The 288358-nt window shown below is 42.8% G+C and overlaps 1 protein-coding gene across 1 annotated transcript; it reads left to right on the plus strand.

Moving 5' to 3' along the window:
- Window positions 1–28013: 28013 nt before the first annotated feature.
- LOC309555641 (uncharacterized protein) lies at window positions 28014–152720 on the plus strand. Its single transcript, XM_082257677.1, has 15 exons — window positions 28014–28068; window positions 28402–28599; window positions 29600–29718; window positions 33123–33215; window positions 46201–46263; window positions 46529–46684; window positions 57851–57969; window positions 93263–93381; window positions 93654–93746; window positions 94895–95092; window positions 135836–135954; window positions 139117–139209; window positions 146471–146533; window positions 149948–150103; window positions 152060–152720. The coding sequence occupies exons 1-15, from the start codon at window positions 28029–28031 to the stop codon at window positions 152177–152179; spliced, it is 1749 nt and encodes a 582-aa protein (XP_082113803.1). The 5' UTR covers window positions 28014–28028; the 3' UTR covers window positions 152180–152720.
- The last annotated feature ends 135638 nt before the right edge of the window (window positions 152721–288358 follow it).

Here is a 288358-nt window from a genome sequence, read left to right on the forward strand (position 1 = left end):
GGCGGCTGCCCCTCCTCTGTAGAAGCTGCCATGTGGCCCCAGGTGGTGGTCCTGAGGGCCAGAGAGTCAGAGAGGAGCTGAACCCAGAGGTCCTGTAGAGCTGACTGGAAGAACAGATCTGTGTCATGGTGCCTGTTCTGAGAGGGCCACCCCTTTTGAGGAAGAGTCAGTGGACGGGTGTCAGTAAAAGGGAATGCTAGATAGTGTCCTGAAGATAATGTAGTTGCATCAAGTCTGCTGCTAGAGAAAGACTTAATTCTTCTATACGTGTGGCAGTATGGTTAAAGCAGTGTGACTGCTTCCACAAATAACCTGGTAAGGCCAAGTGAGAGTTGTCCTTATCTACTGCAAATAGTTCCATTTGGGGTATCACACTATTCCCTTCTCCCATCCAAGTTCCACAATAAATATAAAACCAAAACCCCTGGACTGTTTATTGAGTAACGAGACACTGGGAGTAAGGATGGATGTGTGAACTGTCCTTTGGTGACTGCATGTAATCAGAGGAGCCCCAAGAAGTCATCATACAGCAAGCCCTACGGGGACAGTGCTACACTTGCACACAATGAAGCCAGGTATAAAAAATTATAGCCACTCCATAGATTGCCTGTGTCTCCTACGGTTTACACCTGGCAGGTAAGTTTGGCAGCTAGACATGGTACTTGCTGAGGATGTTATTAAAGTGGTAATAAAGTCCCCACTCTTTACCAGGCTTACCTGTAGGAACAATAAATATCTCCTAAATGTGCACCGTTTAGGAAATATTTACTATAATAGCAGCCGGTGATGTCACCAGCGCATGCGCACTGCGCTCTCAATGGACAGTTCATTTAGAGAGCTGTGCTGCGTCTGTGACTTCTGCACGCATGCATGAGAGTGATGTCATGGCAGTTCAGCCAGTAAAACAGTCAAAGCCTGTGAACCCAGGAGGAAGACCGGGTGAGGATGAAAGCCCTGTCAGCAGTGACAGCGCACCACTAGAGGGCTTTTTTCTGAGGTAAGTCTTTCATAATGTGCTAGTATGCGATGCATACTAGCACATTATGCTATTATCCTGCAGGGGACCATTTTGTTTGAATTTTATTTTTTGGTTTACTACCGCTTTAAGGAAATTCAATTATAAGGCCAGTACTTTTTCCCATGAAATGTGGCAACTATAGAATTAAAGTGGAGCTCCACCCAAAAGGGGAAGCTCCACTTGTCTGCCTCCTCCCCCTCTCCACTGCCACATTTGGCACCTTTTCGGGGGAGTGGGTACCTGGTTTTGAAAGGTACCCGCTCACACTTCGCAGTGGCAAACTGAGCCGGAAGTTTACCCCCCCCTCCTTCCCTCCCAAAGCCATCTCATTCACAAAGTGCTGCACAATTCACGCATGCGCAGTAGGAAACTGGCTGTGAAGATGATGGAGGCAGCACCCGAGAACCAATTCAAGAATCGGATTGGGATGAGGACACCACTGGATGCCACAGGACAGGTAAGTTCCCTAATAGTAAAAGTCAGCAGCAGTATTTGTAGCTGGTGACTTTTAATTTTTTGGGTGGGGTTGCCGGAAATTCTCTTTAACAAAAGAGCAAAATTTTAGTGTTTGACTAGAAAGAACTATAGCCAGCACGGTCCTTTTTATGAAAATGTTAATTGTGTGTGTAGCAGAATTCCCAGCATAGGTGCTGGCTGTGGGTCCCCCTGGGTCATCGGGTGCAACAAAAGTACCTTTGAACATGTTTCTCCAAGTGTGAGCACTGAGACAAGAACCAGTCCAGTATCTTTGGGTTTTTAGGTTTATTGGATGGAAGAAGGGATGAGTGGGATAATCCAACAACTGAACTATGCACAATTAGGCAGGGACTCTAAAGAATGCTACTTGATGCTGGTTAACGCTGGCCGGATACCTGTTAACGCTGACTTGACACTGTAACTTTGCCTTTGACTAGCTTTGACCTGAGGTACTCCTTCCTGAGGTAGATGACTGTACACTTTGACTGTACTGCTGAACACTTCAGGGTCCACACTGGCGCCCCCTTTCACTTCCCTATCTTCAGGGCTTTAAGACTTGGCACCCCCTTTCACTGCCACAACTACTGGTTAGCTGACTGCTGGATCCCCTTGACCTTCTGGAGTGGTCCCTTTTCCTAGGCAGACCCCGGGGGCAGATCTTGAGTACTCACTATACTGTTTTTCCTGAAGACTTCTGCCCAGCAGCTCCACTTGGTCAGCAACACTCTGAATCCCTCTCTGCAGCACAGCTCATCCTCTGGTCCCCGTAGGCCGACTGCCTGGACCACCTTCACTCTCTGACAGGAGGAGAGACAGCCGTCACCTCCTCCTGGGACTGATGCTCCCTCCAAAAGACCCTCTGTCACATGCTCCACACAGATTTATTTCCAATCCCAGGGTGCATTGCGGTAAACCCCGCCCACTGAGACAGTCATAAACCCTGGTGTGCTATTGGCTAGGTTTCCTTCACTGATCAACAAGATCTCTCATTGGATACAGTGGGGAGACTCCCCAGACTCAACAGACACACCTGGAGACATGTGACAGCTGGCTAACAATTCAGCCCCCCCCCCCCCCCCCCTGATAAGCAGACAGCGCCACATATGCATTTTCCTAGCACCTACCTAGGAGGGTACTACATTTGGGTGTGTCTGCCTTAAAGAGTTCCTGTCAATGTAAAAAAAAAATTGCAGGTATAAACACAGAAAAGTCAGGTATTTTAAATGAATACCTACAGTGTTTTTCCTTTGCATAAACTATTTTTATTGACTTGCAACTTGCCTTTGAACTTGATTTCACTACTTCAAGAGAGTCAGTTCCCTAGCACATCTCCCTCCTTCCTTGTTTGTCATATCCCCCTCACTTCTGGGTGTTGGTTGCGTAATAAGAGGAGGCACTGAAAGCATACTGTACATGTGTGAGAACAGCATTACAGGAGAGAGCAGAAGGAAGAAAAAAACATCCTTCCTGTGTAGAATATACAAGAATATATAGACTTGAAGATGCTCGTATATCACTACAGCACCATCTATAGTTCTGAGTGCATAGTACATGCTGTTTCACTTTTAACAATGTCTGTGCTGGTCCAACCTCTCCACCTCTCCCTTTGCCCACCTCAGCACCTGCATAACTTATTGGATAGCAGGCAGGGAAAACGTGCAGGAGTATGCTATAGTGTCATTTGACAATGATAGCTCTTCATCTGCTGGGCTACTAACATTACATTCAAGATAGTGGTGCCCAGAAACAAGGCTTTTGGATAGCTACACAAGGGAGGCTTTTACATAAAAATAACTTGCAAAAAATATTTAAAATGCACATATACTTTAACCACTTTACCACCGGAGGATTTTGCTGTCTTACGTCTGGGCCACTTTCTACGATTCGGCACTGTGCGAATTTAACTGACAATTGCGCGGACGTGCGACGCCGTACCCAAACGAAATTTACGTCCTTTTTTTCCCACAAACAGAGCTTTCTTTTGGTGGTATTTGATCACCTGTGCGATTTTTACTTTTTGCGCTATAAACAAAAAAAGAGCGTAAATTTTGAAAAAATAACAATATTTTTCAAATTTTATTATATGAAATTCCCCCCCAAAAAAATGTAAAAATCAAAATTTTTTTAAATTTTTGGCCAATTTGTTTTCTGCTACCTATGTTTGGTAAAAAAATCACAATAAGCATATTTTGATTGGTTTGCGCAAAAGTTATTGCGTTTACTAACTAAGGGAAAGATTTCTGTCATTTTTGGTGGGTTTTTTTTGAGCGAGTAATGGCGGCAATCTGCGATTTTTTTTGTGGGACTGCGACATTGCGGCGGACAGATCGGACCCCTGACTGACATTTTTGACACTTTTGGGGGTACCTGTGACATTACTGCAGTAATCAGTGCTATAAATATGCACTGTTACTGTGTAAATGACACTGGCAGTGAAGGGGTTAATTTTATTGGAGAGGGAGGGGTTAATGTATGCCTGGTGCTTACTGACGTGTGTGGGGGGAGGTGATCTCCACACTCGATTCCCCAATGATTGGGGAAGAGCAGCGGCGATTGCCGCTGCTCCTCCCCTGGCCCGTCTCCCGCTGTGACTGAATACAGCGGGAGCGCGCCTCCGGCGGCGCGCGCGCGCCGCCTACAAGGGGGAGGGTCTGCCGACGTAGGTCTACATCGTCAGACCTACAAGAGCCACTTTGCCACAGTAGTATCAACGTGAGCAGCGGTAAAGTGGTTAATCCTATGTAGCACCCTCTTAGGAAGGTGCTAGTGAGAAAGTATAGTTTGTGCTCTGTCTGCTTACCAGAAGAGCTGCAGGTACAGCAGGATCGGTTATTGAGGTGTGCTCATTGTGCTCAGAGTGCAACTCATTCTGTCTAGAGAGTGTTTTACACTGGTCCAATAGGGAGGCATGTTGGACAGTGGGAGGATACCTGACAAATGGGTGCATGGGCTTTTTATACAGTCCTGATTATTGGCAGAGGGAAAGTCGCCTCGGTGCATGTTGGGATACTTTATAAAAGCCAGGAGCACATGTGCTCGGGGGTCTTTCGTTGGGGAGTGGAGTACCAGAGGGAGTGGGCGGCTGCCTCCTCCTCTGTAGAGGTGCCATGCGGCCTCAGGGGGTGGTCCTGAGGGCCGAAAGAGAAGCAGTGAGGAGCTGAACCCAGAGGTCCATGGAAGCTGACTGAGAGGGGAGACACTGGAGGATCTGTCTCTGCAGTACAGTGAATAAAGAAAGTTGTGTCAAGGGGCACGACCTGAGGGGGGCCACCCCTGTTGCTAAGATAGTCAGTGGACGGGTGTCAGCAGGAAGAGGATGGTAGGGAGAGTGTCCTGAAGACAGATTATCGTCCATCAAGTCATCTTGTTAAAGAGCAAAGAGAACAAGAGACTTAACCCCCATCCACCCTAGTGGCAGTGTGGATTAACAGCCTGGCTGTTCCTATTTTTTCCAACAGAACTCTGAAGATAGAAGTCCTCAAACAATGTAAATAGTTCAATTGGAGTATCCCACTATTCCTTTCTCCCATCCCAAATTATCAATAAACATCAAAACCAACAACACCCCTAGACTGTTCATTCATGTGTTGAGCCATTGGGAACAAAGAGAGATTCAGAGACTTGTTCAAGTATATGTGTGTTGGTAACCAGGGGAGCCCGTAAAGACAAAATTCAGCAGTTCATGCGGGGGAAGTGCTGCACCTATAGAAATATTGTTGCTGGAATGAACGATCTGCAGCACATGAAAGGCAGGGAAATGTTGAAATTACTTATCTCTATTCTTGTTCTAGGCGACTTAACCACCTGCCGACTAGGGCCAATTCTGACTCTTAACCACTTGCCTACTTACCACTAGGGCCGATTGTGACATTTCTCATGTATAAAATATGCATTTATATGCCAGAAAATTACGTAGAACTCCCAGATATTATATACTTTCTGAAAGCAGTGGACAGGGAGAATAAAATGGTGGTTGTTTACCATTTTTAAGTCAAACGATATTTGCGCAGCAGTTTATTAAACCCCAATTTTCAGGAAAAAAAATATGCTTTAATGAAATTGAGCACACAAACACAATATCATACCAAACTTTTGGTAAAATATAATCTATGATGTTATGCCGAGTAAACAGATACCTAACGTGTCACACTTTAAAATTGCATATGCCTTTACTGAGAGATCTAGGGTCTACTAGACACCCAATATCTCTCCTGCCTTTCAAAGCAGCCGATGAAATCAAGATTGGTTAGATCATAAACTTGTGTGGCCAGTAATGGCTTATAAACAACAAACTGAAACCGGACGTGATGAAATCCTTGTTTCTTTCAGCTTTATTCGTCACAGAAGAGGGATAGGATGTACTTTTCTCTCCTCTTTACTTTTCTCTCCTCTGTACTCCTCTGTACGCTGACCACACAGGATGCCGTTGTCCCGGGCTCCCCAATCACAGTGGATAGCCAGGGAATGGCAACGGACAGGTACTGGAAGGAGGTCCCCTCCATCCGCGTCCTGTAAAAGTATTCAGGCAGCTGTAGAGCCACTTCTACAGGAAATTTCGCCATATCTGGCGGCACATTTTGATACCGGTTTTATGGCTGCAGCTTCCACTTCCACCAAAGGACATACAGGTATGTCCTAAGGGCATGAAGTGTAGAGATGGCCTTGCGGTTCGCCCGGCTGTCGGTTTGCGGCGAACTTTGCTCGTTCGCTGTCCGCCGATCATGCGGACATATGGCGATGTTCGCGGCCGCCATATTCTTTTATATTGTGAAGAACTTTAACCCATGACACATCCATCAGGTGGTACAGGACAGCCAATTGAGACATTTCAGCACATGGACATACCCCCTACCTTATAAATAGACCTGACCTGGCTGCCATTTTACATTCTGCCTTTTGTCAGTGTAGGGAGAGGTTTGCTGTGTGGAGCAGGGACAGATTGTCAATGACACAAATCGCTCGGTAATAGGTCCACAAAAGTCCTTTTAAGGACTGGTATAGGTGTACTGTCTAAGTGTCTATATTCTGTCTTTTGTCAGTGTAGGGAGAGGTTTGTATGGCTGAATTCACACCGCAATCGCAGTGAACACTCACAGGACCTTTTTTTGGTCCGCAGCAGAATCGAATCGCATGGTGGTTCACACCAGTGCGATCTGATTCTGTGCGAACTGTCAGATCGCACTGTGATATGCGATCTGAGCTGGGGGTGTCGTTAACTTTGAATTGACACTCCCAGCGTATCGCATATGGCAGTGTGAACTGCCTGTGCTGCGGATGCGATGCGGTAACACACAGATATATTCGCAGTGTCCCCGCATTGCATCAGTGTGAACCGACACTGAGTGACACAAATCGATCGGTAATAGGTCCACAAAAGTCCTTTAAAGGACTGGTATATGTGTACTATTGTTTGGTGTGCAGTATATAGTGGTGTAATACACTTAAAATATACTTTATAATATAGAAAGCATATTATAGTGTACTTGGGTACTGCAGAAATTTTGCCTCTTTCGCTGCGTTAACTCTGCTACACACAGTGACAAAAGTTACTAGAAAATATTTTTCATAACTGGTGTAATAAACCAGTGGCCCCCCAAAACGACAGATTGAAGCAAGGTGTTATATAACAATATACTTTCATAATAGTGTATTTGGGTACTACAGAAATTTTGCCTCTTTCGCTGCGTTAACTCTGCTACACACAGTGACAAAAGTTACTGGGAAATTTTTTTTATAACTGGTGTGATATACCAGTGGCCCCCCAAAACAACAGTTTTATATACCTTCTTCCACCTTCTTCCACCTTCTTCCACATATACTGCGCTTCTCTAGAGACGTTTGTCACAGGGTCATTTAAAAAAATGACAGGCAGAGGAAGAGGCAGGCCCTTACACAGGGGTGGTAGGGGTAGGGCAGGAGCCCCAGGCCAGAGCCAAAGTGGGAAGGTGCAGAAGGTGCGCTTGATTATGTCAAAGGACGCACCAGACTTGGTTGAGTGGCTCACTCAGCCTTCCTCTTCTGCACCCTCCTCATCCTCTCTATCTGCACCCTCTTCTCTCTCTGCTGTGTGCACCCCCAAAGACACCAACACCACCACCATATACCCTCCGCTTGAGTCACAGGAATTATTTTCCGATCCATCACAAGACATTTATGATAGCATCGGATCAGGAAGAGGAGGTTTCAATAGCCACCACTCAGCACTCTCGGACCCGCTTCCTGATTGGCCAGGAGGAGGATCCGTGTGACAATAGCAAATTTTAATTCGCTATTGTCACACAATGTGTGGGCTTGGGGCGCACTGCTCTTCTGTAGCACTGCCCCCTTGAGGGGCTGCTGAATTCCTCACCTTTTCGGGTCCCTTTGGGTTACCGTTAGCAACTGTATGCAAAAACGTAACACTTTCCTTTCCGGCTCAATAAACAATCTAGGGGTTGTTGTTTTTGTTGTTTTATTTTAAACTGGGATGGAAAGAGTGGGATACTTTGGAACTTGAACTATTCACAATTCAGAGGACTTCTTGCCTACACAATTTCACCTTGCCACTAGATGAATTGTAGATACTGAGCCTCTGAACAAAAGACTTGGTTGCAAACTATCTTCAAGGTACTCGCCTAGCACCCCCTTTCTCTCCACCAGCTGTCACCCGTCCTCTGACTACTCTACTCCACGGTGGCCCCCTTCCTGGTCGGGCCCTTAGACATGATCCCCTGTACTCACGATACTGTTTTTCCAGGTTCTCCAGTGTCTCAACCCCTCTAGTCAACTCTCCTGGACCTCTGGGTTCAGCTCCTTCCTTCTGGCTCACCAGGCTGACTGCCTGTGACCATACACCAACTGCTGCAGAAGAGTAGGCAGCTGCCACCCTCCTTCCGGGACTCTGCTCACCAGTCAAAGACCCCAAGCACATGTGTTCCTGGCTTTTATACCATACCCCAGAATGCACTGAGACAACCAGTCTGTGCCTCCCTATTGGACCAGTGAGGACACTCCCCAGACCAGATGAATTACACACTGAGCACCGTGAGCAGACCTAACTCATAGATCCTGCTCCCTGTTAAGCAAAGAGCCATATAGACTTTGCCTGCTGCTCCTCTGATAGGCAGACAGAGTCAAAACTATACTCTCTACCTAGCACCTACCTAGGAGGGTGCTACTCTTCTATGCAGGACTAATGAATTTCTTTTAAGAGAAAAAGCAGGTGTGTAGGTGGGAAGGGGGCTATATGTAAAATTAACTTTCACAGCCCCATTGTGAAAAGTTTGCTGTGTGAAATTCCTCCAGTGAGCTGTTTTGGAGTGACCCATATTTTTTAGCAATGACCTAATTTTACACTGTGTACAGTATACTGCCATTTATTGTTGTTTTGTGACTAATGGCGTACACACGTTCAATCGTTATCCACAGTGTGCATCTGTCATCAAAGGATTTACATGGATAAGCTGGTTAACTAATGCCAACATTCTACACACCTTTGTCACCAGCTTAATAGTAAGTACAAGACAATTTAATTACATGCAGAAATTCAAAGGATATCTCCATATTTCTCATATCATGAATGTCATTATTTCTCTTCTATACCTTGCAAAAGTATTCGGCCCCCTTGAACTTTGCGACCTTTTGCCACATTTCAGGCTTCAAACATAAAGATATAAAACTGTAATTTTTTTGTGAAGAATCAACAAGTGGGACATAATCATGAAGTGGAATGAAATTTATTGGATATTTCAAACTTTGTTATCAAATAAAAAACTGAAAAATTGGGCATGCAAAATTATTCAGACCCCTTAAGTTAATACTTTGTAGCGCCACCTTTTGCTGCGATTTCAGCTGTAAGTCGCTTGGGGTATGTCTCTATCAGTTTTGCACATCGAGAGACTGAAATTTTTGCCCATTCCTGGATGGAGAGCGTTAGTGAAGAGCAGATTTCAGTTCTTTCCACAGATTTTCGATTGGATTCAGGTCTGGACTTTGACTTGGCCATTCTAACACCTGGATATGTTTATTTGTGAACCATTCCATTGTATATTTTGCTTTATGTTTTGGATCATTGTCTTCTTGGAAGACAAATCTCCGTCCCAGTCTCAGGTCTTTTGCAGACTCCATCAGGTTTTCTTCCAGAATGGTCCTGTATTTGGCTCTATCCATTTTCCAATCAACTTTAACCATCTTCCCTGTCCCTGCTGAAGAAAAGCAGGCCCAAACCATGATGCTGCCATCACCATGTTTGACAGTGGGGAGGGTGTGTTCAGGGTGATGAGCTGTGTTGCTTTTACACCAAACATAACGTTTTGCATTGTTGCCAAAAAGTTTGATTTTGGTTTCTTCTGACCAGAGCACCTTCTTCCACATGTTTGGTGTGTCTCCCAGGTGGCTTGTGGCAAATTTTAACCTACACTTTTTATGGATATCTTTAAAAAAATGGCTTTCTTCTTGCCACTCTTCCATAAAGGCCAGATTTGTGCAGTATAAAACTGATTGTTGTCCTATGGGCAGAGTCTCCCACCTCAGCTGTAGATCTCTGCAGTTCATCCAGAGTGATCATGGGCCTCTTGGCTGCATCTCTGATCAGTCTTCTCCTTGTATGAGGTGAAAGTTTAGAGGGACGGCCAGGTCTTTGTAGATTTGCAGTTGTCTTATACTCCTTCCATTTCAATATTATCGCTTGCACAGTGCTCCTTGGGATGTTTAAAGCTTGGGAAATCTTTTTGTATCCAAATCCAGCTTTAAACTTCTCCACAACAGTATCTCGCACCTGCCTGGTGTGTTCCTTGTTCTTCATGATGCTCACTGCGCTTTAAACGGACCTCTGAGACTATCACAGTGCAGGTGCATTTATACGGAGACTTGATTACACACAGGTGGATTCTATTTATCATCATTAGTCATTTAGGTCAACATTGGATCATTCAGAGATCCTCACTGAACTTCTGGAGAGAGTTTGCTGCACTGAAAGTAAAGGGGCTGAATAATTATGCACGCCCAATTTTTCAGTTTTTTATTTGTTAACAAAGTTTGAAATATCCAATAAATTTTGTTCCACTTCATGATTGTGTCCCACTTGTTGTTGATTCTTCACAAAAAATGACAGTTTTATATCTTGTTTGAAGCCTGAAATGTGGAAAAAGGTTGCAAAGTTCAAGGGGGCCGAATACTTTCGCAAGGCACTGTAAATGAGCCCTGTATGCAACTGGGGCATTTTATGGTGCATTTTATGAACTGGGTTTGTGTACAAAAATACTTTGAAAGTTGTAGCCCGACAGGCGTGTCCTGCTATGTATAGGGGGATTATTCCAGTTTATAATGGTGGCAATGATGGAACCCTGGGCAAAGTAACAGCTTTATTCCCTCATTCTTTTGATTCACATTGACAAGGATTGCAATAGGCATGAAGAAGGTGCCTCATTGCATTATCTTTACTGACATAGTTCTATAAGACACCAACTAGTAACAAATACATCCTACCTTGTGAAGAGATAGGCAGATAAACAGTTTTGACCAATTGTCCTATCCCTCCTAGTCTACTGCAGAAGCATGAAGGTTGCAAATGGGTCCCAGAGACATGGGAAAACCCATTATCATTTTTGTGAATATAATTTTGTAAATAAATGCAAAAATCAATATCATTATGAGCATGCAGACATGAAGAAACAAACACAGAAATTGATAAACTGCTTGAATTGTACTTTATTAAAATGACCCTAGAGGGAGTATCCGACTTCTGGTATGTAAGCAGCCTTTCTTCAGAGCTCCGGACCGCACTGAAATCCTACATCATCCTGAACAGCCTGAGGCTCGCTTAGCCTGTCTGAAACTACAATGATCGGTGGATATAGACACCAGAAGGCCGATCATAGTAAAGATAGATCCCGATCTTCACAAGACACCCGCTGAGCAGCTCTTCCGCTTTGCCCACGAGCCTGGCCAAAATGGCACCCGGGACACACAGGAACCGCCACGCTCTCCTAGTGCAGAAGCTCAGCCCTGGACTGAGGGGGAGTTGGACTGGCTGGAGGCTACAGACCCTCTGGCTGTTCCAGCAGCCTCCTCCTCTTCAGAATTGTTGATAGGAACCTCTGGGGTACAGGTAGGAGAACCGACCCTATCACAAATTCTGGCGGCCCTTAAGACATGCCAGGCCTTGCTCACCACACAAAAAGCCACTTTGAGGGTGGACTTTGCTATCCTGAAAGATGATGTTCACAAAGTTTGTCACCGCATAGCTAATGCAGAACAGCACATTAGTAAGGTAGAGGATGATTTAAAACCACTTATGGTGACTGTTAGAGATGTGGCGGTGGACCACAAATCTCAGGAGGCTAAGCTGGGAGATATTGAGGATCGACTCCATCGAAACAATCTCCGGTTCTTGGGCTTTCCAGAGGGATCTGAGGGCAAAATTCTTGAAGAATTTCTATTCGAATGGCTAAAATAAACCTTTGGGGAAGATTCCTTTTACCATTTGTTTGCAAACAAAAAGCTCATCGAATCACACTAAGGGCCTCCCTCCAGTATGGTACCCACAACCATCACTGGCTCGCTTCCTGTACTTCAGGGATAAAGAAATAATCGTTCAAACTGCTAGGAATATGCCTGAGTTGCTCTATAACAACAACCATATTACCAACTTTCCTGATTTCTCAGCAGCAAAGCAGAAATGAACTTTACCTAAAGAAGCTAACAGATGGCTGGAATCTTTGGGAATCACCTGATCACCGATTCACCCTTTCCTATTTCCCATTACTTTATCTAACAGCAGTGGGCCCCTCTTCTGTTTATGGTTACCATTGTTTGATCTATTGCAATTGATAATGATGGTAATACTTCCTTATGAAAACACATATTGCCCAGCTGACACATATGGGCATGAACTCTGTTGCGATCCATGGCCTGTTCTGCTGCTCCTTGCACTTACACCCTTCTCATCCTCTCTGGCTGAATGAAGAAGAATTCTCCCACAAGGGTGACATTGTTACAATGCTGTTTGGGGTAGAAGCCTGTAGTATGTTTGGAACTGCGGGTAGGGTGGTGGGGTTTGGGGACATGCTTCTAAGTTTTTGAACATTTCATATTTGGTTATCTAATTTTGTTGTTTTAGTTTTGTTCTTCTTTTCTAGTCCACATTGAAAGAGTTTCCATGCTTTACAGAATGTCCATGCTTTCCACCGATATCACCACATACTGAGGACCGGGACATTGTTCTCTGTGCTTTCTGCGAGCCCTTTGCCACTACGCCATCATGATCAATACTATGATTTATTTACTCCGGTTTATGGCGCCAAACATCCAAACCCTTAACATACTCTCATGGAATGTGAGAGGTCCTAATTCTAAGATTAAACGTACCCTAGTTTTTAATTACATTCAAAAACACAAACCCCATATAATCCTACTACAAGAAACTCACTTGATTGGTTCAAAAACTCTAACCCTTAAACAGGCATTTAAAAAGTCATGCCTTTCACTCCATGCACTCTAATTATGCTAGAGGGGTCATTGTTCTGGTGACCAAGTCCCTATTGTGTACCCCTAAAACTATTGTTATGGACCCGTATGGTAGGTTCATAGTGGTGGTTCTAATAATTGATAACTTGCCCTATACTGTAGTAGCAGTTTATATTCCACCACCTTTTACGTTGGCTGCATGGGAGGTGCTGATGGCAAAGGTGCTCCAAGTGGCAGAGGCAATAATTATTTTGGCAGGGAACTTGAATACAGTGATTTCTCCTGGTATAGACAGACTAAATGCTGCATCTACGTGTAACACCCCTTTAGATACATGTATGACACATGATAACTTAGTTGAGGCCTGGAGATAAATACACCTAGAAGCCCGAGCATATTCCTGTTTTTCCTCCACCTACAGTACTCTCTCTTGTGTAGATATGTGCTATTTGTCTAGAGATGCTAGAGGGGTGGAGGTTCAGTATCTCCCAAGGGCTATTTTGGACCACTCCCCTCTGTTACTAACTATGGCCTTGGGCCGATCGTGCAGATATTCTCTTTAGAGACTGAGCCCATTATGGTTAAAGGAGGAATGTTTTGAAAGAATGGCTGCTGCCTCAATTTGTAATTTCTGGTCTGGAAACTATGAGAAATTCCTATTGGGGGTTACCTGGGATGCCTTTAAGGCTACCAATAGAGGAGGAATATAAAGAATCTTAGATCTGACAGAGAATGGAAGGTTAGAGAATGTGAACAGGTCACTACAGAAGCTGAAGTGGAGTATATTAGAAACCCATCCTCCTCTAATCTTAAATTTTGGAGAGATGATGTCTGCCAACTGGAATTAGTACTTGTAGAAAAGACACAAAATAAATTACACTACCAATCACAACGCATCTTTGAATTCGGAGCTAAAAATAGCAAACTTCTAGCTTAATTAGCTCATTCTCAACACTCCGCTGCTTCTATTCCTTGCATTTATGATAAACATTGAATTTTTTGCAGCCCTCCATATGACAAAGCCTGCTGATCCAGTGCCTGCTGCCCAGCCTGATGATCTGGTGCCTGCTGCCCAGCCTGCTGAACCAGTGCCTGCTGCTCAGCCTGCTAATCCGATGCCTGCTGCCCAGCCTGATGATCCAGTGCCTGCTCATCTGGTTCCGGCTGCTCAGCCTGATGATCCAGTGCCTGGTGTCCAGCCTGCTGATTCAGTGCCTGGTGCCCAGCCTGATAATTTATTTGGTGCCTGCTGCCCAGCTTGCTGTTTCTCTGCCTGCTGCCCAGACTACTGATTCAGTGCCCACTGCCCAGTCTGCTGATCTAGATACCCACTGCCCAGCATGATGATCCAGTGCCTGCTGCCTAGCCTGCTGATCCAGTGCCTGCTGATCCGGTGCCTGCTGTGCAGCTTGCCGATCTGGTGCCTGCTGACTCTGTGCCTGCAGATCTGGTGCCTGCTGCCCATCCTGCTCCTCTGGTGCCTGCTGAGCTTGTGCCTGCTGCCCAGCCTACTAATCCAGTGCCTGCTGCCCAGCCTACTGATCAGGTGCCTGCTGATCCGGCGTCTGCTGCCCAGGCTGATGATCCAGTGCCTGCTGCCCAGCCTGATGATCCGATGCCTGCTGCCCAGCCTGCTGATCCAGTGCCTGCTGCCCAGCCTGCTGATCTGGTGCCTGCTGCCCAGCCTGATGATCCAGTGCCTGCTGATCTGGTGCCTGTTGCTCAGCTTGATGATCCAGTGCCTGGTGCCCAGCCTACTGATTCAGTGCCTGGTGTACAGCCTGATAATTTATTTGGTGTCTGCTGCCCAGCCTACTGATTCAGTGCCCACTGCCCAGCCTGCTGATCTAGTGCCCACTGCCCAGCATGATGATCCAGTGCCTGCTGCCTAGCCTGCTGATCCAGTGCCTGCTGATCCGGTGCCTGCTGCCCAGCTTGCCGATCCAGTGCCTGCTGACTCGGTGCCCTCAGATCTGGTGCCTGCTGCCCATCCTGCTCATCTGGTGCCTGCTGAGCTGGTGCCTGCTGCCCAGCTTGCTAATCCAGTGCCTGCTGCCCAGCCTACTGATCTGGTGCCTGCTGATCCAGTGTCTGCTGCCCAGCCTGCTGATCCAGTGCCTGCTGATCCGGTGCCTGCTAATCCAGTGCCTGCTGACCTGGTGCTTGCTGATCCGGTGCCCACCGCCCAGCATGATGATCCAGTGCCTGCTGCCTAGCCTGCTGATCCAGTGCCTGCTGATCAGGTGCCTGATGATCCAGTGCCTGCTGCGCAGCTTGCTGATCTGGTGCCTGCGGCCCATTCTACTCATCTGGTGCCTGCTGAGCTGGTGCCTGCTGCCCAGCTTGCTAATTCAGTGCCTGCTGACCAGCCTACTGATCTGCAGCCTGCTTATCCAGTGTCTGCTGCCCAGCCTGCTGATCCAGTGTCTGCTGCCTAGCCTGCTGATCCGGTGCCTGCTGATATGGTGCCTGCTAATCCAGTGCCTGGTAATCTGGTGCCTGCTGCCCAACCTGCTGATCCGATGCCTGCTGATCTGGTGCCTGCTACACAGCCTTCTGATCCAGTGCCTGCTGCTCAGCCTGCTGATCTAGTGCCTGCTACCCAGCCTGCTGATCTGGTGCCTCCTGATCCGGTGTCTTCTGCCCAGCCTGCTGACCAAGTGCCTGCAGCCCAGTCTGCTGATCTGTTGCCTGCTTCCCAACCTGCTGATCTGGTGCCTGCTACACAGCCTTCTGATACAGTGTCTGCTGCTCAGCCTGCTGTTTTGGTGCCTACTACCCAGCCTGCTGATGTGGTGCCTGCTGATCTGGTGTCTGCTGCCCAGCCTGCTGATCCAGTGCCTGCGGCCCAGTCTGCTGATCTGATGCCTGCTTCCCAGCCTGCTGATCTGGTGCCTGTTGCCCAGCCTGCTGATCTGGTTCTTGCTGCCTAGGCTGCTGATCAGGTGCTTGCTGCCCAGCCTGCTTATCTGGTGCTTGATGCCCAGCCCACTGATCCAGTGCTTGCTGCCCTGCCTAAAGCCCCACCTGCTGATCCGGTGCTTGCTACCCAGCCTGCTAATCCAGTGCTTGCTTCCCAGCCTGCTGATCTGGTGCTTGCTGCACAGTCTGCTGCCTAGCCCGCTGATCCGGTGCCTGATGCCCAGCCATCTGATCCAGGGCCTGCTGATCAGTCTGCTGACTCGGTGCTTGCTGCCCAGCCTGCTGCCCAACCTGCTGATCTGGTGCCTGCAGCCCAGCCTGCTGATCATGTGCCTGTGTGCCTGCTGCCCAGCCTGCTGATCCGGTGCCTGCTGCCCAACCTGCTGATCCGATGCTTGCTGCCCAGCCTGCTGATCCAGTGTTTGCGGCCCAGTCTGATGGTCCTCTGCCTGCTGCCCAGCCTGATGTGTCACTGCCTGCTTCCCAGCCTGATGTGCAACTGCCTGCTGCCCAGTCTGTTGTGCCACTGCCTGCTGCCCAGACTGATGTGCCACTGCCTGCTGCCCAGCCTGATGTGCCACTGCTTGCTTCCCAACCTGATGTTCCACTACCTGCTGCCCAGCCTGACGATCCTCCAACTAATGTCCAGTCTGATGCCCAGCTTGCCGCTGGTGCTTCCCTGTCTGATGCCCAGCTAGTCTTCAGTCCCAGTATTGGGACATGTGCTGCATTAAGGGCATGTATATTCCTGATGTTACGACACTTCAGGAATCTGACTTGTGGGGTATCTAGATGGCTTCCAGACCATCTGGGGCACATGATCAATTATCTGACTCTGGTGGCACGCCTTCCAGCAAGTTAAAAGGCTCTGGCCTAAAGAATGCAAGGAAGTCCACAGACACAGAGGGTAGACCTTTCTGGACTTTTGAGGTAGAAGCATAATGGAGCATCTAGAGGGGGGGGGGAACTGTCAGGATCAGTGTCATTACGTGGGTCACCTGCTGGTGGCACTGCTGTTCCTGGGACTTAAGGGCGCAGTTCCAGGGCCCACCAGCAGGTATCTCCCAGCAGCTGAACTGTACTTTTAATTAGGCTGCACCTGAGGTTGACTGCTGAGGGAATATAAGCCCACCCATCACTGAGGTTCAGTATTTTCCCTGCAAGCCATGTCCCTGTCTGAGCCTGAACCTGATCCTGATCCTGAAGCCTGTGTGCTGATTCTGTGTCCTGTTCCCTGTACCCTGCTTCCTGTACCTGGCTCCCTGCTCCTGTCTCATGTCTCCTGTCCCTGTCCCGTCTTGATATTGTTTGCTCCATCCTTTTGAATATAGTTAGTTAGGTCATTATTGGGGTTTTGCACTGTTACGTTTATATTTGGTTTACTTGTTTTTGGTCTACTGGTGCCGGTATTGGAGTGTGTCATTTTGATTAATAAACCTATTTACACCTTATCCATCTGGGTCCTGATTCCTTAGTGCAGCCAACTGATCTGATCACCCTTGCTGGATGTCTGCATGTGGTATCCATGACACTATCTACTTCTGCTGACCTCCTCTTCTCCTAGGATGGAAAGGATAGCTGGTAAATAGAAATCTGACATTCCCTCACTAACTGAGGAATCATGGACGGAAGTAGTTGAATCTATGCTGTCCTCTGTAATATCAGCCAGAGACAAGCTTATACAATTTCACTACTTACACAGAGTCTATTATACCCCGGCACGTCTATATAAAATGGGTAGAGTGACCACACAAGAATGCCATTGATGTCATGCTAAAATAGGTGACTATTTTCACATGATTTGCTGTGCCCTTGTATTGAGAGATTCTGGAAGGCAATCCTTGGGTTTCTAGAGGACAAGTTGGCTTTTCCAAATACATGTTCCCCAGCTAGATGTCTCTTAGGGGACTTTGAGGAAGAGGATCTCACCAGCTCTAAAAAGACTCTATTGAGAATAGTATTTTATGCAAAAAAAAAAGCCCTGGCAGTCAAATGGAAAGAACCTACTCCCCGATCCCTTCAATTTTTGACAGACTTGGTTAAAAAAGTGTTGCCTATGTATAAATGAATGTACATTTCTAGAGGATGTCCAAAAAAGTTTAAGAAAATTTGGGCAGGATGGCTCACTTCGGTCTCTGGGGATATTACTGTTTAAAATATGTATAGATGTGGTATATCTTAACCACTTTAAGACCGGAAGATTTTACCCCCCTTCCTGACCAGTCATATTTTGTGATTCGGCACTGCGTTAATTTAACGGACAATTGCGCGGTCATGCGCCACTGTACCCAAATAAAATGTACGTCCTTTTTCCCCACAAATAGAGCTTTCTTTTGGTGGTATTTGATCACCTGTGCGATTTTTAATTTTTGCGCTATAAACAAAAAAAGAGCGACAATTGTGAAAAAAAATATATATTTTTCACATTCTGATATATAACACTCCCAAAAAAAAAATTAAAAATCAAAATTTTTTAACATTCTAGGCCAATTTGTTTTCTGCTACATATTTTTGGTAAAAAAAAATGCGAGAAGCATATTTTATTTGGCTTGCGCAAAAGTTATCACGTTTACTAACTATGAGAAAGATTTATGTCATTTATATTGTTTTTTTTTTTTACTAGTAATGGCGGTGATCTGCGATTTTTTGCGGGACTGCGACATTGCGGTGGATAGACTTAACTCCTAACTGACATTTTTGACACTTTTGGGGGGACCAGTGACATTACTACAGTAATCAGTGCTAAAAATATGCACTGTTACTGTAATAATGACACTGGCAGGGAAGGGGTTAACACTATTGGTGATCAAGGGGTTAAATGTATGCCTCATGCTTACTGACGTGTGTGGGGTGGGGGTTCTGTGACACAGACAGAGATTGCAGGTTCAGCTATGCTGAATCCTGTGATCTCTCCCTGTCTATCACAGAGAAGATCCGCCTGCTTTGTTTACACAAACAGGCGTATCTTTTTACCCTTTCCCCGACAATCGGGGAAGAGAGGTGGCAATCGCCGCCTCTCCTCCTTCGGCCCGACTTCCGCTGTGTCTAAACACAGCAGGAGCGAGCCTCCAGTGGCACGCACACGCCACCAAGATCACTAGGAGTTCAGCAATGTAGGTCTACGTCGCTGGACCCAGGGGAGCCGACCTGCTGCAGTAGTATCACTGTGAGCAGTCGGCAAGTGGTTAAAGTGGAAATGTATGGAAAATGGACAAATTTATGTAAAATGATACAGCCTATAGCTACTTACGCTCTGTGTGGAAACAATTACTATATCTTAGTTTTAATGTATTTTTTTTTTTTATGTTTCGTTCTATATGCTCCAACAGTGATCAAAAGGCTATGTCCTAAGAATATGTAGGCTTACTTTTATTCATTTCTGAAAACTGGATAATGGACAACTGGTGTAAATTTTAAAGTGGCAAGACTATGTGGCTGAATGTACCAATATCTGTACTTTATTATACTCTTTGTGCATTGTGAATGCTGTTATACTTGTCTTCTTGATTATTAATAAATTTACATTTAATAAAAAAATGACCCTTGTGCCCCTACCACATCTTTCTGTTCAAACTTGGAACATAATGATAATTAGTCTGACATAGACTGTGACATTACTATTGAATCCCTTGGAATATACAGTGTACATGGAAAACATTATTTCGGGTGCTTGGGCTTCCTCCAGGTGTGACCGTATCCTTCCACAATCCAGAAATATTCCAAGAAGTTATTTGGCTTTTCGCTAAATGAGCCATGGAATATATGGTGGTGTTAAAGAGGTATTACATCCACAGGGGGTTCTCAAAGAAAATATGCGCGTTTGGAATCCTGCCAACGTTTCAAATTCATTTCCAGAGACTATGTGCCATAGCAAAATCACATGAGGTGCACATCTCTCAAATGTCCCTAAAGCTATTCACATTGATTTTAACTTTATACTAAACCTTGTATGTACAATGATCACCATTATAAGATTATATTATGAAGAGTAGTAATGTTACTTATAACATTATAATGTTACTTATAACATATAACATTAACAATATAGTATATAGTTTTATATATATATTTTTTTTATATATATATACTGTATATATATTTATACACAATATAGTATATATATCTTGTATATCGTTTTTTTTTTTTTAAATACCAGTTTAATAAAATGACTAGTGTTTTTTTCTACCACGCATTATGCAATTATTCGGGGCATTTTTAACTACTTCTGCACTGGAAGATTTTCCCCCTTAATGACCAGGTCATTTTTTGCAATTCGGCACTGCGTTATTTTAACGGATAATTGCACGGTCGTGCGATGCTGTACCCAAAAAAAAAAATTGATGTCCTTTTTTTCCAACAAATAGAGCTTTCTTTTGGTGATATTTGATCACCTGTGCGATTTTTATTTTTTAATTTTTTATTTTTTGCACTATAAAACAAAGAGCGACAATTCTGAAAAAAAAATATATTTTTCACCTTCTGTTATATAACATTCCCATTAAAAAAGATGTAAAAATCACATTTTTTCATCATTTTAGGCCAATTTGTATTCTGCTACATATTTTTGGTAAAAAAAAAAAAAATCACAATATGCGTATTTTGATTGATTTGCGCAAAATTATCACGTCTACAAACTAGGGGAAATAATTATGTCATTTTTTTACTAGTAATGGCAACGACCAGTGATTTTTTGCGGGACTGCGACATTGCGGCTGACAGATCGGACCCCTAACTGACATTTTTGGGGGACCAGTGACATTACTACAGTAATCAGTGCAAAAAATATGCACTGTTACTGTAATAATGACACTGGCAGGGAAGGGGTTAACCCAGGGGCGATCAAAGGGTTAAATGTATGCCTAGGGGGTGTTTTCTAACTGTGAGGGGATGGGCTTGTGGAATAAATACAGAGACCTGTGATCCTAAATAGGAGGAACACAGACGCTCTGTATTGATTCCACTGAGAACAACGGTCTGCTGTGTTTACAACAGCAGACCGCCATTCTCTCTCCATTGGGAGGGATCGTGGGTGCTCGGTGGCAAATGCGGCTGCCGGCCCTGTGAATCAGTCTCCTCACTGTCCCATGCGCCCCCATGATCGCTCTCCGCAGATTGCCGTACAGGTATGGCGATTCGCACAGCCAAGTTAGCCTACCGCAGTATATATGCGGGGTGGGCAGTCGGCAAGCAGTTAAAGTTGCTCTCTAACCCTTCTCCCTGCAAATCTAGGGTAATGGACCTGCAACCATATTTAAGGCTGGACAGTGAAAGAGCAGAAACAGAGTGAAGAGGTTATCATTCCTTACAATTTTTGAGGTGGGAGCAAGGGACACCTATTGGCAAAAGTATGTAGGCATAGGACACACCCCTTGCCATGCCCCTTTAAAGAAGAATTATACAAAAATAAATGAATGGTTAAACCCACAAGTGCTTATATTTTATCACTACTATTCTTTTATACTGGCTTTTGAAAATTCAAAATGCAGCAATTTAGAAATTGGATAAAAGGTTTAATACTGAAAAACACTTTTTGAAAGATAAAAAGTGCATTTTATATACAACTAAATAGATCAGACCAAAATGATGGACAAATGAGGAGGAAAGAGGGACAGAGGGACTTTGTTCCAAAGGGACCGTCTCTCCAAATCAGAGACAGTTGAGAGCTACAGTATGGGTTATTCCATTTCACACCCTGCCCTCTCCTATCAGCATACAGCGTACGTAATTGGCTCCAAGTTCTGCCCCTTTCTCGCCCTATCTGTGGGCTACTGTCCACAGGATTGCAAGAGGCTAATACCATATCAGAAATCAGGGCCTCCACAACCGTCCTAGCCCCCACCCCTAAACATTTACCTGGCCCCTTTCACAGATCCAGTGCTGTCCCAGCTGCAACATTGCTCTCCCATTTCCCAGTCTCACAGGAGACACTAGCAGCCCCGGGAGCCATACTGTGAGAAAAGAGCAGGAATGTGACTTTCAGGAGCTAAGGGACTGCTCTGTGCAGTAAGTAGCACTTTAAAGGAGAAGTACAGTCAAAGCTCTTTTGGCTTTACTTCTCCTGTGGATCACAGGAGTGCAGTTCATTCTGCACTTCTGTAACCCATTTTCAGCAGACAGTGGGCTGAAGTCACAGAGCTGGTCCAGGCTCAGGAAAGATCTCAACAGGACCCATCCACATGCCTGAACCGGTGCCCGGCTCAGCCACTCAGTGAGCTGCTAAGAGCCTGAGCCGGCTGCTCCCACCCCCTCCACAGCCCAGTGAGAGCGGGGGGGGGGCAGAGCAGAAGCCAGTGACTGATAATCACCAGCCCTCTGCACAGGGAGCAGTGGCATACCTATGGGGGCGCGGGGGGGGGGGGGGCAGGCTCATAGAGGAGGAATTCCACAGACCTTCCTCCCTCCCTCTGCCCGGTGCTCAGAAGGATTACACCAAGCCTCCTCTTCCTCCTCCTTCCTCCTCTTCCTCCTCCTTCTCCTCCTCCTCCTCCTACTTGGTGTCACAACGAGGTGTCTATTGTCCCAGATGAGCCCTCCCCTTCCCTGCAAGCCGGAGACTCCACTCCACCACCTACCCCTTCTTCTACTCAAAAATCTACTTCCCTATAATATCTGAGCCCCCCCAATCCTACATTTATATCCTGCACCCCTTCTTATCCTACATTTATATCATGCACCCCCTATTAATCCTAAATTTATATCCTGCACCCCCTCCTAATCCTACATTTATATCGTGAACCCCCTACTAATCCTACATTTGTATATTGCACCCCTTTTAATCCTACATTTATATCCTGCACCCCCTCCTAAACCTACATTTATATTCTGCACCCCCTCCTAATTCTACATTTAAATCCTGCACCCCCCTCCTAATCCTACATTTATATCCTGCACACTCTTCTAATCCTACATTTATATTCTGCACCCCCCTCCTAATCCTACATTTATATCCTGCACCCCCTCCTAAACCTACATTTATATTCTGCACCCCCTCCTAATTCTACATTTAAATCCTGCACCCCCCTCCTAATCCTACATTTATATCCTGCACACTCTTCTAATCCTACATTTATATTCTGCACCCCCCTCCTAATCCTACATTTATATCCTGCACCCCCTCCTAAACCTACATTTATATTCTGCACCCCCTCCTAATTCTACATTTAAATCCTGCACCCCCCTCCTAATCCTACATTTATATCCTGCACACTCTTCTAATCCTACATTTATATTCTGCACCCCCTCCTAATCCTACATTTATATCCTGCACCCCCTCCTAATTCTACATGTATTATATCCTGCACCCCCTTCTAATCCTACATTTATATCTTGCACCCCCTCCTAATCCTAATTGGCTGTATATGATCAGGCCCAGGGGGTGTTGAGAGTATATGACCTGGCCCTGGGGGGGTGTCAGATTTTCCATCCCGGGTGCCAAATGCTCTAGGCACGCCACTGTCAGTGAGCTCTGGGAACTGAGCGTTTGGCGGTGCTTGATCGCTCGGTTTCACAGTGTTAGTGCCAGCGGGGGACAGATGCAGCATCCACCTAGGTAAGTATGATTTAAAAAGAAAAAAATCCAATATTTCTTTTAAGAAATCTTCAATGAATGGTAATAAGAAAAGAACTGCTGGACTCAAGATATCATCCCTGCAAAAATCTCTGCTCGGCTCTAATGTAAAAAAGCTCCAGCAACCTACAGGAAAGAGGTATTGTATTGATTCTAGTACAAAATCAGGTGGGAATCTGCAATAAAGTTTTGTATAATAATAATTGGGTTGTCGTCTTTTCAAACAAAGCTGGAGTTTCCTTTCCCTTTCGTTAATTGACCAGATAGCAGCTGTCATGTTGTAATCCAAACTAGCAGTATGCATCCTAGGTATTACAGGAGATCCGCGTGATACTGGCATGTATAGTTAAATACCACCTTGGCAGCTGTACAGTAATAGCTCAAATTCTACCCCACAGCTCTTCTTTTACTAAATCAATTCCTTGATGACTTTATTCCTAGTAAAGCAAACATCAGCTGGTATATGTCACCAAACATGGCAATGTCTTTGTTTTTGGAAACGCTGCCTGTAAAACATCACAGGTGCCAACATGTCTGGGACATGACCTCACTGGACATGGCTGCTCAGGCAGGATTATGCCGCAAACCCTTGAATGCCATGCTTTACTTAAACATAGGCCCGATTTGTAAACAGTAGCTTTTCAACACTCATAGTAAGCCTAAATAACTGACTACAGCAGAAGGGCAGCAGTGTCCTTCCCAAGTTTAAAGAAAATCTGTGCTGACAAAATATGGTGGCTGCCCTTGAAGACCTCTTTCCGAAAATGCTTGCTTTCTGCCTGTCTCTAGCTTCAGTATTTTTCTCAGGTGGAACAAATACACAGCCAGTGAAGTAAGAATATGTACACTTGTTCGAGGTCAGTATTGATGAAATCAGTTTAACATGACAGCCAGGCAAATTGCATTTTTACAGGGACAGGTTGGCAGTGGTAGCCTCCATGGGATTGTACACACCCTCGATCAGATTAACCCCATAATCCAGAATTTATACAATGTATAAATATACGTATAAAAAACACATTTAAATAAAACAAAAAAAAACAGACAAATGAAAATGAAAATGTTTTGGCTGCAGCCCTTTATTGTGGTTGGATTGGAACTGTATCGTGAACTTAACTCATTTACTGTAAACACGATTGTATAACCAACAATCCTTCAATCTTCAAAAGTCAACCACCATAAATCGCAAAGAACTAATCTTAAATCATATTAAATACTGTCTATCAACAAAGTGAATGACGTTTCCCAATCACAAGGCTTCTCAAAAGTCTGTAAATCCAATAGAATTACCCTTCTTAAAATATATGAAACATTGTCAATGCACAAAATGGGTAATCTTATTTCCTATTATGTCCAACAGTCATGCCCATTATTGGGCAGGTCTCAGCTATAAATGCCCCACTTGGTACTGCAATCAGCAATGAGCATGCACGCAGTCAAGATGCAGTGACAGTTCACAGTTCTATAGGCAGAATTATGCATGCAGGCGGTCATGCTGAAATCTGCAGGCTGGCCTGATCATACTGACAATTTCCATTTTCAGTGGGCATGCCAACAAAAGGGTAAGACATTTAAAAAAACCTTAAGCAAATAACATTCAGTTGAATACAGGTAAAGAGCACATGAGGATGGATTACCTGCAGGCCAGCGTGTCCTCACTGTTTGGTATGGTTACACCAGAGTTTCTGCTCCCTATAGACTAGAAAAGGAACACACTTTACATTGAGGCTTGATGGTGACTTTGGCCCTGAGACAAATTTCCATTACTGTGGCCCAGTCCTGGACTTGGACAAAAAAATAGGCTGCTGATCTGGATGCTTGTTAAAATGAAAAGACTCCCGCTCTCTGTGCAGATCTCCAGCTCCTCCCACCCCCTGCTCTGCTAACAGGATGACATCGTTGACGGGATGGGTGAATTGGGAGAGGAGACACAGGCATGGCCGCATAGTGGGAGGTGAGCAACTACCGCTAAACCACTGTCTGTGTTAGCCTTGTCCGGACCTCTTTCGCCACTTGCCCCCCGCTGTGCGGCCTGGTCATCAATAGGCCACAGACCAGTACCAGTCCGTGGCCCAGGGGTTTGGGACCCCTGCATTAGTGAGCTCTTGTTATGTGGCCCATCAGCCCTGGCCCATCGGGCAAATGCGCTATGGCCAGTCTGGGCCTGTAGGCCCACAAAGTTTAACTTCCAAAGCAACATGCTCTGCTAGAATCACCTCCTTTACATAGAACGAGAACATTTTGGAATATCAGCCAAAGAACTGGGGAGCAAGGCACCAGATCCCATAGACTGAAGGATACATGAAGAATGGGAAATGGGGACTTTTAAGGTGCCAAACAAAGATAATATACCATATCATATTTTTAAAATTCATAACACATTTAATTGAATACAATAAAATTACATTATAGTCTTATAACATTATTTTCAGAATGAAAATCTTATGCGCTTTAAGTATACTGTACAGCAATAGTTGCTCAACATGTTTCGACAGAAAATGGCTTTTTTCAGGAGACTTTTCTAATTTACTGTACAAGATGTTCACTGTAGACAGAAAGTATACATTCAAAAACAGTGTGTGGTGGGCCTGAAGGCCCTGATAGTCACATGTCATACATAAACAAATTAAATGACATCAAAATTACAATGAATCATCTGAAAAACTGCTCTTATCGCCACAGCCAGGTAAGTGTGCATCTGCAAAAGAGCCAGAGGGTCACCACCAAAAGGATATCAGTGTATCATAGAGGGACCATATCACCAATATGAAAATCTAAAAAATAAATTTGTATAGAAGTCCAACATGATAATTGAAACAGGACCAAATAGATCTTAAAGGGATTGTGATGGCAGAAGGTTTTTTTTCTCTTAATGCATTCTATGCATTAAGAGGAAAAAAAAACCCCCTGTTTGCAGCAGCCCCTCTCAGCCCCCAAATGCTTACCTGAGCCCACCTTTATCCTGCGATGTTGCAGGAGTTTCTCACCTGCCCAGAACGCCCATCCTCATTGGTTCCCGCACCTGTCAATTGAAGTCAGTCAGCCAATCAGGATAGAGAGGGGCAGGGCCATGCCACAGCCCCGTGTCTGAATGGACAAAGGGAGCTGTGACTCGGCTCTGGTGCCCCCATAGCAAGCTGCTTGCTGTGGGGACACTCAACAGGAGGGAAAGGCCAGGAAAACAGAAGAAAACAAGACTTTACAATCACTTTAAATCCTCCTATTGAGAATTTTTAAAAATTAATTAAATTGTGCCTTTTATTTTTGAAAATCCTCAATAGGAGGATTTAAGACCTCTTTGGTCCTGTTTCAAATATTACGTTGGACATATATACATATATTTTTTTTTGAGTTTAATGTTGGCGATATGGTCCTCCTATGATACACTGATATCCTTTTGGTGGTGAACCTCGGGCTCTTTTGATGATGCACACTTATCTGGCGGTGGCTCCGGGACAAGAGCAGTTTTTCAGATGATTCATTGTCATTTTGATGTAATTTAATTTGTTCATGTATGAATTGTGACTATCAGGCCCCATCACACACTGTTTTTAAATGTACACTTTCTGTCTACAGTGAACATCTTGTACACTAAAGTAGAAGAAGTCATTTCCTGGCAAAACATGTTGAGCAACTATCGCTGTCCAGTAAACTGGAATTGCATAAGATTTTTATTCTGAAAATATATTTGTAAGACTATAATGTCATTTTATTGTATTTAATACACTTTGTTAGGAATTTTAAAAATATGATGTAGTATATTATCTTTGTTTTGCAGCTTAAAAGTCCTAATTTCCCATTCTACATGTATCCTTTACAGAGAACATCTTCTTGTTCAATTTATAATTACATCCTCTTTGCTGGCACTCAGGGGGGAAGGCTGGGTATAGTTTTTCTGGTATATTATAATATTATATTATATCTAATATTTTTTGTAAATGGTTGACTTTTCTTTGCTAGTTTTACATTGATTGAGTGGCTGGCTTTTCTCAGTGTCTTTATTTCTTTATTGTCATGGTGTGCCATTGAAAGCATTTGCTTTGATCACAATCAACACAGATACAAAATGTATTATTCCTTATGGAACTAGGCCAGCTTACTGCTGTGTGCTGAAGGGTATGTGACATATCCTGTTCCTAATACATTTATCTGAGTTCCAGTATTCACCTTTTTTATACTGACTAGATGAACTTATAAATGTTCTAATCATGTATGTGTTAATCACTCTCAATACTAACAGCTTGGGTGAGACATTTTCTCACATCATCTGTAGCGATTTAGTTACTGTCAAAATTTCATGGTCTGTGTCTGAATGTGCCTGGCCGTGCGATGTATTCTTGTGATCAGATTAGCTTTGCTCTCTTTAAATATGAGCCGACATCAGAATATCTCCATCTGTGTCCCACAGGGCCAGGGGGCTTGTTAGGCAAGATAACTCTGTAATTCCCTCTCTCGCAGCCATGTGGGGAGGGGACGTGCCATGCTAGCCTCAACATAGGTCAGTGGAAGTCTATAAATGACACAATGGGAGACTTCACAGACACACATAGTACATCCATATTGTATCACCTGTAACAAGAAGAAAGATTGATTACAGTGATGTCACGAAGATATGAATGGGGATATGGCCCTGCCAATGGTGAGTGACTCAGACTTAATAACATACTTGTATACCGCTGTATTTATTCAGGCTTATTTAAAAATGTAGATCAATGTCAAATGTACAGTAGCTTTTAAAAAACAATCAGAAGTCATTTTTCACTGATCTGACTACAGAAATCTGACATTTGATGGGTTGCTAGGATTTATGGCAGTTTGCACATTATCATTGCTCTTTTCAGCTGTCTAAGCTATAACCCTATCAAGGGAAAGATCATAATGTCTGTGCACTTACTAGGATACTGTGTGTTTGCTGTATTTATAAATGTACTAAATCAGCAATAGTTTTGATACTTTCTTTCACATTATTTAGGTCCTGACATGTGGCCAGACTACTTTCCATTTTCTAAAGGAGAACGTCAGTCTCCTATTGAGCTTCATACACGGTATATCAAACATGATGGAAGCCTACGGCCATGGAACCACACTTATCATCCATCATCGTCTCTAACGATCGTCAATGATGGTACTACTGTTAGGGTTGTGTTTGATGACTCTTCAGACAAATCAGGTGATTCTTTCCACTAAGATCTCTTATAGTTTATCTCATGCCATTCCAACCATGAAGCAAAATGCAAATCTTAAGTTCCCCGTAATGGCCGTCATGGGATGAAGTTTCCCACTACCCCTTGGCCCTTTACTGCCTCATGCTCCTTGGATACTCTTACAAGTAGCTATTTTTACATTGACAGATATGGATGTTTTGTTGAGGGAGTGGTGCTTAGAAACATGTGTCTACGAAGCAGTGACTAAAGTTCTGCCCCAGATGTTGCAAAGGATCAGAACAATGGATAGGTAGTTAGATTGTATTATAATTATTATTATTATTACTATTATTATTATTATTATTATTAACAAACAGATAACTAACGGTTCTTCTCTAAAGTATGTAAAATGTGAATACCCCCAAAATAAACTACTATTTATACACACAAGGTAAAACCCTGGTATTAAAAATCTGTCACTTGAGGGGACACGTTGCCTCATACCTCTGGTTGCACTGTAAGTGGAAGGGGGACAACTAGAGCGAATAATGTCCTCCATGTCATTGCAGGTAAGCGATAGTATTCTTTGGTTATAATACTTTAAAATAATTTATTCTATATTTGTGTGACAAGATAGAGACCCTAAACAGTGTGATTATAGAGAAATCTACATATTTTTCAGTGTAGTTTTGTGTGAAGATGTTCCTGACAAACCCCCCCCCCCCTCCCCCCCTCATATGTGGGTTTTGCACTTTGCTGATTGTTTGATATTCAGAATAATTATGTACTGTATTAGCACAATTTTTTTTTTATATAGTTTATTATTACTTTTGTTAGTTATACCCATCAGATCAATCACTGTCTTCCATTTTAGATAATCCCCTTAAAGCACAGCATTTCACACACTTTTTTTGCACTGTAGAGTTTATTCAGCATCTGTGCTGACCCCAAAGGTGTAACAGATAACAAGTGTAACTGTGCATTTTTGTTGTATGACTATCTTTATTTATTTATTTATTTGCATAGTGATAAAAGATGGTCCTCTACGTGGAACCTACAGACTTCGGCAACTGCAGTTTCATTGGGGTTCTTCTGATGACCAAGGATCTGAACATGTTATAGATGGTCTAAAATATGCTGGAGAGGTGCAAAAAATATGTCTAATCTTTTTTTGACTATAGAAATGTAACAACCAATACAGTATTTGCATGCAGAAAGAGAATTCTTAACACAAGCCATGAGCCGCATCTTCATTTGCTCAACAGCATATACTGTATATATATACTGTGTTATCAATTGATATATGTTTTAGTGTTTGAAAACCAGAGGCTAGTATTCCGCTTTAATGGATACATCAGTAGAAGGATACAGGAAGTTTTTTTCAGTTTTTCATGGTTAAAAAGGGTATATCCAAATTAGGGATTAAAAAGAATCCCTAGAAAAGCTTGTATATTCAAGCAGAATAAGTATGAAGGAAGGAAATGGATAACATGACTGAAGCCAATAAAAAAGTTAAGGATTTAAAGCCCAAGTCCAAACAACTTCCTGTGAGCCTGGGTCGGCAAGGGTCCTCCTCCACCTTACAGCATATTTATAGGAACATACCGCAGAAAGCAGCACCACATCATTACATGGCACCTCTTCATTTTCTACAGCTTTCAGATTCGGGCCATTCATGGAGCAAGAAGAGGGTGAAGAGGCGCTGTGCCATCACAAGATCACAACAAAAACACTTAGAACAAGATATGCATTATTTTTTTATTATTTATTAGGAAGATAGAGGTCAGGCACAGATGAACAGGGAGATCCCAAACCGAGAGTTGGGCTTTAAACAAGGTTTCGTGCAGCATTATTTTTCCAGAGGGAGTTGAACTTAGCCAATACCTGAAAAACATAAGAAAAAAAAGTATGATAGAGTTGCAGGTAACTGGAACAAACTGCCAACTGACATTTTAAGGAAAACTTTCACACTAATATTTCATGTGTTCAATGAGGTAAATATGCTGTTGTTGAGGTTACTTTAGTTTCGGATATTAGGTTCAGTATTCGGGTAGAGCAAGAGTTAATGTTAAGCTATCAGTTTGACTGCTCAGTCTGGCACAGCAAGAGATGACTGGGTGATATGGCTGCGACCCACCCAGCATGGCACCCAAGGCAAGTCACTCTTCTATCTTAGCCCAGCCTCGAGAGTAGGAAATGGTAAAACCAAGGTTTTTTTTTCCTGACAGTTGCCAGGTGTCCCTGTTGCAAGATTTCCCCTCTACTTTTGTTCCAGTAAAAACTCACAATTTTAGATTTTGCCTCTCTTTCAGACATAGCAATTGTGGTTATCAGATAAAATAGGGAGAATGAATCTCACAAATGCAGACACAACAGGAACCCTTTCCTACTATAGCCAAAACAGGAGATACAATTGGCTTCAGATATTCCTTGTTACAAATACACTAACCAATTCTGTGGTGACAGAGAAAGCCACAATACTTCATATCCAGCGTGTGTGATTCTCCTGTGGGCATGAAGTCATACAGACAACACTACCTTCAGAATGTGTCATTTCCTGGGGAGCAGGAGATGGCAGTACTTCTTTATATGCAAAGTAGGATAGGATTGGTTTGCATAGGCCAAAGTGGATAGCCACCCATGTTGATATTCCAAAGAGGAAAGGAAGTCACTGAATTTCAGTGATGTAACTTACATATGAACATTAGGGGATATTAGTAGGTGGAATGGGCAGCTTAAATGTGCCATGTGCCTAAATTACATTTAATCGAAACCTGTTACAGGAAACAATATATAACGTTATTTATATATATATATATATATATATATATATATATATATATATATATATACACACAGTATGCAGTATCTCACAAAGGTGAGTACAACTCCACATTTTTGTAAATATTTTATTATACCTTTTCATGTGACAACACTGAAGAAATGACACTTTGCCACAAGGTAAAGTAGTGAGTATACAGCTTGTATAACAGTGTACATTTCCTATTCCCTCAAAATAACTCATCACACAGCCATTAATGTCTAAACCGCTGGCAACAAAGGTGAGTACACCCCTAAGTGAACAGCACAGGTTCCACTCAGAACAGGCCTCGCCATGGTCGACCAAAGGAGTTGAGTGCGTGTGCTCAGCGTCATATCTAGAGGTTATCTTTGGGAAATAGACGTATGAGTGCTGCCAGCATTGCTGCAGAGTGTGAAGGGGTCGGGGGTCAGCCTGTCAGTGCTCAGACCTTACGCTGCACACTGCATCAAATTGGTCAACACGGCTGTCGTCCCAGAAGGAAGTCTCTTCTAAAGATGATGCAGAAGAAAGCCCGCAAACAGTTTGCTGAAGACAAGGTCATGGATTACTGGAACCATGTCCTGTGGTCTGATGAGACCAAGATAAATGCATTTGGTTCAGATGGTGTCAAGCGTGTGTGGTGGCACTCAGGTAAGAAGTACATAGACAAGTGTGTCTTTCCTACAGTCAAGCATGGTGGTGGGAGTGTCATGGTCTGGGTCTACATGAGTGCTGCCGGAACTGGGTTGCTATGGTTCATTGAGGGAACCATGAATGGCACCATATACTTTGACATACTGAAGCAGAGCATGATACCCTCCCTTCAGGGACAGGGACGGAGGACAGTATTCCAACATGATAACAAACCCAAACACACCTCCAAGATGACCACTGCCTTGCTAAAGAAGCTGAGGGTAATGGTGATGGACTGGCCAAGCATGTCTCCAGACCTAAACCCTATTGGGCATCTGTGGGGCATCCTCAAACAGAAGGTGAAGGAGCTTTCCGTGATGTTGTCATAGAGGAGTGGAAGAGGACTCCAGTGACAACCTGTGAAGCTCTGATGAACTCCATGCCCAAGAGGGTTAAGGTAATGCTGGAAAATAGTGGTGGCCATACAAAATATTGACACTTTGGGCCCAATTTGGACATTTTAACTCAGGGGTGTACTCACTTTTGTTGCCAGTGGTTTAGACATTAATGACTGTGTGTTGAGTTATTTTGAGGGGACAAATTTACACTGTTATACAAGCTGTACATTCACTACTTTACATTGTAGCAAAGTGTAATTTCTTCAGTGTTGTCACATGAAAAGATATATTAAAATATTTACAAATATGTGAGGGGTGTACTCACTTTTGTGATTAACAGTTTATACACTGTACAGTATATATATATATATATATATATATATATATGGTCTTCAAAATGTTTCTGCCCTTTTTTATATTTAACAGAGTTAAAAAAAGTGTTTACTTTTTGAAGAACCCCAAATACATAAGGTATAATACAAACTTATACATAAAGTAGACTTTTTTTTATATACCGTCCCATATACATAAAGTATATCTTCCTATATATACTCTCTTATAAAGTAGACTTTTCTATATATAGCACCTTATACAGTGCATAAAGTATAGTTTCTTATGGAGTGGTTGTATATAGGCTTATACAATAGATCTGCCAGTCTGACGCTTTTACCAAAATTATATTATGCAATCTATGAAAAACTAATTATTTTTTCAGATTCAGTTTATTCACTGGAACTCAAAATATGACAACATTACAGAAGCTAAGAAAAACCCAGATGGAGTGGCTATAATCTCAGTGTTCCTAAAGGTAAGTGTCAGATATTAAACCAACTGAATATCCTTTTAAATGTATAATTTTCTAATACGAAGATGGCATGGGGAGTATTGCAAGCACCACATCCCTAATGAAAATGTGAAATGTATAAATCAAAAAGTGGGATTTTTAAGGTGCTTGTAAATTTAGGAATAAATACAATCAGAAATATAGGTTAAAACAGTATATTTAAATACATTGAACACATTTTGGTTTTCCGTTTTTCAATATAATAATATATACTAATTTAACCCTATATTCGTTTTGTATTTGTTCCTGAACTCACAAGTACCTTAAAAGTCCCATTTTTTTTTATTAATTCTTTTGAGATTTATAATTTTGTCAGCTGTGGGGTAAAATCTATCAGTTTCAGAGAACTTCTAAGCAAATTACAGTGTATGTAAACCTTAATATTGAACTTCTCCAAAAGACATGCTAGTAGGTTAATTGGATCCTGTATAAAATTGACCCTACTATGTATGTATGAATGTGAGTTAGGGACCTTAGATTGTAAGCTCCTTGAGGGCTGGGACTGTAAAGCGCTGCGTAAATTGACAGTGCTATATAAGTACCTAAAATAAATAAATAAAAATAAATAAATAAACTTCCCATATTTGCTCTCTTTAGGTCTTCTAAAAATGCAATACAAAAAAAATACAAGTGCAAAAATATACACCTGTCAGAAATCTAGTTAGCAGATCATTTCCTATGTACTATGTCTCTGCTAACTTTTATCAGTTAACATGGTTCCCAGCTATATACAAGTTATGTGGACTATGGAACACACCCCATGTTATGGAGTAGAGGAGAGGAGAGTGTTCCTGTAGTTCTAACACACTTACTGTCCTACAGTGAGAAAGCTGCTCCTCCATAAACACAGTACTATGAGTGAGTGTTGTCACCCTAGGGCAGGAAGTGTGTTACTGGCAGGAGCACCATGTGAAAATAAAAGGAGAAAAATGTAAGTCCCATGCTGATTTTCAGAAATACATCATGTGGAGACATTTCACCATGCTAAAATATGTATGTGATCTTCACTAATAACTCTATCCCTTCCAAATGCTCATTACCACATTTTTAATAACGTATATGCTGCCTGAGTAAATAAGCTGAAATGTGAAACTGCTAAATCAGTTTCAGAAATAATTTTAAAAAGTAATGCAAGTAGAAAAAGGTTTTCCCAATAAATTGATTAAATTATTAGTGAGAACAGCGAACGGTGGTTGATGTTTCTGTTTGTCTCTTACAATGATACACTATTGTAACGGACCAACCGGCTCCCCGACTAGGTACTATAACGCTCCTGCGTTTTTATATGGTGTGGATTTTCAGCTGCAGAAATAGTTCCACGTCAGTTGTCATGTAAGAGATATGCTGAGATACCATTCCCAACCTCAATGACTCATCATGTGTGGAAGGTCTTATTTCAGCCAGTAAATACACACAATTAGCAAGCTGGTTCTTAGAGTGACTTTATGCATGTGGTAACACAATGATGAAGGTTGAGGGATAGGTTGAGTGGAGGTGGTAGGTGATAGACACTTGAAGGTGAGACAGTAGCAGATGGATGCAGGAAGGTTTAGCAATGTTGTATGATAGCAGATGATAGAATATCAGGTGGACATACAAAAGAGATCAACCCAGTGCAGAAAAGTAGCAGTAGTCTCAAGAGCTAGCAATCTAGTTTATGCAGATGTGATAAACAGTCTCTACTATGCAGAGCTAGATAGTGTAAGCTTAGTATAAGTTTATAGAGAATTCCCCTGCGGGGTACTTAGCACTATTAGCGATACAGCCGAAGGGTGGTTCAGGAGAGGCGGATGATCCAGTAACGGGATACAGGGATCAGCGCAGCGAGGTTCCGTCAGCGAAGTAAGCTTGCAAGCATGGAAGCTTCAAGCAAGGTTAGCATCCAGATAAGGGTGTTTGAACGAACACATGTGAGTGAGAACCGACGCCTTAAATAGCCATTTAGTCCGGCGCTGAGTGATGACAGCTCCAGTCTTAAAGGTGTATGCGCACCTTTCCAAAAGTAAATGGTAGGGCGCATACACTTGTGGAAAGTGTAATTTAGGGTACCAAAGGTACCGGAACATTACAGGTACCTCCATTGACGGATGCTCCTAGTGCTTCCTGAGGGCTCCAAGCACTCAACCAGACACCATAACCACCTCAGACCCCACAAACCACGACAGCTTGGTTGGGGTCTCGCCGTCTCCTACCCACCCTGGACCTACGACTAGGCTCCAGGTTCCAGTGGGTGAACCTCTCTTTCCCCAGAGAGTGCAGAAAGAACAGGAACAAGCTCTTACAAGAGCTTAGTGATTATCCAAGGGAGTATGAAGAGCATAGCAATCCCTTGTAGCAGCTCCCCCCAATAAGAGACAGCACTCTACAAGGTTAACGCCCAGGTGGACCTTGTGGAGAACAGGACATGACATTCACAATCCAATGAAAACAGAGTTTTACACTCCCATACAGTGTATTCAATCCTTCCCCTCTGCCTGATTACAGTAGCATATGCAGTTGAAAGGGTATACAAGAACAGAATTAACCTAAACTAATTATCTAGCCATCTGGACAGAACAATGTGAGGTCATTAAAATTTAACAATGGGACAGGCACAACCCACATTCCATTTCAATACACAAACAATAGGGAAGCCTGTCTGGCATGCAGGGACATGGAATACACACATTATTTAGGAGTCATACTTCATGGCAATGGTCTATAACAGTCTAAGCCCCCCAGTGTGAAATGGAAATAAATCTTCATATTTCTATATGAAGATATTGCTGACAAATATTACTGCCCCATCTGAAGCAATTCAAACCATTAATTATCTGTCTTTCACTCCCAGTGATGGTGAATACCGTCACATATCTTCCCCCCAAAGGTAGACTAACCAGGTACCAGACCTCCAACTGGTCTGTGCCTGAGTTAGTCGGGTAACAAGTCCCAAAGAGTCAATCCATCATGGCAGCTTCCTTGACAAAGTTCCACATAGTTTATAAGTTTGTCCTGGCAAGGCGCATGGAGCTTTCATACCCGATTAGCCTGTGGAAGTCTGGTTTGGACAGGCCAGACTGGGCTTCTTGGGCACCCTGTGTCCCTAATAGACACAGGGTGACTTAGACATAAGAGAGGCCTAGTGGGTTTTCCAACCTCTCTAAGGTAGGCTGTGTTCCATGGGCCCTCCCAATGTCTGCACCCACCCAGGACCCTAAACAAATTGTCCAGAAAACAGCGTTACTCACCCAGCCAACCTCTGCCTCTCTCGTAGAACATACCCGCGCTGGGGATAAGAGTGGACTGGCCCTTCTCCTGGGAGTCCTTTCAGCCACTGGAGAGAAGACAGAGTGGTGGGGCTCACTTTATCAGGCTGTTGGGGATCTGGGCCGACTGTCCAGCATCCCTGGGATATAAATGTGAAGACTGCAGTCCCATCCACTACCACAGGAACTCCATCTTTTGTATGTTGAGGGCAGAGGCCCATTGCACTCTGCTCTGTTGCCAGCTCTTCTGCTGGGTTGGTGTCATCATTTTGGGGCACCAACTGCTGCTGGGAAGGGGAGTTAGCTGCTCCATCTTCCTTACCCTCATTGTTGGGACCACCTTTCTCCGGTACTGTCTCCCAGATGCACAGATCCCGTCTGGGGAGGGAAGGCAGTTTCCTCCGATCTGACTGACTGTTGGGGAGGGAGGACAGCAACCTCCTCTCCATTCTTATCCTGGGCATCTGGAACTGCCACAGGTGTGGGGCAGAGGTAGTTGACTCTCTGTCCAGCTGACAGCACTTCAGTTGGGTGTAGAAGCTTTACTTCATCAGCTTGTTGCTGGTGCAAGGGGCCGATTTCCCCAGCTTCCTGGAACTCTGTAGCTTTTGCAGGTGCTAGGCAGAGGTTGGTAGCACTCTGCCCTGTTGCCAGTACTTTTGCTGGGTTTGGGTCGGCGAATACTACCCCTAGGACCTGGTTGGGGATCTGCTGTAGAGAGGAGGGATCGCCTACCTTCTCCTCCTGGTATTCCTGTGGGATAGGTTGGGGATCTGGACCGGCCGTCCAGCATCCCTGTAGGTCTGGTGAAGAGACCGCGGTCCCATCGGCATCATTGGGGTCAGGGCTGTTGTCTCACTGTGGTTGGGGAGAAGGATTAGTTGTCTCCTCTCCCTGGAAGGTACACTGCCGCTGGGGAGGAAGGACAACACCTTCAGCTCCCTGTAACACTGTCTGCCGCTGGGGAGTAGAACCGACTGTCTCTATTCCCAGTAACTCCTGCTGTAGCTGCGGATCTGGGTTGGCTGACCTCGGTCCCATCTCCACCTGCCATCGGTGGGTCTTCCCAGTACCAGTCTATAATGTCTCTCCAACTGAAGGGTTGTGGGTCTGGATCTGCCACCCAGCACTCTGGCTCTGCTTGCAGGGTAGATTGGGGCTGAACGGAGCAGAGCAGGCATTGGTAGTCCTGCTCCAGTTCCCACTCCATTCTGACCACATGAATCAGGTCTGACCCCAGGTCATCTGCTCTGGGGAGACCTAGTAGGGCTTCCCTGGTGTTGTAGATTTCCCAGTGCCGAAACTCTGTTGGACATCCAAAGTCATTGCTCTCCTCAAAGGCCTGCCACAGCAAGCCCGGGCCACTATAGTCCTCACCTTTCCGGCATATTGTCGTCAGCCATCCAGTGGTCGCGCCGGGTGGCGTACCACTTTAGTGCCCGGTAAGCTTCATCCAGCCACAACTCCTTCCAAATCTGGTCCCACAGCTCCGTCACCCACTCATCCAGGGGTTGCTCTCCTAGGAAAGGTAACCGCAGGGCAACGTATACCTGGAAACGCTGTTCTTCACTGGGAAGGCTCTCTCTCCACCTCCACTGCACATCCTCTAAGGCCTCATACCACATTTCCTTTCAAGTGACATCTCTCCAGTCCAGTATGCCTTCCTCTGATACAAGCCCATCCTGTTGGGCCAAGTGTTGCTGCAAACCCCAGAGAAACTCCTCCTTATATGGGGACGCTGTACGAGTGTTAGCTCTCTCCGTAATGTTACTGGTGTCTCCGAGAGCTGCTTCTCCTCGCACTAGGATGCCATCCCAGCGATGTAAAGTATCAACTGACACCCCGACTGGGTACCTCTGTTGACGGATGCTCCTAGTGCTTCCCGAGGGCTCCAAGCACTCCACCAGACACCATAACCACTTTAGACCCCACGAACTGCCGCAGCATGGTTGGGGTCTTGCCGTCTCCTACCCACCCTGTGTAAAGGTCCTTAGCTCGGGTGCACCCTTGGTTTGTCCTGTGTGTGAACCTTCGGCTAGTCAGACAATCAAAAATGACCAATACACAGTGATGGGTTCAAAATGATTGTGACAATTATAACCTTAAACCACAAAATTTCCCTATACATCCCAAAACCTCCCCTTTGCTTAACACCCTCCCAACACCCCATTGCCCAATCAATTAACGAGTTTACCAAATCTACCCCGATACATGTAAGGTTAAACAGAGTACAAAGTACATGTCACATTTGTGACGCAAACAATAGCTAAAAACATAACCACATCTACCACAGTTCTCACTATAGCAAATGCCATCTCTTTTATCCCAGGATATGTGGCCTAGAATTGGAAGGTGTTTGTACATTTTGTAGACGAGTTCTGCAACTTAGCTGTATGCACTTCAGACAGTGCTAACTTGATTTAAACTTGTGGTCACATAATATCCGAAAAACATCTCTCACTCGCTTAAGATACCTTTAAAAGACTATACCAGTAATTTTCCTACTTACAGTGGAACTCTAACTATTGCTATATAAAAGATGCTGTATCAATGCAAATATAGGCTATGTGTATATTGTAGCTGATATATAGGCTATATATTGGCAATTTCCTCTCACCCTGGACCTACGACAAGGCTCCAGGTTCCAGTGGGTGAAACTCTCCTTCCCCATAGAGTGCAGCAAGAACAGGGACATGGAATACACACATTATTTAGGAGTCAGACTTCATGGCAATGGTCTATAACAGTCTAATGCCTTGGTATGCTAACGTCTGAAGAGTCTTCCGTAAGCTTCAATTCACCACTAAGTTTGGGTTTGCAGATTTCAACAGGATTCATGCAAACGCTTGGGGGAACAGAACCCTGGCAGATTTGCAAATCACTAGTTATAGAAGAATGTAAAGCATGTTAAAAAGTAATCTCTCAGGCCTCATACACACAGGATGTTAAAAATGCAGCTTTTACAAGGGTGTGAAATTTGTTTTTTAAGCATCTAAATATGGTAGCCTATGTGTCCATGCATACATTGGTATTTACAAGTTTATTAGGAGAGGAGCATTTAGAAGCTGACAAAAAATCACTTGCACATTCAGGAGAGAAGCGTTTGAGCAGTAAACACCTGTAAACACATGTAAACGCATCTAAATGCTTGATGCTATTGATAAATAATATTCTGGCCTATGGAATTAATAAAAACCCAAATGTTTGACGTGCGTTTAGACATGTTTTTTTAAACTGCCTTCTTGGTGCTTCCATGCAGTATGCCTGCCTGGTTAAGGCTAGCAGTATGTCCCTATCTCTGCAGAGTGCTGCCTCTCCCAAGGTAAGTCCTTACTCTTGGGCCGCTAAAAGCGCTAAAAACACAGGTAACCCCTTTTGAGGATCTTTTGTGGTATGCAGGGTCTCCTCATTGGAGCATAAATCTACCTTTACATTATGGTGCATGTGTGGTGGGCCAAACTGGAAGATCGGCTGCTCTGTTTTTCAATTTCCCTTCCTTTTGTAGACAGAGGCTTTGTGTGACATGCATTTTTTTCTGGCTGGCAGTGGCTCCGGTATGCTCAGGTCTCCTGGCTACACTCTCCATTTACCGTGCTCTGGGGGCACATGGGTACCATTTCACTAAGTAAATCCTGGTGGGGGAGCGCTAATTGGTCCAGGGCGGCACATGCACAATTCTAGTGGCATCTCTTCTTTCCAGCATGTGGGCATGGATCTGGGCGCAGTGCACCTGTGTGGTGCATATGCGCCTCAGAGCCTGATTGACCATTCTGTTTACAGTGCGGCTGCTGTCACAAGATGCACGTGCACTGTTCGTTTTTTTTTTTTTGCCGGCATCCATCTCTGTTTGGGGAAAAAAAACCTTTGGTGTTGTTGCCATTTCCGTTGTCAAGAGGCTGGGGCGGTTTGATCTTCTCTTCCCCCAGGCTACTATATAAATGCTCTAGCAGGTTCTAAATGGTGGCTGCTGCTGGATAGCTGTCCCTTCTGCCCTGCCTGTTTCTTTTTTCTTGTCTACTGGCCCATTTAGATGCTATCTGCCACAATAGGGAGGGGGATCTATTTTTCTGTCTGTTTCTGCTTCTGTAGCTCTCTTTCTTCTGTATTTCTAGTTGATCTTCCTGCTGCCTGATCATCATCATGAGCCATTCACTGCCTGACCAAGATCCTCATGTGTCCAATAGGTCATTTTTTCTCATTTCCAGCCCTGTTCGCTCAAAGAGGTCCAGATCAACATCTAGGTGCTGTGAGAACTCTCCTGCAACCAGCCCAGAAAACCATGCAAATTCTTCATAATGTCAACTGTCTGAGGGCTCTAGATCACAGAGACAACAACATTCTCCCTCACCTCCCACTCCCAAAAATGCTGATCTTGTGGAGCCATACCTTAACCAGATAAACTGGTGTGCAAAGCCAGGCTTAGAGATTATGCGGCCGAGATCTAAAGTTGGCAGGTTGCTGCATTACTTAAGCAAGCCTTGAAAGACTCTCCCTCCAAATTGGTAGCTATGCTATGTTCACAAGCTTTCACACAAACCCTTCAAAATCTGAATATTTCAGGACTTTCTACTGTCATTATCAGAAAAGAGATCAGAAGACAGAAAATATATTCTCTTTGAGTTAAGTTAACAAGTTATCCCAATTAGCAGAAGCAGATACCAGTTTTCAAGTCGACGCCAGTAGTAGACTCTGCAGTATGGCACCAAATATACCTTATGGCTAAAGCCCTGGATGACCGATATATAGTTTGTAACATCGCTTCAATCACAGGGAGCAGCTACTCCCAGTTCCCTCCTCAGAAAGATTCATGAGTTTTTATTCCACCCTGTTATTAGAGGATGAGTGGACGTAGACCTGTGATAGACTCAGTCAGTATATAAATCTCGAGAGTTTCAAGATGGAATCATTACAAAAGATCATCCGAGAAGTTCAGACAGGGGATCGGCTAGAAGACCTGAGATCCGCATTCTCATGTTCCCATCCTACCCTCCTTTCAAAAATATCTGCAGTTTGCAATGGAGCAGATTCATTTACAATCAGTGTCTACCATTCGGGCTATGCACCTCTCTGAGAGTATTCACATAGGTGCTAATTTCAATCCTAGCTCCCCTCAGAGAGAGGGGTCTGAGGGTGTACCATTATTTTGGCGACATTCTACTCCTAGCAAACTACCCAAGCCAGCTTATCATGCACAGGGAGATTCTGCTATAATCATTAATGGAGGTCGGTTGGCTAATAAACCAAGAGAAAAGCCAGTTGCTCTCAACACAACGCATAGTCTATCTAGGGGCAATATTTGACACTCTGCAGGGAGCAGTCTCGTTTCCACCTCAGAAAGTGGAAAACAATATACAGAAGATGCACAATGTCATGCTACGATCCTATCTAGCAGCTTCACAGCATCTGAGCATCAAAAGCACAATGTCTTCATGTATTCCCCTGGTACCATGGTCACACTGGAACCTGACATATTTTCAATTGAGATTTCTGGAACAATACAGGAGACAGCGCCTGTCACAGGTAATCAAGATAGCTTCAAGGACACGCCGGAGTGTCCACTGACGGACCAGCCTAGACATACTGTCCAAGTCTCGCCAACTAGGTCCTGTCTCGTGGACGACTACTACGTCAGACACCAGCAGTCAAGGTTGGGGGGATCATTGCGGAGAAGTCAGAATCCAAAGAATATGGTCATTCTCCACCTTGGGAGTTGTCTTAAACATTCTACAGATGAGAGCTGCCTTCTTAGCATTGACTTCTCTGAGCCCTCAAATTAAAAACCAACAAGTGCTCCTACGAATAGATAACAGAGCAGCATTTTCATACTTGGAGAAACAGGGAGGCACTCGCAGCAGGACTCAGAGGGCAGAGAGGAACTTGTTGGTCTTAAAAGCAACGGCTAAACAGGGAAGCAGATATGCTATCGAGAGAGTTTCCAGACAAGGAGTGGTAACTTTATCCACAAATAATCCAACAGTATACCAATGTCTGGGGCCTACCACAGATAGATCTTTATGCCTCTCTGGAAAATGCCAAACTTCCTCTGTTCTTTTCACGTCTGTCCTACCTCCAAGCGGAGGGAGGGGATGCACTGTCATGCTCATGAAGGTGCACCGTGGCTTAAGCCTTCCCACTGGCCACTCAAATTGAAGTTCCTCTTGACACTACTGAAGAAATCAATTCAGATCATAGCGGTCCTTCCCTGTTGGCTGAAGAGAAAATGGTTTAAACTGGCAATGCATCTCAGCACCTGCCCTTTAATGAGGATTCTCCTTTTTTCCTGTCTCCTAACACAGGGAAGGTTCATCCATCCGAATCTGCAGAAACTGGACCTTCAAATATGGAGGTTGGAGGAGAAGGTTTAAATCCTTAGACTGTTCTCCAGAGCTCATCTCTACCTTTTTTTTTTTTTAAAGTCAGGAAGCGAACAACAAACAATATATATGCCAAAATTTGGAACAAGTTTATATCTAATGCCATCGGGAGAGATATATATCTTAGCTCACCTTCTGCTTCGCACATACTTGGGCTCCTTCAAATTAGCCTTGATTTGGGTTTAGAATTGAGCTTGCTCAAGGTATAGGTGGCCCCAATTTTGGCAGCAACTAGCATAAGATGGGCGGAGGATCCTTTAGTAATGAGGTTTCTTAGAGGGGTGTTGAAAATCCGTCCAACCGCCAGCCGTACCTTCACCAAATGGGATCTATCACTAGTCCTGGAGGTTTTGACAAAACAACCTTTTGCTCCAGTCGAACAGATTTCTCTCTGGAGCTTGACTCTTAACACTGCCATTTTGTTGGCCATAACATCAGGCATTCTGAGCCACACTCCTTCCGTATTGGAGAGGACCGCATCTCCTTCTTTCCTGATAGGGTGGAACTGTGTCCTTTACGAGGATTCACGCCTAAAGTTACCTTTTCATACCACCTGACAGAACCTAGGGCATTGCCAGTTTTTACAGACTCACATTCTTTTCATGAGTTAGATGTATCCAGAGTTCTGAAAACCTACCTGGATATTACGGCATAGTTTAGAGACTCCAACAGTTGTTTGTCCTTCCCTGGGGAAAGAACACGGGAAAGGAATCTTCCCCTAGTATTCTCGCTTCCAGGGTCATAAAGCTAATTCAGACTCGAGCCTACAGGGCTAGAAATATGGAGCCTTCATCTCAGGTGAATGCTCATTCATCAAAGGCGGTGGTCAACATCATGGGCGACTGGGACAAATGTTTCCCTTGAAACAATCTGCAGGGCAGCAATCTGGTTGTCTCATGACACTTTTCTCAGACTCTATAAGGTTGACCTCAGAGCTCTCACAACAGTGGAGTTTGGGAAGACAGAAATTCATTCAGCTCTCTCTGTGGCCAATTAAAATACACATTGCTAAGCATCATACTACCAGTGTAAGCTCTGTAAGGTGTGTATTACTCGTATGCTTCCAGCAAAACTGAAAATGTTATCATACTTAGCCTAATTTTTATTTTCTGGTGCCTATGCAGGGCCGTAGATCAATTTTTGTCCTGGGGGGGGGGGGGGGTGTTCAGCATCAAGTACCAAGTGCTGGTAAAGCCTTCCTTTTAGTTACACAAAGCCACAGGTTTTCACTGTGCAACCTTACAACCTTCTAGCTACCGGCGTCCTAATGACCAATGGCATCATCAGTTGATAGGGAGGATGTCAGTTGCCTGCATAGCATTCTTGTTTGGCCCTCCCCTGCCCCTCTCCATCAGCATTGGGGTCACATGAGTGATGGAGAAGAACTGAGGGAGAAGGGAAACACTGGAATACTAGTCAGTACCAGTTTGAAAAAGTGTATTTTCTTTGGAAGAATAAAATACCTCTAATGTTAGGTGTCCTACGTGTGGATGTTGCTGCATTATGTAAAACAATTAGAATAGTTTTTACATTTTAGAATGGGGTGCCTCAAGACTGTCCATCATTTTTAAAGGGTGCCTTGACTGAAAAAAGGTTGAAAAACACTGATTTAGTGCCAGACATACTACAGGAGATGGTCAGAGACTGCAGACATACTACAGGAGATGGTCAGAGAATGAAGACATACTACAGGAGATAATCAGAGAATGAAGACATACTACAGGAGATGGTCAGAGACTGCAGACATAGTACAGGAGATGGTCAGAGACTGCAGACATAGTACAGGAGATGGTCAAAGACTACAGACATACTACAGGAGATGGTCAGAGACTGCAGACATTCTAGAGGAGATGGTCAGAGACTGCAGACATACTACAGGAGATGGTCAGAGACTGAAGACATACTACAGGAGATGGTCAGAGACTGCAAACATACTGGAAGAGAGGGTCAGAGACTGCAGACATAGTACAGGTGCTGTCAGTGCCTCCACACCACACGTCATTTACTTACTGTGTGACACGGACATGAGGACAGGTCCCAGACTTTCAGCATGGGCTGTACAGAAGAGGGAGGAGCGGTCCCTCCCTCTCCTCCCCACTCGTTTGTTAGGCGGATAAGGAGGACATGTCAGGCAGTGATTGGTTGGGACTTGGGAGAGATGACAGAGCACCAAGCCGGGAGATTTAAGATGAGGTTAGAGAGACCCAGGCACGCATCCTCCCAGGCCTGCCCTGCTGCAATACAGCTCAAGTCCAACTCTGGCCCATTAGCATTTGGCTGTCATCTTTTTTACAGACAGTGCAGGCTCAAGGGACAGCTGCTTTGCTCCCCACAACAAGGACTGGGGCTGAGTCCAGGGCAGCTATCCCTTTTGCCCTGCGTTAAAGGCAGCCTTGTGCAGGACACACGTTGCAGGTTTTCTGCATCACATCCTAGTGTGAACAGAGCCTTATTAATGCCTTTATAACACAATCAAAAAAGGGCCAGGGCACTGAGGCTAGCAAACAGTCCAGCCTGGCTCTGGCAGCCATGTTGTGCCTAGTAAACCTTCAGCCCTCTAGCTCTGCAGTCAGCACCACAACATGGCTGACACTGACAGAGCCAGGCTGGACTGTCAGTACCATACTAGCAGTGGAAAATGGTAACGCACTATCCTAGTGTTTAGTGAAAAACTTTGCCAGTTGTCACAGTCTCACTTACCCCTATGGCAGCACAGCAGCGGTAAGTGGTATGTGATGTCAGTCTCTCAGGCAGCAAGCTGAAAGGTAAAGAGGGAGGCTCAGCTTCTCAGCAGCAGCACTGCTACCTTGTGAACACCCCAACCCCCCCCCCTTACCTATGGCCCTGTGCCTATGCATAACGGCATACGCTTTCACATTCGGAATTCTATTTTACAGAGCAAGCTGGGGGGCACTTTTGTCTTTCTTTTATGCTATTCACTAGTCCTGAAGGAAGAGTCAAGAGTGGAGCTCTATCACTCGAATGTTGCCATGTATTGTATAGGCACCAGGTAAGGGAAATTACGGTAAGTATGATACAATTTTCCATTTGTTTACTGCCAGGAGCAAAGGCTTCCAAGTGAGAAACACAAACATCCTCTATGCATGAGGTCTCAAAGGTTGGATTGTACTTGCACATCTGTCCATCATCTTTTGTCTATGGCCAAATTTCGAATTGTCTAAGATCAGCAACTATGCCTATTTTTAAATAAAAAAATAAACATAATAATGATATTAAGCATTATCCTTACTCATTACTAATATTTTTCTATACTGACTTCCTTTATCTCAAGACATATTCCTTTAAAGCTGTATTTGTATTTATCAACAGATAGGGAAAGCCAAACCGCATCTGAAAATGATTTTAGAAGCTCTGGACTGTATTAAGGCAAAGGTAAGAAAAGCACAATTATACAGATGTAGCATGAATGCAGTCATTGTTGTAAAATTGCTATCCTAGTAGGCAGGACAGACCAACAAAAATGGCATTGCCGATGTCACCTGATACTGAAATGGCACTGTGTGCAGTGAATAGAAGTGGAGATGGGGTTGGGGGTTGTGACATGCCCCTAACTTACACATAACTATAAAATAGCTAACGGTCTAGCATTGTGTAGGCTGCTGTTAAAGTTTAACTTGTGTCTTCTTTGATTTTGCAGGGGAAGAAAGCCCATTTCACAGACTTTGACCCTTCCATTCTATTCCCCACATCCCATGAGTACTGGACATATCAAGGGTCCTTCACAACTCCCCCATGTGAGGAATGTGTCACCTGGTTGCTCCTGAGAGAGCCAATTACAATCAGCCCAGAACAGGTAATGAATTATAGACCCATTTCCCTTGAGAACGCTCATTGACAGCCTAGCCAGTGACATTATCATGTCAGCTATACTTGGATAGCGTGGCAACGTTTTGGCTTGTGCTGCTCTGTACTCACCATCCTGTAAGTGTGTGCCTGTGCTTTGCTGAAATAAACCTGTGTGGCGGTTTTACACTATGTTGGCTCCTTTGAGGATATATTAATGGTTCTGTGATTTATTAACCCCTGAGTGTTTGGTTGGTTGGAACAGCAGAGGACTGCATTAGCTTGCAGGAAAGGCTCTTAAAGGCATTCACACATTGAGCGCTTTTTGATCTCCATAACTAGCGATCACCATCTTTTAGTAAGAGTCAGAGTGTTTGTGTGGTGGAGGAACTAATGTGAGGAACTATGCTCACTGTGTCCTGAAGCTTGGCTTTGCAGTCCCTGCTCACTGGGTCTTAAAATCTGGATCTACCTCACGGGCTTCACTTCTTGTATTTAATCTTTGACATGCATTTGTTTGTACATACATATGATATTATGGTTTACATGTTTTTATTGTTTCACATTTTTGCACATATTTATTTAATATTTATTCACATTAAGAGCCGGTTCACATTTGTGTGGCTGCGGCGTTCGCATGTAATGTCGGAGCGCACTGCTCCTTCATTACATGCAATCGGCTGTGCGGTGCGAGTTTAGCCATACACTTTGTATGGCTAAATTCGCACCGCACCCGCAGCAAACACGCACAGGACCCTTTTTGGCAGCCGCATCAGGATCGGATCGCACAGCGGTTCACACTTGTGCGATCCGATCCTGTGCGAACTGCAAGATCGCACTGATATATGCGATCAAACTGGGGGTGTCGTTAAGATTACATTGACACTCCCAGCGTATCGCATATGGCAGTGTGAACTGCCGGGGGTGCGTTTGCGATGCGGGAACAGGCTGCGGATTCGCAGCCTTCCCGCATCGCATAAGTGTGAACCGGGGCTAAGTGTATTGTATGTCACTGATTTGCATCTTTTTTTATGCGTTGTATAACATGCATTTATATATGATATTATGGTTTAAGTATTTTAATTGCTTCACATTTTTTTTATAGTTATTTAATGTTTATTCAGTGTATTATGGTCATTATTTACAGTTATTTATTTATGTGACATTTAAAGGAAGAGAACCTGTGTGTATATAGTTATTGCTTCACAATTGTGTATTCCAACTGTCAGTGTGCAGCATCGAGTAGTTCAAACTTTTATGGTTACAAAATAACTACAGATATGCAAGGCTTCCTAGATTGCCGTTAGTCATTAGAAAGCAAGGAAACAGGGTCTGAGACTGCCAGTGACACACCTTCATCCCTAATATACATAAAAAAACAGGAAAGGAAATAGCCCTGGGACTTTGAATGAGGTGGGCACAATAGGCCAATGATAATTTTATTGACGGTAAAAAATCATCATCATCTAATACATGATATGCAGGGTCAGTCAATAGAAAAGTACATACAAGTATACATATAGGTATATAACAGTAGGAGTTACATGATGGTATATATACATCTTAACAAGATGTATAGATACCAACATGTAACTCCTATTGGGAGGGAGGCCCAAGTGACCAGGAATTGGCTCTGATCGGGTCTCAGATCTAGTAACCCGGAAGCGATGTCGTGACATCACTTCTGGTTTACTAGAGCCTTAAAGGCGCCAGATTTTAAAAAATGTCAGTATTCAAAACAGCCAAACATTTTGAATGCTTTTAAGTGCAAAGAAGAGATTTGGGATCTTTTGGACCCTAGATCTCTTCAAAAAAATACCTGACATGTGACCACTGCTGTCGGCCTAGGCCTAGGGCGGCACTTTGTGGGGCAAAAAAGCCGCCCCCCGCATAAAAAAACCCGATCTGAGACATGTCTCCAGTGCTCCGGGAGTCCGGTCATCTTGTGTGCGAGTCGCGCCGTCTTGTCTGCTCCTTTCACTCACCTGGTCCTTGCCTGCCTCCCGCCGCCTCCCACACACACAGTCCAGCTTTCAGTAAGGGCATACTTGCCAGGGAGGGAGGAACTCACGTCCCCATAGAGCCACAGTGAGTGGCCGAACCTGCTGCACTTCAATCAGAGGGATGGGGGCGGAGCCTAATGCTCCACCTACCCTCCTCCATGCAGCCTGTGGGATACTAGCTTCCCCCTGCGGCGGGGCGTGGTCTATGTCGAGGGGGAGGAGGAGGAGAGCGAGGAGGACAAGGGAACCTCCAGCCAGGCCAGGATGATCCGACAGCAGGTAGGAACAATTTTAGGTTACCACCACCACTGCAATATTGGCAATTGCAATTAATAATTCCATTTCATTTTTGCAGCAAATATATGTTCAACAAATATGGAGCAGTTTGCAGTACAATACATGAACTTTCACTGCATGAGAACTGTTAAATGAGTTTGCATTGGTTTCAGCATGTACAAAGTAATCCATGCATGATTAAATCAATGCAAACTCATTTAACAGTACACATGCAGTGAAAGTTCATGTACTGTACTGCACACTGCTCCAAGCTTTAACCACTTCTGGACTGGAAGATTTTCCCCCTTAATGACCAGGCCATTTTTTGCAATTCAGGACTGCATTACTTTAACGGACAATTGCGCAGTCGTGCGACGCTGTACCCTAAAAAAATGTATGTCCTTTTTTTCCCACAAATAGCTTTCTTTTGGTGGTATTTCATCACCTGTGCAATTTTTATTTATTGCGCTATAAAGAAAAAAAAGTGCCTCAAATTTTTTTCACATTCTGCTATATGACATTCCCCCAAAAATTTTTAAAAATCAAAAATTTTCATCCTTTTAGACCAATTTGTTTTCTGCTACATATTTTTGGTAAAAAAAATCCCTATGAGCATATTCTGATTGGTTTCTGCAAAAGTTATCGCGTCTACAAACTAGGAGAAAGATTTATGTCATTTTTATTTATTTATTTTTTTTTACTAATAATGGCAGCGAGTTGCGATTTTTTGCGGGACTGCGACATTGCGGCGGACAGATCGGACCCCTAACTGACCTTTTTGACACTTTTGGAGGGACCAGTGACATTATTACAGTAATCAGTGCTAAAAATATGCACTGTTACTGTAATAATGACACTGGCAGGGAAGGGGTTAACACTATTGGTGATCAAAGGGTTAGGTGTGAGCCTAGGGGGTGTTTTGTAACTGTATGGGGGAGGGACTTGTGAAATGACCGTAGAGACCTGTGTTCCTAAATAGGAGGATCACAGGCGCTCTGTGATCATTTCAGAGAGAAGAACGGTCAGCTGTGTTTACAACATCTGACTGTTCTTCTCTCTGAAATGATCACAGAACGCCTGTGATCCTTCTATATAGGATCACCTGTCTCTATGGTAATTTCAAAAGCCCCCCCCCCCCACAGTTAGTAAACACTCACCTAGACTTACATTTAACCCCTTGATCACCCACTAGGTTAACCCCTTTCCTGCCAATGTCAATATTAGAGTAACAGTGCATATTTTTAACACTGATTACTGTAGTAATGTCACTGGTCCCCCCAAAAGTGTCAAAAATGTCAGTTAGGGGTCCGATCTGTCCGCCGCAATGTACAATATAATATAATACAATACAATGTACAAATATACAAGTCGGCACTTTGTACCCACCTTTAATGTACAGAGAGGAAGAGGTGGAGCTCTAAGAGGAAAAGGTGGAGCCTAAATAGGAAGGGGTGTGGTTTACAGATGACAGGGTGGGACTTAAACAGGTAGGGGTATGGCCTTGAAAGGAAAGGGTGGGTCGTAGTTAAATTAAGGTGTGCACAAAGGTAGTCTGGCCTAGGGCAGCACAAAACCTAAATACACCACTGCATGTGACTATTGCTGTCACAAGGGATGTTTACATTCCTTGTGGCAGCAATAACAGTGATCAAAAAAAATTTAAAGGGACATTTTAAAAATAAAGAAATAAAATAAAATAAATAAGAACAAAAAAAAAAAAAATGTAAATCGCCGCATCCCTCCGTGAATGTGAATGCATATGTAAGTCAAGTCTGCAAATGTAAACAGTGTTCAAACCACACATGTGAGGTATCATCACGATTTGTAGAGTGAGAGCAATAATTATAGCACTAGACCTCCTCTGTAACTCCAAACTGGTAGCCATTAAAATTCTTTAAAGCGTTGCCTTTTGGAGATTTTTAAGTACAGCAGTTTGTCGGCATACTACCAGTGTGCACAATTTTAAAGCATGATATGTTAGGAATCTATTTACTCAGCCTAACATTATATTTCACATTATACAAAAAAATTGTATTTTATTAGAACTTGGGATGGGAGAAGGGATGAGTGGGATACTCCAAATTGATGAACTATGGACAACTGGAGGACTTCTAGCTGAACTGATTGCGACAAGGCCGCTGCTTTACCTTGCCACTGAAGTGAAGTATTTGATAGGCAAACTATTTAGTGAATTACTCTTCAGGGCCCCACTTGGCACCCCCTTCACTCTTACTCTTCAGGGTTCTACTTGGTACCCCCTTTACTCTTGCTAACTGTGTGAGCTGACCTTCTGCCCTCTGACTTCACTGGGGTGGTCCCCCTTCCTGGGCAGACTCCTTGACAAGCCCCCTGGTACTCACAGACACTGTTTTTCTCAGTTGTCTCTGCCTGCAGCTCCACTGTCAGCTTTCCAGGACGCTCAAGGCTCAGCTCCACACCTGGCTCACCAGGCCAACTGCCTGTGACCACCTTCTTCAGACTGCAGGAGGAGAGACAGTCGTCGCCCTCCTCTTGGGACTCTGCTACCCGCCAAAGATGCCCTGTCACATGTGCCCTTGGCTTTTATGGTCAATCCCAGGATGCACTGCAGTGGTGCCCTCCCACTGGGACTGCCACAAAAGTCTGTTTGCCACTGGCCAGGTTTCCTCCACTGTCCAACAGGCTCCCCTATTGGATACAGTGGGGACACTCCCTCAGACCAAGTGACTCACACCTGGGCACATGCAACAGGCATAACTAACAGATCAGGCTCCCCTGATAAGCAGATGGAGCATAACAATGCTTTTATTCTAGCACCTATCTAGGAGGGTGCTACACCTATATGCAGGGTTTTTTTCTCAGAAAATAGGTGCAGGAACCCAACCACGACCCCCAAATCTCCCCTCCCCACACACCCTCTAAACCACATCAAATACTGGGTGAGGTAAATACCAGGAGTGTATTACACACAGAGTGCCAAGTTTGGGGGAGGGGGGGTGTTACACATAGAGTACAGATTTCAGGGTTGCAAAGTTTGGGTATGCGTTGCATACATAGTGCAGAGTTCAGGGCTGCGCTGCATACAGAGTGCTCAGTTCAGGGTGCGCTGCATACAGAGTGCAGAGTTCAGGGGTGCACTACACATAGAGTCCAGCCTTCTTCCACAGCTGCTTACCTCTGCATCCCCTATCCTCATCTGACTTTCATCCCCCTTCAGCTCTGACTTCTGCATGCAGCCCCCCTCTTCACTGCCCCCAACTTCTCCCTCCCTCCTTAAAAGCTCCACCATCTTTCACATGTCTTACTTGTGTTGCTGTGTTAAGCTAAAGCGCACAGCCATCTTTAGTACCTCCCTGCACACTGTAGGGGGCTCTGTCTGTCTTATTGCAGGGCGATCATCCCGTGGGAGTGTCAAGATATGTACAGCACCACAGACACCTGCTTCTGGTGGTGAGCAGGGAGCAGAGGGCCTGAGCCAGAGGTGGTGGAACTGAGTTCCAGCTAAAAAAAAAGCTCTGCCTATATGTATAGGAATTTATGTGTAGTAGACATGCAGCAGGATTTAGATCTAATGTGGTTTCAGTAATATATCTGATCCATTTAATCTGTTGCCAAAAATCAAAGATTGGGGGCCATGTCCACCACATATGTAGAAAGATGCCCTTGCTTTTGTGACATCTCCAGCATGTGTGAGAAGCCGAGGGAATCCAATTTCCTATTTTTAGTGGCGTAATGTACCTTTGCGTGAGAACTTTGTAGAAAATGTCCTGCATTTTTGCGCTCAGGGAACACTTGTGGGCAAGAACACATGCTTTTTCCCATTGAGCATCTGAAATTTGAAGTTTGAGCTCCTGTTCCCATGCTTTTTTATATTAGTCAATGTTTTCGTGCCCTTCCTGTGTTAGCCAGGAATAGGCTAGTGATGTAGTTTTGCTGGTATGCAACTTGGTATTGCAGGTAACTTCTAATGGTGTCATGGGTTTAGTAAAAGATGCTCTGTGCTGGTTATTTTGAAGAATGTCATGCAATTGAACATATAGACAATAGTTAAAAGAGGTTCCCTCAAATTCCCTCTAGAGAGAATTAAATGATTTTATTTACCTTTGTGAAAGCAGTGATAAGCCAGTACAGGTGTGTCTTGATCAATTCTCTGTATATTTTTGTTGTGAATGTCTGGGGGGAAAATCGGGATTATCAGCAATTGGTGTTAAGGGGCCAGGAACAGATGCCAGGTTATGTGAGGTGGCGACTTTATGAAAAATGTTGAGCGTGGTTTTAATTAAAGGGTATTGTTTAGTAGTTCCATGATGTTTTGAATCAAGAGTCCACGGTAAAAATTGTATGGTGTTAGTGGAGCATGAATTTTCTAGTTTTACCCAGTCTTTGTTATTGGCATGGCAGTGCCAGTCTATTACTCTTGTGATGTGTGTGGCATAGTAGTATTTTTTTAAGTCCGGTAATCCCATTCCTCCTTTTTTTTTTTTGGAAGTGTAAATTGGTAGAAATTAGTCCTGGGTTTCTTGTTTGCCCATACAAAGTTGCATTGTAAACTGGTGATTAAAAAAAAGAGTTAGGGATTGTGGAAGTAATATAATAGTCGTGATAAGATCGTCATTTTCAGAATGGCTGCTCTCCCAAACAAAGAGAACTGTGTAGTGTTCCATCTTTTTAGATCTGCTTCTATACTTTTTAATAGGGATTTAAAATTGAAATCAAACAAGGAAGGTAAGTATGGGGTTACTTTGATACCTAAATATTTCAGGACTTCTTGTTCCCTTCTATATGGGCAATTTTTCCAAGTGAGCTGAAGTAAATTGTTGGGTAGGGATAGGTCAAGAGCCTCAGATTTGCTGAAGTTAATTTTAAAATTTGAATATAGCTAAAGGTCTTAAAGATCTTATTTAAATTTGGTATAGAAATGTGGGGTTGTGATATGAATAGCAGTAAGTTGTCTGCGTAAACTGCGGTTTTATAATCTCTATTGTCTAAGTAGAAGCCGTGAATTTTTCGAGATTTATTGTCCTGATTAATGGTTCAAGTGTTAGGATGAAGAGGAGGGGAGAAAGTGGACAGCCTTGTCTCATCACGTTGTGTATGTTAATTGAGTCTGAAAAGATGCCGTTGATTTTAATCTTCATTTGTGGGTTCTGGTATAGGGATTTAATCCAAGTCAACCTGTTACCGGCAAAACCAATCAAGGAGCAGGTGGAGAACATGTAGTCCCATGCGACTCGGTGAAAAGCCTTTTCTGCATCAGTGGACAATAAGAACCCTTTAATGGTTGATGTTTTTGCTCTGTAAATTAGATTTAGAGCCATGATTATATTATCCCTGGCTTCTCATCCAGGCATAAAGCCTACTTGCTCTTGCCCTATAATTTTGGATAATAACAGTCTTAGTCTATTCGCTAAGATCTTGACTTAAAGTTTTAGGTCGATGTTAACCACTTTAAGATCGGAAGGATTTGCCCCCTTCCTGACCAGGCTCTATTTTGCGATTGGGCACTGCGTTACGGATGCTGTACCCAAATAAATTTGATATCATTTTTTCCCACAAATAGAGCTTTCTTTTGGTGGTATTTGATCACCTGTGCGATTTTTATTTTTTGCGCTATAAACAAAAAAAGAGCGACAATTTTGAAAAAACAAACAAACAATATTTTTCACATTCTGCTATATGACATTCTCAAAAAAAAAAAAACATTTAAAAATTAAGTTTTTTAACATTTTAGGCCAATTTGTTTTCTGCTACATATGTTTAATAAAAAAAATTGCAATAAGCGTATTTTTATTGCTTTGCGCAAAAGTTATCGCGTCTACTAACTACGGGAGAGATTTGTCATTTTTATTGTTTTTTTTTTTTTACTAGTAATGGTGGCAATCTGCAATTTTTTGCGGGACTGCGACATTGTGGCGGACAGATCGAACCCCTGACTGACATTTTTGACACTTTTGGGGGAACCAGTGACATTACTACAGTAATCAGTGCTAAAAATATGCACTGTTAATGTAATAATGACACTGGCAGGGAAGGGGTTAACACTGTGGGTGATCAAGGGGTTAAATGTAAGCCTAGGGGAGTGATTCTAACTGTATGGGGGCAGGACTTGTGAAATGATCATAGAGACCTGTGATCCTATATAGAAGGATCACAGGCACTCTGTGATCATTCCAGAGAGAAGAACGGTCAGCTGTGTTTACTTCTTAGTTCTTCTTTCTCAGCGGGGAGCAATCGCGGGTGACAGGCAGCAATCGGAGCCACCTGCCCTGTGCATTGGAGTCCCCGCTGATGAGTGGGGGCGAGAGCACGGCGGCGCATGCTCGCCCCCTAGCTACAGGCACGCGACCTATGTCGGTTCACGCAGGAGGGGCTGCCAGTCCAGAAGCGGTTAAAGTGTGTTTCCTGTAAAAAAGTAATCTGTGGATTAAATATCCCTGTTGGAGTCAGGCAGTCATAGTTTGTCAAAAAAAAAAAACCTTCACAACATAGCAGTTTTAATGTAAATAGCCCCAAAGGACAAGATCATTAAAGATATAGGGTAATATGAGAGAAAAGATTAACGTTAGTGACCTAACAGTGATGTAACACATCTCAAACAGTGATGTAACACATTTAAAAGTCAGAAAAAATAGCGGTGATTTTTTTGTGGTGTCCATTCTCTGCAAGTTAAGAAGGGTGTGGAGTCTGTGGGGGCCCTATGGGCTGAGTGGTGGAGCATATTCTGATTAAGTTTAGTTTATGTTGAAAATGTGTCTGTTACTGTCTCCTTACACTGTATGATGTGAAGATTGGGAGATGGTAATTGATGTTGGAGATGACGCTCTGGAGTAGTCCATTGTGGCTATTGGAGTGCAGAAAGAGGCATTCTGAACCAGGGTAAAATATAACCAGTGGTAGAGTTCTGCTGATATATGAGACCCTGTAATTACCCAGGGGTTTCCGTTGGAAAATCCTGGTGTTGTATTTTGGTTTAGTGGATATATATATATATATATATATATATATATATATATATATATACATCTCAACTTCTGTGATAGTCAAAAAGGGGAGATCAAACTGGAGCTGAAAGCTCATCTTGAGTGAGGTAAAGGAACTGCGAAAATGGTATTGACTAGGAGCTATGAAAATTATTTGTTAGGTTAGGGTTCCCTCTAATGCACAAATTTAGTATGTGTCAGTCTTGTTAAACTGGAAGAAAAGAGAAGATCTTGAAATCAGAGAGTAACAGAGGGGATATGTTCTAATAAAGGTTTCAGACACTTCAGAGATGGTACATCAGATCCTCAAGTGTTAATGGTGCCCTCTTAACGGTTCTCCCTAACTCTCTGTGATTTTGCAGCCGGAGAGTTGTAGTTATTGGAGCTTGAATGTTTACGGTGCTTCCCCTTGTGGAATAGAGATTTGAGGAGAGAGTGCCCAGGAGTGGGGGGAGAATCATTAATTGCTGGTGGCAGTTGAAATTCTTGATACCAGTCTGATAGTTCTATTAAGTCTATCTGGAGATTATCACATAAGGTAAGAAGGTCATCTGGAGTGCGAAGCATGTTTTGCTTTCCATTATGTGTTGCTTGCACTGCAAAGGAAAACCTAAATCTGTAGGTAGTTCCTTTCTCCTTGAAGATTTCTAGTAGGGGTTTTACTGCCTTTCTGTTTTTAAGCGTGATAGGGGATGAATCTTGGAAGAGCTGTATATTCCCCCCCATTAAATGTGACTAGCTCATTCTGCCTAGCTTATTGGAGGATTTCCTAATTTAAGCAGAAATTAGGAAGACAACAAATTATGTCTCTTGGAGGAGCATTTTCTGGAGCTCTAGGTCTGAGGGCTCAGTGTGCTCTGCTAAAGTTTATTGGTGGTTCTGGTGGCCTCTCATGCAGAATATTAAAGATGGAGCATAAGGCTGGCCTAATTTGCTCAGAATTTACCGACTCAGGTATTCCTCTCACTCTGATGTTGTTTCTACGCCCCCTGTTGTCTAGATCTTCTATTTGTCTGTTCATATCAATCATATGTTGAGAATTTGTGGCTGTGACTTGTTGAAGTCTTGTCATTGCCTTTTCTCTCTCCTTCCCAGCTCTCTCATTCACAGCCAGTTGCTCAGTGAGCATTAGTAAGTCAGCTTTTAGAACTGTAATGGCTGCTGAGAAATCAAATGGTCGGGTTGTATTGATTCTCTCACTGAATCCTCTGAAGCTGGGAGAGAGACATCATCATATTCTTCATCGTCCTCTCCTGTTGTTCTGTAAGGCAGCACCATACTGCCTGCAGCACTACTGTGTCTTGTAGAAGACTGTTTTTTTAGAAATTGCAAGGATCTGCTTTCCAGATGGGGTAGATGCCGAGCGCTGGTATTGATTATGTGCCCCAGATTCAAGAATTCTGCCCATATCTTGCAAATTGCAGGTTGCTGTCTATCTCAAGGATTGTATAGACTGCAGGAGCTCCTTCAGAAAGCAGCCATGCATACCATGTGCAAGGCCACACACCCCAATTTCTTACATAAAAGATGGAATTCCCATACTAGCATTTACTTAAATATAACTTCCAATTTTAGTGCCTTCCAAAGGGATCTCAAGAGTAAATGGTTAAATCCTGTGAGATTTTGTTGGAAATAGAATTTATTTTAACAGAGCCAGCTAAATACCATGCATGCATAGGATCTGACACTGACATCATTGGGGGGTTGGCACTGAAAATACAGAGCAAATTAAGCAAATTGTATTAGGTCTGTGCATATTGATTTTGCAGGGAGACTCAGGCAGGGCAGAAAAGGTTTGTCTGACAGAATAAGAGAGGCTCAGGATTTGGTGTTCAGAATAATCAGAGAATGGTGAGCTGTGTGTGTTTTATATGTTATAGCTGCATGCTAAATGTTCAGGTTTGACTGGAATTTACCTTTGTAATATTTCTATAACAGATGGAGAAATTTCGGAACATCTTGTGCAGTATGGAATGTGAGGTCCCTTTGAAGATGGCGAACAACTATCGCCCCACCCAACCGCTGAATGGAAGAGAAGTCAGAGCATCCTTTGATTAAATCTTTCATTGATCTGCAAGATAATGACATTACCAATACAAAGAAGAGCATATCTTTCTGCATTATTATCTATTAAATGACAAAAATACTAAAAAAAATTTACATCATTCTTGCATAAGTTTGTTCACAAACATTCACAAGGTTTTTTGGCAGGTATAAGTGATAATGTGTCTTTCAAGGTAAAAACAGGGCAACGATTTATATTTAAAAAGGAACCATTTTGTATTGTGCAATTCATAAAAATGACACTGGTGTGGTTTTATTTATTTACAATGAATCTGCACATTTTGAATTTTTAAATAATATAGTTTTCATAGCTCTAACAATAAAATAACCAAAACAAATTAATAACTGGAACACAAGTGTTTATAGATGCCCATATATTAAACTGGGTATACACACTCAGTTTCTTTTCATTCGACCAGCGGGTTGAATGAAAAAAACCTTACAGATCCCTACCTCAACACAATGATGTGTGATGCAGGGATCTACCCTGCTGAGTTATTGTCTTCTGACAGTGGGGACTCCCTCCTATCAGAATACGCCATTGGCTGCAAATGCTGATCCAATGCTGGTTTTCCAGCAAGACCACAGACAGCGATACACATATGCCAAAAGTCGGCCAGTTCCTGCAGTACCAGGCTTTATTATTAGTGACATTGAAGAATTAAACTCTGTCCCACTAAATCCATAACATTATTTTGGGGTGGAGCATGTAAACATGTTTTTGATGGTAAAAAATGTATATTAAATCCTAATTTTCACTCTCAGTTATTTGTATCTCTTTTCTTTTGTCTCTGAAAGATTTTGAATTTTGATTTTGATCAGAATGCAATGTGGGAAAACCACTTTCCGTGTGCATTTCCCACACATCTACAGCAATGTCAGTGTTAACTTAACAACACCCCAAACGTAGGTCAAATACATAGTGTGGTTGTCTGCACCGGATCACATGGACAGGCGGACCATTTTCATCTGACCGCCCATAGAGGAAAGCAGGCTATGTCAGTGTCTGCTCTGCATAAGCGTAGCGGACACAGGTGTGACACCCACCTGCTCAGCAGGTAACAGCGGACAGATTCCACGCTGAACAGGCAAATCCACCGGTGGAGTCCACCCATGTGAAACAGCCCTTTCAATGAAATGATCAGCGAAAGTCAAGGGTAGAAATGAGCATATATATATCTCCAAAAAGGAATTTAGATGCTGACCTGTAGATAACACACACTATTAGGCACTCAACTGTTCATGGCTTGGTGAACTGTCCAACAAACGTTCCAAACTTAAACAGTTTAACTGCCTGAATCTCCAGCTGCCATATTTGTAAACAAAGTAGACGGGGATTTGGCTGCTGAATTTACATTCTACTATAGCCCCAGAGGGAAGAGGATCGTTCAGATTCCTATATGCCTTCCCACAAACCCCCTATGTTCCTTTTGGGGGACCAGTTGTTAGGAAGAAGCTGTGCCCCAGCATGGGAGCAAGGTTCAGAAGGCATTGCCACACTCCTTTGTAAGGTAGCCTCCCAAAGTTGAAAGGCATGGGGCCTGGTGTGATTTGGGAAGGGGGAGCTTCGCACTCACTTCCCACCCTTTCCTGGCCACCCAGACTGTTTTGCTGGAAAGGGGTTTGGTTTGAATTTTAGGGTCACCCCACTCAATTTTTTTATCTTTTCTTTTTAAACGTGATATTTAAATAATTGTATTGTACTACTTCACTTTGTGTGTCTTTCAGTCATCCCCACACATTTTATTTAAAGGATTTGTGTAGTGAATGGGCTGCCAAATGCATGGAACTGCACAAAAATTAGTACAAGCACTAGTTTTTCAGATCGCACCGCTTCAAACCACAAAATTTATTGGCACCCACGTGTGTCTCGCAAGAGCAACCTGTTTGCCTGCTATTTGGGAAATGCGCTAGGATTGTCCCTTTTGTGCATTGCATCCCAATGTGAATGGGCCCTTAAGCCCTATGAAAACGGTAGGTGGCTAACTGGTTGGTAATTCCGCCTAGCAGCACTAGGGTAATTAGTTTGAATCCTAACCATGGCACTACATATTTGGAGTTTGCATGTTCTCCCTGTGCCTATATGAGTTTCCTTCCACACGCCAAACACATGTTGGTAGGTTAATTGGCCCTAGTATGTGTATGTATGAATGTAAGTTGGGGACCTTAGATTGTAAGCTCCTTGAGGACAGGGAATGATGTGAATGTACAATATATATATATATATATATATATATATATATATATATATATATATATATACTGTATATATATATATATATATATACTGTATATATATATATATATATATATATATATATATATATATATACTGTATATATATATATATATATATATATATATATATATATATATATATATATATATATATATATATATATATATATGTAAAGAGCTGCATAAATTTCTAAGTACCTGTATCAACAAAAACAAAAAACACCCTCTCCTCGCTAAACAGTATTTAACATTTTTATTTTTCGCATTGATACATGTCTCCCATGGCAATACGTGGCTACCCATGCCCTTTTTTAACCATAGCTTTCAAATTAACCTTGACAAGGACCAGAAACAAATACAGACAGTCCCCAAGTTATAAACATTCGACTTACATCTGATCAATACTTACAAATGGAGGGAGACTTCAGAAAGTGAGAGGAAATCTACCCCTAGAAAGGGAAATGCACTTCTGTAAGAGTTATCATGGGAAAAAGGTGTCTTCACGGAAGCTTTATCACCAATCCTTGTTTCCACAACAACCCAAAATTTTCAAAATCCAATTGTCACATGGACAGAAAGTGAGGTGAAATCTTCTGAACAGGGGCACAGACAGCAAAACAAACAATACAGGGGTGTTGGACCTTACCTATGCTATACAAAAAATGTAAAAATATTTTTTTTGGCTTGAGATATACTTAAAAAAATTTAACAGTTCCAACTTACATACAAATTCAGCCTAAAGTGGATGTAAACCCCTCACATATAACCAGTGAAGTGAACAGCCTCAGATGATACAAGGAGCTGAAACAAATCTCCCCACATACATTTTATTTGAATATCTGCTGTCTTCAGCTTTCTTCACTCTTTAGAATGTGAACATTGTGTTAGAATGTTTTCTTCCTGTTCCAACACTGGGGGTGGAGTCTAGGCATACACTGTGTGACAGCTGATTGGACGAAAGGCACCCCCCCTCCACATAGGCAGAGGACGAAAGAAACAAGCAGGGCTGTGCTGTGAATAGAACGGCTCTCTGCTAATCTATCTCTATGCACTTACCCCAACACAAATTTCCAGCTGCTTTTATCCTTTTATCTCCTGTGTAGGAGAACTTGTCAGAAGTTATCATGCTGATAACAGAGGAATGGAGCGGCAGAAAGACACGGGACTTAGTGCATTGAATAGAGATAAGTAAACAATACAAATATATGTGCCTGGGTCAAATTTCATGAATGGGGTTTACATACACTTTAACCACTTTAAGACCGGAAGATTTAATGACCAGGCCCTATTTTTCGATTCAGTACTGTGTTACTTTAACGAACAATTGCATGGTCGTGCGACGCTGTACCCAAACGAAATTGACGTGCTTTTTTCCCCACAAATAGAGCTTTCTTTTGGTGGTATTTTATCACCTGTGCGATTTTTATTTTTTTGTGCTATAAATAAAAAAAAGCGACAATTTAAAAAAAAAAACAAAAAAAAAAACAATATTTTTCACATTCTGCTACATAACATTCCCAAAAAATTAAAAAAATTAAATAAAAATTAAAAATCAAAATTTTTTAAAAATTTAGGCCAATTTGTTTTCTGCTACATATTTTTGGTAAAAGCGAAAAGTTATTGCGTTTACTATCTACGGAAAAGATTTATGTGATTTTTATTGTTTTTCTTTTTTTTTTTACTAGTAATGGTGGCGATCTGCGATTATTAGTGGGACTGCAACATTGCGACGGACAGAACGGACCCCTAACTGACATTTTTGACACTTTTGGGGATACCAGTGACATTACTACAGTAATCAGTGCTAAAAATATGCACTGTTACTGTAATAATGCCATTGGCAGGGAAGGGGTTAATACTATTGGTGATCAAGGGGTTAAATGTAAGCCTAGGGGAGTGATTCTTACTGTGGGGGGGGGGGGGGTTGGGCTTTTGAAATGACCCTAGAGGCATGCAATCCTATATAGCAGGAACGCGCGGTCTCTGTGATCATTGCAGGGAGAAGGATTGACGGCTGTGTTTACATCAGCCGCCTGTCCTTCTCTGTCAGCGGGGGGAGATCGGGGGTGTCAGGTGGCAATCGGAGCCACCTGACACACGCACTGGCTTCCCCGAAGACGAGCCGGGGCGGGAGCGCCAGCGGCCGGGGCGGGAGCGCCTAGTGGCCTCCCAGGCAGATGACGCCTATTAACTGGGAGAGCCACACTGTCGACGTAAATAGGCAGTGCAGCGACGGCAAGTGGTTAAGAACAAACCTATAACCCAGGGACTGCCTGTAGCAAGATTCTTCTCCCATAGACTTCAATAGGGTTCAGCACTATGGTCAGGGTTTGCGGACTTCCAGTTGTGTGCTTTATTCATCTCTACACACCATCAAACCAAGCACCAATGTGCATATGAATCATGTGCGTGTGTAATGGGCAGTGCCTGGAATATGGGTTATACTATGTATAGGCAGAAAAGTGGAGATAACCATAGCTAAATAAAAGAAGAAACGTTTTTAACTGTAATAACAGACCTTTTCAGGTTTTCTGGAAATCGTTTTAAAAATTAGCATATGAACTTAAGTTCCACTTTCAATTCCCAGAGGGCACAGGTGTTAGGAAGTCATTGGCAAACTCACAGGTGAATCTTTTTGGCCAGGGCACCCTTCTCCAAATGACATCCCACAATAAAACTCTATTTGTATTAGGATAAATGTGCACCAAGCAGATGTCACAAAGCAACCAGTGAATGTAACATTTACAATTATCAGTAAAAGCAGCTATTAACCAGGCCGGCAAATTTGCCATCAAACGTTTCATAACTAAGCCCCATCATTTCTAGTCTCCTATTGTATGAAGAAAGCGTGCTTGTTAGAATGCCTCCACTAAGGGGCAGTATAATACTTTGTAAAGAATCTGATATGAGAATCTGATACAAGAATCTCTCCAAAAGTACTTAACACAAAGGTATACTATGAATTTCTTCTGAGGTTTGTGTGAGTAATAAATCACGTATGTGGGCATCCCAGGAACGTACTCATTGTGTACAAAATATATTCTCTAATATTTTAAAGATGAATAAGACATAGGTTAGGTAAAATCAAAAAGCAAATGGGAAATTCAATTAAAAAAATCCTTCATTATATGATTCCTTTGCATTCACAAAACCCTACATGGAGAATTGATGGCAGTATTTATGAGAGTCCATAGACAGAACCGTTTGCAGGTTTAAATATTTTGGACAATTATCTTATTGGGAACGTGTGTCTTCATAGCATGATAATGACATTAATGTTCACTTTGTTTAGCTGATGATTTTTATTTGCTCATTCACATACCTTCCAACTTTTTAGGATGGGAGCGAGGGACACCTATTAGCAAAAGTATGTAAGCATAGGACACACCCTTTGCCACACCCCCTTAAAGGAGAATTATACAAACAAAAAAAATATTAGTTAAACCCACAAGTGCTTTTTTTTGTTACCACTACTATTCCTTTATAAATACAGATTCACCCTAGCTCTAACGCATAATGGAATGAATATGGAACTGAGTGTCGATGCTCAGGCTGCAACGTCCAGATGCATGCAATTGCTTCAAAAGTAACAAGAAAAGCCGGCACAGGAATGCTTTGTTTTGATGCGATTTATTCCAGCATGACAGCAGTGTGCAACATGGCAAAACGCTAACGTGTTTCGGCCGTAGCTTTGCTATGAGTTAGGCTACGGCCGAAACACTTTAGCATTTTGCCATGTTGTACACTTGTGTCATGTTTGTGATGGCTGAGTATCTTTAGTGAACTATACTCTCCACAATCCTCTATGCTTTTCTTTAGAGTCTCTTGCAATCCGTGTCCATTTATTGACTGGTATTTCGACCATCTTCCATTCACACTCTTGCTCATTATCTTTTGTATTCCAATGGACTCATCATACATTTCCATAGAGATTTTTTATTGTTTAGCTTAACACAAAGTTCCACTTTCGGTTTTATATTTATACTCATATTGCATTAGAGCATTTATTTTTATATTATAAAAGTATTTGTATTGTTGTTATGGTTAGATAATATTGTACAGTGTGCACGTCCCTCCCGGTATCATGAGTGATATATAAATATTCACAAATTAATATACTTAGATACTGGATTCAATAAGTTCCTAATCTGAGGCTACAACATTATGGCGGGGTTAACATCTACTAGGCAATGGCTGCTATTGGCTATTTGTTGACATAAAAGAGTCCCACAATACATCCTCCGTCATCCCCAGAAGAAGTCATGAAGCATTTGACGTAACGCGTAGGGCAGAGATAGAGCGTACCTGGAAGCGAAAGTGACGTCCATACCAATACAAGCTGTACGCTCGTAATATCGCTGTTCATAGAGATTTGGAATGTGAGTCTTTTTATTATTATTATTTTTTTTTTATAAATTATTGCAAATACTACAGCATGAGAGTATTACTTCTACCCTCACTCCTAAAAGATATTATGGATGGAGCTGTGAAATAAACGATTACATAGTGACAGGAGCTATATCATATGGGCTATCTATATCCAGGACTCCCCAAAGAATCCAGTTTATTTAAGAGGCTTACCACAAGAAAAAGAGAAGTGAGACGACCATTACACACCTCTGGTCATCTATTGGTGAAGGGATTCACCGAATACACCCCACAGGACATTCACATATATTTCTATTTATTTATTTTAGGCGATTTTGTATATATATTTTATATACTGCATTTTTATGGCACTGGTATATGTGGATTTATCACTTTGTTGGATATTCACATCATCATTTTTTGTACTGTTGTACTGTTGTACAGCACTTGGTTGGATATTCACATCATCATTTGTAAACATGTTGTGTATATATTGTTTGAGCACATCATTGTGTATTTTTTCACATATTGGATTCTATTTGACTGTTACTATTTACTATATCCCTTCATGTACACAGGACGTTTGAAAACCTCTCCTGAACGCTGGAACTTGACAGCTAGTAACTGACGGTTAAAAACGTCCGTTGTGCCGAGTTTACATGCCGCATTTAGTGGCGTTTGCATTTAGAAGCATTTTGGTCAGAAATGTATCCCCATTAAAAACACCTATAAACAAAACGCTTATAAACTCGAGTTACCTTGTTTACACGCGTTTACATGATGTTATAAGCATTTGGCGTTTCAAATGCCAATAAACTTCTGTCTGAACGCATTTTTTTGCTTTCAAAAGAATGCCACTCAAAAAAACTCAACTGCCTCTAAATTACTTTAAACATCTCAGTGTACATGGACAGATAAGATAACATAGAGGAGAGTTCAGGGGCTGCTGCAAAAAACGCCCAACTGCTCCTAAACTTCAGTTTATTAGCAGCAGTGTACATGAGGCCTATGAGATTTTTTCACTTTTATGGATGCACTTTTCTTGAATTGATGTGTATCACACAGTACACAGTCATTTATATACACTTTTGTAGCTATACATAGTTCTACATCTTTAAGAGGTAGTGCTTCACTACATTTACCATTGAACACATCACTGGCGAAGAGTAAGCTAAAAAGCGATAGCAGCAACCTCCCCCCTATAAACTCTTATCTTTCTTATTTGATTTTGTGATAGCGCGGGAGGTATTTCTTTTTCATCACGTTTTATTCTGTATTCCAGGAATTTAATAGCATTTACAATGAAAATCTAAAAGGATTCACAAACAATTATCTTAACAGTTAATGACTAAAGGGCTTTGTTGTATCTGTCGAGATTTGATGTAATTACAGTGCTGTAACATTGTAGACATGGTCTAAATACTTAATGATTCATGGTGAGATAATGCATCTGAGGCAGTGTTTACTGTATAATAATATTAAGTTAATGACAGTGCTGAGTGGTTGCAGGTATAAAATGTTGGTACGCTGAGATCCCCATGAGTTCTGGGCTGAATGTAAGTGCAATGGCTGAATAAATAACAAATTAGAAAGAAATGAGTATTACAGAGATAGCAAAAAGCAGCTATTGAAATGATAATGTGATCATTTGCACAATTTGTAATTCATCCAACACAGGGCTTAGGGTTAGGACATCAGTGAGGGAGCATGGGAAGGTCAGTATATGTGCGAGAGCTTTAAAGCCCAGCTCTAGGCCATTTTTTAAATATGCCCCTATAAGTTTAAAAGTAGCTCTGGATTGAAGGTAAATATTTCTACAGTACCTCTATTTTGCCACAGGATGTCCTCAATCTTCCGAGTTGAATGATGCCTAGGGGTCTATTTATAGAAAATTTCCTGGGCAAATGTCACAAACATTCACCCAGTTATCACCCTTTTCCATCAAACTTTGCCTAATATGTTTATTTCCTATGTAGTGCTTCCCCCATAGGAGCCGCTGGTATTTTGCCCAGGTCTTCCCCACTTTTTCCCCACAGCAAGCTAGATACACACAGGCAGGTGCACACACACTTCCGCTCATTGTCTTCAATGATCAGTCTAGGGGTTTTGTTTTTGTTGTTTTATTTTTGGAGAACTTGGATAGGAAAAGGGATTTAAAGAGATACTCCAAGAAATAGAACTATTCAGAACTGAGGACATCTAAATGATTTCTTGGTTAAGCTCCGGTGAACTCCTTGCTGAAAGCAGATAGCAGGCTTCTACTTGGCAGCAGCAACAAAGTATATTCAGGAGTAAACAAAGTTCCTTAGTAGTAGTAATAGCAAGGCAAAGCTCCTCAGGTACAAGCCACTTATGGCATACTACTCCTGTATTTTACAGTCCAAAGGTAGCAGAAACTGAGCAAAGACCTATGCAATAGCAACAGTTAGATAAGCTCTTCAGCACACTAGCCAGTGTTCCCTTGTTCAGACCCTCAGCTGACTATAAAGCAGACCAGAAGGGGTTAAAAGCAAAAGTCTATGGCTCCTTTAGGTTGTCTGTACTCACAAAATGTTCAGGGAAGCTGGTAGCCTCCTTCCAACTTACAAATTACACTTTATACCAGACCAGATCTTCAATAGACAGTCCCTTCAGCCAGCTTTCTGTAGAACCAGGGTCACTCTCACTAACTTCAGACCCTCAGGTCTCCCACCTAAGGCTGCATGAAAGCACACTCTCTTTTCAATTTAGGCCCTCAGGTCGCCCACCTGAGGCTACATCTGGGCAGGTGCCAGGAGAGGCAGCAGCCTCTCTCCTAGCTGGTGCAATCCTCTCCAAGAAAGATCTTGTGCTCAGTGCATTCAAAGAATAAATACCCTCTCCCAGCATCCTCTAGAATCACCCTCCCTTGGATTGGCTGGAGCAGCATTATTGTTCATGTCCACCTATACATCCAGAAACTTCCTAGGTTGCTTGGATACAGAGAAGGATAGAGACTGAACCAAACAGCAGCTGAGCACACTGAGCAGGCTACACTAGATCTCACAGCTCTCTGTTAAGCATAGAGCCAAATTGAATTTACCTAACAGTTTATCTGTTAGGTAGAGAAGCACAGCTATACCATTCCTACCGTACAAATCCTAGAACCTACTTAGGAGGGTGCTACACCTATTATTACCCACTCCACCTAGTGACATATTGATGTATTTTCCTGAATTACCTCAATCAGGAAAATACATCATTATGGCCAATAGATGGAGCTAATGATCATAAGAAATAAACACATTAGGCAAAATATGCTAAGAATTTGGGATGACTGGGAGAATTCTAGGGACATTTTCCCAGGAATTTGTAATAAATAGATCTCCTAGTTATACTCATCCCTCTCCCAAGATCTTCTAGAACCACCCTCCTTGGGATTGGCTGGAGCAGCATTAATATTCATGTCCTCCTATACATCCAGAACCTCCCTAGGTTGCTTGGATAAAGAGAAGAGTAGAGATGGAACCAGACAGCAGCTAAACATACTGAGCAGGCTACACTAGCCAATCACAGCTCTCTGAAAAGCTTAGAGCCAAATTTAATTTACCTAACAGTTTCTCCATTAAGCAGAGAAACACAGCTATACCTTTCTTACTGTACAAATCCTAGAACCTACCTTGGAGGGTGCTACACCTATGATTACCCACTCCACTCAGTGGCATAATGATGTATTTTCCTGAATTACCTTAATCAGGAAAATACATCATTATGGCCAATAGATGGAGCTAATGATCATAGGAAATAAACACATTAGGCAAAATATGCTGAGAATTTGGGATGACTTGGAGAATGCTAGGGACATTTTTCTGGGAATTTGTAATAAATAGATCTTCTAGTTTCACTCAACCCTGAAGAACAACATAAATCTGAGTCATGATCCCCCCTGAGTATTGTGGCAGAGAGCACAACGTGTCTACAGTGTTAAAAGGCCTTTAAACCATATGAATACAAGCGGTCCATCATTGTAGACAGCTTGGTAGCGCTATATAGCTTTTTTAGGGGTCCATTAATTTTTAATTATAAATTTAAGATTTACTAAAGGCGTACTTTCTCACTTTCCCCAATGAACCTGCATTCATTTAAAACAACAGCAGCGGAAAAAAATGAGAAAGATGAGGAAAACACATTTTTCGGATTCATTTAATAAAATGTACACCTTTATGCTAATATTTGACTCTCCCTGGTTGGTATTAACCCTAATATGTAGACAATATAATAATGTTGGTGAGTTGGCCATGGCTGATATACACACTTGTGATGGGTGGCTAGGATGGAGACAGTTCAGAAGAGTATGTCATTGTGTGTCTAGTGCTGTACTTAGCTCCCATCTGCCTTCTGTAATGTAGGTCAATAGTGTCTTCCTTATATGGCAGTATTAGACGTGTAATAGTATTGATGCCAGACGTCTGTCATTATGATCTGGGAATTGAGGATTTATGCTGTATTCTGTCATTATGGACTGTCCATAGATAAATTAGGCTGTAATAAAGATTGGGAGGCCCGCTGGATCCTTTGATGACATGGATGTGAAGATAAATCAGGAGATGTCCAAGTAATACATTTTCAATATGTTGTCTTGTCTAATGGCACTTTTCCACTGCAAGTAACGGCTCGGCTCTACTCGGCCCTGCTTGGCCCTGCTTGGCCCGGTTTGCTTTTCCACTGCTGGTACCGCATGGTACGGAGTTGGAAAGGTTCGGTACGGTATGGTATGGTTTGCTTTTCCACTAAAGTAGTACTAAAGTTAAGTGGGTGGGATAACAATGATTCTCTGACCAATCAGTGGCTAGTAAGGACTGCATGCAAGGGATTGTGGGATATGGTACTGGGTATGGTACCTCTTGGAACCACAATCGAGGTGGTACTGTTTTTGAGAGCCGTACCGTTTGGTTCCATGCAGTGGAAAAGCGCCGCCGTACCGCACCATACCGAACCGTTCCTACACCGTACCATCCGGTACCAGCAGTGCAAAAGCACAAAAGCGAGCCGAACCGTTCGGTTCCATGCAGTGGAAAAGCGCCATTAGTTGGCAAGACAGAGCACTGACTAGCAATGGTGGTCTTTACTTAGATTGAGCATACTAACACAACATTGATATGTACCCTTAAAGAAAAACCTATCCTAAATAGTAAAATCTGTGGGCAAAGTTTCTTGCTGCATGCTGCATGGCCTCTTAGGTCACTGGGCTGTATATTGGTCTGAAGGCATTTCATTCTCATACAGAAGTATGTGTCCAATCACTAAAATTTCATATAGGTTTTAACATGAAAATATTTGTAAACCGTCCAATAAAATATTACCTGGCGGTCTTACCATGGAGGTCATTGTGCAGGCTCTTCTTTTTATAGGATGACAATGCTCCGTCCCTGTGCCCCAATTGTTCTTCATTATGGCACATGATTGCATAATGGAGAAAACAAGAGGTGGTGGCAATGTACAAGCAGTGCCAACAGGCAGTGTTGTCCCCATCAGAAAACCTGCCCTGAGAAATGTGCAGCAGCTTCTGCAGAAAGTCTATATAGACAGATAGTAATTACAAAGAGGCTACAGGAGATCGAAAGCACTGGGATGTATCAAAGAATGAAAAAAGTAACAATTTGTATTTACAACCCCACAATTGTCCGTTAAACTAACGCAGTGCCGTATCGCAAAATATGGCCTGGTCATTAAGGGGGAAAATCTTCCGGTCCAGAAGTGGTTAATGTAGAAAAAAAAAAACGGCAGTTCTCAGTGATAAATTAAAGTGGTTCTAAAGGCTTTTTTTTACCTTCATGCAATATAAAAATTAAGGTAAAAAAACCTTTTGTGTGCATTACCCCTCCCCCCCAATACTTACCTGAGCCCGATCTTGATCCAGCGCTGTGCCTGAGAGCAGCTGCTCTCCTGCCTCTCTCCTTCCTTATTGGTTTAGACACAGCAGCGTTTTAATCACAGCCAGTGAGGGAGCAGGGGTTGGGGCTAAGCCCTGTTCTGTGTGTCTATGGACACACAGAGTGAGGCTTGGGAGTGAGCTTGCATGAGTGCCCCCATAGCAAACCCAAAGAAGTCCAGAGAGCAGGGGACCCGAGAAGAGGAGTATGGAGGCTGTTCAATGCAAAACCATTGCACAGAGCAGGTGTGTTTAACATGTTTGTTATTGTTTATAAAAACAATTCCTTTTGTATCACTTTAAGCTTATGGCTCCTTTCACACGAATGATCCGATCAGATCCGCCTATCAGTTTTTGAGGGGGGATCTGATCGGAATCCTCCATGCATCCCTATGGGGCAGCGGATGTCAGCGGAGACATGCCCTGCTGACACCCGCTGCCATCCGCATACGATCCTGTCCGTGAAATCCGGACGGATGGAAACCATATTTTCCATCCGTCCAGGGGATCGGATCGGATCGGATGAGAGCGGACAGGCGGTCCACTCTCATCCGATTCCACCATAGAGAGCAGCGGGGCTCTGACACCTCCCTCTCCGCAGAGACGGAGCTGTCATCCGCCTGCTCAGCGGGGATCGGCGGATCGATCCTTGCTGAGCAGAGAACGGACCGCAGCACGCAGCACGCAGCACGCAGCGTGTGAAAGGAGCCTTAGCAAGCAAAAATAAGGGAACTTTGCTTGCACATGAGTAAGTGAATAATGTCAGTACAGCTTCATCCTATTCCTTTTGCAAAGATAAAATTGACTTTACTACTGTAAAAGCCCATGAAAAATCTATAGTCCTTTAGTAGATCCACTCAGCATCTCTGCGACTGATTTGCCAACCTAAATAATGTTTACAATGTCGTTAAAAGAACTTACAATGTTTTAATTTAGTACAGTGTTTTCATAAATGTCCCAGGTTTTTTTATTTATGGGCTGATTGAATATTAAATATAATATTTACAGCTTTTTTTTTTACAATTATTATTGCTTTTTATTATTATTATTATTATTCTAGTTGTATCCAGGGCTTTTTTTCAGCGGGAACGCGGGGGAACGCAGTTCCAGCACCTCTAGCACTGAATGTATGCCATGACAAGGGGTGCTGGAGGGTTTACTGATGCTGGATCTATTGATGCTGGAGGGGATCTATTTTTAGATGGCAATCTATTGTTGGGTTAATTGTTGCTGGAAGGGATCTACTGTTTGGGGAGGGGGTCTACTGTTGCTGGCTGCTATAGAGTCTATTGATGCTGGCTGCTGGTAGATCTTTTGCTGCTGCTGGGGGTCTATTGCTGCTGGGGGGGGGGGTATATTGCTGCTGGCTGTGGGGGATCAATTTTATTGCTTTTATTGTTTTTAATAACCAAATTCCATACATTCCACTAAAAAATTATTCTTGGCTCTATATTCTCTAAAAGGGGCTGTACTGGAAGCTGGGTAGGGGGTGGATCCAAGTGTCGGTGCTCAGAGGTGGGTAGGGGTGGAACCAAGGGTTAGTGCTCGAAGGTGGGTAGGGGGCGGAGACACAAAGTAACTTAGAAAGGGGAGTTCCTGCACCTTTTCTCTGAGAAAAAAAGCCCTTGTTGTATCTGGTAATTACAGCATTGATCAGAGGCACGCTGCCATTTTCAGGCAGCAGTAATATCTTCAAGCTAGAGAGGTTGATTTTGTAAATGAGCCTCCAGGCCGCATGTGATCAACATGATTGGCTGTCATGGCACTAACATGATTGGGAACCACCCTATGAAATTAGCAGGGCCAAATTCACTGTATCATTAGACATCATTAACATTTGAAAAGCCCTCCTCTTCAAAACTGTCCATTCATTTTCCTCTCAGCTGTAATAATTCCATTCTTTATTGAATAGGCAGTTCACATCACCTCCAGCTTCTGCTTTCTTATCTACAGTATCTAGTGTTCCCCTGTCTGTGAGACTTGGTTGGACAGGAACTTCCTACTTTTTGTATCTGGATGTTTTGCTTGTAAATGTCACTCCTTTATATTTTGATGTGCGGTGTTGTAATTTTTGAATGCCAAAAGTTTAAAGTGGTAGTAAAGAATATCTCTTACTATTCCTAAAAATGCTTCTTCCCCCTCCTCCTACCAATCTTGCATACCCTGTACAAAAATGATATGTGTACTTACGTGTTTTTAATCCGGTCTGATTACGTGAATTAGCAGCTCCAGCTGCCCAGTGTAGGGCAGCACTCGTTATCAGTTGTAAATTCCTGGAGCTGTAACGTCACCCATAGGCTCCCATGATTCAGCGCTTCCTCCTCTTTCCTGCAGTAGCCACTCATTGACACAGGGTTGCTGTAACTCCTCGATTACGTGACCCAACCAGAATAAAAATGGAAGTACACAAATATTTTTTATATTGTGTATGCAGGATAGATAGGAGGAGGGAGTAAGGAGCATTTTCAGGAATTGTTAAAGTTAGCCTTTTCGTTCATGTATGCATATGTTTGCATAGTTACATTGGTCCAACTTGGACCAATGTAAGCATGCATTTGTCATACCTAGCCAATCACAGTGGAAGTTGGAAATCACTATAATGGTCCTTTCACACTGTCCGCATCCGCCGGCAGACTCTGCTGAGCAGGCGGATGGCAGCTCCGTCTCCGCTCTGTGTGCGGAGATGGAGCTGTCAGATCCCCACTGTCCTCTATGAGGGAATCGGATGAGAACGGACTGCCTGTCCATTCTCATCCAATCCCATCCGAAAATAGGGTTTCCATCCGTCTGGATTTCATGGACAGGATCAGATAGCAGCGAGATGTCTCCGCTGACATCCACTGCCCCATTGGGATGCATGGAGGATCCGATCAGGCGGAAAACTGACAGGCAGATCTGATCAGGTTGTTCGTGTGAAAGGACCCTAAGGCACCTCTAGCTTCCGAGTCCCTTGCTGAGCTGCTGCCCTGCTACTTACTGAACACAGAAGGTTGCTTTTACAGCACAGGCTCCACTCAAGGGCCATTTAGCATTTTGTCAATGGCTGGATAAGGGGGAGAGGCGGGGTGGGGACATCACAATCTCCACCTCTTCCAATTAGAGAACACATTGCATTCATTGATGTTGCGCTACTCCTGTAGGAGCCACAGTATTGCTTTCCTGGTCTTCCCATAGGCTTTGCCCTGCAGCCAGGTACACAGGCTTATTCACACGATTCTTTATTAACCTAGGAGATGTTGTTGTTTTTTTTTGGAGAACTTGGATAGGGTTAAGGGTAGTGGTGGAATACTCCAAAAACAAGAATTTTATATAACTGAGGACTTAGGTATTCTTCAGGACAAGCTATATTGAAGTCCAGGCTTGAAACTAACAGTAGACTTCAGCTTAGTAGTAGTAGATAGAGCCACAAAAGTCCCTTTAAGTAGGAGATTAGGTGGATCAGGTGGACAGAGCTCTTCATAACACCAGTCGGTGTCCCCTTTAAATCAACCCATGGCTGTCTATAAAGTACAGGAGGGGTATCAAAAGCACAAATGTCCCCAAGATCTTTCAAACATCTGTAGCCACAAGGGCCAAGGACAACTGGTAGCCCCCATCCAACTTCCATGTGATACCAGGCCAGATCTTCAGCAGACAGCCCCCTCTGTCAGCTATCTTTAGCTCTCAGGTCCCAGCATTAAGGCCCCTCAGGGAAAAGACCTTGGGTTCAGTGTGCTCGAAGAATATATACAGTCTCCCAGCATGCTTAAGAGCCTGCCTCTCTGGGATAGGCCGGGGCTCAATCAATATTCATGCTCCCATCTGCATAGCCCCACACCTATCATCCAGAATCTTCTCCAGTTCCCTGGATACAGAGGGATCTATAGAGAAGACTGGTAGCAGCTGAACACACTGAGCAGACTTAACTAGCAGTTTGCAGCCTCACAGAATACAGTGAGCAGAATATACTTTTACCTACCAAACCAATACAGCTACACTGTCTACAGCGAGGCAACTAAATTTACCTATGAAAAACACAACTATCTGTAACTTATCTAATTACTAGCATCTATCTAGAAGGGGGCAACATTGAGATAATGCAAAGTGTTATCTGAATGGTGCCTGTGAAGGACGAGTGACCTATTGTGTTCACTAAGCAGCAGGGCAGCAACTCAGCGTGTGACCCGGAAACTAGTGGCCAGTGCTGCTTAGAAGGTAGTACAACTGGTCCTGTTGTACTGGGCCTAGACCTCATCAGCTAAAAAGGGAGCCCAAGGCAACTTTATTGTTAATTTCTTCCTTAATGAAGAAATCTATTTTACTAGACCACACCCCTGCTCTTACTTGTTTGCCAGGGCTTCAATTACATTTCCCTGGGCCCCATCATCTCAACAGATGCAGCAGGAGACATTATTCTGTTCTAGGTGAGTGCTGTCTGCGCACTGCGAAAAATGTATCCCCCTCAACAAAATATAATAAATTGTGATTTTTTTAAAGAAGGGCTGAAAGAGCATTATTTTTGAACGAGGGAAAAAGGAGGTGAGGGTCTACTTTAAAGAATAACAGTAATAAGGAATAGCATAGATAATAACAATAAAGTTCACTTTAAAGAAGACATATAAGTAAATTTTATAAGCTCGTAGGAATTAACAGAATATTTCAGAATTCTCTATTGTGTGAAAGTTAATTATACCTGGGTTCTCCCTGTAAATGTGTAGACTATATAGAAATGGCTTGTTAAAACCTTTCTCTATTGTTTTATTGCCAAGGTGGGGTCAACAGTAACCTGAATGGTTCAATGTAATTAATTCCTCTACAATGGAACCAAGTTTAAATTAAAGAACATTTTACTTGTATAAAATAAATCCAAGTGATGTTGGACTGATATAAAAATTAAAATGCCAAGAAAAAAGCCTGTAGTCTGGGAATTAAACAGTCCAGCTGAAATCACTCGTAATTGTCCTCCTCACCGCCACACCTTCTGTGCAGGAGCTGCCTAAATATTAGCTCATCTACAGCTCCTGATTGTGAACTTTATTTAGAATAAAAGTCTTTAATAATCAGAACCACCTTGTAAGTACATAAAAGGGATTACATTGTAATCAGATACAATGCAGGAGCTGAAATTTCAGTTACAACCAACTGACCTTTGAAATCTGTTCACAAGCCTATCGCAAAATATATTAAAATCTTTATCCATATTCTACCTGGGAAAACTGTGATATTTTATTTAGACAAATATAAAGGCCAACACTAAGGAACTCAGAGTACTAGTTGTCTGTCTTTGACTGGCTTCAATACTAACATGCAACAGGCATTCCTATTAGGAAATCAGTTACAGCAGAAATATATTATGTTAAATTGGAAAAAAAAAAAAAAACAATGATTTAAATGTTTCCAAAAACAGTTACATTTAAGGCAAGCCGTGAATAATAACTGTCACAGTTGCTTGTGCTGTCAACTTGTAGGTGAGATGCAGAGCGGTGCAATGGAATAACACACTTAGTGCCAGTGCAATGACAGAACTTGTATTGAAATATGCAGAAACAGTTCACAACAAACCAGGTGGGAAGTCAGCCCAACCTGGGACTCTCACAGTTCCAACAGTATGTAGAGAGCAGAGCATAACCAAACTGTCAGTGCCTGTAGTGGGTGGAAGAATGCAGCCTGGCCTTTAGGGTTGCCACCTCATCCCTTAAAACCAGGACACACATTAAATACACAGATTCCGTGGCTGATTAAGGTGGTAATTAAACTCACTTGGTGCCTTATATGCATTATATCAGCCTCAGAACCTGTGTTTGGCCCCTTTCACACATACGGTCCGTTTGTCCATTTTTTATCCATCCGTTGACGGATGAAAAACGGACATCAGTGCATCTCTATGTAAAAACGGATGACAACGGATGATCATCTGTTAACATCCGTTTTCATCCGCTTCCGTCAATGTCCATTTTTTTCTTTTGAACGGATGAATGCCCTATTTTTCATCCGTCAAAAAAAAAAAAAATGATCGGACAAAAAATGGATGTAAACGGACAAACGGTCCGTTTTTCATCCGTTTTTGCATTGGTAGTGGATGTAAAAAAAATGGATGAAAAATGGATTGAAAACGGATGAAAAAGGATGAAAAAAGGATGAAAAAGGCTGAAAAATGGATGAAAAAAGACGAAAAACTGAAAAAAAGGACGAAAAACGGATAAAAAATGGATGAAAAAACTGATGAAAAACTGATACATTTTGACGTGACTGAACTGAGGAACTGAACGGATCGTATGTGTGAAAGGGGCCTAATTAATATGTGTCCTGGATTAAAGGGATGAGGTAGCAACCCTACTGGCCCTCTTGTGTCCAAAAGGCAGTTGTCCAGAGAAGTTGTGAGCCCTACGCTTTCCTTCAGGATCAGGATCATCAGGAAGCTTTCCCTGTAGCTAGTATTGTCCCTACCAGGTGGGGTACCTGTTCCTACTCTACCAACTCGCAAATGCGTGTCAAACCTGGGAGCCAGGACCTTAAACAGGCTCTGCATGACCCAAGATGGCTGCCAAAGTCACTTGAAGCAGCAGCATCCAATTCGATGCTTCTATAGTGACCCAGGAAAACATAGAGGAACTGTGTTCCTCTTTTTTTTTTCAATTTTACATTTTTATTAAGGGTTTAGAGTGAGGCTTAACAGTGTTCCTCTTGACTTCCACTCCAACTGCAGTGCCGCTGCAGAAAAGGGCCACTTGCAATGGAGAAAGTATTCTGCACCTGCCTACAAACTGAACTGGCAAGCCATCAAATGGCTGGAGTCATAGTTGATCACATGTGCAGCACTATTGCAACCGCAGATCAAACAGAGGCTAAGATAGCAGCTTCCTTGACTTTAAAGGATAGAAGTGTTAAAAAATATTTCAAAACATCACCCCTGTAACTATGAATAGCGTTGTTAACACTTTTGAACCTTTAAACAAGCCTTTCATAACCAGGGTTCCATAGATCCCTGGGGTTCCTCCAGAAGTTGCTACGGTTTCCTTAAACTGTGAGCAAGGGCTAATGCATCTCACTCCTGATGGTTTTGGCATGGTTCTTGCACCAATGTCACTTGGCAGATTCACAAGCATGAGACCAGTGGAGCCTCTCCTCTCGTATCTAAGGTAAGTATCCATTGGCACAAATTATTATTTGAATGGTCTGTAAGGGGGCATTCTTACCACTGTCCATCCATGTAAAGGGGCACTAAACTGACATCCATTGTAAGGAGCCATTTTTTTACAATAACTACTAAGGTAAGATAACCTTTCTTCCACTGACTACCAATCCAAGCGGTCCTTCTTCCATTGATCACCATGGTAAAGGGGCCCTTCCCCTAATCTAGGGGAGGAGAGGAGTGTCATCGTCTTCTCCCGGTGTCAAATATATTAAGTATGCAACATTTTTTATTATTTTATTTTTTATAAACGTGTATCTAAAATGTACCACTAGCTGTAGATTTAATTATTTTTTGCCAGGCTTTCCTGATGCCTGGAAATTTTAGGGGGTTCCTCTGTGGAAAAACTTTAAACAATCGAATGCATTTGGTATTACACCCATACATTGCATTCTTACGCTCCACTCTACTCCGCCATCTTGTTTAGCATCTTTTCCCCCTGCGATTGAGAACAGATGGAAGAGACAAGTAGTGTCAGAGCTTGCCACCTCCTCCTGCTTATCCAAATCCATGTTGGCCTATTATTATGGTGGACTGCCTCATCAACCAGTATGAACGTTGGAAGGGGCAAGCTTTGTTTTCATCAGGACCAGAGCTAGTGTTCCAGAACCAACGGGCATTTGACCATAATGGTGAGGTTTTGGAGAGTGCTCTTCTTTACAACTGGAGCAATTTTTATGTCTCTTATACTTATACTCTTATATATAATATACTATAACTTATTACAGACCCCATTCCAAAACCACCAAAAAACTGTCATTATCATTAATAATACCATTATACTAACTCCTATTCTTACCACCATGTAGAAAGAAGATGCTTATACTTACCTATTCGCAGGGCACTCCAGTCTGGTCACATGTATGGCTCTTAAAGCGGTAGTATACCGATTTTTTGTGACTTTTACCTACAGGTAAGCCTATAATAAGGCTTACCTGTAGGTACAATTAATATCTCCTAAACCTGCACGGTTTAGGAGATATTTGCACTGCATGCAGCCGCTGGCGCTAGCAGCGCATGCGCTCTGAAGGTCCGCTGGACCTTCAGAGTTCCTTCCCAGGAAGTTGCCTGAAAGTTAAAACCCCGCGCGCATGCGGTGTCTGGGGGTCCGTGTTGGGACTTCGTTTTAAGGTAAGTATTTCATAATGAGCTAGTATGCGATGCATACTAGCTCATTATGCCTTTGTCTTGCAGGGTTTTTTTTTTAAAGAGTATTCTACCGCTTTAACATCAGCCACCTGTTTTCAATAGCCACTGTGAGCAAAGCCTTAAAGTAGAACTTTAGGCATTTTTTTTTTTTTCGTTTTGGAAAGAGTAAGGGAGGATTTTAGCCCCTGTCATTTTTTTCACTATCTGTGCCCCATTTTGGGAGATTTCCCTTCACTTCCTGTCCCATAGTTAAACAGGAAGTGAAATGAATTCCCTACAAATTAGGGGAATTCCTTGAGGACCCCCAGGTCACTAGGGATGATCGAACTTTTGAAAAGTTCGGTTCGACCAGAACACCCGAACTTCACGAAAGTTCGGTTCGGATTTCAGAACCCCATTGAAATCAATGGGACCCGAACTTCTGTAATCAAAAAACACCATTTTTAAGCCCTAAAACCCAATAAATGCCCCTAAAAAGTGCCTAGGGTTCTGGGTCATGCCCCAGGGACTATTAATCACACAAAAAAAAGTTCTTAAAAATTGTCATTTTTGATAAAAAAGCCAATTATTGAAAAATTAAAAAAAAAAAAAAAAGAGATTTTTTTGATTTTTACTTTGGATTTAGTATCTGGGGGGTCTAAAAGGTGTGCATGTGAAGTTTCAGCTCTGTAGCATGTCCAGAACCATGAAAAAAAAAAAGATAATTTTTCAGTAGAACAGGGATGTGGTTCGGGAGCCTCCTTTAACTTTAACACCTATATGATCTTTTTTTCTGGTTCTGGACATGCTACAGAGCTGAAACTTCACAGGTACACCTTTTAGACCCCCCAGACACAAAATCACACAAAAAAAGTTCTTAAAAATTGTCATTTTTGATAAAAAAGCCAATTATTGAAAAATTAAAAAAAAAAAAAAAAAAAGAGATTTTTTGATTTTTACTTTGGATTTAGTATCTGGGGGGTCTAAAAGGTGTGCATGTGAAGTTTCAGGTCTGTAGCATGTCCAGAACCCCCCAAAAATTAGCATTTTCTTATAATTTTTATTAGAACAGGAATACGGCTTCTCTACGGCGCTTTTTCTTGCATTTATCGGGCATTTTTGGAGGCAGGCATGACTTTTTTTGGATTTAGTGTCTGGGGGGTCTAAAAAGTGTACCTGTGAAGTTTCAGCTCTGTAGCATGTCCAGAACCAGAAAAAAAGATAATTTTTCAGTAGAGCAGGGATGGTGGGACCCCTCTTTTACACTTATATGATCTTTTTTTGGGGTTCTGGACATGCTACAGAGCTGAAACTTCACAGGTACACCTTTTAGACCCCCCAGACACAAAATCACACAAAAAAAGTTCTTAAAAATTGTCATTTTTGATAAAAAAGCCAATTATTGAAAAATTAAAAAAAAAAAAAAAAAAAAAAAGAGATTTTTTGATTTTTACTTTGGATTTAGTATCTGGGGGGTCTAAAAGGTGTGCATGTGAAGTTTCAGGTCTGTAGCATGTCCAGAACCAGAAAAAAAAGATCGTTTGTATTAGAAAACTTTAAGCACAGGAATATGGCTTCTCTGCTGTAACACCTTGCCGGTTTAATAGCAGGCATTTTTTTGGGTTCTTTGCAGTCAGGAAAAACATCTGAACTTGTGTATAGTAGTACTGTGCACAAGTTCTGATGTTTTGCCTGCCTCCAAAATTCCCCAAAAAATGCCAGCAAAAACACACCTGGGCATTTTTTTTTTTGACGCTAGCGTTTTTTTTTGGCATTTTTTGGGGTTCTTTTGAGGCAGGCAAAATATCTGAACATGTGTATAGGGGGGATATATAGACATATATGTCTGAATATATACCCCTAGACATATATAGGTGTGATAGTAGCAGAAATAAATGCTTGCGCTAATGAAATCATTTACAGTAATATATTTCTGCTACTATCACACCTATATATGTCTCGGGGTATATATTCAGACATATATGCCTATATATACACCCTATACACATGTTCAGATGTTTTGCCTGCCTCAAAAGAACCCCAAAAAATGCCAAAAAAAACGCTAGCGTCAAAAAAAAAATGCCCAGGTGTGTTTTTGCTGGCATTTTTTGGGGATTTTGGAGGCAGGCAAAACATCAGAACTTGTGCACAGTACCACTATACACAAGTTCAGATGTTTTTCCTGACTGCAAAGAACCCAAAAAAATGCCTGCTATTAAACCGGCAAGGTGTTACAGCAGAGAAGCCATATTCCTGTGCTTAAAGTTTTCTAATACAAACAATCTTTTTTTTTCTGGTTCTGGACATGCTACAGACCTGAAACTTCACATGCACACCTTTTAGACCCCCCAGATACTAAATCCAAAGTAAAAATCAAAAAATCTCTTTTTTTTTTTTTTTTTTTTTTTTTTTTTTTAATTTTTCAATAATTGGCTTTTTTATCAAAAATGACAATTTTTAAGAACTTTTTTTGTGTGATTTTGTGTCTGGGGGGTCTAAAAGGTGTACCTGTGAAGTTTCAGCTCTGTAGCATGTCCAGAACCCCAAAAAAAGATCATATAAGTGTAAAAGAGGGGTCCCACCATCCCTGCTCTACTGAAAAATTATCTTTTTTTCTGGTTCTGGACATGCTACAGAGCTGAAACTTCACAGGTACACTTTTTAGACCCCCCAGACACTAAATCCAAAAAAAGTCATGCCTGCCTCCAAAAATGCCCGATAAATGCAAGAAAAAGCGCCGTAGAGAAGCCGTATTCCTGTTCTAATAAAAATTATAAGAAAATGCTAATTTTTGGGGGGTTCTGGACATGCTACAGAGCTGAAACTTCACATGTACACTTTTTAGACCCCCCAGATACTAAATCCAAAGTAAAAATCAAAAAATCTCTTTTTTTTTTTTTTTTTTAATTTTTCAATAATTGGCTTTTTTATCAAAAATGACAATTTTTAAGAACTTTTTTTTGTGTGATTTTGTGTCTGGGGGGTCTAAAAGGTGTACCTGTGAAGTTTCAGCTCTGTAGCATGTCCAGAACCATAAAAAAAAAGATCGTTTGTATTAGAAAACTTTAAGCACAGGAATATGGCTTCTCTGCTGTAACACCTTGCCGGTTTAATAGCAGGCATTTTTTTGGGTTCTTTGCAGTCAGGAAAAACATCTGAACTTGTGTATAGTGGTACTGTGCACAAGTTCTGATGTTTTGCCTGCCTCCAAAACCCCCCAAAAAATGCCAGCAAAAACACACCTGGGCATTTTTTTTTTGACGCTAGCGTTTTTTTTGGCATTTTTTGGGGTTCTTTTGAGGCAGGCAAAACATCTGAACTTGTGTATAGTGGTACTGTGCACAAGTTCTGATGTTTTGCCTGCCTCCAAAACCCCCCAAAAAATGCCAGCAAAAACACACCTGGGCATTTTTTTTTTTGACACTAGCGTTTTTTTGGCATTTTTTGGGGTTCTTTTGAGGCAGGCAAAACATCTGAACATGTGTATAGGGGGTATATATAGGCATATATGTCTGAATATATACCCCTAGACATATATAGGTGTGATAGTAGCAGAAATATATTACTGTAAATGATTTCATTAGCGCAAGCATTTATTTCTGCTACTATCACACCTATATATGTCTAGGGGTATATATTCAGACATATATGTCTATATATACCCCCTATACACATATTCAGATGTCATGTCTGACATCAAACATGTCCTCAAAAAAGCACTGGCAGTGGCAGCCCCTGCAGCATTAAAAAATGCTTGCTGGTGAGAAGCCATATTCCTGTCCCGAAGCAGAGAAATGATCATTTCTCTATAGCGGTCACCCTGCTATGGAAGGGTTTTGTCACCCTGCCATAGCAGTCACTGTCAGTTAACCCTACACTACACTACGGTCCACTTACACTTAACACTTTCCCTACAGAAACTAAATTTTTGAAGCTAACTTAAGTGTAAAGGAGCACTCTAACTACACTAGATATCCCTTTCCTCACACTAAAAATAGCTAAATGACACTTTTAAAGTAAAATTAACAGAACTGCTTCCACTCTCTTCCATGTCCAGTATAACAATGCTGGGAATATGGCGGGGGCGATCTTATATACTGGGGGGCGTATTCACTAATGATTGGTCTAGGGACCCCCTAGTCACTCCAATCACATTCCTAGCATTCTTCTGCCCCCCCAATTGGCTTTTGCTAATGGTTCTGGTCCAATCACGGGCTTTTAAAGCCCATTTCCTGAAGCATTGCATTTTGGGCGGTTCTGGTTGCCGAATTCCGAACTTTTTGGGCAAAAAGTTCTAAATTCGGCCGAACCTCGAACACCCAATGTTCGGGCCGAACCGATGGTGGACCCGAACCGTTCGATCATCCCTACAGGTCACTAGTATGTGTCCCCTTTGGAAGATTTCCCCTCAATTACTTTTCTGGGGATAACCCAAAATCTGAGATTTTCTTTCATTTCGTTTTACTTTCAATGATAATGGTAAACAGTACAACTAGAGAGGGTGGATCTCCTTAACGGGGGCACAGAGAGCAACGGAAACTGACAGGAGTTCTAATCTCTCCCCACTCTATCCAAAAGTAAAAAGAAAAGTTTTGCCATAGTTCTACTATCCTGTTACACATGGGGCCAAAAATTACCCAGAATTGGCAGGTTCAACGGAAAACGGCCAACATTCCACCCATGTGTACATCAGCCTGTCAGACAGAAGCCGGCCAAACGGCATTCCACTTGTCAGAACACAATAGCTCAGTGGGGAGATTGCTATACTAACATCGGATAGTTAGTACAGCGGCTCCTCCCGAACTCCTGTTTTTTTTAATTCGGCTCGCTGTGTTGAACGAAAAAAAAAAACTGATAGTGTACCAGGCTTTAGGTTTAATGTTAAAACTCCATCACCAACCTGGTCCAAAAAATAAAAACCAAACCTTTTCATTTACACCTCCAAAGACTCCTCCCAAGACCTCCTGCTCTCTAGCTCTCTTGTCACCTCTTTTCATGCTCATCTCTAGGACTTCACCCGAGCCTCTCCCATCCACTGGAACTCTATACCCCAATCTGTCTATCTCCTACTCTGTCCACTTTTAGGCCATCCCTGAGTGCCAGTTCACACTTGTGCCCTGCAAACTCAAAACCAATTCTTTGCGGATTCCGCAGCGCATCAAAATTGCACCCCATTCATGTGAACCACTGCAGGTGTGTATGTTAAGTTAACGACACCCTGAAATAAGTTCGCAAAACACAGTACGATTTGCAGAATCGGATCGCATAGGTGTAAACACCCATGCAATCTGATTCTGCTACGGCTGAAAAAAAGGGTCCTGCAGGATTTTGGTGTGGATTCGCTGTGATTTGAGCCATATAGATCAATGGCCCAAATCGCACTGCTGTGAACAGGAATGCTGTGCCATCCTCCTCTTTAGGGCTCATGTACACAGGGCAGTTGAAAACCTTTTCTGAATGCTGGAAACTTGACAGCTGGAAACCAACAGTGAAAAACATCCGTTTTACAGTTTTTACATACCACGTTTTTGTGAGTTTAGCAGCAGTTTTGAGCGTTTGAGGTTAGAAGCTGTATTGAAAGATAACCCCAGGACACCCTCCGAAATGCCCACAATGCATGAAAAACAAGTAATGATTAACTACTTCAGCCATTCTGTAAGAAAAGCAAGAGCAGCAGCAGAGAGAGCAGCGTGCTTGTAGATAGTTGTCTTATTTTTTGTGTTTTCACTATGGATCCCATCATGAGCATGTGTGAGGAAATACTCCTGATGTTGCCGAGGCTCCAAAGACGTAGAAAACTGCGTGAGAGGACCAGAGTTCATTGCTACTGGACTCATCCATTGATGCAGACAACAGATGGCGGTGAAATTTGTGTTTTCTCAACATTTTTATATGTTCAAAAATTATCAGAAATGTTTTCCCCTTTAAAAACGCTTATGAATGAAAATAAACGCAGTTTATCGCGTTTGCAAGCATTTGGCGTTTGAGATGCCGGTAAACTACAGTCCTGACCAAGGCTTTTTTTCTCAGAGAATAGGAGCAGGAACTCCCCCTTTCCGAGTGACCCCTTTTCTCTGCCCCCTACCCACCTCCGAGCCCTATTCATTGGTTCCACACCTAACTCACCTCCAAGTACTGCCCTTTTAGAGAATACAGAGCCAAGAATCATTTTGCAGTGTTAAGTAATTTGTATGGAATATGGTAATACCAAGAAAAGCAGTAAAATAGATCCCCAGCAGCCAGTAACAATATAGCCCCCGTGAGCAACAATAGATTCCCCTAACAACAATGGACCACCCCCAACAAAATTTCCCCCCTAGCAACAATAGAATCCCAGCAGCAACAACAGATCTCCCACAGACAGCATCAATAGATCCCTCCCTCAACAGCAGATCTCCTCCAGCAATATAAGAAACACCCCCAGCAACAGTAGGTCCCCCAACAGCAACAACAGACCTTCTCAGCAACAATAGATCCCCCTGCAAAAAAAGACCCCCTCCAGCCTGAATAAACCCCCTAGCAGCCAGCATCAACAGACCCTGTAGTGAACCCCAGCACCCCTTGCTATTACATACAGTCAGTGCTGGAGGTGCCGGAACTGCGTTCCCCCGCGTTCCCGCTGAGAAAAAGCCCTGGTCCTGACCATGATTTTTCTGCTTTCAAAAAAATGCCTCTAACCTCAACTGCCTCTAAACTACTATAAACCACTAAATGTACACATAAGGCCCCTTTCACACGATCAGACCGATTGGGTCCGCCTGTCCTTTGTTCGGGAGGACCCAAACAGGCCACCAATTGTCCTCTAAGGGGAGGCAGATGTCAGCAGACATGTGTCTGCTGACCCCTGCTTGGCATCCGATCTGACAAGATCTGCTGAAAACAGGTGTATGGCGATATGTTGGGTCTGTCCAGCGGGTCGGATGGGATGGGATCGGAAGAAAATGGACAGGCTGTTCATTTTCATCCTATCTCTCCAAAGAGGAGAGCAGGACTCTGACAGGTCTGTCTCTGCACAGTGAGTGAAGACGAACCAGTCATCCGCCTGCCTAGCGGGGATTAGCGAGCAAGCAGAGTCCGTCAAAACGGATCCGCCTCATGTAAAAGGAGCCTGAGATAACATTGAGGAGAGTTCAGGGGCTGCTGAAAAAATGCCCAACTACTCCTTAACTTTAGTTTAGCAGCTTTAGTGTACATCAGGTCTTAGGCCTCGTGCACCTGCGGCTGTCAAATGCCCATTTTAAAGGTGTTTGACTTTTTTTTTCTGCCCCTAAATGTCCATGCAAACATTGGCTCTTAGAATAATTTATAGGCAGAAAGTGAAACGTACCAAAATCATGATGAGGAGAGGAACGTTTGGGCAAAAATAACACCCAATGCGCCTAAATGCATGTAAACGCATCTAAACACTAGGCATTTATAGTGCTTGAGCGTTTATTCATTTTAACGGCCAGAATAAAGTAGTATTTTGGCCAATGAAATGAATGCATGCCCTAAAGGTTGACGCCCCTAAATATGTCCAAACATGTTTGGCAAACACTGCTTTAGAAGTGTTTCTAAAGCTGCTTTTTAATTTCAGGAGGAAAGCGTTTAGAAGAGCCTAGTGTACCTGAGGCCTTAGAGAAGCCTCTCCTATATTTTCCTTACAACTGAACTTTTACTTTTTCCATCTGTTCATTCCCACGCAGGTATTACTTTTCTATCACTTGACCCTTCCTTTTAGATTGTAAGCTCTATTGAGCAGGGCCCTCTGATTTCTCTTGTATTGAATTGTATTGTACCTCAGAGCCAGATTAGGCCTAAGTAACCACTTCTGGACCAGAAGTATTTACCCCCTCAATGACCAGGCCATTTTTTGCGATACGGCACTGCGTTATTTTAACTGACAACTACGTGATCGTGTAAAACTGTACCCAAATAACATTGATGTCCTTTTTTTCCTACACATAGAGCTTTCTTTTGCGCTATAAACACAAAAAAGAGTGACAACGTGGAAAAAAAAAACAATATTTTTTACAATACGCTATAAAGTGCTTTGCGAAAGTATGTGGCCCCCTTAAACTTTTCGAACTTTTGCCACATTTCAGGCTTCAAACATAAAGATATAAAACTGTAATTTTTTGTGAAGAATCAACAACAAATGGGACACAATAATGAAGTGAAACTAAATTTATTGGATATTTCAAACTTTTTTAACAAATAAAAAACTGAAAAATTGTCGTGCAAAACTATTCAGCCCCCTTAAGTTAATACTTTGTAGTGCCACTTTTTGCTGCGATTACAGCTGTAAGTCACTTGGGGTATGTCTCTATCAGTTTTGCACATCGAGAGACTGAAATTTTTGCCCATTCCTCCTTGCAAAACAGCTCGAGCTCAGTGAGGTTGGATGGAGAGCGTTTGTGAACAGCAGTTTTCAGTACTTTCCACAGATTCTCGATTGGATTCAGGTCTGGACTTTGACTTGGCCATTCTAACACCTGGATATGTTTATTTGTGAACCATTCCATTGTAGATTTTGCTTTATGTTTTGGATCATTGTCTTGTTTTAAGACAAATCTCCTTCTCAGTCTCAGGTCTTTTGCAGACTCCATCAGGTTTTCTTCCAGAATGGTCCTGTATTTGGCTCCATCCATCTTCCCATCAATTTTAACCATCTTCTCTGTCCCTGCTGAAGAAATGCAGGCCCAAACCATGATGCTGCCACCACCATGTTTGACAGTGGGGATGCTGTGTTCAGTGTGATGAGCTGTGTTGCTTTTACGCCAAATATAACGTTTTGCATTGTTGCCAAAAAGTTTGATTTTGGTTTCATCTGACCAGAGCACCTTCTTCCACATGTTTGGTGTGTCTCCCAGGTGGCTTGTGGCAAACTTTAAACGACACTTTTTCTGGATATCTTTAAGAAATGGCTTTCTTCTTGCCACTCTTCCATAAAGGCCAGATTTGTGCAGTATACGACTGATTGTTGTCCTATGGACAGAGTCTCCCACCTCAGCTGTAGATCTCTGCAGTTCATCCAGAGTGATCATGGGCCTCTTCGCTGCATCTCTGCTCAGTCTTCTCCTTGTATGAGCTGAAAGTTTAGAGGGACGGCCAGGTCTTCATAGATTTGCAGTGGTCTGATACTCCTTCCATTTCAATATTATCACTTGCACAGTGCTCCTTGGGATGTTTAAAGCTTGGGAAATCTTTTTGTATCCAGATGCGGCTTTAAACTTCTCCACAACAGTATCTCGGACCTGCCTGGTGTGTTCCTTGTTCTTCATGATGCTCTCTGCGCTTTAAACGGACCTCTGAGACTATCACAGTGCAGGTGCATTTATACGGAGACTTGATTACACACAGGTGGATTCTATTTATCATCATTAGTCATTTAGGTCAACATTGGATCATTCAGAGATCCTCACTGCACTTCTGGAGAGAGTTTGCTGCACTGAAAGTAAAGGGGCTGAATAATTTTGCACGCCCAATTTTTCAGTTTTTTATTTGTTAACAACGTTTGAAATATCCAATAAATTTCGTTCCACTTCATGATGGTGTCCCACTTGTTGTTGATTCTTCACAAAAAATTACAGTTTTATATCTTTATGTTTGAAGCCTGAATTGTGGCAAAAGGTCGCAAAGTTCAAGGGGGCCGAATACTTTCGCAAGGCACTGTATAACATTCCCAATAAAAACAATTTAAAAATCTCATTTTTTTTCATCCTTTTAGGCCAATTTATGTTCTGCTACAGATTTTTGGTTAAAAAAATCCCAATAAGTGTATATTGATTGGATTGTGCAAAAGTTATCGCGTCTACAACTAGGGAAAAGATGTATGTCATTTTTATTTATTTATTTACTAGTAATGGCGGCGATCAGCGATTTTTAGTGGGACTGCGACATTGCGGCGGACAGATCGGACACCTAACTGACATTTTGTGACACTTTTGGGGGGACCAGTGACATTACTACAGTAATCAGTGCTAAAAATATGCACAGTTACTGTACTAATGACACTGGCAGGGAAGGGGGTTAACACCACCGGCAATCAAAGGGTTAAATGTGTCCCTAGGGGGGCTTTCTAACTGTGGGGGGGTGGGCTTTCTGCATGAACACAGAGACCTGTGCTCCTAAATAAGAGGAACAGAGGATCCCTGTGTTCATAACTGACAGAACAGCAATCTACCGTGTTTACAATGCCAGACAGCCGTTCTCTCTCCATGGGGAGTGATTGCGGGCGCCCGGCGGCCATCGCGACTGCTGGACCCACTGATCGGCTTCCCCTTTAGCGAATGGGCTTGTGCTCTCCAACTCGCGGTCCCACGAAGCAACGTCATTTTGCGGGACAGAGCCGACCTGCCGCAGTAAAACTGTGGCGGGCGGCCGTTAAGTGATTAAAGAGGCCTCGCACTCACAGCCTAATTTACCTGACTTATAACCCCAGTTTTGAGGGACAGGAGACGATGCTGTGCTCACTAAGCATTAGGAGGGCTGCCTCACTTAAGTGGGTCTCACAGCGGCTGAACAGCTGATTTGCAGCGTGACTTTATTTTAGAGGTGACAGGGACACCCTAACGCGGCTGTGTGTAGGCAGCATTAAGAGTAGGCTTGCCACTTTTTCTTCAAGTCAACCCGAACACTTAGCGGGACACAGCAAATTGTTTTTAGCATAGATTGTAGGATTGTAACAGACCTGGGGCACCTTTGGGCACCCCAAAGAGAATAGTAATGCCGAGTGCAAAGTCCCCCCTCACCCTACTGTAAGGCCTTGTTCTGAGCCACATTCCTGCCTGAATATTGTGTCTGGGTTATAGGTGGACTGAAACCCGGACACAAGATTTAAAACCTGGACTGTCCAGGGAAATCGTGGACAGGTGGCAACCCTAGTTAAGATCCCTGTCACACTCACCTCTCATGTAGCCTAAGACTGGCAATACATGTTCAATTTTCCTGAACAATTTTCTTTTAGATTTACCTTAACCACTTAAGGCCCAGCCCTATTTCGGACACTTTTTGTTTACAAATTTTTTTAGCAAAGAGTCTGGAGAATAAAATGTCGGTCATTGCAATATTTTTTGTCACGCGGTATTTGCGCAGCGGTCTTTAAAACGCCATTTTTTTTTGGAAAAATTACAAAAAATCACATTTCACTGCATTTAAAAAATACTAAACAGTAAAGTTAGCCCATTTTTTTTGTGTATTGTGAAATATGATGTCACGCCGAGTAAATATACCCAACATGTTACGGTTTAAAATTGCGCACACCCGTGGAATGGCGACAAACTACGGTCAATAGAAATCTCAATAGGCGACGCTTTAAAATTTTTTAACGGTTACCAGTTTAGAGTTAGAGTGTAGCTCTTTTTTTAAAATTATTGCTCACACTCTGGCGATCGCGGCGATACCTCACATGTGTGGTTTGAACAGTGATTTCATTCGCGGCTCGACTTCCATATACATTTTCTTTTGTGCGGTGACGGGGGTGGCTAAATTTTTTATCTTTTCCTATTTATTTATTTATTTTTAACTTTATTACAGGTTTTTTAAAAAAAATAAAAAAATCTGATCACTTTTATTGCTGTCACAAGCAATGTAAACATCCCTTGTGACACCAATATGCAGTGACAGGTACTCTTTATGTAGGGATCGAGGGTCTAAAAGACCCTAGACCCCTCCACTACACTTTCATGTATGCAAAACGCAGAAAACTGCATTTTGGATACAGTCATTTTTTTAAATTTGACGCCTTTTGCAGCACAGTAACCCGGAAGTGACGTCATGGACGCCGCCTCCGGGTTACGTCATCGGAGACCCGATCGAAGCCGCTTCTGGCTTAGATTGGGACTCCATCCAGCTAGCAGACACGCCAGCTGGGTGCTCGGGTCTCCCGGTGGGACGGGAGACCCGGGCAAAGTCACAGAAGGCGGCGGGAGGGGGGGGTGTCCCCTCCTGCTCACCCGGGTAACGATTGAGCGGCTCTCAAGCCGCATCGGTCGTTACAGACGGAAAGCCGACCGTCGGCTCTAAACCACAGTACCGGGATGGTGCCTCTAGCTAGAGGCATCACCCCGGTATAACACCGCAAATTTTGCCGACGTACCCCTACGTCACTTTGCGGTAAGTGGTTAAACTATGTAGTGCAAGGGCCTGCCAAATTGATACAATTGAAAGTTGTTTTCGTTTTTACTTCGTATTATATGGTTTTTGGTAAATCTAAAGGAAAATTGTACAAGAGAATTGAACATGTACGGCCAGCCTAAGACTTCTGGAGCTCTGCCCACCAGCCAATGAGGAGTGACACATGTCACTCCTTCCATCCACTGCATGGGGACCTCAATCTGGGAAGGCCTGCTGCGCAGCCGACGGACAGACAGACAGATGGTAAGTAAATGTATTTTTTTTATTTAGGCTCCTATTACATGCAATTTATACAGATAGTTTTTATCACTTTAATTATTTTCCCTTTATGGGCGTTAGTGGGGCCTCATGTCTAATGCTGTCCATACACTAGCCGAAAGATCGTTCTAAAATCTGTCATTTGGTCCAATTCTTCATTTTTCGTCCAGTTAATGGGCACAAATAGAAAATCGTTTTTTAACTTTCCAGAGCTGAAAAAATCGAAGGAACAATTTTGAAAATCCGCCGACCGAACGATAAATGAGCGATAAATTGAAAGGTCAATGTGTATCTTGGCCGACCTCTTTGCCCTAGGTATATGTATCCAACTGAACGAAAAACAAATTCATTTATGTCCATTGAATGATTTATCGTTCGAAATTCGGTCATTACATGATGGCACGATCGTCTGCTCTCACGGACGATTTTTCGAAAATGAGTTTGCCCGATATTTCGGCTAGTGTATGGCCAGCTTAAGTTTTGCCCAAGGCCATACAAAGCCTACAGCCACCTCTGTTGTACCACCTGCTTTCATTTTATAACACGCTGCGCAAACTGCTGGCGCTATATAAATCCTGTATAATAATTATGAATTAAGTCTATTGTGACAAAAATAACAAGAAGAAAAAATGACCGTCTCATTTTATTAAAGCGTTCTGTTATAACAGTCTAATGGAATACACAGGACCTGTGATCACAGCTTATTGAGACTAATGGGCTGTGTAAAGCGTGGCCCCCATGAAGTGACTCTCTGTAGACGGTAGATGTAGATGCTGAGCTCCATACAAATGACATCCCAGGGGCTGCTATGCTACAATTTGCCCACAAGGGGGCAGCAGACGACCAGCGATGGAATGTAATCCCATCCTAATTAATAAAACAGATCACACAAACGCAGTTCCACGTCTCAGAGCAGCAAGGTCAATGTATGATTTATGGCAATGCGTGAGATTTCAGATTATTTTTGGATCATGCCAAGCTAAGGGAGTCAAGGTAGGTGCATGGGAGAAGCTGGGGGGGGGGGGGGTGGAATAGGGGCAAGGGGGGTGAATTCTTTTGCTGCTTGTGGATGATGATTTCATGCAAGTGTCTGAATGATTTCCCAATCCTAATGTGATCCGATGTTGCACGTTCTTGCAGTTACTGTGTGATGGATGCAGAGAGGAGGAGCGCAGGTTTACACAGTGGAGAAGACATGAGCTGTCAGATGCCATTGCTGGGTTAATTCTAGTGCCAGTCTATAGCATGCATTTGTGTTGCTTCTAGGATGTCTTACAACTCTCTGCTTTTTCGATGCAATGCATAGGATACCTTATAACCCTTGCTCACTGGATGCAATGCTTAAGAAAAAAAGATAACCCCCTGCTTTTTGGAATACAGTGCTTAGGATACTTTATAACCCCCTCTTATTTGGATGGGATGCTATCCCCCCTGCTCACTGGATGCAATGCTTAGGACACCTTTACCCCCCTGGTCATTGGATGCAATGCTTAAGATACCTTTACCCTTAGGATACCTTTACCCTTAGGATACCTTTACCCCCCTGGTCATTGGATGCAGTGCTTAGGATACATTTACCCCCTGATCATTGGATGCAGTGCTTAGGATACCTTTTACCCCCCTCTGTTCATTGGATGCAGTGCTTAGGACACCTTACAACCCCCTTTTTTCTTTGGATGGAATGCTTTGGGTTCCTGCAAGTGTCCTTCAATTTTAACAGACTTCTGTAGCTCTTGAAGCCCACAAGGTGACCCATGACTTCAGCTTTTGTTTTGGTGATCAAACAAGATTGGTTGAGTGTTCAAGGAGACCACTTTGAATTATAAGGGACATATTCATGATAAACCTACACTTGACCTTGAACATTCTACTTTATCTTGTGACAAGGGGAAGAAGCATTTCTGCATCTCTCATTGCAGTAGTCAACTCTAGATGCATGGAGGACTGAACAGTGTCAAGGTGAATCAGACCAAAGGACCAAGTGTAGCAATTACAGGATAATGTCTTGAATGGAGATTTAAATCTGGATCTGTATCCCCCCCACCTAATGCATAGTAAGTACCCTGTGTGTAAGCTTTGGTTTTTGGTTGCTGATAGTCTTCTTTCCTTACTGCAGTATGCAAGGTGAAAGCATTATCCTTGGTGATTTAGCTGTGCCGTTTGTAGTTTTATGTGTCACTGTTGACAGGATAAACTTGCCAGGTCTGGAGGAAGCTCAGTTTGTTATGGGTGCACGTGAATGGCCTGGCTGACTTTGTGTGGCGTGCATGTGTACTCTGTATACAGAAGTTAAAGATCACAAATGGGAGGAGTGCAGAGGAAGGGACAGTCAGTAGAGAACATCATCATCATCCTCACCCTAAGGGAAAAGAAGGGGTTATTTTTTGTTCTCTCCGCCCTTAAACAGGCTGATCTCTGAGAGCCAAACCCACCTGCTATGGTGTGCGTGAGATGGAGCTGGTGGGACCCTATAAAAGCCCGCAAGAAGAAGCCTGGTGGCTGACACTGACTCACTGGCATCCAGAAGAAGGACTTGACCAGCAGGAGCAGCAGAGAGCCTCTGATCATGGCACACGCTTGGGGATATGGTCCTGACAATGGTGAGTGATGGCAACAGGTGCCCCCCCCCCCCCCTTTCCATGCCACCCACTTGGAAGCTCTTCTGAAATGGTCTTGGTTTGTTAACTGATGTCACTGTCACTTATTTAAATATGCATAAACTAAAGAACTACTCTGTTATGATATATGGTCCTGGAGCATTGGTGATTCCTGGAGAGATCACTTGGGGCTCTATTTTTGAATGTTGTACCTTCAGTATGGGACAAAAATGATAGTAGTATCAGTTTCTCAGTCAGCCTCCTTGCCAGAAATTGAGTGCCCTGTTTTATTCATTACGCTGGATTGCCTTTTCATTAACTTGTAGAGTCCCCCTCTGGACTGCAGCGGCAGCAATAAGAAATTAAACTAATTGCATCTGGAAATCTTTCAATATAAAGATCAGTTTATGTGACACTTAGACTGGTAATTTGTCCTACTACAAATCACAAGACATTGGACAGAATTTCTCATTACTTCCCTATATTAGAGTAATAAGTGGAAAATATTATTCTTTCACGTAGAGTGTTTTTCCGTGTTTTCTAAATATATAAATCACTATTAAAATAAAGAAAGAAACAAATTACAATGTTTCATCATGTTTGACCTTGACATCTCATAAGAAGCATAATTACACATTATTTTATAAATAAAAATATTTATTAAAAAGATCAGCATTATTCTGACCAATTTTGGAACATTAATTGGTATTAACACGTTTAATATTAAACTGGAACAAGGCTTACCCATTAAGGATTTGTGTTCCCATGCAGCAATGTCCTTTGAATGAGTTAATAATAGTGTGGACTTTCTGGTGTAAACTTTTGCAAATACCATATTAACTAAAAAGGTACTGATTAAACTTTGAATCCTATTGCAACATGCTAGCGTTTTCATTAAATTTTGACCTTGAGAAACCTTGTCAGCTTTTATAGTACATTCCCATGCTGATAGACAGAGGACTATTTCTACGTATATTGTATAAAATAAATCTATATAAAGTATTATGATACAAATATGAGTTTATATTATAAATCTGCTGTTACGTGCCTTGTTTGGTTTGTACACTAAGAAAGAATGACGGGTTAGAAGATCTAAACATGAAATAACACCATCGTAATTTACTTTTTCTTCTTCTTTTTTTTGGTCGTAGGACCCGACACTTGGCATCAATCATTCCCTATCGCTCAGGGTGAAACCCAGTCCCCCATTAACATTGTCACAAGTGAAGCCAAATATGATCATTCACTTCATCCTTTGAGCATTAAGTATGATCCATCAACTGCCAAACTCATCATAAATAATGGCCATGCCTTCAACGTGGAGTTTGAGGATTCCGACGACAGATCAGGTCAGTTATATTAGCAGGCAATGGGAATATTATGGATTATTGACCTTTCTTGAGATTGTAATGGTCAGGAAATTGTAATGATGGTAGTGCTGACGTTCTGCATATGATATTTAGGTGTTTAGGATGTACTAAATCTACACAAATAAAGATCATTATTTACTGCTAAGCTCCAGGTAGATTTGAAAAAGAACATTTCACCCAGTTATGAACTTTTACATAAAACTAGCGTAATTATCATAATTTATATCAGTCTTCTGCAATCCACTGCACTGCAGCACTCAGAATAGGAGAAGGGACAGCACTCTGGACCAGTCAGAGCTCTATAGATTTACATATACTGTTTTAACATACTGACTGGAGAAAAGAACAGAGTGATGACCTTATTAGTGTGCCGTCTCCACTTCATTGTCCACTCACAGCCCATTGCTGACCATTCTGAGTTTAAAGAGACCCTGCCACATGATTAAAAACTCTCAAGCAAGCACATACCTGTAAAAAAGATACAGAACACTTACCTTTACTTTGGTAAAGATGTGACAGGGTGTTCTTTTTTTTTTTTTTAATCAGGTAAAGACTTTATTTAAGCCTCGTATACATGCACCGATTGTTGGCCGACCGATCGGCCGTCTTTTGTCCAGTGTTGTTGTGTTGGTTGAAATGTGCTCTAGACTGCACACAAATTTTATCGGCCAACAAAAACCGACTTCAGAAGTGATGTCATGTTCTGGTTTACTTTTCGTGTGTTTTTTCTTCTCTGAGCATGCCCAGTCTTGCTCATCACATTTTTGTGTGCCAAAATCTGTACTGACTGAAGAACAATCGGCCATTCTGTTGACGGCCAACAAAAATTTTATATCATGCACACCAGATTTTGTTCGGCCGAAAATCGCAGTCGGTTGTCGGAAGCGTCATACTAACAAGCCGACAATCGGCCGATCGGATGTTGGCCGAAAATTCACGGCCAACGATCAGTGTGTCTGTACGAGGCTTTAGAAAAAATTTGTACAGGTTCAACGTGGACTATCAACATGGACAGGTTACGTAGAACACATCTCATGAGTATAAAGAAAGACAGGATATCTTTAATTGTAGTAAATAACAGTGCAGTCACCATCTTGCCTATGCTGTGATGCAGGGATGCATGAATTGCAAGACCGTCTATAAATTTCAGCAGTGTAGTAAACTGTTTGCTTGTGGGGGGTTCAGCTTTAAAGCCAAACTCCAGGCAACTGAAGAGGGAATAACTGAAAGTTAATTACTCATTTTGGTTTAGGAAAACAAAAAAAAAAAAGAAGATTTACGTACCCAATCCTTTACTTATTCTTGCAGCTAGACTGGTCCCAGCATCTTCTTCTCCCCCATGCTCCAGTGGTCTAGGGTCCCAACGTCATCAAGACCAAAGCAGGGTCTAAAGTCCTGCACAGGATTTGATGACTCTGAGCCCCTGTTCACATTGAGCCAATATGACATGTCAAATCACATGCCAAATCGGAGCCTATTGCTGACTCCGACTTTGCAGCACTGCACCGATTTCCAAAAGTAGTTCCTGCATTACTTTCGGCAACTTTGGGGGCGGTTTTAATAGACATCTGTGCATGAACCCGCACTGATGTCTGTCAAATCACCCCCGAACTCGCACTGAAATCAGGTTTTGAAGTCTCAAACCTGCCCTCAGTGTGAACAAGGGCTGAAGGACAGTCTACCACCATAATGTGGGGAAGCAGAATCTGCCCCTGCAGTGGGGCATTGATGACCTGATGTTCTGTACCCTGTGGTAAGCAATTAGATGTCTACTGAAAGCTATTCTCTGATAGGCTGCTGTGAACTACTATATACTGTTCATTAAACTATTGTTATACACCCCTAGCAGGCTCGCATGATAAGGCAGTGAAAAATACATTGCAAATAGCATTAACCTATAGCAGCAAATCAGATTTCACTGATCTTACTATATCAAATTAAAAGGAATGGTTTCTAATACCATCAGTTAGAGGCACATGACTTACAGTTATTGCCCCTTGCACTACCTTAAAGGGTCAGTCCATACAAATCTGATAATTTGATTATTAGTAGACACTAGAGAGCTGAATGGTCCACTGTAATTACACATCTCTCAGGGATTCCTGCCAGTATAATCTGTGATCCCATTTACTTTGACACTGTCCTGTCTTGAATGCATGGTGTGTAGGTGTTCCTGAGTAATATGAGAGGGTCTTCTTGCCATCCCTGTTGTCAAATTATGTTTTGGTTTTATGCTGGAAAGTTTGCAGCTTGGTTAGTGAGACTCCCCATGTGGCAAAAGAAGGAACTAGACTTTGAGGTGGAGCAGGTAAAGCTGGGAAATACTACCACAGCAATTGAAGTGGCTGTAAAACTCAGACATCAATCATGAACAAAGCATATCCCTCCATATGGTGGACTTGTCTTTGTCCAAAGCACTGAGTGTCATTTCTGTCTGCTGCCTGGTTCCTCTGCAATTTGCCCAAGTCACTTCTGACAAGATTCCCTGACACCAAGAAGTAAAAAGATGACAGAGGTGAGACCTCCAGCACACAGTCTGTGATTGACAGCCTCAGCATTGTTCCTGTGTGCTGTGTGAAGAAGGGTGTATCCCTTTCCTTCCAATCAGCTTTCTGAGCTCTCCTCACTGAGTTCTGCAGAGTGTAAAGCTGGGTGCACTCTATGAGAAAATCAGGCGAACGATCGTCCACTTTCCTCGTTGTTTCACGGCAAATCAGAACCCAGGGAGGAAATAACGTACGAAAATTCTGAAACGACAAAGGCTTTTTTTTTGTGGTTTATGGTGACTGATCATGCGCAGTCTTTCATATCTGATTTTTAAAAACCATATAAAAACAGTACACATTAAATGAAAATTGTTTGCTCTGTTCATGTACGGGAAAAAATTGGGAGTTTGTAGCTTCGTAAATTTTCATTTGCAAAGTCTGAATCGATTGTAAAAAAAGGTGCATAATACACACTATATAAAAATTGAATGATGGTGCCCAGTACAGAATTTTTCTTCCGATTTTCTTATAGTGTGTACCCAACTTAAGTTCAGCTCTACGCCCCCTACTTTCTGAAAACTCAGATAAGCTGTATAAAATCTGGACTTTGAGTCCATGTAGAGAAGAGAACGTTGCAGATAAACAGGTACAACATATGTAGGAGGATTTGTTTCCTCTCTGCATAACACCTGGGGCTAGTCACTTTACTGTGTATATAAGGGGTTACAAACACTTTAAGTAAAGAAAATACCACTCAGGGATTTGACTCTTTAGTGTCTAGCAAGCAGTGATATGTACAGTGGACTATGATGTGTTAAAGAGCCCGAGAACTTGCTGTATATGCAGAACTTTAGCTACAAAAAAAGAAAAAGAAAAAAACAGTCAGGGTCTGTGTTGTATCATCCATGTGAGTTAGCATGGGCTATGCAGAAAGGTGTGAATGATTCTTGCTCTGCACCTTCTTTACCTGTCAAGTCTGGATTGTAAAGTTACAGGTGCACACCTTTTCAAGGTTACTGCTGGCTTATCTGTTATAGATATGGTGTGTACACAAAAGTCATTCAAATCTGTAGCCTGCTACTGTAATATTACCTGCAGTTTACACTACCTGTAGGGAAGCAAAATCTAAACACCGCAAATGACTTTCCATACCGCCCTGCGCAATGCAAGTTCTAGCAGAGATAAAGGGTAACTGTCAAACTTATTGCAAGGGGCTGTTTTGGGGTTTAACTGATGTTTTAATGAATACATGGCCTTATTTACTGTGTATCTAGTACCCACGGAATTTATAGGCTGAACAATGATTAAGCTAGCTGCTCATAAAACGGTTGATTTACTAAAGGCAAATAGACTATGCACTTTGCAAAAACAGTCGCTCCAGAGCTTAGTAATGAGCAGAAGCTCTGCTTCCATCATCTAATCACGTGCAAGCAAAAATGCTGTTTTCTTTAATTATCCCTTCATGTGATTGGGTATTCTTTGCAAAGTAAAGCTTTACCTCATTTACTAAGCTCTGGAGCAACTGCACTTTGCAAAGTGCACAGTCTATTTGTGTTTAGTAAATCAACCACAAAGTGTATTTGGACAGGAACTTCATTTGTGGATGGATACTGTCCGACTGAATCACTTATTGGCAATGGAGGCCTGAGCTAGTACTAATAAGATGTATTGGGCCAGTGGCGCTTTAAGGAGATACTTCACCATTTAGAGATGGTCCAGAGTAGAACCCACAGTCAATAACAGCTGCTCCTGGGTATAGATACCTGCCACATTTTTTTAAACCTGATGTATAGGGAAGTCTTCCTGTGCCAAACTCCTTCACGGCTCTGGGATGTTATGTTACTGAAGGACGAAACTAGTAAAGAAAGCTGATGTTGGAAGGTAGAAAATGGTGTGTCACAATTAGGAATGAGTTTGGGTTTGGTCCAAGCCATGTAGGAAGCTGTCAGTGCTGGGCCAATCAGATGCAGGTGGGGATTCCTCACACCCTCAGCTGACCCATGGCCATATTAAGTCAACGGCACTGATCTAATATGGCCACATAGCCATATTAGGTCAGTGATATTGACCTAATGTGGCCATATTAGGTCAATGATGTCTCGAGGATCCACACACTTTTATGTACGTGTGGGGTGGGGAATCCCCTACTCACAAATGATAGGCCCTGAACTGACAACTTTCTTCCAGGTTCATGCAGGCGTAGGTTCAGATCAAGTAAAAGCTCATGCCTAGTTGCAATAAACCATGTCCTTTTACCATGCACACCAATCAGTGCATGGTACACGTTCTTTAGCCCATCCAAATCTGTCCCTAGTATTAAAGAGTTAGTTAGTTGTGTTTGCCCTCTAGGTCAAAGCTTCCTATTCCATCCCATTCGTCTATCTGTCAGAGATCTTTGTATCAGTGTTGCTTGGGTCTGCCACCCTTTACACCCCTAATAAAATATATAATGGGAGAATGAGACCCCCACAACGTATGTGCACTTTTGTTTCAAGTTTCCCGAGTAATATAGCAATGTATGATCATAGTAATTCCGTGAGCATGCAGCCAGAGTCAATAGACAAAAGTGTTTAAACCCTTGTCAGGTTTTTATTGGTATTTGTGTTCCCCCAAAGAGATTCCTACTCCCAGCTTGAATACAAGGTTATGGGAAATTTTACATTTTATGGTTGTCACCAGAACAGGAATTGAGGGGAAACCTGTTCTAGTAGAAACTGCTTAAAAGGGAAGTTCCCTCACTTAAGGAGGTATAATATCCTCCCACGTTTAGTGCGCTTGCAATATATCCATAACCGATATTAAAGTGCTTATAAATGATAACACTTCAAATAATGTTGTGCAAACAACCAGGTAAGTGCAACCATTCAAACATATGCAACAACCAGCAAATATAAAATAATCCAAATAAATTAACAAAAATGATATATGCACTATGCACCATGCGTATGAAAAAAATATATAAATTAAACTTGAGTCCAAAATTCCGATGTTATTATTCCAAAAGAGAACAAAGACAAAATAGGAAGATGTGATAGAAGTGTTCATATAGGGTCACCACAGGGCTCAGGGGGGGGTTTGTCAGAAGGTTCACCAGACTTGATGGATCCCCTCTAACCTTACGGTAGTTTGTCTGATAAAGAAGCAAGATGGAAGATAAAACCAACCAATTTTTTTTGAATAAAGTATATATTCCCAAACGGACTTCACTATGAGACTCCTTATCTTCACTGACCACGGAGAGCATCAAAGGGGACCCCATAACCAGAAGCAGTGCGAAGACTAGCTGCATCTCAGTTCTGGAGGGAGAGGTTCCATCTTAATATTAAGCCTGAATGATCCCCCTACTGTAAGGCTAGAGGGGATCCATCAAGTCCGGTGAGCCTTCTGACAAACCCCCCTTTGAGCACTGTGGTGACCCTATATGAACACTTCTATCACAGCTTCCTATTTTGTCTTTGTTCTCTTTTGGAATAATAACATTGGGAATTTTGGACTCAAGTTTAATTTATATATTTTTTTCATACGCATGGTGCATATATCACTTTGATTTATTGTGGACAATATTTTTGTTAATTTATTTGGATTATTTTATATTTGCTGGTTGTTGCATATGTTTGTATGGTTGCACTTACCTGGTTGTTTGCACAACATTATTTGAAGTGTTATCATTTATAAGCACTTTAATATCGGTTATGGATATATTGCAAACGTGGGAGGATATTATACCTCCTTCTTCTTTTTACATGCACATACCCGTCTTTTGATGGGCAGGAGTTTATTGCAGCTGCACTTTATATATATCATATATATCATATAATTTATATTTTTATTATACAGTATTACTTCACTTTTTAATAGTTTTTATATACATTCCTTTTATTTATTTAACATTTTACTTGGTGTACACATTTATGATATTTATTTTTAGTCAATCATTGGCGCAGGTGTATCCCCTCTCTTTTTTATTCCTCACTTAAGGCTTCATTCACACTTAGAGATTCTGAAATGTGCAATAAAGCGCACAGAAAACGTTTGTTTTGCTGTGCGTTTTTGAAATGTGCTGCAAACGTGCATCACACTTGCAGTGCCATTAATTGTTAATGGTACTCCAAGCGCAGGTAGCAGGCACGCGTATGTCACACGTTTTTATCACACAGCAACCATGCTACAACTTCGACACAATGTGCAGTGCAAAACCCCCCGCGCTGCATTCCAAAAAAGATTTTAAAGCTTGTTTGGTGTGTTTTTCACGCGAAGGACGGCCCATTCGACTGATAAAAAACACGAGCAGGAATGCGAGTTCCTGCTATACTCAGGTGTGAACCCAGACTTCCTCTCACTTCCTGTGACCCACAACAAAAATGACAGGTGCCGCTCAAGGCTTCACCAGGTCCTAATGCATGACAAACCGCTAGGACTGACGAAAAGAGAGAGCTCGTCCCAGCTCAAAACATCCAGTAGGGAAAGGAAATCATAAAAGTCTCACATCAAAGCAAAACCCTGTGAGGAGGTATGTGACAGCCTCAGTCCGGACTCCAACCAGGCAATGCCTCCCAAGGCATTTCACTCCGCCCCCGGAGCTTAATCACTTCCTGTTGTGTCTTCATGACAGGAAGTTTGTGGGTAATCTCCCCAATGGGATACTTTCCAAAAAAATAAAAACGGCAGCAGTTTTAGCATACCCTACTCTACTGTGTCTACTTTATTAAAAAATATTTTGGCTTGATATACTAAAAGCCTGTAGAATTACTTTTATGGAATGTTGTATTTGTATACATTTGTGATACAGCAAATTGTATGTGTCTGTATGTGTGGTGTGTCTGAATAGTAAAACGTATACTGTAATGGGTATCATTGTTCAGCAGAAGGACGTGACAGGTAGGGCTTTTTCTGGCTGCATTGTCATTGTTGATATATTGGCTAAGGGTGAAGTTACTAGTTTATGTAGTCATTGTTACTATATAGTTACCTCTGTCAGCTTGGTAGATCAGAGTCATGGACTCTTTGAAGGAATACTTTGGAAAGATGTGTGAATAACAACTCAGGTATCATTTTAATTGTCTATAGTACATTAGGTTTAACTTGAAGATCGCGTCTTTTATCACCCCAGTTCACTACATAACATTAGAACTATTACAGCCTTAAGTTATCTATGGCTATTAGAAAATAGTTCTGCAATACTTTTGCATTGCTATTTTTACAGTTTGAGATTAAATTCAGTTTGTGGGATGCAAGAGATGCAAGAGATGGAAGGAAATTAACAGTTGGCCTTGCCAGTGGGCAGAATGTCTGTCTCTAGGCTTATAGCTGATAGAGTTTTGTTCCCAGGGGTACACATAGTAAATACTTTGCTGCAGGTTATATCATTGATTGCCAGGGCATAACTAAACTTCCCTGGACTCTGGAGGAAAATATAGGGGCAATGCCTATCTCAAGATAGTACTCTTAAGCACTAGAAAACTTTAATATTATGTGTGAAAGTGCTAGATCTAATAGACGTTCAATTTACAGGGTGGCAGTAGGCCAGAGCCTTTGTACACCTACTTTGGGCTGCAATAGCTGAGCTGGACTCCCCAGCATACAAATTAAATTGTACTGTTCCTGGAAAGCTCAGCCTGCTTCCTATGATGAATTCTTTCATTGGCAAGATGTCACCTCCACTGCTAAGGATTTGTGATGCAGGGCCAGAGCTCAGGGCCATGGACCTAGCAGCAGCTTCTACCTGTACTGCTTCAATTGGCACATTACTATTGTAACCTATATAACACTAGAGTACATGTTTATTGAGAATATATTAAATAGCAACAGCAAAATAAACTTGGAAAACAGCTAAAATGTGCCACAAAATATGCTGAAATCATATGTTCATTCCTAAAAATCTACTCATGTCCATAACCAATGGTCCCCAAACCCCATGGGCCAGAAGCAGTCTTCTGCTTGCCTTTACCTAGCCCTTGGGACACTAATTCTCCCACTGACCCCAACAATGGGGCGCTATTCTTCCTATTGACACCAAGCATTGGGCAATATTTCTCTCACTGACACCAAGTATGGGGCACTATATTCCTCCTACTGACACCAAGGGTTTTATTTACTAAAGCTAGAGAGGGCAAAATTTGTTACAATTCTGAACCCAATTAGCTTCCAGGTTTTATTGCTGAAGCTTAATTAAACAAGCTAAGGTTAGAAGCGAATTGATTTCTCGGCAGAATTGTGACTAATTTTGCCTTCTCTAGCTTTAGTAAATAAACCCCCAAGTGTGGGGCATTACTGTCACTAGTGATGGGTCACTATTCCTCCCACTGTCACCAACTATAGGGTACTATTATATAGTGAGAGAAAAAGGGTGCGCAAATCAATAAACAGAAGCAGCACTAGAAAAAGTATTGAATAGAATGAAAAAAAGGTAATGCGCTTCAGAGATAATAATTGTGTATAAATATTCAAATCATGTCCCGTGCTAATAGACAAATTCAATAACCAAAATAAAATCTGGTGAATGTCTTTAAACGGTGAACAAAATCCAAATGTAAATATAGTGATGTCTTGGAAAATAATTGACTATATAGTCAAAGTCCATAATCAAAACATGTGCAGATCAATGAATGAACATGTGCCAATCGGTGATCTGATGGTGATGAATCCACAACTGGGATGGTGACTTGAATCAAGGTGAATCACAACAACATAGTGAATGGTCTCTTACCATATACCCAACATAAAGTGACCTCCAAATAACACGTGATAGTATAGTGGTAGGTGACACCCCAGTGGTAAAAATGGACTCTTACCGAAAATAAAGGAGGTGAAGACTTCAAGCAAATATAAGTGAGGGATCCCGTGTCAGCAAAACTGAGGAGTAGGGCGCTCTCCGTTCGGATCTTCCTGATCACATCCACCCACAGCATACAGGTTGGGAACTTGGTACAACTCAAGGTGCAATGGCCCAAAAGTAATTCCCATAAGAAAAGGGGCTAATAGTGCATTACCTTTAAAACCAATATTTAATAAAAGCAAATACACTTACAGCAATCCAAGTATGCAGATGCGACAATAGCTGAAGAATGTCACGACCGCCAGCAGAACGGTTCCGTGACCACGTGACAGCGCGAGCCAGCTCCTTCTGACACGTTTCCACACAGGGGTCGTCTACTGGGACTGGAGTACTATTCCTCCCACTTAAACCAACTATAGGGCACTATTTCTCCTACTGACACCAACAATCGGACACTATTTCTCCTACTGACACCAATAGGACACTATTTCTCCTACTGACACCAACAATCGGACACTATTTCTCCTACTGACACCAATAGGACACTATTTCTCCTACTGACACCAATAGGACACTATTTCTCCTACTGACACCAATAGGACACTATTTCTCCTACTGTCACCAACAATAGGACACTATTTCTCCTACTGACACCAATAGGACACTATTTCTCCTACTGTCACCAACAATAGGACACTATTTCTCCTACTGACACCAATAGGACACTATTTCTCCTACTGTCACCAACAATAGGACACTATTTCTCCCACTGACAACAACAATGGGGCACTAATCCTCCTACTGTCACCAGCAATGGGGCACTATACCTCCTTTTATCACCAACAATGGGACAATATTCCTCTCACTATCACCAACAATGGAGCACTGTTCCTCCTATTGACACCAACGAAGGAACACTACTCCATCCACTGACACCAATTATGGGGCAATATTTCTTCCACTGACTTCAATAATGGGACATTATTGCTTCTTCCAGGGACCACAGGGTAATTCTTTTTTTTTAACCACACTTATCGACAACCCTGCAGCACTTTCTATTCCCACTCGGTACAGTCTGGCTCCGCTATCGTTTGAAGGACAGCGAACAGGCACTTTGTTTAGAAAGTTTGATATAGCAGTGATCATTGCAATTACTATTGGGGATTGCGTTTGATTGCCTTTCTTGCTTTAAGAAATTTTGGCAGATAATGTTTTACTTTTCATATATCTTAACATAAAAATAACAGAACTTTTACTTCCTATCCCAATCCAATTGACTCTTATTATCCATCAGTAATAAGGAACTTCCGCACCCAAATCATTGAGCTCTCCCCTTTTGGGGACTAAATATTGTCTGTCATTGCATGATGCTACTGGCTGGTACTTAAGTTGCGATTTGTACTGACAGATTAAAAAAACAATGTAGTTAGACTGGTAAATGTGTATCTCAGAACATTGAAGCTTTACACATCGGTGATAGACAAAACTGTAATTATAATACAAGCGGTGTATTTCTCGCTGATCGCGCTTGGTATGTGAAGCTTTTGTAATGCAGCTTTTATAACAGCTTGCTAGTTCCCCAGATAGATACACAGCTCATAGTGGATGCAGTAAAGCGAGCAGTAAATTATTGTGCTAATTGATTTCCCTACAGTGGAGGGGCATTTAAACCCGGGCAAGTGTAAAAAAAAAAAGTGAGCGTGTAGCAAACCCCCCTGTGTCAGATCACAGCGACCCCACACAAGCTTCTGGATGGTGAGGTATGGTGCTGTAATAAAACCAACCATCATTAGTGTTTCATTGCAGTTAGTTATGTACGCTGTGCAGAGTACGCTTCTGCTGAGAGGTTTAATAAAAACATGTCAAAGGTAGAGAGTTTGTCATGAGTGATTTTGCCTATGTTGGTTAACCACTTTACCACCGGAGGATTTTGCTGTCTTACGTCCAGGTCACTTTTTGCGATTCGGCGCTGTGCGACTTTAACTGACAATTGCGCGGTCGTGCGACACCACACCCAAACGAAATTTACGTCCTTCTTTTCCCACAAACAGAGCTTTCTTTTGGTGGTATTTGATCACCTGTGCGATTTTTACTTTTTGCGCAATGAACAAAAAAAGAGCGTAAATTTTGAAAAAAATAACAGTATTTTTCACATTTTTTTATATGAAATTCCCCCCCAAAAAAATGTAAAAAATCAACATTTTTTAAATTTTTGGCCAATTTTCTGCTACCTATGTTTGGTAAAAAAAATCACAAAAAGCGTATTTTGATTGGTTTGCGCAAAAGTTATTTCGTTTACTAACTAAGGGAAAGATTTCTGTCATTTTTGGTGTTTTTTTTTTTTAACGAGTAATGGCGGCGATCTGCGATTTTTTTGCGGGACTGCGACATTGCGGCGGACAGATCGGACCCTTGACTGACATTTTTGACACTTTTGGGGGTACCAGTGACATTACTACAGTAATCAGTGCTATACATATGCACTGTTACTGTAAAAATGACACTGGCAGGGAAGGGGTTAATTTTATTGGAGAGGGAGGGGTTAATGTATGTCTGGTGCTTACTAACGTGTGTGGGGGGAGGTGACTAAGTGACACAGGGACAGATCGCATGTTCAGCTATGCTGAATCCTGTAATCTGTCCCTGCCTGTCACTTAGGAGATCCGCCCGCTTTGTTTACACAAGCGGGCGGATCTCCAGACTCGATTCCCCGACGATCGGGAAGAGCGGCGGTGATCACCGCCGCTCCTCCCCTGGCCCAACTCCCGCGGTGACTGAAAACAGCGGGAGCGAGCCTCCGGCGGCGCGCGCGCGCCACCCACGAGGGGAGGAGTCGGGAACGAGCCACTGTGCTGCAGTAGAGGCACAGTGAGCAGGGGTAAAGTGGTTAATGAGCTATCTTGCCAATGTAAAGTTTATTTTGTTTGAAACGTTCATTTTATGGGCCCGTATAGATGGACGTTGTTTGTCAAACGCTGTCTTTCGCATTCAAATGCAAATTGTAGCCAAACGCTGCAGTTGAGCTCATTTCAAAGGCATTTCAATAGGACCTGCTGCATCCAAAGAAGCGCAACGCAAAGCAGGTCTAATGCCTCGTACACACGTTCAGATAATCGTACGAAAATAATCGCTTTCGACTTGATCGCACGATAATCTGATCGTTAGTACACAGCTTTCGACAGCCGATCACTACAGTTCGTCCAAAAAAATCCGAAGGGACAAACACGAAAACTTCTGTCTTACGATAGCCTAGCGAATGACAGTCGTTTAATCAGTACAGTGTGCGTCTGCTAAAAATCGATCGACAAAGACAGCGCATGATCAGAAACACTAAAATAGCATGGAAAAAGGCTGGCTGCCTTTGTTTTTGTTTTGCACCATCTGATACGTAGCAACGCAACCAGGAAGCTTTTCCCGAATCATATGAAAAAAATCCTACGTTTATATTGTTGAATTCGATATTAGTATCATGCAAAAAAATGCGAACGATAAATCGTCCGATTATCTGAACGTGTGTACGAGGCATAAAGCTGGATACACACTATACAACTTTTGTTGTTAGATTTTCTTTAGATTTACCTGCAACTATGTAGTGCAGGGGCATGCCTGATTGCATACAAGTTAAAAGAGTTTAGATTTGACCTCATATTATATGGTTTTGGTAAATATAAAGGAAAAAATCTAAAGACAATTGTATAGTGTGTGGCCCATACGGCTGGCCATACATGTTCAATTTTCTTGTACAATTTTCTGTTAGATTTTTTTTTTCACAAACCACGTAATATGAGGTCAAAGCTAAACGACAATTTCACTTGTATCCAATTAGGTAGGCCTTTGTACTACATAGTTGAACGGACTCCCCCATCCACTCAAGCCAGGTGCTATTGTAGAATACATTGATCGAATGAAAATGACCCAACATCCCGTAAAACAAAAGTTGATCATTAGATTGATCTATCTAGTCAATACCTCTATGGGCAGCTTTACTGATTTGAGAGGTCTTGGTGGGTGCTAATGGTTCATATCATTCAGGGAACAATGGGATCAGGTGTTCTCTAAGGGCCTGTGTTGATGGGCACTGGACTTCGATGGCATCAGTTTGACATGAATTTAATATCATTCATAATTCATTGAAAGGTTAATTTGCCTGTAACACGAGCATCCGAGCTGCTACCTACTATATGATTCTTCGCCAGCATCAGGAACATGGCACTCAGCCTAGGAAGTCTCTGCAAAACTCCACACTCAGTCAATGCAAAAAAGGAAAGACTGGCACCATGAAAATCAGCCAAAACATTAATTATTCTTTATCAATACAGGTGAAAAACAGCCATAAAAATCGAATGCGTTTTGGCCATGATTGAGGCCTGACGGCCGAAAGCGTTGGCTTTTTATGGCTTTTTTTCACCTGTATTGATAAAGAATAATGTTTTAGCCAATTTTCATGGTGCCAGCCTTTGCCTTATTTTTTTCTTATTCCCATATACTTGTATTAGATTGCAGTGAACTAGATTGATGTGAACCAAATACCCTGTTGGCACAGGTCCTAAAACAAGTGTATCTGCTGGCACAACATGTGCGAGACTAAATATCAGACAGTGAAGTTCGTAAGTTTGTATGGAAGACAACCTTCACTGCAGGTGTTATGTGTGACTTAAAGGGAAACCAGAGCAGAGAGAATAGTGAGGCTGTTATTTCTGATTAATTCTTCTTAAAATGCTAGTTCTTAGGTTGTCCCGCTGATTCTGGGCCTTTCTGAGGCCCTGTCCTGGAATGAGTATGCAGATCTGGAGTTCTGACTTTTGTTCTGGGTCAAGGACTTATGCCTCGTACACACGCATCGATTATTGGCCGGGAATTTTCGGCCAACGTCCGATCGGCCGATTTTCGGATTGTTAGTATGATGCTTTCGACAACCGACTCCGACTTTTCGGCCGAAAAAAATCTGGTGTGCAGGCTATAAAATTTTTGTTGGCCGTCAACACAACGGCCGATTTTCCGTCAGTCAGTACAGATTTCGGCAGACAAAAATCTGATGAGCAAGACTGGGCATGCTCAGAGAAGAAAAAACACACGGAAAGTAAACCAGCACATGACATCACTTCTGAAGTAGATTTTTGTTGGCCAAGAAAATTTGTGTGCAGTCTAGGCACATTCCAACCAACAAAACACCACTCTGGACAAAAGTCAGACGATTGGTCGGCCGATAATCGTTACGTGTGTACGAGGCATTAGAAAGCTCCTGAGCTGGAGTGGGGGACCAGCAACTGCAACTCCCGTGTTTATATACAGGTCCCCTTCGATAGCTGGCAAGCAGGGGAGGACTGGGCCAGGGGGCAGGGGGGCAATCACCCCCTGGGCCGTTCTGATGCCCTGTAAAAAGGCTGCACTGCTTCTGCCACAGACATGCCTAAAGGATTCTTGGTGAAGAAAAGTAAAAAGTCCCCACTGCTGACTTACTGAGTGCGGGATGAAGACAAGGACAGAGTGCAGGCCTCCCCCCCCCCCCCCCCCCAGGGGTATATACGTTCTGAATTCTGTATGCATATTTGTTGGATACCTAAAAAACTACAAATTCTTATCTATCACTTATATCACTTGTTTTCCTGTAAGATTTATTTCACATTGAAGCAGCTTCTTCAATAAATCAAAGCAATACTCATCTCTCTCTGTTTGCATTTCCCAGGTTAGCTAATTTGTCATGAGAAATATATTACATGATGGATTATGATGAGCGTTGTGGATATTGTGGCCAAACTATGTGAAAACTGTAAATGAGTAGCTAGGCTGTGATGACTGCCAGGGGCGGGTGCTTTTTAGTGAATTACCCTGGTTATATTGATAAGATATCAAAGAAAGGGGCATGTATTCAATTCATTTAGCTGAAATGTAATTGAAAATGAATCTCCTTTATAAAGCTCTTAAATATCGAGCTTGGTCTGTGTAAGATGCCATTTTTTTAAATTAGTTTGTATGCAACTGAATTATTTATTGCATGCACATTTCGAATAATGAATATGAAAATCAAATGCAATAAAGAGAAAAGGATGACATTCATGCAGGTATCAAGAAGAATGATAATATGCAGTTGTGTATTCCTTTTATATAATGCTATCACTAACATAGATATTGGTGTCTTGTTCTGTGTCATTGACCAGTCAGCGGGATGGGTAAGGAGGTGACACCACTATATATATTCCTTCTGTCTCAGCTAAAAGGCTGTCAGCCTCCTGATAGAGGTGTATTGAATACTAGAAAGCTTGCACATTTTACATTTCAACTACTGTATATCTAGTTTGCATTGAGCTATACAATTTCTGTAATGATAGAGTTAAAAAGATGCACTGAACTTATATGAGTTAGTATAAATACTTTAGCTGTGTTTTGACACATTTTAATCAAGAAGCCACATAGATAAATGATTTAATTGCATTGCAGTGCCAGTTATCTCAGGGCAAAGCTGCATTATAAATGCCTTCACACAGCGCCCCCTACAGTCTCATTATCATTTTACCCTGCACAGCCTAAGTAGCCTCCTAATACAGCACCTCCTTGGCAATTCTTTGGGTTGTAGAATCCAATGGTGGGGGGTCATAGTTTAGTTATTTAGGTACTTCCCAAATGTGATCACTCTTTTAGAGGGCAAGAGATGGTTCCTGATTTATGGTTCTTGATTTATATAGTAAAGCAGAACTAAAGGCAAAGCTTTTTTTTTTTTTTTTTGCGTTTTGGACAGAGTAAGGGTGAGTTATAAACTAGGGATCGACGGATTATCGGCAAAGCCGATATATCGAGGGCCGATATGCGCCAGATTAAAAAAAATTATAGCATTCAAAACAGCCAAACTTGGCATTTTGAATGGTTTTAAGTGCAAAGGAGGGGGTTGGGGTCTTTTAGACCCCCAGATCCCTCCACAAGAGTACCTGTCAAAGAAAAAAAAAATAACTATTTTAAATGTACGAAAATATCGCCCCATATCGGCCGATACCGATACGCGAGGACCAAAATATTGGTATCGGTATCGGCAATGAAAAAACAATATTGGTCGATCACTATTATAAACCCTGTCAGTTTTTTTGCCTGCTACTGCAGTGTCAGTTATCTCAGGGCAAATCTGCATTATGAATCCCTTCACACAGCGCCCCCTACAATCTCATCATCGTTTTGCCCTGCACAGCCCAAAAAGCCTCCTAATACAGCACCACTAATAATGCAGCCACCACATCTAAGCTGCAATATATAACATTTTTGGTTTTGGGTTAACCGGTTGCCGACCGCCGCACGACTATATACTGCGGCGGTCAGCCCCGGCCAGGCAGAGTGATGTATCGATACGTCACTCGCCTGTCACTGACTTGCGAGCCTATTGCGCCCGCCGCGGCTCGTTCACAGACAAGTCAGTGCGTGTGTCCGCCGGTCACACTACGATCGCTCCTGTGAAGGGAGAAAGGCGGAGCGGCTTATGTAAACAAGCCGCCCGTCATTCTCCCTGGTGTAAAAATGAAGATCTGACAGTTCTACTATGTAGAACCGTTGATCTTTGCTTTTACACCAATAGCCATGTCCCTGCACAGTTAGAAACACGCCCCTAGGACACACTTAACCCCTCCCTGTCCAATAAAGTTAACCCCTTCCCTGCCAGTGTCATTTTTGCAGTAACAGTGCATATATATAGCACTGATTACTGCAGTAATGTTACTGGTACCCCAAAAGTGTCAAAAATGTCAGTCAAGGGTCCGATCTGTCCGCCGCAATGTCGCAGTACCGCAAAAAAAATTGCAGATCGCCGCCATTACTCGTTAAAAAAAAAAACACCAAAAATGACAAAAATCTTTCCCTTTGTTAGTAAACGCGATAACTTTTGCGCAAACCAATCAAAATACGCTTTTTGCGATTTTTTTTACCAAACATATGTAGCGTAAAACAATTTGGCCTAAAATGTTAAAAAATTTTGATTTTTACATTTTTTTGGGGGGGAATTTCATATAAAAAAAAGTGAAAAATATTGTTATTTTTGCAAAAATTATGCTCTTTTTTTGTTTATAGCGCATGATCAAAAAATCGCACAGGTGATCAAATACCACCAAAAGAAAGCTCTGTTTGTGGGAAAAAAAAGGACGTCAAATTTGTTTAGGTACAGCGTCGCACGACCGCGCAATTGTCCGTCAAACTCACGCAGTAAAAAATCGCAAAAAAAACCCTGGTCTTTTAGCAGCCAAATCCTCCGGGGCTTAAGTGGTTAATACAGCTTTAGGACTGGAGGCAAGCACATTTCTAGCTACTGGTGCTGCAGTCACTTCTTTTTTTTTTTTTCCCTTGCTCATAATATTTTATTTTTGACAACTTTTATGAAGGTTCAGCCAATGTCTGTGCTCATTTCCTACTTTATAGGAAAACAAAAATCAAATGAGTGCATGGCTTCCACGGTTCAGCTCCCTCTGCTTTCCTCCTCTTCTCTTTTTCTATTTGCCTGTGACTTTTTCATCCCATAACAATGACGGCCTTGTCTGTGTTTATTTAACCATCCATTGTGTCTCTTTACATGTAGAACATTGTTAATCAGCTGTCAGAACTCGATTTGTCAAGTCACAAGGCTAGGACAAATGTCTGTGAATAATTCATAGAGCCTGATGTATGATATTTTGCTATTTTCTGCTGATGATATATTGTATCCTTTTTTTTTATTTAATTAGTTGGCTTGTTTATGCTCTGAGCATATCGGAGTGACATCATATACTGTACATTGTTGAAGTATTTGTAAAGTCTCTTTTTTTATTTCTATTAAAATAACAAACATGTCATAATTACCTGTCCTGTGCAGTTGGTTTTGCATAGAGCAGCACCAAACCTCCTCTTCTCGGCTCTCCTGGCCCCTCCCTCCTCTTGAGTGCCCCCACAGCAAGCAGCTTGCTATGGGGGCACCCAAGCCAAACTGTGGCTCAGTGTATCCATTCAGACATGTAGCTGGCGTTTGACCCCCTTTGACCCCCCCCCCCCCCCACTGGCTTACTTGGCTTACTGAGTTTGATTGACAACAGCAGGAGCCCATGGCGCCACTGCTGTGTCTCAGCCAATCAGGAGAGAGAGTCCAGGATGGCTGAGGCACTCACGGATATCGCTGGATAGAGAGAGGGCTCAGGTAAGTATTAGGGGGGTTATGGACTGCTGCACACAGAAGGTTTTTTATCTTTTTATTAATGCATAGAATGCATTAAGATAAAAAAAAAACTTCTGACTTTACAATTCCTTTAACCACTTCTGGACTGGAAGGATTTGCCCCCTTAATGACCAGGCCATTTTTTGCGATTCGGCACTGCATTGTTTTAAAGGACAATTGCACGGTCATGCGGCACTGTACCCGAATAAAATTGATGTCCTTTTTTCCCACAAATAGAGCTTTCTTTTGGTGCCATTTGATCACCTGTGCGATTTTTATTTTTTGCGCTATAAACAAAAAAAGAGCAACAATTCTGAAAAAAAAAACAATATTTTTCACATTCTGCTATATAACATTCCCAAAAAAAAATCTAAATGTTTTAACATTTTAGGCCAATTTGTTTTCTTCTATATATTTTTGGTAAAACAAATCGCGATAGGCGTATTTTGATTGGTTTGCGCAAAAGTTTTCGCGTCTACTAACTACAGGAAAGATATATTGTTTTTTTTTTTTTTTTACTAGTAATGGCAATGATCTGAGATTTTTATTGGGGGACTGCGGCATTGCGGCGGACAGATTGGACCCCTAACTAACTATTTTGACACTTTTGAGGGGACCAGTGACATTACTACAGTAATCAGTGCTAAAAATATGCACTGTTACTGTAATAATAACACTGGCAGGGAAGGAGTTAATGCTGTGGGTGATCAAGGGGTTAAATGTGAGCCTAGGGGAGTGATTCTAACTGTGTGGGGGGGCAGGGCTTGTGAAATGATCATAGATACCTGTGTTCCTATATAGAAGGATCACAGGCGCTCTGTGATCATTCCAGAGAGAAGAACGGTCCGCTGTGTTTACAACAGCAGACCGTTCTTCTCTCTCAGCGGGGAGCGATCGCGGGTGTCAGGCAGCAATCGGAGCCGCCTGCCCCGTGCATCGTAGTCCCCGCTGCCAAGTGGGGGCGGGAGCGCGCCACCGGCGGCACAGGCTCGCCCCCTAGCTGCAGGTGCGCGTCATACCTACGTCAATTTGTGCAGGAGGGGCTGCCTGCCGCAGTATAACTGCGGCGGGCGCTCCTTAGGTGGGTAATATCAAGCAGTGGCTGTCTCCTTGTGATCATATGACAAATCCCCAATCATGATTTTAAGGGTATTTTCTGATTTCATTGACTTGGGCTGAGCAAACTGATTAAGGCTGGGTTCACATATGTGTGAATTGGATGCGGTTTCCACGTATCTAATTGGCATGACATGCGAGTGTGACCGGCTCTTGATTATGCCGGTTCACACAGATCCAGGGTGGACATAAAGCAGATTGCAAAAGGCTCCTGTGCGTAATTGGGTCTGGTTCAGGTGCAAATTCTGGCTACAATTTGGACCTGAATCAGTGAACAGACACATACCGGACCCCAGGCACAAACCCGCAGCCGGACATACTGTATGTGAATCCGGCCTTAAAGAAAGAAATAGAAAGAAAGGAACTGCACTTTTGTAATTGAATGCATGAATTAAAGGGGTATTCTAGTATCAAGGAAACCATGGGCATTCTTTCTGCCCTCACAGAGATAATTTGTAGGAACTGTGCTTTTATATTTTGCTACTCATGTCAGGTAATTGGGGTTTATATGTTTTGTTGTTGGGAGGGCAGTGCACCCCTAAAAACACAATCAATGGTTTTTAATGGCAGAAAGTCATTTATTCCGGATGTTTTGTCCCAGAGTTATTTTAGAATCCTAGCAAAGCATATTCAGTTCTGCTGCTAGATTTACCCCAGAGGCATCCAAAGGTTTGATGTCATTTACATAACACACAATGTTCTGTCTAAAGCCCCGTACACACGTACCGATGGTCGGCTTACAAATGTTCCTCTTTTCTCCCCGGGATGTCGGTGTCTGCTGAAAAGTGCAAAGACAGCACAAGGACAGCACAAGAATTTTGTCCGCCGACTGCAGAAGTGATGTCATGTAATGGTTAACTTTCCCTGTGTTTTCTATTTTCTGAGCATGCCCAGTCTTACAAATCTGCGGTCTGTCGGCCGAATTGTGTACTGACAGGCGAACAATCGTCCGTTCTGGTGTCGGCATACAAATATTTTCATGTTTGCACGAAAGACTTTTGTCCGCGGATTGTGCGCAGACATCTGTCGGAGGCACCATACTAACACGCGTACAATCGGCAGATCCTTCGTCCACCGACGTTTGTATGCCGACGATCGGTACGTGTGTACGGGCCTTAAGTGATTATTGAAGCTACTGAACATTGCTCCTGGGAACGACTGACTGCAAAGTTCAGGTGCCTTCTGGTACACGAGTATTCTGGTGAATCATTTTGGCTACTTGCTCTCAATAATCTGTATACCAGTAAGATATTTATTGGGTGCGGGACTGAGAGAGTATACAGTCACCAGCCACTTTATTAGGTACACCTGTTTAATTGCTTATTAACACAAATTGCTAATAAGCCAATTTACATGACAGCAACTCAATTTCAATGCATTTAGGCATCTAGACATGGTGAAGACCTCTTGCTGAAGTTCAATCCGAGCATCAGAATGGGGAAGAAAGGTTATTTAAATGACTTTGAACTTGGCATGGTTATTGGTGCCAGACGGGCTGGTCTGAGTATTTCAAAATCTGCTGATCTAGTGGGATTTTCACGCACAACTTTCACGCAAAAAGAGAAAATATCCAGTGAGAGGCAGTTGTGTGGGCGAAAATGCCTTGTTGATGTCAGAGGAAAATAAGCAGACTGGTTCAAGATGATAGAAAGGCAATGGTAACCTAAATTACCACACGTTACAACCAAGGTATGCAGAATACAATCTCTGAATGCACAACACACTGAACATTAAAGCAGATGGGCTACAGCAGCAGAAGACCACTCCAGGTGCCATTCAAACTGTGGTCACAATTTGCTCAGGCTCACCAAAATTGGACAGTAGAAGATTGGAAAAACGTTGCCTGGTCTGATGAGTCTTGATTTCAACTGCAACATTCAGATTAAAGGGTCACAATTTGGCATAAACAACATGAAAACATGGATCCATCCTGCCTTGTATGAATGGTGCAGGCTGGTGGTGTAATGGTGTGGGGGATATTTTCTTGGCACACTTTGGCCCCCTTAGTACCAATTGAGCATCGTTTAAACACCACGGCCTACCTGAGTATTGTTGCTGACCATGTCCATCCCTTTATGACTACAGTGTACCCATCTTCTGATGGCTCCTTCCAGCAGGATAATGCACCATGTCACAAAGCTCCAATCATCTCACCACTGGTTTCCTGAACATGACAATGAGGTCACTGTACTCCAATGGCCTCCACAGTCACCAGATCTCATCCAATAGAGCACCTTTGGGATGTGGTTGAATGGGAGATTGTCATTATGAATGTGCAGCCGACAAATCTGCAGTGATAATGTCAATATGGGTCAAAGAGGAATGTTTTCAGCACCTTGTTGAATCTATGTCATGAAGAATTAAGGCAGTTCTGAAGGCAAAAGGGGATCCAACCCGGTACTAGCAAGGTGTACCTAATACAGTGACCGGTGAGTGTATATTTATGCTAATGGTGCAAATCCACATTTACTAAAAATACCTATCCAGTTTACTACAAAAAGTAAATACAGCATCTCTCCAGCCCCTCTATTCATTTGACTGGAGGCTTTGAATTTGATTTTTATTTATTTCATTTATTTATTTATTTTGAGTTTGATTTGATTTTGAATTTGATTTAAGTCTTTGAATTAGAGTGGAGTCTTTAGGGATGGTGGAAAAGCACATTTCTAGATGGCAGGGTTGCACACAGATTTTTATTTTTTTTTCTTAAATGGTTCATAATACTTTATTGAATAATGAAGAGCTGACATGGCACCATGCTTTGCTGAGATTATGGGCTAATCACATCAGTCTGAGGCTGTCACCATTGACCTCCAAAAGAGCTAACAATCTTATGTCCCTTGTACAGCCATACAAGGCCTAAGGCCAGTCTTGAGTGGAAGGCGGTTAACTTACTGGTATGGTTTTGGGCAGTGGGAAAAAAATGGAACACATAATATAATTTTACCTCAACTCAGCTTAACTGAAACTAGGAAATGTAATTATTGTTCCTTAGTACTATTATTGAACAGACTAATGGAATCCATAGAGAGACAGGGTTCTTGCTGCATTCAATGGAAAATAATATTGAAGATAAAGTATTATACCAATTAGACTATATTTATCATGTTTATTTAACTGTTTTCTTACTGCCTTATTGTTTGCATGGTATTTATTAGCAATTATTCCATTAGTTCTTATGTTACCCAGTGGGGTCCAGTACAATCACTCATTGGTTGATGGTGTGGCTGGCCTTGCATCTGTAGAATTGCATTAAAACGAGACAGCATAAAAATCGCTCATCCGACTATGGTGCCTTCATACACTCAACTCATTTCAAATGACTTTTTATTTGAGTACCGTGTCAATTTCTCAATGTTCGGAGAATGCTTTACTTCTGGATTAACTTTGAAAAGTGCGGTCACAAAAGACTATTTATGATTTTTTTTCAGCCAGGACAAATTCAATGATTAGAAATGTCTTTATTCCCATTACATTTAGCAAAAAATTTTCCATCCTTGTCCTTCAATTTTTTTTGCTGACTCTGGTCGAAACCGATTGTTAAATTGTACCCTTTAACTCTAAATTGAACAAACGTTCTAAAAATGTCATCTTTCAAATGAAGTTCTACAGGTGTGAATCTAGCTTTAGAGATCCTTAGAAGTAAGTTTTGTTTAAGGGAATCTTTGTAGACTTCCTCTGTTGGTCTCTTCATAGTGACCTAGAAAGGATTATCTTGATCCCTTTGCCATGGATGGTCCCCACTTTGAGTTGTCTGACATAAAATAAGGTCTGCAGGTATCGACAGCAGGGTTTGCTCTTGGATACGGAACTGGCTAAAAGGCCGAGTCCAAAGGGTGGTAATAAACAGCGCATACTCAGACTGGTCTGAGGTAGTAAGCGGGGTCCCCCAAGGCTAAGTCCTAGGACCAACCTTGTTCAATTTATTCATAAACAGCATTGAGGACGGGATCAGTAGTTCGTTATCAGTTTTTGCAGATGACACAAAATTGGGCAGGGCAATAACAGCACAGCATGAAGCAGATATCCTACAGAATGACCTGGACAAAATAACGGAGTGGGCAACGACTTGGCAAATGAGGTTTAACGTAGAGAAGTGTAAGGTTTTGCACTTAGGGACTAGAAACATTAAAGCACAATACACGTTAGGAGGGGAGCCCTTGGGGGAATCAAAAATGGAGAAGGATCTGGGAGTCTTGGTTGATGATAGACTAGGCAACAGCTTGCAATGTCAAGCGGCGGCTACCAAGGCTAGCAGAATATTAGCATGCATAAAGAAAGGGATGTTTTCCAGAGATAAGACTATAATCCTTCCACTTTATAAAACTCTGGTCCGACCGCATCTGGAGTATTCTGTCCAGTTCTGGTCGCCAGTCCTCAGAAGGGATGTGTTGGAGCTGGAGAGAGTACAGAGAAGGGCAACTAAACTAATTAGGGGACTGGAGGACCTTTATTATGAAGAGAGTCTCCAATCGCTTGATTTATTCTCCCTGGAGAAGAGACGCCTGAGGGGGGACATGATAGCAATTTTTAAATATCTCAATGGGGATCTCAGCTGAGAAAAAAAGCTGTTCAGTCGAAGGGATTGCATGAGGACTCGGGGGCATACAATGCGATTAGAGGAGAAGCGTTTTAACCTCAGGCAACGTGGGGGGTTCTTTTCTGTTAGGGCTACAAGATTGTGGAATTCTCTACCACAAGAAGTGGTTTCTGCGGGTAGTATGGTGGCTTTCAAAAGACTATTAGACGTACATCTCAAGAATCAGAACATTCAGGGGTATGTGAGATGATTACAGCCACACACACCTACACAGGTTGAACTGGATGGACTATTGTCTTTATTCAACCTCACCTACTATGTAACTATGTGTCCCTGGCACAGTTCCTGGCTGCCAGCGGTGTAGTGTACATGTTTTATTGCACCAGTGCCAACCCACCAGTTTCACTGTGTAGGTGACAATCTAAAATGGAGCCAACCGACTATTAGGGGCCAATAACATATAAGATATGACATCTAGGTCTGGTAAATAAATATGAATAGGAAGGTCCAAAAATCACCCGAATGCGGAACCCTTAGACCCCGTTCACACTGGGGCGACGCTACTTGCCGGGGCGACCTCACAGGTCGCGGTGCGCAGCTCGCACCGCGCCCTTGGAGCGGCCAGCACGGACTTCATATCATTGAAGTCAATGCAGGTCGCTCCGGGTCGCCCCAAAGAAGCTCCGGACCCTTTTTCTAAGTCGGAGCGCCTTGTGTCGCTCCTATTAGAACGGGTCCACAGCTTCTCTATGGCAGGCGACCTACAGCGACCTGTCAGGCGACCAGGTCGCCTGACAGGTCGCCCCAGTGTTTACGGGGTCTTAGCAACCCAGAACAGGCAATCAGAATTAAGTTAGTAGTACAGGCGGTCCCCGGGTTACAAACATCCGACTTACATACGACTCCTACTTACAAACAGAGAGAGACAACAGGAAGTGGGGAGAAATCTCCCCCTAGGAAGGAAAATTCACTCCTGTAAGAGTCATCATGGGAAAAAGGTGTCTCCACTGAAGCTTCATCACTAATCCTTGTTTCCACAACAACCCAAAATTTTTAAAGTCCAATTGACACAGGGACAGAAAGTAGGGTGAAATCTTCTGAACAGGGGCACAGACAGCAAAACAATCATTACAGGGGTGGTAACCCTTCCTTATGCTATCCAAAAAACTTAAAAATGTTTTTTTTTTTTCTGGAGCTACACTTAAAAAATGTACTCGTTCCGATTTACATACAAATTCATCTTAAGAACAAACCTACAGACCCTATCCTGTTTGTAACCCGGGGACCGCCTGTAATCCGTAAATTATTTCTGATTCTTTGGAAGTATAAGGCTTTGCACATTGCTCTTCCCATTTTTTAGTAGGCCAGACAGGGAGATCTGTTCCTGGATGGACAGGATTACTTGGTGCTCTCTAACAATCTCAGTGTATTATGCTGTTGCATAACCTGTTTAACCTCTATTATGTCAGATGTGACAGTGTTCTTCAATGTCCTGCTATAATATTAGGCAGATATTCATCAAGAATAATCCTGGCTGCAGCCTGAATTCCACATTGTCATTGTATAGGAAAGACAATGAAAAGGATGGCTTATTTATCTGGCTGTGGAATTCATTCCCTTGCTGCATCTCCTCCTGTAAACTATCACTGTAATGCCTCATAAGATGGGCCATCAGTGGGTCAAATTTTAGTTAGGGACACATTTTTGGGACTCGTTTTAAGTTAATCAAATGTAGGTACTAACATTACTTGAATAAATTTTTTTTTAAAATATTATTAAACCCAAAAGAAAAAATAAATTAAAATACAGCTTACCAATTCTTAGATGTGGTGGCCGCATTCGTTCTTCTTTGTATTCTTTCTTTTCTATTTTCATTGGGTAATCCAGCCAGTAAAGCCTGATACACACGATAAGAATATCAGACAAATTATTATTTATTTTTTTTGCATACTGGCCTCATATCGAAACTAATAGGTTACTAGATTTATGAAAGTTCTCATAAGACAGAATACAAGTTCCCATGATGATGTAATGTCTTGTGTTGTATTGTATTGTAGGGATTGTCCGATTATCGGCAAAGCCGATATATCGAGGGGTGATCTGCACTTTCCCCCGATATATCGTATTCGGCCCATGAGGTTACCGATATTGCCAATATTTCGGGAAAGTGCTTCCCGGAGTGATGCTTGCAGCTAGAGGCATCACCCCAGTACCGGCGTCCATAGCCGACGGTCGGCAGTCTTGTAATGACAACCGATGCGGCTGAGAAGCCGCTTGGCTGTCATTAAAGAAGCGGGAGGCGACATCCCCCCCTCCCGCCGCCTTTTTGCGGCTCGCCCAGGTCTCCCGTCCCACCGGGAGACCCGAGCAACCAGCCTGCACAGCCGTCGAAGACCCGATCAAAGCCGCATTCGGCTCTGATCGGGTCTCCATGCAAAAACCCGGAAGTGATGTCATGAGTGACATCACTTCCGGGTACTGTCTGGCGACAGATTTAAAAAAATGACAGCATTCAAAACAGCCAAACTTTTTAATGCTTTTAAGTGCAGAGGAGGGGTTTGGGGTCTTTTAGACCCCCAGATCCCTCCACAAAAGTACCTGTCAAAAAAAAAAAATGTACAGAAATATCAGCCAATATCGGCCGATACCGATATGCACTGGCCAAAATATCGGTATCGGCAATGAAAAACCGATATCGGCCGATCACTATTGTAATGTATTCTTTCATTTGTGAGCATGTGCGGTCTTGGTCACTCAATTTTTTTTGGATGAATAATGTACTGATTAAAGGAAAGTAACTCATTCTGGTACTATATGAGAAAAAAATTCTGTGCTTGTCCTTTTGGATAATTTTGGATGAACTGTCATGATCGGCTCTCGAAAGCTGTATACTAATGATCAGATTATCGGACAATAACTCAGAAAGCGGTGTTTTTCGTCTGATTTTCTCATCTTGTCTACTAGGCATTAGTCTGTTGTTTTTCAAAAGAACAAGCTTTCTTGTAGATGAAGCAGTTAGGGGTTGAGACAAACTCAGCAGGGTGCTTACAATAATCAGCTTTTATTCATAGATGTAAAACCTTTATCCTAAATGGAAAAAAGCTGTATGCTGTAACTGCTTATCAAATGTGAGCTGGAGTTTGGCTTCAGTTTATTAGTGTATCTAAATCTGCAAGTACATTAAACCCCCCCCCCCCCGCTTTGAGACGTATAATGCTGCTATCTGCTGTGCCCCCTAAGCTCATTTATTCAGAGTGGGGGCCCTCTAAGACAGGAGGTGTGTTACTGGGCAGCAAATGCAGACACCACATCCAATGACTGCTAAGTCTGCTAGTACATTTAACACTCATCTCCCCCCCGCAGACTGATAATGCTGTTGTCTACTGTGCCCCCCTGTGCTCATTCATCCGGGAGGGCACTCTAATACAGAAGGTGCGGTTTTGGGTAGATCACAAGGTGAAAACAGAGGGAAAAAGCCTAAAAAATACTGCTTTAATTATGTATTATTGAATATAATGGTGCATATATTTGTGTTGTGTATATATGCTAGTAGGCCAGCTTTACCCACTTGCCAATACGGCGGCAGGTCGACAGGTTCCCGCGAATTGCTGTATCGGTACGGCGGTTCGCTGGAGCGAAGCTGGGGGCACACGCCCACTCGCCAGCAGGGATGCTGATCCACGGGGCCGGCGGTCGCGATTTCCACCGGGAACCCGCGATCTCTCTCGGTGAAGAGAGAACATCGATCTGCTGTTGTAAACACAGCAGACTGTTGTTCTCTCAGCTATCAACACAGAGCTCCTGTGTTCCCCCTATTTAGGAACACAAGTCTCTGTGTTGATTTCACAAGCCCATCCCCCTCACAGTTAGAAAACACCCCCTAGGCTCACACTTAACCCTTTGATCGTCCCTGTGTTAACCCCTTCCCTGCCAGTGTCATTATTACAGTAACAGTGCATATTTTTAGCACTGATTACTGTAGTAATGTCACTGGTCCCTCCAAAAGTGTCAAAAATGTCAGTTAAGGGGTCCGATCTGTCCACCACAATGTCGCAGTCCCGCTAAAAAATGCTGATTACTCACTTGTAAAAAATAAATAAATACATAAAAGTGACATAAATTTCCCCTAGTTTGTAGACGCGATAACTTTTGGGCAAACCAATCAAAATACACTTATTGGGATTTTTTTTACCAAAAATATGTAGCAGAATACAAATTGGCCTAAAATGATGAAAAAATTCGATTTTAAATTTTTTTTTTTGGGAATGTAATATAGCAGGAAGTGAAAAATATATATTTTTTTCAGAATTGTCGGTCTTTTTTTGTTTATAACGCAAAAAATAAATATCGCACCGGTGATCAAATACCACCAAAAGAAAGCTCTATTTGTGGGAAAAAAAGGGCATCAATTTTTTTTTGTTACAGCGTTGCACGACCGCGCAATTTTCCATTAAAATAATGCAGTGCTGAAACGCAAAAAATGGCCCGGTCATTAAGGGGGAAAATCTTTCGGTCTAGAACTGGTTAAACACAAATTCAAAAACTATGGGTTGCACATGGGAGAATTCTACCCATTTATCTTTATCAGAACACTTGTCAGCTAATTGAAAGTTCAAAGTGTATTATCTCTAAGCTATTTCCTAGATGCATATTATCCTTTGGCGGACTCAAGTGTATGTTATCAGTACTAGAATTTTCACTTCCATTCCGTCTGCAGAGAATTATATGCACACTAATTATTATATTGCTATTTATATATATATGTTCTGTTCCTTGTTTTATTAAAATGCCTTATTTTATCAAAAAAGAAAATATAGACATAGCACTAAATATGAAATGTGGGATCGTGAATTCTAAAACTTAGATGAGCCATATTTGCTTTTAGAAGAAAGTCCTTTTCACCTGGTTTGCTTTGCATTACAAGGAACAATAGGTACAAGCTTGTACGTGACTGCCAGTATCGGAGCAGCTTATTCAAACAATAAGGTGTTATCTGCTGGTACAGGCGGTGCACTGACACAAATAATAGTTCAGTTGTTGGGCTATCACCAGAGAGACACATTTATGCCAAACCAATCTTAGTGCTTTACATAAGCTTGGAAAAAAAAGATAATTTTACATTTAGAATGGATCGTTTCCCCTAGCTATAATAAAGTTGTCATAGAATATATTGTACATAATAGATCACAACGACACATAGCTTATACTGACGGTTGAGTGACAGAGGGCAAGAAAGTACAATTATAAAGCATCGCATGTTATTTGTGATTACCAGTCATCTGTAGGTGGTCACAGCTTTTGCTATTGATTGGAGATTATTGGCTTTTACACCAAGGAGCCATCATTCTATATTTTGGTCTTGTTTTGACACCAAATTCTCCAAATTATGGAAAGCCAATAATAAAGCTGAGAGATTGGTTTAAATATGTAATTGACATGTATATGCACCAAAGGATAGGCATAAACGGGCAAATGTCTCACCATAATCACAGATATTACCTAACACGAGCAGCCAAAACCAACACATGCAGTTTATGGTGCAGACAACGATGCCCCGACCTCAGCTCCTCTTACATTATTGCTCCAAATATTCTTAAGGCTACGTTCACATGTTAGTGTAGCGAACCGCAGCAGAATCACCGCGATTCTGCCTGCGATCCAGAAATCATTGCAAATCGCGGGACGCCTGTGCGTTGCAGTTGATTTGCAATGGCACCCCAAATGCTGTGCGATGTTGCCGCGATTTCTGCCTGCCGAATCGCGGTAAAATCGCGCAAACAAAATCGCTGGCATGACTCCCCAAAGAAGGTCTTGTACCTTTTTTCGGCGTCATGCGACCCGCGATTTTGTTTGCGCGATGTTACCGCGATTCGGCAGGCGGAGATCGCTGCAACATCGCACATTGCAAATCAATGGCAACGCACAGGCATCCCGCGATTTGCAATGATTTCCGGATCGCGGGCAGAATTGCGGTGATTCTGCCGTGGTCCGCTACGCTAACATGTGAACGTAGCCTAAAGTGTAAAGAAATTTTCAAATAGCACTTTTTGATAGTTTTTCTACCTTTTTTACTTCCCCTGTTCTTAGCTGGATCTTACTGAGTTCTGGCATTGGATCTCTCTGGCCCATAGAAGTGAATGTGTTTGTAATGGGCAATGTGCGGGAAAAGGAGGAAGAGGACAGGCAGCCACATCTAAACATTGGATGGAACCTTAGAGATCACAATCCCAGAACTTAATAAGAATTCAGTTTAAATTTCATAGTGGGGGTGTATAGGGACACTTTTTCAGAAACTACTTTTTGGTCTCTTGCAGTACTGATTTTTGAGCATCTGCTTTTTTGGATGTATTTTCAGGCATTTGTTTGTTGCGCATTCATGTGCATTTATATATAAAAAAATTGATAAAATAACCGCGCTCAGTCTGAGAAATAGATGAAACACATAGGCTGCCAGCACCAGAGGATATGATTGTACTCCGGATTGTAACTTTCTTATAACTCTCACACTAAGAGGTGGATTTACTAATCACTTATTTTCCTTGCATGTGATTGGGTGTCCTTTGCAAAGTGAAGCCTTACCCCATTTACTAAGCTCTGAGCAACTGCACTTTGCAAAGTGCACAGTCTATTTGCCTTCAGTAAATCCATCCTTAAGCCTCTTAGCACTCCTTATCCTTATGTTACATTCACCTCTGTGCCAGGATCCTTTGCACCCAAAACTAGTCTCCCTGTGCCACAAGATACCATCACAGAGTAGAGGACTACTGTTATGTCTCACCCATGACTTCCCATTTTTTTGTTGAGAGAATAAACCGGTAGCCCAGCTGAAACTGGCATTGCAGTAAACACATGCATGGTTAATGGTGTTTATTCTGCTAAGTCAACCTAGGCGGTAGCAGAACCATAATCCTGCTATTATGCACCAGTGGTGTGCGGCATGGTGGGAACTTTTATTATTTTTTACTCTCATAGGTTTAAAGACAAACTAACATGGTGGGTCCACCTTTAGAGTTAAACATGGTCACTCACGATCGCTCCGGTGAAGGGAGAAAGTCAGGTGGCTTTGTAAACAAGCCGCCTGTCATTCTCCCTGGTGTAAAAATGAAGATCAGACGGTTCTACTATGTAGAACCGTTGATCTCTGTTTTTACACCAATAGCCATGTCCCTTTACAGTTAGAATCACGCCCCTAGGACACACTTAACCCCTCCCTCTCCAATACAGTTAAACCCTTCACTGCCAGTGTAATTTTACAGTAACAGTGCATATGTATAGCACTGATTACTGTATAAATGTCACTGGTAACCCCATAAGTGTCAAAAATGTCAGTCAAGGGTCCGATCTGTCCGCCGCAATGTCGCAGTACCGCAAAAAAAAAATCGCAGATCGCCGCCATTACGCGTTAAAAAAAAAACACCAAAAATTTGTTAGTAAACGCGATAACTTTTGCGCAAACCAATCAAAATATGCTTTTTGCAATTTTTTTTACCAAACATATGTAGCAGAAAACAAATTGGCCGAAAATGTTAAAACATTTTGATTTTTACATTTTTTTTGGGGAATTTCATATAAAAAAATTTGAAAAATATTGTTATTTTTGCAAAATTGACGCTCTTTTTTTTGTTTATAGCGCATGATCAAAAAATCGCACAGGTGATCAAATACCACCAAAAGAAAGCTCTGTTTGTGGGAAAAAAAGGACGTCAAATTTGTTTAGGTACAGCGTCGCACGACCGTGCAATTGTCCGTTAAAGTCACGCAGTAAAAAATCGCAAAAAAAACCCTGGTCTTTTAGCAGCCAAATCCTCCGGGGCTTAAGTGGTTAAGTAAGATACAAGTGGTACGGTATTCAGAAACAACAAAACATTTTTTAAAACGTCTGGCTTCTTTTAATAGTGTGTTAAAATTGATTTGATCTTAAAATGTGTGTTCTGTACTGATATGCTGTTTACTTGGTGCGGCTGGGTAGGACTTGCGTCTGTCATGTTCGTGTGCTACATAGATAATTTTATAAATTTTCACTACTCATTGCTGGGAGTACGACCTATGCCATAAACAAGCTGCTTACTGCCCTGTAGAACACACGAGAGGCACGATATATTCTTCTGTGATTGCCCTATTCATTTTTGTCTGGTGTGGGCACTGGGCATTCAGTAGCAACCAGTCAGCACTCACCTAACCTGACTTCAATAAAGTAAAGGAGCGTTGTAAATCATGGCAGTTTTTTGCACATTTGTTCTGGCTTACTATACTATCAGCCAAACATTTGGGACCAACTGATCATGAGTTGTAAGACATCCCATTCCCATGGGCATTAATCCGGAGTTGGTCTGCAGCTGTAACCATCTCCACTCTAGTGAGAAGGCTTTCCATAAGATTTTTGAGTGTGTTTGTGGAAATTTGAGCCTTTTTAGCCACAAGTACATTTGTGAGGTCAGGTACGGATGTTGGAAGTGAACAATTGGATTACAATTAATGTTCCAGTTCATCCCAATGGGGAGGGTTCTGCACAAGCGGTTGAGTTCTATTTGACCAAAATGGTAAAACCATGCCTTTATAGAGCTGGCTAAGAACACTGGAGCACAGTCATGCTGAACCATACATTGGGTCTTCTCCAAACTGTAAAATATAATTGAGTCCAACTGTATTCGTCAGCACCACACCTCCAAAATATATTACAGCACAATTGGAAAAGGAAAAATTGGGGTTTTTAAAGGTGTGGACTCTTACCAGAATAATTCAACAACATAATCTCATTCCAATAAAAAGTGTAAATGTGTTAATAAAAAATCATTAACATGGTTGGGGCATCATTCCCCGGAAAACATGTATTCAGCAAGCAACATTACTATTGCAACCCCCATGAGAAAAACAGCACCTCTCTTCAAACATATATATAACGTCATGTATTGATACAATAACAACGTATAGCAAGTCGTATAGAGCATTCCACCCTAGGAGAAAGAAGGGTGAGGTGCCTTCTCCTAACATGTTTCGCACATCGGCTTCCTCAGTGGTTCAGGGGGTGCAATGAGTGTGGTCAAAAGTGGCAATATCAAATGATGTCCCATACATAGGGGTAAAAGCATAATGGCCTCTCTAAGTGCAGATCAGGGCAAAAGTAATAAAGATGGAATAATAATGAAAGGGCAATCGACTAGCAAAGGATCATCTAAAGGGTCCCAACAAGGTGTCAACAACAGGCAAGGATGGGCGAGAAAGGCAATTAAAGTGATTGTAAACGATCACCTTGTAAAACAAGCCATTACGGTTAAAATAGAAATCAAAGGCAAAATGTTTTTGTATAGATATAATATTAATACATTACAAATACCTTGTTTCCTTTTTTTATAAGTGATCACATTCCCTCTGTTCTCAGCTGCATAAGAGCTGGGGGCAGAGAAGCAGCAGCACAATGAGCTTCCCATTGAATGGCTGTGCAGTGGTGGTGTGTCAGGAGGAGAGGAGGAGAGCACCCTGAGTTGCCAGCATAGCTAGAGAACTGACCATGGTGTCTTCTCCTGCTTAGTGTGGTCAGTTTTTAATAGGAAAGGAGAGAGACTGACAGGAACACCAGGGATTTCACATAAAGGAAGTACAACAAACAGTACTTTCTCATAGAAGTACATGGTACTGCAGGCACATATCAGGAATATGAAATGTTGGGGTAACAAACGCTTTAAGTTTTGGCATACTTTAGTTTTAGGCTTTTTTCACATGAACGGTTAGAATTCAGCTTTTAGCTGCAGAAAGAGGAACTTATTTACCGCAGCTAAATGCAGACAATGCATCCCTATGGCCCCATTCACACACTGCTTTTAGCAACGTTTTCATAACATACGGTTTTGTGCATTTAAGAAAAATAAAGTTGACAGCGTCCAGGAGCTATCTGTAAATAAACGCAGTTAATCGCAGTACAAAGAAAAAATAAGTAAACAGTTGCTATACAAACGGCAAGAATTTACTATGGCAGCTGAACGCAGCCGCATGTAAACGCACGTAATCGCACATAATCGCAATGTACAAATGTGAATAATCTTTGTGCCAGGGGTGTTGGAATTTCAAAATACCAAACCATGTTTTTACCAGCGGCACAACTACCGTCTGTGTGAAAGGGGTCTAAATAATACTGAATGTTTTCATCTCTGTTCTTCTAAACATTAAATCCATTTTCAAAAAATGGACACAATATTTAAAAATGGAAAGCCTATTAGCAGTCCCAGTTCTCTTTAAGGCTGTAATTATTTATTTATCTATTATAGATAGTCGGATCTATACTGTGAATTTTCCAGAGTACCTGGGAAAAGAATGAAGTATCGTGGACAGTCTAAGTGGCTAATTTAGCCTGTTCTTTGAAGTGCTGAGCGTGTCATTTAAATTGGATGTACAGTAAATGACATGGATACACTTCATTCAAGCAGTCTCTGTATGGTTTCACATAGAATGAAATGTCTGTTAGCCCGGTGATCACATATTGTATAACAAGGGGGTTTTCAATTGTTGTAAGAGACAGAAGGATATTATTCCACTATTATTCCACTACTGACCCTTAATGTACAATTTTCTTTGGAGAAACCAATTTCCGAAGGGCTTATTAGTAATTCCAGGTCTGTATGGTATGTGAAAACGGTAAACAAATTCCTGTGTACAATAAATAGCAGTCCTTTGCCATATACTGGCCCACATATCCATCAGTGTTCACAAAAACCTTATACAGTACAGAGGTTGATTTACTAAAACTGGAGAGTACAAAATCTGGTGCAGCTGAGCATGGTAGCCAATCAGCTTCTAAGTTTAGCTTGTTTGATTAACCAGAAAAAAAGGGGGAAGAGATCTGCCACAAAAAGGTTTTAATGTATGTCTGGTTGCCTCCATCCCTAAATTTGTATTGTAAAAGAATAAGAAATGCAGGACTTTAAATGAGTTTGCAACCAGGCATATGTGTTTCCAAATGAGTATCATGCAAAAAACCCCCCATACAAGGAGGGGGACCCGTAAAGAGCTGACATAATATCAATTGTACAAATTTATTAAACCATATTTATTAATCACATATACAATTAATTCAAATAAGGATAAATACACTTATTTCATATACAATAAAATCTGTAAAAATAGTAGATTACATATGACATCAATTTCTCTGCAGATAAATGGTCTGGAAACATGAAAACACTCAAATATATAGTTGAGTAATTGTAGGCTCTACGCGTTTCGTGGACCTCCGTCCACTCATCAGGAGCTTAGAAAAGAACAGGGTATCTAAAAATAAATAAAGGATCTCAATTAAACCAAAGTAATATTAAAGGAAAAAAAGGGGAGAAGGGAAAAAAAAAAAGGGGAATAAATTGATAATCAATGAAATGGGCACTACCTGAGATATCGTCACGTATCCAGAAATATTCCAATTGGGGAGAAAGGAAACGAAGGCTGATCCGAGAAATGCCTGAGCCGGGGCTGAGGCATAGACATCATCCAGCACATGGGGGGAAAAAAGCAGCAAAAAAGTGGAAAACCGGTAGGTGGTTGATGATATGGCAGATGTACTGGGATCAATGGGATCTAAAAATATATATAACTTATTTTAATTTGTATTCCTTTAAAGTAAGGAAACTAATTAAATTAAAACCACCACCAGATCTATTAAAGAGTAAATAAGAACCAGAGAATCTAGAGAATTGCCAGGAAATGTGAACATCCAGATAAAAGAGGGTGCGAAAGGAGTGGTGAAACCGCATTGAGTGTCTCCGAATGGGGAGGCAGATGAAAAAGGAATAGTGATAGGAAAAGTGACATAACCCATGAGGAGGAATAAAGTAAAAAAGAAAGTGAGGAGGCAGTGAATTGTAGGAACCAAATTGGTATACATATCCATCCCATAGTTAAAGGGATTGACAAAGGGGTGCATAAAGTAAATATAGGGTGTATTGAAAAGTGACAAAAGGATACATACCACAATTCCCACCTCCACAGTGTAAAGAATATCAAAAACGATCTGATAGCAAAATGAGCTGAAATAGTAACCAGGCTGCATATCCCGATGGGCAGAAATGAGTCCACACCAACGCCATAATGGCGTCTGATCTATATAGGCGGAAATCAAGCCTCCCACATCCGGTCAGCAAACCGGATGTTGGTCGGGAAGAGCCGTCTCAGACGCAGATGGGAAAAACATAACCATGGCAATATGATGCCAGATGGCGCCATCTCCATGGTAAGCAGATAATGGCGCCGATGGTTGTTGCACAGCCCAGCCCCCCACCTGGATGCTAAAAGCAGAGGCAAGTAGGGGGGAGGAGTGGCTAAACAACCATCGCAACCCCGGAGCAGGAAACCCGGACCAGCTCCCGTATTTCAGGTCCACTCCACTGATTTACTAAAACTGGAGAGTACTAAATCTGGTGCAGCTGTGCATGGTAGCCAATCAGCTTCTAAGTTTAGCTTGTTTAATTAACCACTTGCCGACCACACGCAGCAGTCTTACTGCGGCAGGCTGGCTCGGCTGTTCAAAACAACATAGTACTACTAGCTCTATTTGTGAGGAAAAAAGGACATCAATTTTATTTGGGTACAGTGTCGCACAACCGTGCAATTTTCCGTTAAAATAACACAGTGCCGAATCGCAAAAAATGGCCGGGTCATTAAGGGGGCAAATCCTTCCGGTCCAGAACTGGTCAAGCTTTGAGAAAAAAAACTGAAAGCTGATTGGTTTCTATGCAGTGCTGCACCAGATTTTGCGTGCTTCCGCCCCCACTAGGCAGTAAGGATGTCGATGCACGGGGCCGGTGGCCGCGATTGCCGCCTGACACCCACGATCGCTCCCCGCTAAAAGAGAAGAACGGTCAGCTGTAAACACAGCCGACCGTTCTTCTCTCTGAAATGATCCTTCTATATGGGATCACAGGTCTCTATGGTCATTTCATAAGCCCCTCCCCCCACAGTTAAAAAAAACACTCCCCATGGCTCACATTTAACCCTTTGATCACTCACTAGGTCAGTGATGGTGAACCTTGACACTCCAGATGTTTTGGAACTCCATTTCCCATGATGTTCATGCACTCTGCAGTGTAGTTGAGCATCATGGGAAATATAGTTCCCAAACTTCTGGGGTGCCAAGGTTCGCCATCACTGCACTAGGTTAACCCCTTCCCTGCCACTGTCATTAGTACAGTAACAGTACATATTTGTTTGCACTGATTACTGTAGTAATGTCACTGGTCCCCCCAAAAGTGTCAAAAATTTCAGTTAGGGGTTCGATCTGTCCACCGCAATGTCGCAGTCCCGCTAAAAATCACAGATTGCAACCATTACTTGTAAAAAAATAAATAAAAATGACATAAATCTTTCCCCTAGTTTGTAGACGCCTAAACGAATGACACAATTCGATTTTTAATTTTTTTTTGGGAATGTTATATAGCAGAATGGGAAAAATATATATAAATATTTTTTTCAGAATTATCGTTATTTTTCTGTTTATAGTGCAAAAAATAAAAATCGCTGAGGTGATCAAATACCACCAAAAGAAAGCTCTATTTGTGGAAAAAAAAGGACATCAATTTTATTTTGGTACAGTGTCGCACGACCGCAAAATTTTCCGTTAAATAAAAGCAGTGCCGATTCCCAAAAAATGGCCTGGTCATTAAGGGGGAAATCCTTCCAGTCCAGAACTGGTTAAGCTTTGAGAAAAAAACTGAAAGCTGTTTGGTTTCTATGCAGAGCTGCACCAGATTTTGCACTCCCAATTTTAGTAAATCAACCCCACAGTACTTTACTGGGGAGTTAGAGCATTTTTTTAAAATCACAGAACCATAAGAAAAGCTCTGTAAATTCTACAATAAAACAGTTGTCAGGGTAGAAGGAGCACATGCTATGTGTAAGATTGTTATATTTAGAAATGTTATATTTAGCTAGGATTATCTTAGGAGATACAACTATTTATTGGAGCCCAAGAAGCACAAAAGCACCATTTCTGAAATTCTGGACAATATTCCTCCTAGCTTTTACATGTACTAGTTCACATTTATGCGGTTGGCTCACCAGGGTTGCCGACTTTATGAATGTGTGGCCAATTTGTAAATTTTGTCTGATTTACAAGCTGTCTGTAAACGTCCGGTATGGACAGCGGCAGCCTGGAAAAAAATGTCTGTTGGCCAACTTTGGAAGTGTGCATGTGCAGTTCAGAAGCCAGCCGAATGCCATTGGGCAATCTTTGGCGTGCCTCTGCAGTGGCATTGTGTGCCGTCATGGTACACAGCTTTTTATGCACGCCTGACGTGACATTTCTCACCATTTCGATCTTAGGAGCCGGGCGCTCACCTACGTTGGCCAAAAAATGTTCATGTCCACTTGTCCACTGTGCGTTATCATGGCTTTGAATAGGAATAGAGTGGCACATGTTAATGCATGACAACGCACCTTCTCAAAGCAGTAAAAACCCCAGGTAAATGCAGATGTATACAGTAGTTGTGAACCCGGCCTTGAACGCCTGCTTTAAGCAGTTTGGTTATTTTGGAGACACACCCAGTGGGGGCAGTGTTGCCAACCATCAGTATTTTTACTGGCAGCCAGTAAAAAAACAGGCACTTTTCTCCTGCCAGTATATGCCAGTGAAAGGAAAATGTTGCCAGTAAAAAATATCTGTGATGCTTGGTTCAGAACTATGCAAGCACAGTTCTGGTTTAGAGCCAGCCAAGACCATCCAAGTGCCTGCTACAGCGGCGCCGGCAGGGGGCTGGTTTGACGGAGGCAGTGCCTGAGTGTGTCGTGTAATGTCATGGTGCATGGGAGCCGAACGGAGCGGATGAAACCTTGTGTGCAGGACTGCGGGATGGGAGCAAGGCAAGCCAGGAGCGGGATCATAATTGCTGTTTGGACTGGAGTGAACTGTTGAGACCATCTGGCGTGGAGAGAGACTGTCATTGTGACTCAGAAGGGGACGTGTCAGTGAGGTGTCATCATCATCTGTGCTGCCTCACTGTGAGAGTCAGTTTCATATGTGTGTGACTGCCCATTCTAATTTCTTGCCCTCCTGAGTCTTAACCCTGAGCTACTTAGTTACTATATCAAAAATAAAATAAGAAATATGCTTTTTTGCCTTAAAGAGGAAGTAAACCCGCTGAAAAAAAATGTGAAAAAAAAACCTGTAAAGAAAAAGGCATAATGAGCTAGTATGCATCGCATACTAGCTCATTATGAAGTACTTACCTAAAAACAAAGCCCCCGCAGTGCCGATAGGACGGCCGACATGTTCATCTGATTGGCCGGAGGCGCGATTACATCACTCCTGCGCATGCGAGCGGGAGTCGCCATTCATGGCACTGGGCACAGGTGACCGTTCCTTCAGAGTGCATGCGCCGATGACGTCATCGGCTGAATGCACTGTAAATATCTTCTAAACAGGGCAAGTTTAGGAGATATTTATAGCACCTATAGGTAAGCCTTAACCTTCTTAGCGGTATTCTCGAGCGTGGCTAGGCGTTAAATTTCAGAGCCAAAAGCGGTAACCCCGAGCCACACTCGGGGTACCGCCAGAAGCATCGCTGGATCCTGTAAGCAGGGTTACTTACCTTGTCACCGGGATCCAGCGATGTGTCCCGGCGGTGTCTGGCGGCGGTTCTTCCTGCCGATCCTCTCCGTGTCCCGGCTTCCATCCCCTGCGATGTGACGTTCGCAGGGGGGTAGAACTGGCGGCAAATTCAAATGAAAAACACACCAAACACACTGATAAAGTTCAAAATAAAAAAAAAATCACATTAGTTTGCCCCCCAGTGCCCTTTCCTGCAGTTTTACTGTACTTTTTATGCATATACATATATATATATATATATATATATATATATATATATATATATGTATATACATATATATATATATATATATAAAATATATGTATACATTTATATATATATATATATATATATATATAATAAATGTATACAGTTGGTTTGGGCTGCTCATTCACAAGAATTACACAAGAATTACATGCAAAATAATGGTACAGCTTTCAGCACCTAAAATCCGAAAGAATCATACCGCCAGGGAGGTTAATATAGGCTTACCTATAGGTAAAAGTCTTTAAAGTGGGTTTACAACCACTTTAATATCTACCTTAAATCACATTGCAAATTGCATATTGTATTTGTTTGTAGCCTAAATACTGAATTTTGCACTTAAAACTGTAATTTTGTAACTTTTTAGAAATGCCAGTAAAAACTTGGCTGTGCCAGTAAATTTTGGGTGTTGTGTCTGTATATTTCAGTCTGGTAGGTTGGCAACACTGAGTGGGGGGCATGTATACTTCATATTCATAGCTGCTTATAACCCCAGTCTGACCTGCCTATGGTATACAGTATATATAGGGAAATGTTCTGGGTATTGTTGGATATGTGAATTTGGAAGCACAGGCTGACTCTTCACCTCCTCATCAATGTAAAACCCTAACAATGTCTTTAAGAAGATTGCCTTGAGACTCATGTCACAATTCATTTGACTAATTGGGAATGACTCATTAGCCAGCAGTCAACTTGGAAGGTATAGACGCTTAATGGGTCAATGGTCTCTTAAGTGTTTATTAAAAGAACTTGAGGATATGGATTTCCTTTGGCACAGATAAGTAGGCACTAATCTCTTGTTTGTTCTGGAATTACAGTGCTGAAGGGTGGGGCTCTGCACGGCACCTACAGACTGAAACAATTCCACTTTCACTGGGGATCCTGCGATGGGCACGGCTCCGAGCACACTGTGGATGGCGTGAAATATGAGGCAGAGGTAAGCCGGCACTGTCATTTCTCAGCTGGCTGCAAACTGTCCCTGAATGATGGGAATGCTTTAACATTAATGTGATAAAACACACACTATGTATATCCCTTTATTTGCACAGTAAAAATAAGTTACCTGTAATGAAGTCTGCTGCATCTCTCAGGGATTGTTAAATCTCTCAGAGCCAATTCACACCACAGTCCAGTGCGTTTCTTTTCTGCAAAAATGCATGAAAAGTAGGTTATATGGTTTCCCAGGGCATAGTTCACACCTGTGCGTTCCAGTTCCAGAAAATAAAGTAAAACATGCTGCATTTTTCCTGCACTGGACTATATTTGAACGCTGTAAAATGCATAAAAATGCACCAAAATACACCAAAAACGCGATGGAACACGCATGTCATTGTTTAAGGTTAAGATAAAAGAGGGGGGGATGCACTGGACTGCATCAAAAATGCATCAGAAATGCACTGAAAAGAATCAAATACGTTCCAAAAACGCGCATGCAGAAAAGCATCTGGAACACATCCAGACTGCGTTTCTATGGTGTGAACTGGCCTATAGGGCCCATTCACGCCAGAAACTGCACATAACTGCGCATTTTTGACTGCGTGTTTAAATGCAGTTAAGGTGTGCTTGAGGTGTGCTTCAATGCGTTTTGTGCATTTTTCTATATGTTTTTTGGGCTTGGCTTAAAGGGGCACAGTGCAGTGCATCTGAAGTGTTTTTGTAGTCCGTTCCCTGCAGAAAAATGCAGCTTTCTCTACTTTTTCCAACTGCACTGCACTGAACTGCACTGCAATGATGTAAACTATGCCCATAGGATTACCTTGATTTTGGGCTGTCTATGCAGTTGAAGTGCAGTTCAAAATGCATCCAACTGCGTTCGGTGTGAAAGAGCCCTTACTGTTACACAGTAACAAACAAAATGGTCTCTGCCCCAATCTATAACTGGCCTTCACAGTAAGGAGCACATAGAAGGGCAACGCATGCGGGACAAAACCAGAGAATTCCCAGCTCAACTCACCAACCAGTCTGCTTACCAATCAAATTAACCTGTCTAACAGTATGCATTAAAAACAGGGGTTTATTAAGCACACATTTGCAAACGCATGTGTAAGCTGCAAGGCCCTTTTATAAGCGATTTACATTCCCTCTGTTATCAACTGCATAAGAGCTGGGTAGGAGAAGCAGCAGCACACTGATCTTCCCAGTGAATGGCTGTGCAGCGGGCGCAAGTCAGGACAAGTCTGATTATTGGAGGAGAGCAGGCTGAGTTCCCAGCACAGCTAGAGAACTGACTACGGTGTGCTCTCCTGCTTAGTGTGGTTTGTTTTAAATAGGAAAGTAAAGAGACTGGCAGGCACACCAGGGATTTTACACAAAGGAAGCAATACAAGGAGAAGAGCATAGGCGTGTGCACAGGGTTTGCCTGGCACACCTTAATCACCCTGTGTGGCGCAGATTCCCCTTGTTGAAACTCCTGGTATTTCAGCAAAGCCCCCTAACGGGGCTCCTAAAATATTTGTCAAAAAATGAATTAAAAAATAAAATAATACAAATACAAACTACTGACACCATCCACTGCCCTACTGCCACCAATCTCTGTCCTACTGACACCGTCAGTATATATACACATGCATGTGTTTGAGCTTTAACCACTTAAGCCCCGGAAGATTTTACCCCCTTCCTGACCAGGGCCTATTTTGCGATTCGGCACTGCGTGACTTTAACGGACAATTGCGCGGTCGTGCGATGCTGTACCTAAACAAATTTGATGTCCTTTTTTTCCCACAAACAGAGCTTTCTTTTGGTGATATTTGATCACCTGTGCTATTTTTTGCTCATGCGCTATAAACAAAAAAACAGCGTCAATTTTGCAAAAATAACAATATATTTCACATTTTTTTATATGAAATTCCCCAAAAAAAAATGTAAAAATCAAAATTTTTTAACATTTTAGGCCAATTTGTTTTATGCTACATATGTTTGGTAAAACAAATCGAAAAAAGTGTATTTTGATTGGTTTGCGCAAAAGTTATTGCGTTTACTAACTAAGGGAAAGATTTTTGACATTTTTGTTGTTTTTTTTTTTAACGAGTAATGGCGGCGATCTGCAATTTTTTTTGCGGGACTGCGACATTGCGGCGGACAGATCGGACCCTTGACTGACATTTTTTACACTTTTGGGGTTACCAGTGACATTATTACAGTAATCAGTGCTATACATATGCACTGTTACTGTAAAAATGACACTGGCAGTGAAGGGGTTAACTTTTTTTTGAGAGGGAGGGGTTAAGTGTGTCCCTAGGGGCGTGCTTCTAACTGTGATTGGATGTGGCTGTGTGTGTAACAGCACAGATCAACGGTCCTACATAGCAGAACCGTATGATCTCAATTCTTACACAGGGGAGAATGACAGGCGGCTTTGTTTATATTAGCCGCCTGCATTTCTCCCGCTGTAACGGACAATCGCGAGTGACCGGTGGACATCAGGTCCGCTGGGCACACGCGCGGGGGGGGGGGCCGTAAGCGAGCGGGAGCGCGCCTCCGGCGGCGCACGCTCGTTCCCTCGAGCCTCACAGGCTAGCGACGTAGACCTACGTCGCTTTGCCTGTGAGGGGCTGACTGCCGACATAAATCATCGCTAGGCAGTCGGCAAGTGGTTAAGGTGCGCACCCTAATGTAACAGGCTGTGCACACCTATGGAGAAGAGGATACTTTCTCATACAAGTACATAGTACAGAAGGTACATATCAGGAATATGAAGTGTTGGGATAACTAATGCTTCAAGTTGGCAACAGTTTTCTCACCACTCCGATCCAAGAGAAATCAGGAGCCATCACTTGATTCAGCGTTTTGGTTGTGTAGTTTGCCTTGTTTTTGAATGCAATTACCTCTTCATAACAAAACAGTGCTTACAAATTGTATGTCCATCATGTGAAATAAAGGACTAGGAAAACATTTCTGTGTGGAATTAACAATGTGAGATTTAGGATGCTAATGAAATAGAGCTCCCAGGAGGCCCTCTAGCTCATATGTATGATGATGGGATACGTGGTTTGTTAGCAGTCTACAGGTTGCCCATACACGGTTTAATCTTTTTTTTTCTCTGTGTTAGCGCTAATCATTTTCTAAAATGGTGTCTCATTTATTTATCCCTTGTTGGCAGCTTCACTTGGTGCACTGGAATACTAAATATAGCAGTTTTGGTGAAGCCGTAAAGCACTGCGATGGCCTTGCAGTACTTGGTGTCTTTTTAAGGGTAAGTAATCAATTTGGGTTTATTTATTTAAACACAGCATTTGACTTAGTTGAAGAGGTGTCCATGGCTTCCTCTTGCCCCATTGTACTTCTTAAACTGGCCATACATATACAGATTTATGTATTTTTATTCCAAACTTTATGCATGCTTTGTGTTAAAGAGGAAGTGAAGCCTCCTCTGTAACGTGTACTTATAGGAAAGCCTATGATAAGGCTTACCTATAGGTACTGTAAATATCTCCTAAACATGCACTGTTTAGGAGATATTTACTTTGCATACAGCCAGTGACATCACTGGCGCATGCACTCTGAAGGAATTGCCGCCTGTGCCGTTCCTTCAGAGCCCTGTGCTGTGAATGGTGGTTCCCGCATGCATGTGCGGGAGTGACGTCATTGTGGCTCCAATCAATCAGATGGCCGGAGGCGAACCCGGAAGGAAGACCAGGTATAGATGGACATGGTGTCAGCGGTGAGCGGGCGGCGATGCAAGGGCTTAGTTCTAAGGTAAGTATTTCATAATGAGCTAGTATGCGATGTATACTAGCTCACTATGCCTTTGTCTTTCAGGTTTTTATTTTTATTTTTTGGGAAGTTTACAACCTCTTTAATGTAAAGCCCCGTACACACGATCAGATTATCGAACGATCTGTCGTCCGTTTTTTGTGGCATGCTAGTCTGATGTGGAAAGTGAAGAGGTTATTTTCATACAAATTTTCCCATACGACAGAATTCTACTTCAGAAATGATGTCATGTGTTGGATTGCTGTGTATGTGTTCTTTCGTCTCTGAGCATGCCTAGTCTTGCTCTCAAGATTTTTTTCCGTCGAAATCTGTACTAATGAGACGAAAATCGGACGTTGTTTTGACGGACGACAAAAATTTTATAGCCTGCACATCAGGATTTTGTCGGCCGAAAAGTCGGAGTCGGCTGTCGAAAGCACCATACTAACAAGCCGAAAATCGGCAGATCGGTCGTCGGACGAAATTTCCCTTCAGATTTTCTTATCGTGTGTACGGGCCTTAAGAGAATTTCCTTCCACTGTGATATCTAGAGGCATGTAAGGAATGTGGTTGTATTTCCAACCCATTTCTGCCATGATAATATCAAGTTGAGTTTGTGTAATATGTATACGGTTCACGTATTGTATAAACACAGTAGTGGAGGAAATCATAGTTGTAAAGGGCAGTTCTATGCCAATTCACTGCTGCTTACCAGTTTACAGTACACTCCAGTTAATGTGAGTATACACAGTAGCTGTATTGTAAATAGATCATTGCAGAAATACATACATCAGAGATCAAGATATCAGCTGGAGAGAGCACAATATTCTGGCAAATAGGAAGTGCAGAACATGGCCTAAATTAGGAAGTTAATGGGAAGAGCAAAGAGTTCACAAGAAACAGGAGACAAGTCAAAAAGAAGTCAGAGAGGGTGATATTCAGCATTCCAGGTGGCTCAGGGCGAAGAGCTACTGCCAGATACAGCAGAGGTTGTGGATTCAGACCCCGGTCCTATTGGTTGACTTGTGGATAATGTCTTTCTGAAAGGAATGACAGGAGATTTTCAAGCGTCACGCAGTATTATAATGTGAAATATGCACAGCTTGTGAATTTTAATGTCTTATACAAAAGGTATGCATTTTCTGAAATGTGTATCCTTAAAGTGATTTGCTATGGGGGCTCCCAAGCTCACAGCTCCCTGTGTCCATTCAGATACTGAGCCCCACCCTGACCCCGCCCCTCTATCTCCTGATTGGCTAGCTGACTTTGATTGACAGCAGCGGTAGCCGATGTTTCAGCCAATCAGGAGGGAGACTCTCGGATGACTGAGACACTCATGGACAGAGAGGGACCTCAGGTAAGTATTAGAGGGGCTGCTGCACACAGAAGTTTGTTTATCTTAATGCATAGAATGCATTAAGATGAAAAACATTCTGACGTTACAACCCCTTTAAGCCACTGTAGGCCATAGAGCAGGAGTAAGGGGGTTACATATGGCCCATAAACCACCAGTTTGACATGCATGCTCTTTGTTATCTGTAAGGAAGTAATGGTTAGCCATTTTTCCTTTGTCACACTGCAGCCACAGCTCCTGAATTGTTCATGGATGATAGTTGGAAGGAGAGCAATAAATGTGAGCACGAAGTGCAGTTGGGTGAATTTCTGTTTCATTGACTGGAGTGACCCTCTGGAATCTATCCATGTGACCCTGCCTATAATGATTTGCCATTAAAGCCCATAGTTGGTACTCTCTAGGCATCAGTGTTTAGTGCCAAGGATTCAGAGGTTTAGTGTTTTAAGTCAAATTATTGTAATCTTGGCTGGTAAAAGAGTTGTGATCACTCAGAGATATCGCCCAACGTGAAAAGTAGATTTGCACTGTAGATGAAGGAATGGAACATCCAACAATAAGATCATTGCTGAACCACTATTCCTATAATCATCTTGTATGCATCCCTTTTAGAGGGACCCCCTCCCCTTGGTGTGGGTGGCACCTGGACCCCTTTATAGCCTGGTGTGGGTGAAGTCCTGGGTATAAGGTACATGGGAATAGATTACCCCTGACATAGGCCATGTAGGTTTGCAACCTGAACAAGAAAGGAGCTTCCAGGCCTGGGCCCAGAGGGAATGACTCGGGGCAGAGTCCCATGGGGGAGGGACTCATGGTGTAGAGAATGAGAAGATGGCTGGATTTTTGAGTTCTGTGTTATGCTTTACTATGTACTGGTGCTGTGGGATGTGGAAGTGGGGAAGCTACAGTAAAATAACAGTAAAAGATCAATTGGTGTTGACATTATTTTATTCAAGAAGGTGGGTCTGGCAGCAAATTGGGGTTGCCAACAATCTTAATTCCTGATCTGATATATTTATTTATTGGTACTTATTGTACCTTACTTACTTTATCCATTTTACTTTTTTACTTGTGGCCTTCTTTTTCAACATTCAAGTTAGTCTATATGGGTAAAGGGACTAAAGCAGTGGTGTCCAAACCATGGCCCGCCAGCGGTTCAGGAACTACAATTTCCATGAGGCATTGTAAATTTCTGACATTCACAGACATAACTAGGCATGATGGGAATTGTAGTTCCCGAACAGCTGGAAGGCCATAGTTTGGACACCCCTGGACTAAAGTATAATTGGTTTATAACAAGAATGTAAGCAGTCTAAGCAGATCTTGCCTGAAATGAATGATGTTCTAATAGAATAATCTACTTTTCTCATTCATTTTTGTACCATGCTCTAAAGTCTAGCCCCAGCCACTGAATGTTAATTGCAACATGGTATGTCATTATTCTGAACTAATAAAACAAGCCAGAGTAGCTAGTTTGTTGGTCATTTGACATTTGATGTCACCAATATTTCTTTGTTCCCAATACTGGCTTCATCCAGAGTGTCCACAAAATGTCAGAGACAGCAAGGGAAAAGCAAAAACAAGCTCTGTCCATCTGGGGTGAATCAAATATGGCAGCTGCATAAAATAGGTTAAACCCAGGGAATGCAGAACATTGTGTCAACCAGTGTTTGACAAATCTGGCTTTATATTAAATAGACGTAAAAATAGATTTTACTTAGAGATATATATATTTTTTTATTTATAATGGCCATACCCAAATGTCTTTTTTAAAGTAAACTTGTCACAGACATGGGCAATGCAAACTGGGCATATGATGTCGAATACACATAACTAGAGATTACATATAGTAAATACTGCCTGATTGGCAGCTCCATTGCCAAAGGTAGCTGAAGTAATATCAATTTCCTAACTTTTCCGGTATATACACCCATCCTTTTGCTAATTTACTAGTTAGCTGGTCTGTTCCTCATAATAAGGGAACAGTAGGTTTGCTTAGAAGGGGCCATGCCTGACTTTCAAAGGAAAATGTAAGATTTGCTTATAAAATCGTTTTTTATTGATCTCTGGATCTATTGATCATTTTGACATGGAGTTTCTACTGAACGTAACCTCTGTTTTAGTCCTTTTACATAATATGCTCAAATCGATCTGCCCAGGTTTGAGACAGCTTAACTTAAAATACAATTGCCATAGTATCAGTGGAAGGTACATTGCCACTTTAATGAAAATCGAATATTTATTCTTAAAGTATCACTTGCTACATTTTAACTGTTTGTCTCTTATGCACTATGTATAATAAAAATGCAAGTGTACTGTACCTGCTGACATAAAGCCTGCAGGGAGCCCCCTTTGCTTTTACCATGCCCTTCCCTTTTCATATGTACAGTGCAAGCCGTGAGCCATGCTACTGAGAAGTGTGTAAGCAGATCTTGTTTTTTTCCTGTGTAATATAAATTGCTGTCACCTTCCCTGGTATTTGTAGACTAAACAAGTTCAGCAAACCCTGTCACTCCCTATCTGTTCCTGCCACCGGAGAAACACATTACCTTTCTATGAATGCTTAAGAAGCTATTTATACCTTGTTCATTTCTGCTTTTTAATGTTAGTGAGACATTATGCAATTCATTACTGTGGAGATACCCATAAAATACGTAGAATGTCGAGCCATAGATAGAGCCATATCTGTTCCTGCCATTGGAGATAGACATTGACTTTCTATGAATGCTTAAGAAGCTATTTATACCTTGTGAATTTCTGCTTTTTAATGTTAGTGAGATATTATGCAATTCATAACTGTGGAGATACCCAGAAAATATGTAGAAAATTGAGCCATAGATGGGCAGATCACTTCCTAAGAATGCTGACTAGGGAGAGATCTCTTCATTCTTGATCATAGTGCATGTACAACCTCTTCAAAGCAGGTGGGTATTGGTGGTGCATGTACACCCTCTGTATAGCAGGTGTTGGTAGCGTGTGTACACCCTCTGTATAGCAGGTGTTAGTAGCGTGTGTACAACCTCTGCATAGCAGGTGTTGATAGTGCATGTACAACCCTTTGTATAGAAGGTGTTGATAGCGCATGTACACCCTCTGTATAGCAGGTGTTGGTAGGGCATGTACACCTCTATATAGCGGGTGTTGGGAGCTCATGTACACCCTCTGTATAGCGGGTGTTGATAGTACATGTACAACCTCTGTATAACGGGTGTTGGTGGTGCATGTACACCTTCTTTATAGCAGGTGTTTGTAGCACATGTACACCCTTTCTATAACAGTTGTTGGTAGCGCATGTACACCTTCTGTATAGCAGGTGTAGGTAGTGCATGTACACCCTCTGTATAACAGGTATTGGTGGTGCATGCACACCCTCTGTGTAGCAGGTGTTGATAGTGCATGTACAACCTCTGCATAGCAGGTATTAGTGGTGCATGTACACCCTCTTTATAGCAGGTGTTGGTTGCGCATGTACACCCTCTGTATAACAGGTGTTGGTAGGGCATGTACACCCTCTGTATAGCAGGTGTTGGTAGCTCATGTACATCTTCTGTATAGCAGGTGTTGGTAATGCATGTACACCCTCTGAATAGCAGGTGTTGGTAATGCATGTACACCCTCTGAATAGCAGGTGTTGGTAGCGCATGTACACCCTCTGTATAGCAGGTGTTGGTAACGCATGTACACCCTCTGTATAGCAGGTGTTGGTAGGGCATGTATACCCTCTGTATAGCAGGTGTTGGTAACGCATGTACACCCTCTGTATAGCAGGTGTTGGTAACGCTTGTACACCCTCTGTATAGCAGGTGTTGGTAGGGCATGTATACCCTCTGTATAGCAGGTGTTGGTAACACATGTACACCTTCTGTATAGCGGGTGTTGGTAACGCATGTACACCCTATGTATAGCAGGTGTTAGTAGCACATGTACACCCTCTGTATAGCAAGTGTTTGTAGCGCATGTACGCCCTCTGTATATAGCAGGTGTTGGTAATGCATGTACACCCTCTGTATAGCAGGTGTTGGTAGTGCATGTACACCCTCTGTATAGCAGGTGTTGGTAACGCATGTACACCCTCTGTATAGCAGGTGTTGGTAGTGCATGTACACCCTCTGTATAGCAGGTGTTGGTAACGCATGTACACCCTATGTATAGCAAGTGTTGGTAGTGCAAGTACACCCTCTGTGTAGCAGATATTGATGGTGCATGTACAACCTCTGTATAGCAGGTATTGATGGTACAGGAGGTGTTGGCAGTGCACGTACAACCTCTGTATAGCAGGTATTGATGGTGCATGTACAATCTCTGTACAGGATGTGTTGTTAGAACTTGTACACTCTTTGCACAGGTGTTGCTGAGACTTGTGTGGCAATTGATGATGGTGCATGAGTGTACAGCAGGTGTTGATGGTGATTGTTTACTTTCTGTATAGAAAGCATTGGCAGTGCATGTACAATCTATTCATAGCAGGTGTTAGTGATTCATGTACACCCTAGACAAAGTAGGTGTTAGTGGTGCTTGATCAACACTCTTATAACAGGTATTGGTGGGGCATGCACACCCTCTGTATAGCAGGTGCTTATGGTGCATGTTTAACCTCTTTCTAGCAGTTATTGGTGGTGCATGTACATTCTCTATATAGCAGCTGTTGGGGGTGCATGCGCAACCTCTTAATTGTAAATGTTGTTTGTACATATACACACTTGTTATATCAGTTGTTGGTGTTGTATGTATGGTTTCACTATAACAGACGTTGGTGGTACATGCACACCCTCAGTATAGGTATAGTATATAGTATAGTATACAACCAATATAGTGTGTGTGTTGGTGAAGTAGTGGGACTTTTACAGCTTCTGAACAGCTGGTTTTGGTGGTGCATGTACAACCGCTATAGGGCATGTGTTGGTATAGTAGTAGTGGGCAGGTTTTGGTGGTGCATGTACATCCTCTGTATATATGGTGTTAATGTGGTTGCTGTACTTCTATGGTATTTGCACAGCAGGTGTGCCTCTCAGTGTACACAGATGCTCATACTGCTATGTGTACTATCGTGACCAAAAGAAGTCTAAAGACAAAAAAGTGTAAAGCCAGCAGTGGTGCAAAACAGTGTACATGGTGGGGGGGGGGGGGGGGGGGGACTGATGGACATTCAGGGTCCTTTATTCCAATAGCACATTCAGTTTAAATTAACATTTACAATGATCTGACAAGGATGCCAATGATTTTGTTCACTTAATATGTCTTAATCCGTTCAAAATCAAATTTGGAAAAAATATGCAAACTGTTTCAGCTATGTTCAAAGACACATGAGACAAAGATTATTACTTTACTGAAAAGTTCATAAAATATGTATACTGCAAACTCTATATCAGCTTTTCTTACCACAGTTCTCATATGTCTCTTCTTTATTCAGGTGGGAGAGGCCAGGCCACAGTTGCAACCAGTGATTGATGCCTTAACATTAATTCCAACAAAGGTAACATCTACTGAACCTTTCAAATATTGTTTAATACAACAAGCCACATGAATTCACACAGCTCCATGGCAATTTATATAATCTTATCTTAAACTGCTATATGAAAAATGTATAGTCATTGGAAATGGAATGGTAGTATAGGTTTCATGTCTTTTTCTAAACAAAGTCAGTGTTTTCCAGTCGGTAATTATGCATTTAGATTTCCTGACTCACCAATGTATCAAGAGTCACCTGTGTGATGGCTTGTGCACAGTATAAGAAAATCGTGAGAACATTTTTGTCTGAGGAACATTCGTACGATTTTCTGATAGCGTGTACACAACTTTTGACAGCCTATTCCGACCTTCCGAACCAAAATTCCCGAAGGGACAAGCTCCAAAATTTTTCTCATTTGGGAACAAAATGAACAATTTTCATCTAATGTGTACCGTTTTCATACCAAAAAAAAAATCAAAAATGAAAGAAGCGCATAATCAGAAATAATAAACAAAGAAAAAAAGCCTTCGGCGTACAAGAATTTTTGTACAATATTTCCTTCCTCGTTTCCAATTTTTCACAGCAAACAACAAGGAAAATCAGGCCATTATTTGCCCGAATTTCTTTTAGTGTGTACCCCATTTTAAAATACAAGTATAACAGTCCAGTCATTAGGAAATTCCCTTTAAGCTGAGCCATTCAATTAGGAAGGGTCCTTTCTTGCCTCTGTTGGCAAAAACCACAGTTTGCTCCCTGCCTGCCCCTTTCCCCCCAATGAGGGTGTACAGTTGTAGGTGCCAACCAAGTTACACTTACAACAAGGGATGGGGCTGAGCCTTAACCTTCCTAGCGGTATTCCCGAGTGTGGCTCGGGGTTAAATTTCAGTGCCAAAAGTGGTAACCCCGAGCCACACTCGGGGTACCGCTAGAAAGATCGCTGGATCCTGGTAAAGGGGTTACTTACCTTGTCACCGGGATCCAGCGATGTATCCCAGCAGTGTCTGGCGGTGGATCTTCCTCCCGATCCTCTGTGTGCCCCGGCTTCCGTCTCCTGCGACGTGACGCTCGCAGGGGGGTGGAACCGGCGGCAAATTCAAATGCAAAACACACCAAACACACTGATACAATTCAAAATAAAATAAATTCACATTAGTTTGCCCCCCCCCCCCCCAGTGCCCTTTCCTGCAGTTTTACTGTACTTTACATGTATATATATATATATATATATATATATACACACGTATATATATATGTATACATATATATATATATATATATATATATATATATATATGTATATGTATACATACATACATACTTTAACTTATTTATAGTTTTTTATTATATTATAATTTATGATTTTGTGTTTCAAACTTTATCATACCCGAGATGTTATAAAGAAGAACGCACAGTAAAAAAAAAAATCATATGTAAATAGTTTGTTTGCACTGCTCATTCTTAAGAATTACATGCAAAATAATGGTACCGCTTTCAGCACCTAAAATCCGAAAGAATCATACCGCCAGGGAGGTTAACATCACTACAGCACATTTATGAAATGTCTGGTTACATTTCATATTTTCTTGGGATTTACTTCCACTACAGCAACCAGAGATTTTGTGATCATTGTGTGAATAAAGTTGCAGCCTGAGCCTGCAGTCTGGTTTGGTGAAAATCTTTGCTGAAAAGGGTTTAATATTTGTATGTGCTTTATATAAAATAATTAGGAAAGCATATAATGACTTGTGGACCAGTGCTTAGGGAAACAGTGTATGGATCATGTACATGGATGTTGTTAATTTGTAAAGTCTTTGCTGCAACGCCCCCCCAGACCCCCCCTTTTTCTAACCTGAGTCCATTCCTTTCAGCACCGTGCACGATCCCAGCGGCTCCAGCTGTTGGCACTCATTTCATTGAACACATTGATAGCAGCAGGAGTCATTGGTTTCCGCTGCTGTCAATCAAATCCAGTAACATTAGAGTGGGGGGCGGGGCCGAGTTCAACTGTGTGTGTCAATAGATGAAGTAGCAGGACTCGGGGTCACGCCTGCATGGATGCCCTCACGGAAAGCGTCTTTCCATGGGGGCACCCGATGAAGAGGAGGAGCCAGGAGCGCTGCCAGGGCAACACAGAAGAGTTTTTATTTTATTAGCAAAAAAAACCTTTACAACCTCTTTAATTGCAAAATTTTTATGCAATTGCAGTGGAGCTCCAGTATATGTGATTGTACACATTACCGGCAAAAAGACTATGGGGTTGAGGACTGTGGGGTGCAGTGCTGCAATGAAAAAAAAACAGCTTCCAGGTTTTTTTTTTTTTGTCGAAGCTTAATTGAGCAACCTGAAGTTAGAAGCTGATTGCCTACCATGTACAGCTGCACCAGTTTTTGCACTCTCCAGTTTTAGTAAATCAACCCCTATGTTTTCTTTGTGTTGCCTGTATTACAAACGCTTCTGAATAGGACCTGGGGTGTCCAGAAAATACAGGTCAAAGCTAGGCAAGTCAAACACAGTCTCAGTCAAATTTTATCTACACTGCCCCATTGGGAAATCTGTAGATGTGTGCTTGACATGTGCTTAAATGCACATCTAAATAGGAAAAAACAAAACACCACTGAGAACCCTAATGGCGCTTTTCCACTGCATGGAACCGAACGCTTCGGCTCGCTTTTGTGCTTTTCCACTGCTGGTACCGCATGGTACGGTGTAGGAACGGTTCGGTATGGTACAGCGGCGCTTTTCCACTGCATGGAACCGAACGGTACAGCTCTCAAAAACAGTATCACCTCCATTGTGGTTCCAAGAGGTACCATACCCGGTACCATATCTCACAATCCTTTGCATTCAGTCACTACTAGCCACTGATTGGTCAGAGAATCCCACCCACCCTGTTGTTATCCGACCCACTTAACTTTAGTACTACTTTAGTGGAAAAGCAAACCATACCGTACCATACCGAACCGTTCCAACACCGTACCATGCGGTACCAGCAGTGGAAAAGCAAACCGGGCCAAGCAGGCCGAGTAGAGCCGAGCTGGTACTTGCAGTGGAAAAGTGCCATAAGGAGAGCAATACCTAAAATAAAAGCAGTGAAGCATATCTGTTTACATACTCAATGCCAATCTCATCTGCAAAATGAAAGATGCCCAGTGCCCAGTCCCCCCATGCTGGTGCCTTCAGAATGAAGACCATTGTTTACAGCCCGACTCAAACTTGTGACGGGCCACCAAACCAGTATTCTGATCTGCAAAGAGGAGTTTATGTATGAATATCATTCTTAGCTTCTCCAGTTATTATGTGTTTGGTTCCGTCATAGGCAAATAGCTTATAGTGTGCAGACATGACTTCCACCTCTAGAATGTATTGGTCTGACACCAATTCGAGGTTTATGTTTAAAAAAAAACAACAAAAAACGCCAATAAATGTATTTTATTTCAGGGAAAAGAGGCTGCTTTCCACGACTTTGATCCTTCAGGGCTGCTTCCAAATTCTCTGGATTTTTGGACTTATCAAGGATCTCTGACGACTCCGCCATTGCTGCAATGTGTAGTCTGGAACGTCCTAAAAGAGCCAATCACTGTGAGCAATGAACAGGTATGTCTAGACCACAATTTCTGAGTTTAGAGCTATCACAATGCCGAAAAATGATCAGAGAATGTCAAACACATCCAGTAACATTTTGTTGTTGAGGATTTGGTGTTTTGCTGCAGCTGTTTGTACAGCATATGTGACTAAATTTGTGGTGGGGTGGAAAATCACATTTCTTAAAGACCTGTCCAAACTGAGGGAATTCAAACAGGACACAAAATACATAAGCTTCTGCATTGTGGTTACATCCTAGTGAGGTCTATCAGCAATAGTAAGGATTACCTGTGAACTCCATAAAGCCTTTGTAAAAAGGCAAAACTGATCTATCACTGTCCTACCCACCTTCTGAGTACTAAAACTGGAGTTTTAGCCATTAAAAGTTCAGAAACACCGATATACCAATGTGTGAGTTTAGATTCTGACATCTGCCATGACTGTCAGTTTTCACGCAGAGGAGCCTCCCTTATCTTATAGCAACATTAGTATTTTTAATCACCAGCATAGTCTCATTACAGTGTACATTTTACTCTTGCATCAATGCAGATTAGACATTTTGTTTAACTTTTTAAAGTGTACCTGTCACATTTGTCAGTGCCCCACGCTTTACAGTCTGGTAAATCAGCTGTATTCTCTAACATTTAGATCCAGCAGCAGTGTTAATTGGACAGTACAGTGGTAAAGGGAAATGAAAAGAATTTTGCTTGCACATGATCAGACCACAGCAGCTTTCTGTGCCCCCTCTGTCACCATCTACTAGGCCATCCAGATCAGGGAAAACTCCAACACTTCTGGGTAGTGTCAATGCTTTCCCACTCCCTCCATCTATATATTCCTATTGGCCAATACTATGATGGACTGGCTTCCTGGATAAGAATTTATGGGAAAGGGCATGCGCACTTTGCCAACACCAAGAAGTGCCAAAATCTTTGCCTAACTTTGGCTGTTCTGCAAGTCTCAGCCGTTAAATCCAGATGAAAGTATGAAAACTTCCAAAAGATTCTGATGCTGCATGCACATGGACTTCCACAATGGACTCTGATGTAAGGTGGGCTCTCCTAACATGAACTCTGAATGTAAGGGGGATCCTGATGTAAGGGGGGCACTGACCGGGACCCTGAAGTAAAAGGAGATTGTGATGGGGACCCTAATGTAAGAGGAAACTCTGATGGGGACTCAGATGTAAAGGGGCACTTATCGGGACCCTGATTTAAGGGGGGATTCCAAAAATATACTCTGAGGTAAGAGGGGCACTGATGGGTACCCTGATATAAGGTGGGCTGGTGTAAGGAGGAGCTCCTAAGAAGGGGCTCTGATAAGGACTCTGATGTAAGGGGGGATTCCCAAGGCAGATTATGCTGTTACAGGGGTCATGACGGGGGCCCTGGTGCAAGGGGGGTTCTGATGTAGATCCTGTTGTATAGGAGCTCTGATGGGGACCCTGATGTAAGGTTGGACTCTGATATAATGGGGAGGCTTTGTTTTACTGAAGTTCTTTCTCTTTTTGTTCTGAATAATGAAATGCTGATTCCTAAAAAGAACCAAGTAAAACATATTCTGCATTGCTTTAAAAATCTGATTTATTTTGACCTGCGAATATTTGTAAAATATACAATGTGGCCCCTCATAGTGAAAAGTTTGGACACCCCTTAGCCTTTTTATATTGTAGTACCAAATGTCAGTGAGCTGTCATGCTGTTTTATTCAAGCTCATATTTAGAATATTTCAAAAGAATCAAACTTATATTATTACTACCAATATGGGGACCCCAATATCCTATTATTATCTAATGTTGTTCGGGGGTCCTAAACCTCGGAATTGGATGATATTTTGAAACCCTCAAATTTGTTGTGCTTTGTAAATATGTGGCAACTCTTAGCATGATAAGGGGCCTGTTCATAATAAATGCTGCAGGTTTCTTATAACATATCATTTCATCTTTCATGTTCTTCTTGCTCCATCTAGCTGTCAGCGCTCCGAGGCCTTTACTTTAATGATGAGCATGACAGTCCTTGCCACATGGTTGACAACTATCGCCCACCACAGCCACTGAAGGGTCGTCCTGTTCGAGCATCATTCCATTAGGAGGAGAACCGCCCATCTATATTGCAAATCTACTAGCTAATGTTCAATTATCTCTCACTGTGTGCAAACTGGAAGCTCTTTCTTACTCTATGCTGAATCTCTAATCCCCTGGCAAGTATTAGAATCTGATTAATGAAATGTGAAAGTCCACTGACATAGGCAAATAATTTCTAATGTGAGGCGTTGCTTACAGCTTAACAGAGCCTAGCTTCTGCTTGTTTTCTTCTGAACGATGCTGCAATTACTATAGGAGAGGGGAACTAGTGTTCTGTAGATTCTTCTAGAATTATGTCTTAAAATGCAGATAAAAACTTGAACGAAGTACGTACATACACTGATATGTATTTTATAATGTGCACTAATGTGTGTTTCAAATTTTACCTATTCCAGAGGAAAAAATATTGATTTTAATAGGGTGTAAATATTTAAAAAAAATATATATATAGATATATATATAGATAAATATATATGACAAATATATATATATAGGAGAGAGTCTTATTGGTGCTAATTTTGCACAGTCTTAAATTTCCAAAATGAACTGAAAGAAATATGAAATTAAAATTGTATTTTGAATACCATAATAAATACTAAAACTGAAAACTCGTGTTAAGTGGCTTTGTTTCTTTAAAGTGATTGTAAATCTATTTATTTATTTATTTTTTTAATAATAAACACGTTATACTAAGGCCCCGTTCACATTGCCGCGATCCGACTTGGGGGGGCGACCTCCGAGGTCGCAGTGCGAGCAGCGCGCCGCGACCTCGGAGCGGCCGCCACGGACTTCATAACATTGAAGTCTATGGCGGTCGCCTCCGGGTCGCCCCAAAGAAGCTCCGGACCCTTTTTCTAAGTCGGAGCGACTTGTGTCGCTCCTATTAGAACAGGGCCGCAGCTTCCCTATGGAAGGCGACCTACGGCGACCTGTGAGGCGACCAGGTCGCCTCACAGGTCGCCTTAGTGTGAACGGGGACTTACCTGCTCTGTGCAATGGTTTTGCACAGATATAAAGAAAAAAAACAAAAGGATGCAAGAAGGACAAATTATCAGTAAAAACTCACAATGGCTAAATAATACTAAAGCCAAAAACTTGTGTTAAGTGGCTTTGTTTCCTTAAAGTGATTATAATTTTTTTTTAAATAATAAACATGTTATACTTACCTACTCTGTGCAATGGTTTTGCCCAGATATACAAAAACCAAAAGGGCTCAAGAAGAACACATTATCAGTGCATACTCACAATGGCCAAAGGCTACAGTATAGACCAGGCTCAAGTGGTACAGTAATTCTCACAGAAAGAAGTCGCACCACAATCTTGGCACCACCAAGACTCACCAGCTAATTTGAACTAACTTTTTAAGACATCCACACTGTGTTTTTTTCTCCTCAGACCCCTAAGTGTCACTGTTTAACTAGCACAAAGTTTTCTACTTTTTTGTATACTACGGAGAAGCCCATAATAACCAATTAGATACCATTTCCTTTGGTATGCGTGAGTGTACTCTTTGCTGTGTCTCACCCTACTTATCCCACAACACCTTCAGCCTCAGTTACAATTCTACTTCCTCCTATCCTCTTCCCTTCTCTGTCAGGGTTCCCCAAGGTTCTTTTTTTGGATCTCTCTTATTCTCATTCTACACCTCTTCCCTGGGTCAGTCGACTGCCTCCCATGGCTTCCAATACCATTTCTATGCTGATGACACTCACATCTATCTCTCTACCCTTCAGCTCACTCCATCAGTCTCCTCATGCATCATTAATTTACTAACAGACATATCAGCCTAGATGCCAAACCACTTATTCACACTCATTAAACAAAAATGGAGCTCAAAATATTTCCTCCCTCATGTGCCTCCTCCCCAACTTCTCTCTAAAGATCGATGACACCTAACTATCAACCCATCACTGCATGCCTAGGTGTTATCATGGACTCTGAACTATCCTTTAGACCCCACTGTCCAATCACTGTCCAAAGCCTGCGACCACAGCCTACGCAACAAAATATTGAATGCTTCTTCTGCTAGATTAATACACCTTACTAACCAATCGTTGACTGCTGCGCCTCTCTGCCAATATCTTTACTGGCTTCCCCTTCCCCTACACCAATACAAGGCCATCCAACAACATTTATATTAAAAAAGAATAGCGCACACATGCAAAAGAAATGACTATCAAATATGGAGACAATCCATAAATAAAAATGGGGATTTAGTCCCACCATATGGCCATATCGTGCTCAAGCCCACCACTGCGTCAAAGTACCCTATTATCAGTGGGTCCTACACTATCCATAAAAAAGGGGTGAATCCAGCCTCTCTTACCCTTGGAGACAACACTCCTTGCTGGGAAGGTGTGCTAATGCACTAATCCCCTGTAGTGCATTAGCACACCTTCCCAGCAAGGAGTGTTGTCTCCAAGGGTAAGAGAGGCTGGATTCACCCCTTTTTTATGGATAGTGTAGGACCCACTGATAATGGGGTACTTTGACGCAGTGGTGGGCTTGAGCACGATAGGGCCATATGGTGGGACTAAATCCCCATTTTTATTTATGGATTGTCTCCATATTTGATAGTCATTTCTTTTGCATGTGTGCGCTATTCTTTTTTAATATACATGTTGCTTGGTCCATAGCTGCACTGGCTTTAGATATACATGTTCAGGGTTTGCTTCCCCAATTTTTTGCTTGTTTATCATCCAACAACATTGCCCCCCAGCTACATCACTAACCTCATCTGCACCTCACCTAAATTATCCTCTTCGCTCCTCCCAAGACCTCCTGCTCTCTAGATCCCTTGTTACCTCCTCCCATGCACACCTCCAGGGCTTCTCTAGAGCCTCTCCCATCCTCTGGAACTCCCTGCCCCAGTATGTCTGGTCAGCTCCCACCCTGTCTGCCTTTAGACGATCCTTTATTTGAGGAAGCCTACCCCATCTCCACCTAAGAACTGTACTTGAGTCACCTCCATCAGATCAACCCCTGCAGCTATTACCTTCTGTACCACGTCCCCCTCCCTTTAGATTATAAGCTCCATGAGCAGGGCCCTCCTATTCCTTTTGTATTGAACTGTATTGTGATTGTACTGCCCCCTTTACATAGTTGGCAATATATTAATTCTGTATAATAATAATAAAAATATGCCCCTTCCTTACTAATGAAATCACAAAGCTTCTAAATTAACATCCTGGTCATCTCTAGCCTTGACTACTGCAACTCCTCCTTATTGGCATACCTTTACATAGGCTACACCCCTTCAGTCCATCATGAATGCCGCTGCCAGGCTAATCCACCTTACCAACCGTTCAGTGTCTGCTACTCCTCTTTGCCGATCCCTCCACTGGCTTGCATTCAACCAACAAATTAAATTCAAAACTCGGCCTCCAGCTACATAATTAACCTCGTCTCAAAATACCAACCAAATCATTCTCTTCATTCCTCCCATATTCCTACTCTCTAGCTCCCTTGTCACCTTCCCCCATGCTCATCTCCAGGACTTTTCCCGAGCCTTCATGCTATGAGCTTTCATGCTATAGAACTTCCTACCTCAATCTGTCCAACTATCTCCTACTCTGTCTACTTTTAGATGATCCCTGAAAACCCTTCTCTTCTAAGAAGCCTTTTCTGCCCCTACCTAACAACTGTACTTTTATTTTCTCCATCAGATCATTTCCCACAGTTAATACCTTTTGTTTCATTTGACCCTCCCTCCTAGCCCCCATTCACACCAAATTTGACTTTAAAATTGTGCGACTTCACTTGAAATCTCACAATTTCAAAGCCGCTTGTCACATGTGACTTCAGGTGCAACTTGGATGACATCTTTGTGACTTCCTGCACAGAATTGTATTGTAATTGTACTGTCTGCCCTCATGTTGTAAAGTGCTGCGCAAACTTTTAATAATAATTTCCATTGCATTATACTGGTAGAAGCTAAAATCTAATTGATTGAGATTGCCAGTCTTTATTTCTGATTCTTTACTTTACTTTGTTACACTGACACCACCCACCCACCCAATACAATTCAACTCATTACTTGAAGTGAAAATCAACTCCTTTAGTAAATCAACTCCGGTATGTACAAAATATTCCCCATGTACATTTCAATTTCAACAAATTGTTCAAAATTATTGTTATACCTGTTTACCACATTGGCAGCTGAAACTACAGTAAATGCTAGAGAGCTAGGGGTATTGTAAAGCTTAATAGTGATGGGTATCAAAAAGGCTCATGTATACCAGGGTCCATGTATAAAATACTGTGAATTACACCCAGCATGCAGAAGAAGAGAATTGGTACTGTGTATGCATAATGTGCGTACACACATATGCATTCCTGTATCCATAAATACAGAATAGGAACAGGTACTTAGAATTACAGCCAGTATAGGGAATAAAGAGGAGTCTTTCTGAGAAGCATCCATACATCCAGAATAATAAAAGCTTATAATATCACCCTGCTTACAGAAAATATGTGGTATTGCGAACCATCCATACATGCAGAATGAGGACAGATACTAAGTGGTTATATTTATAAATAAATAAAAAAAAAAATATTAATAATGGACATATAATAGAGGCAGTAAAGAATTTCTTTATTTGAACGTTGAAGATACTGTATAATGTTGGTTAAAAAACAGAATTCATGAAGGTAATAGCACTTAAGGGGGGGATTTACTAAAAAAGGAGAGTGCAAATTTGGTGCAACTGTGCATTGTAACCAATCAGCTTCTTACTTCAGCTTGCTCAATTAGGCTTTAAAAAAAAAAAAAAAAACAGGAAGTAGCGGCTTTCTATGCATAGTTGCACCACATTTAGTACTCAATAGTTTTAGTAAATCAACCCCACAGTGTGCTATTGTGAAACATGGTGAGAATTTCAGTTATGTGGAGATAATAATTGTCCTCTAAACAGGGGGGATCTGTGAACTGTAACAATTGACGCTTTTATGCCTGTTTACTGTATGCAATATTTAGGCAGCAAAGGGCCGGTTAAGATAGTACATGGGCAACAAATGGTAATCATGGCAATATGTGGATAACAAATATACCATCTTGACGCTATACAGCCTCCTGTTACACCATAGTTTTACCTGGTATACAGAGCAAGAGATAAGGTAGTGTGCACCATCCATGCACAGAGAATGAGAACCAATACTATGAATTGTATCCAGTATATACAACAAGAGATGTGTTTCTGAGCAGAAAGTGATACTACGCAGGGTCCATATTTCAAGAATATTCAGAGGCAAATAGAATTATACTAGTAAGAGGGCCCTCAGTGTCTGGGTGGTTCAGTTATTGTGGTTCTCAGACCTTCAGGGGCCTCTGTAGCAGCTTTCCAGGCATGGTGTGCCAAACCACTATGTCCCACTGGTTTCCTGTAAAGTCACATGTTGGTTCACTTTCCAGGCCCTAGACAGGACCTGGATATAAGCACTATACACTTTCTGATGAGGCCTTTTACTATGGTTTTCTTGATTTAGTTAACATTCAGTCAGGACTACCGCTTGGAACAGTGCAACACAGGCATTTTAGTTGGTATATTGGGGAACCTACCTGATCACCCCTTCCAACTGACCCATGTTATTGATCACCACCACTTCTAGCCACAACCCAGCTGCTCTGAGGACTCCCCAGATACAGACTGAGCCTGAGTTTTAGTGAATCATCATGGGGCTTTACTGTTGTGCCCAACTGCCTGTGGCCTTCAAGCAATTGAACCCACTCTGTTGCATTTGATCACACTTAGTACTACATTGAGGCAAAGTATCTTTCTTCAATTCATTGATTGTGCAGAATTTTTCATAAACAGTAAGAACACAGTTCTGTTAAACTAATAAAGTACTGTCCTAAAATCTCCATTAGTGTTGACCCCACATATATTTGGATGGAACCCACAGCTATAGAAGAACCACTCGCAGTTCCTAACTGGGCCCATCTAAGAGTAGTCATAGAGAAAGGGTGTTTGCTGTGTGCCCACAATTATGGATTGAATTCCTCCAAGGTCAAAGGCCTACCTTGTGCACCCTTCACTAGAGGTCTGCAATCTCCTCCATCTTGCACGGAACAAAGAAAATAGTCTTGGCCATATTAACAGCTTGCATACCCGTTGTACAGAACAAGAAAATCTTCCATACATATTGAAGAGAATAAGAACAGACATAAGGAAATGACCTCCATTGCATGGAACAAAAAAGTGATATGACGTAGGACCATAAATGCAGAGTATGAAGTGATACTGGGAATTATGAATAACAAAAGAAGAATAATTTGAATAGTGAAGGAAACATACTTTGAATAGCAAACCATTAATTCCCGTTATGTATAACACGATAAAAGGGAACTAAACAATAAAATGAAAAAAAGGGAGTATTAAGCCAAAACAAATGTAATATATTGCAAAGTGGTTTTTAACACAAAAATGTATTTCACTGCCAGCCCCTCTATTATAACAAGGCAATACACACAGGGTAAATGTTTTTCTAAAACTAAGCTTTTAATGTTTTTCTAAAATTAAGCTTTAAAATACCGTTTTACAGTTATCTGCAGGCCAGTCACGTGACTCCCAGCTGGTCTCCTACTCTGGTCCAGGGCTACTGCAGGAGGGGTTGAGATCTCCCTCTGATGTCAGCCAGGGAGGTCACGTGGCTGCTTAGCCCCTCCCGCTGTAGCCCTGGATCAGAGTAGGAGACCGTACAGGAGTCACGTCACAAGATAGTTGTAAGACAGCATTTACAAGTTTCGTTTTAGAAAAACATTAACCCTGTGTGTTATACCTAGTTATATTAGAGGGGCTGGCGGTGACAATTTGTAATCTTTTATTTTTTAATAATAGCGGTGGTGGGGGGGGGGGGGATGGGGGGTGGATACAGAGACACAGACACTCGGAACTGACAGGCAGGGAGGGAGGGGGTGAGGGGGACAGGGGAGAGCTGCAGATGATGGAGGTACAAAAGCTCACCATGGTAGTCAGGACTCAGCAGCCATGATTATCGTGGTCAGCTCACAGAGGGGGACAAAGGAACAGACAGGATCAGCCATGTTTTTTAGAGTTTAGAGAGGGGCAGATTAGACAACACAAGCACTGTTCTGTTTAATCTGCTATAAGGGACGGGATCTCTTTTTTTTTTTTAGGGTTACAAACACTTTAGGAATCCTCAGACGTGGTGGCTGCATTCGTTTTCTTTTTTAAGATTTTTTCCTTTTTTTTCTTTTCATCTGGTGATCTGGCCAGTAATGCACCTCCTGTCTTAGGGTGTTCCCTATGCAGCAGATACAGTTTTAGGAAGCAGCATTGTCAGTCAGAGGGGAGGGTAGTGTTGGATGCACTAGCATATTTAGAAGGACTTGAACAATTGAGTACTGTCTGTGATGCTTTTTTAATTAGCACTAACATACAATATTTCAGGACAAGTTTTGGGGTACAGTATGTCCCCTTCTTCAAGGTCCCAGCAGTGTTGAGAACGGCTGGAAAACCTTCAAGAAGGGGACAGACCCCAAAAGCTTGTCCTAAAAAAATTGTATGTTAGTGCACATAAAATAAATATCACGGACAGGACTCAATTGTTTCTGTCACAAGTGCACTAATACGGTTACAAGCAAGAAGGACTTGACAAATTGAAGCTGAACTTCAGATAACACTTTATAAGCATTTTCAGCAAACTATTTTTTTCCTTTTGGGATAAACGTTTTACAGTACATAAATGAATAAAATCTGACTATTCTAAGCACCCCCTGTCAGTAATAAATGGTTTGTCTCAACCCTTTAACTGCCACTTTTGTACTGATTGGTCTGTTACAGGAAGCTGAAAAATAACAAAATTTACTGGCCAGATCACCAGGTTAAAATAAAGGGAAAAAAGCCTAAAAACAAATTAAAAAAAAAACATCCAGAGATCACATCTTAGAATTGGTAAGCTATCAATTATTACAATATTGTTTTTTGGGTTTAATATATGTAACAAATTCCTCACTTTTAAAAATGTAAAGAAAAAAGCTTATATAAAGGAGACATGGCAATGAGTCCATAGATGTCAGTTGTTGATAGCACTTCATCTTCTATGCTGCAGAAACCCATGGTCTATTATTAGCCCATTCTTGCCCTTTGAAGGCTCAACTAGTCACTTCTTTAATTTTACTCTGATAGGGTCCTGTCCTTTTTTTGGCTGACCTTATCTGGATAATTATTACTAATCCACATACATACTGTATCTATCACTGTTCCCGTAGGGCTTGCTGCGTGATGACTTCTTGGGCCTCCCTCTGATTACCTGAAGACAGTCACTAGGGGATTTTTCACACATTCATCCTTACTCCCGTTTGCTTGTTACTCAATAAACAGTCCAGGGTATTTGGTTTTATATTTATCGTGGAACTTGGATGGGAGAAGGGAATAGTGGGATACTCCAACTGAACTATTCACAGTAGGTAAGGACAACTCCCACTTGGCCTAACTAGGTTACTTGTGGAAGCAGACACACTGCTTAAACCATACTGCTACTTGTATGGAAGAATGAAGTCTTCTTGCTCTCACTAGCAGCAGACTTGATGCAAATACTTTATCTTCAGGACATTCTCTAGCATCCCCTTGACTGACACCCATCAACTGACTCTTCCACTGCAGGGATGGCCCTCACAGGACAGGCCCCATGACACAGATCTGTACTCACTGTAGACAGAATCAGATCTTTTCCGTGTCTCCCTTCTAGTCAGCTCTGCAAGACATCCGGGTTCAGCTCCTCTCCCTCCGGGACCCCACTCTCCAGCCAAGCACATGTGCCCTTGACATTTGTACAGTTACCCAGCATGCACTGAGGGCTGTAACAATGTCTGTGCCCTTACTTGTCAGGTTTCCTCCCACTGTCCAACATGCCTCCCTATTGGACAAGTGTGAAACATTCTGACAAGCTAATCTGCACCTGAGCACCACGAGCAGACCCTATCAATGGATTCTGCTCTCTAGTAGGCAGAGAGCAATATCAATTTAGCTGGCAATCCCTCTGGTAGGCAGAAAAACCCAAAAACTAGACTCTCTTCTAGCACCTACCATGAAGGGTGCAACATGTAGATTCCCCATGTAACACTCTTTGTATGAAATACATTGTACCGAGTGTAAAGTTTGGGGGTTATATCTCCATGGGACCATGTGCAAAGCCGTTTAACTTTAACCCTTTTACTGCCAGGTCCATACAGCATACAGACCTACAGAACTGCTTGCAGCTGGACAGGTCCGTACTCTGTACAGACCTTATTCCTCCTTGTGTTATAAGCTCATGGTCACTTTAGTACCCATGAGCTTATATCAGAATTGTTCAGCAGACTCTGCTGAACAAAACCTTAGCTCTGATCAGCAGATGACAATTCACTGATCAGAGCTATAACCCCGTAAATGTGCCCGCCCCTACACCCCTACACTGACATCCGTCCCTGCTGTATCCTAAGGTACACTCCTTCCCCACCTAACTAATCCCTACAGAACCTCTCACTAACTATGTACAGGGATGGGATCCCGGATTGTTGGCTGTCAGGATGGAGAGCGGGGGGGCTGATAAACAAGTGTTTACCACCCCCCTTCCTCTCCTAGGTGAAGCAAGTGAGCGATCGGTACCGATTGCTCCTATGTTCAGCTGTCACTGTGGCATAGTAAACACTGCCATAGTGTATAAATGAATGGGTGTCGCTATACAGAGGCTTCCATCTATTCATAATTATTACAGCTGAGCCTGCAGAGAAAGGGACTGAACTCTCTTCAGTCCATTTCTCTGTCTAAAAAAAGAGACATTTGAGGTCTGTTTAAAAAAAAATGTAAAAGAAAAAAAAATGAATTGTATCTGTTAAAAAAAAAAATAAATTGTAAAAAAAATAAAATAAAAATCATAGTAAGGGCCCTTTCATACATGCACTTCCATGGGACAGAATCTGCTTGCTCAGCGGGGGATCAGTCTGCTAATCCCCCAGGGATGACAGGTCCCTCTCCGCTCTGCTGTGACACAGTCCTGCTCTCCTCTATGGGGAGATAGGTTGAAAACAGACTGCCTATCCATTTTCATCTGATCATATCCAATCCGCCAGTGGGAGGAAACCTAAAAGTGAAAAATAAAAAAGCAAAGTAAAAATGGCCAGCTGAGTTTAAAAGTGGAGCACAGGGCCTGGCAGCGAAAGGGTTAAACAAGGGGGTGTTTATTTTTCTTTAGGCAAACACAAAGAAACAGCAGCAAAACAAAATGCACTCAAGTCTGCTTGTCTTCAGCACAACAGCATAAATGAAAACATGAAGAAACACAAAGTTCATAGATGGGACTTTACCTCAGGATTAGCACAGTCCCATGACTAAGGCACCCCAGATGTAATTTGGACACTTACCATAACCCTTATCCCAAATCCCAAACCCTTTCAATAAACTTCCTGCAATAAATACACGGACACCTTTATTGGAGTAAAATTGGCCAACGTGGCCATTTATTAACCAATAACAAAATATATATATAACACGTTCCTTAGAACAGGAACCAAAATATTATAATAAAAGATAACATAAGGTTGCCGATCTTTGGAGGCCCCAAATACCAAGTACCATTTGTGTATCTGTGTAACTCTTAACTGTCCCCAGCAGCACCACCGGCTCGGGGACGACCTCAACACACAGCAGATACCTCCCAATTTAAAATACCAGTTAACCCATCTATTAACTGGCATTCCCCAGGTGACTCCATACCTTAGATGGGTCCCTCAGCTGCTAAGTACAGCAGGTTTTACCAGAAACACCTCCAAAGACCCCCAACCAAAAATCAGCAAACAAGCACATGAAACAGACATTCCAATGTAGGGGCGGGCGAGCGGGAATGCTTCTTCACCCACGCTGAACTGCTGCCCGGGAAAGAATACAGTGAGCTCACTTCCCCCCTCTACAGCCCCTCCCTTAACTGCACCTTGACCAATAGAAGGGAAACCCCCATGACTGCCTAACTTGTTAACCCTTGCTAGGACAATTCCACTGCTGGCCAAGTCATGCTGCCCTGCGCTTATTTCTTTGCTCCTTTGCTCCGGGCTGTACTGTCTGGCTATGTGGCAGCTTCAAGCAAACGTGCAGCACTTCAACAGCTGTCTCTCTCCCAACTCCTACTCACACACAACATCTAATATTGCTTCCTGTTTTAAGTGCTGCTTTCTGGAGGCTCTTAACTCTTTGGGGACTGGAGTCCCTGTAGTCAAGAGTGGAGGCCCTTTTCCCACTCGAATGTCACTTTAGGGACTCCAAAATTCAGGGTCCCAAATACCTCTCTACTAATACAGAGAGGTCTGCCTAAACAGATGATTTGCTGTTCTACATATCGGACCCACTTGTTTCTTTACCAGTCCCACAGTCTAAAATACATGCATATGGTGACTTGTCAGACTTTAACATCACCTTTCAAAAATCAGAAGCACTCATTGTTACTCTCCCTTTGTGGTCTCTTGCTCACATTAGTAGTAATTTCCCTTTCTGCTGGGCCCCTCAAGCTATCCAATACCTAGGGACCAAAATACCTTCCAGTCTCCAACTAATTTTCCAAAAAAAATTACAGCCTTTATTGACTACCTTCTCTGCGGACCTGGAGAGATGGAAAACTCTGGCTATTTCCTGGTTTGGTAGATGCAACATCCTAAAGATGAGTGTTATGCCACACCTCCTGTATCTTCTGCAGGCATTACCAGTTAGGATACCACAGGCATATTTTCAGAAGCTCTGGGCAGCCTTTTATCAAATACGTTTGGCAAAGCAAACCTTCCCGTCTTCAAAGATCACTTCTGCAACGACCCAAGATAAATGGGGGGGTTGGCCCTGCAGATCCCACCTTATACTGTATGGCGGTCCATAGGGTGATCAACTGGTGCAGACACTCTCCTTACAAACTGTGGGTTTCCCTTAAGCAGGAGACTGTGCCAGTTCCCTTAGCCAGCCTTCCATGGACAGGGGTCCAACTTAGTTGATTTTCTTCTCCTTACCTTATTTGAAATTCACAAGAACTACAAGCTGGCCACAACCTCCAGCTTCCCTTTTACGCTGACGCTGATTATCAGCCACCCAGACTTTGCTCCAGGTTTTACTGATAAAGCCTTACAACTTCAATCCCACCTAAAGTTGGTTAGAGCCTCCACTTTCTTTGGTCCCTCTGTAAGGGTTCGTTCATCTGTCTTGTTTGGCCCTCTTACTGTACCTCCTCTATTTTGGGCCACTGGAAGCTATTACAACTTTCCTATTTTCTTCGGTCCCTCCCAGGTCATACCGGCTTCACCTACTCCATTCGAAGACCTCTGCTTAGGGGAAGGACCAACACAGAAATCTCTCTCCTACTTACAGTATGTATCTTACTTGCAGTCACATCTCAACAAGAGCCTCCATACCAATGTAAGTGGGAAAGAGATCTTAATATCACTTTCTCAGAAAATCAAAAGAATCCTATCCTTTCTTTGCTCATAAGGCTTCACTATGTAGCAGATACCAAGAGACCACTTTCAAAATTTTGACACACTGGTACCGGACCCCATCTGTATTAGTGCCATGGTTCCCTGGACATGCGACGCAACACCCAGCTTGGGACGTTGCTTCACATCTTTTGGGATTGCCAAAAACATCTGACCCTTTTGGCAACAGCTTCTATGGATTGTACACAAACTTACAAACTGCTCTTTTTTTAACAACCCAGGTGCAGTGCTCCTTAACTTGACTCCTATGTTCAGTAAGAGATACTGCAAGTCATTACTGAAATATCTCCTGAGTGCCGCTAGGGCATGCGTCCTCAGCATGTGGAAACAACAGTCCCTGCCCACCGTGTGCCAGGGTGAACGACATCCAAAAGATGGAATGCCTGATGGCTGCCCTCAGGGACTAGACGGAGGAATACAATACTTAACCTATTTTTAACTCGAGGCTGATTCCCTTTGGAGCTCAACTCCTTGTGCCGTCTACCCCGCCGTACCCCCTCCCTCTCTCTCTCTTCCCCTTTTGGGCACCCTAGGTGTCTACTTTTCGACTCTAAAATTACTGGAAAATACTGACCGGTTTGCCCTGACTTCAAGGTACAACTGCTCTGAGGCTAGAGAATGGTGTTCCCTACTATACGGGGATCATTGTCCCACCCCTGCCTTATAGTGGTAATAAACCTATAGGTTGTTCTACCTTCTCAATATGAACATGTTAGTACTGTCCTCCCATAAGTTTTCTGCCACCATGCAGTGTAGTTTTTCTATGGGTGTTTCTGCCCTTAAACTTTCGTTATATCATGTCAATGTAGTGTTTAATGATGCATTTCGTTGATAGTGTACTTTGCATTCTCGTCTGTATGCATTTTTTGCATGTTTCTGCAATTGGATGTTTTCATAATGTGTTGACATTTCATACTATTGTGTCCTGTTGCATACCTCAAAAAAAGAAAAAAAGCAGTGACATGAGTCAAATTTATGTGCAAAGGACCTGGAAAATGATATTTGTATTCAACCTTCCACAAAAGTAAACACAACTCCAGGAAAATTACCCCCACCCTTTCCCATTCCCTTCAATCCGCTTATTAGAAAAAAAAAAAACTATCCAAATGCCCATTTGTTTACCTGAGGCCACGATAAAGTGACAGTCCTTCTTTTCTTTACTACCGGGCATCCACATCACTGCCTGCACAATGTGTACACCTCCTATCGTTGGAGACCACACTTCCAGTGACCAGATCCTCTCTCATAGGCGGCTTTAAACATTGGGCTTTAAACATGGTAGTATAATGCTGTAAACATTATTGAGCAGCAGTGGTATATTATGTAAACCACAACTTAGAACAAGCAAAGATGCTGATCCGGTGATAGTCCTTCTTTACTTCCTGGGGTCTTCCGGACATCCACATCACTGCCTGCACAATGTGTGTTTGGAGTTAAGACTGATAAGTACTTTAAGTAATGCAGAATTCACAACTAAATTTCATTTTTGGAGTTGGGCTTTAAGCATTGTAGTATAATGCTGTAAGCATTATTCAGCAGCAGTTGTATCATATTGTGTAAACCACAGCAAAGAACACACAGATATGCTGGTCTTGTTTTTTGTATAGAAGATGGCATACGGGAGTCCTTTGAGAGCTTATTCCTACCAGACAATTTGTTATGCACTTTGCTGCATTTTCCAGTGCAGGTAACATGCATTGAGAGTAGAAAGTCCATTTTCTTTAGCAGGGTCTGTTTTCACCTACTGCATGCATTGCAAATGTAAAGCCATGCTGCTGCAACTGGAAGCATTGACCTGCAGTTTCCCATTTACCTAAATTCAAATGGAGATTTTAAAAAGCATAACGCAGCAAACGTCAAAGCAAGTCAATTTCACACCATACTGCATAACAGAATTTGTCCGCACAGGCTAAATATAGGTCACCACTAGAGCACATAGGTGTACGTTTGGTAAACTGAGAAGTTTTCTCTCAGTTCACTTCTCGGCAGTTCTCAGAGAAAAAATATCTCCTCTTGCACCCAGTTTAGAAGGCGGAGAACTTCACTTCACACAGGGTGATCAGAGGGGAATTCTTTTCTCTGAGAACTGCCGAGATCTGTGTATAATTGGGTGGACTGCCTGTAATCTCACGAGATATTGTGAGATTACAGTGCCGCTAAGTTTAAAAAGTGAAACTAAAGTTTAAAAGAACTCGTAATGAAGGTGAGTTCAACTCACCAGAAAGTACACATAGGAATGTCTGTAATGAGCTCAGATCCCACAAAGTGACAGGGGAAATATATAAGAATCCCCCTGCACAAAAGGTCTCGATCAAGAGTACAATGGTACATGCCCACAGCACTGCATCTCCTCCTGTAGTATGCCCGCAGCCCCGCATTCTCCTGTACCATGCCCGCAGCCCCGCATTCTCCTGTACCATGCCCGCAGCCCCGCATTCTCCTGTATCATGCCCGCAGCCCCGCATTCACCTGTACCATGCCCACAGCACTGCATTCTCTTGCACCATGCCCGCAGCCCCGCATTCTCCTGTACCATGCCGGCAGCCCCGCATTCTCATGCACTATGCCCACAGCCCCGCATTCTCCTGTACCATGCCCGCAGCCCCGCATTCACCTGTACCATGCCCGCAGCACTGCATTGTCTTGCACCATGCCCGCAGCCCTGCATTCTCCTGTACCATGCTGCAGCCCCGCATTCACCTGTACCATGCCCGCAGGACTGCATTCTCTTGCACCATGCCCGCAGCCCCGCATTCTCCTGTACCATGCCCGTAGCCCCGCATTCTCATACACCATGGCCACAGCCCCGCATTCTCCTGTACCATTCCCACAGCCCCGCATTCTCATGCACCATGCCCACAGCACCGCATTCTCCTGTACCATGCCCGCAGCCCCACATTCTCATGCACCATGCCCACAGCCCTGTTTTCTCCTGTACCATGCCTACAGCCCTACATTCTTCTGCATCATACCCGCAGCCCCGCATTCTCCTGTACCATGCCCACAGCCCTGTTTTCTCCTGTACCATGCCCACAGCCCTGTTTTCTGCTGTACCATGCCTACAGCCCTGCATTCTTCTGTATTATGCCCGCAGCACTGCATTCTCCTGTACCATGCCCACAGCCCTGTTTTCTCCTGTACCATGTCTACAGCCTTGCATTCTTCTGTACCATGCCTGCAACCCTGCATTCTCCTGTACCATGCCCACAGCCCTGTTTTCTCCTGTACCATGCCTACAGCCCTGCATTCTTCTGTATTATGCCCGCAGCACTGCATTCCCTGTACCATGCCCGCAGCCCTGCAGGGCACTGTGGCACTATAGACAGTAGAAAGCCTGGTGCGCTCATCTGCCCAGTGTCTACTGCTCTGTCCTGCTCCTGCTGTCACCCTTACACACTCACTCTCCTCTGACTGCTTTCATAGTCCTATAGAATGTTGGGGCCTCTTGGAGGGCGTGAATTTTTTTTTTTTTTTGGAGTGGGTGGGGCAGCATTTCATTCTTGGACCCAGACAGCACAATGTCTTGGGCCAGCCCTGCTGTTTCCCCTCAACAAACAGGTGCCACAATTAACAGGTTCCTCTCCCCTGCAACTGGGTACAGCAGTTCAAGTATTTGGCCATTAATATTTCTCCTGACCTCAAGTCCTTCCTGAATTTTAATACTAACCCTGTTCTCACCCAATTTAAGGCTAAGGCCCCTTTCACACTTGTGTGACCTAAAAACCGTGTGATTTTTGTCCGCGATTTTGACTAGACTGAAGCAATACCTCTGTAATCTTGAGGTCTATGGACCTCAAAACGCATTAAAGTCAGACCAAAGTATTGCAGGGACTACTTTGAAGTTGTTGAGGCTTGAAGTCGCACAGATTGGAAATCATGGCTTATGGCTTTTCATGTGACTTTTTAGTCCCAAGTCGCAGGTGAAGTCGCACAAGTATGAAAGGGGCCTAAATGTGAGGAGTGATCAACCCCCACCATTTCTGTGGTAGGAAGGGCTAACCTAAATAAAATTATTTTTCTTTCTGAAATTACATATTTTTGGACAACCCCCAATCTGGATCTCTCTCTGATTGTTTTGTAAGATTGATGCCATAATTACAGCCTTTTTGTGAGTTGGCAAATCTCCCAAAATAGCACTCACCACCCGGCAACTCCCTACTGATGATGCTGCCCTTGCCCTACCAAATCTATATTTTTTAATACCTGGCACCACTTTCAGTCACCTTACACTTACTGTATGGGTTACACTTTCCCATGGAAACCTTACACTAGATTTGGAGGCGACTATAATAATTTCCCCACAAATCCTTCAATCCTTTGTATACAGAGGTCCTCACTTTTCTCCATGGGTAACACTTCCAATGAAAACAACTATACAGCCTTGGTCCACAGTTATAAGATGGTATGGTAGCCCTGGAACTTGGTCCTTCCATCCCCCCTCTGGAATAATCCTTTGCTCCCTCATTTCCATAGCATCCCTTATACTTTGAACCAGAGCCAGGATTTAAGTTCCCAACCACATTTCTGAAGCTGGGACACTATGTTCTTTTGATTCTCTAAAGGCTAAATATGCTCTTTCTAAATGCCACTTCTTTAGATATCTCCGAATTCGGCATGCTATTAGAGCCCAATACCCCCTTGTGCCTACTCAATATCTACTTGAATCCCTCCCAAATACAACTGATCTTGGAGGAGTGGGAGGATGTAGTGGCTCATGACACAAAACTGATGATCTCTGCTGGGGACAAAACTATCTAGTTGAAATTTTTACTCAGGATATACTATACCCCTCAGAGACTTCATCGCAATTACCCGGACCTCTCTTCACTTTATAATAAATACCAAAATGCTACTGGGTCCTTCTACCACATGGTTGTTTTTGGGTCCTTGACTACTGAATGCAGGTAGCAAAAAGGATAGCCAAGGTGCTGAACCAACCCATAATACTGGACCCTTTAGTGTTCTTATTGGGCTTGCACGATACCCTCACAGTATTAAAGCATGCCAAACTCTTCCTTGTTTATGCCACTTATTATGCCAGAAGGGGAATTGTAAACCTCAGACATATTAAAATATGAACAAAACATATCCCTCTGTACTGTGTACTTGTCTCAGTTAGGAGATGTTAGTGTCATTTCTGTCTGCTGCTTCATTTCTCTGCTATGGGCATGAATCACTTCCGCAGCTCTAAGTTTAGCTTTGCAAAAACCTCACTACAACATGCAGAAAGAGCCAACGTTTAAAGCGCTTCTATTGTAGAAATGTTGGCCAGTTGGAGACCAGGAGTTGCAGTGGTGAGGAACACAGGCAGAGAGCACAGTCCAGGAGTATATGCTGTATCTCCAGCGCCTGGAGCAGAGATCAGAGGAACAATTCTATGAGCATTGGTGGAACCCACACTGCCAACCTCACTGCAATCGCAACATTGTCAATCCTGTTTAATAGCAGCAGGACAACCTGGCCTATGAAGATCAAGTACGAGAGGATATCAGTGTTTGTGATCTAGTGTGCCTTGGACATCTGCTGGGATCGATCCTATGTCTTTGAGGTCTATATCAGTGTACTGCTCAATACATGGTGAGATCTGGTAAGGGTATTTAAGATACCTCTCTTGGTGGTGGTCTATGTCACGTGGCCTTTGAAGGGAAAATGGACTGTACACTATAGTTTCCATCTACACGTGGTTATCCATCACTTGGATTGATCTTAAGGACTGTTCCTTTTAATTACATGGACTTTTTAGTAATAGTTTTAAGCGCTACAATTTTACACTTTTTATGCTTTATGATTTTTTCAGGGTCATTTTGTGTAGCTGCTTTTCACAGATATATATTCATTTCATTTATGTAATGTATTCACTAAGTGTTATATGAATTTTAGCTAAGTGGTGCATAGCGCAGCTATTTTATATTATTTATTGTAGAAATGTGTTTTGCTCAATGTCAAGGGCCTGAACTTTCCATAAAAGATAGTGCATGTCTTTTCTGCCCTAACCAAGCACAAACCCCAATTCCTCTTCCTCCAGGAAACCCAGTTTCGCTCTGACTCAATTCCTAAACTCACTAGTATATACCAAACAGCATTCCACGCTACAAACCCATACTCCAAAATTGAAGGGGTGTTCATATTAAAATCCAAGCATGCAAACTTCCACATATCGGACTCCCTCATAGACCCAGAGGACAGCTTTATATTCATCAAAGGCCTCTTTGCTTCCAAACCAATAACGCTTGCAAATGTGTATTGTCCCAATAAATACCAAGTCTCCTTTTTCAGGAAAAATTTCGACCTTCTGGCCTCAACCCAAGAGGGTATAGTGCTGTTAGGAGGGGATTTTAACGTGCCATTGAACCCCTGACATTGATACCTCCTCAGGTACATCCGCACTAGCATATCGCACACTCCGTTTCCCAACCCGATCTATCATTCCTCACGCAGGCAACGATAGAGCCGATGTTTCTATCCAACCACCATCCTATTACAGTCACCCTATCTTTCCCAGAATCAATACCTAGAACGAAAACTTGGGGGCTAAACCCATCCTTACTTAAAGACCCAGAAACTGTTGCCCCTGTTAGGTCCTGCATTTAAATGTACTTCCCAGAGAATTTTACCCCAGAGGTCTCTCCTACAACCCTGTGGGAAGCTCACAAATGTGTGAACCTATTGCTCTAGCAACGAAAGATAAAAGGAAGCACCAAGAGGTGATCAAAACACTGATAGACAAAATGAAAAGCCTAGACACGTCCCACAAACGCTGCTCTGTACAGACGACCCTACAGGACTTTTTACACACACAAGCCCTTCTCTTTGAGGAGCTAGGGAAACTAACAAGGAGACACTATGTTCCCAGTAAAAAAGTATTCTATGAGCATGGCAACAAAAGTGGGCATCTCCTAGCACATACGGCACAAACCTCTAAAGCATCCTCCACAATTCACTGTATACGCGACCCTCAGGGCACACTTTTCTCTAGAAACGAGGATTTAGCAAAACAGTTTGCGCTCTTCTACTCAAAACTGTCCAACTTGAAGTCTGACCGCTCGGCCACAACCCCACCAGAACTTTGCAGTGAACAGATTAGAGACTTCTTGTCCCAATATGGCCCAAAAGCGATTACCCACCAACAAGCCAAAGACATGGAATGCCCTTGCTCTATTGAGGAACTACAAACTGCCATAAAACAGATAAAACTGGGCAAAAGCCCAGGGCCCAATGGACTCTCCCTTCAATACTATAAATGCTTTTCAGATATTTATCTTCTAAGTTACTATCAACTTTCAATGCCCTCTAAAATCCCAGGCCTCTTCAGGATGAAAGTTGAATGCCCATATAACTGTTATACCAAAAGATGGCAAGGGATCCCACACAAGTTTCAAATTACAGACCTATATCCCTGCTTAATGTGGATATTAGGTTATATGCAAAGATACTAGCCAACAGAATGCTTCCGTTTATACCTAACCTTATCTTGCTAGATCAAGTAGGCTTCATTCCAAAAAGAAAAACCTGGGATAACACCATTTGTGTGTTAAATCTCCATCACTGGCTTACTACATCTAAATTTCAGGGCTTCTTTCTATCTCTAGACGTGGAAAAGGCGTTTGACAGGGTGGCTTGGGACTACATGCAAGAGGTCCTTTCTGAGAGTAATTGAACTTAAACCTCGCATGTTTGCTCATATAATGGCATTATTCTCCACTCCCTCAGCGTGTGTTTACGAGTTAATGGCCACCTGTCGAATGCCTTTACCATAAGCAATGGGAACCGCCAAGGTTGCCCCCTATCCCTCCTAACCTTTATCTTGACATTAGAACCCCTCCTTAATAGACTGAACTCGGACATTAAGGGACTGACCATAGGGGACAGAGACTTTAAGGTCGCAGTCTTCGCAGACAACATTCTCCTCTCCTTGAAGTCATCTTGGGTTTCCTTACCCAATTTACTGAAAGACATAGAGCAATTCAAAGGCCTGTCGAATCTCCAAAATTAATTTCTCTAAATTGCATGCCCTAAACATTTCTTCCCATTTCTATGGAAAAGGGACGCCATTACATACCTTGGCATCCAGATCACAAGTAAATTATCAGACCTTTACAATCGGAATTTCCAGGTGGCCCTATCTAAGAAACAGATCTGAATGACTAGGCAGGCCTAAATGTTTTGTGGTTCGGCTGCTCGACTCTGGTCAAAATGATCATTCCCCCCACGTCTGCTCTACGTAATGCAGACTATACCGATAAACATCCCACCACCCTTTTTCGCACTCTAAAAGAAAGGCCTGTTTGGCATTCATTTGGAGAAACTCCCCCAAATGTAAAAAATACGCCCGTCTTACACGCTCAAAAGCTGAGGGGGGGGGGGGAATTGGGTTGCCAGACCTCCATAAATATTAACTAGCTTGCCATCCTACGAGAATTGTAGATTGAAATAAACATAAGTCCAAGAAGATATGGGTAGCCCTAGGTCTTTTTCAAGTTATGTGCCCCATTATGTGAAATTTAAAGTCCCCCATAAAACATACGTAGTGGGGATAATATTTACTTTGCCATGGAACAAACCTGTATCTTATTTTTGCTTCTTTGTCGAATAACTGTGTTATGCACGAAAATCTTTTTTTTTTTTTTTTAGCCTCAGTCTCATTTACTGTATTGTTTCTATCCGTTATGCTCCATGGCTCCACAATCTGCTCTCCACAATGTCTACGCATGTCATGGTCTCTTAAAGAAACTACAATGGATATAAAAAGTCTACACACCCCTGTTAAAATGTCAGGTTTCTGTGATGTAAACAAATGAGACAAAGATAAATAATTTCAGAACTTTTTCCACCTTTACTGTGACCTATAAACTATACAACAAACTGAAATCTTTAAGGTTGAGGGAAGAAAAAAAAAAAAAACTAAAATAATATGGTTGCATAAGCAGGCACACCCTTAAACTAATACTATGTTGAAGCACCTTTTGATTTTATTACAGCACTCTTTATGGGTATGAGTCTATCAGCATGGCACATCTTGACTTGGCAATATTTGCCCACTCTTCTTTGCACAAACACTCCAAATCTGTCAGTTTGCGAGGGCTTCTCCTGTGCACAGCCGTCTCCAGATCACCCCACAAATTTTCAATCAGATTCAGGTCTGAGCTCTGGCTGGGCCATTCCAAAACTTTAATCTTCTTCTGGTGAAGCCATTCCTTTGTTGATTTGGATGTATGCTTTGGGTCGTTGTCATGCTAAAAAGATTAAGTTTGTTTTCATGTTCAGCTTTCTAGCAGAAGCCTGAAGGTTTTGTGCCAATATTGACTGGTATTTGGAACTGTTCCTAATTCTCTCTACTTTGACTAAGGCCCCTGTTCCAGCTGAAGAAAAACAGCCCCAAAGCATGATGCTGCCAATACCATGCTTTACTGTGGGTATAGTATTCTTTTGGTCATGTGCAGTGTTGTTTTTGTGCCAAACATATCTTTTGGAATTTTTGCCAAAAAGTTCAACCTTTGTTTCATCAGACCATAACACATTTGTGAGGTTAGGCACTGATGTTGAATAGAAGGCCTGGCTCGTAGTCTGCACTCTAATTCCTCCCAAAGGTGTTCTGTAGGGTTGAGGTTAGGCCAGTCAAATTCCTCCACCCCAAACTCGCTCATCCATTTCTCTATGGACCTTGCTTTGTGCACTGGTCCAAATTATTTGATGGAGAGGGATTTTGGTGTGGGGTTGTCTTTCAGGTGTTGGGCTTGGCCCCTTAGTTCCAGTGAAGGGAACTCTTAAGCCGTCAGCATACCAAGACATTTTGGACAATTTCATGCTCCCAACTTTGTGGGAACAGTTTGGGGTTGGCCCTTCCTGCTCCAACATGACTGTGCAGAAAGCAAGGTCCATAAAGACATTGATGAGGGAGTTTGGGGTGGAGGAACTTTACTGGCCTGCACAGAGTCCTGACCTCAACCTAATAGTACACCTTTGGGATGAATTAGAGTGCAGACTGCGAGACAGGCCTTCTCTCCAACATCAGTGCCTGACTTTACAAATGTGCTTCTGGAAGAATGGTCAAACATTCCCATAGACACACTCCTAAACCTTTTTGACAGCCTTCCGAGAAGAGTTGAAGTTGTTATAGCTGCAAAGGGTGGGCTAACTCAATATTGAACCCTACGGACTAAGATTGGGATGTCAATAAAGTTTAAGTGGATGTAAAGGCAGGCGTCCCAATACTTTTTGTAATTTTGTGTATATAAAGAAAATAAATGACATTTAAATTGATTTTTCTGGCTGCAAAAACGGTGTGCAACCCCCCCCCCCCCCCAATCCCTACCAGGCCCTTTAGGCCCCTTTTTTTCTGAACTCTAAGGCAAGCTTTTTAAATTCTGCACTTTGAATGGATGTAGAGAAGAGAAGACTGCAGATAAACAGATACAACTTATGTAAGAGGATTTGTTTAATCTCTGTGTATCACCTGAGGCCAGACACTTCACTGAGTAAACTGTATGTAAGGGTTTACAACCGCTTAAATTCCTTTTAAAAATTATCCCCAAGCTGTTTGTGGCCTTATTCCTGAGCATTCTTAGAGTGGTAGCCTACTAACTGTAAGGGACGTGCTGGCCATGGCGCAGCTGATACCCGAAGGCAGACAGAAATGGGCATGCACAATCCTGCAAGTGTCCATTGTGCAAGGTACACAAATAATAAGGCGCACGAATATTCCCATAACGTTGGCGCCAAATGCCATACATAAGTGAAGCAGGTTCACTAGTACTTTGCTGTCTGATCTGCAGCTGTACCTGTTATCCTGAAACCTGATCCTACTTGCCTCTGACACCGATGTACCTCTCTTATCCTGACCTTGGCCTGTATCTGGACTCTGCCTTTTGTCTCTTGCTTATCTGCCTGAACTAATGTTGCTGATCTCTGCCTGTACCCTGACCAGTCTTTGCCTGCCGTTGTATGCCTGCATCTGATCGTCTGCTACCAACCTAGCTTGTCTGACCATGCATCCGGTGTCTCTTCTGCCTGGCATACTCCTGCCTGTCTCCAGCTACCTGCTGCCACCAGCCCAGAGTCTGCTGATCTGCCAACATCTGCTGTCTGGCTTTTTGGTCCACCCTTGTGACACACCCTACACTCAGAAGAATTTTCAGGCACCCTTACACCATCGTGCTCTTGAGGCCACTGTTACATCGTCGGTGGTCCCTGAGCCGGGGTTATACGAGAGGCCTTCTTCTGCACATCCATCAGGCACGTCACACTAACCCTTAGGTCCACAGGTGTAAACAGCTTTAGTGTATAACCAAGTGTGTCAGTGGGAGCCCAGCAGTTAAGAGAGTCATGGCAGAACAGAGGACCCATCATCATCCGCGGCTCCTGTTGATGTAAGTGCTGTACTCTTATTGCTTCTTATTTTAATTCAGACCAGACCTTTCTCTTAACCAATACCTTCTTTTACTGAAGAATTTAGTTGTTTATACAGCTTTAATGATTACAGTAACGTTCACGATTAGCACAAGTTCCTGACAGATATGACATTTCTAATTCCCCTTTCGTAAGTTCTGTGGCTATGCTGTGCTGTGCATACCTTAGAGATGAACTTATATTCCATAAGACGGTCAAATAAGTCTTAGGCTCCATTCACATATGCGAATTGGATGCATTTTGAACTGCATCCATGTGAATCAAGCCGGCTTTCTATGAAGCCAGTTCACATATGTGCAGTGCAGCGGCAATGCAAATTCGCTGCAAATTTAAAATGAGTCCTGTAAGTTTTTGAGCACTGCGGTGCAGTTCAGATGCAAATTCCAGGCTCATTGAGTTCTATGGGCACACATCACAAATAAACAATGTGGGGTCCCTCCTCCAATTCACACAAGGTGCTTTCAGGTCTGGTACAGATTTTAAATGGGAACCAAATGCCAAAAAAAAAATGGCGTGCGGTGCCCCCCTCCCCCCCTCCACTCCATACCCTCAGGTCCAGTATAGATTTTAAAAGGATTCTGCTTGCCAACATTTTAAAAAAAACGGCATGGGGACCCCCTGCCCCAAAGCACCCGCCCCCCCCATTTTGAGGGTATGTGACTTGTATGGTTCAGGAGGAGCTCGCACATTCCCCCCCTGGCCTTCCAGGATGCAAGCTCGGATAAGGGTCTGGTATGGATTTGGGGGGGTCCTACGCCATTTTAAAAATTCCCCTTAAAATCTGTATCAGATGCAAAAAGGCCCTAGTATGGATTGGGGGGCAGTGGAACCCCAAGCCGTTTTTTTCACAATTTTTTTTTATTGCATGCAATGTTTTTTTTTACATTCAGCAGGGACTCCTGCTGACAGCTAATAAATCATCTGTTGCTAGGGACGCGATGACCAGCTTTCAGGCCCACTCCATATCAACCAGCTAATGTTAAAGATGCCAGTGGCCGCTAACTCCAAAAATTTGCATCTGAACCGCATCTGAAATCACAGCTGAACCATTGAACAGCTGCTTACAAAATTTGCAGTTAAAAAGGAGCAGAAATTCGCCTCGGACATGTGTGAATCTCGCCTAACCCTGGGGTAGCCCCAAACTTGGTCAAACAATTACATCTGGCGTGTATGGCCCTGCTCCCAGCTTCCCACAGGCAAAAGAGACCCAAGGCCCACCTTCCTTCTGCATATATCACCTCAAAACAGGAAGTAACACACGCAGAGGGAAGTTACACCACAGCACGCATGAACCCTTAGGCCCCCAAACGTTGACACCCGTTAACCACTTAAGCCCCGGAAGATTTTACACCCTTCCTGACCAGGGCCTATTTTGCGATTCGGCACTGCGTGACTTTAACGGACAATTGCGCGGTCGTGCGACGCTGTACCTAAACAAATTTGAAGTCCTTTTTTCCCACAAACAGAGCTTTCTTTTGGTGGTATTTGATCACCTGTGCACTTTTTTGATCATGCACTATAAACAAAAAAAGAGCGTCAATTTTGCAAAAATAACAATATTTTTCACATTTTTTTATATGAAATTCCCCAAAAAAATTTAAAAATCTAAATTTTTTAACATTTTAGGCCAATTTTTTTTCGTGCTACCTATGTTAGGTAAAAAAAAAAAATCGCAAAAAGCGCATTTTGATAGGTATGCGCAAAAGTTATTGCGTTTACTAACTAAGGGAAAGATTTTTGTCATTTTTGTTGTTTTTTTTTTTTAACGAGCAATGGCGGCAATCTGCGATTTTTTTTTTTTTGCGGGACTGCGACATTGCGGCGGACAGATCGGACCCTTGACTGACATTTTTGACACTTTTGGGGTTACCAGTGACATTACTACAGTAATCAGTGCTATACATATGCACTGTTACTGTAAAAATGACACTGGCAGTGAAGGAGTTAACTTTATTGGAGAGGGAGGGGTTAAGTGTGTCCCTAGGGGCGTGTTTCTAACTGTGATTGGCTGTGGCTACTAGTGTAAGAACAGAGATCAACGGTCCTGCATAGCAGAACAGTTTGATCTCCATTCTTACACAGGGAAGAATGACAGGCGGCTTTGTTTACATTAGCCGCCTGCCTTTCTTCCGGTGTAACGGAAGATCGCGAGTGCCCAGCGGACATCGGGTCCGCTGGGCACACGCTCGGGGGGGGGGGGGGGTCTGTGACCGCGTGGGAGCGCGCCTCCGGCGGCGCACGTTCGCTCCCTAGAGCCTCACAGGCTAGCGACGTAGCCCTACGTCACTTTGCCTATGAGGGGCTGACTGCCGACGTAAATCGCCGTGCGGCGGTCGGCAAGCGGTTAATGTACAGTACAGCAGTTACAGTAAGGGCGGAAGGTTTTATACCTTACTTGTGTAGCACCAACCCTAAAGGAGCCGCTTGAGTATATTAGGTTCTTTGCTCTGCCCCTCAACCCCAAGAACAGTCTCAGCCCCTCTAGCACACCGAATAAATAAATGTTACTGTAGACACAACAGTAGCAAACCAGAAAGAGTATCTTTACTGAAAGACCATTTTGTAATAAAGTAAACAGTAGTATATAACCAAGTGATAGTTATTTATAGCCAACTCTCAAGTGATGTTGAGCAGTATAGCTCCAAGACAAATGCAATTTATAAACAACACAGTTTTAAACTACTTGAAAAAAAATAAATTTGACCTACAGTATCTCACAAAAGTGAGTACACCCCTGATATTTTTGAAAATATTTTATTATATCTTTTCATGTGACAACACTGAAGAAATTACACTGTGCTACTAAAGAAGAGAGAGTACAGCTTGTATAACAGTGTAAATTTGCTGTCCCGTCAAAATAACTCAACACAAAGCATTAATGTCTAAACCACTAGCAACAAAAATAAGTACACCCCTAAGTGAAAACGTTCAAATTGGGCCCAAAGTGTCAATATTTTTTGTGTGCCCACCATTATTTTCCCGCACTGCCCTAACTCTTTTGGGCATGGAGTTCACCAGAGCTTCACAGGTTGCCACTGGAGTCCTCTTCCACTTCTCCACGACGACATCATGGAGCTGGTGGATGTTAGAGAACTTGCGCTCCTCCACCTCCTGTTTGTGGATGCCCCACAGATGCTCAATAGGGTTTAGGTCTGGAGACATGCTTGGCCAGTCCATCACCTTTACCCTCAGCTTCTTTAGCAAGGCAGTAGTCATATTGGAGGTGTGTTTGGGGTCGTTATCATGTTGGCATACTGCCCCGTGGCCCGGTCTCCAAAGGGAGGGGATCATGCTCAGCTTCAGTATATCACAGTACATGTTGGCATTCATAGTTCCCTCAATAAACTGTAGCTCCCCAGTTCCGGCAGCACTTATGCAGCCCCAGACCATGACACTCCCACCACCATGCTTGACTGTAGGCAAGACACACACAGTCTTTGTACTACTTACCTGGTTCCCCCACACATGCTTGACACCATCTGAACCAAAAAAGGTTTATCTTGATCTCATCAGACCACAGGACAGGGTTCCAGTAATCCATGTCCTTAATCTGCTTGTCTTCAGCAAACTGTTTGCGGGATTTCTTGTGCATCATCTTTAGAAGAGTCCTCCTTCTGGGACGACGGCCATGCAGTGTGCATCATATGGTCTGGGCACTGACAGGCTGACCCCTTACCCCTTTAACCTCTGCAGCAATGCTGGCAGCACTCATATGTCTATTTCCCAAAGACAACCTCTGGATATGACACAGAGCATTTTTTGCTCAGGCAAAAAGGAGGAACAGAGACATCTTGTTGCTGGCCAGTCTGTCTCCCTAAAATTCTGACCTCATAGACCCTGGATGTATTTGTGTTGTACAATATGTAAAACAATATCAACATTATGCTTTTTTTTAAGTCGGAATTCCTCTATAATGAGTTCTTGGCTGAATAAAGAAGAAAGCGGGGAAGTCCTCACAGTGGATTTATCCGATATCTTCAGCTAGCTTAAGGGCCTAGAAAGATCCCTATGCAAAGTAACTCAATGATAAAGGGCAACTTATGTAAAGTGTCTCCTGGGGAAGGCTTTGGCAAAAAGACATGGTAAAGGTGTCTGCATGCAGTGTCTTTTAGAAAAGGTTTGCGCAAGATGGCCTACTGCCTGCTTACCAATCCAGCGACACCAGGGCCCAAGGGAATAGACATCCTGGAACAGTATCTCCCCTGTGCTCAAGTGGTATGCGAGAATGTGAATGATCTGAATGGTCTTTTTGCACTAAAATAGCAGTCTTGTTGCCCCCTCAGGACCAAGGGTATTGAATTACACTGAAAAATAACAACAAAAGAAGGGCGCACCAACCTTGCGCATTACCACTAAAAAGGTTTATTTAAATCCACTGCCACTGGCAGTTTTGGCTCTGAAGAAGAGGGTTCTCTCTCGAAATGCTATCCAGCAGCATAGAAGTGTCCTGGAGGCAATTGGTTCCTATTGCTTACATGCGTGTCAATATCATACGTTTGCGAGTATAATGTGTGCTACCTTTTGGATTTTAGTAAACTTTTTAGTGGTAATGGGCAAGGTTGGTGCGCCCTTCTCTTGTTGTTATGTAATAGACATCCTAAGACAGGCTTTTTAGTAATGCCTAACTGGCAACCTGACAGCAAGAAGGCACAGCAATGCCTATACAGAAGCGCCTGGAGAAGACCCAAGGTCCTGCAGCTGGCCAGATGTCTGCGATCGATGACCCATATCAACAGATCTGGCTGGCTGGCTGAGAGGATCACCAAGCCAGCCCCAAGGACTAGAAAAGGGGCGAGGTTGCAGGTCTCCCTCTCTCTTTCCCACACTGGCTGCCTCGTGGTCTCCTTTCTTCCTCTCCTGGTCTTCTCTGTCTCTCCTCGTGGTGCGCTTCCTCGCTCCCAGCAGCCTCATGGTGCATTCTGTGTCTTAACCCCTCTACTCACCTCTGGGTGTCTGGGGTATGTAGTAGTGATCGACCGATTATCGGCCAAGCCGATATATCGAGGGCCGATATGCACTTTCCCCGATATATCGGAATCGGCTACCAAGGTGACCAATATTGCCGATATTTCAGGAAAGTGCTTGTACCGGAGTAATGCCTGCAGCTAGAGACTAGAGACATCACCCCGGTACCGGCCTCCACAGCCGACGGTGAGCTGTCTTGTAATGACAACCGATGCGGCTGAGAAGCCGCTCGGCTGTCATTACAAGGAGCGTGAGGGGACAACCCCCCCGCCACCTTCCGCGGCTCGCCCGGGTCTCCAGTCCTACCGGGAGACCTGTGCAACCAGCCTGCACGGCCACCGAAGACCCAATTAAAGCCGCAATTGGCTCTGATCGGAAGTGATGTCATGTTACTCGGCGCCAGATTATAAAAAATGACAGCATTCAAAACAGACAAACTTGGCGTTTTGAATGCTTTTAAGTGCAGAGGAGGGGTTTGGGGTCCCCCCAGATCCCTCCACAAGAGTACCTGTCAAGTGATAAAAATAAAAAAAATAAAAAAAATTTAAATGTACGAAAATATTGGCAAATATCGGCCGATACCGATATGCAATGGCCAAAATATCGGTATCGGCAACGAAAAACCGATATCGGTTGATCACTAGTATGTAGTCCTGCCCCCAGGGATTGCCATGGAACCGCCTGACTTTGGGACTACATGTCCCGAAATACCTTACTCCTGAAGTCCTTTCTTTTCATTGGTTCCCTCCCCCTGCCAACGAGGAAGCAGGGGAGGGAGCTGATCAGACGGCTGTGCCCCTGCGAGTGCCGCTCGCACACTGTGTGTATTCAGGGGGATTTCCATTTATACTGAAAGATGCATATTATTTTGTCACGGCAGCCATTGTTTCCGGTGAGTTTGCACTTCACTTGATGGTGGTGGATAACTATCTGCACATGGTTTGAATATTTTTCTCAGGTTCACTGGAGTGGTTACATCAGATCCATTTTCCATCCTCTTGTCTACATGCCTTTGAACATAGCGTTGCACAGATTTTTTTTGACGTTGTTGGAATATATTTATTCACCTCTGAGTTTTTCACATTTGGTTTTTTAGTAATATGATTATGCTCTAACCACCATAATAGACACTTTTTGGCACTAAACTTTATATTTATAAAATGTTTGTTATTTTGAGTCCATTCATAGAATAATAAATAAATATGTGCTACATGTAGAGACCGTCATACCGTAACACCAAATATCACATGTAGAATTTTCTGATAAAAGTTATCACAAGGCAGCAAGTACTGTAGGCTGCCAGATGATGCATGCAATATGGGGGATGACATTGCCGAACTCATTATAATCATATTTGTTTCCTGGTTCAGTGGTTTAATACTCACAGTGTCTTGAAAAAGTATTCACACCCCTTGAAATTTACCCCATTTTGTCATGTTACAACCAAAAACGTAATTGTATTTTATAGGGATTTTATGTGATGGACCAACACAAAGTGGCACATAACTGGAAAGTGGAAGGAAAATAAATGATCTTCAAATTTTCTTTTAAAATAAATATCTAAAAAGTGTGGCGTGCATTTGTATTCAGCCCCCTTTACTCTGATACCCCTAACTAAAATGTAGTGTATCCAATTGCCTTTAGAAGTCACCTAATTAGTAGAGTCTGCATGTGTGTAATTTAATCTCAGTATAAACACAGCTGTTCTGTGAAGCCCTCAGAGATTTGTTAGAGAACCTTAGTGAACAAACAGCATTGTGAAGGCCAAGGAACACACACCAGACAGGTCAGGGATAAAGTCATGGAGAAGTTTAAAGCAGAGTTAGGTTTTAAAAAATATCCCAAGCTTTGAAACATCTCACGGAGCACTGTTCAATCCATCATTCGAAAATGGAAAGAGTATGACACAACTGCAAACCTACCAAGACATGGCCGTCCACCTAAACTGAAAGGGGGGAAAAGAAAAGCATTAATCAGAGAAGCAACCAAGAGACCAATGGTAACTCTGGAGGAGCTGTAGAGATCCACAGCTCAGGTGGGAGAATCTGTCCATAGGAACTATTTGTTGTGTACTCCACAAATCTGGCCTTTATGGAAGAGTGGCAAGAAGAAAGACATTGTTGAAAGAAAGCCATAAGTATTCGAAAAATTGCAGTGTGCGATAAACCATGTGGGGGACACAGCAAACATTTGGAAGAAGGTGCTCTGGTCAAATGAGACCAACATTGAACTTTTTGGCCTAAAAGCAAAACACCATGTGTGGCAGAAAACTAACACTGCACATCAACCTGAACACACCATCCCTACCGTGAAACATGGTGGTGACAGCATCATGTTGTCTGGATGCTTTTCTTCAGCAGGGACAGGGAAGCTGATCAGAGTTGATGGGAAGATGGATGGAGCCAAATACAGGGCAATCTTAGACAAAAACCTGTTAGAGTCTGAAAAAGGCTTAGGACTGGGGCAGAAGTTCACCTTCCAGCGGGACAAGGACCCTAAACATACAGTCATAGCTACAAAGGAATGGTTTAGAGAAAAGTATATTCATGTGTTAGAATGGCCCGGTCAAAGTCCAGACCTAAATTCAAATTGAGAATTTGTGGCACAGACGCTCTCCATCCAATCTGACAGAGCTTGGGCTATTTTGCAATGAATAATGAGCAATAAAGCAATAATTTCACTCTCTAGATGTGCAAAACTGGTAGAGACATACCCAAAAAGGTGGTTCTACAAAGTATTGACTTGGGGGGGGGGGGCTGAATGCAAATGCATGCCACACTTTTCAGAAGAAATGTTAAAAACTATTTATCATTTTCCTTCCACTTCACAATTATATGCCACTTTGTGTTGGCATATGTGATGTCACTCCTGCATATGCGCACAAGTTCAGTGATCCTAGAATGTAAACTGTGCATGCGCAGCTCAGTGTACATTTTAAAGAAACAGTGAGCAGGCATCCCAATAAAATCCCAATAAAATACATTTACATTTTTGGTTGTAACATGACAAAATGTGGAAAATTGAAAGGGGTATGAATACTTTTTCAAGGCACTGTGAGTATTAAACCACTGAACCAGGAAACAAATATGATTATGAGTTCAGCAATGTCCTCCCCCATATTTCATGCATCATCTGGCAGCCTACAGTACTTGCTGCCTTGTGATAACTTTTATCAGAAAATTCTACATGTGATATTTGGTGTTACGGTATGACGGTTTATACATGTAGCACATATTTATTTATTATTCTATGAACGGACTGCTGAGGGTTCTTGCTGACAAAACCTACTTCAGTGACTGATCTTTATTGTTTGAAGTCTCGGGATGTCAGGCTTCACACAAGTGCTATGAAAACTAGACTTGATGTGTTAGCCATGCGTGCTGGAGAACTGTCAGTTCAGACTTCTAGCAGACAGCTGTGATGAGCAAAAACCACTATAAGGCAATATTTATTATGGAAATTCTACGTGTCCATTACTGTCCATGGCTGATAAGCCCCAACTGTCTGCATAGGCTAATGACTTACGCATTGTTTTTGCCCATGGCACACAGTCATCTCATGTATATAATGAAGTCATTACTGTGCATACAGTATAGATCTCTAATATACAGGGAGTAAAGACAATCTATATCACTGCTCATAGAAAGTAGGGCAGATTTCTGAAATTTGGAGCATGAAAACTGTATAGCAATAAAAGCGATACTTACCAAAAAGAAAACATTTATTATATTGTAGCTTACCAATTCTTAGATGTGGTGGCTGCATTAAAGCGGTTGTAAACCCCTCTTGGTAAATGTTGCCTAAAGGCAAGCCTAAATTAAGGCTTACCTTTAGGTACAGTAAAATGAATATCTCCTAAACGTGCACTGTTTAGGAGATATTCACCCTGCGTGCAACCAGTGACATCACTGGCGCATGTGCTCTGAAGGTCCAGCATACCTTGCCAGAACTTCAGAGCTTCATGCCGGAATCGAGGGCTCCCGCCCCATGCACATACCGGGGATTGACGTCATTGCGGGTCCAGCCAGAGCTCACGAACCCAGAAGACAGACAGGGGGAACAGGGAAAAAGGCAGAATTTATTTTTAAATTGTTTGTTAACCTAAAAAAAAAAAATATTGATCCTGTTCCCTTAAAGCATGTTATACAGCACAGAGTTGGACAGAGCATAGAATAGACAAAAACTGTCTACAGTCTGTTTAATAATCTTGTGTGCCCCTGTGTCTGTGGTTTATAAATAATAAGCTGTTCTTTACCAGTTTTCAGAGCGCCGATCTCCGCTCACGTGACCCCCCGCCTCTCTCCTTCTCTCCTCCTCCCCTCCTGACTGATTTCAGCAGGGAATCCTGAGCCCTGCCCCCTGCAGGTGAGCTGTCAGATGGCTAGAGGAGAGAGTCGGCGGGTCATGTGAGCGGCGACCGGCGCTCTGAAAACTGGTAAAGAACAGCTTTTTTTTTAAAACACCTACACAGACACAGGGGCACGGGCACACAGGATTATTAAACAGAGCAGACAGGATTGCATAAAGTGGCTCAACAACCACTTTAAAGGCGAAGTTGAGATTCCAGGGGGGCACTTGCCGCCCCTTGCCCCCCTTGCGGGCGCCCATGCCCTCAGCAGGGACTTTACAGCACTGGAGGGCTTCATTCCAAGGTGAGTATTTCATAATGTCTTAGTAAGTGATGCATACTAGCACATTATGACATTGCCCTGCAGGCTTTTTTTTTTTTTTTTTAACTTCTGCAGTTTACAACCGCTTTATTTTCTTATTTTAGGCTTTCTTTCTTCTATTTTCACCTGATGATCTAGCTAGTAAGTGTGATATTTTTCAATAGAGCAAGCTGTCCTGCAGATGTAGCAGCTAGAGGATTGAGACAAACCATTTAACAGTGACAGGTGTGCTGACACTGATCAGCTTTTAGTTATGTGAAACCTTTGCCCCAAAAGGAACAAAAAAACTGCTGTAACTGCCAACAATGTGTTAACTGGAGTTTGGCTTCAATTTGTTTAGTGTATCTGAATTTTCTAGTACATCTACCACTCCCCTCCCCAATCTGACAATACTGCTGTCAAATGTACCTGCTGTGCTCCTTCATCCAGGATGGGAGCACTCTAATACAGGAGTTGTGTAGGTAGATTTACCAGATGAAAACTGAGGGAAAAAAGCCTAAATTAGGAAAACTAATGTAACCACCACATCTAAGGATTAATAGGCTGCAGTATGTTACATTTTCAGTTTTGGGTTTAATACCAGTTTAAGCTGTTGGCTATTGTGACCAACCATAATATTTTTAGGACCCCTTCAGTTTAGTACTTTAGTACTTACGCCTTGTACTAAAGTGTGTTTTATCATGTATTACTGCAAGGCAGGGGAACACTTGGCTCTTGGTGTTGTTGGTTTCAGTGACATTCATGCACCCCAATGGACAAGTACCATAGGTATCAATGAACCAGTGCTACATCACCCAGCAATGCACAACGCACATGCAAAAAATGTTACATATATTGTTTTTTTTTCGGTGCCATGCGCTGGGAGTTTGTTCAAAATGTGCTGCCTTCACAAAACACGTTATCACGTTAAAGAAGAACTAAAGTGTAAAATTTTAAAAATTGCAAGCAGGCAGGCTTTTTGTTATAGAATAGACATGCATTGTCTCTTCTGCAATAAAATAAACCTGCCTGCTCACTGTTTCTTTAAAATGTACACTGAGCTGCGCATGCACAGTTTACATTCTAGGATCACTAAACTTGTGCGCATATGCAGGAGTGACATCATCCTGTGTCGGCCAATCAAGATGGCCAAAGACGGGCACCCGAAGAAGCTGTGGAGAAGATGTTGGCACCGGCAAGGGACTTTATGGGTGTCGAGCCCTTGAAGCAAAGTTAGTTTAGTTCCACTTTTACATCGCATTCTGTCAGCACTTTAAAAGCCCCGGAAGATTTTACCCCCATTCCGACCAGGGGGTATTTTGCGATTCGGCACTGCGTGACTTTAACGGACAATTGCGCGGTCGTGCGACGCTGTACCTAAACGAATTTGGCGTCCTTTTTTTCCCACAAACAGAGCTTTCTTTTGGTGGTATTTGATCACCTGTGCGATTTTTTGATCACGCGCTATAAACAAAAAAAGAGCGTCAATTTTGCAAAAATAGCAATATTTTTCACATTTTTTTATATGAAATTCCCCAAAAAAAAAATTTAAAAATCAAAATTTTTTTACTTTTTCGGCCAATTTGTTTTATGCTACCTATGTTTGGTAAAAAAAAATCGCAAAAAGCGTATTTTGATTGGTTTGCGCAAAAGTTATCGCATTTACTAACAAAGGGAAAGATTTCTGTCATTTTTGTTGTTTTTTTTTTTAACGTGTAATGGCGGCGATCTGCGATTTTTTTTGCGGTACTGCGACATTGGGGCGGACAGATCGGACCCTTGACTGACATTTTTGACACTTTTGGGGTTACCAGTGACATTTCTACAGTAATCAGTGCTATATATATGCACTGTTACTGTAAAAATACACTGGTAGTGAAGGGGTTAACTTTATTTGGGAGGGAGGGGCTGTGTGTATCCCTAGGGGCGTGCTTTCTACTGTGATTGGCTGGGGCTTGAGCTGTATGGACACTGATCAACGGATCTACATACATCGGGTCCGCGGGTCACACGCGCGGGGGGGTCCGTGACCACGCGGGAGCGGGAGCGCGCCTCCGGGGGCGCGGGAGCGCGCCTCCGGGGGCGCACGCTCGCTCCCTAGACCCTCACAAGCTAGTGACGTAGCCCTACGTCACTTTGCCTGTGAGGGGCTGACTGCCGACGTAGATCGGCGTTAGGCAGTCGGCAAGTGGTTAAGTGGCTTTAATGCCTAGGAGGTATGTTTTAGCTACATATACACTATAATTATGGATCTTTCTTGTAACAGTATAAAAAAAAAAAAGTGAAACCCATCATATGACTTAACATAGCAGATTTTTAGCATGATTATCTAAATTTTCCTACATGCTGAAAAATGTATGTAACTCATGTTCATACTCAGCGCTCATACTGCTTGAAGACCTAATGACTGATGGTGGATATTCAGATATATCTGACAGCATTCTCCTGGTATAATAAACCTCATTACCTCTGATCACATTGGAACTATTTCCAAATATCTGTACTGAATCATTGAAAAAAAATAAAAAATAGCTGGTTTCTCAACATTTGACTCTAATTGGTGGCTGTGAGGTGAACAACAGGAGATTCAGGAGGAGAAATAGGGTGGACTGACATATAGGGACATCACATACAATGATTACTGCAGTCTTCATTTATTAATATATGGATTTCACAAGAAGTTAGCTGGGAAATTAAAAAGAGGAAGTTTCACATAAACTGTGGGTTCTAAATCAAGATAAAATATCATCAGTTTATCTTTAACGTATTTATTATAAAGGAGTTTATATGAAGGCATTTTAAAGAGAAACTTTACTCTCCCCAACAAAACTACATTTAAAAGAGAAGTATAGGTTTTTTTTTTAATACCTACCTAGGTGGATGCAGCATCGGTCCCCGAGCGCCTCTACACTGAGAACCATGCGGTCGAACACAGCCGATCACTCAGGTCTCGCAGCTCCATGAGCAGACAGATGCTGACTGTCAGTCATCAGCTCTCTGCTCTGCCCCTTCCTCGCTCATTGGAGGGGCTGGGAACGGCCAGCCCAGACTTTCAGTGGCTCACTTAGAGGCTGAGCTGGGTGTCGATCCAGGGATCTAGGCGGATCCCAATTCTGTGGTCACGATGACACGGAGTCTGGACCGACTTTGTGATGTTAGCAGAGAGCAGATTTCAGCCCACTCTCTGCTGAAAACGGGTCACAGGAGTGCGAAATAAACTGCACTTCTGTGATCCATATGTAACACCCTAAAAGGTAGGTGCTAGGTAAATTATAAGGGAGGCCTTGCCTGCTTAACAGCAGGGCCAGATTATTCAGGGAGGTTGTCATGGTTCCCAGGTGTGACTGTTGAGACTGGGGAGTCTCCCCACTGTAACCCAATGAGGGCTGTCATTGGGCAGTGGAGGAAACCCGGCTAATAGCACACCAGGGCTTGTATCTATCCCAGGAGAGCAGATTATGCCGCACAGCATTCTGGGAGAGGGTATAAGTCTGAGTGGAGCACATGACGAAGCATCTTTGGAGGGAAGCAGAGTCCCAGGAGGGAGGGTATGGCTGTCTCTCCTCCTGTCAAGAGGAATCGGGTATCCCAGGCGGCTTGCCTGAGGGGATACAGGGCTGAGCTGAGCTGCAGAGAAGGATCCAGTGTGCTGAGGACCAGCGGAGCTGTTGGGGGACGAGTTTCAGGAAAGCATTCTGAGTCGTGAGTACTGCAAACTGCCCCTGGGGTCTGCCTAGGAGAGGTGACCACTCGGAAAATGGCCGGAGGGATCAAGGAGCTAGCTAGCCGGGCAGCGTTGACAGTAAAGGGGGTGCCAGAGTTAACCCTGAAGAGTAAAGGGGGTGCCAGCGGTTGGGCCCTGAAGTTTAAAGTGTTAAGTGTTGCAGCAGTAATTGCAAGTGGCTACCTCACTCAGGGAGGACTGGAGGAAGCAGTGAAAAAGGACTTTTGAGCTAACAGGAGAGTCAGAAGTCAGTTGCAGTTCAGTGACAGCAAGTCAGTGTTCAAAAGCTCCAGTAAGCGTTGGTCGGCATTCAGCCGGCGTCAAGACACCGCTAGAGGGCATTTTTCTCAATTGTCCCATTCTTGTACCTAGTTGAGCCAGAGAAGTATCCCACTCATTCCCTTCTCCCATCCAAGTTCCTAAAATAAAACTAAAAACCAAAGATGCTGGACTGGTCATTGTCTCAGTATTCACACTTGGGCAACAAGCTTAAATGTGCTGTTGGTGTTAGCTGTAGCCATGGCAGACCCACTTTAGGCTCAATGCCTGGAAATCCTGCTACACATAGGAGAAGTACAGCCAAACAAGCTTTGGCTGTACTTCTCCTTTAAGGCTCATTTACGTTGCAATCCACATTAGATTTCTTTTCATAGGGCATTTGAAAGGTAGTAAGGAAGCGATATACTATCTTCTTACCACCCAGCCGCAGCCATGTGCATTGCATTCACCGAAATGAGTTGTGTTTTTCCTGTGCAGTACTGTCACCCAAAACAACAGGGGGTATCATGTTTGCAGTGCTGCCAAGAAGGCATGCAGCAACAACACAACCCTCTCCAGCTGTCTTTGCCTCTTAAGTGGTGGATGAGGTGTATTGTGGTAAAATTGTGGTTCATCCGTCTGTTTTTATTACTTCCCAACCCCAAGTGTAAGCTTAACCTCAATTTGCCAATTACCTCTTGACTTCATTCTATGCTACATAAACATACTTGCAAAACCAATGGACTCATTGTTGTCCTCTTCTCCTGCACTGCTGTCCCCTGATGATACACCCTGTGCATGCACATGTGTTCTAGATTGCCCAAAGCCCTATCAGAAGCCTGAATTGAGAAGGATGGAAGTGCGGACTTCTTTAACAAAAAGGTATTTATGGAAAAAAAAATTGTAACTGTGTGAAAGGAAGAGGATTGGTATTATATAAACTTGGAAAAGAGTTTGGGAATGTTTTTTTCTTTAATAATACCTACCTAGATGGATGCTGCATCTGTCCCCAGCTCTAAGACTGAGAACTGAGCGATCAAACACTGCCGATTGTTCCGTTCTCAGTCTCTCATCATCATCATCACAGGCAGGGGAGGACTGGAAAGGGGGGCAGGGTGGCAATTGCCCCCTGGGCTGCTCTAATGCTGGGTAAAAAGGCCAAACTCAAGGCTGGATTAATGTAGGGGCCAGCCACTGTATACAGCTGCCAGTTGCCGCTACCCAATGTTATATTTGCAGAGCTGCAGTGGAGCGATATGAGTGTGCAGAGTATGCTCCTGCACTTGGCCGGCACAATACTAGCACAGTCACTTCCCTGTCAGGCAGAGTGATCTGCGCCCGACAGGAGCTTCCTAGGCCCCACCTGGCATGATGTCATGTATTTTTGTTAAACCTCCTTTGTTGCTATGAACATTAACTTATGTTACCAAATTGGATCATGTTTGTCTTGCTTCATAACATCAATATCCATTATAAAACTAGGTGGGCATGGGTGGTGAGCTGATTCAATGGTTCAATGGGCCACTTGACTGAACTTGCCCCCCAGGCATAAGGTTGCCAGCCCTCCCCTGATCACAGGCTAGGGGTGAGTGAAGGCTCTGAGGCCTGGGAATGTACCCAGACTTCACTCTGTTCTGTCTGCTTCAGTCTCCTCTGTTTCAGTGTCTTCCTTGCTCAGTGTGCTCTGTATGCCTTTAGTCACCCCTTTAGTTCACTCTTCTGTCTCTGGTGCATTCATTTATATTTCAGTTATCACACTTCTGACCTGTGAAATGTTTCCTTGTGTGTTCATTTGCTGCAGTTATTGCAGGTACTGCACTGGAATGGTTAGTGCTCCTTTTCAGTATACAGCATGTCAGGGTTCAAGGCTGTCATTGTTATTATATCAGTGATTGTTAGGGGGGATTGTGTGGTTACATGTGTGCCTACTCGGCTGATCAGTCAGTTTATCATCATTGGCTTGTCTGAGGGTTTAATTTACTTCCTTTACAGAAATTGGAGTGTTTATCCATTTCTGGACCGGAAAGATTTGCCCCCTTAATGACCAGGCAATTTTTTTGAGATTCGGCACTGCGTTACTTTAACTGATTGCGAGGCTGTACCTAAATAAAATTGATGTCCTTTTGTCCCCATAAATAGTGCTTTCTTTTGGTGGTACAGAGAAAGAGATGTACACCGCTCAGGCAGTTTGGAACTTCACAGCCAGTCTTGGGTGCAGGACTTCGGATCGCCACCGCAGACAGGATACAAGAGAAATGGCCGCACACCAGGCAATAGCTCACGATGAAATGCTTTATTAAACAAGGATGCAAGGTACAGCAAATGGATGGTACCCTCCATTTTGCTATACATTTGGTGGTACTTGATCACCTTTGCGATTTTTATTTTTTGCGCTATAAACAAAAATACAATATGTTTAACTTTCTGCTATATAACGCCCCCCCCCCCCCAAAAAAAAATTAAAAATCAATTTTTATCATCCTTTTAGGCCAATTTGCATTCTGCTACATATTTTTGGGAAAAAAATCCCAATAGGCTTATTTTGATTGGTTTGCACAAAAGTTATTGTGTCTACAAACTAGGGGAAAAATTTATGTCATTTTTATTGTTTTTTTTTTACTAGTAATGGTGGCGATCTGTGATTTTTAGCGGGACTGCAACATTGCTGCGGACAGATCAGACCCCTAACTGACATTTTTGATACTTTTGGGGGGATCAGTGTGCTAAAAATATGCACTGTTACTGTTATAATGACACTGGCAGGGAAGGGGTTAACCCAGGGGTGATCAAAGGGTTAGGTGTGAGCCTAGTGGAGTGTTTTCTAACTGCATGCGGGAGGGACTTGTGAAATGAACACAGAGACCTGTGATCCTATATAGGAGGATCACTTCAGAAATGTGATCATTTCAGAGAGAACAACGGTCTGCTGTGTTTAGAACAGCAGACCGTCAATCTCTGTCACGGGGGAGCAATCCCACTGCCTAGAAGAGGCAAGTGTGCGCCGGCACGTGCTCGACCCCCAGGAGTGCACCCATGAACCCCTGTACAGGTACGCCGATTTGCGCAGCTGAGCCAGCCTGCCGCAGTACATATGCGGCGGGCGGTCGGTAAGTGGTTAAGGGTTGTCAGTTTTAAATCTGTGAATGAGTTTATAGGAACACTATAAAGTAGCTTTATAGTGTTCCTACTTTGTTTTATTATGAAAAGTAAAAGAGAAGTGCACATACAGTACACAATGTGTCACAGAACATGACATGTAGGCATGATTGTGTCTTCATAGTTTTCAAAAGAAATTTATGAAGAGAGGATCCTGTCTCATATAGTTCCTCCATTTGTTTATTAAGGTTATCGCCTCTTGTCTGTGTGTCCTGAAGAGTCCAATCAGTTTAATCATTTGTCAATTCCTAAGTGTTCTCCTTCTTTATTGATCTAATATTGATAACCTTTTCTCATTGATATGTCTAAATCTACAGTATATCAAATAATGAATAATAATTGTAATAATATAATAAAAATAATAATAATTAAATAATTGTGTTTATTCTCTGCTTTTGGTCAGGAGCTTATAACTCCCTGGTCATTCTCTTCCTGCTTCATCTTAAATCTATTTTCTTGATAAGTAAGATAAAGATTCAATAGTGAAGCATTGAAAGGCCTTTGGTGTAGCTACATGGGGCTCAGCCACAGAGATCTGCATTCTCCAATGCTCCTCCTCCTCTCAATTCATTACAGGGCTTTGCTTTTCTTTTTAGTAAATCATCACAGTGCATTTCTACTACAGTGCTGCAAAAATCTGATTTGCAAAACACTGTTGCCTGGTAGGAAGTTTGTTCTCGAAGCCAGGGTCCAGTAAGCATGGGGAAAGTGATCCCCTGGTCTTCCAGTTTGATGGTTAATGCAACATATCATGTCCCTTTGGCTGCTGAATCACAGTTCTGCCTCGTTCCACATTTATTTCCTGGGTGTTGGTATAGAATATGCCAGGATAGAGTTTTAGACTCCTACAAAAGACAAGGTATCTTTTCAGAACCACCTTATCTGAAACTAGTATACTGTTTATGTGATTCTGTTGTTCTTGGGTTTTTGGTGTTTGTATCACACATTATGCCTATGAGCAGAATTTTACTAGTGGGCTGGCTGCTTCTCATTTCAGGCCTTTAACCACTTTACCGCTAAGTACTGTAATAGTACTGCGGCAAAGTGGCTCGTTCCCGTCTGACGACGTAGACCTACGTCGCCAGACCCCTCCCCTGTAGGCGGCGCTCGAGCGCCGCCGGAGGCGCGCTCCCGCTGTTTTCATTCACAGCGGGAGTCGGGCCAGGGGAGGAGCGGCGGCGATCGCCGCTGCTCTGCCCCGATCGTCGGGGATCTAGTGTGGAGATCCGCCCGCTGTGTGTAAACACAGCGGGCGGATCTCCATAGTGACAGGGAGTAACAGATCGGAGTGTTCAGCATAGCTGGACATCCGATCTGTCCCTGGCTCACACAGTCACCTCCCCCCCCACACGTCAGTAAGCACCAGGCATACATTAACCCCTCCCTCTCCAATAAAATTAACCCCTTCACTTCCAGTGTCATTTTTACAGTAACAGTGCATATGTATAGCACTGATTACTGCAGTAATGTCACTGGTATCCCCAAAAGTGTCAAAAATGTCAGTCAAGGGTCCGATCTGTCCGCCGCAATGTCGCAGTCCCACAAAAAAAATCGCAGATCGCCGCCATTACTCGTTAAAAAAAAAAACACCAAAAATGACATAAATCTTTCCCTTTGTTAGTAAACGCAATAACTTTTGCGCAAACCAATCAAAATACGCTTATTGTGATTTTTTTTTACCAAACATGGGTAGCAGAAAACAAATTGGCCAAAAATTTAAAAAAAAATTGTTTTTTACATCTTTTTTGGGGGGAATTTCATATAAAAAAATGTTAAAAATATTGTTATTTTTTCAAAATAAACGCTCTTTTTTTGTTTATAGCGCAAAAAGTAAAAATCGCACAGGTGATCAAATACCACCAAAAGAAAGCTCTGTTTGTGGGGAAAAAAGGACGTCAATTTCGTTTGGGTACGGCGTCGCACGACCGCGCAGTTAAAGTTGCACAGCGCCGAATCGCAAAAAGTGGCCCAGACGTAAGACAGCAAAATGCTCTAGTGGTAAAGTGGTTAACCACTTAAGCCCCGGAAAATTTTACCCCCTTCCTGACCAGGGCCTAGTTTGCGATTCGGCACTGCGTGATTTTAACAGACAATTGCACGGTCGTGCGACGCTGTACCTAAACGAATTTCACATCCTTTTTTTCCCACTAACAGAGCTTTCTTTTGGTGGTATTTGAACAAATGTACGATTTTTTGATCCTGCGCTATAAACAAAAAAAGAGCGACAATTTTGCGAAAATAACAATATTTTTCACATTTTTTTATATGAAATTCCCCAAAAAAAATTTTAAAAATCAAAATGTTTTAACATTTTCGGCCAATTTGTTTTATGCTACATATGTTTGGTAAAAAAAAATCGCAAAAAGCGTATTTTGATTGGTTTGCGCAAAAGTTATCGCGTTTACTAACAAACGGAAAGATTTTAGTCATTTTTGTTGTTTTTTTTTAAACGCGTAATGGCGGCGATCTGCGATTTTTTTGCGGTACTGCGACATTTCGGAGGACAGATCGGACCCTTGACTGACATTTTTAACACTTTTGGGGTTACCAGTGACATTTCTACAGTAATCAGTGTTATACATATGCACTGTTACTGTAAAATTACACTGGCAGTGAAGGGGTTAACTTTTTTGAGAGGGAGGGGCTATGTATGTCCCTAGGGGCGTGATTCTAACTGTGATTGGCTGTGGCTTGAGATGTATGAACAGTGATCAACGGTTCTACATAGTAGAACCGTATGATCACCATTCATACACAGGGGAGAATGACAGGCGGCTTGTTTACATTAGCCGCCTGCCTTTCTCCCTCTCCACCGACGATCGCGAGTGACCGGCGGACGATCGGGTCCGCCGGTCACACGCTCGGCGGGGTCCGTGACCACTCGGGAGCGGGAGTGCCCCTCCGGGGGCGCGCGCTCGCTCCCTAGACCCTCACAGGCTAGCGACTTAGTACTACGTCACTCTGCCTGTGAGGGGCTGACCGCCGCAGTAAATAGTGGCAAGTGGTTAATTCTCTTATTAGCATGTGGTTATGTTAGAAGGTAAAAGAGTATCTACTGGTTTTGGCGCAAATTTATTTCAATGTTAGCTCTATGTGGCAGGTTATAATTTGTTTTAGATCAACATTTTTCAGTTGTCTACAGATGGCACAGAATCTATTAAATGTGGCCATGGCAAATAGTGTTCAGAATTTTTACCACAATATTGTAATTACACGGTATTCCTAAGAATGTTGTTCACTTGGGCTCTTCCTTGTTGTTGTGGCTGTGGCACTTTGGAAAAAAGCAGTTCAGCCTCCAGAGACTCCTAATGATGAATGTTAGAATAGCCTTTTTATACAATTAACTGTTTAGGATATCTGGTCCTTCTTGGTCTTCATTTTAAATTTAGGTTAAAGTAAGAGATTTTCAGGGTAGCAAAACATTTAATAGCAGATGCTTTGTTTTGCCTTGTTTCCAGTGTTTCAGGACACCAGTTACCCCAGCAGTGAGCAAAGGCCTTCAAATTCCTTAACACCAGTTTGTTTTTTGCTTGCAGTTATATGCGATTTGATATTCAACTCCATTACTGAAACAACCTATATTATATATGCCACTGGTTGCATCTCCTTTTAGGACTCTTCGGAACTCTTTTGGCCTTTAGTTGACATGTATCAAAGTGGTAGTTTCCACACTCTTTCATCAAAACTGTTAGCAGGAGTTTGAGACACAATGACTTTGCATATAATTCTTAGGGCTCTTTCATACGGCCGCTCCGCTTGTCCGCAAATCATCCTATTTTTTTGCGGATGATTTGCGGACATAATACAAGTCTATGGCATTGCGGATGTCAGTGGAATACCATCCGCTGACATCCGATTTTCCTCCTTTCAGTTCTGTTCCGTTTTTTGGAACGGAACAGAACCCTATTTTTTCATCCGTGTAAAAAACGGAAAGGAAGGAAAATCGGATGTCAGTGGTGTCATCCGCTGACATCTGCAATGCCATAGACTTACATTATGTCCGCATATCATCCGCAAACGGATGGGATGATATGCGGGCACACGGAGCGGATGACACAAATGTCATCCGCTCCGTGAAAAAAAAAAAAAAAGTCCCGCAGCGGACAAAAGCAGCGGAGCGCCCGTCTGAAAGAGCCCTTACTTTTGGTAAGAAGTTCCGAAACAGACTTTAGAAGCTAAGTTTATATGCTGCTATTGGGTCACAAATTGCATTCAACATGTTATGTAATTTCACTACTACTATGAAATGAATCTGTTCTTCTGTATATAAAACACTTTAGAACTGCTTTCCCACTGCGTTCAGTCTGGTTAGTTGAGGTAAGTTGTTAACTTTGCTGGACAGAAGTGTTTGCAGAATCTGATTAGCAAGACAAAGATAGGCAGTTATCACTTCATGCATTAGGCCATTCGCATTGCCCAATAGAGCAGATTCAGCAATTTTTGCTATTCGCAAGACTTTCCTTCCTTTTCTGTTCCGTGTAAATGGCTCTCCTCTATAAGAATCATAATTTAAATCTGTTCGTAAAATATGTTGATAGTGCAGTATATGCAGCTGCTACCTAGAGAGTACATCAGGACGTAGATGGGCGCCCTGCTCTTTATGTCCGTTCTGCTCTTGGCATTTATTACGCACATCCCCACCTTTTATAATATTAATATATAAAAGAGATTAATTAATATAAATAGTTGACATTCATATGTTTTCTGGTGCAGAGGATTTTATTTTTCCTCCTGTTAAAATTAAAGCTCTCCTGCAGGGTATATGGGGATGCTCATATTCCCTATTTGCAAGTTTGAGCTGTGTTGGATATCCTTGTTGTTCACCTGGAAGTAAATGATTTAGGTGGATCAAAAATATTAGACCTTCTAAACTGTTTTGTCTATAATTAACGGTTTTGTAGGCCTGGGCTTCAGTTCATTGTAAAGTTACCATAAAATGTCATTTGATTGATATGCTGATTTCCTGTATACTCATTATTAGTGACTTCATTTTTCTCTGTTGTTATTTTTTATCCAGCCTCTAGATTACTGCATTTGTTATTTTGGAGGGTTATTATTGTGGAAAAGTAGAGGTAAGAAAAAAGCACTTGTGTTGTTTAGCCAATTATTGCATATTAGATTTTTGAGGTGCCTGTAACCAGGGGTGTGTCCTTTTCTACTTACTGAGAAAAAGGGTGTCGCTCTTTATAATTTCTGAAATTTTGGACATATGGTTTTAGTACATTTTCTCAAATATTGATAATTGCATTTTCAGTGCTGGATTGTAAAGAGTGATTCTTTAGGCCGCGGTGGTGGGGTAGGGCCAGGTTGGTAACCTGGCTTTTGGGTTCTGTTGCCCATTTTGTGGGTGGACAGTGGTTGGTAAACTGTTATTTGGTTGGTATAAGATATTGCTGCTTGAGTCTTAGTGACTAAGCATGTTGATTTGTTAAAGTTCATGTCATAATTAAAATTGTTTTAAACCCAATAAAGGGGCCATGGGCTAAACTTTTCCACAATACTTGTGTGTTTATTTTATATTTTAGGTATGTTCTTATGGTATAGTGGGTGTTAATGGGGTGTACAATCCCATGGATCTAGCATAAACATTTTTTGACATTATGACAGTGAGGAGAAATCTCCTAATGAAGACACTGACAGCATTAGGATCTTAACAGAGGTTCTCACCTTTCCCAAATCAGTGAAAAAAGTGTTTTTATTGCAGTTGTCACCATTTCCACCTCTATACAAAATATTTTGCCTCTAATTCCACTTAACCTTCTTATCGGTATTCCAGAGCGTCGCTCGGGGTTAGATTTCAGAGCCAAAAGCGGTAACCCCGAGCCACACTCGGGGTACCGCCAGAAGCATCGCTGGATCCTGTAAGTACTTTGTCTACAGGATACAGCGATGTGTCCCGGCGGTGTCTCGCGGCGGATCTTCCTCCTGATCGTCTCCGTGCCCCGGCTTCCGTCTCCTGCGACGTGACGTTCGCAGGGGGGTGGAACCGGCGGCAAATTCAAATGTAAAAACACACCAAACACACTGATACCATTCAAAATAAATAAAAAAATCATATTAGTTTGCCCCCCAGTGCCCTTTCCTGCAGTTTTACTGTACTTTTTATGTATATATATATATATATATATATATATATATACGTGTATATCTATATGTAAGTAATTCTTGAGAATGAGCAGCCCAAACCAACTGTATACATTTATTATATTTATATATATATATATATATATATATATGTATATATATATATATATATATATATATATATATATATATATATATATATATATATAATGTATACAGTTGGTTTGGGCTGCTCATTCACAAGAATTACATGCAAAATAATGGTACCGCTTTCAGCACCTAAAATCCAAAAGAATCATACCGCCAGGGAGGTTAATAGTGTTTAGGAGAGCCCAATAGAACAGATATTGCAGTGGGATTCTGAAGTAAGCTAGTGTCAGGAATATGAAGCAAGTAGGAGAAAACAGTATGAAAACATAATTAATAAGTATACATAATATGTAATGAATAATCTATACGTGGCAATGGTACTGGCAAAGGTTTCTCAGCAGCAAGGGAACTCAAAGATTTTAATTATTTTGAAGAGTTCATCTGTAAACTACAAATGATCAATTAAATGATTTTGTCCAGTCCTGCACATTCTGTTCTTTCAGCTCCCAGCTACAAAACCTGTGTGTGGGGACATTTAGACGGCTGGTACTATGCTCTCCATTGCCAATTACTGCAATCAGTGTGAAGGACTCATTCAAATTCCTATAACTAAACTTTGTCCCAATTTGGCAGCCGTGCTATCTGCAGTTTGGCGTAATGATTGCCAATGATGGCATTGATAATTGTCTCCTTTATATTCTGTTACTGTTCAGTACCCTGGATGACTTCCTCTTCTCCATTCTCACATACCATACCACTATAATTTATGGGGACAAACAGTCTTTTTTTCCAAATATTTATCGACACACATAAAAATCAGAACCTTATTATACTCATGAATTTATAAATCTTTTAAGAACTAAAGAATCACACAGTAAAAAGCAAGAAAAATCTTCTGATCTTCTAATATGTAATATCATGAATAATTACTCTTTCAATAACATTAACCATTTCATTATTTTTTTTTTGTCTTCTGACCAAAACAATTTTAAAATGTTTGTGATATAGAGAGAGAGATCTCAAACTTTTCTTTTTTTTTTTTTTTTTTATGTATTCCTTTGCTAATCACTCCTTCTCAAAATGCTAAATGTCTGGTTATCTTGCAAACCTTTTTTCTGACCTAAAAGCATGAGTACAAGGACTTGAATGCTTCTCATAATTTTCTTATCTGGATCTTTGTTTCAAGTCAGTGGCTAAGAAATGATTGAAGCTAATGGGTCAGCACAACAGCTAGGCAAAAAGCATTTTTTTGTTTTTGAAAAAAGTCAGCAATGCTGCTTTCTAGAAAGGCACCTTAGTTTTTATTGGGGGGCCACATGTGATGGCTCACTGGACTGCTATAGTAATGGTGTTTTAAGGGTGGTAGAGGGTTAGGGTCTCAACTGTGTATTTTGTGTTACGGTAGGTACCTGGGGAGCAACAAAGTTATGATTGGTCAACAATCTAGCCAATCAGGTATCTGATCAGTGCAAGAGTTTCTGACTTCTAATTGGACAGCCCCTGCTGGACCCTTGGGAGCATGAGGGCCTGTACAAAGTAGCTGTCATTACTATGCCTCCTGTGGAATACAACAGCAGCAGAGCCTTTCTCCCACTCATTTTGCAACATGTCTGTCACAGTTTAGTTAGTGAGGATGGCCATTTTGCTTAAAGCAGAAGGGACCCAGGTTATGGTGCTTATTTATTTGGCTATTCCTGGGCAGACAGCGCATGCGCAGTGATGTGTTGGCGCTGGGTGGCGCCATTTTTAAATGTAAGGCGTCTCACCAAAAGGTAATTGAGACTCCTCAGGAGATGCAGTGCTGCAGGCATGGTACAGGAGATTTTCCTGTACCATGCCGCAGCACTGCATCTCCTGCACTATGCCCGCAGCCCTGCATCTCCTGTATCATGTCCACAGCTCTGCATCTCTTGTACCATGCATGCATCTCCTGTACTATGCCCACAGCCCTGCATCTCCTGTACCATGTCTGCAGCCCCTGCACCATACCCGCAGCCCCTGCATCTCCTGCACCATGCCCACAGCCTCTGCATTTCCTGCACCATGCCCACAGCTGCTGCACCATGCACACAGCCCCTGTATCTCCTGCACCATGACTGCAGCCTCTGCATCTCCTGTACCATGCCCGCAGCCCCTGCACCATGCCTGCAGCCCCTGCACCATGCCCGAAGCCCCTGCATCTCCTGCACCATGCCCGCAGACCCATCTGTACCATGTCCATAGCCCCTGCATGTCCTGCACATGCCCGCGGCCCCTGCATCTCCGGCGCCATGCTCACAGCCCCTGCATCTCCTGTACCATGTCCAGAGCCCCTGCATTTCCTGTACCATGTCCAGAGCCCCTGCATCTCCTGTACCATGTCTGCAGCCCCTGCATCTCCTGTACCATGCCTGCAGCCTCTGACATGTCTCCTGTACCATGTCTTCAGCCGCTGACATCTCCTGTACCATGCCCACACAGCCTATGACATCTCCTGTACCATGCCCACATAGCCTATGACCACCTCCTGTACCATGTCCGCACTTTTACCACTTTTAGCCCAAATTTGCTCATATATATATATATATATATATATATATATATAGCCCTATGTGCTTCCATAGCTGTCTAATGTATATATAATACACTCTTCAAATGTGCTTTAAAATGCATGGTTTTCCCTTTTATGAACAAGAATGGTGTTATGCTGTTGGGCCGGTATAATAATGCTATGGGGCTGTTATGAAATTATTTCCAGGGCTGAATTTTATTCCCAGTCTGGCCCTAGTTCCAATAGTTTAACTACAGCTGTCCATAGCTTCTTGGGTGTATTTCTGAATCTTAGTGGCAGAGAGAGAGTATCTCTGATCTATTGTTATTTTCTCACATGCATAATGCTAGATAACTATGTCTGTGCTACTGTATGTGTGTGATAGTCACCTTTCAGTAAATTAGTAGGGGAACATGTTTATTGCAATATAGTTTAAATGCAGCTCCCGTTATTCTAGGTAACCCTGTCCTATCTGGTCACGGATTCTATAGCTAGTTTTAGCTCAGGGCTCGAAAACCATCATAGGCTAGAGCTAGATAAGGTATCCAATGGCCACTTCTGCTAGTTAGAGGTCCAGGTGCGTGTAAGATTAGAAATTACTATGTAGGGACTAAGGTGCAGAGTAGATAGGCTGACTCTGAGTTTAAGGACCCACCACAGTTTCTGCCAGTGAGAAGCTCCCTTCCAGGTTGATTGGACAACAGTTGGAGGAAACTCCCGTAACTGCTGATCATCCTCAGGGGCCCCTGAATCTGGACTTTGCTGCAACATTCATCTACAGTTATCTCTATTAATAACTATTTATCCCCAGGTATTTGTGCACAAATCCTCCAGGACTCCTGATGGGCCCTTTGCTCATCAACCTAAACTATTTTTAAGTAATTATTAGAATAGTGTTAACTGAAGTCCATGTATATTGTCTCTATTTTGTACTGGGTATTATGTGTGGCAAGGTTATTGTTTTCAAAAACGTTTGACTGAACCTAGAGTGTCACAAGGGCAGGGCCATTCCAGAGGACATACATCACTCAGCGGCTACTACAAGGGTAGCGCTACAGAAAGGACATTTTTATCCTTTGAAATATTTTTTGCTCATGATCATTTGCAATGCGATCGGGATTTAAGGTAATCATTTACATACCTCCCAACATTTGGAGATGGGAATGAGGGACACCTATTACCAAAAGTATGTGGGCATTGTACACACTCCCTGCCAAGCCCCCTTCAAGGAGAATCATACAAAAAAAAAAAATTAGTTAAGCCCACAAGTGTTTTTTTTTACCATTGCTATTTCTTTATACTGGCTTTTGACATTTACAATAGCAGCAGTTTAGAAATAAAAGGTTTAGCATGGGAAAACACTTTTTGAAAGATAAAAAGTGCATTTTTTTTACAACTAAATAAGTCAGAGCAAAATGAGGGACAAATGAGGAGGAAAGAGGGATAGAAGAACTTTGTTTCAAAACAAGGAAAGTCCCTCAAAATCAGGGACAGTTGGGAGCTATGCATTCATCTTATAGCATATCCAAAAACTCAAGTCAATCTTTCATGCCACAAATTGGAACAACAATTCCAAAACTGTATATCCCGATCAGCCAACTTATTAAGTTATTATTAAGGAAGTTATTCAATGATAGAATTGTTCTGAAGAAAAAACATCCAATCAGATGATGGCATTTTAAAGTAGAGTTTAGAAAATGTCAGCAAAGAAACAGATTTATTACTTATCAAGCATTATAAAATGATAGCTAGCAGACAAGATAAAAAATTGTTCTATGTGGATCAGGTGATGTCATATTTCTAGTTCAAAAAATGTCAACAAATAAAGATATTGCACTTTTTCCACAAGTTTATTTCCTTTCATTTAGTAAATGTGTCATTTTTTTATGCTTATTAAATGTGTCAAATATCTGTGTATACCTGCCGATGATAAATTGCTTTGCTGGTTATACTGATGTGTTGCCGTTCCCCCACGCTTTTCTTTTTATGTATTGTAGTTGCACTTTATTCTTTCTGGTATGCTCTCCTATGGGGAATTCTGTGCTACTGCCATTAGAATGTAAATGGATTTGTTCCTACTTTCTGCTGCTGTGCCACATCAATTTCCTCCACTCCACTTTCCTATCAATAGACGTGAATTCCCCTGCCAGATAGCACACCATAGTGCGTTTGTTAAGTATTGGCTTTTACAATGTAGTGTTCCCAACCTACACTTCATCCGCCAACACAGCGGCACAGAGCTTACCCTACTGAGCCATTATTTCTTAGTAATTATACTAACTCCGAGCTGGCTGAGATAGCTACATGAGATTGTTTTTCTCATTTTTTAATTGATGTTGTTTTTCTTTTAGCGGAGCATTAAAAGTCAAATTCAGTTTTTAGGAAAATTACAAATGGTGTTGGTTCATAAAATAATTTATCTTCTCCTATGCTGCATGGGTCTAAAGAACTCTTGTTTGAGGCACATGTAACCAATCTTTCATGACCTTACTGTATTGGACCAGCTTTTCTTTTCATTCTTTTAAATGACAAAATTGCTTTGTATAAATATAATGCCTTTTGTGAGTGCTATGCAGAATAGAACAAATGCAGAGGTTAAATAAATAATATTTAAAAAACAGCTTTTAAAATAAGTCATGTGCAGTCATAAAGCAACAGTAATAGTAAAGGTAGCAACTGATGCCAGGAAAGAAACACAGGGCCCCCTGTACTACATAATGCTTCGGGCGCTTACCCATGGTTAAATGATTTTATATGGCAAGACCATATTTTCTATTGTAGTAACTTAAACTTTGCGACAATTTTGTTGACAATTTTTTTTCAAAATTAAAGGCGAAACCTGTTAGGTATTATAAGCAAGAGCTGTGCTTACTGCTTACTCCTACCTACCTACTAACTGATATTAAAGTGCAAATATAAGTAAAGTGCAATCAATACAAATAAAGTGGATATAAACGTTAAATGCATAGAGTCCAGCAAAAATATTATTTCCAAAGGTGACTGTGCAACTATTTATTTTCCTGTGAAGATGCCTTTAAACCAAAGTGCTCTGTACATCCACAACTACTCCACACCAATCCACGGTCTGTGCCCCTAACAGGGTATGCCATCACCCGCCAATATTGACACCCTGAGTACCTGAGGGGTACCACATCACTTCCGCCTAGTGGAACGCACGCTGGCTCCGAGGATGAATGGAGCAGCGGCACTCCCCCTGTGAATCAGCAGATCATCCAGCTGCTGGCATAGGCACCAGTCTTGTGAATGGACATTTAATCTTTACTATTGTAGCTTTTAATAATAAATAGAGTTATGCTATGATGCTCAGGGGATCAGAAGCCAGGCATTCGGCTAGCTTCTGTCAAAAGGACATGACAAAAAAAGGTGTGCCGATTGGCAGCCAATGGCTGAGCTGTGTGTTCTGATTGAGGGGGGCAATCCCTCTGTCATAACACAATAGCAAAGCAGGAGAGATTACTGTACAAACATCCGATTGTTAGTACAGCGGCTCCTCCTGAGCCCACTGGGTTGCACAAAAAAAAACTACTAGTGTGTACCAGGCTTAATGCGTTTGTTACCCCAACACTTCATATTCCAAATATCTGCTTGCTGTACCATGTACTTGGAATAGAATGGAATGGAAGGATTAAAAGAGGTGCATGGAAGCCAGCCAGCCCCCAGTCTGATGTACTCACCCTCCAGTCTGCCACCAACCAAGTAGACCTGTCTCATGATATAAATAAAGAACAGGGGTTTAGTTGACACGCATTTGCAAACTTTGACTTGATAAAACACAATGGACCAACACCAGCAGATGACATGGCTTCCCAAATCATCACTGACTGTGGAAACTTCACACTGGACCTCATGCAACTTGGATTCTGTGCCTCTCCACTCTTCCTCCAGATTCTGGGACCTTGATTTCCAAATGAAATGCAAAATTTTCCACAGTCAGTTTTGATTTGTGGAGTCATGTCATCTGCTAGTGTTGGTCCACTGTTTTTTATCAAGTCCAAAGTCAGCTCAGCCCTATAGCAGAAAATTCTAGAGTACTTCATACTTCCCTCTGGTGACCAGCTTTATGGCGATGCTGATGTAATTTTCTAGCAGGACTTGGCACCTACCCACACTGCCAAAAGTACCAATACCTGGTTTAATGATCATGGTATCACTGTGCTTGATTGGCCAGCCAACTCACCTGACCTAAACCCCATAGAGAATTTGTGGGGTATTGTCAAGTGGAAGATGAGAGACACCAGACCCACCCAGACGAGCTGAAGGCGGCTATCAAAAAAACCTGGGCTTCCATAACACCTCAGCAGTGCCACAGGCTGATCACCTCCATGCCAGGCTGCATTGCTGCAGTAATCCATGCAAAAGGAGCCCCGACCAAGTTTTGAGTGCATACTATACTGCACATGGACCTACTTTTCAGTAAGCCAACATTTCTGTATTAAAAATTATTTTTTTTATTGGTCTTATGTAATATTCTAATTTTCTGAGATTCTAAATGTTGGCTTTTCACTAGCAGTAAGCCATAATCATCAAAATTAAAAGAAAGAAATGCTTGCAATATATCACTTTGTGTGTAATGTATCTATATCAAATATTTGAGTTTAACTTTTTGAATTGAATTACTGAAAAAAATGTACTTTTTGATGATATTCAAATTTTATGAGATGCACCTGTATGTGACAATAAATGACTCAATAAATTTGTCTTGGGGTCCAGTGTAATGGGAAAAAAACAGGTCAGAATTTATAAAGGATGTAGGCGAACTGTAATGGGTACAATCCTAAAAAAAAAAAATGTAGCAGAGTGACAATAATGGCAGACATCTGATGATTGATTTTCCATTCTGTGTAGATGGTAGGTGATTATTATGTGTACATAAAAATGTTTTATTTTTCCCCATGCCGAGCTGGCATTAGAGTCTTCTTTATAGGAGGCAAAGACTTCAGACAAACCTTTCATGACCTATCAGAGGTCTACCTGCTGTTTTTTCTTTTCCAGCAAAGTACAAAATTGCTCTGTATAATTATAGTCTCTTTTCCTTCTCAGGAGGTGGGTGTTCTGAGCCGCAGACACATATATCATTGTTCTGAGCTGTATTTATAAACCAGCAAATCTGAGCCCATTTGTAGAAATGCTGATATGAAAAAGTGTGCATGTGCATTTTAAAGAAATGTGACCGCAAAGGAGAAATATAAGCCATTCTTCGTCTGAGCAGGATTAATAGTTTTAGTTGCTGACACTTGTCATCTTTCAATGTAGAGCTGTCACTTTAAAGTGGTTTTAAATCTTAAAAATAAAATATGAGCAATCATATCCCTCTGTAGTGTGTACTTGTTTCAATTGAAAGCACTAAGTGTAATTTTTGTCTGTTGCTTTGTTCCTCTGCTATCAGCATAAATTGCTTCTAAAAAGTTTTCCTGACACCAAGGAAACAGAGGTGACAGGGGAAGGAGCTCCAGCTGATTGACAGCCTCAGCTTTGTTCCTGTGTACTGTGTAAACGGGGGTTCCCTTCCCTCCAATCAGCTCCCAGAGCTCTCCTCGCTGAGCTCTGCAGAGTTTAACATCAGCTCTCCACCCCTTTTTTCAGACAGCTCAGACAAGCTTTATAAATTCTGTAATTTGAATGGATGTGTAGAAGAGACAGACTGCAGATAAAAAGGTACAACTTATGTAGGAGAATTTGTTTCATATCACCTGAGGCTAGTTGCTTCACTGGATATATGTAAGGGTTTACAACCAGTTTAAGTGTAGCAATATTTACAAACCTGGGGCCTGAGGTGGGTCTGCCATCAGTACCGGTAACACCTCCAACACCTTTAAGTTGTGAACCCAGGTGTGAGACACGAGACAATGACCATTCTGGCATCTTTGGTTTGTTTGTTTTATTGTATTTAGGGGATGGGAGAAGGGAATGACTCCTCTGGCTCTTCTAGACTTAACTGGGACTTTGTACAAGAAAAACTAGCACTGTCACTAGCACTGTCTTGGTGCCAGCTGAATGCCGACCAGCGCTTCCTGACGCTTCAACTGCTGCTTGACTGAATTAGTGCTGAAACCTCGACTTTAACGTGGATAGTTAGCTCAGAAGCTCCAGGACTGTAGAACTCTTGACTCCTGATACTTAGTGTAGCTCAAAAGTCACTGAACAGCTCCCTCTAACCCTTCACTTGCTGAGGTAGCTCCTTGTCACTACTTGTGCTGCTGCAACTCTCAACTTTGTACACTTCACACTATACACAGACTCTTTAGGGCCCAAACTACAGGTACCCCTTCTGACACTTCAGGGTCCTCTGACTAGGTACCCCTCTAATACTTCAGGGTCCTCTGACTAGGCACCCCCTTTAACAGTTAGCTGACTCCTGGATCCCTAGAATCTTCTCCGGAGTGGTCCCCTCTGACACTAGGCAGACCCCCAGGGGCAATCCACAGTACTCATGACCTTTGTAGGCTTTCCTGGAACTGGACCCCTATCTCTCTCCACTGGTTCTCGGCACACAGGATCCCCTCTGCAGCTTAACTCAACACTCTTTGGATTCCCACACCCGGGACACCTGCTTCCTCTGACAGGAGGAGAGACAGCCGTATTCTCCCTCCTGGGACTCTGCTTCCCGCCAAAGATGCTGCGTCATGCGTTCCTTCAGAACTCATACCCACTCTCAGAATCCTCTGCGGCAGAATCTGCCTTCTGGGGTAGATGCAGGCCTGAGTGTGTCTCTGATTGGGTTTCCTCCACTGCCCAATGAGAATCCTCTCATGGAGCAAGTGGGGAGACTCCCCTCTCAGCAGACACACCTGGGAGACATGACAGCCAGCTGAAATCATGGCCCTGCTGTTAAGCAGCCAAGGCCCACTATACTTTACCTAGCACCTACCTGTAGGGTGCTACATCAGCTTAAAGAGAACATGTCACTGTACACTCCGATTGTCTATCAGAGTCCTTGCTGATAACTTATACTTTATGTTATGGGGAGCATGTGACCCTCTCCCCTAATACTCAGGATGCAAAGCGTGAGGCTGAGTGGCCAAAAGTCAGGCCCCAACACAGTCATCCACAGGAAAGGATAAGGTCATTAACCTATGTAAACTTCAGCACAGACCAACAAAGAGAATACACAGGTAGACTCCAACAGATGACTGTTACATCTTAGTTTAGGATTTAGGATAGTGTTAGGAAAAGCAATTGTTCCCACCAGACACAAAATGCAGGGACATTAGAAAATCTAGTTTACATTTGTTCCTGTACAGTAATAATAATTTAGTCTCTTTTCTAATTCCAAAACATGGTTTATTTAGAACAAGCAACGTCTCTTGAGGGAAAATATATGTTCTGTAACTTTCTGTACACATTGGCTTTTATACTGTATCTGTATACAGTATATGCAGAAATTATAGTTTTTCACAGAACATAATTGAGGGTTGAACTTTTCTTTTTACCCAAAAATAAAATATAAATCAGCCTTGCTCAATATTTTTATCACAAAGAAACCCTTAAAATACATTACTTAACTACAGCTCATGGAATATTAGCATAGGCAGTATGTAGATATATATAAATAAATAAAGTAAGGAAAGTGGCATACTTATATTTGACACTCAGAACAGTCATATGCCACAAAGTGTTTTTCAGAAATAATAATGAAATAAAACAATTGATAATAATGGACAGAAACGAAACACTGAGATGGAAATTGTGGTGTTCCTTCATATTGGAGATCAGCAGAGAATTCCCCCATTACATTAATGGTCAGTGGTAAAGAGACCCTCTTATATTGATGGCCTGTGGTAAAAAGACCCTCTTACATTGGTGGTCAGTGGCAGAAGGACCCTCTTACATTGGTGGTCAGTGGCAGAAGGACCCTCTTACATTGGTGGTCAGTGGCAGAAGGACCCTCTTACATTGGTGGGCAGTGGTATGAGGATCCCCTTACATTGGTGGCCAGTGGGAAAAGGAACCTCCCGCTGGCCACCTATGCGCCATACATTAGTGTTTGGTGGAAAGAATACCCCCCCCCCCCCTTACAGATTCTTAAGAAGGTCAGTGGTTACTGAGGCAGAAATTGTTAATTGCTCCAGGAACCCCTAGCAACCTCTGGTTAAGAAAGGCTGGTGTAAATAGTAATCTAAATAGTGATCTGGTAGTTTATTTAACCACTTGTTTCCAGAAAGTGTATTAGAATTTTAAAGATGTATCAAACACCCTCATTTACTAAATATGAGCCATGCCACTAGAAGATAGTTGAAAATCCTCACTTCTGCTTATCCAAACAATGTGGGGAATACATTAACAAAGCAGATAACAAAGCACATTTATAAAGCAGGTCTATATACACAACTAACTCCAGTTTCCATTTTAGGGTAGAACATAAACTGTTTTAGGCCTCTTTCACATAGTCCACCTCCGTAGGCGGATTCGTTTTGTTCAGCGGGGATCGATCCGCGATCCCCGCTGAGCCGGCGGATGACAGCTCCGTCTCCGCTTGCAGAGTGAAGAGGGAGGTGTCTCAGCCCCCGCTGCTCTCTATGGGGGATCGGATGAGAGCGGACCGCCTGTCCGCTCTCATCCGATCCGATCCCCAGGACGGATGGAAAATAGGGTTTCCATCCGTCCGGATTTCACGGACAGGATCAGATACGGATGGCAGCGGGTGTCAGCGGAGGTGTCTCCGCTGACATCCGCTGCCCCATAGGGATACATGGAGGATCCGATCATATCCGCCTAAAAAACTGACAGGTGGATCTGATCGGACCGCCTGTGTGAACGAGCCCTTAGGGTCTGCGCCTAATTAACAAAAGGATTGTGGCAGTTTTCAGTATAAAAAACGGCTGCAGATGCTACACGATGAGAACTGTTTGCAGACAGTTTTCATGCCACTCTGCTTGTGCAATGAACACACTGCACAAGCAGAGCCTGCAAGGTTAGCTGAATGGGGGCAGAGGGAAGACAGACAAATCTGGAGCCTGCAGCTCCAACTGAACTACTCTCTGTGTCATTTCTGTGACAGACACACCAAAGAACATAGAGCAGATTACTACTGATTAACAAAGGGGCTTGTTTGTTGTCAGTGTGTCCAAATACAGTGCACCATTTGACAATACATTAGAACCTTTAGATATAATTTACTTTAAAGTTGTATTAAAGTTTTTCTAATTTTTTATCATTGAGCCTATATGAGGGAGCCTTTCAGCACAGCCTTTCAGCCAACTGCAAGCAACTATACTATGTAACCAAGGATGGCAAGGTCCTACCTTTCTGAGATAAGAGACCACTGGGGATTTGCACCACCAAATTTTTGAAGATGGCTTCAACTTTGTAATTTTGTTAACAGCCTCCCAAACCAACACATTTAGACTCTTAACCTGATGGAACAGGTATTCATGCCCACATCTGGACCCTTCTAAGATTTATCACTGTTGTATAAGTGACACTTCATGATTCACTAATAAAACCATACTGTAAAAGATTATTGAATTAACATATCACCATTATGGCTTCCTCAGGACAACCGGGTACTGTTATATGCAATATATCTGTAGCACCCTCCTAGGTAGGGGCTAGAGAGCACAGTTTTTGGGTTTCCCTGCTTACCAGGGGAACTGTCAGGCAAATGTAAGTACTCTCTGCCTACCAGGAAGCAGAGATCCCTTGATAGGGACTGCTCAGTGTGATCAGATGCTCATGTTGTCTGCCTGTTTCACACTGGTCCAATAGGATAGGGTATATTGGACAGAGGGAAGGAACCTGACTAATGTGAACATGGGTGTAGATACAGCCCAGTCCATTGGCAGGGGAAAGTGCATGCTGGGTGACTGTATTTATACAAAGAAAGCATGTGTGCAATCTCTGTACAGGCTCCTCTATAGTCAGCGATCCCTATGGAGGCAGTGCTACATATAAATGTCTGTTCCCAAATCTACAAGATCATAAATATCGCACTTCCTTAATGCAGCCAGGAGTCTGTTTCCAAAATACTGGAGAGCCTCTAGAGCAGGAAACTCCACACTTTTCAGTACAGGTGCCACATTATATATTTGACAAATATGCGAGGCCCAAAAGAAAAAGTTTTCTAAATGAGTGCATACATTTTTCCTCCTCTCTCCCCCCCCCCACTTTTTTGGACCATATAGCGTTTACCCGCCTCAGCCCCGGATCAGGCATACACCCACGCAGTGCACCCAGCGACGGGAGATGGTGCAATTTTTTTTCTGCGACTTTCTGTGTTTTTAATATGTAAGTATCAGAACTTCAGATTTTTGAAAACTTTTGAGGGACTTTATTGGTGTGTTTCCTTATCCCTATGTGATTTGTTGAATTTAAAGTAGTCCTTATTTACAGAAAATGTTCACCAAGCTCCTGAAGAGTGGATGATAATCCCACGAAACGCGTAGAGCCATTAAATATGAAATATGAAGATCTATCAGGATATGGATTATGCATTACCTATAAAAGAGCCCATGAGCCACTGGATTTATCCTTGCTATGTATTTGATGATATATATATAAGACGTTGTATGATATTTTTATCTGCTATTATATATCTATTTATTATGGTTATATGCCTAGCAAAACATTTCCTTTACTATCTTTTGTATGTCCATACCTGGATTGTCTGTATTTGTACTGTGAATATGTTAGATTTTATTTATTTTTTTTACGGACTATTGCTGCAGGATTTATTTTTACCGTGCAGCAAGTAATAAATTAATATATTGAAACTACTTTATTTCCATTTGGAGATTTGTAACAGCAACCTACCTCATTTAAAGTCCCGCTATCCCCAATATCCCCTTGGTATTGTTTCTCTGTTGTCCTTGGGTGCGCTTAGTAATGTTATCCTTTTAGTTCATACTTCCCTGGAATCCTCAGCCTACATAGATCTATGCTATACTAGATGTAAGTTATACTAAAGGAGGACTGTAACATTTGTAATGGAAAGCGTATTGCCCTTGATATACATTGTATAGAAGACCTGCATGTAGAAAAACATGCATCCTAGACCTTCTCCCTTGAAAGCACAGGGCCCTGAATGCAAGTACCACTTAGTGCAGTGTCCAGCCACAGCCTGCCATAAATTTTGACAGGCTTTCTGCAGTGGGGTTGGATGCTGCACCTGTCCTTCCCAGGTGCTTTAAAATGCTGGGAGGGGTGCACTGTCCTAGATGGCCCTGTGTGCAAGGGGATGAAAAAGTAATAGGCCAGGAGCTGAGGCACAGCCTAGGCAGAGGGCCTGCATGACTGGGGTTTGGACATACAGGCCACAGAGCGAAGGGTTAAGTAGGTTAAGGTTTAAGTAAATATAGGACTTACCTTATTGGTGGAGGTCAGGGTGGGGCAGGGTGTGATCTCAGGGGGTCTTCTGGGGGAGTTATTGATTGTAGCTTCATTCCAGCAAGGGACAGCGCAGGGTTAGAATCTCCCTCCCTCCCGCCCTATGGGTAATGTTTTTTTTGTTTTGGGCTGGCATATGTTCGTTGGTGCTACTTTCTGGGGTACGGGTATTGTCAGGGCAGCAGGCAGAGGTCGCTGGGTTTTTGAAGGCAGGGGATGGGTACGCTCTTTGGAGAGCGAGGGTCTGGGCCCATCTTTGGTATGGGTGTACCTGCCCTAATAAATGGTGGTTTTAATACTCAAGGTTGAAAGCTGGCTGTATCAGTTGGAGGAGTTACAAATGTTTGTCCCCGAGTCGGTGTAATTGTGTCTGGGGGCCTATGGTGACACTAAGGTGGTGACAGATACAGCCGGTTGGTCATTTAAGGGTGCCTTCAAAAATCTGTAGACCTATTGGAAGAGCAGGTAGTTTTTTGCCAGGCTGGTTTTTTGTATGTTATATAAAAAAAATGGTGTAATAAAATGTGGCTATTTATGTTTTGTTAATAAATAGGCTGCTTTAGCCATTTTAAACCATACAAAAATGGTGTGTGGTTATTTATTGGGATACAGGGAAGGTATGTGGGATAGTTGGTTCAGGCCCAGGCAGCCTATACATTGGGCAATACCCCCAGTAGTGTCAGCAAATCTTTATTGACAAATGTTTGTATTCATCTCTGCCAGCACTCAGTGTAGTCAAAAGTGATGAGACAGACAAAGGCAATTGGTTTTCCATGCATCTCATTCAAGGAGCTCTAAATAAGCTCTAAAACGACAGAACTGCAGATTCATGTTTTTTAGCATCAGAGAGTACATCAGCAAGGGCCCAATCGGAGAAGAATGTCGATTTACCTGCAGATTCCTGTAGTCTCTCGCTGAGCTTCTTGATAGTGGAAAGGAGAAGGTTTTTTTCTTATTAAGTGTTTTTGCATGGCAAGACCACTTACTGTTATTTCACATATATATGGGATGGCAAGCATCTCTTGTCTACCTTTAAATAATTTACACCAGACAGCTTTTGTTGGATAATAATTTGGCCACGGCCTTTATTTATTGGTTTTTCCAATATTTTATTAACTCATTAAACCATGAATAAACCATTATTAACTTTAAACATTACCATAATTTCACACCACATAACACGACAACCCAGCTTAGCCGCTCGGGTTATTACTAACCACAGAATAAACCTCCACATAAACGTCCCCCTTTCTTCAAAGGTGACCCAACCACATAAATTTTTTAAGGCCGTGACTTTAACACCTTTTTTTTTTTTTTTTTTTTATATATATATATATATTTTTTTTTATTATATAGGGGGGGGGGGGGGGCGGGCGGGAAGCTCCGCTCTGGCTGCTCTCCTGAGGCGACTGACCACGCGCTCCCGCTCACACTCATATTTATAGCCTACCTCGGTTCCAGAAACTTCTGTCACCTGACCTTCCGCAGGCAGCTATTTTGACCAATCCGCTTCTTCTTCCCCTACACTACCTGCCTCTCTCCCCAGTCAGGGGAGGGGAACTAGAAACTGCCTATTCCGCAGCCCTCCCATGAGGAAAAAGGAAGAAAATGGGTTTCTTGAAACCCCTTTCCCTTTTTCCATTCATGGGATGGCAAGCATCTCTTGTCTACCTTTAAATAATTTACACCAGACAGCTTTTGTTGGATAATAATTTGGCCACGGCCTTTATTTATTGGTTTTTCCAATATTTTATTAACTCATTAAACCATGAATAAACCATTATTAACTTTAAACATTACCATAATTTCACACCACATAACACGACAACCCAGCTTAGCCGCTCGGGTTATTACTAACCACAGAATAAACCTCCACCAAGTCAGGAGGTGCTAGCCTCCTGACTACCCCACCAGCCCGCGGCCAATTCTATTGCTGTCTGGAAGCCTAGATTCATTATATCCAGACCTATATCCGAAAGATGTACCCCATCCTTCCAATATAAGCCCGGGATACCACCCTCTAAATCTACGTGCCTATAGGACAAGCCATCACCCATACTCATGAACTTTTCTAATTTATGATTCACTCTTCTTCTCATTTTCTCAAAAACCTTCCCCGACTTATCCTGCAACCAAATGAGACGAGGGATGATCTCAGAAAAAATGATGACTGTACCTGGTGAAAATGACTTCCATTTCTGTATGATAAAGCATATCTTAAAGATTAACCTGACTGTTTGCAATTTCCCGATTACATTGCCGCCCAGGTGGATTAACAAAATATCCGGCAATGGCCAACCATAACTCAGCCTACCCAATTCAGTCATCAGATTATCCCAGATCAACCCACCCTTACCAAACCAATATAGTTCAAATAAACTTGGATCCAGATCCAGATTAGTGCCGTAAATTCTGCTTTCGGCTCTTTTGTGCGCCCAGCGGACATAAGAGTGCCCGACGATCCAAACTATCAACTTCTTGCCTGGAAGCAAAAGGTACATTGTTAGACTTCACATATCTCAAATAGACATTTGACTTCCATCTACCCACTTTCTTTATTGCATCTTCTACCATCCCCGATCTAGCTGCTGTTGTGGCAGCCCCCATTCTGAAAGAGTGACATGAAATACCCAAATTGCACATGCCCAAAACAGATAGGATCTTTGCCAAAACTCTCTGAAACTGAAACCCAGTAAGAGGAGACCGGTTCTCATGAATAAAAAGACGAGTCCCTCCCCTCGGCCTCAATTCCAAATAGGAACTTAACGATTCCATAGGACATATGGACCGCAACGAACTCCTTCTTAATACAATCCACATCCCCTTTCCGGACTGATCTGTCTTGGATTTGCGCAAAAATAATTTTAACTGGTCCTTTTCAATTATGACATCTTCCAATAACAGCCCACCCTCATCCTTTTTTGCTCTCGGGACTAATTCTGAAATTCTTAAAGCTGCAAAAAAAACAAACCGAAAATGCAGCCTTAAACAGCCTTATTTCATAGGTCAAAAAACAAACCTTTTGCGTTGCCTTACACATATCCACTAAATTAGTGACCGAGATTGGACCTCTATAATCCACTCTAGACTGTTTTTTCTTATAACCTTTAAGGACTTGCTGAACTGAAAAGAAAGATAACATAGACTCTAAACCTTTTAGTTTTAGAAAATAAGAGATCCCGTACAATATTTTGCTAATATGTGACCAGGACAATTTCTTCATCAATAATTTTTCCAGAAAACCCAATACCAACCTTTCTGAAATTGCCACCCGGCCATTATTGGTCTCATTTAAGAAAGACAACCATAATGACCAGGAGCTACAATAGCTCTTCCACGTTGAATTTGCCAGGGAGTTACGAATGTTCTCTTGTACTAAACTATATCCCATAGATGCTTTGGACAGTCCATACCCACTTTGTTTGCTCCCGGTACCAGCTCGAAGAACTTGCCCATCTGTAATCGGGAGAGAGCGTCAGCAATAACATTTAGCTTACCCGGAACATATTGAGCCTTTATCCAAATGTTATGAAGCAAGCATCTGGAGACTAAATGACGAATCAAAGAAATAACCGGTGGAGATCTAGATGTTAAACAATTTATCGCAAATAGTACTCCTTTATTGTCCGTACTCAGCAGGATGCGCCTATTTTGGAATTTCAGACCCCATATTTCTACTGCTACTATGACAGGAAAAAGTTCCAGTAAAACAATGTTTTTTAACAGACCTTTTTCCCTCCATTTTACAGGCCAATTCCCTGCACACCACTCATGCTTCCATATGGCTGAAAAACCAATTGATCCAGCAGCATCCGTGAATAAACAAAAATCCGAATCAGTAATGAAATCTTCCTGAATTATCGCTCTACCATTAAATGACTGCAAAAATTTTGACCATAGCAGCATATCTTCCCTAATGTCCTGAGTCAATCTTATATGGGAATATGGACTCTTTAAGCCTGACATCTTCAAATACATTCTTCTGGAATAAATTCTCCCTACTGGAAGCACTCTAGTAGCAAATGCTAAATTACCTAATAATTTTTGCAGTTCTTTCAACAGAACTTTCTTTTTTCTTATCAGAATGATAATTAAATTGAAAATCCTGTCCAATTTCTCTTTAGGTAATTTGAATTCCATTTTATTGGAGTCAATCAGGATTCCCAAAAATTCCAGCTTTCGAGAAGGATACACCGTTTTTTCTTCCGCTAGAGGAATATTAAACCTAGAACACATGTTTTGGAACGACTGTAACAAACTCAAACATCTGCCGGAATTCCTGGGACCCAAAAAAAGAAAATCGTCTAAATAATGAAGTGTAAATTTTGAATCCGCCTCCGACTGTAATACCCATTCGAGAAAGGTGGCAAAAGCTTCAAAATAAGCACACGATAAGGAACAACCCATCGGGAGAAACATGTCAAAATAAAATTTCTTGTTGAACATGAAACCAAGTGAGTTAAAACAACTTGGATGTATTGGCAGCAATCTAAATGCTGACAAAACATCCGCCTTGCTCATTAATGCTCCAGTACCCAACTCCCTCAACAATTTTATCGCCTTTTCAAATGAAGCATATTCCACTGAACAATCCCCCGGATCTATTTGGTCATTAACCACTTAAGCCCCAGCCCTATTTCGGACACTTTTTGTTTACAAGTTTAAATCAGTATTTTTTCCTAGAAAACTACTTAGAACCCCCAAACATTATATATATTTTTTTAGCAAAGACTCTGGAGAATAAAATGTCGGTCATTGTAATATTTTTTATCACGCGGTATTTGCGCAGCGGTCTTTAAAGCGCCATTTTTTTGGAAAATTTTTGAAAAATCACATTTCACTAATTTTAAAAAATACTAAACAGTAAAGTTAGCCCATTTTTTTTGTATATTGTGAAAGAACATGTCACGCCGAGTAAATAGATACCCAACATGTTACGGTTTAAAATTGCGCCCCCCCGTGGGATCGCGACAAACTACGGTCAAAAGAGATCTCAATCTGCGACGCTTTAAATTTATGTAACGGTTACCAGTTTAGAGTTAGAGTGTAGCTCTTTTTTTTAAATTATTGCTCACGCTCTGGCGATCGCGGCGATACCTCACATGTGTGGTTTGAACAGCGATTTCATTTGCGGCTCGACTTCCGTATACGTTTTTTTTTGTGCGCGAGCTAACGGTGACGGGGGCGGCTAAATTTTTTTTTTTTTTTATTTTCCCATTTATTTTATTTATTTTTTTAACTTTATTAAAGTTTTAAAAAAAAAAAAAAAAATCTGATCACTTTTATTGCTGTCACAAGCAATGTAAACATCCCTTGTGACACCAATATGTAGTGACAGGTACACTTTATGGAGGGATCGAGGGTCTAAAAGACCCTAGACCCCTCCACTACACTTCCCTGTATGCAAAACGCCGAAAACGGCATTTTTGCATACAGCCGTTTTTCAAATTTGCCGCCTTTTGCAGCACAGTAACCCGGAAGTGACGTCATGGACGCCGCCTCCGGGTTACGTCATCGGAGACCCGATCGATGCCGTTTCCGGCATTCATCGGGACTCCATCCAGCCGGCGGACGTGCCGGCTGGGTGCTCGGGGCTCCCGGTGGAACGGGAGCCCCGGGCAAAGCCACGGAAGGCGGCGGGAGGGGGGGGGACGTCCCCTCCCGCCCCCCCGGGTACCGATCGAGCGGCTCCCGAGCCGCATCGGTCGGTACCGACGGAAAGCCAACCGTCGGCTCTAAACCACGGTACCGGGATGGTGCCTCTAGCTAGAGGCATCATCCCGGTACACTACCGCAAAGTTTACTGACGTAGACCTACGTTAGTATGCGGTAAGTGGTTAAGGGAACTCCCGAATGGGAATGACAAGTGATGTATGAGTCTAAATTTATTGGGTTCTTTTTTCGGTATGATACCCAAAGGAGAAATCCTAAAATTAGCGAATGGTGGCTTCAGAAATGGACCCGCAATTCTACCTGCCTTAATTTCTTCATCAATTTTTTCCTCAACAATATGTGGCAACTCATGCACTGATTTTAGATTTCTCACTACTACACAACCTTCTCCTTCAAAGACAGGTAGCTTGAAACCTTCCGCAAACCCTTTAAAGAGCATGCTGGCCATCCGCTGGTCTGGATATTTGCGTAGCCAAATTTGCATTTCTTGCAGGTTCACCAGCAGCTTGCCCCTTAAGAAATGGCTCTTTTCCTACAGAATGAGAGCTAGCTGCCATTTTTTTGAAACATTTTGACACACTATGAGCTCCAGAACAGAAGGCACATTCATGTCTAAAACGACAATTATGCAACCACTTACAACTGGACTCATTAAATGCAAAACATATGCCTTTCCTGTAATTTGTGGCCTGAGCGGCCATAGTCACTGGTCTAGAAATCTGTGGCCTTTGTGGGATTAGCAGGTTAAGCCATCAACCCACATCTTTACATCCCCATTGAAGATCTTTATGGACGGATAATTTTTGTCTAAAGGATTCGTCATATGAAAACCATCCGAAGCCTCCAAAGTTCTTATATGCCTCTAATATGATTTCCACATGATGAAAAAGCCCCACTGCTTTGTATGGATGTTTCTCGCATAATACACCCGCATATATACAGAAGGCCTGCAGCCAATTATTAAAAGATTTGGCCACTGGTCTTCTCCTATCTTCTTCATTTTTTTCTGATTTCAGAAATTCTTTACTAGACGGCAGTAAGGACAGTAAGTCCATAAATTCTCCATTCCAAATTTTCTCCTTGATACTCATACCCAGATGGAAACCCAAAGGTGATGGGGAACAAGGCATGCTTTCCTTAAGACTAATTTCTGGTACACCCACATCCTGAAAGCCCGTTACCCTCTCTGTCACTACCTTCCCCTCATCCGGGTCCAACCATACCGATGACACATTTCTTGTCTGAACCTTATTATGTAGCATATGTAGGGAATTAGCAATTTGATTCAAGGACTGGTTCAGATTACCTAAGATAGTTAAGTTACACTCACCCGGCCCAGCAGTTTGATCTTCTAAAGGAATTTGCTCCTCTGCTGGCCAATATAGCAGGCTTACTTCTCTGTCATCCTGCAGGCAGCTGTCCTTGGGGCCTGAACCGGACCTTCCTTCAACAGCCCCTGCTTCTGAATGCCACCTTGCTGTGCTGGCTTCCTCTGTTCTTGGTGCCTTATGTCCTCTTGTCTTCTGACTTGCTGGGCGCTCTTCAACCGGCGGGCTAAATCTCCTTCGCGGTGTCCTTCTCCTCTTCTGCAGCTCTTCCTTTGCTGCACCGCTGCTAGTCTCCGCCCCCATGGACTCGTTGTGCTCCCGTGCCGCTCCGCTTCCACCCGACTCTGGTTTGCCGCGTTGTCCTCCCGCCGGTCTGCCTCTCTTCCCGCCTCTTTTCTCCTCACCGCTGACGCTTCCCACCGCTGACTTCTTCAAATCTTCCGCCGGACTTCTTTCTTCTTGTCCCGCCTCTTCTCTTCTTTCTTCGGTGGACATCTCTAGGCAGCGTCTCAGCCACTTCTCCCCGCCTTCTGCTTCGGCTCTCTCTAGTAGCTGTCGCAGTAGAGTCTTCATTTCTTCTGGAAGCTCTGCTCTGGCTGCTCTCCTGAGGCGACTGACCACGCGCTCCCGCTCACACTCATATTTATAGCCTACCTCGGTTCCAGAAACTTCTGTCACCTGACCTTCCGCAGGCAGCTATTTTGACCAATCCGCTTCTTCTTCCCCTACACTACCTGCCTCTCTCCCCAGTCAGGGGAGGGGAACTAGAAACTGCCTATTCCGCAGCCCTCCCATGAGGAAAAAGGAAGAAAATTGGTTTCTTGAAACCCCTTTCCCTTTTTCCATTCATTCTTATTATTATAGCCAAATTTTCCACTCTATCTCCTCCCACAGTTTTTACACTACATAGACAGTAATATACCGAAACGTGTGGATTGTTCCCAATTGGTGTGCTATTACTTTGTGGAACGTTTTGCCAAATGGCTCACGAAATATCAGCGTTTTTGTGGCAAAATTGGTCCCATAGGAATGAATTGCGGAATGTTCAAAACTAGAGTGGGATAGAAATTGGATGAGGAGCCAACCACCTACATTTAGGAATTGGCTCAAAGAGATTAATAATATCCTTCCCTTCCACAGACTCCTATACAAACATAGAGGCTGCCCGCACAAGTTCGACAACATCTGGGATAGATGGGCATAGTGTCCTGACACAAACCTGTAGCATTATTTGAGTCTGCTCCTTATTCACCGGGCGGTATTACCCATTGTCCATGCATGTTACTGCACACTGTTTGGCTGTTTTTTCTTTATGCTTGTACAGTTACTGTTTACATTCCCTTTTTTGCTGTCTTTGCAAAACTTTTATTTTTGTATTGTAACAAAACTTTAATAAAACTCACTGTTTTGAAAAAAAAAAAAAAAAACTAGAGTGGGAGCTGAAAAATCAGGAAATGATTTCTAAACTGCCATCACTCCCTCATCTTCATCCCACCTACACAAATCTTATATCAAAACGTTCAGCTATCCCTGCTACCACTAAAAATGTCTTGTGATTCTTACAATATAAAGCTCTTCGCTCTAGGATTTATAGTTTTTAAAACTACGACCGTTTGAAGATGGCAACCGCCAGTGAAGTGAGCAAGTTGGAGCAGTTTGTTTTTAACCGCTCTTCTCTGCCCTATTTGAAATCGAATTTTGAATTTGTGACAGTTTGTTTCCAACTGTCAAAATTTCAACTGCTGCCACTCCCACACACACACACACACTACACACACAACACACAAACTACATACACACACACACACACTACACACACCATACACACACACGCCACATCACACACATCACACACACACCGCACACACACACACACACACACACACACCACACACACACACACACACACACACACACTACACACACCACACACATGCCACACACACACCCACACCACACACACATGCACCACACACACACACCACACACACACCACACACACACACACACACACACACCACACGCCACACACACACCACACACCCCCCACACACACACATACACACACACCACACACACACACACACACTACACACACCACACACACCCCACACACACACCACACCACACACCCCACACACATACCCCCCCCCACACACACACACACACACACACACCACACACACACGCACACACCACAAACACATACCACACAAACTGCTGCCACTCCCACACACACGGCAAGAACACTTCACACAATTTCCCCAGAAATTGTACGTTTTTTAGTTACTGTAATTTTACTATAAATAAGTTCCCCAAAGCAGAACTCCAGAAATCCATGCAGTGGACAGGTTAACTGCATGTTTTGCTCTAGGGGGGCTGAGTGTGTACAGATGTGGGGGGGGCTGGGTGCATACAGGTGTGAGAGGGGACTGAGTGTGTACAGGTGCTGGATTGGCACATTTCTTTGCTGAATATATTGGGACGTCTCTTTGCTGAATATTTAGAAATGTCAGTTTTCTGAATATATGGGGCTGTTGCTTTGCTAAATATATTTGTTTTTTGTTTTGTAGGGGAGGATAGATTGGGGAGGGGGCTATGAAAAGTTAGTGCAGTTATCTTTAGTGTAGGGTCCTGCTCAAAAGAGTCAACCTTGTCGTGGTGCCAGGCTTAATGTTTTTTGGCCAAAATATAATTCCTTACTGTTAAATCTTGAAAGCACTGGAATACGCTTTTCATTTTCATATATGAGTTAAAATAAAAGTGGGTGCACTGAAGGACTTGGTGGTATGGCCAGTGGGCAGATTTAATGGGACAGCCAGTGGGCAGGCCTTGGGGACTGTGGGTGTTCAGGCCTGGGGGATGCATGGGTCTAATGCAGTATAAGAGGCCCCAAAATTTCTGATGGCTGCCCAGCCAGCATCCATGCACTTGAATGGATCTGCCTGCACACGGATGCATGGAATACCTGTATACGCCATGCAAGTAAAGATGGCCCCTTCCCAGGGGTGTGTGCATAGGTAAGCCAATGTGAATGAGGCCTAAAGCAGTAAAACTTCAAAGTGTCCAAAACTCAATACAACGATGGAGAATCCCATCATGTGATTCAAAAAGCCAAATATTTATTCTGCCAACCAGTCCTTATTTCTAATTGAAATGCCACTCTAGGGTGGAGTGACCCTTTCATTTTAGCCAAGTTGCCTATGTCTATAAGCTTATTAAAAAATCACACATTAAAAATATCTCTGCCCAGATATAAGGGAAATGTTGGGTTCGCTTTCGCTTTACAGTTTCCTGATGAAAGGTTTAGTCCAGCTGTGACTGATGAGGGAATTAACATTCTTCTGTTCTTCCTCTACAAAAATGGGGGAAAAGGAAAAAAAACCACAAATAAATTCACACATTGTATTTGCATAGAGCGAAGTGCATTGCTGGTTCATCAAAAGGAAGCACAGTTCCTCTTATCTCAACAGACTGGCATATCATAGACTGGTATGACATGTGCAAGTAGGTCACGGTGATGATCGCTTGTGATCATAATAACAGATTTTCTTTCCCCACACAGCAAGGAAGAAACGTTTTAGAATGTGCCTGACGTGCAGGAATTGCATCGGGAACATAGGCACCGCTTTAACTATCGCCCGTGGGCGTATACATTTGTATGTATGAGAGGGGCATGCAATTGTCTGATTCTAGTATCGCTAAATAAGTTCAACTACAATTAAAAAAACAAATTGTCTGGGTTATTTGTAGCATTTTGTTACAATTTTGAGCATATAGGTCACTGTGCATGGTAAAGATCCAGTTTTGCTTAAAGGCTGCATTCACACCTCAGCGTTTTGAATCATTGACAGATTTCCCTTGATTCTGCCTACGATTTTAAAGCGCAGAGGTCTGAATGACAAATCGCAGAACGCACAGTTGAGATGCCATTTAATTGAATAAATTGCGGTATATTTCTGACGCGATTGTGGCACGATAAAGCGCCCCGCAATCGCGGCAACCCCCATTGTGTGAAGCTTGTCACCCAAAAAAAGTTCAGGAGCTACTTTTTGGTGACATGCTTCACGTGATGCGGGTTGCCACAATTGCAGCGCAATTTGTTGCATGGCAATGGCATCTCAAATGTGCATTCTGCGGTTTGTCATTCACACCTTGGCACTTTGAAATCGCAGCAAATCTGCCTGCGATTCAAAACGCCAAGATGTTAATGCAGCCTAAGAGCTCCCATTATTTAGGTTGCTTTAACATAATGTAAAAACATACTTCTTTACTGAAATAACGCATGTTAGTTCTAAACTAATTTTCTGTATTATTAGATCTAATAGAAAGCTCAGTAGCAGTGTTAAAGTAGATGTAAACCCCAACTAAACATAGAAACATAGAAATGTGACAACAGAAAAAGACAGAGTAGTCCATTGAGTCTGCCCTTTTTTTTTTTTTTGTATTTTTTTTTTTTTGTATGTTTGTTTTTTGTTTTTATTTATTTTTTGTTTCCTTAAGAGCCGGTTCACATAGGCGCGACACGACTATGCCGGGCGACCTGTGAAGTCGCGGTGCGCAGCTCGCACCGCGACCTCGGAGCGGCATGCACGGACTTCATATCATTGAAGTCAATGCAGGTCGCTCCAGGTCGCCCCAAAGTAGCTCAGGACCCTTTTTCTAAGTCGGAGCGACTTGTGTCGCTCCTATTAGAACGGGTCCTGTGCTAATCTATGGCAGGCGACCCGCGGTGACTTGTCAGGCGACCAGGTCGCCTGACAAGTCGCCCCAGTGTGAACCGGCTCTTATTGTCTGAGTACAGATCTATGTTTGTCCCAAGCATGTATGAAGCCATTTACTGTTGACTGTCTTACTACCTTTGCTGGTAGTTTATTCCAAACATCAACTACTCTTTCAGTGAACTAATATTTTCTAAGATTAGTTTTGAACTTTCCTCAAGTTAGTTTGAGGTCATGTCCCCATGTTCTTGATTTTGGTTTCATATTGAAAAAACTTCCTCCTGAACCTTATTCACTGTGCGATTTCTTGTTATTACTTTGAGTTCTTCAGTAGCTTCCCTAAGTGGGTGGTTGGGTAGTCAGCTGGGCTGCATTTGCTGCTACATTACTTAGATGACTTCCATTTCGTAGGCCTGGCCAACAGTGGCCTGTGTCAGTGGCTCCTTTCTGTTTATCAGCATACCTGCGAGCAGCTTACCATTCCACTGTCGGCTGACATAACGGAGGGCCCTGTAACGGTTTCATCCTTTTTGGGAATAGATATGGACACGGTGCCAATGGTTTTCACTTGCCTCATGATAAAGTGCATGGCATGCACTGTCATCAGTTAGATGGAGCACTCTGAGAATGACATCAAAAATTACATTTCCTGACAGACTCCATGGCACCCTACTTGTGGGTTAACCCCACCTCCTCTCCAAGGGTATAGAACCCCCCTCCCATAAATTTCAACTCACGGATAGAGACAGTGTTCCTTTTTTTGTCCTCCTCCAAGGACCCTAAAATGGATTACCTGCATGATGGCCGGCTTGCTTCAAGGGGAATTGATGGTGTCTGTGTGCCCGGGGCCCAGCCATGGGCGGGTGAGTGGCACTTTAAATCCCTGGCTCTGTGCAGTTCTCCCGAGAGGTCATGGCCAGCGTAAGTCCTGGCAGGGTCTGAAGACTTTCTTTTGCACTTTCTCCATGGCAGTTATATTTGTTTTGTGTGTGTACTTCCCTGGTGCTAGTGGTTTTTGGCCCCATGGCGGCTGGAACGCTCCCTGCGTTCCAGGCGCCTTCTTCTTCCTCCTCCGCCACTCGGATCTGCTGGGGCACATGCGCAAATTGCGGATAGATGCAAGGCCTGATTCCACGCATGCGCAGTTTGCCACAATCTAAATTGAGGCCTGGTTCACGCATGCGCAGTCGTGATAGTGGCCATGTTAGCAATGACGTCATCCCGGCGGGGAATTTAAACAGCTGTCAGCCCCAGTGCTCTTGTGGAATCCTGTGGGCATTGTGACAGCTTCCCCGTGCCTCCTACTTCTGCTACTCAGGTATGTGCAGGGGTGTTGGTGTAGTGTTGTATGGTGGCGGGGGGGGGGGTTTGCCTGAAGTATTGATCCTGCGTGCCCGCCCTCCTGTGGCCAGCCCTCTCATAACAGGTGGGTGCTGGTGCAGTCAGGGGGGGGCGGGGGGAGGGGAAGCTGGCTCCTAGTTCATGGCTAAAACCCTGTTTCTCCCCGAATTTTCCCTTCAGTTCTTCCAGGTCTGATACACATCAGGATAGGGACCCTGTCAGGCCGCAAAGAAACTCATCTTTCCGGAAGCCATGAATCTCCATCAGGGAGCAGGCTTCAGAGGAGACGCTCTAGTTCCTCCTCCAGACACCGCAAACACCGCCATGGTAGCCGCACGGCCCAGAGAGCCTGTTGGGGATGTGGGGCACATGTCCCGGAAGACAAGTCTCTTTGCGAGCCATGCTTTGCTCACGCAGCCGGTGAGAGGGAGGCCGATGACCAGGGGTTGGAGTCCCTGGTGACACGGGTAGTGCAGCAGTCCCTGAAAGAGTGGGGCACTATTCCCGCACAAGGTCATGCTATGACTGACTCTCCTTTTGAGGCCCCTGAAGATCAAGGCCCCTCTTAACCGAGCTTTGCTTCCGGGAGATCATCAGAGAGTGACTCCAAAGAGGATGAGCGTTAGGGGGCTTCAATTTCGCCCTAGCCTCACCCCTAATCAGAGCTATGAAAGAGGCCCTGAAGTGGGAAGATCCCATGACACCCCAGGTGAAGCAACGTAAGTTCTTCAAGCACCTGGGAAAGGAGCGTACTAACTTCCCATTCCTTACAGAACTAAAAGACGAAGATAACTCAGATACTTACCATAATTTTCCTTTCCTGATGGACTCCATGGCAGTCGGAGTTCCCACCCTCTGGTCTTAGATTCGGCTAAGATATGGAACACTGTCTCTATCCGTGAGCTGAAATTCATAGGAGGGGGGTCCTATACACTTGGAGAGGAGGCGGGGCTGACCCACACGTAGGCTGCCATGGAGTCCATCAGGAAAGAAAAATTACAGTAAGTATCTGATAAGGAATTTTCAGTTTTTTCTTGAATATATGCGCTGACTTGGCCTATGACCAGGACATTGAATAGCCAGACAGGGAACCAAAGCCCCATGCAGCCCTTGGATCATCATTAGGACATTACTAGAGAAAGTTATTGAATTTATATTAATTAGTTAAACACATTTTTCTTTACTAACAACCATGGTATCCTGGAAAAATGTTGACTCTTCTTGTTTGTCTAGAATTAATAGTCAATACATTGTCTGAGACATTGTTGAGATTTGCAGTGTTCTTCTTTGGCTTGAGGGCTCATTTATTTTTCATGCTCTGTGATTTACTTCACACTTTTCCTTTGTAAAGTTTCAAAACTTGTAAAGAATTTACAATGAGTTTTGTCTACTCTCTTACAGTAGTTATAAACTCACTGAAACTTTTTTTTTTTTTTTTTTTTTTTGATATAGATATGCCAGATTGAATTCTTTCAAAATGCAATCTGGTCAAGTTCAATGCACTTTGCCTCAAACTTGCAAAAGAGATTAAAAAAAAATAGCTTTGCTTATTTAAAGCTGGAGCCCTAACAGCTGTTTTAGCAGATAGAGTATTAATGCATCTGTCCATACACTCCTAAAATTTACACAGCTCTGCCAACAAAGCACAGTTGGGTTGATAACCCGACTTTTCTCTACGCAGTTAAATATTAACCACTTCAATACAGGGCACTTTCCTCCCTTCCTGCCCAGGCCAATTTTCCCCTTTTAGCGCTGTTGCATTTTGAATGACAATTGCGCGGTCATGCAACACTGTACCTACACCAAATTTATGTCATCCCCCCCCCCACACACAAATAGAGCTTTCTTTTGGTGGTATTTGATCACATCTGGGTTTTTTCCTTTTTGCTAAACAAATAAAAAACCGAAAAGTTTGAAAGAAAAAAAAAAAGAAGCACAGATATGCAGCATTGGTGGGCACTGATAGGCGGCACTGCTAGGCACTGATAGGCGGCATTGATGGGCACTGATAGGTGGCACTGACGGGCAATGATAGGCGGCACTGACGGGTACTAATGGGCACTGATAGGCGGCACTGGTGGGCACTGATGGGCACTGATCGGCACTGACGGGCGGCACTGGTGGGCAATAATGGGCACTGGTGGGCTACACTGAAAAATGGCAATGATGGGCACTTGTGGGCAGCACTGATAGGGAGGGCACTGGCAGACAGCACTGATGGGGACGGCAATGGGGGGCTCCCTGAGCCCTGATTGCCATCCCTGGTGGCCATAGTGGGCATCCCTGGGGTCATAATGGGCATCCCTGGGGTCATAGTGGGCATCCCTGGGGGTTCTAGTGGCATCCCCCCCCCGAGGGTCTGCACTGGTAATCAATGATCTGATTACCAGTGCCGACCCCCCCCCCCCCCCTGTCAGGGGAGCTGCCGATCGGCGCTCCTTTACTCGTGCCTGTCAGGCACGAACTAAGGAAAGCCGATCAACGGCTGTTCCTGTTTTCTATGTGACCAGCCGTGATTGGACACGGCTGATCACATGGTAAAGAGCTACGTCAGTAGTCTCTTTACCGAGATCGGAGATGCAGGGTGTCAGGCTGACACCTCGCATCACCGATCGCCGCTCTGCGCGCCACCGGGGGGCGCGCAGAGCTGTATTATCCTGCCGCCGTCATAGGACGTCCGGTCAGGATAATACAACCACATTCCCGCCGTCAATCTGTTATAGGGCGGGCGGGAAGTGGTTAAGGTTAGATTGTTTCCCAGCCCTTGACTGGACAGTGAAGGAGCAGCAGCAGGCTAATATGATCCACCTTCTGCTCTCCTCTGCAGTCAGCATGATTACAGGTTTCCTTTAAAGGAGAAGCATAGCCAAAGGTTTTTGGCTATACTTCTCCTATAGATAAGAGGAGTGCAGTTAGCTCTGCACTCCTGTGACCCGTTTTCAGCTGACAGCAGATATCACAGAGCTGGTCTAGGCTCTGGAAAGATCCCAATCATATGGTCGGGATCCACCCAGATGCCTAGATTGGCACCTGACTCTACCTCAATGGGTTACAATACAATGAGAGCCTGAGCCAGCCTCTCCTGCCCTTCCACAGCCCAGTACTCCAGTGAACACCTGGAGGGGCAGAGCAGGGAGCTGGTGACTGACAGTCCGGCTCTCTGCTCAAAGCAGAGGGGAGAACTGAGCCATAAGTGGTGGTTGATCGCTCAGTTCTCACTGCAGAGTCGGCAGGTGACAGATTCAGCATCAGATTTTTTTTTCTTCAGAAAGTCATAATTTTCTTTAAGTTGCCTAAGTCTTAGTTCTGATTGGTTGTCATGGATTAGTACCGATTACAGATATGCTTTTCTGTTCCCATTGAAGAAAGTAATTCCTGACAAAAACATGGATGCTGTCATTGCTGACATCTCTTTTTGTAAATTTTTGTTGCCTGGCTTTCGTATTGAGCTTCTGAAAATAAAGAGGAGCTCCACCCCCCAAAACAAGTTTTGCTTTAAAGCCTCCAGCCCCCCTCCTCTCCTACAATTGCCACTTTTTTGTGGGGGGGGGGGGGCAGGTGCTTAGTGTTGACAGTTTTTTTTCTCCCCCTCCCTCCATGCTGCCTTCTGGGACACTTAATAGGTCCATTGACAACGTGCAGCAAGACTCACGTATGCGCAGTGGGCAACCGGCTGTGAAGCCGCACGCTGTCACAGCCGGGTTCCCTTCAGTTGAAATGCCAGCACCGGGGAGAGAAGCCCATGGGAAGAAGCGGCCCAGGTATTCACATCGCTGGATCGTGGGACAGGTAAATGTCTGTTTATTAAAAGTCAGCAGTTACAGTTTTTGTAGCTGCTGACTTTTAATAAACCAAAAAGGACTGGAGCTCTTTATTGTTTTCAATCCGTAACCAAGAATATGAATGCAGATTAGAAATGTTCCTGATTTGCATATTTGTAAGTCAGTCTTCTGTAATATGGCAGCGGACAGTCTACTGTACTGTAGCATTTGGTTGCTCAGTCTTATACAGTATAACATGGCAGTTATCTCATACAGTATCTTGTGACATAGCAGCAGTCACATTACGTAATGTAGAAGCAGTAATCCAGGACCCTTTAACCACTTATGGACCGTAAGGTTTTTCTCCCTCAATGACCAGGCCATTTTTTGCGATTCGGTATTGCGTTACTTTAACGGACAATTGCGTAGTCGTGCAATGCTGTATCCTAATAAAATTGATGTTCTTTTTTCCCCACAAATAGAGTGCTCTTTTAGTGGTATTTGATCACCTGTGCGGTTTTTATTTTTTGTGCTTTAAACAAAAAAAGAGCAACAATTCAGAAAAAAAACAATATTTTTAACCTTCTGCTATATAACATTCCCAATAAAAAAATTAAAAAATCTAATTTTTTCATCATTTTAGGCCAATTTGTATTCTGCTACATATTTTTGGTAAAAATCCCAATAAGTGTATTTTGATTGGTTTGTGCAAAAGTTATCCCGTCTACAAACTAGGGGAAAGATTTATGTAATTTTTATTTATTTATTTATTACTAGTAATGGCAGCGATCAGCGATTTTTAGTGGGACAGTATATATTCGGTGGGCGGTTGGCAAGTGGTTAACATAGCAGCAGTCACTCCTAGTTAGCAGTCTTCTTCTTCAACTGAGAAGTAGCTTATCACTTACAGTGTGTATTGATGACTACCTAGGGAGCTACTGGAAATTATTGGGTTCTCTTACCTGTACGATTGCTACCTACACTGTATTTGGATCCAACAGCTTTCTGACATACCTAAGACAATAATCAGGCTCTAGTCACTAGAGTCTTTTTACCATTTATTGTAATTCCCAAACTGGAGAGAGAGTTTAGGGGTGCAGGATTCCCAAACAGTACAAACTGAGAGAGTCGATGGGAAGATATACCTAATCAGCAGTAGGTCCTTTGAGGGTGATCTCTAAAATAGATGCTGATAGAGGAGAACCATGTAAATTTGACCTTTTTTTGGGTCGTCAAAATCATTTCTTGATCTTGTATTTGATTCTGTCCCTCTATAACCAGACAAAAATACCTGAGTCCATGGCCAACAATCCCTCTTCCAAGGTTCAGAAGGCAGTTCCTCCTCAGCTCCTCTGCAACCTTTTTCAGGCAAGAGTATATCTGTTCTGCCCAGTGTCCTACAGGTTTGGTATCCAGGACCCTGAGCACATGTCTTATGCTGGCCATACACTAGCCGAAATATCGGGCAAACTCATTTTCGAAAAATGAAAAATCGGGCATGAGAGCAGACGATCATGCCATCATGTAATGACTGAATTTGGAACGATAAATCGGTCAATGGACATAAATTAATACTTTTTTCGTTCAGTTTGTCACATATGCCTAGTGCAAACAGGTCGGCCGAGAAACACATTAACCTTTCAATTTATCGTTCATTTATCGTTCGGCTGGCGGATTTTGAAAACTGTTCCTTCGATTTTTCGGCTCTGAAAAGTTAAAAACAATTTTCTATTTGTGCACATTAACTGGATGAAAAATTAACGATCTGACCAAATGGCAGATTTTCGAACGATCTTTCGGCTAGTGTATGGCCAGCTGGCCATACACTAGCCGAAATATCGGGCAAACTCATTTTCGAAAAATGAAAAGTCACCCGTGAGAGCAGACGATCGTGCCACCATGCAATGACCGAATTTCGAATGATAAATCATTCAATGGACATAAATGAATCAGTTTTTCGTTCTGTTTTTTACATATGCCTAGTGCAAACAGGTTGGCCGAGAAACACATTAACCTTTCAATTTATTGTTCATTTATTGTTCGGCCGGCGGATTTTCAAAACTGTTCCTTTGATTTTTCAGTTTTGAAAAGTTAAAAACGATTTTCTATTTGTGCCCATTAACTGGACGAAAAGCAAACAATCTGACCAAATGACAGATTTTCGAACTGTTCTTCACGCAGGTTTCCTCCCAGGGAGAGGCCCCAGAAAAGAGACAGTTCTGGAAAGACGTTCCAAAATATTCATCATCTTCCCAGGCCATAACTCGGAATAATTGAACATGATTAAATATTTATAAACTAGTGGTTAAACCTGTCCACACCGATTACTGGAATCTACTTCCAGCAACAGGCTGAAGCAATCAAACCATCTAAGGGAAAACCTTAAGAGCCCAAAAAATGTAAATACCAGCTCAGGCTGATTACAGACTAGCAGCACATGGGCCCACATTTCACCACAACAATAATAACAATAATAAAATACAACAAAACATTTTGGCAGGAAAAATTGGCCACGGCACATTTATTGGTTTTAAATCAAACAAATAAACATCATATCTTAAAGCGGAGTTCCACCCGAAATTTATACTTACCTCCATCTTCTCGCTCCCGGTCACCTGAAAAACAAATGGATAATCGCAATTTTTTTTTTTTTTTCACTTACCTTTTAGAGAAAATATACTCACCTTACTTCCTTCTTCCTCCCCTCGGCGGCCACGGCGATTCGTCACTTCCTGGCTTTTGCAATGATTCCTGGGAGCTGAACGTCATAGCTCCCAGGAATCATTGCGCCTGCACCGGCCCCGACGTCAGTTCCGGGGCGCGCGCGTCATCCCCTTCTAAACAGCTTCTGGGCATGCCCAGAAGCTGTGGAGGGATGACGTGTGCGACCCGGAAGTGACGTCGGGGCCGGTGCAGTGCATCGTGGGACCGAAGAAGGAGGAAGAGGCCCGAAGAGGACGCGGAAGAGGATCGTGCTGGCTTCAAGCTGCCCACACCTGAGATGGCAGCGCTGGAGAAGACAATTTCAAGGTAAGTATATCTCCTGAAAGGTAAGTGCAACCCGGGACAGATCAGAGGCTATCCATTGTGGAATGTGCTAGCCCTGACTGTCCCGGGGGTATTTTTGTAAAGAAATGTATAACCAGGGTGGAACTCCGCTTTAAATTGTAAATCAAATTTTTGCAAATACATTAGTATCAAACTGCTCAGTCATAGGACTCAAGCAAAATTTAAACTGACTAAATAAAGTCCCCCTTGATCAAGGGTGACAAACCACACAAGTTGCTGATGACAGGTTGCGAGGGTGAGGAGCTCAAATTCCAGTGTCTAGCCAACTGCAAAGTGTCAAACAGAGCCGCTGACTTTTACACTATTCCTGATGAGATGCAGAGGTTTCTATAATGTCACTTGCTCAATCAATCAACCACTTACATTTTACCTGAACAGGTAAGCTCAACATTTTGAGAGACAGTAACACCAAAATTTGGTATTATACCTGAGGTATAATGTAAATGGTCCCAAATAAATGATGCCCTTTTTGCCATTATAAATGTATTGAAGGCAAAACTGCACACTTGGGGTTGCTACATTTACAACAAACTTTTCAACATATATTATGTGTATAGGAGGAAAACGTTCCACATAATGTCCATTAAGACCAAAACCGCCAAAGCCAAACTCATGTATCCTGGCACATTTTATATCCCCTTCTTTATATCTCTCATATATTTTGTGTTTGTATATTATATATGGGATAATGAGTCTCTAGTAACAGTGCATCAGTATTAGGGTTGCCGTGTAGCTGGTATTTCACCGGCCTGGCAGGTATGAATGGGATTTATTATTAGTATGGAAGAGCTCATAGGGCAAGTATTCGCTACCCCAGTTATTTAACACGTGCCCACAGCATCATTAGTGAAAAATCTCTGGACTCACTCCTGAATTGAACCTACACAAGAAAATAAATTACAGACATGACTTTTAAAACGTATTGATCAATATTATTACATTCAGTGCCTTTTAAAATGAACCTGTGCTTTTCCCCTAATTGGCAAATTAACAGGTTATTAACAAAGCTAGCACCTACTGTATAGGCTAACTAATCTTACTCTATGAAAAACTATATATGATTTGCCACATAGAATGTCTAGTTGCCTCCATCCCTATATATATATATATATATATATATATATATAAAAACAACAAGAGAAGTATGGGACTTTAAATGAGGTCAACTGGACATGAGAGTTTACTAAATAAATACATATACTATAAGAACAATGTTACATAGGCACATACAGAGATAAAGCATACAGTAGATAAAACGGTACATATTGAATCAAAAATGAATACAATATTTCTAGGATCAAACATGGATCACTCTAGAATATAATGAATACAATAAGACATCAAATCTCTGTGTGCTCACAATCTTTAAATATATCACAATTCAATGAAACATCTGAGTATTTGTAGGCTCGACGCGTTTCATGGACCTCCGTCCATTCATCAGGAGCTTGAATGTAAATTATATGTCTAAAAATGAGAATATGGGTTATAATAATATACTTGCATAAAATCATGAACTATAATGGGGGATATAATGGAATGAACACTACCTTAAGCAGTGTCATAGATCCACGAGCAATCCAGTATAGGAAAAAGAGATCGAAGCCGATCCAGGGAATGTCTGACCCAGGGCTGAGGCATAGATAGCATCCAGCACACTGGGGCAACAGAGAGGAGAGGACTTGCTCTATGCTCCCGGATTCACTGCTGAAGCCTGAGTAACCCAGTATTTCTAAAAATGACACTTCCCCTACCTCCCCATAGTGCAACACTCAGTGCCACATGGGGTGGGGAAGAGCTTGTAGCTCTGTGCAGTATTTAAGTTTTACTTTTTTAATGTTTATTAATGTGTTCTGTTCTCCAGGGAAAAAGTACATGTCGTACTTTGCACTGTAAATATATATATATACACATATATATATATGTGTATATATACCCACGCTAATGGATGTAGTAGGAAATAATAAATAAACGACGTGAAATAGTGAATATCATACGTCCTCTTTTTACACATATATACATGTAGTATTTTGCCCCCTCTTCCTAGGTGCTGTCTAAGGCTAGCGGCAAGGTTGGACAGGGTATCCCCCCTTTCCCCCACAGTCATCCAAACAAGCATCTAGCAATGAGAGGGTTGCTTTGATAGACTGCACTTTCCAAGCACTAGCCTGCTTGCCTGGAACCTTTCAGCTGACAACAAAGTACTACATGTACTCTGCCCCCTGGGGAACAGAACACCTCGATAAAAAATCAAAGGGAGACTTCTTTAACTTTAGGAAAGTGGAAACCTTTGCAGAAATCTCTGGTGGTGGGTCAGGTTGGGGTGGGAGCATTGGAGGGCAGGTACCTTATGGTGCCTCCACTGCAGTAAACTTATTATTTTGCTTTGTATGTAAAAACTCCAGGATTACCATTAGGGATTTGTCTCATTAGGAGGCCCATAGGGCCAGATAAAGGGATACGGCCAGCAGATCTGTGTAAGAGGGAATCATGTTTCTCTATCTGCATAGGTCAGGTTAAAAATAAACACAGAGAGTCTGCGTTACGCTGCCAAGACTGGTTTATGTAGACGTAATCTTAAAAGGGATATTGCTAGGGCTACGGTGTAAGTGCGGAGAAATTAACGTCTGAAGGTAATATCACGGATCTAAATTCCAGTTTGGTTTACACATTTTGTCATGTTATGCTGGATATACTGGATATAGCTAGATATAATAAGCAGCCCTGCTAGCGCATTAAGCATGGCAGCCCACTTTTGTATTTAACCATACTTTGCTAATCCCGATAGAGCTTTTGCAGACACTTTTGAACAAGTGAGGTATTGGGGGGGGGGGGGGGGCTAAGTGAAGAGGAAGAGTATAGGCTGCAGTGAAGGACAATTAAAGGTATACAGCAGTAATACTAGAGCCAAACTTTGTAAGGGATAGATATCACAGGGGAATATATCAGACTAAAGGTAATGTTTAGTCTGCTTATATTTTCCCTTTCCTGGTTTCCCCCTACTCCCCTCATTAATATTCTAATCACTTTTTAAATAAAAGTTTTTGTTTTTTTATTCCATACCTTATTTTGGACTCTGTGTTTCTCTATGCAATTCACGCAGATCATGACTCTAGAGAGGGACTGTAAAAAGCTTCCTGAAAACAGTACCCTAGGTATCACCTACATGCTAATGGTGGCCATACACGCTTCAATAAATAATCAACTGCTTTTTAATCTAAATCTATCCAAAGGGAAGTTATTGCTATTAAATTTCTTGCAGATTTAAATGTTTGTATTGACTCGCAGATCGGTTAGATGAAAAAAAAAATCAAAGTGTGTATGGCCACCAAAAGTCTACATGTTTATTAGATCTGAAATCCAATCAATGAAATGGGTGGTCCCGGGGCAGTATAGCTGAGGAGGAAAGTGCTAGATGATGCTGAATGTTCTTCAGCCAGGAAATAGGGCAGACTCTATCTAACTTGCTGCATCTTCTAATCCACACCAAAGCTCACAGTGTGCAGTGAGTTCAGAGTAAGCAATTTTAGCACAGGAGAGGAGCATGTACAACTGTGCAAGGCTGTAGCTTTGGCTGGAGATTATACTTCTTCATTATACTTTGCATAATCATTGGATTCCTGATATTCGTGTTTAAAACTGTACGTGCAAAAGTGATCAACTTAAATTGGTAGTAAATTTGCATTAAAAAAATAACTCTCTCTGCATGGTAACGGCATAATGTGCTAGTAGTGTGCATTGCATACTAACACATTATGAAAGAGATTTACCTTGAAACAAAGTCCTCCAGCTTTGCGCTGCCACTGCTGCAGAGGCTTCCATCTTCACCCAGTCTTCCATCTGGGTTCGCAGGCTCTGCTCGCTTGAATGACATCATTCCCACGCATGCGTGCGGGAGTCTTAGCCATGGCACAGATCTTTTCAGGAATGGCACAAATATGTTAATCCTTAAGAGCGCACGCGCCGGTGACATCACTGACTGCAGAGACACTGAATACCTTCTAAACAAGAGATTCCTTGTACCTACAGGTAAGCTTTATTATAAGCTTACCTGTAGGTATAAGTGTCCAATGGGAGTATACTATCACTTAAGCTAAAAGTAGCTTAAAGTAATTTTTAACATGGTAATGCAGGGCTGGCCAACATAAGATCATAAATTTAGATCTATTTTTGGGTGACCAATGTGCACAGCACCAATTTAGTTTGTGACATCCTCTAATATGTCCAATGCACGGAGGAGGGAAAGCATCTTCTAGCATCACTGGGCCTCCCTGAACCCCAACATATGAATATGCTTGACCATAGCTGTGACTAGGAGCTAGAAAGAGAGGCTCCAATGAAGAAAAAAGCATCCAAGAGGCACAGGGACTTTGATATGAGTTGGTACAAAGTAGTAAAAAGACATAAACATTTGCAGAGTTCACTGGCTCAAATTAGGTTGTTTACAACAGACAAGACTCCAGTGGGTACCCAGCCAGGTTATAAAAAAAAAAAAAAAAATGCACTAATGGAAGGAGTGCCAGACCAAGGGATAAAACAGTCCAAATTCATTTATTAGATTAAACTAAAAAACAGCCAATGCACGGCAGAAAACCATAAACCCTTCCCTTCATCAGAGCTTCAGTAAAATAGGAAACCTTTAAAAGACTCAAAACAGTGTAGGTAAGCTAGTTGCTGTATCAGGGCAGGGTTGGAGTCCCGAAGGAACGCATGGGAACGGCGTTCCTGTATTTTTTCCACAGCAGGAACGCTGTTCCCGTTACCAGCTGCATCCTGGTACCCCCCAACAGAATCCCAGCACCACCTCCGCCTTCCTAAATTCCCAACCACAAAATAATAATAATAGAATATCAAAATACTAAATTGATATAACATGTATGTAGCACCACCCTTGAAGGAGCCGGTTGAGTATGTTTGATTCTGTACTCTGCCTCTCAACCCCAAGAATGGTCTCAGCCCCTCTGGCACACCTGGCAGTAATGTTCTTACAAACACCACAGTACTGTAAATGAACACAAATTGTAGTGAACACAGAAATTATATTTACTGTGAATGTTTTTTTAGGAATCGAACAAACAGTAGCAATATCTAATGATCAACAGATATATTTATATATATATATATATACTGTATATATATATATATATATATATATATATATATATATACATACATACAAAAAACTCAGTTGAGTCTTACTAACTGAAAGGTTAAAAGGTAAAGAAATTCAACCTTGTCTGCATGCAGTGTCTCTGTGAGATGGGCAAGTGCCCACCCACCAATCCTGCTAAAGAAGGCCCAATGGAGAGACGTCCTGGAACAGGCTCTTGTAGGTTCCCCAACTGGCTACCTGGCAACTTGAACACCATGCGATGTCTGTAGAGATGTAATTTGGGATGACCCGGGGTCCCTCAGCTGGCGAGATGTCTGTGAACGGCGTGTGGAGCTGTGGCAAGAACGCATTCACACGACCCTAAATCGCAGCCCATTCTCCTGCATTTGGTCCTCTCTTCTCTCTCTCGCGGTTTCTTTGCAGCTCCCAGGCAGCCTCATGGTGTCCCTATCTCCTCTTCTGTAGTGTTGAGCGAACACGGACTGTATTATTCGTGTTCGTACCGAATAATTGGATTTTTTGTACCCGAACACGGACACGGACACTTTACTGTATGTTCGGGTAAAAATCCGTGTTCGGTCGTTTTATTTCCGGGTTTTGCATGCTTTGGCGCTCTTTTCATGGCGGGCTTTCAACAGCCAATCAACAATCGTTTAACTGGTGTGCCTTAAGCCATCCCAGCCATGCCTGCAAATGTCTCAGTAGCTGTGATTGGCCGTCTGAAGCATGTGACCAAGTCTTTATAAGTTCGAGGCAGCCGCAGCGGCGTCATTATGCTGCTTAGATTCAGGGACAGAGCACACATCAACGTGCTGGCTGCTGATTAGGGAAAGATAGGCAGGAAAAAACCATTTGTGTCCGGATAGAATTGAGGGACAGGTCGGAGTGTTTAGGCAGGGCGAGTTGTAGGCATTTTAGGGATAGAGTCTGCTGAATTATAGGGTCAGTGTCTTCTACAAACTACAATCGATATTGCTGTGTGGGGGGTGGGGTGAATCTGCACTCAATCCTGATCTACGATCTCTTCTCAATCCTGTTAGGGACAGAGTCTGCTGAATTTTAGGGAAACTGTGTTCTACAAACTACAATCGATATTGCTGTGTGGTGTGGGATTGGAGATAGGCAGGTGTCAGTGATCCACATCCATTTTTCTGTGTGTGAGCTGCAGTGAACACAATCTTTTTGGGCTGCAGTGAACACAATCTTTTTGGGCTGCAGTGAACACAATCTTTTTGGGCTGCAGTGAACACAATCTTTTTGGGCTGCAGTGAACACAATCTTTTTGGGGTGCAGTGAACAAAATCTTTTTGGGGTGCAGTGAACACAATCCTTTTTGGTGTGCAGTGAACACAATCTTTGTGGGGTGCAGTGAACAAAATCCTTTGTGGGGTGCAGTGAACACAATCTTTTTGGGGTGCAGTGAACAAAATCCTTTTTGGGGTGCAGTGAACAACATCCTTTTTGGGGTGCAGTGAACACAATCTTTTTGGGGTGCAGTGAACAAAATCCTTTGTGGGGTGCAGTGAACACAATCTTTTTGGGGTGCAGTGAACACAATCTTTTTGGGGTGGAGTGAACAACATCCTTTTTGGGGTGCAGTGAACAAAATCCTTTTTGGGGTGCAGTGAACAAAATCATTTTTGGGGTGCAGTGAACACAATCTTTTTGGGGTGCAGTGAACACAATCTTTGTGGGGTGCAGTGAACACAATCTTTTTGGGGTGGAGTGAACAACATCCTTTTTGGGGTGCAGTGAACAACATCCTTTTTGGGGTGCAGTGAACACAATCTTTTTGGGGTGCAGTGAACACAATCTTTGTGGGGTACAGTGAACAGAATCTTTGTGGGGTGCAGTGAACACAATCTTTGGGGGGTACAGTGAACACAATCTTTGTGAGGTGCAGTGAACACAATCTTTGTGGGGTGCAGTGAACACAATCATTGTGGGGTGCAGTGAACTCAATCTTTGTGGGGTACAGTGAACACAATCTCATACTTCTGAAGGTTTGAGGGTGCTGCCTGTTCCATACTCCCCCTACTCCTCATCTAGCCTTTTAGGGGTACAAACAATAGTAATTGGGGCCTAGTGTGGTTGTGTACGTGTGATATACATACACTTTTTTGGGATCATATTTTCTATTCCGCTATTTAATCAAAAACCTTTGGGGATCAGTTAAATTGGGGGATAGTCTGTGTTGGTACGTGTGAGAGAGATCCACCTTTCCAAGTTGTTGGGGTTCATCTCATACTTCTGAAGGTTTGAGGGTGCTGCCTGTTCCATACTCCCCCTACTCCTAGCCTTTTAGGGGTACAAACAATAGTAATTGGGGCCTAGTGTGGTTGTGTACGTGTGATATACATACACTTTTTTGGGATCATATTTTCTATTCCGCTATTTAATCAAAAACCTTTGGGGATCAGTTAAATTGGGGGATAGTCTGTGTTGGTACGTGTGAGAGAGATCCACCTTTCCAAGTTGTTGGGGTTCATCTCATACTTCTGAAGGTTTGAGGGTGCTGCCTGTTCCATACTCCCCCTACTCCTAGCCTTTTAGGGGTACAAACAATAGTAATTGGGGCCTAGTGTGGTTGTGTACGTGTGATATACATACACTTTTTTGGGATCATATTTTCTATTCCGCTATTTAATCAAAAACCTTTGGGGATCAGTTAAATTGGGGGATAGTCTGTGTTGGTACGTGTGAGAGAGATCCACCTTTCCAAGTTGTTGGGGTTCATCTCATACTTCTGAAGGTTTGAGGGTGCTGCCTGTTCCATACTCCCCCTACTCCTCATCTAGCCTTTTAGGGGTACAAACAATAGTAATTGGGGCCTAGTGTGGTTGTGTACGTGCGAGATACATACACTTTTTTTGATCATATTTCCTATTCCGCTATTCAATAAAAACCTTTGAGGATCAATTGAATTGCGGGATAGTCTGTGTCGGTACGTGTGAGAGAGATCCACCTTTCCAAGTTGTTGGGGTTCATCTCATACTTCTGAAGGTTTGAGGGTGCTGCCTGTTCCATACTCCCCCTACTCCTCATCTAGCCTTTTAGGGGTACAAACAATAGTAATTGGGGCCTAGTGTGGTTGTGTACGTGTGATATACATACACTTTTTTTGGATCATATTTTCTATTCCGCTATTTAATCAAAAACCTTTGGGGATCAGTTAAATTGGGGGATAGTCTGTGTTGGTACGTGTGAGAGAGATCCACCTTTCCAAGTTGTTGGGGTTCATCTCATACTTCTGAAGGTTTGAGGGTGCTGCCTGTTCCATACCCCCCCTACTCCTCATCTAGCCTTTTAGGGGTACAAACAATAGTAATTGGGGCCTAGTGTGGTTGTGTACGTGCGAGATACATACACTTTTTTTGATCATATTTCCTATTCCGCTATTCAATAAAAACCTTTGAGGATCAATTGAATTGCGGGATAGTCTGTGTCGGTACGTGTGAGAGAGATCCACCTTTCCAAGTTGTTGGGGTTCATCTCATACTTCTGAAGGTTTGAGGGTGCTGCCTGTTCCATACCCCCCCTACTCCTCATCTAGCCTTTTAGGGGTACAAACAATAGTAATTGGGGCCTAGTGTGGTTGTGTACGTGCGAGATACATACACTTTTTTTGATCATATTTCCTATTCCGCTATTCAATAAAAACCTTTGAGGATCAATTGAATTGCGGGATAGTCTGTGTCGGTACGTGTGAGAGAGATCCACCTTTCCAAGTTGTTGGGGTTCATCTCATACTTCTGAAGGTTTGAGGGTGCTGCCTGTTCCATACTCCCCCTACTCCTCATCTAGCCTTTTAGGGGTACAAACAATAGTAATTGGGGCCTAGTGTGGTTGTGTACGTGTGATATACATACACTTTTTTTGGATCATATTTTCTATTCCGCTATTCAATAAAAACCTTTCTAGGGCAAGATCTTAAATTACAGAAATATGAGGAGACCGTCAAATAAGGGCCGTGGCCTGGGTCGTGGTGCTGCTGGTAGAGCTCCTGTTGCAAGGAGAGGACATGGTCGATCTGTGCCAGCTACACGCACAAGTGAAACACCTTCCTCAAGTGTGAGTAGGCGACAGAACCTGCATCAGTATTTGGTAGGGCATCAAACGCCCCTAGAAGTGATGAGGCCAGAACAAGTTGAGGCGATAGTAGATTGGTTTGCTGCTGACAGTGCCTCCAGTTCCTTCACATTGTCTCCCACCCAGTCTACTGCAGAAAGGTCAGAGTTGGCACCTGCAGCCAATGTCCAACCGTCTTTCACCTCACCCCCTTGCAAATCAGGCCAGCAGTCTGAGCCCCAAGCCATACAGCAGTCTCTTATTCTTTTTGAGGACTCTGTCAGCAGGGTTTCCCAGGGCCATCCACCTAGCCCTGCCCCAGAAGTGGAAGAGATTGAGTGCAGCGATGCCCAACCACTTATTTCTCAAGATGAGTACATGCAAGGATCATCGCAGCACGTCTCCGATGATGACGAAACGCAGGTGCCAACTGCTGCGGCGTTCAGCATTGTGGAGACCGACAAGGAGGGCAGGGGTGAAGACTGGGTGGAAGATGATGTGGAGGACGATGAGGTCCTCGACCCCACATGGAATGAACGTCATGCAGGTGACCTGAGTAGTTTGGAGGAAGAGGCGGTGGTCGCACAGAGCCACCAGCACAGCAGAAGAGGGAGCAGGGTGCAGAAGCGGAGCGGCCGTGCCCTAGACACTACGCCCGCTACTGCCCAACGCAGCAAGGGAACGAGCGCACCAAAGTCAGCTCAAAGGAGTTCTCTAGCGTGGAAGTTCTTTAGAAAATGTGCTGATGACAGGACACGAGTGGTTTGCACCCTGTGCAATCAGAGCTTGAAGCGAGGCATGAACCTTCTCAACCTGAGCACAACCTGCATGATCAGGCATCTAAGTGCAAAGCACGAGCTGCAGTGGAGTACACACCTTCAAAACCAAGAAACGTCTCTGGCTCATCCTGCTTCCTCTTCTGCTGCAGTCTCGGCCGCTCCAGCCACATCTGTAGTGATACCGGCACCTGCCACCCCGCAAACAGACGATCTGTCAGCAACACCACCACCTGGGTCACCAACAACCATCTCCACAATGTCCCGTGGAAGCGTTCAGCTTTCCATCTCCCAAACACTTGAGAGGAAGAGGAAGTACCCCCCTACCCACCCGCGATCCCTGGCCCTGAATGCCAGCATTTCAAAATTATTGGCCTTTGAAATGCTGTCATTCCGTCTGGTGGAGACGCACAGTTTTAAAAACCTTATGTCGGTGGCTGTCCCACAGTACGTCGTGCCCAGCCGCCACTACTTTTCCAGGCAAGCCATCCCTTCCCTGCACAACCAAGTGGGGGAAAATATCAGGTGTGCACTGCGCAACGCCATCTGTGCCAAGGTCCACCTAACTACGGATACGTGGACCAGTAAGCACGGTCAGGGGCGTTATATCTCCCTAACGGCACACTGGGTAAATGCAGTGGCGGATGGGCCTGAGGCGGATAGCAATTTGGCGCATGTCCTTCCACCACCGAGGATTGCAGGGCGCTTCAGTTTGCCTCCTGTTCGTAACTCCTCCTACTCCGCTTCCTCATCCTCTACCGCCTCCTCATCCGGACAGCGTAACACCTTCACCACCAACTTCAGCACGGCCAGGGGTAAACGACAGCAGGCAGTTTTACAACTTGCCTGTTTGGGGGACAAACCACACACCGCGCAGGAGTTGTGGAGGAGCATGGAACAGCAGACAAATGAGTGGTTGCTGCCAGCGAGCCTCAAGCCCGGCCTGGTGGTGTGTGATAACGGGCGAAATCTCATAGCAGCTCTGGGCCTAGCCGGTTTGACGCACATCCCTTGCCTGGCGCATGTGCTGAATTTGGTGGTGCAGAGGTTCCTTAAAAACTACCCCGATATGTCAGAGCTGCTGCAGAAAGTGCGGGCCGTTTGTGCGCACTTTCGGCGTTCTCACCCTGCTGCTGCTCGCCTGGCAGCGCTGCAGCGTAACTTCGGCCTTCCCGCTCACCGCCTCATATGTGACGTGCCCACAAGGTGGAACTCCACCTTGCACATGCTGGAAAGACTGTGCGAGCAGCAGCAGGCCATAGTGGAGTTTCAGCTGCAGCACGCACGCGTGAGTCGCTCTGCGGAACAGCACCACTTCACCACCAATAACTGGGCCTCCATGCGAGACCTGTGTGCCTTGTTGCGCTGTTTTGAGTACTCCACCAACATGGCCAGTGGCAATGACGCCGTTCTCAGCTTAACTATCCCACTTCTATGCCTCCTTGAAAAAACAATTCGGGCGATGATGGAAGAGGATGTGGCACAGGATGAGGAGGAGGAGGAGGATGAAGAGGTAACATTTCCAAGGCTTTCAGGGCAGTCATTCGCAAGGGGCTCCGAGGGTGGGTTCCTGCACACGCAAACGCCAGGGACGCAATTGTCCAGCAGGGGCACAGTTCTGGAGGATGAGGAGGATGAGGAGGAGGAGGAGCTGGAGGAGGAGATGGAACCATGTTCACAGCAGGGTGGCACCCAGGCCAGCTCATGGCCATCACTGGTGCGTGGCTGGGGGGATACAGAGGACACGGACGATACACCTCCCACAGAGGACAGCCTTTCGTCGCCTCTGGGCAGCCTGGCACACATGAGCGATTACATGCTGCAGTGTCTCCACAACGACCGCCGAGTTGCCCACATTCTAACTTGTGCTGATTACTGGGTGGCCACGCTGCTGGATCCCCGTTACAAGGACAACGTACCGTCCTTAATTCACTCACTGGAGCGCGATCGCAAGATGCGCGAGTACAAGCGCACGCTGGTAGACGCCATGCTGCTGGCATTCCCATCTGACAGCGGGGCCACAGTGGAAGCACAAGGCAGAGGAGGAGGAGGAGGAGGTCGCCAACGCAACCAGGGCACCGCCAGCACCTCAGAAGGCAGGGTTAGCATGGCCGAAATGTGGAAAAGCTTTGTCAGCACGCCACAACAAACAGCAGCACCAGCAGCTCAGATGGAACGTCTTAGCAGGAGGCAGCATTTTACCAACATGGTGGAGCAGTATGTGTGCACACGCCTACATGTAGTGAATGACGGGTCTGCCCCCTTCAACTTCTGGGTCTCCAAATTGGGCACATGGCCTGAGCTTGCCCTTTACGCCTTGGAGGTGCTGGCGTGCCCTGCAGCCAGTGTATTATCTGAACGGGTATTTAGCACGGCTGGGGGCGTTATAACAGACAAGCGCAGCCGCCTGTCCAGAGACAATGTGGACAAGCTCACGTTCATTAAAATGAACCAGGCATGGATCCCACGGGACTTTTCCGTACCTTATGCAGAATAGCAATGGATACCGACCTTACCCACCCATTGTTCCATTTTTGCTCTTTCTCACTCTTTTGGGGTGTACCCTCATTTAAAATTTTTGAAAAGAAGCAGTGTTGGCTACCTCGTCCTCCTCCTCAGGGCCAGATTAATGTAGGGGCTATTGGAGCTGCAGCTCCAGGCCCCTACCTTTTATATAGGCCCCGGGTTGGCCATATTCACTGTTACCGCTCTTCTGTCACTTGTAAACACAGAAGTCTGGCTTCTATGCTCGCTTCCCCAGGCAGCACCCTCAGAACCTCCCCACACAGCGTGAAGGCCGGACAAGGAGGGACAGTTGGCGATGCATGGATGTGTTTATGGGCTTCAGAGACAGCATCCCATGTTGAATTAGGCATGCATGGCTGCACCCTTCCTCCTCTGGGTGCATGGCAAGGCACGGCCCTTAAGGCCCTTCAAAATCCTCAGCACCAAGCCCATGATGCTGTTAATCCGGCCCTGGTCCTCCTCCACCGCCGCTTCCACCTACACCGCCCATAGGTGTGCGCAGCCTATTGCATTAAGGTGTGCACCCCAAAGTTGAAATACACATGCATGTGTTTGCCAGCAGGGAGAGTAATGTATCGGGGCCATGTACCTGTAGGCAAGGAGAAATAGAGCAGAGCAGGTCCCAGGGAGATCTTTCCCATCTCCTCACTGGCAATGCTATGTGCCCTAGGTGATTAGGGTGTGCCCAGGCACACCCAGCACACCCTGTGCGCACGCCTATGTCACCGCCACATCCACCACCACCTCAACCTCCCTCCTACTCCATATGGGCCTCGTCCTTCAGAGATGAAGAAGAACATTGTTTTATTTTTCTGTTTTTTTTTTGTTGTTTTAAGTTATTTCCCTATCCACATTTGTTTGCAGAGCACTTGCCATGCTCTTAATTACGTTTTGCTGCCATTTGCAGCACTCTAGCCCTTTCCTTTGGTGTTTTAGAGCCATTTTAGTGCCTTAAAGTTCGGGTCCCCATTGACTTCAATGGGGTTCGGTGTCCGGGAAAAGTTCGGTAAAAGTCCGGGACACGGACCCGGACTTTTTTTTAAAGTTCGGCCGAACCCGTCGAACACGGACATCTAGGTGTTCGCTCAACCCTACTCTTCTGTGTAGGCATGCTGGGGTGTGTAGTTTTGCCCCCAGGAATTGCTATGGGGCAGCCTGTGCTTGTGACTACATGTCACAAGGTGCTTTGCTGCAGCTGTTCTGGCTGGTGGCTGGGCTCTTCTCCTCCTGCCACTGAGGAAGCAGGGGAGGGAGCAGAGTGGGTGGCTGTGTCCCTGTGAGCGCCGCTCACTCACTGTACAGTGTAAGGAGAGGGAGAAATCCCTGCAGCTGCTGACAGGCTTTCTCTCTCTCTGAGAGCCTGTCAGTGTGTTTGTGTTGGCGCGGTCAGCAGGAGGTGCAGGGTCGCCGGCAGGCTGAGCGGAACCCGCAACATGTAGATAATTTAATAGTACACTGGGAACTCAAGAACAGTTCCAAAAGGTATATCTAAGTTAATAGTGCTTGTGACCAATGTGAAAAAATATATATAAATATCAACCAAACAAATGTTCCAAAGGTCCTGCAGTAATAAAAATCTTCGGACTAAACACCCATTGTGTCAAACCCAATTCCATCCACCATTGAAGAAGTACAGAAGAAATCAGCAGCTTATCATTGACCATCACCATTACAGAAAATGGTCAGACAACTCTCTTGGGATTAATCTGGTCAACCCCCGGCCAATGGGTCTTCTGTGCTCTGGACACTACAGCCACAGTGTCTCTCAGGGGTAAAAAGCAAGAAACGATTTGCACTCTGTTTGGTTATGTTATGTAACGGTATCAGCCAAATGATCAGACCAGTGGTGATGTGCAATTTCTACTTTACTTAACAATGTGGAACATAGATTACATAGGAGATCATGTGAACAGGGGTTTGCAGTACAAAACAGCAATATGAGGAAGGGAGAAACCTTCATAAAACATGTGAAAACAATTATATTGCAGTTCTAGTAATGGCCACTAGATGGCAGCAGAGTGTTCTGAGTTCAGTTTACTGATAGGATAAAGAACTGAAGATTCTCATGTGTTCCAAAGGATTGATCGTTCATTCAGCAGACTGTGAGCTGAGGGGATTTCCTGCTGGCACAGACTTCACACAGGCACTGCTGATGCTGACTTCGGTCAGGAGGCTCTGGGGGCCATAGATAGGACCAACCCACTGCTTGGACAGCTTCTCCACATGGACTGTAACAGAGTCCTCTCCAGTGACTGGGGCTTGGATAGATGCTGCGTGCTCTTGTGCTCACTGCTGGAGGCCCACACACCAGGCTTATCGAATGAGGACCCAGCACCTGGGGACAGCTCACTTGCCCAGTCACTGCTGTCCCATCAGGCAGGATCTCTCTGAGCACAGGAAGCTGGGCGGAGCTGGCATTTATACTCCCTGGGTGTGTCCTGGAACTCAGGGGATGCTGGGAGCCCAGAGGATTATGGGGAATCGAGTTAAAGGGACTTGCACCTGCATCTGGATAAAGAGGCACACCACTACACTAATGCTAGTGATCGACCGATATCGGTTTTTCATTGCCGATACCGATATTTTGGCCAATGCATATTGGTATTGGCCGATATTAGCCGATATTTTTGTACATTTAAAAAAAGTTTTTTTTATTTATTTTTTTTCTTTTACAGGTACATTTGTGGAGGGATCTGGGGGTCTAAAAGACCCCAAACCCCTCCTCCTCACTTAAAAGTATTCAAAACGCCAAGTTTGGCTGTTTTGAATGCTGTCATTTTTTTTAATCTGGTGCCAGACAGTGCCCGGATGTGATGTCACTCATGACATCACTTCCGGGTTTTTGCATGGAGACCTGATCAGAGCCGAATGCCTGCGGAAGGTGGCAGGAGGTGGGGGACGTCCCCTCCCACTCCGTGTAATGACAGCCGAGCGGCTTCTCAGCCGCATCGGTTGTCATTACAAAACAGCCAACTGTCGGCTATGGATGCCGGTACCGGGGTAATGCCTCTAGCTGCAGGCATCACTCCGGTACATGCACTTTCCCGAAATATCGGCAATATTGGTAACCTCTGGGGCCGTTTCCGATATATTTCGGGAAAAGTGCATATCGGCCCTCGATATATCGGTCGATCCCTAATTTATACACCTTGCATGCACCCCGTTCCTTAAAGAACTTCAGACCAGGCACTTTTAGGACTTTAGCACAATTACTTGAAACATCTTGTAGATACAGAATTAATGTAATACAGTCTCTCAAAGATCCCTCCATACACAGCTCTAGTCCATCCTAGCTCAGGCTGCCCAGTTCATACCTCTAGATAAAGTAGTCCTCTCATCAAAGTTCATTACCGACTTCTGACACCCCCACAGGGTACCCCAAAAGGGAAGCCATGTGTCCAACACAGCACTACATGATACAGCAATCCTTCCTGTCTATTCCCATGTGCAAGGCTAAGACCCTTGATAGGCTGCCTCCCCTTGTATTTATAGCACATTACAAGGGAGCAGAACCATGAACACCTGAGAGTTAACAGCCTTAACTGCTTCCTTACCCCCTGGGCAGCTTGATACACCATAACGCATGAACACATACTTTCATAGAAGCAAAGTGCAAATAACAGTAAGAAGTAGTGTGTAGGCATCTGCCTGCATGTGGCTGTGACAGGCAGCACACAGCACGGAGAAGGAGAGCTGGAGCTGCAAGCTCCGATCCTTCAGCCATCCCCACCCCCCACTAAACTCAGAGCGGAAGGAGGAGGGTTTTAACCCTGCAATCACTGCTCATGTAGAGGAATCACTGCACGGGTAGAGATGGGGGATGTGAGCTACCTTCTGACAGCTCACATCTCATACAACAAGGTTACACCTGGCAGGAAGCTGCATCGGTTTTCTATATGGAAACTGCCCTATTTTCTTTGTTAATCGGATACAGACCTACACTAATTTCTAAAAAACTAGTGCAGGTGTTGCAGAAAGACCTGAAACAAGTCAATCTCCTCTGTTAATGTTACACAGGCCATTTCTGACAGTTTCCTGTGCCACTATAATGGTGCAGAAAGCTTAGTTAATTCCCAAGTCAGTGTTCTGATGAGAAAAGCTTTAACCTTAGGGCCAGTTCACACTAGTGCGATGCCAGACATTGCATGAGATTCGCACCACATTGCTGTGCAGATCACATGCAATGTCTGCGTGATGCGAATTCAGCCATATAAACTGTATAGCTGAATTTGCATCGCATTCAGGCTAAACTCGTTCAGGGCCCTTTTTTTATCCGCACCAGGTTTACACCCATGCAATCAGATTCTGCAAATGGCGCTGCGTTTTACCAACTGATTGTGGGGTGTACTTACCCTAACATACACTCCACAATCAGTTCGCATGAACAGGTTGCGATTTTGATGCTGTGTGGATTTGCAGCAAATTCACTGTGAAATCACACCGCATCTAATGTGAACCATTTCCAAGGCTGTAATTCCTATTGCAGCGAGTGCCTAAAATTTGACTTGTATCTTAGTGCAGATTTCTAGGAAAATCAGTGAGCCAATCATACAAGCAGGAAACTAACATTCGGAGGGTGTTCTCTATGTACCCCAGTGGTGTACAGAACACCTCCTGATTATTGCATTGGAGTTTACAGACAATTAGGACTGCAGATTGAAATGTAAAGGAAATTTGTAATAACTTTAAACTGCAATATGGCTTGCCAACAATTTTATTAACTACGGTATATTATTTTTTATTTGCTATATTTTTTTTTCCAAAGAAGTTGAGCTATGCTTCAAATCTATCAATCATTGTCTGTACTCATAAATTGTGATTGGTTAATCTGTGTTTTCCACTTTTTTTCATAATGCTGGGTACACATAATACAATTTTCTTTAGATTTTTTTCCTTTAAATTTACCAAAACCATATAATAGGAGGTCAGACCTAAATACTTTAAATTTGTATTCAGTCAGTCAGGCCCTTGCACTACCTAGTTGAAGGTAAAGCCCCGTACACACGCACCGATTGTTGGCCGTAAATTTTCGGCCAACGTCCGATCGGCCGATTGTCGGCTTGTTAGTATGATGCTTCCGACAACCGACTGCGACTTTTCGGCCGAACAAAATCTGGTGTGCATGCTATAAAATTTTTGTTGGCCGTCACCAGAACGGCCGATTGTTCGTCAGTCAGTACATATTTCGGCCGAGAAAAGTCAGATGAGCAAGACTGGGCATGCTCAGAGAAGAAAAAACACACGGAAAGTAAACCAGCACATGACATCACTTCTGCAGTTGGTTGTTGTTGGCCGACAAAATTCGTGTGCAGTCTAGAGCACATTTCAACCAACACAACAACACTGGACAAAAGACGGCCGATCGGTCGGCCAACAATCGGTGCGTGTGTACGAGGCATAAATCGAAAGGAAATCTAACAACAAAAGTTGTATAGTGTGTATCCAGCTTAAGGCTGGCCATACACTATACAATTTTCCTATTCAATTTCCTTTAGATTTACCTTCAACTATGTAGTGCAAGGGCCTGCCTGATTGCATACAAATTGAAAGTGTTTAGGTTTGACCTTATATTATATGGTTTTGGTAAATCTAAAGGAAAGTTGAACAAGAAAATTGTATAGTGTATGGCCAGCCTAACATTTTTAACAATTTGTCACAATGGTTTTTACACCCAGTAGTAAAATAAATGAATTGTAGTTATACTGCTGATATCAGTGCAGGACTTATTTGGTTCCCAGCAGTGCTAAAATTGAACTATTGCACTTTATTTTTGGAGCTGTAAAGGAGATTTATTTTCAGTAACATACGTAGGTGTGTTGTGTGATGACAACATCAGTCAGATCACAAAACACTCTGAGCAGGCTGGGCTGCCATTGCGCTATGATCCTTGCTGTGTGATTGACAGGTCCCGTGCAGCAGAGAAAACGTATTTCATATGGGGCAATCATAATAAAAATAAATTCACTGATTCATAAGTATTGTTAGGATTCAAAGCTGGTGACGCCAGCTGAACCTTTCTAGCAGCTTCCAGTTTAATTGCATATGGGCTTAAATGAAAAGGCTGGGAAGAATGTTTTTTATTCAATTCCCAGTGCCTTGTAAAAAAAAAAAAAAAATAGAGATGTACGAGGTCACAGTACACAGCAGCTATATGAACAGATAATTGGTGGAACTCTGATAAGCCATGCCCAACACTTTTGCAATAGAAAACCATAGACATAACTATCCCATAAGTATTCTGCAGGAAGACAAAGCTACTGAGCAAATATTGATGACTGGTGTTGTGTAGTATCAGGTCACTCAGAATATGAAGTCTTAGAGCATATTCAAACCCAAGAACAAAAATTTATAGGATGGCAGCAACCGGTCCATAGATGAGATGACTGCATTCATTTTCTTTTTTAACACTTGTTTCCTTTATTTTTACCTGGCAATCTTGCCATTAAAGTGTTACTAAACCCACAACAGGAAATTTGACTTTATACTGTATGCAGTAATGCTTGTTATACTCACTGTGGAGCCTAAGGGGTTAATTCTCTGCATTGTGTAAAAAGGCTGTATTATCCTGTATTCTCTGTTCCTCCCTCTTCTTCCACAGTCCCCAATCCATCTCCTTATAGAACAGAGCCTTGGGGACAGGCTGCACATACTCAGTTTAGTGTGTATTGCTAGAGAGTTTTTCTTTCTTGGGAGAGTGCATGTGATCAGCACAGGGCCAATCAGCCCTGTCCAGACAGAGGGTCAAGGGTCCTGCAGCCTCATAGACAAGTCAGAGTAGAATGAAAACTGCTTTAACCAGACACTGATAAAAGTCACTAGACTAATCTAACTGCTAATGAGAAAAGGTATTAATCATTTTATATTTACTAAATAAATTGCATTTTCATGTTCTGTGTACTGTGGGAGACCAGATATAGTGAATGCAGGGTCCTGGAGGGTTTAGTAAGGCTTTAACCACTTCTGGACTGGAAGATTTTCCCCCTTAATGACCAGGCCATATTTAGCAATTCGGCACTGCGTTATTTTAACGGACAATTGCGCGGCCGTGCGATGCCACCCAAATAAAATTGATATCTTTTTTTTCCCCACAAATAGAGCTTTCTTTTGGTGGTATTTGATCACCTCTGCGATTTTTATTTTTTGTGCTATAAACAACAAAAGAGCGACAATTCTGAAAAAAAACAAAACAATATTTTTTACTTTCTGCTATATAACATTCTCATAAAAAAAATGTAAAAATCAAATTTTTTTAACATTTTAGGCCAATTTGTTTTCTGCTACATATTTTTGGTAAAAAAGCGTATTTTGATTGGTTTGCGCAATAGTTATCGCGTCTACTAACTACAGGAAAGATTTATGTCATTTTTAATGTTTTTTTTTTTTTACTAGTAAAAGGCGCGATCTGCAATTTTTTGCGGGACTGCGACATTTCAACACTTTTGACATTTTTCTACTAGTTAGTAGAAAATTTTCATTAGTCTACATTCGACTAACTGACATTTTTGACACTTTTGGGGGGACCAGTGACATTACTACAGTAATCAGTGCTAAAAATATGCACTGTTACTGTAATAATGACACTGGCAGGGAAGGGGTTAACACTGTGGGTGATCAAGGGGTTAAATGTGAGCCTAGGGGAGTGATTCTAACTGTAGGGGGGGTTGGCTTGTGAAATGATCACAGAGACATGTGATCCTATATAGAAGGATCACAGGCGCTCTGTGATCATTCCAGGGAGAAGAACGGTCAGCTGTGTTTACAACAGCTGACTGTTCTTCTCTCTCAGCGGGGAGCGATTGGGGGTGTCAGGCGGCAATCGGAGCCGCCAGCCCCGTGCATCGGAGTCCCTGCTGCCGAGTGGGGGCGGTAGTGCACCGCCGGTGGAGCGCGCTCACCCCCTAGCTGCATGCGCGTGACCGATGTAGGTCTACGTTGGTTTGTGCAGGAGGGCCGCACTGCCGCAGTAAATAGGTGGTGGGCGGGCGGGCGGTCGGAAAGAGGTTAATTCGCTTCCTGTCCTAAGGTGACAACTGAGTACTACATAACACTTTGTTAGGGCCACATAACATGTCCCTCTCCTCCTTAAAACAGGGGGAGGTTTTATGCAGTCCACTGATATTGAAGGGAGCAATACTAACTAACAGTCCAGGGGAAGAGACCATAGTAATGTTTACTTCCTGAACATTGGTGATTATGACAGACCCCTTTACACTGAACACCAAAAGAGTAATAGAATGAATTTGGAGAAACATGAAATTACCTTTTAATTTTTTTTCATCTCATAATGTTTCTGACACACTTCATGAGTTCAACAGAGCTAAAAGTGTTTTGCTGCTGATTTTCATTTGTAATTAGTTTACAGTGCATCTCACAAGTCCAACAACAGTCAGTCAACATTGATGGATCCCAGTTGGCCTTATACTGTTTTTCCTTAGGGGCAATGTCCTGGTGATATACAAACAAACAAAAGATTTCCCAGGACACTTACCAGCCAGCCTGCAAAACAACCAAATTGAACCAATCTAACAATTCACTGTAAAAACAGAGGGTTTTGTTGGCACAAATTTGCAAATTTATGCGTAAGCCGCAGTGCCCACATCAAGACTCCTGTTAGGAAGCTAGTTCAGCTAATACTAATTCTCATACAGCTAATGCTAATCATTCTTCAGATAATGCTAATCCTTGTGCAGCTAATGCTAATTCATCTTCATCAGGCACCATCTTGTCACCCCAGAACTTTTTGTTGAGACAGCCAGACCTGATATCTTCTATTAAACAAGCTTCTGCAGGCTGTCCTAAACCTGACGGCTTAATTTGTCAGAAACAAGAAGGTATGTGGTGGCGCAACAACAAAGTCTTTGTTTCACAGGAGGTTCGTCCACATGCTCGACACTTTCCATGACCACCCACTAGCAGGGCACTTTGGGGCAAATAAGACATTAGAGGTTATCCAATGTTCCTTCTGGTGGCCAAACCTTAGCCAGGATTGAAAGGACTATGTGAGGTCATGCACAAACTGTATTCGCAACAAGAGCGATCGATCTAAGTAATGGAGCCTACTAAAGCCATTACCTGTTCCCAAACGCCCATGGGAAATTATTTCTTTGGATTTCATTGTTGACCTCCCTCCTTCTGAAGGGTTTACTTCTATCTTTGTGGTCATAGACTGCTTGTCCAAAATGGCCCACTTTATTCCAATGATTGTCACTCCTACAGCTTCAGAGACGGCACATGCCTTCAATAAAGAAGTAGTGCACAGGGTACCAAGGAACATTGTGTCTGATAGAGATGTACAATTCACATCTAGATTTTGGAAATCCATCTGCAAGCCCCTAAAAATTGAGATCTGCTTATCCTCTGTTTACCACCCTCAGAGTAATGGCCATACGGAACGTACTGATTAAACCTTGGAGCAGTATCTCAAATATTTTTTGTCCTTTTCACTCAATGATTGGGCCTCTCTGCTGCCCCTTGCAGAATTTGCATACAACAATGCAGTCCATTCTTCTACAAATCAGGCTCAGTTTTCGGCTAACTATGGGTTCCACCCTACCTTCCTACCAGACATCATGCCGGAAACCCAGTTGCCCACAGTTCAAGATAAGCTAGCTTTTCGTTAATCTTACTCTCTGCTACTCCAGGAAATCTTTCAGAAAGCTCAAGAAGACAGCAAAAAATACTATGACAGAAAGCGGAGAGGGCAGTTGGTTCTAAAAGAAGGAGACAAAGTATGGCTTTCCACTGCTAACCTGAAGCTTGCTTGTCTTTAACGGGAAGTTAAGTGCAGTGCAAGATATGCTAGCTTTTCGTTAGTCTAACTCCCTGCTACTCCAGGAAATCTTTCAGAAAGCTCAAGAAGACAGCAAAAAATACTATGACAGAAAGCGGAGAGGGCAGTTGGTTCTAAAAGAAGGAGACAAAGTCTGGCTATCCACTGCTAACCTGAAGCTTGCTTGTCCTTCACGGGAAGTTGGGTCCCAGATATATTTGGCCCTTTGAGGTAAAAAAAAAACAAAAAACAATCCTGTGGCCTGCGAGCTGGTATTATACAGAACTTACAAAATTCACCCAGTGTTTCATGTCTCACTGCTTAAACCAGCTGTGCCTGATCCCTTTCCTAGGAGAAATGTGCCACCACTGCCACCTGTAACTGTAGGTGGTGAATTGGAATTTGAAGTTGAATCCATCCTGAACTGTAGAAGGAGAGGAGGCCAAATTTAGTATCTCGTAAAATGAAAGGGTTACCCCCTGAAGAGAATTCCTGGGAGCCAGAAGAGAATATTCACGCCTCTGAGTTACTCCAGGACTTTGCCAACAGGTTCCTGGAGAAGATGGCCATAATGGGCATCCAGGGACTGCCTATTGGGGGGAGGCACTGTCAGGAAGCTAGTTCAGCTAATACTAATTCTCATACAGCTAATGCTAATCCTTCTGCAGATGATGCTATTCCTTGTGCAGCTAATGCTAATTCTTCTTCAGCTACTGCTCATTCCCATACAACTAATGCTCGTTCACGTGTACCAGCACACAGACGAGCTCAGGCTAATGTCCAGCGTGCACTGACACATCTCTGTGCGCCAACACGCACCAGCGCGCACGTCTTCACGCATTGGCGCCAAACGCCCTATTTAAAGGAGACCCTGATGGATACTAGCTGCTGAATGTTTTTCAGCTTTCCCTGATCCATGTTCCTGTGTTCTTACCTGTGCTAACTGATCTTCCGTTGCTGACCTGGGTCGTTCATAACCTTGCTCTGTGGATCCTGACCTCAGCTTGCCTTTGACAATTCTCTGCCTGATCTCCTGGTTCTGACTTTGGCTTGCTACTGGACCTTTCTCTCCCTGCTTCCCTGATAATGACTCGGCCTGCTTCCGGTCCATCTTGCTGTCTTACCGTGTTTGACGTCCCTGACTGTGGCAGTCACCACAGTATAAAGCTACCAGCACCCGTGCTTGGCAATCACCTGCTATCAAGCTATCAGCACCCGTGCTTCTTTGAGCTTTGTACCTCTGTCACCACCTCCAGGGGTGCTCAGATCAGAGCCACAAGGGAAGCCCTCTTGTCAACTCGACCTCCAACCAAGGTACGTGAAAACTCCTCTGTATACTGCGGTACTAATTCTATGTTTTCCTAGTCTCCATGGTTGGAGCACATAAAGCAGTGGATAGATTAGGAGTAGGTGTGCCTGGAGGGAGCCCATCCCTCCTTAAAGGCACAGGGAGGCAGGTAACGCCCAGCAAGGGCACAATAGCAGCTGAAAGCATCCAATGTGTCCTTGCACCCAATTCAACCAACTGTACAAAAAAGTGGCAATCAGCCCCAACTTTAACCAGCCCTTGCAGTAAGGTGCACATAGAAGGGCAACACACATCATAAACAAACGAAAGAGATCCCAGCACACTAATCAGCCAGCCTGCAAAATTACCAAATTGACCCTGTCCAACAATTTAAGTTAAAAACAGAGGGTTTTCTTTGCACACATTTGAAAATATATATGCATAGGCTGTAGTGCCCATGTCGAGGCTCATACCACATAGGAGCTTCAGAGGAACAGGGATCCCCCTGCTCCGTCACCGCTAGGCACCCTGAATCTTCACAGGCACACAAAGTCATAAAACAGTCTGTAGCTTTGTTTTTACTGTTTATTAGGAGGTTAACAACTTGGATAAGGATAGGAGGTTATGGGATGCCCATTTGACAGCAACAATTACTTCAGGGACATCTCCTTATGTACAACTTTAAGTACTTCAGGCAATGCTAGCCCTTCTGGTTGCAGCTGCCTCTTTCACCAGCCCTCCTGGCTGTCTCTTCACCAGCCCACCCGGCTGACTCTCTGCACCAACCCACCCAGCTGACTCGCTGGAGATCTCTCAGAGAAAGGTAGAAGACTAAAGCCCATCACTGTCTTCAAGGGAGAATGGATACATGTGGCAGTCTCTCCCCTTTGTTAGTCCCCAACAGTGTTGAAATACTCACTCTGTCCTCTCTTTGCTCCCGTGCCTCTGGGAAAGCCTCCTCTCCTTTGTTTCTATGGCAGGATCCTTCCAGCACCCCAGCCCCTGCTCGTGGCAGGACCCCCCCCCCCCCCAGACTAGGGGGCACCTCTGCGGGCCACAACAGCCTCCTCAACACTGCATTTCCATCTTCCATCCTACTCCCTAACTTGCATGACTCATCAATATTTAAAGGCTCCCTGGCTCCCTACCAGGCCCACTTCCAGGGATTGGCCAGGGACCTCCAAATATGCTGAGCAACACCCAACACTCTAAAAAAAAAAAAGGGGAGGCACCAGAGACCTGCTGAGATGAGTCATCCAGCCCTAAACTCTAACAACCCTGACCCAATTGTAGACTCACACACTTACAGCATGAGTATGGTTTGCCAGCTCTATTTCCAGCACACACTAGGAAGTGCTATGCTCACCCCCCCCCCCCAAAAAAAAAAATATATATATTTGCAATGTCCCTATTGGCTGGAAAAACCAACACAATGGCTTCGGTGCCCAGGAGCAAGGGCACCCTATAATAAAAAATATATGGGGAGAACGGAAACAACTTGGAGAAGGGATTATGTGCAAATACATATGTGCTAAACATAGCAAAAGTAGAATATGTACATTAACCACTTTACCACTAGAGCATTTTGCTGTCTTACGTCTGGGCCACTTTTTGTGCTTCGGCACTGTGCGACTTTAACTGACAATGGTGCGGTCATGCAATGTGGTACCCAAACGAAATTTACGTCCTTTTTTTCCCACAAACAGAGCTTTCTTTTGGTGGTATTTGATCACCTGTGCGATTTTTATTTTTTGCAATATTAATAAAAAAATAGCGAAAATTTTGCAAAAAAATGACATTTTCAACTTTGTCTTTTAAAAAATATCCAATATACTCAATTTATGTCATTTTTTTTGGCCAAAATATATTTAGCTACATGTCTTTGACAAAAAAAAATTCAATGAGCGTATTTTTATTGGTTTGCGCAAAAGTTATAGCGTCTACAAACTATGGTGTAAATACTGAAATTTTACGCAGCTTTAATTTCTGACTGCCCATCTCATTTCATGAAGTGCTAAAATGGCAGGGCAGTACAAGACCCCCCCAAATTACCACTTTTTGGAAAGTAGACATCCTAAGGAATGTTCTGAGAGGCATGTTGAGCTCATTGCATATTTCATTTTTTTGTCACAGGTGTTTGAAAAATAACTAAAAAAATTTTTTTTTTTTTTTTTACACAAAGTTGTCATTGAAATGATATATTGCTCACATATGCCATGGGTATATGTGTAATTACACCCCAAAATATATTCTGCTGCTTCTCCTGAGTACAGGGATACCACATATGTGAGACTTTTTGGGAGCCTAGCTGTGTACGGGACCTCGAAACCAATCACAACCATCAGAATTTCAAAGGGCGTACATTTTTCATTGCATTTTCTCACTACCTATAACGGTTTAGGAGGCCCTGAAATGTCAAGATACCACAAAACCCCCCCAAATGACCCCATTTTGGAAAGTAGACACCCCAAGCTGTTTGCCGAGAGGCATGGTGAGTCCATGGAATATTTTATATTTTGCCACAAGTTTTGGGAAAATTACATTTTTTTTTTATTTTATTTTTTTAACACAAAGTTGTCACTAAAAGATAAATTCCTCACACATGACATGGGTATATGTGGAATGACACCCCAAAATACATTCTGCCACTTCTCCTGAGTATGAGGATACCCCATGTGTGAGACATTTTGGGAGCCTAGCTGTGTACGGGACCCCGATAATCAATCCCCATCTTTAGGTTTTCTAATGGCGTAAATTTTTGATTTTACTCCTCACTACCCATCACAGTTTCGGAGGCCCTGAAATTTCAAGATAGCACAAAACCCCCCCAAATGACCCCATTTTGCAAAGTAGACACCCCAAGCTATTTGCTGAGAGGCATGGTGAGTCCATGGAATATTTTATATTTTGCCACAAGTTCCGGGAAAAATATTATTATTATTTTTATTTTTATTTTTTTACACAAAGTTGTCACTAAATTATATATTTCTCACACATGCCATGGGTATATGTGAAATGACACCCCAAAATACATTCTGCTGCTTCTCCTGAGTACAGGGATACCCCATGTGTGAAACATTTTTACAGTCTAGCCGAGTACAGGTCCCCGAAAGCCAACCTCCACTTTCAGGCTTTCTAAGGGCATAAATTGTTGATTTCATTCCTGACTACCTATCACAGTTTCGGAGGCCATGAAATGCCAAGACAGCACAACCCCCCCCCAAATGACCCCTTTTCCGAAAGTAGACACCCTAAGCTATTTTCAGAGAGGCATGTTGGGTGTTTTGCAGATCTCACTTTTTGTCACAAAGTTTTGGAAATTGAAAAAAGAGGGAAAAAAATGCATTTTCCTGTTTTTTCTTCATTTTCAAAAAAAAATGAGAGCTGCAAAATGCTCACCATGCCTCTCAGCAAATAGATTGGAGTGTCTACTTTGCAAAATGGGGTCATTTGGGGGGGTTTTGTGCAATCTTGGCTTTTTATGGACTTCAAAAGTGTGATAGGTAGTAAGGAGTGAGATCAACAATTTACGCCCTTAGAAAGCCTGAAGGTGAGGAGTGGTTTTCCGGGTCCTGTACGCGGCTAGACTGCCAAAAAGTCTCACACATGGGGTATCCTTGTACTCAAGAGAAGCAGCAGAATGTATTTTGGGGTGTCATTTCACATATACCCATGGCATGTGTGAGCATTATATCATTTACCGACAACTTTGTGTAAAAAAACAAAAAAAAAAAAAAAATTATAATTTTCCCGAAACTTGTGGCAAAATATAAACTATTCCATGGACTCACCATGCCTCTCAGCTAATAGCTTGGAGTGTCTACTTTGCAAAATGGGGTCATTTGGGGGGGTTTTGTGCTATCTTGTCATTTCATGGCCTTCAAAAGTGTGATAGGTAGTAAGGAGTGAGATCAACAATTTACGCCCTTAGAAAGCCAGAAGGTGCGGATTGGTTTTCCGGGTCCTGTACGCGGCTAGACTGCCAAAAAGTCTCACACATGGGGTATCCCTGTACTCAGGAGAAGCAGCAGAATGTATTTTGGGGTGTCATTTCACATATACCCATGGCATGTGTGAGCATTATATCATTTACCGACAACTTTGTGTAAAAAAACAAACAAAAAAAAAAATTATAATTTTCCCGAAACTTGTGGCAAAATATAAACTATTCCATGGACTCACCATGCCTCTCAGCTAATAGCTTGGAGTGTCTACTTTGCAAAATGGGGTCATTTGGGGGGGTTTTGTGCTATCTTGGCATTTCATGGCCTTCAAAAGTGTGATAGGTAGTAAGGAGTGAAATCAACAATTTACGCCCTTAGAAAGCCAGAAGGTGCGGATTGGTTTTCCGGGTCCTGTACACGGCTAGACTGCCAAAAAGTCTCACACATGGGGTATCCCTGTACTCAGGAGAAGCAGCAGAATGTATTTTGGGGTGTAATTTCACATATACCCATGGCATGTGTGAGCATTATATCATTTACTGACAACTTTGTGTAAAAAAAAAAACAAAAAAAAAACAAATGGTCATTTTCCTGAAACTTAGGGCAAAATGTAAAATACTCCATGGACTCAATATGCCTCTCAGCAAATAGCTTTGGGTGTCTACTTTCCAAAAAGGGGTCATTTGGGGGGTGTTTGAACAGTCCTGGCATTTTAAGCTCAATTTTAGCAACACATCACCCACTCTTCTAACCACTTGAAAACCAAGCCTTTTCTGTGACTTTTTGTTTACATGAAAACATTTTTTTTTTTACAAGAAAATTACTTTGAACCCCCGAACATTATATATTTTTTTAAAGCAGAGGCCCTACAGAACAAAATGGTGGATGTTGCAATTTTTTTTGTCACACGGTATTTGCGCACACATTTTCCAAACGCAATTTTTGCGTAAAAAAAAACACTTTTTTTATATTTAATGCAGAAATACACTATATAATTCCAAATTGTTTGGTAAAATTTAAAAGATGATCTTATGCCGAGTTCATAGACACCTAACATGACATGCTTTAAAAATTGCGCACGCCCGTGCCGCGGCAACAAACTACGTACGGTTTTAAAAGCCTTTAAAAGTCTTTACAGGTTACCACTTTGGACTTACAGAGGAGGTCTACTGCAAGAATTACTGCCCTCGACCTGGCGTTCGCGGCGATACCTCACATGCATGGTGCAATTGCAGTTTACATATGACACTAGACCAACGCTTGTGTGTGCATTTGCGCGCAAGCACAGGGGGACAGGGGGGTTTGATTTTTTTTATTTTTTTTTTATTTGCTTTTCTATGTTATTTTGACACCTTTTCTTTCATTTTTTTTTTTTTTTTTATCATTTTTATTGTTATCACGGTGAATTTAAATTTCCCCTATGATAGCAATCTGTAGTGACAGGTACTCTTTTTAAAAAAAATTGGGGTCTTTTAGACTCTAGATCTTTCCTCTGACCTTAACGCATCTGACCACACCAAAATTGGTGTGATAAAATACTTTCTCAATTTCCCAATGGCGCTGTTTATTTCTGGTGAAACAGAAGTCATGAAATGCTCGTAGCCTCCGGTATCTTAGGCCATAGAGATGATTGGAGCCATTCTAATCTCCAATTAGCTCTATGGTTAGATAATTGAACCACCGGCTGCACTCTCGGGTTAACCGGTGGGACAGGAGAGCCCGAGAAAAACCACGGAAGGCTGCGGAAGGCGGCGGTTGGGGGGGGGGAGGCCCCTCCCACTGCATGTAAAAACAGTCTAGCGGCCAATTACCTGCTAGGATTGCTTTTACATGTAAGCCGACCGCTGGCTGTAAAAAACGATACCAAGATAATGCCTAAATCTGCAGGCATCATCCTGGTATAACCACTCAAAGTCCAGCAACGTACCAGTACATTGCTGGTCCTTGTTTGGCATATAGGTTTTTTTTTTTTTCATGCAGCCTGTGGGCTGAACGAAAAAAAAGAGAACCTATCAGAAATCAGCACAGGAATAATGCGTGGTATTACTCATCATTAACCGCCCAAACAACCACCCACTGAATTTAATGATGGGTATACACGACACTATCCACGTATACCAAAATAGGATTTTAACTGCAGTGCTGAAATCAGAAAATCACCACAGCTGCTATCAGCAAAGGTATCCATATATGCTGAGCGCAAACGCTGTTTGTGTCAGAATATATAAAATCAATGCATGGTAGCCGACGAGTACCTGCAAGAGAAACAGGTCACAAAGGAATGAAAAAAAAAAGTACATTAAAAAAAAGTACATTAAGAAGAGTAGGACATATAAAATGACTGACACAACAAAAGTTTTTGGATTCTCATCATTAACCGCCCAAACAACCACCCACTGAATTTAATGATGGGTATACACGGCACTATCCACGTATACCAAAATAAGATTTTAACTGCAGTGCTGAAATCAGAAAATCACCACAGCTGCTATCAGCAAAGGTATCCATATATGCTGAGCGCAAACACTGTTTGTGTCAGAATATATAAAATCAATGCGTGGTAGCCGACAAGTACCTGCAAGAGAAACAGGTCACAAAAGAATGAAAAACATACAAAGGACATTAAAAGTACATAGGAAGTGTAAAAGAACATAAAAAATGACTGAGACGACAACTATTTTTGGCTTTTATGTATTTTTTTTTTTTTTCTTCAAACGTCGAGTTCCAGGTTCCAGGTTCGGGTCTCTCAAAATGACGATAGCCATCGAACATCTTTTGAGACCCTGTGTAAATGTGCCCTAAACTGTGCCGTGCTGTACCCTACGCTAAAAATCTAGTAGTGTGTGGTAGCGACGGAAACAGTCACCGTGGCAAAGACCAGGTCGGTCAGGACAGTCGGGACAATAATTCCGGGTGTCACGCCTAAATCCGCGCTTGCTGCAGACACGGCATCTTTTTTGGGGGTATCTTTGTTTAGGGGTACTCGGGAGGTATTGCGGAAAATGCCTCTCATGCAGCCGGCTCACTGCATCTGGTTGGGGAAGTTGGGCAGGAGCACCAGCTGGATACAGGAGGGCTCTGATTATCTCTTCTTGGAATTGAAAGAAGGATAATGTTCCGACAGACGCTTTGTATAAGACAAAAGCGTTGTAAACAGCCAATTGAAATAGGTATACAGACACTTTTTTGTACCAGCGTCTGGCCTTACGGGCAATTAAGTACGGTCCCATCATCTGGTCGTTGAAGTCCACCCCTCCCATTTTACGGTTATAGTCGTGGACACAGAGGGGTTTCTCAACAACAACACCGGAGACCGTAGTAATTTGGACTGCCGTGTCTGGGTGAATGGAGAACAGCACGTAAACGTTTCTTTTGTCCCTCCACTTCACTGCAAGCAATTCCTCGCACCTCAAGCAGGCTCTCTCCCCCGAGCTCAGTGGGGCATTCACTAGCCGTTGGGGGAAGCCCCGGCGATTAGATCGCACGGTGCCACAAGCGCCAATTTGCAATTGAAAGAGGTGTTTAAAAAGTGGCACGCTTGAATAGAAATTGTCCACGTACAAGTGGTACCCCTTTCCGAATAAGGGTGACACCAAGTCCCAAACTATCTTGCCGCTGCTCCCTATGTAGCCTGGGCAGTCGGGGGGCTCCACAGTGCTATCTTTTCCCTCATAGACACGGAAATTAACTGTATAGCCTGTGGCCCTGTCACAAAGCTTATACAACTTGACCCCGTATCTGGCACGCTTGCTGGGGAGGTACTGTTTGATAGCAAGGCGACCAGTAAACTTAATCAGGGATTCGTCAACGCAGACATCTTGTTGGGGGGTAAACAAGGCTGCGAACCGCTGATTGAAGTGGTCTATGAGGGGCCGAATTTTGTGGAGCCGATCATATTCAGGGTCTCCCCGAGGACGACAGAGTTCATTGTCGTTGAAATGCATGAACCGAAATATTTGTTCGTATCGAATCCTGGACATAGCAGCAGAGAACACGTGCATTTGATGAATTGGGTCAGTGGACCAATATAACCGCAATTCATTCTTTCTTGTAATGCCCGTGTTGAAGGAAAGGCCCAGATAGGTTTTAAACTCCTGAATCGTAATAGGATTCCAGGCAAATGGTCTGGCAAGAGGTGAATTTGGGTTGGCGGCGATAAATTGTTGAGCATACAAATTTGATTGGTCCACAATAGATCTGTAAAGATCTTCAGTGAAAAACAGCTCAAAAAAGTTTATGGGATTAAAACCAGCTGTTTCCACTTGGATTCCGGGTTGGGCGGTGAATGGGGGAAGTACTGGCGCTGTGGAATCTGTGGGCTGCCAATTAGGATATGCCAGCGCTTCAGGGAGGACACTATGGGCTCTACGGGCCTGTCTTCGGATACGCGGTGGCTGCGGGCCACGACTCGTGCTAGCCACCGCACCAGCTTCAACTGCACTCAGGTGACTCGCCACGTCACCAGGTGATACTGCAGCGCTGGTTGAAGGTCCAGGATGTACTAGGCCGCTCGTGCTTGCCAGTTCACGAGAAATGTGAGCGACACTAGTACTGGCACTCTGCTGCATACGAGAAACCCCCGGTTCTTGCAAGTCAACAACTCCAGAATGGGGTCGGGTACGCCTGACCCTAGCAGGGACCCCTCTGTCGGAGCTATCTGTCAGGGAGCCGCTGCTGTCATCTGGTTCGTATATTGACCCTGATTCTGCCGGTGAGGCTTCCCCATCGCTCTCACCTGGCATGGTCATTATACTGTAAATATCTTCATCACTGAACGAACGTTTTGTCATTTTGGTAGCTAAATTTACCCGTACAGTGATGCGACTACTAGGTAATAAAAGCACCTGGTTGTCGAGGACTATTTGGTCGCTACAAAAAAAAAACTGCTAGTGCTAACAGAGATCAGGCCTGACTCTGCTAACGCAGCGGTTTTGTGTGATGTGTTTTTTGGAAGTGTCAGTAATCTATTGATTACTACACTTGCCTGGGTAAGGTGGTCTGGGCAAGGGGGCTAAACGCAGGTGCTAGCAGGAATCAGTGCTGATTGTGCAAACACTGCGTTTGGGGAACACTAAATTATGAGGACGCTAGTATAGTTCTGATCAGATCAGATATTGATCTGTTCAAACACTATACTAGTAACGGTGGTGTGTGTGTGTTAGTGTACTTGACTCTGACGCTAAGTAACGGTTGTGTAGTGGGACCCTGACGCTAACTAGCTAGCCTAAGTTGTGTCACCCGTGACGCTAATACAGTGATCGGTAATCACTGTATATAGTGAACACTGTGACAGGGAAGTGAAGGGGTTAAACTGGGGGAGATCAAGGGGTTAAACCGTTATAGAGGATAGACGGCGGGTGGCCTAAACCTATTCGGGCCTAGCGCAAGCGCAAATTAGGGTCACAAGTGACACTAAATACAGTGATCAGTAGTTATCTGATTTACTGTATATATTAGTGCACTGTGTTATAGAGAGTGAAGGGGTTAACTGGGGAAGATCAAGGGGTTAAACCTTTATAAGGGATAGATGGCGGGTGGCCTAAACCTATTTGGGCTTAGCGCAAGCGCAAATTAGGGTCACAAGTGACACTAAATACAGTGATCAGTAGTTATCTGATTTACTGTTTCTATTAGTGCACTGTGTTATAGAGAGTGAAGGGGTTAACTGGGAAAGATCAAGGGGTTAAAAGTTTTTTAGGGGATAGGTGGCGGGTGCCCTAACCCTGTCTGGGCTTAGCGCAAGCGCAAATTAGGGTCACTAGTGACACTAAATACAGTGATCAGTATTTACCTATATACTGTATTTAGTGCACAGAGTAATAGGGTGTAAAAGGGTTAACTGTGGGTGATCAAGGGGTTAAAACTTTATTAGGGGATAGGTGGCGGGTACCCTAACCCTATTTGGGCCTAACGCAGGCGCAAACTACGCTCACAAGTGACACTTATACAGTGATCAGTAAAATATCTGTATACCACTGTATATAGTGTTCACTGTGAGGGGTTTTGGGGGTGATCAGGGGGTGATCAGAGGTGATGAAGGGGTTAAATGTGCCTATGTGAGGTGTGTCAGTGTAGTGCTTAGTGGAACTCACGTTTTTGCTGTGTCTCTGTCTTCTCCTGGAACCGAAAGGACTCCAGAAGGGACAGTGACATCACTTCCCCTGTCTGTGTTTACATTACACAGACAGGGGAGAGTTAACCATTGGCTGGGACCGATCGCCAGACACTGACCAAAAATCATTGGTCAGTATCTGGTGATTGATCGGTTCCCAACCGAATCCTATCAGAATCGGGACCCGCGGCGCGCGGGTGCGCGCTTAGGGAGCCGAGAACGCGCCGACGTAGGTCTACGTGACCAGACGGGATCGTGCCACTTTGCCGCAGTACTATTCCAGTACTTAGCGGTAAAGTGGTTAAAAAAAAATCATTTACAGTATATTAATATAATAGGTCCCTGTAGCTAGCAGAAATACGGCACAAATATGTACAATGATGCATACATTTTATTTACCAGAGCACTTCACCCTAAAGGAAAGCCCTCCCAGCAAACTGTATAAATGTGGAAGAAACCCAAAGTCCATCACTTGATCTATAGGCAAAACTTTTTTTTTATTTTGGATAGAGTAAGGGAGAGTTTATATCCCTGTTAGATTTTGTTTCGCCATCTGTGTCCCAGAGATTTCCCCTCCATTCCTGTTTCATAGCCAAACAAGAAGTGAGAGGAAATCCCTGCAAATTAGAGGAATTCCTTGGGGACCCCCAGGTCATCAGAACTAGTGTCCCCATGGGAAGATATCCCCTCTATTACTTTTCTGGGGACAACCCAACTTTTGGGATTTTCTTTTTACTTTCACTTTCAATGATAACTGTAAACAGGAGAAATAGAGAGGGTGAGTCCCCATTCACACTAGCACGACTTGTCAGGCGACCAACGGGGGCACAGACAGCAATAAAAACTGACAAGCGTTCTAATCAAACAAAACAAAATAAATCCACACTCAGTGGTAATTTAAACAAAAAGCAGCCACTATCTGTGATACCAGCCAGACAGTAGTAGAAAACACAATAAAGCAGCGCTAAAGTGATATAATAAATAAAACAATAAGTGTGTGACACATGACCATATGCAGCAAAACAAACAATGCATAAAAATCTGTAAAGTCTGTGTAAATAAAAATAGTCCCAATAATTGTGACTGCATCAATCCTTCCAGATAAGTGTTGTGCAACTGAAAACCATAGAAGGGTTCGTCCCCACCAATAGTTCCTGTCTGTTTGGATGTTTGGCATGACAATACTTTAATAAATTCTAGCAACTTCATTCCATGACGGAGTGGGACCTATTTCTTTTTCTACAAATACCTTCCAACACACGCCTCTTACCGAATCGGCAGCACCAAAAATGATAATGGTCTTAAGGGCTTTAAGCAGGCAAGTGAGTAGAGTTGATCATCACAGGAGGAAAGCAAACATCTATAGGCGAAGGGTCCCATAGTGACTAGAAAATGGATAAACAAAAACACTACCATAGTGAAGTTCATCAAACTCATAAAAGTATTTATTAGAAAGTAGATAGCTACAATTACCTTATAAAGGTCATAAACAAGCATGTATGACAAAAGATCCAGCAAGCTGTTGGCATCCAAACACCGCTTAATCGCGGCCATTCATGCGTGAGTGTTCTAATCCCTCTCCACTCTATCCAAAACTAAAACAATAGCTGTGCCTTTAGTTAAACATTAAGCAGGGGACCCTCCTTGTCTCCACCCACTATATTCCAGAACATTCCCCAACACTCTTAAAACAGAATGAGTCAGAGTATGGTTTACCTTCTCTACTTCTCGCACACACTAGAGGGTACTACAGGTGTATTTTAAATGATAGGGACCTAATATCAGCCAAAAATGCAGAAAACACATGATACGACACAGGGTGATCATGGGAAAAGTGAGGGATTAGCCCAGAACTACACAGGAGGAGGTGGTGAATGATCTCAAGGCAGTTGGGACCACAGTCACCAGAGAAACTATTGGTAACACAATACGCCAAATCCGGCAGCACCCGCAAGGTCCCCCCCCCCCCCAAGAAGGCACATGTACAGGCCCGTCTGAAGTCTGCCAATGAACATATAAATAATTTAGAGAAGGATTGAGAGAAAGTGCTGTGGTCAGATGAAACCAAAATTGAGCTCTTTGGCATTAACTCGAATCGCCATGTTTGGATGAAGAAAAATGCTGACTATGACCCTAAGAACACCATTCCTACAGTCACGGAAGTGGAAACATTATTCTTTGCGGCTGTTTCTCAGCTAAAGGTACAGGCTGACTTTGCCGCATTGAGGGGCAAATACACAACCCTCAGCCAGAACACTGAAGATGGGTCGTGGATGGGTATTCCAGCATGACAATGACCCAAAACATAACCCCAAGGCAACAAAGGAGTGGCTCAAGAAGGAGCACCTTAAGGTCATGTAATGGTCTAGCCAGTCTTCAGACCTTAATCCTATAGAAAATGTATGGAGGGTGCTGAAACCTCAAGTTGCCAAGTGACAGCCCTGAAGCCTTAAGGATTTAGAGATCTGTAAAGAAGAGTGGCTCAAAATCCCTCCTAATATGTGCAAACCTGGTAACCAACTCTTTGCAACGTCTTATCCCTGTGCTTGCCATCAGGGTTTCTACACCAAATACTAAGTCATGTTTTGCTTGGGGATAAAATAATTATTTTACTCACTGAACTGTAACTTAATTTTTAACATTTGTATCATGTGGTTTTTTTTTTGGAGGGGGGGGGGGGGGATTTTTGGTTGATATTCTCTATTCTCTAGTCTCTAGTCTCTATCATTTAAAATACACCTATGATAAAAAGTATAGACCCTTCATTTCTTTGTAAGTTGACTTACAAAATCTGCAGGGAATCAAAAAATGATTTTACCCACTGTAAATGCAATCCAGCAGCTAGGAAGAATCTAGAATTGGTTTTACAAGCGAGCCCACTGTCGTCTCTAAAAAACGGCAGCTGCAGGCATCATCCCAGTATAACCGCTTGAAATTCAGCAACGTACGGGTATGCTGCTTGGTGGCATGTGGTTGAGGAGGGGTGGGCTCCCTCCACGCACACCTGATCTTAAACTATCCAATGCTCTGAAAATTATACAGTTAGGACCGCAGTATGTAGAGGAGCCTTCACATGGCCACTGCAGCTTACATGTTTATTTGCAAATTTGTGTAAACACAACCCTCCATTTTTAATGTGAATTCTTAGACAGGGCCAATTTAGTTGTTTTGAAGGCTGGCTGGTAAGTGTCCTTTTGAATCTTTTGTTTGTTTGGGATGTGTATTGCCCTTCCATGTGCACCGAACTGCAAAGGCTGGTTATAGGTTGGGGTGGTTGCCACTTTTATGTACAGATGTTTGAATTGGTTGCATGGATGCATTGGACTTCTTCAGTTGCCATTGTGCCCATGCTGGGGTCATGTCCTTATACCTTTAAGGAGGAGTTGGCTCCCTCCAGGCACACCTGCTCTTTAATCTATCCACTGCTAAATGTGCTCAAACTTTGGAGACTCTGAAAATTACAAAGTTAGCACATTAGCAATAGAAATAGTTCCCTAATGTTTTTGTACAAAGATACTCTTGCGCTATCAATTAAAGGTGGTCAATTGACTGACTGCGGCATGCACCGGTCAGCGAATCCGTAGCCAAAAAAAAAAAAAATAATAATACAATGTGGGTGCTGCGCTATCGGATGTCAACTACATAATAAATGGGTGATCAACGGAAAGTATTGTAGGTGAAAAATGTACACATAACCATAACAATGTATGCAGTGGTAAATATGTTTAAAAAGTTCCAAATAACTTACATAAAAGCAGGGGTGTCACACTTAGTAAATGCGGTGATCAAATAATAACATAGTGAGTAGTAATGGTGAACATTATAAACCATAATCTGGATCTCCAATCAAGCATAAAAATCAAATAAATCAGTATAGTGATCAATACATGTCCATAGCAAAATACATAGAAAAAAGTCCATAAGTAAATGGTGAAAAAACTAATAACACCATAGAATCTGATTGCAAAAAAAAATCCAAATGCGTGTGAAATTCCAACACCATGCAAAAAAAGGTGAAGAAAGTAACTGGTGTCTTGGTTATCCAGTGCAGTGACACCTCTGTGTGTTCTATTCTCTCACCTTACAGCTGTAAGGTTACAGCATAAATAAATGTCTGGTCTGAATGATGTTATGTTTCCAGATGCCTCCGGAGGGCCTCCTAAAACTGGTGACCCTCTGAAGTGGGTAATATCCCATTTGTGGTGGTACGGATAGCTCCTCAATGGAAGTGATGTGTAAAGGGAAGAAAGCTCCACATGGTGTAATAATGTTTGCAAAGTTTTATTAACAACTTGCCGACCGCTCACATTGGTGCTACTGCGGCAAAGTGGTTCGATTCCATTCAGCGACGTAGACCAACGCTGGACTCCTCCCCTTGTGGGCGGCGTGCGCACGCCACCGGAGGCTCGCTCCTGCTGTATTCAGTTACAGCGGGAGTCGGGCCAGGGGAGGAGCGGCGATGATCACCGCTGCTCTTCCCCGATCGTCGGGGATCGAGTGTGGAGATCCGCCCACTTGTGTATACAAAGCGGGCGGATCTCCTAAGTGACAGGCAGGGTCAGATTGCAGGATTCAGCATAGATGAACATGCGATCTGTCCCTGTGTCACACAGACACCTCCCCCCCCACACACGTCAGTAAGCACCAGGCATACATTAACCCCTTGATCACCAATAAAAATTAACCCCTTCCCTGCCAGTGTCATTTTACAGTAACAGTGCATATATATAGCACTGATTACTGTAGTAATGTCACTGGTACCCCCAAAAGTGTCAAAAATGTCAGTCAAGGGTCCGATCTGTCCGCCGCAATGTCGCAGTCTCGCAAAAAATTCGCAGATCGCCGCCATTACTAGTTTAAAAAAAAACAATAAAAATGACATAAATTTCCCGTAGTTAGTAGCTGCAATAACTTTTGCGCAAACCAATCAAAATACGCTTATTGCAATTTTTTTTACCAAAAATATGTAGCAGAAAACAAATTGGCAAAAAAAGTAAAAAAATTTTGATTTTTACATTTTTTTTTGGGGGGGGGGGGGGGAATTTCATATAAAAAAATGTGAAAAATATTGTTATTTTTTCAAAATTGTCGCTCTTTTTTTGTATATAGCGCAAAAAGTAAAAATCGCACAGGTGATCAAACGACCACGCAATTGTCCGTTAAAGTAATGCAGTGCCGAATCGCAAAATATGGCCTGGTCAGGAAGGGGGTAAAATCTTCCGGTCTTAAAGCGGTTAAAAATAAGCTCATTGACAATTTTTTTGTCAAAGACATGTAGTTAAATACATTTTGGCCTAAATATATGACAAAAATTGAATATATTGGATATTTTTTAACTGTCAAAGTAGAAAAATATTGTTATTTTTTCAAAATTTTCGCATTTTTTTATTAATATCGCAAAAAATAAAAAGCGCAGAGTTGATCAAATACCACCAAAAGAAATCTCTGTTTGTGGGACAAAAAGGACATAAATTTTGTTTGGGTACGGCGTTGCATGACCGCGCAATTGTCAGTTAAAGTCACACAGTGCCGAATCGCAAAAAGTGGCCTGGAAAGTAAGACAGCAAAATCCTCCGGTGGTAAAGTGGTTAACCACTTGCCGACCGCCTCCCGACTATATACGGCGGCGGTTAGCCCCTCCCAGGCAAAGTGACGTACCGGTACGTCACTAGCCTGGAAGCGAATAGGAGACGAGCGCGCGCTGCCGGGGGCGTGCTCCCACCCCCACTTGTACCTGAAGAAGCCGGCGCGTGTGACCGGCGGACCCGATGTCCGCCGGTCACTCGCGATCGTCGGGTAGAGAGGGAGAAAGGCAGGTGGCTAATGTAAACAAAGCCGCCTGTCATTCTCCCCTGTGTAAAAGCACAGATCACTCGGTCCTGCTATGTAGGACCGTTGATCTGTGCTGTTACACACACAGCCACATCCAATCACAGTAAGAAACACGCCCCTAGGGACACACTTAACCCCTCCCTCTCCAATAAAGTTAACCCCTTCCCTCCCAGTGTCATTTTTACAGTAAAGTGCATATGTATAGCACTGATTACTGTAGTAATGTCACTGGTACCCCCAAAAGTGTCAAAAATGTCAGTCAAGGGTCCGATCTGTCTGCCGCAATGTCGCAGTACCGCAAAAAAATCGCAGATCACCGCCATTACTCGTTAAAAAAAAGACAACAACAAAAATTACAAAAATCTTTCCCTTAGTTAGTAAACGCAATAACTTTTGCGCAAACCAATCAAAATACGCTTATTGTGATTTTTTACATTTTTGGGGGGGGGGGGGATTTCATATAAAAAAATGTGAAAAATATTGTTATTTTTGCAGAATTGTCGCTCTTTTTTTGTTTATAGCGCATGATCAAAAAATCGCACAGGTGATCAAATACCACCAAAAGAAAGCTCTGTTTGTGGGAAAAAAAAGATGTCAAATTCATTTGGGTACAGCGTCGCGCGACCGCGCAATTGTCCGTTAAAATCACGTAGTGCCGAATCGCAAAATACCCTATGGTCAGGAAGGGGGTAAAATCTTCCGGGGCTTAAGTGGTTAAAATGGACTAAAAACACTCACTTGCTAAGCAGTAAACAAGACAGATGATCCAGGACCAGCGAGCTTGTCCTCCGGCGACACTTCCAGGTTGGCCTATCGCTCAATCGCGATGCGTAGCGTCACGCCCACGTAACTTCATGAAGTCACATAAGGAGTGATTACCTGTGGTTGAATGCATCCAGGGGAGACGATCTGTTCCTAACTGTAGGTCTGCATCCACCTATGATTTCACCTGCAGGAATCCGCCGCAGCTGAAGTTAAAATGCCATGTGAATGAGGCCTAAGAATTCCAGGAGGAGTGATTAGTACTCACTGTACATTGTTTTTTATGCTATCTTGATATTCCTAACTATAACCATTTGAATTATTATTTGTGACTGATGATGATATGCTGTTGGCATTTTATTATAATGGATACTTCCTTGTAAAAAGGACTTTAATTGCATTACTATTAATATTTTACTAAGAGAACTTTTTTATATGTTGCATTATTAACATTTACATATTGTTTGAGAATATTATTGTGTTACCAGATCTCCTATCCTATAGTGCCTGCAGATTAGTGATTAAAATATTCCCATCCAGTCACAAGCAGTAGTCATGGAGGCATTTTTTTTCATCTTTTTAAATTACTTTTCATTCATTAAAGGGCACATGGTGTTCACAACATTGGTAGGGTAATATAATTCAGCATCTCAATTGCTTCTGTTAGTAGATTTGCGAAGCTATACAGTAGTTTACTAGGATAGAAGGATATGATTAAATAGGTAATTTTCTTTTTTTTTTGTAATGAAAAGTCTTTCCGGAAAGCCTGTGTCAAGATAGCTATGGAGGCTGCAACTGATGGTCTGCTTTTGGAAATGTTATTTGGCTGGCAAATACCTTCTTTACTAAAGTGCTAAGGCTACGTTCACATCTAGGCTTTGCTATATTTACAGACGTTTTTCAGGCGTTTTTTCGGGCATTCACATCTAGGTGTTTTTGGGCGATATTCTGCTCTAATCCCATTAATTTCAATGGTCCCGGTTCACATCCAAGCTTTCTGATGCCTTAAGCAAAACACCCGTCGCTCAAAAAAGTACTTGAGCTTCTTTTTTGGCAGATTACAGGCGTTTTCATTTTTTTTCATTGGTCACTTGTCAACCTAAAAACGGCTGCACAAAAACGCCTGTAAAACGCCCGAAAAAACACCTGAAAAAAATAGCAACGCCTAGATGTGAACGTAGCCTTAAGTTAGAGGGTCATCCTGACAGCCAAGCGACTTGAATTTTTAGAACGAGAGGTCAGCAATGTCAAGCGTGATGTATCTACAATGAGGACTCTTCACTTAAGTCCATGAGTGGTTCTTCTACCCTAAGTCCTGGTTCACACTTATGCGATGCGGGAACCCTGCGAATCTACTGCGGGTTCCCGCATTGTATTCCCAGCTCAGGCAGTTCATACTGCCATATGCGAATTGCTGGGGGTGTCAATTCAAAGTTAACGACACCCCCAGATCAGTTCACATATCGCAGTGCGAACTGACATTCGGACACGAATCGGATAGCATATGTGTGAACCATCCTGCGATACGATTCTGCTGCGGACCAAAAAAAGAGGCCTGTGCGTGTTTGTGCCAATTCAGCAGTGAATTTAGCCATACTATCTGTATGGCTGAATTTGCATCGCACAGACATTGCATGTGATTTTCAGAGCAGTGCGCTCCGAATCACATGCGATGTCTGCCATCGCAGATGTGTGAACCGAACCTAAAGGCTGGAAATGTATAGTAGATGCTGAAACAAAGGTCTTTAATAATGGTTTCATGTAGATCCTTTTATTGTTGCACTCTTAAGCTTCCTACACATGATGAGAATATCGGATGAATGATTGTCCTTTTTTTTCTTGCATGCTAATCTCATATTAACCATAGGCTTTAGGTTTCATAACACTGTATGTTGATGCAAATGTTTCTTTCTTTTGTCTCTCCTATATGCTTAGCACTAGTGTTATCAGTCACCATCTGGGCAGCAGAAACATGACTGTGTGGATAGTGAGTCACACCCTCTAGAGATAAGCCCTTCAGTACTGATCTGCATATAACAAATGCATCAACACTATAAGACTCCAAATTGTATCATATACAATATCTCACAAAAGTGAGTACACCCCTCACATTTTTGTAAATATTTTATTGTATCTTTTCATGTGACAACACTGAAGAAATTAAACTTTGCTATAATGTAAAGTAGTGAGTGTACAGCTTGTATAAGGCCCCGTTCACACTGGGGCAACGCTACTTTGCCGGGGGACCTCATAGGTCGCGGCGCGCTGCTCGCCCCGCGACCTCGGAGCGGCCGGCACGGACTTCATAACATTGAAGTCTATGCAGGTCGCTCCGGGTCGCCCCAAAGAAGCTCCGGACCCTTTTTCTAAGTCGGAGCGACTTGTGTCGCTCCTATTAGAACAGGTCCGCAGCTTCTCTATGGAAGGCGACCTACAGCGACCTGTCAGGCGACCAGGTCGCCTGACAGGTCGCCCCAGTGTGAACGGGGGCTAACAGTGTGTCAGGTACCTGACTGGAGGCTGAAGTGATGAGAGGGCTCCCCTTATGGCTAAGTGCAGAGCACCCCTGATGGTGGGTGCTGTGCCCCAAGATGCATGGTTTGCCTGCCGCTGATGCTGTCTGAAGAGACCAGATGCAAGGACACCCACAGGTAGAGAAGGTGGTAACAGCCAAGGGTTCTCTGGAGGCGCTGGTGGATCTTGACAGTAGAGTAAGCGGAAGCAAGGTAGAAGCCAGGCTGAGGGTCAAACACAGCAGGTCAGTCCGGAGCAGAGACAAGTAGAGTAGTCAAGATCAAGCCGGGGTCAAACACAGGGTATCAATCTGGAATAGACAGGAGCAGGTCCGAGAAGCAAGCCGGGTATAGAGCCAGGAGATAAGCAAGAGTGGGTCAGGGGGAAGCCGGATCAGTAACTGGTAATCAAAACAAAGGCACAAGGAACAGGAACACAGGATACAAGCTGAAGATAATCCAGCAATTTCTGATAGCCACTGATGTCTTTATATAGGCCAGTGAACACTGGCAATTAGCGCGCTTTGTGTACGCCAATGCGCCGTCGCGTACATCAATGCGCCAATGTGTGCCTTTCACTAATGCGCATGCGCGAATTAGCACGGCCATATTATGCATTGGCATATTTGCCTGTTCATCTTGGAGTTCTTCCCTGACAGTGTAAATTTGCTGTCCCCTCAAAATAACTCAACACACAGCCATTAATGTGTAAACCGCTGGAAACAAAAGTGAGTACACCCCTAAGTGAAAATGTGCAAATTGAGTCCAATTAACCATTTTCCCTCCCCGGTGTCATGTGAATCATTCGTTTTACAAGGTCTAAGGTGTGAATGGGGAGCAGGTGGGTTACATTTGGTGTTCTCGCTCTCACTCTCTTACTGGTCACTGAAAGTTCAACATGGCACCTCATGGCAAAGAACTCTCTGAGGATCTGAAAAAAAGAATTGTTGCTCTACATAAAGATGGCCAAGGCTATAAGAAGATTGCCAAGACCCTGAAACTGAGCTGCAGCACGGTGGCCAAGACCATACAGCGGTTTACCAGGACAGGTTCCACTCAGAACAGGCCTCGCCATGGTCGACCAAAGAAGTTGAGTGCACGTGCTCAGCGTCATATCTAGAGGTTGTCTTTGGGAAATAGATGTATGAGTGCTGCCAGCATTGCTGCAGAGGTTGAAGGGGAGGGGGTTAACCTGTCATTGCTCAGATCATATGCCGCACACTGCATCAAATTGGTCTGCATGGCTGTCGTCCCAGAAGGAAGCCTCTTCTAAAGATGATGCACAAGAAAGCCCACAAACAGTTTGCTGAAGACAAGCAGACTAAGGACATGATATACTGGAACCATGGTCTGTGGTCTGATAAGACCAGGATAAACCTATTTGGTTCAGATGGTGTCAAGCGTGTGCGGCGACAACCAGGTGAGGAGTACAAAGACAAGTGTGTCTTGCCTAGAATCAAGCATAGTGGTGGGAGTGTCATGGTCTGGGGCTGCACGAGTGCTGCCGGCACTGGGGAGCTACAGTTCATTGAGGGAACCATGAATGCCAACATGCACTGTGACATACTGAAGCAGAGCATGATCCCCTCCCTTTGGAGACTGGGCCGCAGGACAGTATTCCAACATAACAACCCTAGACACACCTCCAAGACGACCACTGCCTGTACACTCACTACTTTAGATTGTAGCAAACTGTAATTTCTTCAGTGTTGTCACATGAATGACATAATAAAAGATATAATAAAATATTTACAAAAATGTGAGGGGTGTACTATCAAATTATTCTGTTGCTCAGTATTGTAAAAACTGAAGATATTCATGTTTTTTTTTTTTTTTTTTTTATAAATTCAATGCTTATTAGGAGAGGAAAAGGCATACAATACAGGCAAGAGCAAAGGTACAGGTCCAGATACAAGACACAAACAGAGAACAACTCAAGAGTGAACACAAGCGGACCGCAGTACATACGACCACATATTGATAGGCAGTATAGAAAATGTCAAAGAAAATTGCTACTGGAAGCTAGGCCCCCGGAGAGGACTCACCCCCCACCGGCATCCATCACATGGCGGGGGTACGGTGGGAGAGAGGAACAATCCGGGGGGCCCGATCCCCCCCCCCCCCGCAGTCGTCCAGAAGTAACAGGTGTTTGCATGCCCAGGGGGAGAGATAAAAAGACAAGGAAAAAATTGAAAAAAATTTCTTTCCCTTTCTTCCCCCTTTTTCCTTTTTTGTTTAGAAGTTGGGAAGAACCCACATAGTAAGAGGGGAAGAGGAGAGGAGAGGAGAACAAGAAAGGGGGGAAGTTATAGGAGAAAGGAAGAAAGGGGGGGAGGGAGGGGGAGAGAGGAGGGGGGGTGGCCAACCGGTCTGCCGAAGATGTTCATGTTTTAAAAAAGAACATGCGGTGAGGTCAGTGGCTGGTGAGGCACTGGCTAGTATCAGAGTCAGATACACACAGGTTACATATTCACAAGTTACGTATTTGATTCTCATTATGTAAGCCATTGGAATTCTATAAGTTCTACTAGTTCTACTCATTTAACAAAAATATTTACAAATGCTGTCCCTTTAAGATGTTTTTCAGTCACCCTTTTTGTTAATGCTGGAAACAATATTACTAGAAAAGATGACAATAAAGATTGAAGAAAAAATAAAACATGGCTCTTTATTTTCTGAAGCCAGAAATATAACAGTAATATTCAGTAATAAACAAGTAAACAATAAAGTGTTTAGGGTTATTTACTAAAATGTGAAATGCAGGAGAATTTAAAATAAATGGTAAAACAGTGAAACAATCCAACTAAAAAATATATATAACGTTTGGGGGTTCTGAATAATTTTCTAGCAAAAAATTCGTTTTTTTTACATGTAGGAGAGAAGTGTCAGAATTGGCCTGGGTAGCAAGTAGTTAATTACCATAAGTAAGAAATATACAAATAACTATTATATATTGTTTTTAAGGTAATTTACTATATTTTTAAAAACTGTGCTCAAGTAGGTGGCTTAACAGACAAATGAATGAAGTTTGAAGTTATAACTTCAAACCAGTAATTTCGCACTAAATAGATAAATAATAAATGATTATGTTATAACATGTATCATAAAAATATATTATTTAAAAAAAAATATATATATATTATTTTGCTTGAATAAAATCAAAATCCGCAGCAGCAGATTCTCCCTCTTAACCACTTCAGCCCCGGAAGGATTTGCCCCCTTAATGACCAGGCCATTTTTTGTGTTTCGGCACTGCGTTATTTTAACGGATAATTGTGCAATCGTGTGATGCTGTACCCAAATAAAATAAAAACGTCCTTTTTTTTCCCCACAAATAGAGCTTTCTTTTGATGGTATTTGATCACCTCTGCAGTTTTTAGATTTTGCGCTATAAACAAAAAAAGAGCGACAATTTTGAAAACAACACCATATTTTTTTGTTTTGTGCTATAAAACATCCCCAATAAAAAAATATGTAAAAATTTAATTTTACTATCAGTTTAGGCCAATTTGTATTCTGCTACATATTTTTGGTAAAAAAAAATCTCAAAAAGCGTATTTTAATTGGTTTGCGCAAAAGTTATAGCGTTTACAAACTACGGGATAGATTTTTGGATTTTTTTTTTTTTTTATTAGTAATGGCGGTGATCTGGGATTTTTAGCGGGACTGCTACATTGCGTCTTCTCTCTGTTTCCTGGACGATTGAGGGAGGAAGGTGGCAATCGCTGCCTCTCCTCCTGCGGCCCACACGCGCCGCTGAAACCACAAGCATTCCAGTCATGTAGTACTACGTGACTGGACGCAGCCGTGCTGCCGTGCCGCAGTAAATAGCCGGTGGGCGGTCGGCAAGTGGTTAACTGTGTGAGAAAAACATGGGATTATGGATAAACCTTATACCTATAAACCCATGTTTTTTCCTTGTAGGTAAGAGGGCTGGGCTGGGCTGGAAGGGAGTATTTGTCTTTTAGACACATGCCCTCTTCTATAATACTACAGTGAGGGGAGAGCCTCCACTGCAGCATTTTTATTGGAGAGCTTGGACCAATGGTTCACATGAACTCGCACAATTTCAAAGCCGCATTTCAGTCCGACTTTGGGGGCAACTTCATGCACAGATGTCTATTGAAATCACCCCCGAAATTGCCAAAAGTAGTGCAGAAACTACTTTTGGAAATTGGTGCGGTGCTGCAAAGTCTGCGTCCCACCGATTGGGACTCTCCCATTGCCAGCATATGACTGCAATGTCAAATCACGCCTCTGTGAAAGGGGCTTAAATGTAAAAAGTCGCAGCAAATTTTATTTTATTCAATCCAACTAATTACTCAAAATGTACTGTAACATGAAACCTATAGCGTATTTTTCATAGGTACATCATTTTTTCTTACAGTACTTGCTGTTCCAACATTGATGCCTGAGAATCATATACTGTACAAGTTTGTAAGTGCTCTCCCTAGTGGTCATCTGTATATTAGGGAATGTGATTACGAGCCCTCCTTTATTACTTCTGATATACAGTATGTTTCGTTTGCCTCATGGGGAACCTGTTGTTTCAGTCTGTTTTGACTGCAGTCTATAGATTTAAAGCGGTAATAAACCCAAAACCAACAATGTAATATATTGCAGCTTACAAGTCATTAGATGTGGTGGCTATATTAATTTTCTTCTTTTTAGGCTTTATTTTGCCTGGTGATTCGGCCAAGTAACACACTTTCTGTATTAGAATGCCCCCACTCTGGATGAAAGAGCAACAGAGACAACTATGAACAGCAGCATTGTCAGTATGGGGGAAGGGGAGTGTGAGATGGACTAGCAGATTTAGATACACTAAACAAATTGAAGTTAAACTCCAGATCACACTTTTTAAGCAGTTACAGTTTTGTTCCTTTGGGGATAAAGGTTTTACATAAATAAAAGCTGAACACTGTAAGCACCCTTGCCAGTGATAAATAGTTTGTCTCAATCCTCTAATTGCTACATCTTCAGAAAAGCTTGTTTTGTTGAAAAACAACAGACATAAACCTGGTACACACAATGAGAATATCGGACAAATGATTGTCTGTTTTGTTTTTTTGCATGCTAGTTTCGTATCGAAAACCAATAGGTTACCAGAGTTACAAAAATTCCCATGAGACAGAATACAACCTCCCACAAGTCATTTTAAATGTGATTTGACTTGTTTTTTTTTTCTTTAGAAATGTAATTTTTGCTACAGCATGTTACAGAAAACAAGAGACGGTTTTTGACAAGTTCTTTATTTAAAATGAAGAATGTACCCCGTTGTAGCTCCAACGTGTCTTCTTTCTCCAGTTTTGCCACCGCTCTCTTCTTCCTCTGGTCTTCTCTCTTTGCTGTCTTCTCCCTCCTCTGATATCTTCTTCCTCCTGTCTTCTCCCTCTGCTGTCTTCTCCCTCCTCCGACTTCAGAGTTGTGGTTGTGGGGGTCCATGGGCGGGGGGCATTCAGTACAGGCACAAGGTATCTGGCAAGATTTGCAGGTATTTGATGCACTTATCAAACAGATATAACAAAATGCTATCAATGGTATATTTAACAGACCAAAAGGAACCAAATAAGGTCAGATCATTGCCAAGGTTTGCATACCCTTTGATTTGTCTTCACCAATGGTTGCAATGTAACAAAGGAATTAGCCAGCTTAACAGAACTCCAGGCCACCACATTCTAAAACCCTTGGAGTCTTGAGCTTTGGCATGTCTCTTCCAAACCCTCTATCTTTCTGTAAGCCATTGAGGGACCTTATTGGGCGGTGGGTTACTGGGCATGCAAGATTTGAATGAGCTGTCTCATAGAATGCATCCTTCTGTAGGCTCAGGCAAATGTCAACACTTCCTATTGTACCCTAAGTCAAATCTAAGGCAAATTTTGTGCTGTACACCCCCAAACCTACCCCCCCCCCACTATTCCTTACACTGACTGCAATAATGGAGCACTCTTCCCCCCACTGACACCCACATTTGGGCGCTATTCCTCCCACTAATATAATGATGGGCATTGTTTTTTTCCACTGACACAAATACATTTTTTTCATAGACTGATCACAGTCCAGCCCCGCTAAAGTCTGGAGGACAGTTAATTGGCCCTTTGTTTTGATGGTTTGGAGACCCCTGGTATAGACTGCTGGTAAGGGGCCCCTCTAGTGGTGAGAAATAACACTGGGAGGCCTCAGTGAGAGTTTATTGGCATTGGACTCTCATATATAAATTTTTAGCCCCTACTAGAAAAAAAAGAAGAAAAACGTTTTGGATGCATGTGGTCTTTAACCACTTCAATACAGGGCACTTTCACCCCCTTCCTGCCCAGGCCAATTTTCCCCTTTTAGCGCTGTTGCATTTTGAATGACAATTGCGCGGTCATGCAACACTGTACCTACACCAAATTTATGTCATCTTCCCCCCACAAATAGAGCTTTCTTTTGGTGGTATTTGATCACCTCTGGGTTGACTGAAAAGTTAAAAAAAAAAAAAGTTTTTTGTTTATGTTATACAATTTTGTAAATAAATAAGTTTTTTCCTGCACCGATGAGCACTGATGAAACTGCACTGACAGGCACTGATGAGGAGGCACTGATGGGGTGGCACTGATGGGGTGGCACTGATGGGGTGGCACTGATAGGCGGCACTGATAGGCGGCACTGATAGGCACTGATATGTGGCACTGATAGGTAGCACTGATATGCAGCATTGGTGGGCACTGATAGGCGGCACTGCTGGGCACTGATAGGCGGCATTGATGGGCACTGATAGGTGGCACTGATGGGCACTGATAGGTAGCACTGATGGGCACTAATGGGCACTGATAGGCAGCACTGGTGGGCACTGATGGGCACTGATAGGCATCACTGATCGGCACTGACGGGCGGCACTGATGGGCACTAATGGGCACTGATAGGCGGCACTGGTGGGCAATAATGGGCACTGGTGGGCGACACTGATAGATGGCAATGATGGGCACTGGTGGGCAGCACTGATAGGGAGGGCACTGGCGGGCAGCACTGATGGGGAGGGCAATGGGGGGCTCCCTGAGCCTTGATTGCCATCCCTGGTGGCCATATTGGGCATCCCTGGGGTCATAGATGGGCATCCCTGGGGTCATGGGTGGGCATCCCTGGTGGTTCTAGTGGCACCCCCCCTCCCCGAGGGTCGGCACTGGTAATCAATGATCTGATTACCAGTGCCGACCCCCCCCCCCCTGTCAGGGGAGCCACCGATCGGCGCTCCTTTACTCGTGCCTGTCAGGTACGAACGAAGGAAAGCCGATCAACGGCTCTTCCTGTTTACTATGTGACCAGCCGTCAGTAGGCTCTTTACCGAGATCGGAGATGCAGGGAGTCAGACTGACACCTTGCATCGCCCCGGGGGGCGCGCAGAGCTGTATTATCCTGCCGCCGTCATATGACGTCTGGTCAGGATAATACAACCACAATCCCGCCGTCAATTTGCTATAGGGTGGGCGGGATGTGGTTAAAAGCAGTTCTCTAATCTGTAACAAAAATATAAAAGTCAGCAGCTACAGTGCATCCGGGAAGTATTCACAGCGCTTCACTTTTTCCACATTTTGCCTTATTCAAATATGAATTTAATTCATTATTTTCCTCAAAATTCCCTAATACCCCATAAGGACTAAGTGAAAGAGGTTTGTTTAAAATCTTTTCAAATTTATTAAAAATAAAATAACTAAAAAAAATCCCATGTACATAAGTATTCACAGCTTTTGCTCAATAAATTGTTGAAGCACCTTTGGCACCAATTACAGCCTCAAGTATTTTTGAGTATGATGCTACAAGCTTGGCACATCAATTTTTGGACAGTTTCTCCCATTCTTCTTTGCAGGACCTCTCAAGCTCCCAGTGTGGCTTCCAATATGGCCACTCTACCATACAGGCCTGATAGTTGAAGTGGTGCAGAGATGGTTGTTCTTTTGGAAGGTTCTCCTCTCTCCACAGAGAAATGCTGGAGCTCTGTCAGAGTGACCATCAGGTTCTTGGTCACCTCCCTGACAAAGACCCTTCTCCCCTGATCACTCAGTTTGACTTTGCGGACCGCACTAGGAAGAGTCCTGGTGGTTCCAAACTTCTTCCATGATGGTCGGATGATGGTCACTGTGCTCATTGAAACCTTCAATGCTGTAGAAATTTTTCTGTACCCTTCCCCAGATCTGTGCTTCAATACAATCCTGTCTCAGATGTCTACAGACAATTCTTGGATTTAATGGCTTGGTTTGTGTTCTGACATGCACTGTTAACTATGGGACCTTATATAGACAGGTGTGCACCTTTCCAAATTATGTCCAACCAACTGAATTTACCACAGGCGGACTGCAATCAAGTTGTAGAAACATCTCGAGGATGATCAGTAGAAACAGGATGCACCTGAGCTCAATTTTGAGTGTCATGGCAAAGGCTGTGAATACTTATGTAATACAGTATGTGATTTTACATACACAATACACTTATGTGATTTTTTTCGTTTTTATTTTTAATAAATTTGCAAAGATTTCAAAAAAATGTCATTCGTATTGTCATTATGGGGTATTGTTTGTAGAATTTTGAGAAAAATAATGAATTTAATCCAATTTGGAATAAGGCTATACCATAACAAAATGTGTAAAAAGTAAAGCAGTGCAAATAATTTCCGGATGCACTGTACACATCCTGTAGATGCTGACTTTTACTATTAGGAAACTTGCCTGTCCATAGATCCAGCGCCGTCTTGACCCAGTTAACCCTTGTTAATGGTCCCACAGTCTTCTGGGGCCTGTGACTTGTCCAGAAGACTGCGGGGAGGGATGGGTTGAGAAGAACTTCAAAACTGTCAGAACTGTCAAAACTAGGTACTAGGGATGGGCAACGGTTCGGCCTGAGCATGAGTTTAGGCAAACGTTGGCTGTTTGCCCATTCGATGAACACCTGAATTATTAGGGCTCTCAACCGTTTGTTCGGCCCGCTAAATGACCATAATGCACTACGCCGCCGCACAGTACATTGAAAGCCCCGATTGGCTGAAGCAATGAAAGTTTTGCTCAATCGGGGCACAGAGCACTGTTAGAGCCATGATTGGAGAAAGTAATGATGACTCTATTCAATCATGGCTCATTGCTCTTAGTCCCACCCCACACTATAAAAGTTTTCTTTCAATAGTGGCCAATTGTAGTGTGATATTGGTGTGGAGAGAGTATCAGTTTAGTGTGAATCTAGGGGTAGTTCAGTCAGTGTGAGTGTAGTGACCTGAGTCACCTGCCCATTTATGTTTACTTTAGTGTCAGCTTGTTTTGTCAGGGCAGGTTTCCTGCATTATAGTTCAGTGCGCTAGTGCACGTTTAACAAAGTATATTTCTGTGTGCTACGTGCAGCTTAACGTAGTATACTTCAGTGCATTACGCACTGTTTAACGCACTATATTTTTGTGCATTAGTGCATGTTTAACGCAGTATATTTTTGTGCATTAGAGCACGTTTCACACAGTATATTTCTGTGCGTTAATGCACGCAGTATATTTCAGCGTGTTACTGCACATTTAACGCCATAAATTTCTGTGCATTAGTGCACGTTGAACGCAGTATATTTCTGTGTATTATTGCACATTTAATGCAGTATATTTCTGTGCATTACGCAATGTTTAACACAGTATATTTCTGTGCGTTAGTGCACATATAACGCAGTATATTTCAGTGTGTTACTGCACGTTTAACGCAGTATAATTCTGTGAATTAGTACACGTTTATCGCAGTACATTTCTGTGCGTCATTTCAGGTTGAATGTAGTATATTTCAGTGCGTTATGTGCCGTTTAACGCAGTATATTTCAGTGCGTTAGTGCACATTTAACACAGTTTATTTTAGTGCGCTACGTGTGGTTTAACACAGTATACATCTGTGCGTTAGTGCACGTTTAACACAGTAAATTTCTGTGTGTTACATGCCATTTAACGCAGTATTTTTCTGTGCGTTAGTGCACGTTTAACGCAGTATATTTCAGTATGTTACTGCACATTTACCACAGTATAATTCTGCATAGCAGTATATTTCTGTGCATTATTGCATGTTTAATGCAACACATTTCTGTGCGTTAGTGCACGTTTAACGCAGTATATTTCGGTACGTTATTGCACATTGAACACTGTATATTTAAGTGCATTACGTGCCATTTAACGCAATATATTTCAGTGCTTTAAGTGCCATTTAACGCAGTAAATTTCTGTGTGTTATTGCACGTTTAACGCAGTATATTTCTGTACGTTTTTGCATGTTTAATGCAGTATACTTCAGTGCGCTACTGCACGTTTAACGCAGTCTATTTCTGTGCATTAGTGCACGTTTAACGCCGTATACTGCTTTGCAATATTGCATGTTTAACGCAGTATATTTCTGTGCAATATTGCACGTTAAACGCAGTATATTTCTGTGCGTTATTGCACATTTAATACAGTATATTTCTTTGCGTTACATGCCGTTTAATGCAGTATATTTCAGTGTGTTACTGCATGTTTAACGCAGTATATTTCTGTTGCGTTGGTGCATGTTTAACACAGCATGCTTCTGTGCATTATTGCACGTTGAATGCAGTATATTTCGGTGCATTACGTGCCCTTTGATGCAGTATATTTCAGTGCGTTACGCGTCGTTTAAAGCAGTATATTTTTGTGCATTACTGCATGTTTAACACAGTATATTTTATTGTGCTATATGCCGTTTAATGCAACATATTTCTGTGCATTAGTGCACGCTTAACGCAGTATATTTCTGTGTGCTATTGCAGGTTGAACGCAGTATATGTCTGTGCGTTATTGCACATTTAATACAGTATATTTCTGTGCTTTATGTCCTGTTTAACGCAGTATATTTCTGTGCGTTAGTGCACGTTTAATGCAGTTTATTTCTGTGCATTATTGCACATAGTAGGCAGTATATTTTAGTGCATTTCATGCTGTTTAACGCGTATATTTCTGTGCGTTAGTGCACGTGACGCAATCCCTGTTGTGTTCCTGCTGGAGCAGACTCTGCGTGGCATTATGGACAGGGCAATCGAGCAGAGCAGCAGGACGAAGATGAGGTCTTCCTTTCCTCTCAAGGCCCACTTTATGCAGACATCATTTTTCCTATGCCACAGAACCACAGAATACACAAGAGGAGAGGGAGGAGGAGGAGGAGGAGAAGGAGGATTCTGGCAGTTTTGGAGGCATTGAAGCATAGGAAGACATACGTCAACCCACAACAGATGGTTTTCCGTCCTCAGAATCCTTGGGAGTAGTACGTGGCTGGGAGGAGGCAGTTCCAGATACTGTATTTCTCATTGACCCCGGGGAGTCTGCTTCTCATGCCTCCGTAAACTGGCTGTGCATGGGTTCCCTTATACTTCAAAGCCTGCGAAAGACCCAAGAATACGTGGCATCAAGGGGAAGGATCACTATTGGTTGGCAACCCTCCCTGACCACCGTTACAAGGGGAAAGTCTCAGAATTCATCCCGTCACCACAGAGGGTGCAGCAGATGAAATCTCTTGAGGACACTTTAAAGAGGAGTTTATCTAATGCTTTTCTCCTTTTTCTACAGTGTCATTGAAAATGTAGTTTTGAGGCTTCTGTTGGTCAAGAGAGGAGCGGTGGAGAAGGGGGCCACCTAAGTGATGCATTTCACAATTTTTTTAGTCCTCGCTGCCTAGGGCTCTCAGCTTCCACATCCTATTGGCAGCATCTGTATCATATGGTGTACAATTATCTAAGGGCAAAAATAGAGATGGAGAGCTTTCCAGTTGATGACCCCTGGGTTACTGGGTCATGAGAATAGACCACTGGCCAGAACTTGCCCAGCATGCAATTGAGCTGCTGGGCTGCCCTGCATCCAGTGTGCTTTCTGAAGTTCTGCTGGCGGTTTTGTTACTGATAATAGAACTCGTCTGTCCACAGACTCAACGATCTGTCTGACATTTATTAAAATGATGCAGTCCTGGATTACCAGCAGCTATGAAGCCCCTGATGCCAGTGTCACTGATTAAGTGTTTTTGGGATGCCGAATCTCTGCAAGACTTCTAGGCTGCCTAGTTTTGTGGGTGTTGATTTCATCTGGAAGAATTTTTTTGGTGTAGGTTTCATGGGCACAATTAACACCCAAAGACCAATTTTTCCGCACCTGTTTGACAGGGGCATATCATTTAAATTTTTGATAACAAGGCCAATTCTTACTTTCATCAAGAGTACCTCTATAGAGTTACGGTGTGAAGGCACCACAGACACCCAAAGACCAATTTTTATGCACCTGTTTAACAGGTGCATATCATTTACATTTTTGACAGCAAGGCAATTCTTGCTATCATCAAGAGTACCTCTATAGTGTTACGGTGTGAAGGCGCCTTAGAAACACAAAGACCAATTTTTCCACGCCTGTTTCTTCTATCCAAAGTCTGCGGAAGAGACACCAGAATTTATCCCAAAAAATCTCTAATCTTGTTCCCAATGCACTGCATTGTGGCCTCATCATACAGACTGGCTCCCCAAATTGTTGCTTACAAAATAAAGAAAGTTTTAATGGGGAAATGTCATTTTTTTGGCTTTATGAATACAATTATTTCTGCAGCAGCATCTCTACACAGTACAGATGTACAACTTTACAGGCAGACTAAGGGGACCCCTCAGGCACTATATTGAAAGGAATTTTTCATTTTTATTGCAATCTTTATGCTTTCACTTTAGGCTTCAGTAAATCACTGCTCATTTAGAATTGATGTTTTTTACAAACATTTTTTCATTGATACATGTCCCCCAGAGCAGTACCCAGACACCTATAACCATTGTATGCCCAATTCATTGCATATAAGCCTTCAAAATGGGAACTTTTTCCAGTTCGGGTCCCATAGACTTCTATGGGGTTCGTTATTCGGTTCCGAACTTTCGTGATGTTTGAAGGTTTC

The sequence above is a fragment of the Pelophylax lessonae genome, assembly GCF_965119305.1.
Source record: "Pelophylax lessonae genome assembly, chromosome: 5".
Classification (NCBI taxonomy): domain Eukaryota; kingdom Metazoa; phylum Chordata; class Amphibia; order Anura; family Ranidae; genus Pelophylax; species Pelophylax lessonae.

Bases quoted from the DNA above. Each gene is read 5' to 3' on its own strand.
- LOC309555641 (XM_082257677.1), top strand. From the start codon at position 28,029: ATGTCACGAAGATATGAATGGGGATATGGCCCTGCCAATG. The intron at 29,719-33,122 runs GTGCAAAAAATA...TTATTTTTTCAG, and splicing joins GTCTAAAATATGCTGGAGAG to ATTCAGTTTATTCACTGGAA. The intron at 150,104-152,059 runs GTATGTCTAGAC...TGCTCCATCTAG, and splicing joins TCACTGTGAGCAATGAACAG to CTGTCAGCGCTCCGAGGCCT.